Genomic DNA, 234,189 nt, shown 5'->3' with positions numbered 1-234,189 from the left:
TTATTAATAACACTACTAATGATGGCGATAATGTTAGTAATAGTGGTAATAATAATAGTTTATCATTATAGTAATAATGGCGACGATGATGATAATTGTAACAATAATTGTAGTAGTAGTAGTAACAACAATAATAATAACAACAGTGACTACAACAGCAATATTAATAAGAATGATAATATATAATAATAGTAATTATAGTAATATTAATAGTTTATTATGATAGTTGTAGACTTGTAGTGGTTATGATATCAATAATTGTAGTGATAATATTAATAGTAATGATAATTATGATAATATTATTAGTGACAATTAAAATAATTTAAGCAATGATATTAGTGGCAATAACAACAACAGCAATAACATTAATGTTATTAATAGTAATAGTAATATTATAGTAGTCGTAATAGTAGCAGTGGTAACAATAATAATAATAATGTTTGTGATAGTAATAGTGACATCAATAATAGTAATTATAATCATAACTGTAATAACAATAAAAATAGTTATAATAGTAATAATAATAATGACGAGAATAAGAATCATAACAATATTAATTGTGGTGGTAGTGATAATGATTGCAATAATAACATTTAATAATGATAACGATCACGATAACAATACTAACAATAATAATAATGATATTACTCATTGATAATAGTAGTGGCGGTAATAACTGCAATGACAATAATACAACGATAATGATGAAAATATTAATAGTTATAATAATAACAGTAATAATTCATTATTAACTTCCTAGGAACTGAGTTAGATCATTTTTTCATTTATGATATTCCGATCTAATATCTTGAATTACTAGTCTGAAAAGTTGAAGTGGGTTGATGTATTCTTTTATTTATTGTCTTGCTATTTTTTTTAATTTTATCATTTAATATTAGTTTTTAAAAATAAAAAATGATCATCTAGGTTTCTCTTATGTATTTATTTATAAACTTTTGCTAGATAAATATCTAATATAAAAAAATTAAAGATTTACTTTATTACCCGAATTTATAGCATTGCAAAATAATTCATGCACTCTTAATATTTTTTATGTTTTTTAAAACATGATTCAACCCGTTGCAGAACACGCGTAAATTAACTAGTATTACCTTAAACACGGCTTGAAACACGTAAAAACAAACAAGATGTGCATAATAAAATTCAATCGGTCCAAAACGTCTAAGTGCGTGTTGATCCCTCTTTGTCCAGCCGACATGCCTTCTGCTTCATAAGCGACATGTTATTTATGTCTAGTAGATGGCAATAGATACTCTAAAATTCGGATGATTGTAAAACTATGAATATATTTAAATAAAAACATTAAGTATTAATTAGCAAGGCCCGTTTAATAAAACCATAGTATATTGGTTGCTTTTTAAAGTATTTTTACTTTAAAATATATTGAAATAATATTTTTTATTTTTTTTATACTAACACATCAAAACGATCTAAAAACAAAAACAAAAATAAAAACAAAAACAAAACAAAGAAAAAAATATAAAAATATTTTTAAAAAAATACTCTTAAAACACAATAACAAACGGGTTCAAGTATTAAGTATTATTAAATATATCAAGCTAAAAGATGTGGGAAAAATATTGTTTCATCGCGCTCATTAGCACGGTAAATTACAATGGTAATCCACAATATTGTTTTTTTTTAATTATCTTGATCTTTTTTTCCTCTTGGTTATTGATTTTTTTTAATTTAGTCATTGTATGATGTGTTTATTGAGATTTAGAATTGATAATTTATTTTAATTTGTTTTTTATATGGCTGTCACATTATCAAAAAAATATCCCAACATCGGGTTGGTATTAGAAAAATATCTCAATATTGCAATATGGTCTATTTTCAAAAAACTTCAGTTAAAAATATATATATATTTTTAAATAGACTATTAAACTTTGTGGAGTCAATGACCTGGTTTATGAGTTTGACGGGGTAAACCTGGTTGCTTCGATTTGCGATATTAATTAGGTATATTTTTTCTTTCTTTTTTGTAATTGAACTTGATTATGTGCTCGTCTATTTTTATTTTTACAATGTAGATTCTAAAAAAATTGTTTTTTTTTTAAAAAACATGTTATTAAATTTTAGAAAGCCCATGGACATGTTGATAAGTTTTGCAAGTTTAAAATTTTTTTTTGTTATTTCATCATTTGATATTAAGCTGGTTGAGAATTGAGTTTTATAATTTATTTTATATTATTTTCTATGAGGTTATCATAGCCTTAAAAAAAATCTCAGTATTGGTTTGACAATTGATTTTGCAATTGTCTATTTCTGTTATCAAATAGTGGAATAAATAATATTTTTTAAAAAACAAGTTATTAATCCTAACAGAGGATGAGATCGTGATATGTTGATATTTTGGATCAACCCAGATCAACTCTTAACTTGAGTCATAAGATCGTGATAACCCTTTGTAACACAATTTTAAACAGATTAAGAAGCTGAGTTTGAATTAATCAAATACTGGAGGATAAAAATGAAAATAAAAATTCAATTTGAAAAAAGTAAGAAAAAAAAACAACTCGAGTAAATATAGAAAAATATCAAGTTTACGACTCGAGTAATGAAAATAAGACTCCTAGTAGAAAAAAAAAGTTAGTTAATAAAAAACTCATTGTCAAAGTACAAAATTGAAATTTTTTTTTTTAAAAAACAAAGAAAACAACTTGAGTAAATCAGGTTGAACCTGATAAATCCGCAATCAGAGTCATGAGATCAGAATAATTTCATAGAAAAACCATGTTTTTTTTATTTTAAAAAAGGTTAAGCAAAACAAATAGTCATCTCACTATGATCTAATTTTTTTTTATTGACGTGTGATTTTTTTTAAAATAATTTCTTTAGACTTTAATTTTGTTTAAATGAAGGTACAAAAATTTAAATGAAAACCTTTAAAAAGTAGCTCACGAGTCTTGGTTTAGAGCCCGTTTGGCTCTGCGACTGCGTTTTATTTAAAACGCAGTTTGCAGCTGTTTGGTTAAGGAAAAAATCGATATATTGTTCACTGGGCCCCACTTAATTTATGCGTTAGAAACGCAGCAAAAAAAAGCACCGATTTCTTGCTTTTTTTTCACTATTCATGTTAATTGCACTGTTCAATGAACAGTGCAAGGAATTGCACTGTTTACTTCAAAATAGTGAACAGTGCAATTCTCTTGCATTGTTCACTTGCCTGCGTGAACTTCTTTTTTTTTTTTTTAGTGTGTTAATTTTTTTAACATTTATTTTAAAAAAAAACTAGTTTAAAATGAATTTTATACCTGATAATATTTTATCTAATTTTATTACATGCTAAAAATATTATGAAAACTGTAGTTTTTTTCGGATGTATTTCGTACGTAATAAAATTATAAATGGTTTCATGGAATAATAAAAAATATTTTATATAAAGTATGATTTATTTCATGATATAATAGCAATAGTTAAATCCACAATATTTAAATTAAAAATCATCAATATTAATATATATTTTTAAAATTATTTTATAACCTCAATTTTAAAAGTATTATTAATCAAACACATTAAACTACTTTTTCTTCAACCTCAATTTTAACCACATATTTAACCAAACACCTATTTTTTCAAACCAACCTCAACTAAAAGTACTTTTTATAAAACAACTTTTTTTAAACCACAACCACAACAGCTACCGCAATACAAAACACATTCTTAGAGTGTGTTTGGTATTGAGGTTGCTATTGTGGTTGTGGTTTTAAAAAAGTTGTTTTATAAAAAGTATTTTTAATTGAGGTTGGTTTGGAAAAATATATGTTTGGTTAAAATTGAGTTTGGGTTTTCCAACTCCAAAAATTATTTTCATTAATTTTTATCCAAAACAAGATACCCATATAAACCCTTTAATGCATTAAAACAACAACAATAAAAAATTATTAAAAAAAAAAATAACCAAAAAGTCAAAGTTTTCTCCATGTTGATCTATTTTTCATGCCACCACATGACAAAATACCACGCAAGCTAAAATACTCTAATCAAGTAGAATATATGGATATCAAAATATCTTTTTCATGGTTAAAATTAATATTAATAATAACTCTTTTTATTAGAGATGATTATTTTTTGTTTGGTTTGGTTTTTATAAAAAAAATAACCAGACCAATTTTTTTTTAAAAAAACCTAAACCGAACCGAAACCGGTTCAAACCGACCGGGTTTAGTTCGGGTTCAGGTCGGTTTTTTAGGATAAAAGCCAATTCAAACCGGTTTGGCTCGGTTTTTTCCGGTTTGGCTTAGTTTTTTTGGTCTGGCTTGGTTTTTTTTCGATTTAGGTTCGGTTTGATTTTTTCAGTTTCAGACTTATAAAACCGAACCGAACCGGTCGGTTTTCAAAATTTTAATAAGTTTAATTGAGTTTTTTTTTCACGGTTCGGTTTTTTCGGTTTTTTTAATCACTCCTACTTTCTATCGTTAAAATTCAACAACCTTTATCTCTCATCTTTCTAACCATGGGATGACAAATAAGAAAAATAAAGTTTTGTATCATAATTAAATTTTATAAATCCATAGAGACTGAAGAGGTACCATTGAAAAAATAAATGGATGAAAATAAACTTTTTTGCACAAACTTTGAAATCACCATTTATTATTCTCGCTTAACAATTTAACTTAATTTGACCTTAGACCTGGCACTAGAAGAGCGAAATAAATAAAAAAAAATTGTAAATAATAAGATTACAATGTTTTATAAGTTTTATTAGGGGATTTACAATGAATTTTGAATGATGAATTCCCCCACTCCTTTTAAAATCTTGCTAATAAGATTCAAATCAAGAATCTTAATTTCACAAGCATTGAAATAGATATCATTCTTTTATAAATGCAGGAAGAGAAATACAATTTTAAGGGATATTCATTTTAAAAAAACGAACTATCAAAACTGGATCATGGAGCATTGGCAACCGTTACAGTTGAATGGAGGCGTGGAAAAAATAGGAAAACACACTAGTATAAATTTGTGAACATAAAGGAAAATACAACCACCCTGCTGTTTCTGAATGGGCCAGGTATTAGTCCAGTGTTCCCTTAGGCCCATTTAGAAATGATCTGCCATGGACAAGCTAGTCTATGATCCAGGCCGAAAAATGAAAGCCCTTTTTGATCTTTTGTTCCATTGTTCACAAATGTTCTCTGCTTACGGAAAAAATCCACGCCGAAGGAGAATTCCGTGAAGTAGGTCATGTCCGATCACCGTTATCAAATCCGGCCCTGTCCCGACAAATCGACATAGAAATCTGATAATTTGATAGATAATATATACTTTAAAATTACACTAAAACTTTTTTTTAAACAGTGAGGGCAAAATGCCCTATCTAGTAGAACCAAAAGCTATTTATTTAATCACTTGTGAATTTATTTTAATGCATGATCCTATAAGAAATCTGAAATTAAATAAGCTTGAGCTACTGTACACTCCGACCACGTGCAAGTGTGATCACTTGTGTACCTCGAGTTGTCAGACTTTTCTTTATGATTTATTTTTTGAAAGTAACTGCTCAACTGTGTGTGACTGTGTGGTGTTCATGACTGTGTCCATGAAATAAAAGAAAAAAGAAAAAAAAAGCTATTCATCTGAGTACCAAGGAGAAGAAGCAATTTGCAAATTATTTTGTAATTCATAACGCGTGCAAAGACTAGATGATATCTTGGAAATGTTCACACAGACAATATTCTGTTTTCTTTTCGGCAGGCTAAAAGATTCGGGGTTGAAAACTTGAAATATCGCAGCTAAAAAAACAGAAAAAAAAGGAAAACAGTAAGCTTTCTGACGTGACTTCTCTTTTATTCTCCTATTTTTGAAGTCCACAAGACAGCAAATAAGCGTAGAATGCCAGGAGATCTCAGATGATCTATTTTTCCACTCCAGGACAAGAAATATGTCTAACCAGTACTAAAATGGTGGCAGACAAGTATGGTTTTTTCTTAACCTTATCGTCACCGTTGTGACAACTGACGGTATTGTTCGAGCAGGGAAGGTTATCATGAGAAATTTCTGGTAGAACTTTTAATTGGTATAGCTTTTGCTGTGCTCTGAGGCACAAATGAGCAGTTCTCTGCTATTAAAAACCTAACAAAACGTCTCAAAACGCAAAGGATATCTCCCTGTAGCAAAGAAGGCACTTTATCGTTTAGAACTTGGATCTTGGATCATGGCATCGAGCTTAATATCCTTCCTCCACAACACAAACTTATTTAGCATTTCAGCTGGATACACTCTACCCAGAACGATTAATTTGGTGAAAAGCAACTTGAAAGCTAAGCCATCACCGTGCCTTAATTATAAAATGTTGCTGATATGAAAAAATAACCCCTTAAAAGAATTCCCAGAAATAATATGAAGCTAGAGAATATGGTAAGTCGGTTGTCACAGCTGGATGTCATCATGATAATTCAAGTCTTTAATTCTATCTTGTAGCCATCATCAAATCTGGAACAAAAACTAAAATGCAACAACTGGCAGGTCCTGGTTCGGTGCTCACTTAGGCCCATCGCAATGACCAGCCATGGCAAGCTAGGTCATACTTTAGGCCTTCCCTTCTCGATCTTTTGTTCTATTAGTTCGAAAGGTTTCCACTTCCTCTTGAGCAGATAGCCAAAATCTCGAGGGTGTAAAGGAATTCTATTGTCCTGTCGAATGAGTAAAGAGGGACCCCCTTATAATAATTTAATTTAATTTCGCCAAACAAAAAAATAATGATAATGATAATAACAATAATAATTTTATTTTATTTTATCTTATTTTATAATGCATCTGGGAAAAGACTAACACATTATTTTTATTATTTATACAACGAACGCCAGACTAGATGATTGCTCGGAAAAAGTCACAACAAAACTTTGCCAGGCTACGGATAGAATATTTATAATCACTTAGAACATTACACTTGATTGAAACATTGTAGCTCAAATAGAAAAAGAACGAAAAAATTGATTGAGGCGACTTCTAACAGACTATACAATACGCGTAGAATGTAAGGGGACCCGAATATCAATGATCTGTTTTTCCACTCCATGCTTTTGTTCTGGGACAGTGGTTTGAAGTATTTTTTAAAATATTTATTTTTGTTTATAATATATATATATATACACACAGTCACACGCACATATTAATATATCAAAAATTAATTAATCCCCCGCAACAAAATCTATTAATAATAATTACATTAATTAAGCTGCCTAAGTCGTAACATGTCAATTAGCACATTGTTCTAGGACCACGGCTGCATTGATGTTAATAGTAACAGGTATCTGTAAACCAATTGCTATGACTATGATATCTAGCTAGAACGTGCTTGCTTGTCTACTGCTGTCCTGTAGTGTATCCTTCAATTATGATATAGCTTTTTATCTAATTTTACCGATGGAACATTGGCAAGTTTATCTATCCAATTATCTACGTACGTTTGAAGTGATCGAGATAGAAGTTTTCCTTTGAAGATTATTATAGCCTTTGCCCGTAAAAATTATTGTTGCCAATCATCCACTGTTTTATGAATGCCACAAGTTGAGATTATGCATGACCAAATTTGTTTAGTAACAGGGCAAGCAAACAATTCACGATACATAGATTTTGCTCAGATATTTAAAAGTATAGTAATGATTATTTTTTAAAATATATTTTATTTGAAAATATATTAAAATAATATTTTTTTATTTTTTAAAAATTATTTTTAATATTAACACATTAAAAATATTAATTTTAAAATATTTTAATTATTTTTTAAAATATTTATCACGTGAAAAAACAAATAAGTACGAGATTCAATAAATTGCTGGCAGCGAAGACAAACGAATTGACAACATCGATCGACCTTCCACTTCTTTTCTGCCAATCCTTTGCAGATAACACGTCGAGGATTGCAAACCAACTGAAATGTTGCCAACAACGTAGCCATTGGCCAGCAAGGAGCTGCAAATTATAGCCTTCAAATCAAGAAGCTATCTAATCCTGATTAGACACCGATTTTGAAAGGGAAAGCAATTACAGCCTCATGTTTATGTTCACTTTGTTTAATTAATCTCATATTAAAAAATAATCCCATGAGGAATTTGTCAGTGTATGCTTTGGCTGCTATGAGGGGATCAAAATGTCCACGCGTTCAAAGAAACAGGTGATCAAGGGGGCCAAGCAGATTTGGGAGAGATATAATCCAATCAAGCTACGTGCAGCATTGAATTTGATTCACATGCTTACATGATAATTGAGAGAGATGTGAGAAGAACAATTAATGGCTTACTTGATAATTGAGGCTGTCGTGAAAAGAACAGCTAATGTATTTTAGTCAGATTAGAAATGAATAAGCTAGGAAGATGTTGGCATATAATGGGATTTTTTTATTATTATTAAAAAGAAATCCCTTCAAAGTAAAATGAAAAATAATATCCCTTTAACTATCATTTATCACAAGGTTAGCAAAATTATTGAGAACATAGTATTTACAAATAATATCTGGATTTTGATGAACCTCGAATTTAATTTTTTCTTTTATTATTTATCTATTTTTTTCTAAAAAAATTAGACTCGGGAAACAATTACTCATATTTATTAATTTCTCTAACATTATACAATTTCTTAATATAAAAAAAATAAATAAATGTGAAGAGAGTATAACGAACTCCTAAATCCAAATTATACATTTAGCCAAATTATATATTTAGGGGTGACTGGTTTTTCCCTGCGTCTTGTTAAATAATTATAAATTTTAGCTCCTTTTAAAAATCTTTTTCTAATTTCATCTTCAAACCTTATATCCTGGATCCGCACCTTCACATGTGTATATATATGCCACATTTTTTCTTAACCTTTTTTTTTTTATTATTATAAAAGTCAAACCGGTGTAAACTTATGAATTAGTGTGGAGATCCTGGAGCAGTAGTGTTAAAATTTGCAGTCCTTTTTGCTTTATTAATTCTGTCTGCAAATTGTTTCAGGAAAACAAGTTTGTCTGCAGCTGCAAGATGCATAAATCAGAAAGAACGAAGAGATACCTTAGTTAGCTAAAAGACCACCTCGTCAAGGATGGAGGAGCTCGTGTTCTTTACAGATTGTCATTACAGGCTAGCAATGCACCGAAAGAGATTCGACAAGCCTTTGATAAACACACTTGCATAAAGGGAAACTTTCCACCCAGATCATTCCTTCATTTCTTGGTCGACAAGTTTTGGTCTCCATTTACTTAGTCGAAGGACCAAAAGATTTTGTGAACCACTTCTATTTCGCAAGAATAGTACCGCATGTGGGATCGAATCTGACAAGCAAGCAAATTTATACTTGTCAACTTCAGTACGGGATTTAATCCGGAAACAATCCGAGTTAACGAGTAATCGAATCCACTCACAATCTTGATAAATAATTCTTTTTATCAAAATAAAATTATTTCTTTTTTAAAAAAAAAACCCTTAATATTGACAAAGGTTAACCGAGTTTGGTTTGATTAATATTTTTTTATATAAAATCTAATTTAATTTAAGTTTCGAGACATGCATTTCTGAAATAAATAAACTAGTGAAAATGGAATGAATTACATAAATATAAGCAAATCCTAATAATAATTCAGGAGTTAACAACCTAACCAAAACAACAACCAGACCCAAACAGGACTAAATTCATGAAGCAAAAAGATTATGGAAACTGTACAAGATATTTTTTGCTTAGTAAAGTTTCTTCTTTTTCAAACCTTATAAAACATACTAATTAAAACTGTTTCTCAAATTCTGGTCAAGACATTTAACAAATTGGCTCGTTTTTTTTTTCCCCTCACGGGTCATTATTTCAAGAATTACTCAAACAGAATCTTTTGTTTTCTATATTAAAAATTAAACACACATTTTGTCGAAGAAATAGCTGTAGGATGAAAAATAGAAAATAGGAATAAATATTGAAAAAAAATGATTAAAAATAAATGAGACATGTGATGTGACAAATTATTTAGGTAATGTTTGAGAATATGGTAGCGGTTGTTTTTTACAGTATTTTTTTCTCCAAAAATATATAAAAATAATATTGAGATTTTTTACATGAAAAAAAACATTGAGATTTTTTAACATCAAACAAAAATATGAAAGAACAAGCTAAGGTTGAAATTTAAGATATCTTTTAAACCTAAAATTTACCATCATTAATTATAAAAACTGATGACAATAATCAAACTTGAAACATTATAAATAAATAAATCCTTTTTTTTATCATCTAAATAAGCTAATGAGAGAAGATTACCAGCGAATATTACCAGAATCATCAAGCGTTGACTGATTTACCTTATCCTTTGTTTTCCTTTACCATCCCTTTTGTTTCCTTTACCTTCTAGAGGAAAAACAATTCGGACATGGAAAGCACCCCTGCTATTGTTCGATGTAATCAAGAACACGACTCTTTTCTTATTCTTCGGATCTTGATAAAAACAAATACGACTTTGAAATGGAAAGGCCAACAAATAATACGTACGGTTATGTATTGTACACGTATGAAAAGGGCCAGCCTTCGAGTTTTTTTCCCTAGAATGCCTTTGAGGTTGTTAAAATATTGTCTTAAATTATAATTTTGTTGGAAATTTTATATTAATTTAGATGTAAATCCTATAGAAATAGATGGATATTAAAAGGAGATGGAGAAAGAAGAGAGAGTTAAGAACTTTAAGGCAAATCTTAATAATTATTATCTAACTATATAGACCGTATCAATTTTATCATCAAATAATTTTTTATATCAGTTTTATTTCTATTTTTTAAAAAAAAATCAATTAAGGACTTTTATCCATTTTCAAGACTTTTCGTTCAAATTTTACTTTTTATAAGCAAAAAACAATGCTATTTTATGGGGAAAATAATATTTTGAGAATAAAATCATTATAAACAATAGTTTTGGTGTAAAATAAAGACTACGATAATAGTTTGAGGATATATATATATATATATATATATATATATATATATATATATATATATATATATATATATATATTTGAGGTTTGCTTAAAAATCTATTCAAGAGATCGACTAGATGTAAATATTCCATTATGATTTTCCTTAAAACCATAGATTAATAAATATTGGCAATTATCCTTTCATCAAACTAAAACTCCTATACCATTAATTTTAATTTTATCTCCAAATAACTTTTTGTATCAATTTTATCTCTAAACTTTTTTTAAAAATAATTAATTAAGGACTTTTTCCCATTTCTATCAAAATTAATTTTATTTTTTTAGCAAAAAACAATGTTCATTGAGTATTTATAATAGAAGTTCTTAATTATCGAGAAATAAAAACAGTTTAAAGCTAAAAATATTTTAAACAATAGTTTTGGTCTAATTAAAATCAAGACTAGGACAATATCCCGATGATATTTTGAGACTTGGTGTAAATATTCTATTATAGTTTTCCCTCATCTTCGTGCCGTATCGGTCTCTCACGTATGAAAATGAAACTCGTAACTATAGAATAAATATCGGCAATTATCAATCTGAAACTTGTATTATTCGCCATCAAGCCTTATTCTTTATGATGAAGGACAAGACTTTGAAATAAAATATTCAACAAGAAATGTTCGTATTTATTATTCAAATGAAAAGGGGCAAAAGAGAAGCCATCAGGCTGTTGGAAATTAGAATATTAAATACACAGTTTAGGAACATACGAAAAGAATATAATACTTCCATATCATCAAGGACGTCAAACAAAGAGTAAAGTAATATGATAGGTGGTGGTCCAGTGGTAAGAGTTTGCGACCAAGAGGTTTGCTTCCTTTGTGGTTTCAGGTTTAAGCCTCGTGGTTGCTCATATGATGGTCACTGGAGGCTTACATGGTCGTTAACTTCAGGGCCCGTGGGATTAGTCGAGGTGCACGCAAGCTGACCCGGACACCTACGTTAAGCTAAAAAAAAAAAATATGATAGTCACGGGAAGTTTGGGTTCAAGAGGTTTATTTTTCTTGTGATTTTAAGTTTGAATTCTGTAATTCTGTAGTTGTTAATATGATAATTACTGAAAATTTATATAGTTGTTAATTTCAGGATCCGTAAAATTAGCCGAGTTACGTATAATTTACCTAATAAACTTACATTAATAAAATAAAAAGAAAGTAATGTATGCACAGGCAATTCCACAGCTACAAACAAAAGAGACTGCCTCCTTAATCATTACACATTGATACCGTAGCAGCCTTCCCCTAGCCTGTTATCGAGATAAAATGAACACAAAGAAGAGGCACGTTCATGAAGCGAATTCTATACACTTGGAAAAAAGAATTTGCTGCGAAGAAACGATCGAGATTTGCTGGAAAAAAGAATGGTGAAAAGGCAAGAGAGATACCATTCGATAGTTGCTGTTTCTGCTCAAAGCACCTTTCCTGCACGAGCGTTACCAAAGCTTTAAAAAAACTTCTTGAGGCAGTCTTCGAGCGCGTGGACCCAGTTCGGATCACTTGAGAAAGATGGCTCGGAAGGATCATTTATTTATATGGGGGATTTCTACAACTCTTGTTTAAAGTTTATTTCGTCACAAATCACACTCGAATCTCAATCCAAACAACTAAGCAACTTTCAACATCTCATGACATCAATGCAATTTAGAAATTTTAAAAAGGCCAGTCAGATAGTTGTTATTGTTTTCCCACTGAAAACGAATTGAAGTTTATTAATGTTCAACTTTTAGGACGAGGATAGGCCATGATTGGAGTCGACAAAGGTTCACTACGAGCATATTGGTCCGACCCGGCTTGGGTCTAACTTGGAAAAATGCTTGTATTAATACATGTGAATTATTTTTATCATAACAATATAATGATATTTTTTAAAAAAAAATTAAATTAATTCATGTAGAGATTTTGATTGAATTTAGCAAGATCGACATGGTTGAACTGAATTTGATTGGGTTAACATCTTATGTAGTTCAAATTAAAATCTAATTCTAATCAAGTTCTAAATCGTAAGTTTTCTGGATTAAATTATCATTTCAATCAAGTTTAATAACTAATGGATCAATATACTATAAACTTTTTTTTATATATATAAAGTCCATACTAGAAGGGACCAAGAAAAAAGAGATCCATTATAGAAGCTCAGTAGAAACCAAAACTAATCCCCCTTCTATTTATACTCACAACATAAAGGTTTGACCAATCCCCCCCTTTTATTTATACTCACAGTTGAAAATAACATGTGCTAATGTCATTTTACATGATTGAAACCTTGTAAATTAAATTCAACTTACATGGTTAAATCAATTTTTATGTTTGAGATTTTTTGAAGGATATTGATTTGAATTTTTAATTGAATTCAAATTATAAAAGATATGCAAAAGTAAATACATCTCTATTAATTCCAAATGAAAACTAATATTTAAAAAATAATCCTCTTTTTTTCCTTACAAAAACCCTATTATTTTGAAAATTAAAAGAATAGCTCGTTGTCTAATAGGGTTATATGTTATGCTCCCTCTGTTTTTTCTTTATTAAAAAATAATTAAATAGTTAAAACATTAATTATTTTATTAAATTATAGCTAATTAAAAAGAACTAAAGCCTCTTGAAAAAGTATAGTAATTTCATACTCATTATCATTGTTCAATAGAATAGTGTAATGATGTTTGTCCCTCCACCTAAATACAAGGGCACTAAGGTCTTTTCGCATGTCTCATTTGTCATTACTAGATAAGGCGGGGAAAATAAATATTTTCTCAATTTAATTGCATGGTAAAATGATCAAAATGTCATTGGAAGCAAAAATATATAAATAAACTTAGTGTCAAAGAGGTATTTTTGTATTTTTATCATGGTTTTTTGACTATTATGATTAAAGCTAAATGACACTTTGGTATTTGCATAATTATAAAAAAATAATAAATAATTAAAATACACAGTGAAACTACAAAAAAATGCCCCTATAATAAAAAAAAAAAACTTTAATTCTGAGATTAAGGGGCATTTTGTTTTTTCACAATGAAAACTTTTTTTTGTAATTACAAAGTCAATTTAGAGGCAATTTCATATTTAGCTAAAAAAAACAAACAAATAGTGGTTGTGCATATACAACACCCAAGGGTGCATGGGAGGCGCCTGAGCCAATCGAGCGGTGTGTGTGGCGCCTACTAGCATTCAAAAATGCCCTTCAATTGTTTTGTTGGAAGCATTGTCGTATTCTTTTCATATTGGTGTGGCGCATATCTTCGTTAATGGTCCGTTTTGGCACCCATGAGCCCTTTTTTTTACTTTCTCCTCTCTCTTCTCCCTTAAAAATTACAATTTGGTCCTTTTGGTTGTTGAAATTTCAACTTTAATCATTGTTCTTTTGATTTTTGATTTTTGATCTTGGTCCTTTTGTAAAAGTTTTATTTATTTTCAATTTCACTATTCAATCTTAATTTGCCAAATATTATATTATCTGATGTGGTCCTTATTCTTTGGATTTCTAGTTTTTATCATTGATCTTTTTGCAAAAGTTTTAGTGGTTTTTAATTTCATCATTCAATTCAAATTGAAGAAATTGTGTTTTTTAATTCAATACTTCGTTGTTGTTTTTTCTTTACCTTTTGTAAAAACTATTATTCTTCTTAATTTCACCCTTTAATTACAACATTGCTTTTATTTTTATATCAGTTTTGATCATTATTCTTTTTAATTTTTTTTTATCCTTTTACCAAAAAAATTTTTTCCAATTTCACCTTTCAATTAAATATAAAATTTATTTTGTATTTTAATTTTGATCCTTGTTATTTTAATTGCTATTTTTTAAAATCCTTTTGTATAATTGAAATTCTTTTTTTAATTTAATTCTTTAATATTTGATTAATTAGGAATTGGATTTCAAGATTTTTTCAAATTGGGTGCTTCAAGTCTAATAACTCGGGTTATGGGTTTGATCAAAAGTTAACACGATTTTGTTTTAAATAACTTTATAATTATCTTTATTTTTTTATTAGGTTATTTCAATCACATTATCTGAGCTGCAAGTTTGATGGGATATTCAGGATTGACTCGGCTTTAATTAGCGTACTTAGAGGGTTTGTCATAATCTTTTTTTTATTTCTCTTTTCCACTTCTTTTCAGCAGTTAAACATTATTTAAAAAGAAAATTATATATATAGTTTGATCCCGTACGCTGAATCTAATTATGCTAATTGAAACTCATTTTGCGAGTGATAATGTATTTAAGAAGAGCACCCTACTATCTATTAGGGTTGTATGTTATACTCCCTACTTTTTCTATTTTTGTTTCTTAAAAAATTATTATATGATTAAAACATTAAAGTATTTTTCTAAATATTATCTATTAAAGTTCATTTTGAGAGGGATAATGTATTTAATAATAATAATAATAATAATAATAATATAACAAATCAATATTCAAAGACCTTCTTAATCTTTATGAAAACTAAAATATGACAATATCTCTATCCCAAGAAATTATTGACTTTTTATTTTTTTTCAAAAATTATCACATGGTCAAAACATTAAATATTTTACTGAAATACTACTGATTAAATTAGCTCATTAAAAATTATCATATGGTTAGAACATTAAGTATTTTCCTAAAATACTAATGATTAAACTTCATTATACGAGAGATAATATATTTTAGAGAAAATGAATAAAAAAAATGGTGACATGACATATCAGTTAATAACCTTCGTAAATTAAGAAAAATGACAATATCTCGTCTTAAGAGATTTGTAACTTTCTATTTTCGTGGATCTCAAATTTTATTTTTTCCTAAAATAGACCTGATTAAAGCCCATTCCACTACCACTAGAAAAAAAATAGAAACATATATACGAATAAAAATTATGATACCATATAGTAATTAATTAATTAATTACATTCTTATAATATATGTGTAAATTCATGACAATCTCTTATCTTTCACCGCTTGCTCTTCAATTCAGGTCCGAGCCCAAATACACCCTTCTGCTCATCTCCAACTCGATCGCAAGTTGGATATCTTGGCTTTCAAACAAACTCATCGTTTTCACTGAACAGATTACCACCAGAATCATATCCCACGCGATATCAAAGCGTGTGGTAAGTACTGGTAACCTCTCGGTTCAGTCCAAGTCCAGACAACCTTATTATTTATAAAAACACCCCACATCCGACCAAACCATCACAACTCATCACCACAGACAAAAAAACATGTCCCAGCCATCAATGCCTCGTTATACTTCGATAATTTTCTTCCTCTTCTTGCAACTATTCTTTGCTGCTCAACCATGCCACCGGACAGTGACCTACGCTGCTGGCGGCGGCCTGTGGCAACTCTTGCAAAATAGCATTGGCATAACAGCGATGCATATGCAACTACTCAGCAATGACCGTGTAGTAATCTATGATCGAACTGACTTTGGCAGGTCGAATCTTTCATTACCAGATGGAAAATGTCGGAATGATTCAAGTGAATTAGTTATCAAATATGACTGTACTGCTCATTCTGTTGAGTATGATGTTTTGGCTAATAGATTCAGGCCACTTATGGTCCAAAGTGATGTTTGGTGTTCTTCAGGGGCTGTGGTCCCTGATGGGAGGCTGATTCAAACCGGCGGTTTCAATGATGGTGAACGTAAGGTCAGGATTTTTTCTCCATGCAATGGGGCTGATTGTGATTGGGAAGAAGTTGGTGATGGTCTTAAGGCAAAAAGATGGTATGCCACCAGTCATATACTGCCAGATGGTAGGCAAATTATTATTGGTGGCAGAAGGCAGTTCAATTATGAATTTTATCCAAAAAGTTCTGCCCCGAATGTTTACAGTTTGCCATTTCTGATGGAAACTAATGATCGTGGCATAGAGAACAACTTATATCCATTTGTTTTTCTCAATGGTGATGGGAATTTATTCATTTTCGCCAATAACCGAGCTATACTGTTCGATCACAAGACTAATAAGGTGGTGAAGACTTACCCCGCAATACCTGGAGGCGATCCACGAAGCTATCCAAGCACAGGCTCGGCAGTGTTGCTTCCATTGAAGAATTTACAGGCTTCAACTATTGAAGCTGAGGTTTTGGTGTGTGGGGGTGCACCAAAAGGGTCTTTTGCTAAGGTGGAAAATGGTACTTTCGTGCAAGCTTTGGATACTTGTGCCCGGATCAAGATAAACGACCCTAATCCACGATGGGTAATGGAAACTATGCCTACAGCTAGAGTCATGGGCGATATGACATTGCTTCCAAACGGCAATGTCTTGATCATAAATGGAGCTGGCGCTGGTACTGCCGGGTGGGAAAAGGGGCGAGATCCGGTCTTGAACCCTGTCCTCTACCGGCCAGACGACGCGTCAGGGTCAAGGTTTGAGTTGCAAAACCCGAGTACAATACCAAGAATGTACCATTCCACAGCAATTTTGCTTCGTGATGGCAGGGTTCTTGTTGGTGGCAGCAATCCCCATATTGGATATGAATTCACCGGGGTATTATTTCCAACTGAATTGAGCTTAGAAGCATTTTCTCCATCATATTTGGATCCAAATTTTGATGATTTGAGACCAACAATTGTCTCATCATCTGCTTCCGAAGGTAAAAACATTGGCTACGGACAAAAATTGCTGGTAAGGTTCAAAGTCACGAGCAAAATAGTAACAGATATGGTCTCGGTGACAATGGTGGCACCAGCATTCAATACACATTCATTTTCTATGAATCATAGATTGCTGGTGCTAGGGAATGAGAAAGTGACCGTTGTCGGCACTTCAATTTATGACATTCAAGTTATGACACCGCCTTCCGGTGATCTTGCACCCTCAGGTCATTACATGTTATACGTGGTTCATCAAGAGATTCCAAGTGAAGGCCTATGGGTCAAAATTCTGTGAGTACTGTTCATTAAGAGTTATAGCTAGATTCATAAGCTGGTTTGGCATTTTTCTTTAATCTGTACACATTTTGAGATAAGATTGGATTAATTGAATCTCCACACATATAATTAATTTACAGCATTTTACTATTTTGGCCCCTCCCTTTCTTTATCTCATGATTAATTTTGTTTTAATCAATGGATTATACATCGAATAATCCTTTGTGGAAGATAGAAGCGTGAAAGAAAAATATATTCTTGTTAGTACTGAAATGGCAAGGTGGTAAGCAAAAAGCACTCCTCATAGCAGCAGTTACGTATAATATGAATTCCTGACGTGGGAAGGTATAAAGGCGCCTTCGATTCATGAGGAGGGTGAAGCAATGCATCAGCGTGCAAGGTATGTACAATATTGGTTCTGAGAATGTATGAATACGAATAACATGAGATACTTGTACAACCGTATCCATTGCTTCATACACGACATGAGATATATACTTGTACAACCGTATTCGTTCCTTCGAATTGCATGAGAAAAAAAGGCGGGGGGGGGGAGACAAGCACTGTTGAGCATAAGAGTATTGAATACAGGAGAGTTTCTTTTTTCTTTTTCCTTCACAAATTAAGGAGAAATTCAAATATGAGATGTTAAAGAGATTTATTGCTAAAAGATACAAGAGTCGTTCGGAGTCAGAACAAAACCATGTTTTGGGCTAATTTGAAAGTTCAATGGGTACAAGCTAGCTAAATGGCAAACCAAAGGCGATGTTATGACTAGGAATTCGTTTGACATTGTCATGTGATATGGTTTGAGATGTTTTATGCATGCTGCAACTTTAAAAATTGTTTGGTTTTCATTGTTTAAGCCAATTAGTCATCAACTTACTAAATTACTTCCTTTAATAGAATCTATGCATATCTTGTAGGGAAAGAGGTAATTAACTCATAACTGAGGAGTTCCTTTATACTAAACAAAACAATATTGCATTATTAGGACAGCATCAGTAGCATCCAGAACAATAATAACAATTAAAAAAAAGGGGGGGGGCTAATATGGTTGAGGGGGCAAGGGAGGGGCAAATTTCTGCGTGCGGTGTCCTTTCTCTCTTTTCTTTTCTCACTTGAAAATGTCCAATCCCTTCTTGTTTCTTATTGTATTTTCTAACCTCTCTCTCTCAGTCACATGCATGTTGTTTTGATCTGTTTTTATTATTTAAATCTTGACATTCTGATTCCAATGATATTAAGGCAGCTGAGTTGTCTTTATTACATTGATGTCTTCTCCAGTTGTAACTTTCATTTTGCTGGCGATACCTGCACCGATAGGACAAGATCACAGGCTTTGTTCATACAGGTCTTAGATTTGGTGTTAAGGAATCACGCGAAGGAAGGGACAATCAGCCATTATCTAATCAGCTAGCCTTACAAATCGTTTTATATGAGAACAAATGAAAAATGAAAATTGCTTAACACGGTGCGAGAAAATATGATGTTTTACCGATTCATATATGTTGGATTTTTCTATTAGTTTGGCTTTTCTTGGTTGAATTCAACTCATTTCTTCTCTTTCACGACGTATTGCAAATGAAAATTTTCTATAAAAGGAAATGCGTCAGAGTTATAATTCATTTGGTTATTTGGTACATACTATATGATGTTAAAATTTCATTGTGAAAGTTTGACTTGTCAACTAAAGAACAAGGTTCAAGTGCTCCGACTAGAAGTCTGTTCAAACTAAACTTCAAGCCCGCTTGCGATCTAATGTAAATGTGCAACTGCCCCCATAATGCCAAAGAGCAACCATCAAGAAGTTTTTGTCATAAGAACTTCTGGAATCGAGTGGTCCCGCTACAGAAGAGAACAGTTACCATCTTGCTGATTATAGTCCCGCCACCAGTGAGAAATTCAATGCGGCATGCACAACAGTACAAAAATGTGCAAAAGAATCAAATACGAAAGAACAGCGACAGTTGGTGGAATTAAAGTGAATCGTCGCACGAGCCATGCAATGCAAACTCATGCTGGGATAGGTTCTAGTGGATGGCTAAATATGCCATTCACGTGAATCAAAGGATTTTTGATATAAAGAAGACAAGCAATTGACAGGACGGGGTTATTATGCGTCCAAAAGAGAGTCCATAGCTGTTGAAGATAAGCATGCTGGAGAGTGGATGTTAGTGGAGTTAGTGTGTCACGGGATTTCAGGACCTGATTCCAAAAGTTCACGGGCAGGTCTGCCGATAAAAAGATTGCAGTCCATCTTCAATATTGTATTGCTGCTCGGCAAACGGAATGAGTTAGTGAAAAGTAAAAACAAACACCGCCCGCCTTCATCAACCAAATCATTCTCCGCTTGGCTACTGCGCAGATAGAAAGATAAAATCCAAACACCTAAATGAAAAAAAGCTGTGAGCTCATACTGGCCATGGGCCAACCTCATTGGAAGTCCATCTAAATTACATAGGCCTAACACCGAGCCTCCTTACAAAATGGACTCACCAGGCCTTTAGCTTTAATCGACCTGGTTCGCCAACGAATTCTAAATCGGTAACGTGATCAGAGAGGCGCGGCAATGGAGAATTGGTGACGCAGAAGTTGGGTATTGTAAAGGATGGAAGGCGAGACCACGAACTGTGTTCTCAGGCTCTCTAAAATCAAATGCTTCCATAAATTGTTGAAGACTTTCGAACATAAAATTTCTCTACAAGAAGTCCATCCACATCCCGTTTCGGTATAGGACTGGACCACCTTTCATCTACTGAAACCTTGGGGGTTTAATCCCGAGCCGTAATGGAGGCTTCTAATCATTATTTCAAGAAGGACGCCCTACTTGACTCTGGAAAATCAGTTCCTCTACAGGTTTAATATGACGGCGCAGTGCATTATGTCCTGACGGGCATAGCAAGGCCGAGGAAAACCCTTGCCAATTCCTGGCAGAGTACATTGCTAATAGAGCAGCACTAGTTGCCTATAATTTTACACTCTAAATCATCTGTGCGATCCAAATGTTGGGTTCAAGTATCTGCCCCGTCATATTTTATGCTGGCTATGTAGTGTAACAGATCCTCAGCTTAACACAAGCAAGTTCAACAAACAAACATTTAAGAAATGGCAAATACATTAGGAATTTAGAAGGATCAACCACTCCAGACAGCAGCATAACCAACTATCATGAACTATCATGAACAACACCCAACAATATAAAAGAAACCAAATTAAAGGTCGAATTCACATAAAAATTTGTCCGCTATACTTCAATTAACCTTTCCACAATAGTTTAATAGTATCAAAACCCTTCATTGAATTGAAGCTAAAGAACCTACACTAATTGTATCAAATCCAATGAACTAATGCATCCAATCAGGGAAAAACTTAGGCCCGTTCACCACGGATTCGCCTAGCGAGCTGGATATCCTTAGGCATGATGGTGACTCTCTTAGCATGAATAGCACACAAGTTGGTGTCCTCAAACAGACCTACAAGATAAGCCTCGGCAGCCTCCTGAAGTGCGAGCACAGCGTGGCTCTGGAACCTCAAATCAGTCTGCCAGAACAAACAAACACGTAAAAATCAATCACCAGGTACACAAATTACTTAGATAAAATCAATTAAACCACTTAAATCAGTAACAATACCTTGAAGTCTTGAGCGATTTCACGAACAAGGCGCTGGAATGGCAACTTGCGGATCAAAAGCTCAGTGCTCTTTTGGTACTTTCGGATTTCACTGTTAAGGAAAGAAAGTTGCAGTTAGGGTTTCACAGAGATGAGATATGAAACAATAAAAAAATTAGGGAAATCGTTACCGTAGAGCAACAGTTCCAGGGCGATAACGGTGAGGCTTCTTGACTCCACCGGTAGTAGGAGCAGATTTCCTTGCCGCCTGTATGACATCAATTAATTACCATTAATCGAGCAAATTAGGGACATGGCAATTAAAATTAAATCGTGAAACCCTAGGTTTGGAAAGAAGGATACTGCAGGGACTAATCAAGAGCATGATTTTAATGATAATTAAAAACCAAGGGAAACCCTAATGATACGGACCTTGGTGGCGAGCTGCTTCCTCGGAGCCTTGCCGCCGGTTGATTTGCGAGCAGTTTGCTTTGTACGAGCCATTTTCTTTCGAAATCGCGAGGGATGAAAAAATTTGCTGTTTGACTTGGTGACGAATGCACAGGATTGGATTTATATAGTGGCAAAATGGAGAATTAAAACTAGAAGAACGGCTGTGATTTGTTTATCTTATTAATCGACGAGGATCACCAAAAGCGAAATAGTTATTTTGATTGGCTGTGGTTTGCAAAAGACGATTGCCAGCGTGGACGAGTTGTGTTTCTTTTGTGAGATAAAACCCAATGATTCAGCTTAAACCATGTCGAAGAATTAGATTGTTCGCCAGTGCTAAGCCGCGATTTTCATCAAATTTTTTTGAATACATAAAAAAAATAAAATCAATTTTGCTAATATTTCTTTTAAAAAATATATATTATAAAAATTAAATTGAAATGACTAGTAAAAATATATTTATTTATAAAAAATTAAAATAATATTTTAAAAAAATAATATTAAAATGATAAAATATTGAATTAATACGCGTTAATCTGGGTTAACCTATTAAATCTGCTATTTGAATCATGAAATCATGATAATCTCATTTGAAGTAAATCAAAATAAATTATAAAACTTAATTATCAATGAACTTAATATTAAATAATACAATTAGAAAAAAAATTAGCATCAGTTAATTTATCAAGTATGTGACTCGAGTTATGAGATTAAAATAACATTATAGAAAATAAATATGTGACTCGAGTTATGAGATTAGAATAACATCATAGAAAGTAAATAAAAAAATAATTCGAGTTAATTTGTCAAACCCACGATCAAAATCAAAAGACTGTGATAACTTTATGAAAAGCAAATTAAGACAAATTATGAATATAATTTTCAATATATTGAAATTGAAAAACAAATCAATATAAAAACAAGACATGGTAAAATGATATTAATTTAAACGGGTTAACTCACAAAACACACGTCTCGAATTATAAGATTATGATAACCTCATAGAATATAAACTAAAATAAATCATGAAGTTTAATTCATAACGAATCCAATATTAGATGGTAAAATTGAAAAAAAAATAACTAGGAAAAGACAAAAAAAAAGTTCGAGTTAACCAGACCAGCCCGTTAAACCTGTGACTCAAGTCATGAAATTGAGATAACTTTATAAAAAATAAATAAAAAAAACATGAAACCTAATTATCAATCAAATTAATATTGAAAAATAAAAAAAACTTAAATTAACTGAGTTAGTTCATTAATCTCATCATACGAGTTATGAAACTAAATTATTTTATAGAAAATAAATCATAATAAATTTTAAAATTAATATTTAATAAATTAAATATTAAAATATAAAATTAGGAAGAGATATAGATTAAAAAAAAAAACTCGTCCTTAATAGTATTATGTGAAATGACGAATAATAAAATCAATACCTCCTTTACTTCATACTAAAATTTGAAACAACTAGTTGTATACGAGTTTTTAAAACGACATCACTGCTACGATACTATAACTGTAGTAATCCCAGGTTAATTTTAGTTTTTACTGTCCCCTGAATTATAATTTGCCCAGAACCCGACTCAGCTTATTTCCATCATACATGTGTTTCGTGTTATTACTCCTGTAAAAATATTTTTCAATTTAAAATATAATAAATTATTGTTTTATATGTATATATTTTTTATTTTTTAATATTATTATATAAAAATAATAAAAAAATATAAAAAATATTAACATAATACTTTTTAAATAAAAAAATTAAAATATATTAAAAAATAACAGTTGAACCACGTTACCAAGTAGAAGAGCAAATCCAATAATGAACTGATTAACCTTCAACTGGTAGAAGAATAAATTTTATAGTGTACTGATGATTTTATTTGTTTTTGTGTTTTAAAAATATTTTATTTTTATTTTATTTTTTTAATTTGTTTTGAATGTTTTTAGATAATTTTGATTTGTTAATATTAAAAATATTTAAAAAAAAACATTACTTTAATTTATTTAAAAATATATATATTTTAAAAAATAACTTCCAATGCATTACCGACATGAATAACAAATCCAGTAGCGAACTGCAGGGTTTTTATTTTTCCTCCTGATGTTTCCCTTCAACCTTTTTGTCACGTCAAGATGATCGCGGCTGTTTGGCTCTTTTGGCAATTTTTGGCTAAAATTTCCGCTCCCCATGATGGTCTTGGAGAACGAATTTGTTATTCTGTATGACAAATATCGGTGAGTTTGAAAAAAAAAAAATTGTGGTTTTTTTAAAATTCATTTTTTTATTAAGATGAAAAACAAATTTAAACAATAAAAACCAAATAAATTTTAAAGTCATGTTTGATCCGAAAACAAATCCAACCATATTACAAGAGTTGCGGTTACTTTTCAAAGTATTTTTTACTTGAAAATATATTAAAATAATATTTTTTATTTTTTTTAAAATTATTTTTGAAATTGCTGCAATAAAATAATTTAAAAATATCAAAAAATTATTAATTTAAAATTATTTTTTTTAATTTTTTAAAATTATTTTTAAAATACAAAAACAAAGAAATAAAAAATATCACGCAGCTGATTTCTCTTCATGGTAGCTGACTGCTGCTTTGTTGCCCCGCCTGTTTTCCCTTCTTTAGGCAGATGTTATGTAAGCTAAAAAATGAAATAAAATTTAATACAATTTTAAAAAATAATTACTCTAAAAAAATCAAAAATTACCAAAACCCACTGAGTCAGCTTAAACCACATCCTACATGGAAGAAATTAAAACGACTTGCTGTTTACCAGTTTTTTAAACGATATTTTTGCTTTAATATTATGACTGTATTAATACCTAATTAATTTTAGCTTTTATTGTCTTTTTAAATCATAATTAATTTATTTCCAATATATTTGTGTGTTTGATATTACAGTATAAGTATTTTTGTAAAAATACATAGTTTTCAATTAAAAATTTATTAAAATTATATTTTTTCATATATATTTTTTAATTTTTTATTTTAACACATCTAAACCATAAAAAATATATATATTTTAAACAGTTTAAAAAGCATTTTAAAAACTAGGTTGAACCGCGTTAAAACAAAGTGAATTTTCTTTTTTTTATATCTAACATGTCATCAAATATCATCTTGCTGTGTTATTTGACAAGATATTAATTATTGATTTTTTGATGATTAATTTTAAAATCATTGAACATCTTCTAAAAACATATTATTTTAATATTTTTTATATGATAAATATTTTCAATTATATTACCAAATCCATATCCTACTCATTAAGACAAGTAGCAATTGTTTAAGAAATTTGTATACAAACAACGTAAACATTCGTATAAAACGGAAAGCATTTTTTCACATTCTAATCATGAATGACGTCGGACATCGCAACTTGTAATTGATGAGCCTTCAACTGACACAGCTAACACATTGAAGACAGATGATTTAGGCTTGAGTTGTCCACGATTGTAAGCGCATGCAGTTTCTCTGATGTTTCCCTTCTATCTCTTCGTCATATCAAGATGATCGCGGCGACTGTTGATGAAACCTTGCACGCAGTGGTTAATTTGCAGGTGCCTTGCTCATTCTAATTTCTGGTTTGTAGATACCCAGCAAGTCAAGCGTAGAAAGCAAGGAAAGCATTGATCAGAAGCTTGATTGTGGGTTATGCATGTCTTGGCTCTTTCGACACTCTCTGGCTAAATTCTTCGTTCCACGTTTAGATAGAACGATTTTGTTTTCTTGCATGACAATTATCAGAGTAATCCCAGTGAATTTGAAGGACAATGCCACTCTCTGTTGTGTGTAAATCCAAATCTTGCCCATCAGATCACGTACTGCACAGGCTAACAAGATTCTATGGTAAAATATTCCCCCTTTAACTTATTAACATGTATTATAAATTTGGATTTGAAAGGTCAGGTTTGAGAAATGCAGTAAAATTATAGTTTTTTTTTTCAAATCCAATTTTTTATTAAAATGAAAAACGGGTTCGATCAATGAAAACTATATAAATTTTAAAGTTATGGCAAATCACTTTCTTCTCGGGGTAGCTGACTGCTGCGCCATTTATGTTTCCTGAGTTTATTGCTGGGATGAAGATGCTATTTGTTTTTGTATTTTAAAAAAAGTTATTATTTTTTTATTTTAAATTATTTATTTAATGTTTTAAAATAGTTTTGACATGTTGATTTTAAAAATATTTTTTTTTAAAGTAAAACAATATTATTTAAATATATTTTTAAATAAAAAATATTTTAAAAAATAATCATTAATATACACCCAAACACCGATAAAATAAATTCTCAAATCCCCGAATAACAGTAGTCGTAACTTGTCGCAGCAAAGGTGGAATAAGTTAGGGGCATTGATTTTATGTTTATCTGTTATAATTGAGAATACGAGAGCAAGAAACATCATTGTCGTGTGTAATAAAAAAATGTTCAACGCGGTTCTTATGATGATAATCCCATGTACCCTGTACAGACGCTAACGGGGTAACAAGTTCCGTGTTGTATTGCGGCCCAAATACTAAATGGACCAAAACGCAGTGCATTGGGCCTCATCAAACATGAACCGTTGGTAATCCCGCCTCAGTAACTAGTTGAATTTGTTTTGCCAGAAAATACCGTAGAATACAATGGAGACAATATAGGTAGAAAAAAAGAAACAGAAAAATAAAATAAAATCAAAATATCAAGACAAGACAGACAGGTAAAACTACCCACTCATTAAGCAACAAAGCAAGCAAAAATTTCCTTGCCTCTTCCTCTACTGTTCCTTCCGCAGATTTGGCATCCTCTTCACCACTTAGGGTTTTCAATCTCTCTTTCGGTCTTGCCTCTTAAAGTATGCTTGGATTCTCTCACATATTCAATTTCATCTCTCCACTGTTTACTTTCTTTACTATCTGATTAGTCTTTGTCTCTTTTTACGTACCTTTTTGTTATGGCATTTCCGGTTCCTGGTGCTTGAAGTGGATTCTTGGTGCATTTTGGCAGCTGTTGCAGCTTGTTTTTGTGTTCATTTTGTTTGATTTTGGGTTTTGATTGTGTTTAAGTGTGAAAATATGCGTGCTTCAAGGGACTTGGTGGGTTTTAATTTGTGGGGTTTTTTGTGTGGTCAGTGTAGAAGTGATGGTCAGTGGACAGGCGGATTTTGGAAGATTTTTTTTTCTAAGGATTAATTCAATGTTTTGACGTGTTAGGCTCATATTAACATTATATAATTAGAATTGGTGTTTGACCAGAGGCAAGATTGAATCTTTGTTTAATTTCTGGAGATAATCAGGATCCCACTTGCTAATCTGTGTTTCAAAACTCAGTCTCTAGTACAATTCTTGTGTTTTTTTCAATGAACTTTAGCTACCATGCTTGGCTATATAGATGATACAATGCTCACTGTTAGGAGGTGCTTGTGATGATTTAGAATCATTTGGTGGGTATTGGGCAATTCTTCTGAATGCTTGTCACTTGGTCTAGTCTGTTTACTAGAATAAAGATTTGTGGCTTGTGGAAAGCTAGTCCTCTAGATGATGCTTGAAGCAGTGAGGGCCAATGGTCATGGGAATAAGCGTGGGTGGAGTTCATGGTTTGAATTCAAGATAGCACCCCCTCCTTAGTCCTTGCAATGCAGAACTAGGAAGAAACAAATTTGCGCACTAAATATTGAACATGATGGCAATCAGTATTCCTTGAATGGTCTTTGACAATATACTCACTCCTTACTCTGCAAAAGGACTGGTTTGATATTTGCATATTTCTGTTTTAATGTTCAGTTTCGCTGTGAATATGTGCAATTCTGCTTTATTAGTGTGCTTAAGTTGTTCCTGAAAGTGCCCTTCCCTCTCTCTTTCCCTTACAATCTGACATCATTTGATCCAACAAGGTTGAATAAAAAACATCCATGTGTAAGGCTGTAACCGTGAGAGTGTGACGTTCCTATTCTGCAAGGTTAAATAACGTTAAAAATTATTTAACCTGATTTAAAAAGGTTAAATAATTTTTTCTGTTCTTGCATATTGTATCTTTGGGATGAAATTAAGATTGAAGAATGCTGTTCCTTGTACTGTAGTAAGAATTGTATCTTGTTGAAAGGTTTAGTTTATGGTTCTGTTGATCTGGATGTATAATACGTTTAACATGCAGGAAAGGTTTGCAAGGGAATGGGTTTTTACTTGCGATTCGAATTGCACATGGTAATTATGTCACTGCTCTCCTCGTTCTCACCTTTAGATCAGAATTCTCTTTCCCGGTTGTTTTTGCACAAGGTCTTCTACACAATATATATATATATATATATATATATATATATATATATATATATATATATATATGCATGCAATATGCCCTGGAAACAATCTCTGAATTATTTTTCCTGCTTTGAGATACAGGATTTGTAGCCTGGATAAGCGATTCAATGCTCAATTGACTGAGCATTGCATGTACACTTGGGGTTTTTAATTGTTATCTGCAATTACTGCCAACCGTGAAGCTGATATGGATGATGGGGGGCATCGTGAAAATGGCAGGCATAAAGCGGATCAATATAAAACAGCTCAGGGCCAGGTATCCGAAAGCAACTTTCCGCTGACCATATGATAACATGACTACAATTGTAGAGTATGTAGCATCTGATTTTTCTTACCATTTGCAGTTCTTATTATTCTTATTTTTTCCGTTGTCGTTGCAGTGGCTGATGCAACCACAGCCATCCATGAAACAGATCATGGCCATCATGGCTGAAAGAGATGCTGCCATTCATGAGAGAAATATGGCTCTTTCAGAAAAGAAGGCGGCTATTACTGAAAGAGACATGGCATTCCTGCAGCGAGATTCGGCAATCGCTGAACGAAATAATGCCTTGCTGGAGCGAGACAATGCTATCGCTACTCTGCAATACCGGGAGAACTCCTTGCCAAGTGGTAACATAACCACCTGTCCACCTGGATTCCATAACTCGCGTGGGGTGAAGCACATGCACCACCAACAGCAGCAGCATACACATCATCTGCCCCACATGAATGAAGGTCCATATGGTACTAGGGAAATGCAGACAAGTGATGCTTTGCCAGTATCACCAGTTGCATCTGAGGTTGCAAAGCCACAGCGGGGTAAACGACCAAAGGATGCTAAGGCAACACCATCTAATAAAAAGACTTCAAAATCTCCAAGGAAGGTTAAGAGGGAGAGTGACGACACGGACATGTTTGGGAAGTCACATGAGTGGAAAAATGGGCAGGATATGGACGGTGGAGGTGATGATCCAAACAAACAGCTGGCAGCATCTAAGTCTGACTGGAAGGGTCAAGACCTTGGGTTGAACCAGGTTGCATTCGATGAAACAACCATGCCAGCACCCGTGTGCTCATGCACTGGAGTCTTCAGGCAGTGCTACAAATGGGGAAATGGTGGATGGCAGTCTTCGTGCTGCACAACCACCTTGTCAATGTATCCTCTACCTGCCGTGCCCAACAAGCGCCATGCTCGTGTTGGTGGGCGGAAAATGAGTGGGAGCGCTTTTAGCAAACTGCTTAGCCGACTTGCAGCTGAAGGCCAAGATCTGTCAAATCCAGTTGATCTCAAGGACCATTGGGCCAAGCATGGAACTAATCGCTACATAACAATAAAATAGATGAAGCAATCTGCAAATCGATGGATAAAACATGGGAACGGCAAGTAGTCTTCAGTTAGCTGTATGTATCCGCAATTTTTCTTATCTGCTGTGGGAAAATAATGATTAGATAACAGCCATAATGCAGGCTATCGTGTAAGTGTCACCGATCACATTTCTTTCTCCTTCACATTGTCTTAATGTCATTGCTGACGTAAAGTGGGGGTGTATTTGTAGTAATTATCCTCTACCTCTAGTTAAATGTAAAGGGTCCTTCCTTTAAGCTGGTCCTTTAAGCTGGTGTTAAGCTCTTATGAATAGAAGTTCCATGTTATAACAGAATCGGTTATCTAGTTATTCGAAATCTTTTTATCTGGTATGGTTGATTGATCTTCTGAAATGTTAGAAGTTCGATAGACCAGAAGTTCTAGGAGAGAAGACATGGCATTCAATCTTTGCCAAGAACGTGAATAAATTGCCAGGAAAGTGAAAAAAATTGCAAGATAAATTATCTGCATGAGGCTGACCATCCTTCTTAGTTGCTGGAAGTTGTATGAATTTATATCAGTCTATAATATCCACAAATTATCCTACGCATCTTATAGCTGCGCAATGAGTTTCTTGCTTTACATGAATCCAATTGTCAAGATATACGCGGAGGGTTATCATGGAGAAGTTAGACCACAATCATCCACCAAAAAGGTCCAGACTTTGAACTCAAAATGCCTCGATCTCGGCAGACATTATTATTACAAGCTTTTCAAAGGGAATATTTTTTTTTATTTTGAAAGAGTGATGGTAATTTAAAGTATTTTTTACTTGAAAATACATTAAAATAATATTTTTTTATTTTTTAAAAATTATTTTTATATCAGCGCATCAAAATGATCTGAAAACACTAAAAAAATAGTGTGGTTGCAGTTGCTTTTTAAAATATTTTTTATTTGGAAATACATCAAAATGATTTGAAAATAATAAAAAAAACATTAATTTAAAATAAAAAAAAATAAAAAAATTTTAATTTTTTTAAAAACTTTTTAAAACGTAAAAATAAATAAACAGGAACTAGTGAAGACTGATGTTTTGTAGTCGGGCTTGGGCCTTCTTGGATTCGAACTGAATTCCTACATAGTTTCGAATTCATTATAACAAAAACTAAAATAGTTGTGTTTCAGTGTGCAAATTGTAGTAAAACTACCATGCTCTTGATTGGAAAAATGTTTTAGGGGCAAGGAATTTGCACACTGAAACTATGATTTTGTTTTTGATTGGAAAAATTAGTTAGCTTTGTTTTGGGGCCACCAGGTACTCATTAGTCATTAAAAAAAAACAGGGTTAAATTATTATTTTTTTGCATTTTTATTCCACGGTATATTGTTACCCTTGACAACAAAAACATTAACCTTTAGTCAATAGACTTTTTTGCATTTTTATTAGTCATTATTGCAATTTTTTTTCTTCACTCTCCATGAGAATTTGTATAGTTAGTTTTTCTAACTGAATTTTACTTTAAAATTAAATTAAATTAATTTCATCTCTCAATATTTAACTTTTTAGATGTTGAGTTTCTAGGTTGAATCCAAGTAGAATTTTACAAGTTACAAATTTAAAGATTTAACCCAGATTTATAAAGTTTATTCAGGTTTTTTTTTTATATAGGTTTTTTTATTTCATCATATAATATATTATTTTGTTTTTTTATAAAATTTATCCTTTTTTTGAAAATAATAAGGGCTGCTTAAAGTATTTCTTAGATATTTATTACATTTTAAGTATTTTAAAATGTATTTTGTTTTTAATTAAATATCTTGATTTGTTTTTAAAATAATATTTTTTAATTAAATTAATTACATAAAAGTACGCAGATAATCGATTCAGGGATATAATCAATACCAGTTACCAGATGCAGTCATTACAGAAATCTTAGATTTTAAAACGTTGAAATCACATAAATATTATTTTTTTACCGCAGCATAGAACACCATTTATATCTAGTTCTCGCTATTGTTGAATGTCTATGAAAAATATTTCAATTATACGCTATTAGCTTTCTTGGTATTCTCACATCTAGAATTCAGCGTCATCAAGGAGTACTTTCACTTGTCAAATTTCATATCTAATCCTTTGATCGCAGGGCCACGGTTAACTATAGTTGATTCGTTGAAATTTTCCAGGAATGCTTGTGGCAAGGCAAAAATCGAAACATTTCTGTTCAAAATGGCTTTAAAGAGTTACTGTAAATCTAAGTTCAGGATTACATGGGAATTTTTGCGAAAAAGAGAGGATGACAAAAACTAATCTGCTGGCTAACGTAAAAGAATCAAGCAAAGCACACACAAAATTACTTTTTTCCCCGGTTAATCAGACCACTGATGAGATTAAAACAATTTATAAGAAAAAGCTTGTAAAGAACTCTACAGTTTTAGTGTCAGATTCAACAATAATCAGCATGGATGAATCAGACAGGGATAACTGTTATTTTTTATGTTTCTCATCATGCACAAAACAGTAGAGTCCAGAGCCAGTTTTTAGTCTTCGAACAAGAAGATGGAAAACAAAATCTTGAAAACAAAATAAAAAACTAAAACTATTCAAGCCTCAGACCGTCCTAGTTCATGAATTTCAACAGTTAGGCAGATCCATAGGCCTGCTTTCAGTGAAAATCAGAATTGTCATCATTGGCTGACAGCACAGTAATTAAAAAAAACCCATGAAAGCTGAGACTTGAAGACATAAAAGCAGAAAGATAGAGAGCATCAGATCTTCCTATTCAAGAATCTAAATCATAAGAACCCAAATAAGTGTCTGAGCATTCAACAATTCAAAAGATTCGTCATTTGCCTCTCCAGATTGAAAAAAAATAAATTCAAGGAATTGTTTAAAGCAATGCAAAAATTAGAGGAGGGGAAGATAGAGGGGGTTTTTGGTGAGGGTGAACGGCGGTTTAGGGCTGGGTTTTTCAGAAAGCCATTAGTGTCCCTTTTATAGAGGTTCTTCACTAGGGTTTTTTCTCGACAGTGAAATAAATGGAGCCGTAAATATTATGTTATTGCTGTGTGATGGATCCAAGGTTTTGTCTGGTGACTGGAAGCCTGTGCGTTTAATTTCACGGGCTCATGGGCTCGTAAATCGGGTCCTGTATTTAGGCCCATCTGGTAAGCTTTATAAATGGAATGCAAAGGAAAAAGGAAAAATGGTACCTTGGCTTATTATAACCGTTTTTTTAAATGTTTTTTTTTTAAATATTAAACTAATATTTTTTAAAAAATATATATTATAATACTAAACACATATTTATATACAATTATATAGCCTTTGAATTATAAAAAATAGAATAAAAAAATATTTTTCAACTTCTATCTGATTCAAATGAATTTTTTTGTACTTTTTATTTTAATTTATTAATGTTAAAAATAAAATTTTAAAAAATAAAAAATATTTCATTAAATTATTTTTAAATAAAAAATATTTTAAAATATAACTTTTATACAACACGCCTAACACTTATTAGCATTAATAGATATAACTTTTGAATCAAAACACTTTCAGAAATAAGAGAAAAAAGTTTGATTATTAATTTTAGAACCTGTGGAATTAATCGAGATACATACAAGTTGATCCGAACATTCATATTAATTAAAAAAAAAAACTTTGGAAAAAACTTCATAGATTTAGTGCTAGATTTAACAACAATCAACACGGATTCAATTTTTTTATTTTATGCTTCTCGTCACACACCAGCACAACAGGGTCCAAAGCCCCATTGCACAATTATCTCTAATCTAGTCACGACAAGTTATCTTGATTGATAATTTTAACGATGTTTATGTTTTCATCCTGAAATTCTAAATTATCGAGGAAAAAGATGTGATTTTTTTAAAAAAAGAACATTATAAAAAATAAACAAGTAAAAAAATAAAAGAACAATACAAATATTATGTAGTTTTTTGAAGTAAATAAAACCATTAAATAATTTAATCAATATCCATATATGTCAAGGTATAATACATTTAGAATAAAATAACCAGGACTGATAAATTTAAAAAACATTCAAGATAACTATCTAGTATGTGGTAATAAGAGTCTTGAACCAAGATGTTTGCTTCTCCTGTAATCTTAGGTTCCAGCTTTGTGGTTGCTAACATGATGACCACTGGAAACTTATATAGTCGTTAATTTCAGGGCTCGTGTGATTAGTCAAGTTACACGCAAACTAACCCGAACACCCACGTTAATAATTAAAAAAAAACATTCGAGATTATTAACTATATAATTAAATATTAGTTTATTACTAGGTACTAAAGCTGGCTAGTTTTAAAATATTTAGATTTTTATTTTATTTTTTAAATAAAATAAACTGTACTTTATCTCAAAAACATTATTTTCAATACTTCTTGAAGTGAAGGCTAACATATATTCAAACTGTATTTACAAAAATCATCTTCCATTTTAAAAGTCAAGCGGATGGATTTTAAAATCACAACTAAATACTTTCTTCTGGCCAGGGGGCAAGCAAACTCTGAAATGGAAGACTGCTTATTCCTTTTAACTAAAAAATTCTTAAATATTTCAAAATTATCTAATTTCAATCATTTTATTTTATATATAATAATCAACTAATATTTAGCTACATAGTCAACAATATCAAATATTTTATATATACTAATCAGTTATTTTATTTAAAGTATATTAAACATCGACCTGTACGGATTTTAATAAAATCATTTAGTAACTTTATTTATTAAAAAACACAATGTCTTATTACTGTTTCGTTTTTACTTATTTCTTACCGTGTTTTTTTTTAAAGAATTTATGCATTTCCTTAAATAAAAAATATATATTTTAAATTATTTGATTTAAGTTATGTTCTTATTAGTAATTATAGTTCAAGTAATTTTACTAATAATATAATCTAACAATTCATTAATAAATAATTTGATGCCAACCCCAGAGAGACAGAACATAGCAGATAACCGATTCAACAGTCCTGTTCTCAACACGAAGAGAATATAAGTGTTTTTTAAGGTCGAGATAAAATAAAATTTTAAAATAGCGGGAATAGAAAAAAAAACTAAAGAAAAAGAAAAAGAAAGATAAAATCACTCATTAAAGATATATTTGAAATTACAGTACTAATTATTTTGCTTTTGAAAATATATTAATATATATATATATATATATATATATATATATATATTTAAAAAATTATTTTTAAGTATTAAAATAATTAAAAAATATTAATTTATAATATATTCTTTTTAATTTTTTTCACGAACACAATTGGACAACGCTCCCAATCACAACCTAAAACAACACTCCATCTCCACACTAACTAAACTTCTTATATTAATAAAAAGTAGCTCTTCTTGGGAGAACCAAATAATCCCCTTTTATCCCTTAAATCTTTCATCTCTCATGCGTCCATTTTGAAAATTAGGGTTCCCCTACTCTGCTTCTCTTTCACTCGCAAGCCTCTATACCCTAATCGCTCCGATCTCTCCAAGTAGCCGTTACCCCTCTTTCCCGCCAATTTCACATCCGTTCGCCATTCTCCATTTCAAATACTAACCGTTAGATCTGCTCCTTTTAGTACCAACTCCTTTTCAAGCTCACCGGAAATGTCGACTGTCGAAGCGGAGAAGAAGGCAGAAGAGGAGAAGAAGGCAGAGGAGAAAGGAGGGGAGCTATTGTTCTGTGGCGCCACGTGTTGGGATATTATTGGCCGCAAGAAAGGCGCACAGGAAGGCAACTTAGTCTCACCTACTCGGCTCCGTCCTCTTGTTGGTGTCAATATCCGCTTCGTTGCCTCCGGTTCCGGTGCATACCATTTCCCCAATTTTTTATTTAACACGCATAGCACATATAGATTAGCACCGTTTATTTGATTATATTACTGTGTTACTTTTTGGTGTAGCGTCGTGTCACTGTGTAGCATTGGATGTTGAAGGGCGTTGCTACACATGGGGACGCAATGAGGCACGAGCCTAACTCATTTCTGAAGCTGTTTAGTAAATTTAGCAAGTCTGTGTTAATGTCAACAAACTAATGAATCTTAGCCTGTGTTTACAGAGGGGGCAACTGGGTCATGGAGACACGATTCAGCGCGATAGGCCAACAGTCGTTTCTGAACTTTCCAAGTAAGTTACCGGAGTCAATGCTATTATATTTGATTGGTTTATTCTAATATACATGTAGAAAGGATAGTTGTTTTGTATCTTTCGGTGGACTTCTAACTGGCATGCTTTTCTGTGCATTGAATGTAAAGGTTGTGTAAATCTTTTAGGTCTCAGTGTATTAGGCGTTCAATTAGCATGAGTGGAAGTATATCGAGGAGTTTTAGGGTCTTTTGCTGAGTTACTAGGCATTATAGAAGCAGAGATCGGTTTTGTACGGAGCAACATTGGAAAGATTTCTGAGTTCTGATGAAGTTTAGCCAGAGTCCTCGTGTCTTTGGTGCTGGGCGTGATTGTGGAGTCCAAAAACATGACATCATCAAGCAACAAGTGCTTCTAGACCTTGTTCTGTATGAAATTGTTATGAGAGTATTGACTGGTCATGCTTGTTTGTCATTTCTTAAGAAATCTCTTAAGAAATTTTGTCGATGCAAAATAATTTTAGCCATGCTTATGTAAAACTCACAGTTTTGAAGAAAGGCTCGAAGATATGTGTGAACCTGTTAGTTATAGCATGAGGGAATGGTTAGTGCTATTTTGAAAGAGTTTTTTGAATCCATCGCAAGTTATCAAGACATTGACCAGGGGAAGAAGATGTTACCAGACAATTAGGTCTGATCCACTCATTTTCTAAATTTAAATTTGTGACTTCTGAATTAGGCTGAGTGATTTGGGAATAGGTGATTATTGTAAGAAGGTCTTGTTCTTTAAAGAAGCTTGTTGTTTACCTTGCACTAATTCAAAACTTGGCTGAATTTGTTACCCTGATCCAGTAACCTGGTTGGCAGTTTTGAGCCTTGTTGCTATTTTGAATTGAAGTGTTTATAGAATTTTAAGTCACCACTCGGTAAGTGATATTTGACCACCCTGTTTCTTTGAAAATTCACTTGGGCTCCTGGATTTCCATCTTTCTAATATTTCATTTTGTTCTTTGTATTTTGTCTTTTATAAAAATGGACCAGGTCTGATAATTTGGACTAAGTGATTATTGTGAGCTTTTATCCTGAGAGATTCGAAGAAATCACTGTTTTGCTCTTCAAAGAAATGTTGATAAATATTTCAACTAACCCTTGCTGGTTTTTCTCTGAAGGTATAAACTCATCAAGGCTGGAGCTGGTAGGAGCCATACAGTAGTGGTTACTGAAGATGGTTTATCGCTTGCATTTGGCTGGAATAAACATGGGCAGCTGGGCTCTGGCTCAGCAAGAAATGGTAAATCCATCCTCTTCTAGATCGTGTTGAATGAAATTTCATAGATTAGATACTTTGATGAGGAAGTTTGCATCAAATTCCATACACGTTCAAATCATTTTCGATATTCTCATTGAAAGGTGTGAAATATTTGTTTCTTTTCTTGACTAGCTTTGTATTTTTTTTTTTGAAGTGAGAGGAAAAAGGGAATTTTGTTAATATGAGTTGCTTATTTTATTTAAAATTGTTAATTGGATATAGAGTGTTTGCTGTGTGTCATCTAATATGTTCAATTTTAGATATCAACCTCCTAGATTACGCTTTTTCTCTACTTATTTGTAGAAATTGAGTCATCTCCTGTTCGCTGTCTCGTTTCTGATGTCAAAACTACTGCTTGTGGCGCTGACTTCACGGTGTGGTTATCCTCTGTTGAAGGAGCTTCTATATTGTATGGTTTGTGGATATGTTTGAGTTATGTTTTTCTTGGTTGTACTGCTGAACAACTTCATGGCTAATCGTTCTCATTTTACTCAGGTTAATTGCTGATTTGTGTAACTGTTCTTTTGGTTTCTAGATCTGCAGGCCTTCCACAGTATGGTCAACTTGGACATGGAACTGACAACGAGGTATGTTGGAAGCAGATCTTTCCTTGTATTTTCCGAGGATTTCATTAATGTTGAATAATCCTGGACAGTCACTACGTTCTGTGGTCTGTAACTGATCTCATTAGCCACAATAAGGTATATAACAGTTTTGTACGGCTCCTTTGTGTGTGTTAGTCGTATTGATTTCATGCTTGGGTACTTGAGGAAATAATAGAGGTGCATGGCACCATCTGATAGTGATTTTAGAGATCAAATCTTCAGACCTGTTTGCATTGCCATTGAATTTCTGCCATTGAATTGAATCTCCTAAACGTTTTCAAATTAGTATGTGTTTGCCTGTGTCCGGTTTGTCATATTCTGAGATGGCAGTTGTTTAGCAGAATTCCTGCTTCACAGCAGTCCATGAAATTTATTTAGTCCTTTTACATTAAGTGGCATGTCTGATTGATGTAGTTGGTTAGAGATGCGTTTAAATGTTTTGGGAGCTTACAAAATACATGGACTCTAGTTCATGTCTTTGTAAATCAACTAACTTGTACTTGTCAGGCAGATACACCTTGTCATATCATGACTTGCTTCTAGTCACAGATTTTAATGTGACTTTTTGCAGTACAACACAAAAGACAGCTCAGTCCGGCTAGCATATGAAGCCCAACCTCGCCCAAGAGCATTAACTGCTCTTGCGAGAGAAACCATTGTGAAAGTTGCATGCGGAACAAATCATACAGGTTATTATGCAATGCATTCTCCTCCTATTTCTCAATTTTTGTCATGCCGTCACTGACATACTTCCTGCCGTTGTTTGTTGCATTGACCAATTCATTATGGGTATCCAGTGGCTGTGGATTCAAATGGTTATGTTTACACGTAAGCATGTTCCTGCTTGATCCACTATATATACTTCATTTTGTTCCCATGTATCTGAAATTCACTTATACTTGCAAATTGTTTCTGTTGGTATGTTTAGGTGGGGCTTTGGCGGTTATGGAAGGTTTGTGCTGTCTTTGACATTGGTCTCTGTGAGTCGTGCTGCTGTGGACGACTGAAGCATTTTGGACATCGATGTTGAAGATTTTGAAATCTTATACACCACAGTATCTTCTTTGCTATTTCACATTTGTAATTCCATGATTTTGCTTTTTAGGCTTGGACATAGAGAGCAGAAGGATGAATGGGTCCCTCGGCGTGTGGATGTCTTCTCAAAGCACAATGTTCTGCCTCCTGATGCAGTTATTTCAGCTGGTTCTGTGAATTCTGCATGTACTGCAGGTATCATATGTTAGTGACTGGCATGTTTTACCGAATTCTTTTTCAAGGGACGCTACAAACCATAGACTGGACCAACTAAAGGACCCAATAAATTGTCAAAAAAGCCCCTAAATTTCTTCTTTTCTTGATTGCATCACTTACTGTTATGACTGTTATTAAGACTAAATGCCATCCCAAAAAATGGTGATCACGAAGTTGCTCGATGCATATTTAGAAGATGGATACATGATCTAGAAAATGGCAATCAGGATTATATCATTACTTTTGAATGGAGATGCTTTTATGATGTCTTAGTGCATTATTCAATGATTCATCAATTCGATGAAAGTTTTAGAATGGCTTGCAGGTAAATCTAGGTTTATATATTACCAGAGAACTCCACAGGACCATAAAATTTGATTTACTATATAAATTTACACCTTACTAAGCTTTTCAAACTATTCACAGCCTGCTTGTGTTTGTAAATTTTCATTCCAGATATTTGATTGTATTCCAATTTCCAGGAGGTGGACAGTTGTATATGTGGGGAAAAATAAAAAATACTGGCGATGACTGGATGTATCCTAAACCTCTCATGGATTTAAGGTTGTTCTCCATGTCATTGTTATATTACTGTTATTATTTTTAACTTTTGATTTATTATGATTTAATTCTTTTGTTTTGTCATTGAAACCCCACTTTCCTTTGCGAATCCTATTCTGTTGTTTCGTAAAGACATTGCCACGTGTTTGACATCGTTCTTTCTGGTTATCTGATTATAAAACAAATATTCTTCATGATTGCTGTTCTGTGTTCTTATCATATTTGATTTAGCAATGCCTGCACAATAATATACTTAAAAATACTAATGTTGGTTAACTTGTGAATCCCTTGTGTATTTGAATATTTGATATAATGGCTTATACAAAGTTTTGGATCTTTCATTTCTCCAATAAACTGGTTTTGATCGATAAATAACAAGTATACATCCAATTTTTATTGTCTTTTTGCATACAGTGGTTGGAATTTACGTTGCATGGATTCAGGAAACATGCATCATTTTGTTGGTGCTGATAACTCCTGCATTAGTTGGGGTCATGCTCAAAATGGAGAACTGGGATATGGCCCTAGTGGTCAAAAGTATGTATTTTTAAACACTCAACATTTCTTTGGTCCTTCATCTTATCATTACATTTCACTTTATATTTATTCCTGCATTTCAGGTCTTCGGCAGTGCCCAAGAAGGTGGATATTCTGGAGGGCATGCATGTTATTGGGTGAGCTAATTATTATTATTGTAATTATTATCATTATTATATATGTGCATAGATTAACGATATATGCTTCAATTGTTCCTCTGGACTTGACAATGAAATTTTTTGCCTTCTAGTGTTGCGTGTGGCATGGGCCATTCCATGGTCATAGTTGACAGAATGAATGTTGGTGATCAACTTGATCAGGTAATAAGTTTAGAATTATAGTCTGCCTGCGATTGCGAGCTGAGTGCTCTTTCTGTGCCATTAGGTTCAGTGATTCAGTCTCTGGTTTCAAATTTATGGTTTGATAATGTTGTTTGCTCATTCTCTTATGTCATCAATAAAATAAACCCATTGTATGGATGCAACAAAAATATAACTGTGTTTTCTAAAACAAAAACAAAAAAAAAAGTCTATTTGGTGGAAAGTGGAAACAAGATGCATGTTTGGAGTTACAAACTGCTCATGTTTTTAGGCAATTGTCTTAAAAAGATAAATTGGTTCCCGTGATTGTCACAATGTCACTGCAGGACTGTTTTTATGTCCAACATAGAGTATCTGTATTGGATATCTTAGTCATGAATCCCGGGCAGTGACAATTGGCTCCCTCTAAAGTTTCTGTGTTTTGTTGGATATTTTGTGGTTCTTTAGATATGTTATAGGAGTTGGTGTGCGGGTATATGTCTGTGCGGGTGAGAGGGTATAAGTGTGTGTCTGTGTGCTGTTTGATTTGTACAGGAATACTCATGTCTAACACCTGTGGTCTTAACAGCTTGATGTCTATGATGGCAAAGCTTCTGGTGAAGGTATGCTAAATGCTAAATGTACTTTTATTGATTCATTTTCTCATTGGTAAATCCTCTACCTCTTTCTCAAAAAAGAAAAATGAAAAAAAAGCCTCTGCATCTGTTAGGAGCAGATGTCAATAAGTAGTTTTGGAAACCAGAATTCTGCCCTGTATGGGCTTACTTATGAGCAGTTTATATAGCTCCTCAGTGATTGAAACATCTCTGGTCTCTTTTTTCTGATAAGCAAAAGGCTTTCCAAAAGACATCAATGAAGGTGTGACTCACCAGTGATGATGAGCTGTTGGAATTTGACCTGGTTATTTATTATTATTCTGCAGGCAGTGGGGAGCCTGAGCGTAAAAACCCTGTGAAGCAAAGTGCGAAAAAGGGTGCTGCCAAAGCTTCTGATAACTCCAGAAAGAGGAAGTCAAAAGATTCATCGGAATCAGAAGATGAAGAGAATGGTGATGACGAAAGTGATGCCAGTGAAGATCAAGTCAATGGCCAGACAGAAAAGAAGAGCAAACGGGGTGGAAAAGTTTCTGGCAGGGGTCAAAGTAAAGGTGGAAAAAAATCAACATCCGATGGAAAAAGTACAGGGCGTGGGCGGGGCCGCCCTCTATCAGGAAATAAAAGCACAGTTTCGTCTCAAGAAAAAGCTGGTAAGAGAGGAAGACCACGCAAGTCGTGACTCACAAATGTCCAGTTTCCAATAGGAAATTTTGGTCTCTCAATGTAGAGAACTGTACGATCTCATACATTAACTGCTGTAATCTGCCTTCTTTGTTTTTTTAATTGCTTTATATTTTCAGTCTTCAATTGCCTCCACGGCTTTTCTGTTTTCTTCACGAAAACAATTTTTCCGGGTTGGCACTTGATCAGGCTTGGAGGACTAGGAGAATTGTATGATTTGAGTGGCAGCTTGTACCAAAATCTTTATATAGAATGAAATTCCATCATCAAATCGTCGAGGTACCTTCAGCTAATTTGCTAGTCTATTTCTTCAATTGATCTATGTGCATTAGCTGGAAAGGCAGTACGATACAGCAACGAATATATGCCATCCAAGATATAGATCTTAATTAAATACAAGCCGTAATGCTTTTTAATGTATCATAAAAAACGATAGTGCACGATCAATACAAATATTGCCATACTTGATCTAATAATGGATCTTTCATTAATACATGTCTGTATTATGCTCCATTCTTTATTGTAGCTAATAATCATGAGCTGCGGTGCCTTTATGCCCTATTTCCCCATCACACACAAGCTTAGGCACAAGGCAGAGAGCATCCCTCATATGAGGAACAAGACCGGGTAGCACATCATCCATGTCTATATCTTCCACCCCAGATGGCATTTCCCAGTCAAATTTATGAAGAAGATTCGCAAGTGAAAGCTCCACAGTGGCGAGTGCAATAAATATCCCAGGACAAATTCTTCGACCAGCACCAAATGGTATAAGCTCAAAATCATTTCCTTTCAGATCAATGGAACTGCCCAAGAATCTATCAGGATTGAACTCATATGGGTTCTCCCAAGCTTCCGGGTCCCTTCCAACAGCCCAAGCACTCACGTAAACCAAGGTCTTGGCTGGTATTTCGTACCCACCTACGCAACACTCCTTGGTTGTTTCTCTTGGGATTAGTAGTGGTGCTGTTGGTTGCAATCTCATGGTCTCTTTAACCACAGCTTTCAGGTAAGGCAATTGTTGAACATCATCTTCATGCACAAAACCTTTATTTCCAAATAAATTTCTAACTTCTTCTTGAGCTTTTCGCATTGCTTTAGGATTCTTCATTAGAAAGGTCATGGCCCAATTCATAGTAACTGCACTTGTGTCTGTCCCCGCAAGAAATATGTCCTGCAAGGACGCAAAAGAAAGTTAAATTGAGAATAATACTACAAATATATATATTATTTCTTTCTGTATTATTTACTGAGAAACTAACTGTACACAAGATTATTAAAACTGCCTCGGTTTAATCAATTAAAATAATATTATTTTTAATTATTTGAAGTTTAATATACCTTAACAAGTTTGATCGAATTCTAATTTAAATTGCCAAATAATTTAATTTGACCAAGTCAACTATCACTCGATTTTTTTAAAATTCAACTTAACCAGATCTTAAATCAACTTAGTAGGCCTAACCAAGTTAGTACAAGCTCGAGTTTCTTTTTGGCGGTCTACTTGGTTTTTAGGGTACACATTAACGGATTATTATTTTTTTACCTCACAAAAATATTCTCTCCCTCATTTAAATTTAAATTGAATCTAAATCTAGGACTTAGAAATTCGAACATTGTACTGTATAACACTCATCACTTGGAATTGAGAATAAAAAAAAGTAATGAACATTGAATACAAGATGAAATTACTTGAGTTTAGAACTTATTAGATTACCATTAGAATTGCTTTGATGTGATCCAGGGTTAGCTGAACTTTAAATGAGCCATCCTTGTATATCTGAAGCAAAAAGTCAAGTATAGTATCCTCCCTCTCGGGCTTAGGCCTATTTGGATCAAGCTTATCATCAATGATTCCTTTGAAGAAAGCATCAAATTCTTTGAAACTCTTTTCCAGACGATAGGACAGTCCGGTTAGTTTATCGACGAGCCAGCCCAAGCAAGGAAAATAATCCGAAAGGAAAAAGCTTGAAACCATTGCCTGGATTTCGTGAAGCAACTCTAGGAACCTATTTTTATCGCTTCCTCCAATTTCATACCTTTTTCCAAAGGCAACTCTGCATATTGTTGTGCTTGTGAGAGACACCAATTCTTCAGTCAAGTTGAATGGTTTAGAAGCAAGAGCTGATTTGGATATGTTTTCAATCATACGAGAAACCTCATCTTCTCTAATGGGACGGAAACTTTGTGCTCGAATTGAGCTAAAGACACGAACGACACATATTTTTTTCACCTCCCTCCAATAAGCTCCATATGGTGCCAAAGCCAAGTCTAAGCCATTGTAGGAAAATTTTTTCATGACCGTCAAGGCAGGCCTGCTACAAAATTCGAGGTCATGAGTTTTCAATATCTCTCTAGCCATTTTGGCTGAAGAGACTATCAGGGCTGGCTTGAAACCTAGCCTCAAGTACACGAGGGGGCCATGTTTTTGAGAGAGTTTCCATAGATACTGATGAAGGTTGGAATTGCCAAGCTGGTGTAAGTTACCTATGAAGGGAAGACCATCAGGACCAGGAGGCAAACAGGCTTTTTTAGTGGTTTTGTTTCTCTTGATCAGAAGAAACAAGAGGAAAATGGGGACAGATAGAATTAGGAAGTCGAATAAAGCCATTGTGGATCTATGTTCTTTCAATCACCATAACAAAAGCTAAAAAACAACCTCACAGATTCATTATGCATATTCATATTTCACTGTGTATTTCGACATTTAAATTATTATTTTGTCTTTAGTTGGAAAAATCATTTAGCTTTGTTATTATTTTATTACTCTTGAAAGCAAAATCATTTAGCTTTGTTATTATTTTATTACTCTTGAAAGCAAAATCATTTAGCTTTGTTATGCACATTCATATTTTACTCTGTATTTCCACATTTAAATTATTATTTTATCTTTAGTTGGAAAAATCATTTAACTTTGTTATTATTTTATTACTCTTGAAAGCAAAAAGACATTAAATTTTAGTCAAGGAACTTTTTAGTCTTTGACATAGGGGTTCTTTAATCTTTTACATTTAGTTATTTAATAGTTATTTGGGTATCATTAATTAGGGGCAACAGGGTGAGCAAACTAAAAAAAAACTGGAATCACGTTAATAATATCTGCCAGGTTTAGATGACACGTGTGGTACTATCCGGTGGCCAAAACCTTACTTCTGGGGTAGTGGCCAGAGTGTCTCGGCATCCCCTCTACGTACAAGCGACTCAAAATAGTTATCGGTTTGATGTGTGTGGCCTTTTGTTTTTTTATTTTTTCCTCTTTCCTACTCGATTTTCATGCTAGCCTTCAAGAAATCAAATCAGCCCCTGAAGTTTGTTATCTTTAAAATTCTTTCCCTATTCTTTTTATTATAATTTTTTAATTTAAAATAATTTATAAAATTAAATATTGCACTGTTAATTACTATTTTTTACAAACAAAATCACTGACGGATTGAAAAGTCATCGGTGATATTTGAGGGGTTTTTGAAAATTTTTTATTAAATTAAAAATTTAAATTAAATATTACAAACAAAATCACCGACATATTGAAAAGTCATCGGTGATATTTGTGGGGTTTCTAAATTTTATTTATTAAATTGAAAATTTCAATTAAAAATTACAAACAGAATCACCAGCGAAATGATTAAAAATATTAATATTTAATTATCCGTCAGTAAACTTATCGGTGAAATGTCTCAATTAAAAAACTAGAATCCCTCATTTCACAACAATCACGTCTCTTCTTTTCTTTTTCTTCTTCTCTCTTCTCCTTATGTAAAAAACACCACCATCCCTTTCTTTCTTTCTCTTCTCTTCTCTTCTTAACTCCTTCTCTTCTCCTCCATGCATATGTAAGTCTTCTTATTTTTTCTTCTTAGTTTTTTTTTAATTAACATACTTTATGAATTTTTTTTCTTTTCAGCTTCACTCGCAACTACATTAAGGTAAGATTTTTCTTTCTTTTTCCTTTTCTTTCTTATGTTTTTTTGCATTATATTTGTTATTTTATTTTATTTTTAAAATTTTATGTTCTTAATAATTGTATGATTGTTGTTGTAGGATTTTTTTTCATATGATATCAATTTTGTTGGATTTTGTTTTTCAATTTTGTGGTTCAATTTCAATTAAATTATTTTATTTGTTGCTAGATTATAGGTTCTGAAATAGGTTTTCTTGGTTAGGTGAAAATTTTTTTTAGTTGATTTATTTATTTGTTGTTGTTGTTTTTTTTTTTTTGTGTTATTTATTTGTTGCAAATTTGTTTGAGTTGATTTTCTTTTTCTTTTTTCCAAGCAATTCAATTCCTAAGTATTATGGAGGGTTGGTTTATATTAATTTAATTATATATTTTCTAGTTTTATTAAATAATTTTTTGAAATATTTTTAAATAATCACCGACGGAATTGCCTGCGGTATTTATGTCGGTTATATGACAACCTTCTCGAGGGAAATACTAACAAAATATAGCAAATACAATTTTTTTTGAGTGCTTTTCCCGTTAGTAAATTCATCGGTAATAAATATTTTTTATTACAGACGGACTCAACGATAGATAAAAAATTACCAAAGAGATTTTTACAGACGAAACATTTCTGTCTATGATCCCGTCGGTAAATTCATTGCCGATAAAATGATAGTATAAATATGGACATAAAATTCTATCAGTAAATATAAAAATTTTGGTAATGTATCATCTTTGTACCTTCTATTTTAAAAATACATAATTTTATTAAAAACAATTATCATAGAGACCCATTTATTATTAAAATTGATAATAATTTAGAAGCTCTAATAGCTATTTCAATTAAGACACTGTATATTTTTATTTGATTTGATTTTGAGTTTTTAGACTGATTAAAATGTATTTTGCTATTAGAAATGGAGTTTTAGAGGTTCATGTGATTATTTTTTGATTTTTTAGGTGAAAAATGATTGAAATCTAGGCTTTTAAGTCTAAAAACTTTGATTCTAATTTTCTGGTTATAAACGAACTAAGAGTTGTTTATTCAGGTTGGCGACTCATCGCCCATTTTTTTTTTAAAAAAAAAAATAGATTACATGTCATTTTCCTTTATGGAAGAAAAAAAAAACTCTTAGTCTTTAAATTTCAAGCACACGTGCTTCTAACCTTTTAAGTTTTTTACTTGATTCTGTTTTTGTATTTTGTAATGAGATTGTTTTTTTAATAAATAAATTTATTAAAATGATGTTTATATAATTATCCAATTATGGTATTATTGTTAAATAATATTAGTGTCTTTTATGATAATATTAATAATTATTTTCGAAATAATTAAATATGAAACTTGAATACTTAAGGCAAATCAAATATTTATATAGTTTTTATTTTGTTATTGTAAGTTTTTCTATATTTCGTTTTCAAAATTAGTGTCAAAGAACCATCTCAACCCAAAAGCTTAAGCTATTAGATGAGGTCCCAGGATATGATTTATATTATTCTCTAACACACCCCTCAAGTGAAAGCCCTTTGAGCTTGAAACTTGCATATGTCTACTTTACCTTGTGCTTAATTTTTATCAAATAAATGGGGATGATGAGATTCGAACTCGTGACCGCTTGGTCATCAAGGCTCTGATACCATGTCAAAGAACCATCTCAACCCAAAAGCTTAAGCTATTAGATGAGGTCTCAGGATATGATTTATATTATTCTCTAACAATTAGTATTGTTATATTTTTAATACATTAGCGTCAAATTTAATTTATAGATTCATTATTTTTTGAGTTTTGTTATAGTAAAACTGCTTTTAGGATTATGATGTTTTTATTTAAAGAACAATGCTTTTGATAAAAAATAAATTTATCAAGAAGAAAAATGCATCAGGAAAGAGGTTTTGATTAAAGAGATACTCTTTTTTTTTTTTTTTAATTTCAAATCATTAATTTTTTAGATATTAATTTTAATTGCTTTTAGCTGTTATGCAATAAGCAACATGGCTAAAAAAAGGTGTAATGTAAATTTTTTTAAGTTTATTATTCTTATATGTTTTAATATATTCACGTCAAAACTATCAATTCATTATTTTTTTAATTTTTTATTAAGATAAGTTCTTGTATAAAAAAACAATATATATGAGAAAAAAATGAGAAAAAAAAATGCGTTAATAAGGTACAAAGTTTTTTTTTAAAGAAATGGTTACTTTTTTTTCCTTATTCTTAATATTTATTTTTTTGGATATTAATTTTAATTGATTTCAGTTTTTTATGCAATAAACAACATTGTCAAAAACAATATATTTTGTTTTTGAAAAATAATACATTCATAAGAAAATTTTTTTTTTTATAATATTTTAATTATTTTTTTTACAAAAATCCTTTTTTATTGCCATGTAATTAAATAAAAAAAATAAAATTCAAGAGCGCCCTGCGACATGAGATGAAGTTTCTTTATATGCATCTATTTTTCAGCTTCTTGAAATCAAGTTTCTTCATATGTATTTATTTTTCAGCTTTTCATTTTAGTATTTAGTTAATGTTGACAACTTTTTCTATAATTTATTGATTCATATTATTTTTTATTTATTCCATTAAATACATGTATCAACTTTCTATTTTTCAATTATTTTTTTTTTATAATATTACAATACTTGTATATTTTTTTTATATTAGAAATTAACTCTAAATTTTACCCGTATCAATTACTTAGCTACTTGACTGACAACTACAAGAAAAACACACTTTGAATTTGGACCAAGGTTGATGTCATAGTTATTAAATCCGATCATGGGGTTGACTCAGTCAAGGAGTCGGGTCGAAGGTTACACAGGTCAACCCGAAAAAATTAAAAAAAAATATTTGAAGTTTTAATATTTCAGATAAAAAAATTAAAAAACAATTCATGTGAATATATATAGGTTATATATGTTGTAAATAATAAAGTTTAAAAGAGTATTTCAAAAAGTTTTTTATTCCACATTGAAAAAACATAATTTTCTTCTTATAAACATATAATATATACACTAAAAGACTTCAAATTCCACATTGAAAAAATAACTTTTTTCTTGTGAACATATAGTATATATACTAAAAGGTTTCAAATCCTACATTGAAAAAATAAAACATTCTTCTAGTATTTATATAGTAAACTTTGAAAAGAGTTAATAACCAACTAAAAAAAATATAAAAAAAGGGGTCTAGGAGAAAAAAACACATTTGAAAAAAAAAGAGGTCTCGCTCGAGTTTGCCCGGGTCATGGGTCGATCGGGTTTGATCGGTCTTTTGCCTTACTCGGACTAGTCCAACCGCAGAGTCAACCGGATCCCGAGTCGACTTGCTAGACCTATCCGAGTTTAATAATCATGGTTGATGTTAAAAGATTGGCAACTATATGTCGGGTTTTGGATCTATGCTCTTGCTGAGTGGGGCATTTTTGTTGACTTTAAACATCGATGGTGGTGGTCTTTCTGTTCAAAATGTGACTTTAAAGAACAACGCGTGATGGATGTTGGTGGTTGAAAATGATGGTGATAAGTTTGAATACCAATAGTTAAATCATCAACCACATTATTATTTCCTTAAAAGCATTAATTTGAATCTTCTTTCTTCTTGACGAGCACATCATCAATGTCTATATATATCTTCCCTATTCACCACAGATGGCATTTCCCAGACAAATATATGAAGAAGATTGGCAATATCCCAGGACAAATTCTTCGACTAGCACCAAATGGTCTTAGCTCAAAATCATTTCCTTTCAGATCAATAGAACTGCCCAAGAATCTACCAACAGCCCAAGCACTCACGTAAACTAAGGTCTTGGTTGGTATTTCGTACCCACCTAAATAACACTCCTTGGTTGTTTCTCTGAGGACCCAAATGTTCAAGAAAACATGTTATTAATTTAGGATTTAGATAGTTGTTAATTAAAATATTCATGTAATTAGTTCTTTTCTTCTTAGTTCATGAAATACCAAATTAATAGGCTTTAGTACCTGCAAAAAGAGTCCCTATCAATAAATTTAAAGATCCTATGAATTTAATGAGAAATAAATTTTTTTATATATTATTAATAAGAGATAAATATTCCTTATATATAATTAATGAGATTGAAAATATGGTAGGTATTCGAGAAATTTTTTGAACCTGAGTAGGTCATGTTATTAATGTAGAATAGAGCTCCATAGTCCTAAATGTTTAAAACCAATTGAACCTGGCATTTAGCCAAACTCGGATGAAAAAGACATGGATGTTCATAAAAAATCATAACACCATGAGTTTAGTGGATGTCTGAACTTAAGTGTATTGGGTTCGGCAACTTGCCAGCCCTAAGTTATCTTGGGTTCAGCTGACAGTTGAACCAAAGTGTATTGAGTTTGACAACTTGTCAAACTCATGTTATTTAAGAGTATTGGGTTTGACAATTTACCTGTTTTATGTTATTTTGGGTTCAACTAATAACTGAATTAAAGTGAATTGGATCCTATATATTGACAAATCTATGTTAACTCGGGTCCAATTAACTATTGTATCGAAGTATATTGGCTGTGATAATTTGTCAGCCCCATTGTTTTGAGTTTTTTTAATGCAAAAACATTGAGTCAAAACAACTGACTCATCAGTTGCCCTCCAATTCTTTAAGCATATGATGCATAAAGATTTAAAATGTATCTTGGGAGACAACTGGTCAGGTGGCATCTTGTCTTCCATAGGAAAGAGGTGTCTGAACCTAGTGCTGCTTAGAAAAGGTGTCTTGAGGAAGGCGAAACAAATTCTTTGAAAAGACCACTCGACAATGTGTAATTAATGTAGTAGATGTTTAGCCTTCCTAGAGTTATTATGTGATGTCGCCTATTCTTCATTCATTGCCGGGAGTAGAAGGCGGTGGCTTGTATATAAACCCTTTTCTCTCCGGTTCTATTTTTTAACTTTTCCCAAAATTTTCGTCTGCCTTCCTTCGAAATTGACTGGAATGCGATGGAAACTATATTTTTAAAAAATTTAATTTTTTTATATTAAAATTTAATATGTTTTTGTATGTTTTGGATCGTTTAAATGTGCTGATGTTAAAAATAATTTTTTAAAAATAAAAAAACATCATTAACATACATTTCAACACGAAAAATTATTTTAAAAGCAACCATAACCACACTGCCAACCTCTAGAATTCTTAAGACGAAAGCATACGAGAACAAGTCTCTTCGCAAAAGAGTTTTTCCTTTAGGTAAACGTAATAATCTTCATTTGTTTTCCCTATTATTCAAAAACTTCTTAAACATTTTAAAAATGACTTCCAGAAAAGAAAAGAAAATCACGTCTCCTAAATAGAATTTCAATTTCAGATCTGAAACTGAAATCTCTAGTCGAGGATCTTCGGTCATAAGAATACACCTTCGATCCGAGAGAGGCGCTTCTCAACCTTCCTCCATTGGAAGGGGGAGAGATAGTAGTCCTCAAAAGGTTTCAAACCTCAGAGGACATGAAAGGTTACCAAGGATGCCTCCCGATGAGGCTGAAAGTACTGTTTCTTTTGACCAAATGTCCATGGCCACCTCTAGACAACCGGGGGATTTTTTTTGTTATTGTCTTGTGTATATCGTTGATGCTATGATGTTTGTGCTGGGATGAACTACTAGAGCTACATTGGAGATCTCTCATTTTGGATGCATGAAAATAAGCTATGAGAGCATTGAATTCAGTGTTGACGCTTTGGTAGTTGCAGAATATTGTTAGAAATATTTGAAGGAGATAAGTAAAAATGAAAACATGGGAAGCAAGATGAAAAACAAATCTCATTTATATTACATTACTCTTCTATAGACTTTGGGTTCCTTCATTTTTTCTGCTGTATCTGTTTTTCATGGTGACCCTTCGGGTTGCTTATTTTGCTATCTCTTGGCTTAATCTTGTTTGCTTATAAAAAAAAATAAAAAAGGCAGGACGACACAGCAATGCTACAACTGCTAACATCCTCGTTCACTTTGTTTCAGTATCTTGGTCGTCAGTTAAAATCTCACTTCGAACAGCTAGCTAGCTTTCGCGCATCTTTCGAGTGGGTCAACTGGTTCTTTTGATCTAGCAACAGGGAGTGTGTAGGGTTTGTCTGAACTAAGAAGTTCATGACTGTGATGGTATTCATAATAGAAGAAAGGAGAGAATAAGCAAGGGAAGAAATTTCCCTGAACTAGCTGTATTTTGTTTCAATAATCAATATATACAATTGTAATATTTATATAAAGATTGATCCAACTAGCCCTGACTCTTGATATATCAATTTTCAAGGGATTCTCAGGTTTTTATTTCCATTAATTAATAAGAAACTTGTATTCTTCTTTACCTTCTATGATTTATTTTACTGTTGTTACGCTGCAGAAGTTTAAGGTGCTTTGGGAACGTGCCCAAACCATGTTTCACAAACATACTTTGAAAAACAACTATCACATTCCAATCCCACTATGACAAATGCCTAGAAATTCAAAGAATAATTCACACACAGAGACAGATAAATTTATGTGGTTTGGCAAATCTCCTACTTCCACACGGCAGCGGAAAAACACTATTTTAAATATGGAGAATTACAAATGGTGTTTACACAACTCTCTTACACACAAATGCTCTACCTCACTTATTATGCAAATTTCTCTCCTCACAATTGGCTCTCTTGTGCTGCTTGTTTCTCTCACTCTTGGCGTACCTTTTGCTGCACAATTACAGCTCTATTTATAGTGCAAGATTGGGGGAAGGATGGCAGCTACCTCCTCTCTTTATCAACAATTTTGATCACCTGACTTGCTGCCATTTCTGACTTCAACATGCAGCTACCATCCCAGCACATTACAGCAACTTTTGGTGCAGAGTTCTTTGACACGGCATGCATGGCTGCATGATGGTTTCCACATGTTGCGCGCTTTCGACATTTTCTTTATTTTTGTGGCAGTTATTTTGTAATTATTGACAATAATGAATGTATCAAAAGTTTGGACCTTTTGCTGCGAGGTTGGCATGTGGCTAAAACTCGCCTTGTTTGCGCACAGAGGCGCCATGCATCACGAGGAGCAGAACTACATTAAGTTAAATAATTTAGTCCCCTAAGAACTTCATAAATATTCCCCCCCTACGATTTTAAATAAAGAAAAGGTGTGTGTCTCCTCTTTTTTTTCACAACACAACATTACATAATCAATTTGCTTAACATTTCATAATTATTTGTATAGGCAATTAGTGAATAAGAGGAATTTTTTTGTTTAACATAACTGGATATCAAATATAAATTTATGCTATGGGTGTCAAATAAATTCATAATGAATTCATTATGTCCAAGTTTGATACATATCTTTGTTGCACGTGTGCGTCATCACGACAATTATATTTCTGGATTGGAATAGTCGAGAATGATTTGGATGAAAATGATAAATTTTTGTTATTTATCAGTAAAAAAAAGAGAAGGAGAGTCGCCACTTAGTATTTTAGTCACTAAGAATCCTAACCGATCTCATAGTCTAGGAAAAGAGACTGATTGCGTAAAAGAAAAGTATTAGTATCCCTAATAAACCTTACTTGAGTTAAGCTGTATTATTTATTTGTCCGATATAAATTAAAAAAAAAGTCATCCATAGTAAGGAGGTCCTTATCTTATCAGATTAAAAATCTAACAGTTCTAATGCCAATAAAAAAAGCTGTCTTTTTATTAAATATAAAGAGTAAAAATAAAAAATTTTGGTATTTTTAAAATGTAGGCCAAAATCTTTTAGAAATTTACAAACTTGTTGTAAAATCCATGCAATATTGTTTAAAAAAACATGTCAAAGTATTTTAGATTTTTTTTTAAAAATACTTAAATAACTTTAGTATTTTTTTCCATATGCAAGAAAAAAAGAAAATGTATTTTTATTTTTTTTAGAAACTTTTTAGGCTTTGTTCGGCAAAAACTCATTTTTTCTCTGTAAAAAAACTACAAAAAATAGGCTTAAAGAGTGTTTACCAAACACACTCTTAAACCCAATAACCCTTTAACAAAAATTATGGCAAGCCAAACAGGGTATTAAACCCTTTGATCCATTTTTTTTACTTGACCTGACCTAGTCAACTCGAAAGTTTTGATTCAACCATAAACCGAACCAGAATTCTAGTTTGATCCGAAAAACAAAACTAAAGCAAAAAAAGAAGAAGATTAAACACAAAAAAAAACATAAATATTAAAAAATTCTTGAACAAAATGGATCAAACATAAAAAAATAAAGAACCTGAAAAACATCCAAAATGAACCCAGCAACGTGGGTTTCAAATCGGACTAGATTTGATCACAACGAAGGCATACACATGTTGGAAATCATACAAGGATCTATAATCTAGCATCCAATTACTACAATTATCACTAAAATATCATGATTTTGTCAAATAGATTTTGATTCTAAACCAAAACCCATTGAAATCATGTTGCATGTGGCATGGGCCATTCCATGGTCATAGTTGACAGAATGAATGTTGGTCATCGACTTGATCAGGTAATAAGATTAGAATTATAGTCTGCCTGGGATTCCAAGCTGAGTGCTCTTTCTGTGCCATTAGGTTCAGTGATTCAGTCTCTGTTTCAAATGTATGGTTTGATAGTGTTGTTTGCTCATTCTCTTATGTCATCAATAAAATAAAACCATCGTATGGTTGCAACAAAAATATAACTGTGTTTTCTAAAAAAAAAAAAAATGTCTATTTGGTGGAAAGTGGAAACAAGATGCATGTTTGGAGTTACAAACTGCTCATGTTTTTAGGCAATTGTCTTAAAAAGATAAATTGGTTCCCGTGATTGTCACAATGTCACTGCAGGACTGTTTTTATGTCCAAAACACAGAGTATCCGTATTGGATATCTTAGTCATGAATCCCGGGCAGTGACAATTGGCTCCCTCTGAAGTTTGTGTGTTTTTTTGGATATTTCGTGGTTCTTTAGATACGGCATTATAGGAGTTGGTGTGCGGGTATATGTCTGTGTGGGTGAGAGGGTATAATTGTGTGTCTGTGTGTTGTTTGATTTGTGCTGATTACAGGAATACTCATGTCTTACACCTGTGGTCTTAACAGCTTGATGTCTATGATGGCAAAGCTTCTGGTGAAGGCATGCTAAATGTTAAATGTACTTTTATTGATTCATTTTCTCATTGGTAAATCCTCTACCTCTTTCTCAAAAAAGAAAAATGAAAAAAAAAGGCCTCTGCATCTGTTAGGAGCAGATGTCAATGAGTAGTTTTGGAAACCAGAATTCTGCCCTGTATGGGCTTCAGTTTCTATAGCTCCTCAGTGATTGAAACATCTTTGGTCTCTTTTTTCTGATAAGCAAATGGCTTACCAAAAGACATCAATGAAGGTGTGACTCACCACCAGTGATGATAAGCTGTTGGAATTTGACCTGGTTATTTATTATTAATCTGCAGGCAGTGGGGAGCCTGAGCGTAAAAACCTTGTGAAGCAAAGTGCGAAAAAGGGTGCTGCCAAAGCTTCTGATAACTCCAGAAAGAGGAAGTCAAAAGATTCATCGGAATCAGAAGATGAAGAGAATGGTGATGACGAAAGTGATGCCTAGTGAAGATCAAGTCAATGGCCAGACAGAAAAGAAGAGCAAACGGGGTGGAAAAGTTTCTGGCAGGGGTCAAAGTAAAGGTGGAAAAAAATCAACATCCGATGGAAAAAGTACAGGGCGTGGGCGGGGCCGCCCTCTATCAGGAAATAAAAGCACAGTTTCGTCTCAAGAAAAAGCTGGTAAGAGAGGAAGACCACGCAAGTCGTGACTCACAAATGTCCAGTTTCCAATAGGAAATTTTGGTCTCTCAATGTAGAGAACTGTACGATCTCATACATTAACTGCAGTAATCTGCCTTCTTTGTTTTTTTAATTGCTTTATATTTTCAGTCTTCAATTGCCTCCACGGCTTTTCTGTTTTCTTCACGAAAACAATATTTCTGGGTTGGCACTTGATCAGGCTTGGAGGACTAGGAGTATTGTATGATTTAAGTGGCAGCTTGTACCAAAATCTTTATATAGAATGAAATTCCATCATCAAATCGTCATGGTACCTTCAGCTAATTTGTCAGTCTATTTCTTCAATTGATCTCATGTGCATTAGCTGGAAAGGCAGCACGATACAGCGACGAATATTATTATTATATCTACTCGATCTAGTGACGGAGCTTGCATTCAAATCATGCAAAATTGCCAATCACATACAAGGTAGAGAACACAACGAATATATTAATTTAATTTTAAATTAGAAGGAAAAGAGAGTTTTTAATATGAATTTATGCTCGGGATATCAAACAATAGAAAGCCGTAATGCTTTGTTTATTTATAAAATCTGGCCGATGCATAATGAATATATGCCGTCCAAGATATAGATCTTAATTAAATACAAGCCGTAATGCTTTTTATTGTATCAATACAAATATCAAGTGCCATACTTAATCTAATAATGGATCTTTCATTAATACGTGTCTGGATTATGCTCCATTCTTTATTGTAGCAAGCCCATATTGAACAAAGGGAAACAGCTAATAATCATGAGCTCCGGTGCCTTTATGCCCCATTTCCCCATCACACACAAGCTTAGGCACAAGGCAGAGAGCATCCCTCATATGAGGAACAATACCGGGTAGCACATCATCCATGTCTATATCTTCCACCCCAGATGGCATTTCCCAGTCAAATTTATGAAGAAGATTCGCAAGTGAAAGCTCCACAGTGGCGAGTGCAATAAATATCCCAGGACAAATTCTTCGACCAGCACCAAATGGTATAAGCTCAAAATCATTTCCTTTCAGATCAATGGAACTGCCCAAGAATCTATCAGGATTGAACTCATATGGGTTCTCCCAAGCTTCCGGGTCCCTTCCAACAGCCCAAGCACTCACGTAAACTAAGGTCTTGGCTGGTATTTCGTACCCACCTACGTAACACTGTTTGGTTGTTTCTCTAGGGAGTAGTAGTGGTGCTGGTGGTTGCAATCTCATGGTCTCTTTAACCACAGCTTTCAGGTAAGGCAATTGTTGAACATCATCTTCATGCACAAAACCTTTATTACCAAATAAATTTCTAACTTCTTCTTGAGCTTTTCGCATTGCTTTAGGATTCTTCATTAGAAAGGTCATGGCCCAAATCACAGTAACTGCACCTGTGTCAGTCCCCGCAAGAAATATGTCCTGCAAGGACGCAAAAGAAAATTAAACGGAGAATAATACTACAAAAGTATATGTTATTTCTTTCTGTATTATTTACTCAGAACAAGTTTTACACAAGATTATTAAACCTGGCGCACCCCATGGCATGATAAATTAAAATAATATAATTTTAAATTATTTTAAGTTTAATATATCCTTCATAAAGCTGATTGAATCATGAGTTGAATTATTCGGTAATCTAATTTGACCACGTCAACTATCACTTTGTATTTTCAAAATCCAACCTAACCAAATCTCAGATCAACCTAGCAGGCCCGACCAAGTTTATACAATCCCGATTTCTTTTTCAATCGGTGGTCTTCTTAGTTTTAGGTGCACATTAACGGATTAATTTTTTTTTTACCTCACAAAAATATTCTTTCCCTCGTTTGAATCTAAATGGAATCTAAATCGAGGACTTAGAAATTGGAACATTGTTCTGTATAACAGTCAAGAATAAAAAAAAGTAATGAACATTGAATACAAGATGAAATTACTTGAGTTTAGAACTTATTAGATTACCGTTAGAATTGCTTTGATGTGATCCAGAGTTAGCTGAACTTTAAATGAGCCCTCCTTGTGTATCTGAAGCAAAAAATCAAGTATAGTATCCTCCCTCTCGGGCTTAGGCCTATTTGGATCAATATTGTCATCAATGATTCCTTTGTAGAAAGCATCAAATTCTTTGAAACTCTTTTCCAGACGATAGGATAGTCCGGTTAGTTTATCGACGAGCCAGCCCAAGCAAGGAAAATAATCCGAAAGGAAAAAGCTTGAAGCCATAGCCTGGGATTCGTCAAGCAACTCTAGGAACCTATTTTTGTCGCTTCCTCCAATTTCATACCTTTTTCCAAAGGCAACTCTGCATATTGTTGTGCTTGTGAGAGACACCAATTCTTCAGTCAAGTTGAATGGTTTAGAAGCAAGAGCTGATTTGGATATGTTTTCAATCATACGAGAAACCTCATCTTCTCTAATGGGACGGAAACTTTGTGCTCGAATTGAGCTAAAGACACGAACGACACATATTTTTTTCACCTCCCTCCAATAAGCTCCATATGGTGCGAAAGCCAAGTCTAAGCCATTGTAGGTCATTTTTTTCGTGGCAGTCAAGGCAGGCCTGCTACAAAATTCGAGGTCATGAGTTTTCAATATCTCTCTAGCCATTTTGGCTGAAGAGACTATCAGGGCTGGCTTGAATCCTAGCCTCAAGTGCATGAGGGGGCCATGTTTTTGAGAGAGCTTCCATAGATACTGATGAAGGTTGGAATTGCCAAGCTGGTGTAAGTTACCTATGAAGGGAAGACCATCAGGACCAGGAGGCAAACAGGCTTTTTTAGTGGTTTTGTTTCTCTTGATCAGAAGAAACAAGAGGAAAATGGGGACAGATAGAATTAGGAAGTCGGATAAAGCCATTGTGATTGATCTATGTTCTTTCAATCTTTATAACGAAAGCTAAGATACCTCACAGATTCATTGTATACACTGAAAACAAATAGCTGACTTTCCTTTAAATAAAAGGAAAACTCTTCGTGGATTTCAATAGTAAAATTAATATTTTGTTTTTAGTTGACAAAATCATTAAATTTTGTTTTAAGCACATGGAAGTCTCATAGCATCTATTAATCATTACAAGAATGAATAAAATTAAATAAGTTTTTTTATATTTTTATTAAATATTGTAATTATTTTATTACTCTTGAAAGCAAAAGACATTGGTCAAGGGACATTTTAGTTTTTGATTTAATTTTCATTCAGTTAAGTTACTTCATTACCCTTAAAATTTAAAAAGCTTTGTCTTTGATTTAGGGGTTTTTTAGTCTTTTACATTTTGTTATTTAATAGTTGTCGTACCCGATATCGCGGCGGTCCTTAAAAATATTTCGATGAAAAGAACAGATTTCTAGCATCTTGTTCTTTAATGGGGAACGGTCTTATTTAAGGAGTCGCCACCTAGTATTATGGTCACTAGGAACCCTGACTAGTCAGTAGAGATTCTATCGTACGAGATTGGTTACGCAAATGGAAGATATTATCACGCTTTAAACATCCTGCCTGAGGCAGGCTGCATTATTGGTTTTGTCATAAATTGCTAACATTTTGTTGGTTTATGCTATGATAGTATGATGGTTTGCGTGTAATATTCCTGACTCTAGCGCCAGTGAATATTCAACTACGAATACTTTCAACTCTGGCGTTGGTAAATATTACGTAGCTATAAAAACAAAATAAATTTAAATCAGTATTTTTTTTTAATTCCTGACTCTGGGGTCAGTGAATAAACAAATAAAATAAATTTATTTTTACGCATACATAATTTTTATTTTTTTATTTGAGGCCAAGCCCAGCTCAGCCCATATGGTTTTTTGTAAACTATTTTCTAATTTTTTTTGTGTTTGTTAAACATTAAAAAAATTAGTCAACGAAAAATACTTTTCAGTCAAAGGAAAATTTAACCTGGTTTCCAGGAAAGTATTTTCCTTTTATTTTGGGTGGAAAACACTTTCCAGAAGTTGTGAAAAATTTAGAAATATCATATTATTTGCTGATTTTAACAAATTTGGTCATCAAACTTTTAATTGCTATATATTTTGTTTTGAATCTTTTTTTTCAATTTCACCCCTTAGAATTTGATTTTTATATTAACTTTGGTCCTCATTTTTATGATTGTTATTTGCTTTTCTCTTATTATTTTTTTAATTGAAATTTTTTTATCTATCAAATTTGGTCCTCATTCTTTTGATTGTTACTTATTTTATTTGAAATAATTTATGAAATTATAATTATTATTTTTTTAATTTCATAATCTGTTAGATTTGATCTCCATTATTTTGATTGTTATTTATTTTATTTGAGATAATTTATGAAAATAGATTATTTTTTTCAATTTTATTCTCATTCAACTTTTTAATTTGTAAGGTTTGTTCCTCATTATTTTACTAAACTTGAAAAAAAATGGTGATAAGTTATTTTCCAGCTTATTTTCCATGACATAACCAAACACTGGAAAGTGTTTTCCAACTTATTTTACATGATACTACCAAACATCGAAAAGTAATCCACTTTGTAAGGAAACCACTTTCCATAAAAAAAAAACTATTTTCCAGTAAACAAACGGAGAATAAGTAAAATATTTTAGTCCACCAAGTACTTCATTAATATTTTTCCGCCTACAATTTTAAATAAAGAAAAGGTGTGTGTCTCCTTTTTTTTTTTTTCTCACACCACTAAACATTATATAGTCAATTTACTTAACATTTCATAATTATTTGTATAGGCAATTAGTGAATAAGAGGAATTTTTTGTTTAAGAGAACTGGATATCAAATATAAATTTATGCTATGGGCGTCAAATAAATTCATAATGAATTTATACCGTCCAAGTTTGATAGAGATCTTTGTCATTGCGACAATCATCCATCCAGATCAGAATAATCAGAAATGATATGGGTGGAAAGGACAAAGAATTTTTGTGCTTTATCAATAAAAAAAAAGAATGAGAGTCGTCACCTAATATTTTGATCATTAGAAACCTTAATTGGTATCGTAGTTTAGGAAAGGGGATTGATTGTGTAAAGGGAATGTATGTACACCCCCCCTAATACGTTTTACTTGAGATAAACTGCATTGTTTATTTATCTGATATAAGTTAAGGAAAAGTCATCATCAGTAAGGAGATCCTTATCTTATCAGATTAAAAACCTAACCGTTCTAATGCTAACAAAAACAATTATCTTTTTATTTAATATTAGGAGTATTTCTTACGTATAAGTTTATAATCCCGCGTATTAAAAGAACAAAATAATTTATTTTTTGTATTTTTGAAATGTAGGCCAAAATCATTTGGAAATTTACAAACTTATTGTAAAATCCATGCAATATTTTTAAAAAAACATGTCAAAGTATTTTAGATTTTTTTAAAATGTTTAAATAACTTTAGTATTTTTAGCCATATGTAAGAAAAAAAAATTTCTTAGGTTTTGTTTGGCAAAAACTCATTTTTTATTTGTAATAAAACTACCAAAAATAAGTTGAAAGGGCGTTTGCCGAACACACCCTTAAACCCAAAAACCCTTTAACAAAAATTATGGCAAGCCAAACAAAGTATTAAGCCCTTTGACCCACTTTTTTTTTTACCCAGCCAGATCGACCTGAAAGTTTTGATTCGACCATAAACCAAACTAAAATTCTAGTTTGATCCCAAAAACAACCAAAAAAAAAAGAAAAATAACAATTTAAATATCCAAAAAACTCAAAAATTCTTGAACAAAACGGATCAAGCATAAAAAAAATTAAGTACACCCAAAATAAACCCAGCAACGTGGGTTCCAAATCAGACCAGATTTGGTCACAATGAAGGCATATACATGTTGAAAATCATGCAAAGATCAATAATCTAACATCCAATTACTTTGATTATCACTAAAATGTCACGATTGTATGAAAATGAGTTTCGATTCTAAATCAAAACCCTAGGATTAAAAGCCATTGAAATCATGTTATTTATGCAAATAAATATTAAATTACTGGTTAATCATGCATGAGGAAGGGTTCTTGGCAAATAAATGAAACAAAACAAGTCAAAATCATGTAGGTAAGACAATGTTCTTGAGAAGAACAAATGAATAACATTCAACGTGAACCCAACAACGTGGCTCTCAAACCAGACCAGATATGGGTAAACCAAATGCATATACATGTTGAAAATCATGCAAGGATCAATAATCTAACATCCATTCACTTCGATTAGAATGAATTATCATGATTAGAACAAAAGCAACACATTTTTCTTTCTTTCTAGAAGCAAAAACTACAATTTTATTATGTTACTTTATCATATCATTAACCGTTTAGCTTAAATTAATATTATTGTTGGCTACAAATGACAAATTTTCACATAATATAAATTGAAACATAATTTTAATTTAATTTAATTAATTGCGAGTGAAGCTGAGAAGAGAAAAGAAAAAATAAATTTATAAAGTATGTTAATTAAAAAAAAACTAAGAAGAGAAAAGAAGAAGAGAGGAGAAGACATATTTTCGCGTGAAAGAGAAGAGAAGAGAGGGAGTTAAGGAGAGAAGAGAAGGAAAGAAAGAGATGTGGTGTTTTTTACAGAAGGGAAAGAGAGGAGAAAAGAAGAAGAAAAAGAGGTGCCACCTGTTATGAAATGAGGGATTCAGGTCTTTTAATTGAGGCATTTTATTAACGGTTTTACTGACGGATAAATAAATATTAATATTTTAATCATTTCATCGGTGATTTCATTTGTAATATTTTATTTAAAATTTTAATTTAATCAAAAAATTTAGAAACCTTCCCAATATCACCGACGACTTTTCAGTCTGTTGGTGATTTTGTCTATAATATTTTATTTAAATTTTTAATTTAATCAAAAATTTTCAGAAACCCCCTAAATATCACCAACGACTTTTCAATATGTCAGGGATTCCATTTGTAATATTAATTTAATAAAAAAATTTCAGAAACCTCCCAAATATCTCTGACAACTTTTTAATTCATTGATAATTTCATCTGTAAAGAACAATAATTAACAGTGCAATTGAGGAGTGAACATTTCCAAAGCTCTCGGGGAAATATTGAGATATTAATTCCGCCAGTGATCCTGTATGTAATTGACAACATGAACAGTGAAATTGAGAAATGAACAATTCCAGAACTCTTTGGAATATACCGACGGAATTAATTCATCGGTGATACTTTCTATAATTAACATAATGAACAGTACAAGGAGAAGGGAATAGCTCTAATGCTCTCTGAAATATATCGACAAATTTATTTCTATCGGTGTAAAATAGTTTTTGTTGCTAAATTGTATTTGTATTTCTTATTTGTCCATCTTGCAAATTCTTAAGATCATAGAAGCACATACAACACAATAACATCAATTATGTGTATAATATTAAAATCACATAAAATAAATGTTTCCTTGTCATTTAATAATAAATTAATATCATTATCATCACATTAAAGTTAATTTTGACCAGAAATATTACATTATAATTTATAGCATTACACATTTGTGTTATGCAAATTAATCAGAATTGTCTTCTTCTTCATTATCGTCATCTCCATCTCAATATTCTACATTGATTTCGTCGCTATCATCATCTTCATTGATTTGTGTATGTCAGTTAGTTCTCAAAACATCATTTAATTCATCAATGTCAACAACAACAACAAAAATATCTACTAATATTTTTTGGATTAGATATTACGTAGTTAAGAAAACCCTGAACCTCATTACAATAATCCATCTTACACAGCTCTTCATGTAAATCTCGATACATCCATGAATGATCATCCATTACATATATCAAACCTATATAGAATATTGATGACAACATGTATTAATTAATTACATGAACTAAATAAATTCGCAAACATTGGCTTAATTCAAATTTATTCAATCTATTTTAATAGTATTCTTAATTTATTATCAATTATCTACATAAATTTATATTTCTATACATCTGTTGCACGTCTCCCGCGCGGCGATGTCTAGCGATTTTCGTTTAGTTTGCTTGATTTGAGGTTTTGGAAGTCGCCACCTAGTATTTCATTTAGGATTACTAGTAAACCCTGATTTACTGGTCATTGTCAGAGATTCGAAGACAAGGAACTGGTTGTGGCTAGAAAATATATTAGCACTCCTAACGCATCATACCTACCTGAGGTAAGCTGCTTTGCAATTTGATGTGAGTTAAAAATTTAAAATATTAATTAAATTTTAAAAAATCAGTTATTAAATCCTCGAATACGTGTAGAAACATGTTCTTACACTTTTATAGAAAATATAACATGATTTTATTTGTCTTGAGATATTTAACCATATTCAAATTAAACACTTAATTCTTTTTGTCATTTTGATTTTTTACAATTCAATAACATAAAAAAAAAAATACAAACACACACATCTCCTTTACTATTTTCTCACCCTTTACTATTTTCTCACCCGTACTTACATGTTTACAATGTGAACAGAAATCAAAATTAACCAAACAAAACCTTAACAATTCCAAAATTACAGAATACATTCCCCAAACATAACAGTAACTGCAGGGAAGCCGTCTGGAATTTGCGGGGACACTGGCGGCGCGTGGATCCACGTGCCGTCGCCGGCGAAGACCAGCAACTGGTGGATCGGGATCGTCTCCTTCTTCTCTTCCCGCTCGTACCGGCGGTGCATCTCCCAGTCACCTGCAAAGCAACCCAACAACACAAGCAGTAGATTCCACTTTCGTTTTCCTTTTTTCTTTTAGATCTGCCATCATCTCCCTCCGTTAATGCTTTCTTCTTCTGGGTTCAACGCCGCCATTGCTTGTTGCCGTCTAGATGGTTGCAGATCGGAGAAGAAGCTGTTGTGGCTGGTGGCGCGTCGGCACACGCGACGATGAGACTCGGGGGAGATCAACTCAAGGGACTGACCGCTGCTGCTGGCTGAGGGAGCGGTTCAGTGGTTCATCTGCAGGCCGTCCATGGTCACTGACGTGCGTGGGGGAGGAGCTGCTACGGGGCTGCCTTGGTTCTCTCTTCTGCTTTTCAAAGGCCAAAGGTGGGAAGGTGGCTGCGGCCGGGCTGGGACTTGAAGATGAGAGGAAATAGGGGGAGACTGCAATGGCAGAGAGCAGGTCTTCGTTCTCTCTGGTTTTTGACCAAAAGAGAGAGGGCGGAAACCGTCTCTGAGAGGGTGAGGTTTGGGAGAAGAAAAGGGAGAACACAGGGAGATGGTGTTCGGGTGGCGGCTCTGGTTTTTGGCTTCAAAGGGAGAGGGGCCGGCCGCTTGTGTCTAGGAAAATGGAGAGAAGATGGGGCTCTTCTTTTGCTTCAAGAGGGAGAACGACGGCTGGAAAAGCTGGGGGACCGAAATCCAAACTGGGAATGCGGCAACGGTTTCTGGCTCTCTGTTTTTGGCAAAGGGAGGGGCTATGTTCTGTAGGGAAGTGGGGGCGGCTTGTTGGCTGGGACTTGAGGAAATGGGGGGAACGGTGATGGCTCGTTTCTGGCCGAGGGAAGTGAACGGCCCTGTTTCTCTTTTTGTAAAGGTTAGGGTAGCGGCAGCCGTCCCTAGAGATAGCTGTAGCTTTTGTTTTTAGAGTTTCAGAATTTTTCTCCCCTCCCCCCAAAATTCTTCTCCTCCCCCCTCCTATTTCACTGTAGCATAGTATTTATAGAAACAATATTCCAAACTAGTCCCTCAACTTTTCCTTTCTTTTTCTTTTCTTTTTTTTTTTGTAAATTTTGATTTTTTATTTTATTTTTGAAAGCGAGCAATATCAACATCAACTTAACATTAAAAATAAGTGATTGTAAAATTTACGCGTTAAAAATTGAATGCGCTCAAAATACCTTTGAAAATTTAAATTCTTATGAGATGACGTTGAAAATGCTAAAAATGATGCAAATATATCAAAATGCATTTTTTGGGGTTTTCATTGTTTTTTTGCTATTTTTGGTTTTTTCTGGAGATTTATCAAAAACATGGGTCAAAAATTAGATAGCAACAACATCTATAAAAAATTTCAACTTAACAATAAAATTGACAAAATATAAAATGAACATGTTAAATAAGTCATTATTTATTTTATCACAAAACACTTAAGTCACAAATTCGAAATGAATTTCATCAATTTACAAACAAATATAATTTTATAAAATCTCAAACAAACCCTAACATGTACAAATCATACTTCCATACAACAAATTTCTATGGAAAAAAGCTATAAAACAAGTAAACACAATCTTAAGAGTTATAACTTAAATATTATCAATGATTTTACAGACGCATTTAACTGATTGATTAATACCGTTTGTCATAACCCAATTTTTGACCATTTTTATTTTAATTATTATTATTATTATTATTATTTTATTTACTGAAAAGGATAAAAAATGATGATAAAAAAAATAATAATGATGAAAAACAAGAAAAAATGAAATAAATGAAGAATGAATTAAAATTTGGGTTAAGGGCAACATGATTGGAAGTTATGGGTTTAATTAAACTTTGAAATTAATCTAATTAATCCAATTAAGGGTTTAATTGGAGAATTGATAAGTTTTGAGACTTAATTAAGCTTGAAATTAATTTAATTAATCCAATCAAGGTTTTAATTGGAGAATTGATAAGTTTTGAGACTTAATTGAGCTTGGAATTAATTTAATTAATCCAATCAAGGGTTTAATTGGAGAATTAATAAGATTTTAGATTTAATTGGCTTGTAATTAATTTAATCAGAGACTTAATCGAAGAAATATCAAAGTTTGAGGTTTAATTGGGGTTCAAATTGCAAAAATTAAAATCCAAGGATGAACTTGAAAATAGCGCAGAAATGTAAGGATTGCAAAATTAGAAGAATCACAAGGACCAAATTCGCAGCCAGCAAAACGGGGTCGTTTTGCAACGACTGTTCACCGTCTCTTTACTCTGCAACGGCTCTGCCATTAAAGGCAGAGACGTTTCGTCTGTTGGCAGCCATGGCGGACGTTTTCTTCATTCAATGCGTCGGTTACGGAGTATTTAGGGGGGGGGGGGGGGGCAGCAGTTACCACCACCGAGGCTGCCGCTGGCTCTATAAAGGCTGAGCAAAGGCGACCTCGCGAGAAAAGAGAAAAAGAAAAACTGGGGACCGAGAACAGGGGAAAAAGGCAAGCAAAACCCAGAGAAAAACAACAGAAAACAAAGAGGGACGAACAGGCCAAGAACCGGGGAGGAAAACAGGGGATTTTTGGACGAAAAAGAGACGAAAGACCCGAAGACAAACACAAATAAACCAGAGGGATTCCTAAGTTTTCTGGTTAAATCCCAGACCAGGAGTGAGCCTTTCCCTCACCAATACCGACCTAAAACAACAAAAAACGAAACTGACCGAGAGAGAGCATAGGTTCGTTTTGAAAACAGTGCAAAAGAAACGAAGGAAGAATAAACCGAAACAGAGACGCAGGAAAGGAATACAGCGTGAAAAGCAGAAGGAGTAAGAAGAAATTCGAAGGCAGAAGCGTCGTCCTCAGCAATCACGCGCAAATTCCCTGCAAACGAACCGGGTAAGTCTTCTGCTTTGTTTTCCCCGCTTTGCCTTATTTCATCTTTCCCGTCTGTGTTTAATTCCATAACAGGGCCATGCACGCGTGATTTAGATCACGCGTGCCTAGTGTGGCCCAGCCGGGTCACTGGTTTGGGCCAATGACTGGGCTGGGCCGGCTGGGCTTAGCCCAGCCCCAAAAATAATAAACAAATAGAAAAAATATAAAAAGTATAAAAAATAGAAGAAATAGAAAAATAGAAAAATATGTGTATGCATGAATAAAAATAATATAAATTTACTGGTTTATTCACCAACGCCAGAGTCGGGAATAAAATACTGGTTTAAGTTTATATTATTTTTATTCGTTATATTTTTTTATTTAGCAAAAAAATATATGTGCATGTATGAAAAATAAATTTATTTTTATTTATTTATTTACTGACGCCAGAGTCAGGAATAAAAATACTGATTTAATTATTCTCTTTGTTTTTTTATTTAACTACATAAAAAATAGAAAAAATATGTGAATGCGTAAATTTAGTTTATTTGTTTATTCACTAGCGTTAGAGTCAGGAATAAAAAAATATTAATCTAAATTTATTTTATAGCTACGCAATAGTTACCAACGCCAGAGTTGGAATTATCCGTAGTTGAATATTCACTGACGCCAGAGTCAGGAATATTGTGAATAAATCATCAGAATGTAAACCAATAAAGATTTAGCAATTTAAGACAAAAACAACAATGCAGTTTGCCTTAGGCAGAACGTTTAAGTGGTGATAATATCTTCCTTTTACGTAACCAGTCCCGAACCATAGAATCTATGTTGACCAGTTAGAGTTCCTAGTGACCATAATACTAGGTGGCGACTCCTAAAACAAGACATTTTCCCTTAAAAGAACCAGATGTTAGAAATCTGTTCTTTTTCCCTAATTCGAGAAAAAAAATTTAGGGCCGCCGCGATGTCGGGTGCGACACCGTTGGTAATACCATCTGTATAAATAACACGTCATCGTACCTTTTGGTTTGTTTTAACTAATTCTTTTTCCAATATAATTCCATCGGTGTATGCCGAGGAAATATTTATATCAGTGTTTATTGATGGATATAGTCTCTTGATGTTTCCGTTTGTATTTGTTAATTTTCTTGATGGTAATTATTGGCTACAAATAATAAATTTTCACATAATATAAATTGAAACATAATTTTTAAAATTTCAAAATTACTTCTAAAAGTATCAATTCATTTCATCAAATTAAATAAACTCATAAGCACTCAATTCCATCGACTCATCGAAGAGAGAAGAACCGTAAGTCCAAATTGAATACAATCCCAACATCCCATTTAAATAGAAATTCAACATGAAACTAATAGTATAAAGTCATAAATGTTCTTACAATTCTATTCTACCAAACTTGAAAATGAAACAAAAAAAAACGTCATAGAAAATTATTAAGCCTTGTTCACCAAATTTAGGCAAACCATTAAATATATTCATGCGATATTCCATTTCCAATTTGATTTGAACATTCATCCTCCTTTTCCTCCTTATCGATCATTTACATTTGTAGTATTGCATTCCTGTCTCTTCGTAACTATCTGTTGAAGTAAACAAATCACCCTTATAGTTTTATTATTATTATTATTATTATTATTTATCAAAGACACTTGTGATAAAGTGTTTGTGATTCAAATTATTTTTTTGTTTAAAAATATATTAAAATAATATATTTTTTATTTTTTTAATATTATTTTTTACACCAATACATTAAAATAATCTAAAAATATTAAAAAAATTAAATTTAAATAAAAAAATTGAAAATTTTAAAATACATGATTTCAATCACGTATTCAAATACCAAAGTCTTTTTTAGTGGAGGAGGCACGTGGGTGGGTTGGATTGTGCACCACGAATACACTCCTGGTGTGTGGAATGTCTGGCACATGTCCAGCGGCGGTGATCGGAGAGGGGACGCCCTCACAATCTTTGGATGGCAACGAGAAGAAGTAAAAAAGGCTTGTATGTAAGTGTCCATATAATCGTGTGCACGATAAGTCAGTTATAGGATTTCTCTTTTTAAAATTTCCTTTTTTTCAATTTTTTTTCTTTCTTTTTTTTTCTTTTTTTTTCTTCTAAAATATAAAGTGATATTATAACAAGGATTATTTTTAAAAATATTTTTTTGTTTTAAAAATATATTAAAATAATATTTTTTTATTTTTAAAAATTTATTTTTGACATCAACATATCAAAACAATTTAAAATTAAAAAAATATTAATTTAATAAAAATAAAAAAATAAAAAATTTTAAATTTTAAATTTTTAAAAAATATTTTTAAAACACAAAAATAAAAATAATAAAAATAATAAACAGGACAGCCGCCCAATCCTGTTTTTCTAGATTGGAACGCCGAGTGACTCGAGATTTGAGGATTGATGCTATAATTCAACATGGGACAAAATAACTTACACGAATACTGGACCTTGACAAGATTACATGATGATAATTTAACATTGACAAGATTATATAGAGATAATTTATACAGACATTAGACATTGACAAGTTCATATAAAAATAATTTATCATTAACATATCCAAAAAGACAAAAAGATCCATTATAATCCATAGTGTTTCATTAAAAAAAAAGCTATAGTATTCTCTCCAAAGTTTTAATTTTCTTTAATAATAATAATAATTAATAATTCATGCCGTCAGATCATAAATTACACGCACTAAAATGTATTGAATTATTATACACCATTTCTAGTTAAATGGCCCCATGAAAATTCCCACGCAAGTTTTTATTGAGGGAGAAAATTAATTCATTTTGTATGTCCTTGATTGGGATGAAAAGTCGCATCTGAACATGCATTATAACCGGCTATTTCAAACGAAACGGGCTGGAATTGAAAACCTTAGTATGTCGTAGTATCGTTCTCTTGGTATAATAAAAGGCAATAGGTTTGAATGCAAGATTTCTATATACGCAATAATCAAATCTAGACGGCAGACATTCATTATGAGTTTATTGAACAGCCCTAGAAAATGCTCATCAAATACGCAATAATCATGTGATATATGGATCAATTTCGAACACGGGCTATTGTTATTATAATTGCTGAGGAAAACATTCAAGTCAAAACATGAAGTAAATACTTTCAATTAAATTGGTGCATATACACAAATAAAATGCTCGAAATGAAAGTTAATATGATAGAAATCTATTTCCATAAATATTCTTTTTTGTCTATATTGCACTGTACGTGTAGGAGTGCAACTGGACTCTGTTTTTTTAAATTTATAAATTTTTTTGAAAAAATTTTAAATTAATTTTTTTTATATTTTTTAATCATTTTGACAGTAGCTATTAAAAATAAAAATAAAAATTATTTCAATATATTTTTAAATAAAAAATACACTCACCCGCAAACACTCTCTATATAATTGAAGCTTGTATCGCAGAATTCACAGCTCAAAAATACTCAGATCATAATGGCATTACTCATATTCGTAATTCTCTTCCTCTCCATCATTTTCTTGTTTCTTCTCAAGAAAAACAAAATCTCTAAAAGAGCTTGTTTCCCTCCTGGCCCCAACGGTCTTCCCTTGATAGGTAACTTGCACCAGCTTGATAGCTCAAACCTTCCAACGCAATTATGGAAACTATCTCAAAAATATGGCCCCCTCATGTCCTTAAAGCTAGGTTTCAAGCGAACCCTCGTAGTCTCTTCAGCCAAAATGGCTGAAGAGGTACTGAAAACCCATGATCTTGAATTTTGTAGCAGGCCTCTCTTGACTGGCCAGCAAAAATTTTCCTACAATGGTTTAGACGTGGCCTTTTCACCATATGGTGCTTATTGGAGGGAGATGAAAAAAATATGTGTCGTTCATCTCCTCAACTCGACACGAGTGCAAAGTTTTCGTACCAACAGAGAAGATGAGGTATCGCATATGATTGAAAAAATTTCCAAAGCAGCTCTTGCTTCTAAACCCTTCAACTTGACTGAAGGAATGCTGTCTCTTACAAGCACAGCCATATGCAGAACTGCCTTCGGAAAAAGGTACGAGGATGGAGGAATTGAAGGAAGTAGATTCCTTGCGTTGCTTAATGAAACCGAAGCCCTGTTTACGATGTTTTTTCTTTCTGATTATTTTCCATACATGGGATGGGTTGATAGACTCACGGGACGCGCCCATCGTCTTGAAAAAAATTTCAGAGAGTTTGATGTTTTCTACCAACAAATCATTGATGAACATCTTGATCCAGAGCGACCAAAGCCAGACCATGAGGACATACTTGACGTTTTGCTTCAAATATACAAGGATCGCACTTTTAAAGTTCAACTAACGCTTGATCACATCAAAGCAATTCTAATGGTAATCTAAGTTCGAATCAAATTCGGCCTTTTAATTTTCATTTCCCAAGCAAAATGATTTGGATTTGAATATTGTAAATGGTTTCAAATATCAATAACCTTACATTTTATTTTATTTTCCTGATCCTTGCAGAACATATTTGTTGGTGGGACTGATACAGCTGCTGCTACTGTGATCTGGGCCATGAGCCTTCTAATGAAAAAACCCTGAAGCAATGAGAAAAGCTCAAGAAGAAGTTCGAAAGGTGATAGGAGATAAAGGTTTTGTGTACGAAGATGATGTTCAACAATTGCCTTACCTTAAAGCTGTGGTTAAAGAGACCATGAGATTGCAACCAACAGCACCACTACTAGTCCCAAGAGAAACAACTACGGAGTGTAACATAGGTGGGTACGAAATACCAGCCAAGACCTTAGTTTACGTCAATGCGTGGGCTATTGGAAGGGACACAGAAGTTTGGGAGAACCCGTATGTGTTCATTCCTGATAGGTTCTTGGGCAGTTCTATTGATTTGAAAGGACAAGATTTTGAGCTGATACCATTTGGTGCGGGTCGAAGAATTTGTCCTGGTATATATATGGGAATTGCCACCGTGGAGCTTTCACTTTCTAATCTTCTCTACAAATTCGACTGGGAAATGCCTGGTGGGATGAAGAGGGAAGACATAGACGTTGATCATACGCAACCCGGTCTTGCTATGCATACGAGGGACGCTCTCTGCCTCGTGCCTAAGGCGTATGCTGTGATGGGCAATGATGCGTAAAGGAACTGTGGACATCATCATGAAATCGTGACTCTATGAATAAAACACGAATCAGCCCATGATCAGTAGTTTTTTTGTTTTTGAAGGTTTGCATGCTGTGTGTAATAATAAGAATAAACGACGGAGCTTAATATGAAGATTGACCTCGTAATAATTTTCACGCAAGCTCCGTTGAATTTTTAAGGTTCTTTGTACCCTTTTGTTTTTACATTAGAGTTCATTATGGCTTGAATTATTATTTTTTATGCAATTTGAAAAGTTGATGGTCTGAATTTTAAGACCTCTATCAAATTCTTTTCAATAGTACTGGCCCTAATATCTGAGCTTAGAAAGTCAATAAAAGGAGCAAGTCTCTTTATTCATGTGATATGCATGTCAATTTAAAATACTTTATAAGTTTTTAAATAGTGCATGATACATGAGTTAGATCAATGATCCTGCAGATAGGAGCTATCTAATTAAGAAATCTTGACACCAATATAAACAGGGTTCTAGGTATCAAAGACGTCCGTCTGAAAAAAAAATTTCATCTATTCAAACAACAGATCCAGATGATTTTTTATTTCACTTTGCCATGGGAGCAGTTGAAACTCCTACTAAAGCTCATGCAATTGCTTAATTTTCACTCTTTTGATGCATTGGAGTCAGAAGTTTTGGATGCCCTCTGCACTGTATTATCTAGGGTTTATTCCATTGGTCCCCTCCAGCTACTGGTGTGTCAATGTTGTGTTGCCCCTTCTTTGCTGATCAAGCAATGAACTGTAGATATGGTAGCAATGAATAAGGAGTTGCTATGGAAATTGATAATAACCTTAAAAGGGAAGAAGTGAGGATGCTTGTGAAAGAGCCCCTTATTCTTAATAGTTATTTTTATATATATATTGATTTTGATTGATTTTAGTTTTTTATGCAATAAACAAAATTGCCAAAAACAATATTTTTTTTTAAAGAAAATACATTAATAAGGAAAATAGAATTCATACTAACATATCACATTTTTTTATAATATTTAAATTATTATTTTTTTACAAAAATCCTTTTTTATTGCCACGTAATCAAATAAAAAATTCAAGAGCAAAGTTGAATTTGGATACTTGTCAATGTAGTCAATTCCTATATTGTCAATTAGCTTCTTGACAGCTACAAGAAAAACGTACTTTGAATTTGGACCAAAGTTGATGTTAAAAGACTGGCAACTAGATGTCGGGTTTTGGATCTATGCAGAATGCAGTTGCTGAGTGGGGCATTTTTGTTTTGGACAAGATGATTGGTGGTTTTTCATGGTGGATGATTGGTGGTTTTTCATGGTGGATGATGACTTTAAAGAACAACGCATGGTGGATGATTGGTGGTTTTGAAAATGATGATGAGAAGTTTGAACACCAAAAGTTAAACACATAATTTTCTTAAAAGCATTTAAATTTTCTTTTTTTCTTGACGAGCACATCATCAATGTCTATATCTTCCCTCTTCACCACAGATGGGATTTGATTTTTTTTTTTTTCCTTTCAGATCAATAGAACTGCCCAAGAATCTATCAGGATCGAACTCATATGGGTTCTCCAAAGCTTCTGGGTCCCTTCCAACAGCCCAAGCACTCACGTAAACTAGGGTCTTGGTTGGTATTTCGTACCCACCTATGTAACACTCCTTGGTTGTCTCTCTTGGAGTAGTAGTTGTGCTGTTGGTTGCAATCTCATGGTGATGATGTCCCAAAACTCTCAGTATGTTAAAAGAAAACATGTTATTTAATATTTAGATAGTTGTTAATTAAAATATTTATTTAATTAGTTCCTTTCTTCGTAGCTCATGAAATACTAAATTAATGGTAAAAGCTTTCGTATAAGCAAAAACAATTCTTATTAATGAATTTAAAGACCCTTCGAACTTAATAAAAGATAAAAAAATCCCTTACACATCATTAATAAGAGAGAAATATTCATTACATATAATTAATGAGATTGAAAATATGATAGATCTTCGAAAAACGTTTTGGACCTGAGTAGGACATGATATTATTCTATAATAGAGCTCCATATTCCTAAATTTCTAAGACCTATTGAACCTGCCAGTTAGCCAAACTCAGATGAAAAAGGCATAGGTGTTCATAAAAAATCATTACACCTTAGGTTTAGTGGATGTCCGAACTTAAGTGTGTTCAGTCTGATAGCTTGCGAGACTTATCTTAGCTTGGATTCAACTGACAGGCAAACCCAAATGTATTGGGTTCGACAACTTCCTGGATTCATGTTACATTAGATTCAGCTGATGGTAATACCCAAGTATATTAATTCTAACAACTTGACAGACTTATGTTACCTTAGTCCAACTAACTACTGGACCAAGTATATTAGCTTCGATAACTTATAAAGTCCACATTGTCTTGATTTTTTTTTTAATGTAAACACATTGAGTCAAAATAAATGATTCATCAGTTGCCCCAAGTCTTTAAGCATATAATGCATAAAGATTTATAAGGTATCTTGAGAGACAACATGTGAGGGGCCCACAAATAAATTAACGAAGATCCCCAAATATTTTTGAAATTTTCTGATATAAAAAAGGAACTCGTTTGATCAAATATCAAATTAGAATGGGCATAAAAATTATGGTTCAATGCATAACGATGTGCTTTGCCAAACACATCCTTAGTAAACACAATTTAGGCCAGCTGGGCCTAAGCCCAGACCCGGCCCACTCTCTTCTTTTTTCACTGGGCTGGGTATAGCCCAGCCATGCAGGCTGGGCTGGGCCCAGATGGCCCGGCCCGGTTACTGGTTCAAACCAGTAACCGGCCCAGGCAGCAGGCAGGCACGCATGAACTAAGTCACGCGTGCTCTGCACAGTGTGAAGGTAATTATAATTCCCTTTGCACTGTTTTGCCAACTTAGAAATGAATTAAACGGGGAGGAGGAAGATGTCTTACCTGGGCGTGCCGCTGGAGACGAAGACGCGAGGTGACGGTCCCTTGGCCGACTGGTGCTTCCTCCTCTCTGTTTCTACCTTCTGTTTTCTGCCTTCTGTTTTTTTTTTCCCTGTTTTCTGCTTCTTCTTTTTTTTTTTTTTTTTCTCTCGGGTTCCTCCTCTGTTTTTCTCCCCTCTGCGTTTTTTTGCTTTCTATTCGCTCTCCTCTGTTTTCTTATTCTGTCGTCTCTCTCCCTCCCGTTTCACTCTGCTTTTTTTCAATTGTTTTTCTTTTTTGCTCTCTCCCCCCCCTTTCTCCTCTGAATTCTTCCAGTTATAGGGGTGTTCCTTCTCTGCATAAGCCTACGTCTCTCTTCTGGATAAGCATGGCTTCGGGAGTTGGTTTCCTGCTAGAACTCGGACGCCAACAGTCCTGCCGCGGCCGGACTGTTGGTGGCAGACTTCGACTCGGACTCCAGCGGCGTGTCCGGAGGGGGAGCCTGATTGGATTGGGGACCTTAGCAGACCAAAATCAATCTGTCCTTGCTTGTGTTGAGCTGTCTACCTAGGCAGGATTTCTTTTTTTCTTTGCAGGGTGTCTCCTCTGTTTCCAGAGGAAGAAGAAGATGGCCAGAAATGAAAAACGGCGCCGTTTCTGGACTGGGCAGCTGGTTTTCAATCTGGTCCTCCAAGTTTAAAAAACGCTTAATCTGGACCCTGGGCAGAAATACCGTGCCTTTTACAAGATGGTCCCTGAACCTTAATCACTTGTAATGTCAACCTTAAATAGCTGAGAAGATTTAATATTTATTCAATTATTCTCTTAATTTCATTAATTAATAAAATCCTTAAACTTATCCATTCTTTAATTAAACTTTCAATATCATTAATTAAACTGAATTAAAGTTTAATTAAACTCATTCCTGTTAATTTTTTTAAAATTACTTTTAAAGTTATAAATACAACATGATTAACCCTTCAAAGCTTTTTATTTGTATTGTCTTGATATAAATTTTAATTATTTATTTATTTATTTTTCTTTTTTTTTTCAAATTTAATATTATAAAAACTATTTTTCATTCGGGAGTAGAAGGTAGTGAAAGCATACGAGAACAAGTCTCTTCGCAAAGGAGTTTTTCCTTTAGATAAACATAATAATCTTCATCTTTTTTCCTATTTTTCAAAAACTTCTTAAACATTTTTAAGAATGACTTCTAAAAAAGAAAAAAAAAATGCGTCTCCTAAATGAAATTCCACCTGAAACTGGAATCTCTAGTCGAGGATCTTCGACCATAAAAATAGACCCTAGATCCGAGAGAGACGCTTCTCAACCTTCCTCCACTAGAAGGGGGAGAGATAGTAGTTCTCAAGAGGTCTCTTACCTCAAAGGACAGGAAAGGTTACCAGGGATGCCTCCCGATGAGGCTGAAAGCACTGTTTCTTTTGACAAGTGTCCATGACCACCTCTAGACAACCAGGGGATTCTTCTTGTTATTGTCTTATGTATGTCGTTGATGCTATGATGTTTGTGCTGGGATGAACTCCTAGAGCTACATTGGAGATCTCTCATTTTGGATTCATGAAAATAAGCTATGGGAACTTTGAATTCAGTGTTGACGCTTTGGGAGTTGCAGAATATTGCTAGAAATATTTGAAGGAAAAGTAAAAATGAAAACATAGAAAGCATGGTGAAAAACCAATCTCATTTATATTACATTACTCTTTTAAAAAAGAAAGTCCCTATAAACTTGAATTTAAATTTACAATACTCTAAACATATATTTATATACTAATTTCGAATAATTCAAGAGACTTAAAAGATAATTTTTTTTTTAAATAATTACATGCATATACTTGGGAGAACTAGAAGAACTAAAAAAAAATTTGGATGAAAACTACAAAATTAATTCCAACAAATATTTCTTAAGATTCTGTCGAACTGATTAAACTTCTGGGAGCCATACAGAGCTAATCCTTAAGAAGCCGATTGCTATTGGTATTGTGGAGAAGGAAATGGCTGAGGCTGGAGATTCTATTGTTTCAAAATTATAGTCTAGTAATTTCCTGGGCTAGTTTGTTTGCTTGGGTTCCTTCATTTTTTTCTGCTGTATCTGTTTTTCATGGTGACCCTTTGGGTTGCTTATTTTGCCATCTCTTGGCTTAATCTTGTTTGCTTATAAAAACAATATAAAAAAAAAAGCAGTACGACACAGCAATGCTACAACTGTTAACATCCTGGTTCCCTTTGTTTCGGTATCTTGGTCGTCAGTTAAAATCTCACTTCAAATTAAGAGCTAGCTTTCGCACATCTTTCCAGTGGGTCAACTGGTTCTTTTGATCTAGCAATAGGGTGTGTAGAGTTTGTCTAAACTAAGAAGTTCATGACTGTGATGGTATTCATAATAGAAGAAAGGAGAGAATAAGCAAGGGAAGAAATTTCCCTGAACTAGCTGTATTTTGTTTCATTAATCAATATATCAATTGTATTATATATAAAAAGATTGATCCAACTAGCCCTAACTCTTGATATATCAATTTTCAAGGGATTCTCAGGGTTTTATTTCCATTAATTAATAAGAAACTTGTATTTTTCTTTACGTTCTATGATTTATTTTACTGTTATTACGCAGCAGAAGTTTAAGGTGCTGTTCGGAAACGTGGCTCAAATCTTTTTTTATAAAAATATTTTAAAAAATAATTGTTTTAACAATCCCAACCCAGGACAACAAATGCCTAGAAATTCAAAGAATAATTCACACACAGAGACAAAACAAATATCTCCTACGTGCACGGGTCGCGGAAAATTAAACACTATTTTAAATATGGAGAATTACAAATGGTGTTTACACAACTCTCTTACACACAAATGCAAATCTCCTGTCTCACTTATTATGCAAATTTCTCTCCTCACAATTGGCTCTCCTGTGCTGCTTGTTTCTCTCACTCTTGGCGTACCTTTTGCTGCACAATTACAGCTCTATTTATAGTGCAAGATTGGGGGAAGGATGGCAGCTACCTCCTCTCTTTATCAACAATTTTGATCACCTGACTTGCTGCTATTTCTGACTTCAACATGCAGCTACCATCCCAGCACATTACAGAAACTTTCGGTGCAGAGTTCTTTGACACGTCATGCATGGCTGCATGATGGTTTCCACATGTTGCGCGCTTTCGACATTTTCTTTATTTTTGTGGCAGTTATTTTGTAATTATTGACAATAATGAATGTAACAAAAGTTTGAAGCTTTTGCTGCGAGGTTGGCATGTGGCTAAAACTCGCCTTGTTTGCGCACAGAGGCGCCATCCATCACGAGGAGCATAACTATATTAAGTAAAATAATTTAGTCCCCTAAGAACTTCATAAATATTCCCCCCCTATGGTTTTAAATAAAGAAAAGGTGGGTGTCTACTTTTTTTTTTTTTTCACAACACAACATTATATAATCAATTAACTTAACATTTCATAATTATTTGTATAGGCAATTAGTGAATAAGAGGAATTTTTTTTTTAAGATAACTGGATATCAAATATAAATTTATGCTATGGGTGTCAAATAAATTCATAACGTTCAATTTTGATAAAGATCTTTGTTGCACGTGTGCGTCGTCGCCACAATTATCTTTCTAGACTGAGATAGTCAGGAATGATGTGGGTGAAAATAATAATTTTTTGTCATTTATCAGTAAAATAAAAAGAATGAGAGTCGCCACTTAGTATTTTGGTCACTAAGAATCCTAACTGATCTCATAGTCTAGGAAAGGATACTGATTGCGTAAAAGAAATGTATTAACACCCCTAATAAGTCTTACTTGAGATAAGCTGTATTGTTTATTTGCTTGATATAAACTAAGAAAAAAATCCTCCTCGGTAAGGAGATCCTTATCTTATCAGATTAAAAATCTAACCGTTCTAATACCAACAAAAATAATTATCTTTCTATTAAATATAAAGAGTAAAAATAAAAGTTTTTGGTATTTTTGAAATGTAGGCCAAAATCCTTTAGAAATTTACAAACTTGTTGTAAAATCCATGCAATATTTAAAAAAAAAACATGTCAAAGTTTTTGAGATTTTTTTTTAAAATTACTTAAATAACTTAAGTATTTTTAGTCATATGCAAGAAAAAAAGAAAACATATTTTTAATTTTTTTGGAAACTTTTTAGGCTTTGTTCGGCAAAAACTCATTTTTTCTTTGTAATAAAAGTACAAAAAATAAGCTTATAGAGTGTTTACCAAACACACTCTTAAACCCAATAACCCTTTAACAAAAATTATGGCAAGTCAAACATGGTATTAAACCCTTTGATTCATTTGTTTTACCTGACCTGACTGAGTTGACCTGAAAATTTGACTCGACCATAAACCGAACCAAAATTCTAGTTTGATTTGAAAAACAATCCAAAAACAAAACTAAAGCAAAAAAAAAAAAGAGATTAAACACAACAAAAAACATAAATATTCAAAAATTCTTCAACAAAACAGATTAAAAAAATAAAATTAAAGAACCCGAAGAACTCCCAAAATGAACTCAGCAACGTGGGTTCCAAATTGGACCAGATTTGATCACAACAAGGGCACAAACATGTTGGAAATCATGCAAGAATCTATAATCTAGAATCCAACTACTTCAATTATAATTAAAACATCATGATTTTGTCAAATAGGTTTCGGTTCTAAACCAAAACCCTATGATTAAAATCCATTGAAATCATGTTATTAATGCAAATAAACATTAGATTATTGGTTAATCATGCATAAGAAAGGGTTCTTGGTAAATAAATGAAACAAAACAAGTCAAAATCATGCAGTTAAGACAATGTTCTTGGGAATAACACAAATAACAAATGAACATTCAACGTGAACCTAATAGCGTGACTCTCAAGCTAGACTAGATATGGGCAAAACAAAGGCACATACATGTTGGAAATCAAGCAAGGATCAATAATCTAACATCCATTCGCTTTGATTGCAATGAATCATCATGATTTGACCAAAATAGATTTCAGTTTAAAACCAAAATCCTAGAATTAAAAACCATTTAAACATGTTATTGATACGAATAAATACTAGATTATTAGTTAACCATAAATAAGAAAGATGTATATGCAAAGAAATGGATCAAAATTGATCCAGATCTAAGGGCTAAGAAAATGTTATTTCCAATAACACAAAGAACATTGCCTAAACCCAGAAAGAAACCCAGCCATGCCCAGAAATGGCAGTCACTGCCAAGCCCAGAAATGAGTAATTTTGGCTTCTAAAACATGTATTTTTTATCCCAACAAGTCATAATATCATACACAAATATGTTTGAATAAAAAAACATAACAAAAAAACATCAAAACATATAAAAAAGGCAAGAAGTACTAATAAAAAAAAACATAAAATTAAAACAAACTATATGTTCACACAACATTGATTCAAAATTAATTTTTTGAACCCATTTTATGTGCATGAACATACCTAGCAAAACCAGGGTAAAACACCCTTACTTTAACATGTATAGTTTAAATTAAACAAAAACTAAAACAACATTATATATCAAAAACAAACTTAAACAACAACTTTAATGTATAAAAAGCATAAAACAAATTTCAAAATAAACATTGTTAAGTAAGAATCACAACAACAAAGAGAGATAAATGCAACATAATTTGTTAAACATTGCAAACCTCTTTTCTATGCTTGTAACTATAAATGCAAACCAAAACAAATAAAAAAACAACAAAATGAGTTTGCAATATATACCTAAAACAACTACTTTCTCTTGGCTTTTTTTTAAGAAAATTTTACCCCTCGTAAACTTACGAAACTTAAAAAAACTTTTGTTTTGACTTTTGAACTTCTTCCCTTATATTTTTTATTGATATTTCTCTCCTTTTCTTTATCTTTTTCTTTTTTCTTTCTCTCCTTTGTTTAGCCCTTTTTCTTGATCTTGAGGGGAGTAAATCATACGATGGCTTTTTCTTAAGAGAACCGGGATATGGCCCTGGTGGTCAAAAGTACGTATTTTTAAACACAGCATTTCTTCGGTCCTTTACCTTATCTTTACATTTCACTTTATATTTATTCCTGCATTTCAGGTCTTCGGCAGTGCCCAAGAAGGTGGATATACTGGAGGGCATGCATGTTATTGGGCGAGCTAATTATTATTATTGTAATTATTATCATTATTATATATGTGCATAGATAAACGATATATGCTTCAAATATTGTTCCTCTGGACTTGACAACGAAATTTTTTGCCTTCTAATGTTGCATGGGCATGGGCCATTCCATGATCATAGTTGACAGAATGAATGTTGGTAATCGACTTGATCAGGTAATAAGTTTAGAATTATAGTCTGCCTGGGATTCCAAGCTGAGTGCTCTTTCTGGGTTCAGTGATTCAGTCTCTGTTTCAAATTTATGGTTCGATAGTGTTGTTTGCTCATTATCTTATGTCATCAATAAAATAAAACCATCGTATGGTTGCAACAAAAATATAACTGTGTTTTCTAAAACAAAAACAAAAAAAAAAGTCTATTTGGTGGAAAGTGGAAACAAGATGCATGTTTGGAGTTAAAAACTGCTCATGTTTTTAGGCAATTGTCTTAAAAAGATAAATTGGTTCCCGTGATTGTCACATTGTCACTGGAGGACTGTTTTTATGTCCAAAACATAGAGTATCTGTATTGGATATCTCAGTCATGAATCCCGGGCAGTGACAATTGGCTCCCTCTGAAGTTTCTGTGTTTTGTTGAATATTTTGTGGTTCTTTAGATAGGGCATTATAGGAGTTGGTGTGCGGGTATATGTCTGTGTGGGTGAGAGGGTATAAGTGTGTGTCTGTGTGCTGTTTGATTTTTACAGGAATACTCATGTCTAACACCTGTGGTCTTAACAGCTTGATGTCTATGATGGCAAAGCTTCTGGTGAAGGTATGCTAAATGTTAAATGTACTTTTATTGATTCATTTTCTCATTGGTAAATCCTCTACCTCTTTCTCAAAAAAGAAAAATGAGAAAAAAAGCCTCTGCATCTGTTAGGAGCAGATGTCAATAAGTAGTTTTGGAAACCAGAATTCTGCCCTGTATGGGCTTACTTATGAGCAGTTTCTATAGCTCCTCACTTGTGTGACTCACCAGTGATGATGAACTGTTGGAATTTGACCTGGTGATTTATTATTATTCTGTAGGCAGTGGGGAGCCTGAGCGTAAAAACCTTGTGAAGCAAAGTGCGAAAAAGGGTGCTGCCAAAGCTTCTGATAACTCCAGAAAGAGGAAGTCAAAAGATTCATCGGAATCAGAAGATGAAGAGAATGGTGATGACGAAAGTGATGCTAGTGAAGATCAAGTCAATGGCCAGACAGAAAAGAAGAGCAAACGGGGTGGACAAGCTCCGATCAGATGGGTCCATTGAAAGGCACAAGGCACGGTTGGTCGCCAAGGGCTTCACCCAACTGGAAGGCATAGACTATCAGGACACATTTTCCCCCACTGCCAAGATAATTTCAGTGCGCTGCTTGCTTGCCTTAGCTGCAGCCCGTGGGTGGTCTTTGCATCAAATGGACGTGAATAACGCCTTTCTTGATGGCGATTTGGCAGAGGAGATTTACATGTCTCCACCACCTGGTCTACAGCGACAGGGGGAGAATAATCTGGTGTGCCGTCTGCATAAGTCGCTGTACGGGTTGAAACAGGCGTCTAGACAGTGGTTTGCAAAATTCTCAGAGGCTATTTGTTCTGCTGGCTTTGTTCAATCTCGAGCCGATTACTCCTTGTTCACCAAAACACGAGGCAAGCTCTTTACTGCACTTTTGATATATGTGGATGACATTTTAATTACTGGAAATGATCATGATAGCATTGTTGACACTAAGAAATTCCTGCATAGTCAATTTAATCTTAAAGACCTTGGTAATCTTAAGTACTTTCTTGGTATTGAGGTTTCTGCATCCAAGAAAGGTATTTTTATCTGTCAGCGTCAATATGCTCTGGAAATTATTGAGGATGTTGGTTTGTTAGGGGCTGCCCCAATTAACACTCCTATGGAAAGAGGTTTAAAGTTATCGAACCAGGGTGTTGTGTTGAAAGAACCGAGTAGGTATAGAAGATTGGTTGATAGATTGATTTATCTGACAGTTTCGAGGCCAGATATAACATATGCAGTGCATGTTTTGAGTAGATTTATGCATGAGCCCAGAAAGCCTCACATGGAAGCAGCACTTCGGGTTGTCCGATATTTGAAAGGTGCACCGGGTCAAGGTCTATTTTTCTCGTCAAATAATGACTTCAGGTTGAGGGCCTATTGTGACTCAGATTGGGCAGGTTGCCCACTTACTAGGAGATCCACCACAGGTTATTGTGTGTTTCTTGGACCGTCATTAATATCCTGGAGGTCAAAACGACAGAAAATAGTTTCTCTTTCTTCCGCCGAAGCTGAATATCGCGCAATGACAGGAGCCTGCTGTGAGTTGACATGGCTGCGTCAACTGTTGAGAGACTTGGGTCTAATACATCATGAAGCAGCTCTATTGTTTTGCGACAACAAGGCTGCCTTGCATATAGCAGCCAACCCAGTTTTCCATGAGCGGACTAGGCACATTGAGATGGATTGCCATTTCATTAGAGACAAGATTCAAGATGGTTCAGTGATCACGAGATATGTGAATTCCACACATCAGCTAGCAGATATCTTAACCAAGTCTTTGGGAAAGGAAAGCTTCGTCCCTATGATCCGCAAGTTGGGAGTCCAGGACATTCACTCTCCAACTTGAGGGGGAGTGTTAGCAAGATAAACGTGAACATTATCTTTATATAGAAATAGATAATTAGTACATATTATCTTTCTGTTATAGTCATACTATCTTTATGTTATGGTTCCTATATTGTAGCTAAATTTCCTGTAATGCAGTTTATAATTCCTAACTTATAGGAACCCCTTTACTGTACAAATACCAGACCTAAGGTCTGTGTTTCATTCATTCAATCAATATACAATATTCTTCCATCTTTTCAAGTGGTGATGACGAAAGTGATGCCAATGAAGATCCAGTCAATGGCCAGACAGAAAAGAATAGCAAACATGGTGGAAAAGTTTCTGGCAGGGGTCAAAGTAAAGGTGGAAAATAATCAACATCCGATGGAAAAAGTACACGGCGTGGGCGGGCCGGGACGCCCTCTATCAGGATATAGAAGCACAGTTTCGTCTCAAGAAAAAGCTGGTAAGAGAGGAAGACCACGCAAGTCGTGACTCACAAATGTCCAGTTTCCAAGAGGAAATTTTGGTCTCTCAATGTAGAGAACTTTACGATCTCATACATTGACTGCTGTAATCTGCCTTTTTTTTTAATTGCTTTATATTTTCAGTCTTCAATTGCCTCCATGGCTTTTCTGTTTTCTTCACGAAAACAATATTTCGGGGTTGGCACTTGATCAGGCTTGGAGGACTAGGAGAATTGTATGATTTGAGTTGCAGCTTGTACCAAAATCTTTATATAGAATGAAATTCCATCATCAAATCGTCGAGGTACCTTCAGCTAATTTGTCAGTCTATTTCTTCAATTGATCTATGCGCATTAGCTGGAAAGACAGTACGATACAGCAACGAATATTATTATATCTACTCAATCCAGTGACGTAGCTTGCATTCATATCGAACGAAGGAAAAGAGAGTTTTTAATATGAATTAATGCTCGGATATCAAACAATAGAAGGCGTAATCTTTTCATATTGCCATTATGCAGAATGAACATATGCCATCCAAGATATAGATCTTAATTAAATACAAGCCGTAATGCTTTTTAATGTATCATAAAAAACGATAGTGCACGATCAATACAAATATTGCCATACTTGATCTAATAATGGATCTTTCATTAATACATGTCTGTATTATGCTCCATTCTTTATTGTAGCAAGCCCATATCGAACAAAGGGAAATAGCTAATAATCATGAACTGCGGTGCCTTTATGCCCTGTTTCCCCATCACACACAAACTTAGGCACAAGGCAGAGAGCATCCCTCATATGAGGAACAAGACCGGGTAGCACATCATCCATGTCTATATCTTCCACCCCAGATGGCATTTCCCAGTCAAATTTATGAAGAAGATTCGCAAGTGAAAGCTCCACAGTGGCGAGTGCAATAAATATCCCAGGACAAATTCTTCGACCAGCACCAAATGGTATAAGCTCAAAATCATTTCCTTTCAGATCAATGGAACTGCCCAAGAATCTATCAGGATTGAACTCATATGGGTTCTCCCAAGCTTCCGGGTCCCTTCCAACAGCCCAAGCACTCACGTAAACCAAGGTCTTGGCTGGTATTTCGTACCCACCTACGCAACACTCCTTGGTTGTTTCTCTTGGGATTAGTAGTGGTGCTGTTGGTTGCAATCTCATGGTCTCTTTAACCACAGCTTTCAGGTAAGGCAATTGTTGAACATCATCTTCATGCACAAAACCTTTATTTCCAAATAAATTTCTAACTTCTTCTTGAGCTTTTCGCATTGCTTTAGGATTCTTCATTAGAAAGGTCATGGCCCAATTCATAGTAACTGCACTTGTGTCTGTCCCCGCAAGAAATATGTCCTGCAAGGACGCAAAAGAAAGTTAAATTGAGAATAATACTGCAAATATATATATTATTTCTTTCTGTATTATTTACTGAGAAACTAACTGTACACAAGATTATTAAACCTGCCTCGGCTTAATCAATTAAAATAATATTATTTTTAATTATTTTAAGTTTAATATACCTTAACAAGATTGATCGAATTCTAATTTGAATTGCCAAGTAATTTAATTTGATCAAGTCAATTATCACTCGATTTTTTCAAAATTCAACTTAATCAGATCTTAAATCAACCTAGTAGGCCTAACCAAGTTAGTACAAGCTCGAGTTTTTTTTTGGCGGTCTACTTGGTTTTTAAGGTACACATTAATGGATTATTTTTTTTTTACCTCACAAAAATATTCTCTCCCTCATTTAAATTTAAATTGAATCTAAATCTAGGACTTAGAAATTCGAACATTGTACTGTATAACACTCATCACTTGGAATTGAGAATAAAAAAAAGTAATGAACATTGAATACAAGATGAAATTACTTGAGTTTAGAACTTATTAGATTACCATTAGAATTGCTTTGATGTGATCCAGGGTTAGCTGAACTTTAAATGAGCCATCCTTGTATATCTGAAGCAAAAAATCAAGTATAGTATCCTCCCTCTCGGGCTTAGGCCTATTTGGATCAAGCTTATCATCAATTATTCCTTTGAAGAAAGCATCAAATTCTTTGAAACTCTTTTCCAGACGATAGGACAGTCCGGTTAGTTTATCGACGAGCCAGCCCAAGCAAGGAAAATAATCCGAAAGGAAAAAGCTTGAAACCATTGCCTGGATTTCGTGAAGCAACTCTAGGAACCTATTTTTATCGCTTCCTCCAATTTCATACCTTTTTCCAAAGGCAACTCTGCATATTGTTGTGCTTGTGAGAGACACCAATTCTTCAGTCAAGTTGAATGGTTTAGAAGCAAGAGCTGATTTGGATATGTTTTCAATCATACGAGAAACCTCATCTTCTCTAATGGGACGGAAACTTTGTGCTCGAATTGAGCTAAAGACACGAACGACACATATTTTTTTCACCTCCCTCCAATAAGCTCCATATGGTGCCAAAGCCAAGTCTAAGCCATTGTAGGAAAGTTTTTTCATGACCGTCAAGGCAGGCCTGCTACAAAATTCGAGGTCATGAGTTTTCAATATCTCTCTAGCCATTTTGGCTGAAGAGACTATCAGGGCTGGCTTGAAACCTAGCCTCAAGTACACGAGGGGGCCATGTTTTTGAGAGAGTTTCCATAGATACTGATGAAGGTTGGAATTGCCAAGCTGGTGTAAGTTACCTATGAAGGGAAGACCATCAGGACCAGGAGGCAAACAGGCTTTTTTAGTGGTTTTGTTTCTCTTGATCAGAAGAAACAAGAGGAAAATGGGGACTGATAGAATTAGGAAGTCAAGTAAAGCCATTGTGATTGATCTATGTTCTTTCAATCACCATAACAAAAGCTAAAAAAACCTCACAGATTCATTATGCATATTCATATTTCACTGTGTATTTCGACATTTAAATTATTATTTTGTCTTTAGTTGGAAGAATCATTTAGCTTTGTTATTATTTTATTACTCTTGAAAGCAAAATCATTTAGCTTTGTTATGCACATTCATATTTTACTCTGTATTTCCACATTTAAATTATTAGTTTGTCTTTAGTTGGAAAAATCATTTAACTTTGTTATTATTTTATTACTCTTGAAAGCAAAAAGACATTAAATTTTAGTCAAGGAACTTTTTAGTATTTGAGTTAGTTTTTAAACAGTTAATTCATTGCTCTTGGAGTTTAAAAAGCTTTGCATTTGACATAGGGGTTCTTTAATCTTTTACATTTAGTTATTTAATAGTTATTTGGGTATCATTAATTAGGGGCAACAGGGTGAGCAAATTAAAAAAAAAACTGGAATCGCGTGAATAATATCTGCCAGGTTTAGATGGCACGTGTGGTACTATCCGGTGGCCAAAACCTTACTTCTGGGGTAGTGGCCAGAGTGTCTCGGCATCCCCTCTACGTACAAGCGACTCAAAATTGTTATCGGTTTGACGTGTGGGGCCTTTTGTTTTTTTATTTTTTCCTCTCTCCTACTCGATTTTCATGCTAGCCTTCAAGAAAATCAAATCAGCCCCTGAAGTTTGTTATCTTTAAAATTCTTTCCCTATTCTTTTTATTACAATTTTTTAATTTAAAATAATTTATGAAATTAAATATTGCATTGTTAATTACTATTTTTTACAAACAAAATCATTGATGGATTGAAAAGTCATCGGTGATATTTGAGGGGTTTGTGAAATTTTTTTATTAAATTAAAAATTTAAATTAAATATTACAAACAAAATCACCGACATATTGAAAAGTCATCGGTGATATTTGTGGGGTTTCTAAATTTTATTTATTAAATTGAAAATTTCAATTAAAAATTACAAACAGAATCACTAGCGAAATGATTAAAAATATTAATATTTAATTATCCGTCAGTAAACTTGTCGGTAAAATGCCTCAATTAAAAAACTAGAATCCCTCATTTCACAACAATCACGTCTCTTCTTTTCTTCTTCTTCTTCTTCTCTCTTCTCCTTATGTAAAAAACACCACCATCCCTTTCTTTCTTTCTCTTCTCTTCTCTCCTTTACTCCTTCTCTTCTCCTCCATGCATATGTAAGTCTTCTCATTTTTTCTTCTTAGTTTTTTTTTAATTAACATACTTTATGAATTTTTTTTCTTTTCAGCTTCACTCGCAACTACATTAAGGTAAGATTTTTCTTTCCTTTTCTTTTTCTTTTTCTTTCTTATGTTTTTTTGCTTTATATTTGTTTTTTTATTTTATTTTTAAAATTTTCTGTTCTTAATAATTGTATGATTGTTGTTGTAGGATTTTTTTTCATATGATATCAATTTTGTTGGATTTTGTTTTTCAATTTTGTTGTTCAATTTCAATTAAATTATTTTATTTGTTGCTAGATTATAGGTTCTGAAATAGGTTTTCTTGGTTAGGTGAAAATTGTTTTTAGTTGATTTATTTATTTGTTGTTGTTGTTTTTTTTTGTGTTATTTATTTGTTGCAAATTTGTTTGAGTTGATTTTCTTTTTCTTTTTTCCAAGCAATTCAATTCCTAAGTATTATGGAGGGTTGGTTTATATTAATTTAATTATATATTTTCTAGTTCTATTAAATAATTTTTTGAAATATTTTTAAATAATCACCGACGGAATTGCCTGCGGTATTTATGTCGGTTATATGACAAGCTTCTTGAGGGAAATACTAACAAAATGTAGCAAATACAATTTTTTTTGAGTGCTTTTCCCGTTAGTAAATCCATCGGTAATAAATATTTTTTATTACCGACGGACTCAACGATAGATAAAAAATTACCAACGAGATTTTTACAGACGAAGCATTTCTGTCTATGATCCCGTCGGTAAATTCATTGCCGATAAAATGATAGTATAAATATGGACAGAAAATTCTATCAGTAAATATAAAAATTTTGGTAATGAATCATCTTTGTACCTTCTATTTTAGAAATACATAATTTTACTAAAAACAATTATCATAGAGACCCATTTATTATTAAAATTGATAATAATTTAGAAGCTCTAATAGCTATTTCAATTAAGACACCTGTATATTTTTATTTGATTTGATTTTGAGTTTTTAGACTGATTAAAATGTATTTTGCTATTAGAAATGGAGTTTTAGAGGTTCATGTGATTATTTTTTGATTTTTTAGGTGAAAAGTGATTGAAATCTAGGCTTTTAAGTCTAAAAACTTTAATCCTAATTTTCTGGTTATAAACGAACTAAGAGTTGTTTATTCAGGTTTGCGACTCATCGCCTATTTTTTTTTTAAATAGATTACATGTCATTTTCCTTTAAGGAAGAAAAAAAGAAACTCTTAGTCTTTAAATTTCAAGCACACGTGCTTCTAACCTTTTAAGTTTTTTACGTGATTATGTTGAGATTGTTTTTTTAATAAATAAATTTATTAAAATGATGTTTATATAATTATCCAATCATGGTATTATTGTTAAATAATATTAGTGTCTTTTATGATAATATTAATAATTATTTTCGAAATAATTAAATATGAAACTTGAATACTTAAGGCAAATCAAATATTTATATAGTTTTTATTTTGTTATTGTAAGTTTTTCTATATTTCGTTTTCAAAATTAGTATTGTTATATTTTTAATACATTAGCGTCAAATTTATAGATTCATTATTTTTTGAGTTTTGTTATAGTAAAACTGCTTTTAGGATTATGATGTTTTTATTTAAAGAACAATGCTTTTGATAAAAAATAAATTTATCAAGAAGAAAAATGCATCAGGAAAGAGGTTTTGATTAAAGAGATACTCTTTTTTTTTTAATTTCAAATCATTAATTTTTTAGATATTTATTTTAATTGCTTTTAGCTGTTATGCAATAAGCAACATGGCTAAAAAAAGGTGTAATGTAATTTTTTTTAAGTTTATTATTCTTACATGTTTTAATATATTCACGTCAAAACTATCAATTCATTATTTTTTTAATTTTTTATTAAGATAAGTTCTTGTATAAAAAAACAATATATATGAGAAAAAAATGAGAAAAAAAAAGAGTTAATAAGGTACAAAGTTTTTTTTTTAAGAAATGGTTACTTTTTTTTTCCTTATTCTTAATATTTATTTTTTTGGATATTAATTTTAATTGATTTCAGTTTTTTATGCAATAAACAACATTGTCAAAAACAATATATTTTGTTTTTGAAAAATAATACATTCATAAGAAAAAGATTTTTTTTTATAATATTTTAATTATTTTTTTTACAAAAATCCTTTTTTATTGCCATGTAATTAAATAAATAAAATAAAATTCAAGAGCGCCCTGCGACATGAGATGAAGTTTCTTTATATGCATCTATTTTTCAGCTTCTTGAAATCAAGTTTCTTCATATGTATTTATTTTTCAGCTTTTCATTTTAGTATTTAGTTAATGTTGACAACTTTTTTTATAATTTATTGATTCATATTATTTTTCATTTATTCCATTAAATACATGTATCAACTTTCTATTTTTCAATTGTTTTTTTATAATATTACAATACTTGTATATTTTTTTTATATTAGAAATTAACTCTAAATTTTACCCGTATCAATTACTTAGCTACTTGACTGACAACTACAAGAAAAACATACTTTGAATTTGGACCAAGGTTGATCTCATAGTTATTAAACCCGATCATGGGATTTACCCAGTCAAGGAGTCGGGTCGAGGGTTACACAGGTCAACCTGAAAAAATTTTAAAAAAAATATTTGAAGTTTTAATATTTCAGATGAAAAAATTAAAAAACAATTCATGTGAATATATATAGGTTATATATGTTGTAAATAATAAAGTTTAAAAGAGTATTTCAAAAAGTTTTTTATCCCACGTTAAAAAAACATAATTTTCTTCTTATAAACATATAATATATACACTAAAAGACTTCAAATCCCACATTGAAAAAATAACTTTTTTCTTGTGAACATATAGTATATATACTAAAAGATTTCAAATCCCACATTGAAAAAATAAAACATTCTTCTAGTATTTATATAGTAAACTTTGAAAAAAGTTAATAACCAACTAAAAAAAATATAAAAAAAAGGGTCTAGGAGAAAAAAACACATTTGAAAAAAAAAAGGTCTCGCTCGAGTTTGCCCGGGTCACGGGTCGATCGGGTTTGATTGGTCTTTTGCCTTACTCGGACTAGTCCAGCCGCCGGGTCAACCGGATCCCAAGTCGACTTGGTAGACCTATCCGAGTTTAATAATCATGGTTGATGTTAAAAGATTGGCAACTATATGTCGGGTTTTGGATCTATGCTCTTGCTGAGTGGGGCATTTTTGTTGACTTTAAACATCGATGGTGGTGGTCTTTCTGTTCAAAATGTGACTTTAAAGAACAACGCGTGATGGATGTTGGTGGTTGAAAATGATGGTGATAAGTTTGAAGACCAATAGTTAAATCATCAACCACATTATTTTCTTAAAAGCATTAATTTGAATCTTCTTTCTTCTTGACGAGCACATCATCAATATCTATTTCTTCCCTATTCACCACAGAAGCATTTCCCAGACAAATATATGAAGAAGATTGGCAATATCCCAGGACAAATTCTTCGACTAGCACCAAATGGTCTTAGCTCAAAATCATTTCCTTTCAGATCAATAGAACTGCCCAAGAATCTACCAACAGCCCAAGCACTCACGTAAACTAAGGTCTTGGTTGGTATTTCGTACCCACCTAAATAACACTCCTTGTTTCTCTGAGGACCCAAATGTTCAAGAAAACATGTTATTTAGCATTTAGATAGTTGTTAATTAAAATATTTATGTAATTAATTCTTTTCTTCTTAGTTCATGAAATACCAAATTAATGATAAAAGCTTTAGTACCTGCAAAAACAGTTCCTATCAATAAATTTAAAGATCTTATACATTATTAATGAGAGATAAATATTCCTTATATATAATTAATGAAATTGAAAATATGATAGGCCATTCGAGAAATTTTTTGAACCTGAGTAGGTCATGTTATTAACTATTAGCTGAACACAAAATAACAAAGAGCTAATAGTTAAACCAAAGTGTATTGAGTTTGATAATTTATCAAGCCCATGTTATTCAAGAGTATTGGATACTTGGTCCATGTTACATTGAATTTAACTTATAACTGAATTCAAGTGAATTGAATTTGACAGATTGAATTTGATAGATTGACAAACTTATATTAATTTGGGTTTAACTAACAACTGGATATAAGTATATTGGCCCTAATAATTTGTCAGTTGGTATTGTTTTGAGTTTTTTTAATGCAAAAACATTGAGTCAAAACAACTGACTCATCAGTTGCCTTCCAATTCTTTAAGCTATGATGCATAAAGATTTAAAATGTATCTTGGGAGACAACTGGTCAGGTGGCATCTTGTCTTCCATAGGAAAGAGGTGTCTGAACCTAGTGCTGATTAGAAAAGTTGTCTTGAGGAAGGCGAAACAAATTCTTTGAAAAGACCACCCGACAATGTGTAATTAATGTAGTAGATGTTTAGCCTTCCTAGAGTCACCTATTCTTCATTCATTGCCGGGAGAAGAAGGCGGTGGCTTGTATATAAACCCTCTTTCTCTCCAATTCTATTTTTTACTTTTGCCAAAATTTTCCTCTGCCTTCCTTGACTTAGGAGTCTTAAAACGAAAGCATACGAGAATAAGTCTCTTCGCAAAAGAGTTTTTCCTTTAGGTAAACATAATAATCTTCATTTTTTTTCCCTATTATTCAAAAACTTCTTAAACATTTTTAAAAATGACTTCCAGAAAAGAAAAGAAAATCACGTCTCCTAAATGGAATTTCAATTTCAGATCTGAAACTGAAATCTCTAGTCGAGGATCTTCGGCCATAAGAATACACCTTCGATCCGAGAGAGGCGCTTCTCAACCTTCCTCCATTGGAAGGGGGAGAGATAGTAATCCTCAAAAGGTTTCAAACCTCAGAGGATATGAAAGGTTACCAAGGATGCCTCCCGATGAGGCTGAAAGGACTGTTTCTTTTGACCAAATGTCCATGGCCACCTCTAGACAACCCGGGGATTCTTTTTGTTATTGTCTTGTGTATATCGTTGATGCTATGATGTTTGTGCTGGGATGAACTACTAGAGCTACATTGGAGATCTCTCATTTTGGATGCATGAAAATAAGCTACGAGAGCTTTGAATTCAGTGTTGACGCTTTGGGAGTTGCAGAATATTGTTAGAAATATTTGAAGGAGAAAAGTAAAAATGAAAACATGGGAAGCATGATGAAAAACAAATCTCATTAATATTACATTACTCTTCTATAGACTTTGGGTTCCTTCATTTTTTCTGCTGTATCTGTTTTTCATGGTGACCCTTCGGGTTGCTTATTTTGCCATCTCTTGGCTTAATCTTGTTTGCCTATAAAAAAAATAAAAAAGGCAGTACGACACAGCAGTGCTACAACTGCTAACATCCTGGTTCACTTTGTTTCAGTATCTTGGTCGTCAGTTAAAACCTCACGTCAAACAGCTAGCTAGCTTTCGCGCATCTTTCCAGTGGGTCAACTGGTTCTTTTGATCTAGCAACAGGGAGTGTGTAGGGTTTGTCTGAACTAATTAAGAAGTTCATGACTGTGATGGTATTCATAATAGAAGAAAGGAGAGAATAAGCAAGAGAAGAAATTTCCCTGAACTAGCTGTATTTTGTTTCAATAATCAATATATACAATTGTATTATATATATAAAGATTGATCCAACTAGCCCAAACTCTTGATATATCAATTTTCAAGGGATTCTCAGGTTTTTATTTCCATTAATTAATAAGAAACTTGTATTCTTTTTTACCTTCTATGATTTATTTCACTGTTGTTACGCCGCAGAAGTTTAAGGTGCTGTTTGGAAACATAATCCAAATCATGTATTATAAAAATATTTTTAAAAGTAATTTCTATCCCATTCCCAACTAGAATGATAAATGCCTAGAAATTCAAAGAATAATTCACACACAGAGACAAACAAATTTATGTGGTTTGACAAATCTCCTACGTCCATGGGCAGCGGAAAAACACTATTTTAAATATGGAGAATTACAAATGGTGTTTACACAACTCTCTTACACACAAATGCTCTACCTCACTTATTATGCAAATTTCTCTCCTCACAATTGGCTCTCTTGTGCTGCTTGTTTCTCTCACTCTTGGCGTACCTTTTGCTGCACAATTACAGCTCTATTTATAGTGCAAGATTGGGGGAAGGATGGCAGCTACCTCCTCTCTTTATCAACAATTTTGATCACCTGACTTGCTGCCATTTCTGACTTCAACATGCAGCTACTATCCCAGCACATTACGGCAACTTTCGGTGCAGAGTTCTTCGACACGGCATGCATGGCTGCATGATGGTTTCCACATGTTGCGCACTTTCGACATTTTCTTTATTTTTGTGGCAGTTATTTTGGAATTATTGACAATAATGAATGTATCAAAAGTTTGGACCTTTTGCTGCGAGGTTGGCATGTGGCTAAAACTCGCCTTGTTTGCGCACAGAGGCGCCATGCATCACGAGGAGCAGAACTACATTAAGTTAAATAATTTAGTCCCCTAAGAACTTCATAAATATTCCCCCCCTACGATTTTAAATAAAGAAAAGGTGTGTGTCTCCTCTTTTTTTTCACAACACAACATTATATAATCAATTTACTTAACATTTCATAATTATTTGTATAGGCAATTAGTGAATAAGAGGAATTTTTTTGTTTAACATAACTGGAAATCAAATATAAATTTATGCTATGGGTGTAAAATAAATTCATAATGAATTCATTACGTCCAAGTTTGATACAGATCTTTGTTGCACGTGTGCGTCGTCACAATTATTATCTTTCTAGATTGGGATAGTCGGGAATGATGCGGGTGGAAATGATAAATTTTTGTTATTTATCAGTAAAAAAAAAGGAATGAAAGTCGTCACTTATTATTTTAGTCACTAAGAATCCTAACCGATTTCATAGTCTAGGAAAAGAGATTGATTACGTAAAAGGAAGGTATTAGCCCCCCTAATAAGCCTTACTTGAGTTAAGCTGTATTGTTTATTTATCTGATATAAACTAAGAAAAAAGTCCTCCACGGTAAGGAGGTCCTTATCTTATCAGATTAAAAATCTAACAGTTCTAATGCCAACAAAAAAGCTGTCTTTTTAATAAATATAAAGAGTAAAAATAAAATTTTTTGGTATTTTTGAAATATAGGCCAAAATCCTTTAGAAATTTACAAACTTGTTGTAAAATCCATGCAATATTTTTTAAAAAAACATGTCAAAGTATTTTAGATTTTTTTTAAAAAAAAATACTTAAATAACTTTAGTATTTTTAGCCATATGCAAGAAAAAAAGAAAAAATATTTTTATTTTTTTTAGAAACTTTTTAGGCTTTGTTCGGCAAAAACTCATTTTTTCTCTGTAAAAAAACTACAAAAAATAGGCTTAAAGAGTGTTTACCAAACACACTCTTAAACCCAATAACCCTTTAACAAAAATTATGGCAAGCCAAACAGGGTATTAAACCCTTTGATCCATTTTTTTTACCTGACTTGACCGAGTCGACCCGAAAGTTTTGATTCAACCATAAACCGAACCAAAATTCTAGTTTGATCTGAAAAACAAAACTAAAGCAAAAAAAGAAGAAGATTAAACACAACAAAAAACATAAATATTCAAAAATTCTTGAACAAAACGGATCAAACACAAAAAGATAAAAAAACCTGAAGAACACCCAAAATGAACCCAGCAACGTGGGTTCCAAATCGGACAGATTTGATCACAACGAAGGCATACACATGTTGAAAATCATACAAGGATTTATAATCTAGTATCCAATTACTTCAATTATCACTAAAACATCATGATTTTGTCAAATAGGTTTCGGTTCTATACCAAAATCCTATGATTAAAATCCATTGAAATCTTGTTGCATGTGGCATGGGCCATTCCATGGTCATAGTTGACAGAATGAATGTTGGTCATCGACTTGATCAGGTAATAAGATTAGAATTATAGTCTGCCTGGGATTCCAAGCTGAGTGCTCTTTCTGTGCCATTAGGTTCAGTGATTCAGTCTCTGTTTCAAATGTATGGTTTGATAGTGTTGTTTGCTCATTCTCTTATGTCATCAATAAAATAAAACCATCGTATGGTTGCAACAAAAATATAACTGTGTTTTCTAAAAAAAAAAAAAAATGTCTATTTGGTGGAAAGTGGAAACAAGATGCATGTTTGGAGTTACAAACTGCTCATGTTTTTAGGCAATTGTCTTAAAAAGATAAATTGGTTCCCGTGATTGTCACAATGTCACTGCATGACTGTTTTTATGTCCAAAACAAAGAGTATCCGTATTGGATATCTTAGTCATGAATCCCGGGCAGTGACATTTGGCTCCCTCTGAAGTTTCTGTGTTTTTTTGGATATTTCGTGGTTCTTTAGATATGGCATTATAGGAGTTGGTGTGCGGGTATATGTCTGTGTGGGTGAGAGGGTATAAGTGTGTGTCTGTGTGCTGTTTGATTTGTACAGGAATACTCATGTCTAACACCTGTGGTCTTAACAGCTTGATGTCTATGATGGCAAAGCTTCTGGTGAAGGTATGCTAAATGTTAAATGTACTTTTATTGATTCATTTTCTCATTGGTAAATCCTCTACCTCTTTCTCAAAAAAGAAAATGAAAAAAAAAGGCCTCTGCATCTGTTAGGAGCAGATGTCAATAAGTAGTTTTGGAAACCAGAATTCTGCCCTGTATGGGCTTACTTATGAGCAGTTTACATAGCTCCTCAGTGATTGTAACATCTCTGGTCTCTTTTTTCTGATAAGCAAAAGGCTTTCCAAAAGACATCAATGAAGGTGTGACTCACCACCAGTGATGATGAGCGGTTGGAATTTGACCTGGTTATTTATTATTACTCTGCAGGCAGTGGGGAGCCTGAGCGTAAAAACCTTGTGAAGCAAAGTGCGAAAAAGGGTGCCGCCAGAGCTTCTGATAACTCCAGAAAGAGGAAGTCAAAAGATTCATCGAAATCTGAAGATGAAGAGAATGGTGATGACGAAAGTGATGCTAGTGAAGATCAAGTCAATGGCCAGACAGAAAAGAAGAGCAAACGGGGTGGAAAAGTTTCTGGCAGGGGTCAAAGTAAAGGTGGAAAAAAATCAACATCCGATGGAAAAAGTACAGGGCGTGGGCGGGGCCGCCCTCTATCAGGAAATAAAAGCACAGTTTCGTCTCAAGAAAAAGCTGGTAAGAGAGGAAGACCACGCAAGTCGTGACTCACAAATGTCCAGTTTCCAATAGGAAATTTTGGTCTCTCAATGTAGAGAACTGTACGATCTCATACATTAACTGCTGTAATCTGCCTTCTTTGTTTTTTTAATTGCTTTATATTTTCAGTCTTCAATTGCCTCCACGGCTTTTCTGTTTTCTTCACGAAAACAATTTTTCCGGGTTGGCACTTGATCAGGCTTGGAGGACTAGGAGAATTGTTTGATTTGAGTGGCAGCTTGTACCAAAATCTTTATATAGAATGAAATTCCATCATCAAACCGTCAAGGTGCCTTCAGCTAATTTGTCAGTCTATTTCTTCAATTGATCTATGTGCATTAGGTGGAAGGGCAGTACGATACAGCAACGAATATTATTATATCTACTCAATCCAGTGACGTAGCTTGCATTCATATCGAACAAAGGAAAAGAGAGTTTTTAATATGAATTAATGCCATCTTTTCATATTGCCATTATGCAGAATGAACATATGCCATCCAAGCCGTAATGCTTTTTATTGTATCATGAAAAACGATAGTGCACGATCAATACAAATATCCAGTGCCATACTTGATCTAATAATGGATCTTTCATTAAAACGATTATGCTCCATTCTTTATTGTAGCAAGCCCATATTGAACAAATTAATGGAAATAGCTAATAATCATGAGCTCCGGTGCCTTTATGCCCCATTTTCCCATCACACACAAGCTTAGGCACAAGGCAGAGAGCATCCCTCATATGAGGAATAAGACCGGGTAGCACATCATCCATGTCTATATCTTCCACCCCAGATGGCATTTCCCAGTCAAATTTATGAAGAAGATTCGCAAGTGAAAGTTCCACAGTGGCGAGTGCAATAAATATCCCAGGACAAATTCTTCGACCAGCACCAAATGGTATAAGCTCAAAATCATTTCCTTTCAGATCAATGGAACTGCCCAGGAATCTATCAGGATTGAACTCATATGGGTTCTCCCAAGCTTTCGGGTCCCTTCCAACAGCCCAAGCACTCACGTAAACTAAGGTCTTGGCTGGTATTTCGTACCCACCTAGGTAACACTCCTTGGTTGTTTCTCTTGGGAGTAGTAGTGGTGCTGTTGGTTGCAATCTCATGGTCTCTTTAACCACAGCTTTCAGGTAAGGCAATTGTTGAACATCATCGTCATCCACAAAACCTTTATTTCCAAATAAATTTCTAACTTCTTCTTGAGCTTTTCGCATTGCTTTAGGATTCTTCATTAGGAAGGTCATGGCCCAAATCACAGTAACTGCACCTGTGTCTGTCCCCGCAAGAAATATGTCCTGCAAGGACGCAAAAGAAAATTAAATGGAGAATAATACTACAAAAATATATATTATTTCTTTCTGTATTATTTACTCTGAATAAGTTTTACCCAAGATTATTAAACCTGGCGCACCCCTTGGCATGATAAATTAAAATAATATAATTTTAAATTATTTTAAGTTTAATATAACCTTATAAAACTGATTGAATCATGAGGTGAATTATTCGGTAATCTAATTTGACCAAGTCCACTATCACTTTGTTTTTTCAAAATTCAACCTAATCAAATCTCAGATCAACTTAGTAGGCCCGATCAAGTATAAACAAGCCCGAGTTTCTTTTTCAATCGGTGGTCTACTTAGTTTTAGGGTGCACATTAATGGATTAATTTTGTTTTACCTCACAAAAATATTCTTTCCCTCATTTGAATCTAAATGGAATCTAAATCGAGGACTTAGAAATTGGAACATTGTACTGTATATATAACAGTCATGACTTGGAATTGAGAAAAAAAAAAAGTAATGAACATTGAATACAAGATGAAATTACTTGAGTTTAGAACTTATTAGATTACCGTTAGAATTGCTTTGATGTGATCCAGGGTTAGCTGAACTTTAAATGAGCCCTCCTTGTGTATCTGAAGCAAAAAATCAAGTATAGTATCCTCCCTCTCGGGCTTAGGCCTATTTGGATCAATATTGTCATCAATGATTCCTTTGTAGAAAGCATCAAATTCTTTGAAACTCTTTTCGAGACGATACGACAGTCCGGTTAGTTTATCGACGAGCCAGCCCAAGCAAGGAAAATAATCCGAAAGGAAAAAGCTTGAAGCCATAGCCTGGGTTTCGTGAAGCAACTCTTGGAACCTATTTTTATCGCTTCCTCCAATTTCATACCTTTTTCCAAAGGCAACTCTGCATATTGTTGTGCTTGTGAGAGACACCAATTCTTCACTCAAGTTGAATGGTTTAGAAGCAAGAGCTGATTTGGATATGTTTTCAATCATACGAGAAACCTCATCTTCTCTAATGGGACGGAAACTTTGTGCTCGAATTGAGCTAAAGACACGAACGACACATATTTTTTTCACCTCCCTCCAATAAGCTCCATATGGTGCGAAAGCCAAGTCTAAGCCATTGTAGGTAAATTTTTTCGTGGCAGTCAAGGCAGGCCTGCTACAAAATTCGAGGTCATGAGTTTTCAATATCTCTCTAGCCATTTTGGCTGAAGAGACTATCAGGGCTGGCTTGAAACCTAGCCTCAAGTACATGAGGGGGCCATGTTTTTGAGAGAGTTTCCATAGATACTGATGAAGGTTGGAATTGCCAAGCTGGTGTAAGTTACCTATGAAGGGAAGACCATCAGGACCAGGAGGCAAACAGGCTTTTTTAGTGGTTTTGTTTCTCTTGATCAGAAGAAACAAGAGGAAAATGGGGACAGATAGAATTAGGAAGTCGGATAAAGCCATTGTGATTGATCTATGTTCTTTCAATCTTTATAACGAAAGCTAAGATACCTCACAGATTCATTGTATACACTGAAAAAAAAATAGCTGACTTTCCTTTAGATAAAAGGAAAACTCTTCGTGGATTTCTAGAGTGAAATTAATATTTTGTTTTTAGTTGACAAAATCATTTAATTTTGTTTTAAGTACATGGAAGTCTCATGGCATCTATTAATCATTACAAGAATGAATAAAGCATGAATAAAGCCATTGTGATTGATCTATGTTCTTTCAATCACCATAACAAAAGCTAAAAAAACCTCACAGATTCATATTTCACTGTGTATTTCCACATTTAAATTATTATTTTGTCTTTAGTTGGAAAAATCATTTAGCTTTGTTATTATTTTATTACTCTTGAAAGCAAAAAACATTAAATTTTAGTAGTGAGTTAATTTTCGAACATTTAAGTTACTTCATTGCTCTTGGAGTTTAAAAAGCTTTGCATTTAACTTAGGGGTTCTTTTTTGTTTTACATTTAGTTATTTAATAGTTATTGGTTGTCATTAATTAGGGGCAACAGGGTGAGCAAATTAAAAAAAAAACTGGAATCTCGTGAACAATATCTGCCAGGTTTAGATGGCACGTGCGGTGCTGTCCGGTGGCCAAAACCTTGCTTCTTGGGTAGTGGCCAGAGTGTCTTGGCATCCCTACTATGTACAAGCGACTCAAAATAGTTACCGGTTGACGTGTGTTGCCTTTTGTTTTTTTCTTTTTCTCCCTCTCCTGCTCGATTTTCATGCTAGCCTTCAAGAAAATCAAATCAGCCCCTGAAGTTTGTTATCCTTAAAATTCTTTCCCTATTCTTTTTAATATAATTTTTTATTTAAAATAATTTATTAAGTTAAATATTGCACTGTTAATTACTATTTTTTACAAACAAAATCACTGACGGATTGAAAAGTCATCGGTGGTATTTGAGGGGTTTTTGAAATTTTTTGATTAAATTGAAAATTTAAATTAAATAGAAAATTTTAATTAAATATTACAGACGAAATCACCGACATATTGAAAAGTCATTAGTGATATTTGGGGGGTTTCAATTTTTTTTATTAAATTGAAAATTTCAATTAAATATTACAAACGAAATCAACAGCGAAATGATTAAAAATATTAATATTTAATTATCCGTAAGTAAACTCGTCGGTAAAATACCTCAATAAAAAAACTAGAATCCCTCATTTCACAACAGACACGTCTCTTCTTCTTCTTCTTCTCTCTTCTCCTTATGTAAAAAACACCACCATCCCTTTCTTTCTCTTCTCTTCTCTCCTCCTTCTCTTCTCCTCCATGCTTATGTATGTCTTCTCATTTTTTCTTCTTAGTTTTTTTTTAATTAACATACTTTCTGAATTTTTTTTCTTCTCAGCTTCACTCGCAACTACATTAAGGTAAGATTTTTCTTTTTTTTTTTGTGTTTTTTTTGCATTATATTTGTTATTTTATTTTTAAAATTTTCTGTTATTAATAATTGTATGAATGTTGTTGTAGGATTTTTTTTCATATGATATCAATTTTGTTGGATTTTGTTTTTCAATTTTGTTGTTCAATTTCAATTAAATTATTTTATTTGTTGCTAGATTATATGTTCTGAAATAGGTTTTCTTAGTTAGGTGGAAATTGTTTTTAGTTGATTTATTTATTTGTTGTTGTTGTTTATTTTTTTGTGTTATTTATTTATTGCAAATTTGTTTGAGTTGATTTTCTTTTTCTTTTTTCCAAGCAACTCAATTCCTGAGTATTATGGAGTGTTGATTTATATTAATTTAATTATTTTCTAGTTCTATTAAATAATTTTTAAAATATTTTTAAATAATCACCGACGGAATTGCCTGCGGTATTTATGTCGGTTATATGACAAGCTTCCCGAGGGAAATACTGACATAATGAAGTGGGTAAATTTTTTTTGGGTACTTTTCCCGTTAGTAAACCCATCGGTAATAAATAGTTTTTATTACCGACGGACTCAGCGATAGATCAAAAAATACTGACGAGATTTTTACTGACCGAGCATTTCTGTCTGCGATCCTATTAGTACGTTCATTGCCGATAGAATGATAGTATAAATATGGACAAAAAAAATAGAATGATAGTATAAATATGGACAAAAAATTCCATTGGTAAATATAAGAATTTTGGTAATGTATCATCTTTGTACCTTTTTTTTTTCAGAAATACATAATTTTACTAAAAACATTATCATAGAGACCCATTTATTATTAAAATTGATAATAATTTAGAAGCTCTAATAGCTATTTCAGGGCTGGCTTGAATCCTAGCCTCAAGTACATGAGGGGGCCATGTTTTTGAGAGAGTTTCCATAGATACTGATGAAGGTTGGAATTGCCAAGCTGGTGTAAGTTACCTATGAAGGGAAGACCATCAGGACCAGGAGGCAAACAGGCTTTTTTAGTGGTTTTTGTTTCTCTTGATCAGAAGAAACAAGAGGAAAATGGGGACAGATAGAATTAGGAAGTCGGATAAAGCCATTGTGATTGATCTATGTTCTTTCAATCTTTATAACGAAAGCTAAGATACCTCACAGATTCATTGTATACACTGAAAAAAAATAGCTGGCTTTCCTTTAAATAAAAGGAAAACTCTTCGTGGATTTCAATAGTAAAATTAATATTTTGTTTTTAGTTGACAAAATCATTAAATTTTGTTTTAAGCACATGGAAGTCTCATAGCATCTATTAATCATTACAAGAATGAATAAAATTAAATAAGTTTTTTTATATTTTTATTAAATATTGTAATTATTTTATTACTCTTGAAAGCAAAAGACATTGGTCAAGGGACATTTTAGTTTTTGATTTAATTTTCATTCAGTTAAGTTACTTCATTACCCTTAAAATTTAAAAAGCTTTGTCTTTGATTTAGGGGTTTTTTAGTCTTTTACATTTTGTTATTTAATAGTTGTCGCACCCGATATCGCGGCGGCCTTAAAAATATTTCGATGAAAAGAACAGATTTCTAGCATCTTGTTCTTTAATGGGGAACGGTCTTGTTTAAGGAGTCGCCACCTAGTATTATGGTCACTAGAAACCCTGACTAGTCAGTAGAGATTCTATCGTACGTGATTGGTTACGCAAATGGAAGATATTATCAACTTTTAAACATTCTGCCTGAGGCAGGCTGCATTGTTGGTTTTGTCATAAATTGCTAACATTTTGTTGGTTTATGCTATGATAGTATGATGGTTTCCGTGTAATATTCCTGACTCTGGCGCCAGTGAATATTCAACTACGGATACTTTCAACTCTGGCGTTGGTAAATATTACGTAGCTATAAAAACAAAATAAATTTAAATCAATATTTTTTTTTAATTCCTGACTCTGGGGTCAGTGAATAAACAAATAAAATAAATTTATTTTTACGCATACATAATTTTTATTTTTTTATTTGAGGCCGGGCCCAGCTCAGCCCATATGGTTTTTTGTAAACTATTTTCTAATTTTTTTGTGTTTGTTAAACATTAAAAAAATTAGTCAACGAAAAATACTTTTCAGTCAAAGGAAAATTTAACCTGGTTTCCAGGAAAGTATTTTCCTTTTATTTTGGGCGGAAAACACTTTCCAGAAGTTGTGAAAAATTTAGAAATATCATATTATTTGCTGATTTTAACAAATTTGGTCATCAAACTTTTAATTGCTATATATTTTGTTTTGAATCTTTTTTTTCAATTTCACCCCTTAGAATTTGATTTAATTTGATTTTTATATTAACTTTGGTCCTCATTTTTATGATTGTTATTTGCTTTTCTCTTATTATTTTTTTAATTGAAATTTTTTTATCTATCAAATTTGGTCCTCATTTTTTTGAATGTTACTTATTTTATTTGAAATAATTTATGAAATTATAATTATTATTTTTTTAATTTCATAATCTGTTAGATTTGATCTCCATTATTTTGATTGTTATTTATTTTATTTGAGATAATTTATGAAAATAGATTATTTTTTTCAATTTTATTCTCATTCAACTTTTTAATTTGTAAGGTTTGTTCCTCATTATTTTAATAAACTTGAAAAAAAATGGTGATAAGTTATTTTCCAGCTTATTTTCCATGACATAACCAAACACTTGAAAGTGTTTTCCAACTTATTTTACATGATACTACCAAACATCGAAAAGTAATCCACTTTGTAAGGAAACCACTTTCCATAAAAAAAAAACTATTTTCCAGTAAACAAACGGAGAATAAGTAAAATATTTTAGTCCACCAAGTACTTCATTAATATTTTTCCGCCTACAATTTTAAATAAAGAAAAGGTGTGTCTCCTTTTTTTTTTTTTTTCTCACACCACTAAACATTATATAGTCAATTTACTTAACATTTCATAATTATTTGTATAGGCAATTAGTGAATAAGAGGAATTTTTTGTTTAAGAGAACTGGATATCAAATATAAATTTATGCTATGGGCGTCAAATAAATTCATAATGAATTTATACCGTCCAAGTTTGATAGAGATCTTTGTCATTGCGACAATCATCCATCCAGATCAGAATAATCAGAAATGATATGGGTGGAAAGGACAAAGAATTTTTGTCCTTTATCAATAATAAAAAAAAAGAATGAGAGTCGTCACCTAATATTTTGGTCATTAGAAACCTTAATTGGTATCGTAGTTTAGGAAAGGGGACTGATTGTGTAAAGGGAATGTATGTACACCCCCCCTAATACGCTTTACTTGAGATAAACTGCATTGTTTATTTATCTGATATAAGTTAAGGAAAAGTCATCCTCAGTAAGGAGATCCTTATCTTATCAGATTAAAAACCTAACCGTTCTAATGCTAACAAAAACAATTATCTTTTTATTTAATATTAGGAGTATTTCTTACGTATAAGTTTATAATCCCGCGTATTAAAAGAACAAAATAATTTATTTTTTGTATTTTTGAAATGTAGGCCAAAATCATTTGGAAATTTACAAACTTATTGTAAAATCCATGCAATATTTTTAAAAAAACATGTCAAAGTATTTTAGATTTTTTTAAAAATGTTTAAATAACTTTAGTATTTTTAGCCATATGTAAGAAAAAAAAATTTCTTAGGTTTTGTTTGGCAAAAACTCATTTTTTATTTGTAATAAAACTACCAAAAATAAGTTGAAAGGGCGTTTGCCGAACACACCCTTAAACCCGAAAACCCTTTAACAAAAATTATGGCAAGCCAAACAAAGTATTAAGCCCTTTGACCCACTTTTTTTTTACCCAACCAGATCGACCTGAAAGTTTTGATTCGACCATAAACCAAACTAAAATTCTAGTTTGATCCCAAAAACAACCAAAAAAAAAGAAAAACAACAATTTAAATATCCAAAAAACTCAAAAATTCTTGAACAAAACGGATCAAGCATAAAAAAAATTAAGTACACCCAAAATAAACCCAGCAACGTGGGTTTCAAATCAGACCAGATTTGGTCACAATGAAGGCATATACATGTTGAAAATCATGCAAAGATCAATAATCTAACATCCAATTACTTTGATTATCACTAAAATGTCACGATTGTATGAAAATGAGTTTCAGTTCTAAATCAAAACCCTAGGATTAAAAGCCATTGAAATCATGTTATTTATGCAAATAAATATTAAATTACTGGTTAATCATGCATGAGGAAGGGTTCTTGGCAAATAAATGAAACAAAACAAGTCAAAATCATGTAGGTAAGACAATGTTCTTGAGAAGAACAAATGAATAACATTCAACGTGAACCCAACAACGTGGCTCTCAAACCAGACCAGATATGGGTAAACCAAATGCATATACATGTTGAAAATCATGCAAGGATCAATAATCTAACATCCATTCACTTCGATTAGAATGAATTATCATGATTAGAACAAAAGCAACACATTTTTCTTTCTTTCTAGAAGCAAAAACTACAATTTTATTATGTTACTTTATCATATCATTAACCGTTTAGCTTAAATTAATATTATTGTTGGCTACAAATGACAAATTTTCACATAATATAAATTGAAACATAATTTTAATTTAATTTAATTAATTGCGAGTGAAGCTGAGAAGAGAAAAGAAAAAATAAATTTATAAAGTATGTTAATTAAAAAAAAAACTAAGAAGAGAAAAGAAGAAGAGAGGAGAAGACATATTTTCGCGTGAAAGAGAAGAGAAGAGAGGGAGTTAAGGAGAGAAGAGAAGGAAAGAAAGAGATGTTGGTGTTTTTTACAGAAGGGAAAGAGAGGAGAAAAGAAGAAGAAAAAGAGGTGCACCTGTTATGAAATGAGGGATTCAGGTCTTTTAATTGAGGCATTTTATTAACGGTTTTACTGACGGATAAATAAATATTAATATTTTAATCATTTCATCGGTGATTTCATTTGTAATATTTTATTTAAAATTTTAATTTAATCAAAAAATTTTAGAAACCTTCCAAATATCACCGACGACTTTTCAGTCTGTTGGTGATTTTGTCTATAATATTTTATTTAAATTTTTAATTTAATCAAAAATTTTCAGAAACCCCCTAAATATCACCAACGACTTTTCAATATGTCAGGGATTCCATTTGTAATATTAATTTAATAAAAAAATTTCAGAAACCTCCCAAATATCTCTGACAACTTTTTAATTCATTGATAATTTCATCTGTAAAGAACAATAATTAACAGTGCAATTGAGGAGTGAACATTTCCAAAGCTCTCGGGGAAATATTGAGATATTAATTCCGCTCAGTGATCCTGTATGTAATTGACAACATGAACAGTGAAATTGAGAAATGAACAATTCCAGAACTCTTTGGAATATACCGACGGAATTAATTCATCGGTGATACTTTCTATAATTAACATAATGAACAGTACAATGGAGAAGGGAATAGCTCTAATGCTCTCTGAAATATATCGACAAATTTATTTCTATCGGTGTAAAATAGTTTCTGTTGCTAAATTGTATTTGTATTTCTTATTTGTCCATCTTGCAAATTCTTAAGATCATAGAAGCACACACAACACAATAACATCAATTCTGTGTATAATATTAAAATCACATAAAATAAATGTTTCCTTGTCATTTAATAATAAATTAATATCATTATCATCACATTAAAGTTAATTTTGACCAGAAATATTACATTATAATTTATAGCATTACACATTTGTGTTATGCAAATTAATCAGAATTGTCTTCTTCTTCATTATCGTCATCTCCATCTCAATATTCTACATTGATTTCGTCGCTATCATCATCTTCGTTGATTTGTGTATGTCAGTTAGTTCTCAAAACATCATTTAATTCATCAATGTCAACAACAACAAAAATATCTACTAATATTTTTTGGATTAGATATTACGTAGTTAAGAAAACCCTGAACCTCATTACAATAATTCATCTTACACAGCTCTTCATGTAAATCTTGATACATCCATGAATGATCATCCATTACATATATCAAACCTATATAGAATATTGATGACAACATGTATTAATTAATTACATGAACTAAATAAATTCGCAAACATTGGCTTAATTCAAACTTATTCAATCTATTTTAATAGTATTCTTAATTTATTATCAATTATCTACATAAATTTATATTTCTATACATCTGTTGCACGTCTCCCGCGCGGCGATGTCTAGCGATTTTCGTTCAGTTTGCTTGATTTGGGGTTTTGGAAGTCGCCACCTAGTATTTCATTTAGGGTTACTAATAAACCCTGATTTACTGGTCATTGTCAGAGATTCGAAGACAAGGGACTGATTGTAGCTAGAAAATATATTAGCACTCCTAACACATCATACCTACCTGAGATAAGCTGCTTTGCAATTTGATGTGAGTTAAAAATTTAAAATATTAATTAAATTCTAAAATTTTAAAAAGTCAGTTATTAAATCCTCGAATACGTGTAGAAACATGTTCTTACACTTTTATAGAAAATATAACATAATTTTATTTGTCCTTGAGATATTTAACCATATTCAAATTAAACTTAATTCTTTTTGTCTTTTTGATTTTTTACAATTCAATAACATTAAAAAAAAATACAAACACACATCTCCTTTACTATTTTCTCACCCGTACTTACATGTTTACAATGTGAACAGAAATCAAAATTAACCAAACAAAACCTTAACAATTCCAAAATTACAGAATACATTCCCCAAACATAACAGTAACTGCAGGGAAGCCGTCTGGAATTTGCGGGGACACTGGCGGCGCGTGGATCCACGTGCCGTCGCCGGCGAAGACCAGCAACTGGTGGATCGGGATCGTCTCCTTCTTCTCTTCCCGCTCGTACCGGCGGTGCATCTCCCAGTCACCTGCAAAGCAACCCAACAACACAAGCAGTAGATTTCACTTTCGTTTTCCTTTTTTCTTTTAGATCTGCCATCATCTCCCTCCGTTAATGCTTTCTTCTTCTGGGTTCAACGCCGCCATTGCTTGTTGCCGTCTAGATGGTTGCAGATCGGAGAAGAAGCTGTCGTGGCTGGTGGCGCGTCGGCACACGCGACGATGAGACTCGGGGGAGATCAACTCAAGGGACTGACCGCTGCTGCTGGCTGAGGGAGCGGTTCAGTGGTTCATCTGCAGGCCGTCCATGGTCACTGCCGTGCGTGGGGGAGGAGCTGCTACGGGGCTGCCTTGGTTCTCTCTTCTGCTTTTCCAAGGCCAAAGGGGGGAAGGTGGCTGCGGCCCGGCTGGGACTTGAAGATGAGAGGAAATAGGGGGAGACTGCAATGGCAGAGAGCAGGTCTTCGTTCTCTCTGGTTTTTGACCAAAAGAGAGGGCGGAAACCGTCTCTGAGAGGGTGAGGTTTGGGAGAAGAAAAGGGAGAACACAGGGAGATGGTGTTCGGGTGGCGGCTCTGGTTTTTGGCTTCAAAGGGAGAGGGGCCGGCCGCTTGTGTCTAGGAAAATGGAGAGAAGATGGGGCTCTTCTTTTGCTTCAAGAGGGAGAACGACGGCGAAAAGCTGGGGGACCGAAATCCAAACTGGGAATGCGGCAACGGTTTCTGGCTCTCTGTTTTTGGCAAAGGGAGGGGCTATGTTCTGTAGGGAAGTGGGGGCGGCTTGTTGGCTGGGACTTGAGGAAATGGGGGGAACGGTGATGGCTCGTTTCTGGCCGAGGGAAGTGAGCGGCCCTGGTTCTCTTTTTGTAAAGGTTAGGGTAGCGGCAGCCGTCCCTAGAGATAGCTGTAGGTTTTGTTTTTAGAGTTTCAGAATTTTTCTCCCCTCCCCCCAAAATTCTTCTCCTCCCCTCTCCTATTTCACTGTAGCATAGTATTTATAGAAAAAATATTCCAAACTAGTCCCTCAACTTTTCCTTTTTTTTGCTTTTCTTTTTTTTTTTTTTGTAAATTTTGATTTTTTATTTTATTTTTGAAAGCGAGCAATATCAACGTCAACTTAACATTAAAAATCAGTGATTGTAAAATTTACGCGTTAAAAATTGAATGCGCTCAAAATACCTTTGAAAATTTAAATTCTTCTGAGATGACATTGAAAATGCTAAAAATGATGCAAATATATCAAAATGTATTTTTTGGGGTTTTCATTGTTTTTTTGCTATTTTTGGTTTTTTCTGTAAATTTATCAAAAACATGGGTAAAAAATTAGATAGCAACAACATCTATAAAAAATTTCAACTTAACAATAAAATTGACAAAATATAAAATGAACATGTTAAATAAGTCATTATTTATTTTATCACAAAACACTTAAGTCACAAATTCAAAATGAATTTTATCGATTTACAAACAAATATAATTTTATAAAATCTCAAACAAACCCTAACATGTACAAATCATACTTCCATACAACAAATTTCTATGGAAAAAAGCTATAAAACAAGTAAACACAATCTTAAGAGTTATAACTTAAATATTATCAATGATTTTACAGACGCATTTAACTGATTGATTAATACCGTTTGTCATAACCTAATTTTTGACTATTTTTATTTTAATTATTATTATTATTATTTTATTTACTGAAAAGGATAAAAAATGATGATAAAAAAAATAATAATGATGAAAAACAAGAAAAAATGAAATAAATGAAGAATGAATTAAAATTTTTGACTATTTTTATTTTAATTATTATTATTATTATTTTATTTACTGAAAAGGATAAAAAATGATGATAAAAAAAATAATAATGATGAAAAACAAGAAAAAATGAAATAAATGAAGAATGAATTAAAATTTGGGTTAAGGGCAACATGATTGGAAGTTTTGGGGTTTAATTAAACTTTGAAATTAATCTAATTAATCAAATTAAGGGTTTAATTGGAGAATTGATAAGTTTTGAGACTTAATTAAGCTTGGAATTAATTTAATTAATTCAATCAAGGGTTTAATTGGAGAATTAATAAGGTTTTGGACTTAATTGGCTTGTAATTAATTTAATTAATTTAATCAGGGACGTAATCGAAACAATATCAAAGTTTGGGGTTTAATTGGGGTCCAAATTGCAAAAATTAAAATCCAAGGACGAACTTGAAAATAGCGCAGAAATGTAAGGATCCAATTATATTTTAACTAGGGGTTTGATTGCAAAATTAGAAGAATCACAAGGACCAAATTCGCAGCCAGCAAAACGGGGTCGTTTTGCAACGACTGTTCACCGTCTCTTTACTCTGCAACGGCTCTGCCATTAAAGGCAGAGACGTTTCGTCTGTTGGCAGCCATGGCGGACGTTTTCTTCATTCAATGCGTCGGTTACGGAGTATTTAGGGGGGGGGGGGGCAGCAGTTACCACCACCGAGGCTGCCGCTGGCTCTATAAAGGCTGAGCAAAGGCGACCTCGCGAGAAAAGAGAAAAAGAAAAACTGGGGACCGAGAACAGGGGAAAAAGGCAAGCAAAACCCAGAGAAAAACAACAGAAAACAAAGAGGGACGAACAGGCCAAGAACCGGGGAAGAAAACAGGGGATTTTTGGACGAAAAAGAGACGAAAGACCCGAAGACAAACACAAATAAACCAGAGGGATTCCTAAGTTTTCTGGTTAAATCCCAGACCAGGAGTGAGCCTTTCCCTCACCAATACCGACCTAAAACAACAAAAAACGAAACTGACCGAGAGAGAGCATAGGTTCGTTTTGAAAACAGTGCAAAAGAAACGAAGGAAGAATAAACCGAAACAGAGACGCAGGAAAGGAATACAGCGTGAAAAGCAGAAGGAGTAAGAAGAAATTCGAAGGCAGAAGCGTCGTCCTCAGCAATCACGCGCAAATTCCCTGCAAACGAACCGGGTAAGTCTTCTGCTTTGTTTTCCCCGCTTTGCCTTATTTCATCTTTCCCGTCTGTGTTTAATTCCATAACAGGGCCATGCACGCGTGATTTAGATCACGCGTGCCTAGTGTGGCCCAGCCGGGTCACTGGTTTGGGCCAGTGACTGGGCCGGGCCGGCTGGGCTTAGCCCAGCCCCAAAAATAATAAAAAAATAGAAAAAATATAAAAAGTGTAAAAAATAGGAGAAATAGAAAAATAGAAAAATATGTGTATACATGAATAAAAATAATATAAATTTACTGGTTTATTCACCAACGTCAGAGTCGGGAATAAAATACTGGTTTAAGTTTATATTATTTTTATTCGTTATATTTTTTTATTTAGCAAAAAAATATATGTGCATGTATGAAAAATAAATTTATTTTTATTTATTTATTTACTGACGCCAGAGTCAGGAATAAAAATACTGATTTAATTATTCTCTTTGTTTTTTTTATTTAACTACATAAAAAATAGAAAAAAATATGTGAATGCGTAAATTTAGTTTATTTGTTTATTCACTAGCGTTAGAGTCAGGAATAAAAAAATATTAATCTAAATTTATTTTATAGCTACGCAATAGTTACCAACGCCAGAGTTGGAATTATCCGTAGTTGAATATTCACTGACGCCAGAGTCAGGAATATTGTGAATAAATCATCAGAATGTAAACCAATAAAGATTTAGCAATTTAAGACAAAAACAGCAATGCAGTTTGCCTTAGGCAGAACGTTTAAGGGGTGATAATATCTTCCTTTTTACGTAACCAGTCCCGAACCATAGAATCTATGTTGACCAGTTAGGGTTCCTAGTGACCATAATACTAGGTGGCGACTCCTAAAACAAGACATTTTCCCTTAAAAGAACCAGATGTTAGAAATCTGTTCTTTTTCCCTAATTCGAGAAAAAAAATTTAGGGCCGCCGCGATGTCGGGTGCGACACCGTTGGTAATACCATCTGTATAAATAACACGTCATCGTACCTTTTGGTTTGTTTTAACTAATTCTTTTTCCAATATAATTCCATCGGTGTATGCCGAGGAAATATTTATATCAGTGTTTATTGATGGATATAGTCTCTTGATGTTTCCGTTTGTATTTGTTAATTTTCTTGTGGTAATTATTGGCTACAAATGATAAATTTTCACATAATATAAATTTAAACATAATTTTTAAAATTTCAAAATTACTTCTAAAAGTATCAATTCATTTCATCAAATTAAATAAACTCATAAGCACTCAATTCCATCGACTCATCGAAGAGAGAAGAACCGTAAGTCCAAATTGAATACAATCCCAACATCCCATTTAAATAGAAATTCAACATGAAACTAATAGTATAAAGTCATAAATGTTCTTACAATTCTATTCTACCAAACTTGAAAATGAAAACAAAAAAAAACGTCATAGAAAATTATTAAGCCTTGTTCACCAAATTTAGGCAAACCATTAAATATATTCATGCGATATTCCATTTCCAATTTGATTTGAACATTCATCCTCCTTTTCCTCCTTATCGATCATTTACATTTGTAGTATTGCATTCCTGTCTCTTCGTAACTATCTGTTGAAGTAAACAAATCACCCTTATAGTTTTATTATTATTATTATTATTATTATTTATCAAAGACACTTGTGATAAAGTGTTTGTGATTCAAATTATTTTTTTGTTTAAAAATATATTAAAATAATATATTTTTTATTTTTTTAATATTATTTTTTACACCAATACATTAAAATAATCTAAAAATATTAAAAAATTAAATTTAAATAAAAAAATTAAAAATTTTAAAATACATGATTTCAATCACGTATTCAAATACCAAAGTCTTTTTAGTGTAGGAGGCACGTGGGTGGGTTGGATTGTGCACCACGAATACACTCCTGGTGTGTGGAATGCCTGGCACATGTCCAGCGGCGGTGATCGGAGAGGGGACGCCCTCACAATCTTTGGATGGCATCGAGAAGAAGGAAAAAAGGCTTGTATGTAAGTGTCCATATAATCGTGTGCACGATAAGGATTTCTCTTTTTAAAGTCAGTTATAGGATTTCTCTTTTTAAAATTTCCTTTTTTTCAATTTTTTTTCTTTCTTTTCTTTTCTTTTTTTTTCTTCTAAAATATAAAGTGATATTATAACAACGATTATTTTTAAAAATTGTTTTTTATTTTAAAAATATATTAAAATAATATTTTTTTTTATTTTTTAAAATTTATTTTTGACATCAACATATCAAAACAATTTAAAATTAAAAAAATATTAATTCAATAAAAATAAAAAAATAAAAATATTTTAAACTTTTAAAATATATTTTTAAAATACAAAAATAAAAATAATAAGCAGGGCAGCCGCCCAATCCTGTTTTTTTAGATTGGAACGCCGAGTGACTCGAGATTTGAGGATTGATGCTATAATTCAACATGGGACAAAATAACTTACACGAATACTGGACCTTGACAAGATTACATGATGATAATTTAACATTGACAAGATTATATAGAGATAATTTATACAGACATTAGACGTTGACAAGTTCATATAAAAATAATTTATCATTAACATATCCAAAAAGACAAAAAGATCCATTATAATCCATAGTGTTTCATTAAAAAAAAAGCTATAGTATTCTCTCCAAAGTTTTAATTTTCTTTAATAATAATAATAATTAATAATTCATGCCGTCAGATCATAAATTACACGCACTAAAATGTATTGAATTATTATACACCATTTCTAGTTAAATGGCCCCATGAAAATTCCCACGCAAGTTTTTATTGAGGGAGAAAATTAATTCATTTTGTATGTCCTTGATTGGGATGAAAAGTCGCATCTGAACATGCATTATAACCGGCTATTTCAAACGAAACGGGCTGGAATTGAAAACCTTAGTATGTCGTAGTATCGTTCTCTTGGTATAATAAAAGGCAATAGGTTTGAATGCAAGATTTCTATATACGCAATAATCAAATCTAGACGGCAGACATTCATTATGAGTTTATTGAACAGCCCTAGAAAATGCTCATCAAATACGCAATAATCATGTGATATATGGATCAATTTCGAACACGGGCTATTGTAATTATAATTGCTGAGGAAAAACTTCAAGTCAAAACATGAAGTAAATATTTTCAATTAAATTGGTGCATATACACAAATAAAATGCTCGAAATCAAAGTTAATATGATAGAAATCTATTTCCATAAATAGTCTTTTTTGTCTATATTGCACTGTACGTGTAGGAGTGCAACTGGACTCTGTTTTTTTAAATTTATAAATTTTTTTGAAAAAATTTTAAATTAATTTTTTTTATATTTTTTAATCATTTTGACGTAGTTATTAAAAATAAAAATAAAAATTATTTCAATATATTTTTAAATAAAAAATACACTCACCCGCAAACACTCTCTATATAATTGAAGCTTGTATCGCAGAATTCACAGCTCAAAAATACTCAGATCATAATGGCATTACTCATATTCGTAATTCTCTTCCTCTCCATCATTTTCTTGTTTCTTCTCAAGAAAAACAAAATCTCTAAAAGAGCTTGTTTCCCTCCTGGCCCCAACGGTCTTCCCTTGATAGGTAACTTGCACCAGCTTGATAGCTCAAACCTTCAAACGCAATTATGGAAACTATCTCAAAAATATGGCCCCCTCATGTCCTTAAAGCTAGGTTTCAAGCGAACCCTCGTAGTCTCTTCAGCCAAAATGGCTGAAGAGGTACTGAAAACCCATGATCTTGAATTTTGTAGCAGGCCTCTCTTGACTGGCCAGCAAAAATTTTCCTACAATGGTTTAGACGTGGCCTTTTCACCATATGGTGCTTATTGGAGGGAGATGAAAAAAATATGTGTCGTTCATCTCCTCAACTCGACACGAGTGCAAAGTTTTCGTACCAACAGAGAAGATGAGGTATCGCATATGATTGAAAAAATTTCCAAAGCAGCTCTTGCTTCTAAACCCTTCAACTTGACTGAAGGAATGCTGTCTCTTACAAGCACAGCCATATGCAGAACTGCCTTCGGAAAAAGGTACGAGGATGGAGGAATTGAAGGAAGTAGGTTCCTTGCGTTGCTTAATGAAACCGAAGCCCTGTTTACGATGTTTTTTCTTTCTGATTATTTTCCATACATGGGATGGGTTGATAGACTCACGGGACGCGCCCATCGTCTTGAAAAAAATTTCAGAGAGTTTGATGTTTTCTACCAACAAATTATTGATGAACATCTTGATCCAGAGCGACCAAAGCCAGACCATGAGGACATACTTGACGTTTTGCTTCAAATATACAAGGATCGCACTTTTAAAGTTCAACTAACGCTTGATCACATCAAAGCAATTCTAATGGTAATCTAAGTTCGAATCAAATTCGGCCTTTTAATTTTCATTTCCCAAGCAAAATGATTTGGATTTGAATATTGTAAATGGTTTCAAATATCAATAACCTTACATTTTATTTTATTTTCCTGATCCTTGCAGAACATATTTGTTGGTGGGACTGATACAGCTGCTGCTACTGTGATCTGGGCCATGAGCCTTCTAATGAAAAACCCCGAAGCAATGAGAAAAGCTCAAGAAGAAGTTCGAAAGGTGATAGGAGATAAAGGTTTTGTGTACGAAGATGATGTTCAACAATTGCCTTACCTTAAAGCTGTGGTTAAAGAGACCATGAGATTGCAACCAACAGCACCACTACTAGTCCCAAGAGAAACAACTACGGAGTGTAACATAGGTGGGTACGAAATACCAGCCAAGACCTTAGTTTACGTCAATGCGTGGGCTATTGGAAGGGACACAGAAGTTTGGGAGAACCCGTATGTGTTCATTCCTGATAGGTTCTTGGGCAGTTCTATTGATTTGAAAGGACAAGATTTTGAGCTGATACCATTTGGTGCGGGTCGAAGAATTTGTCCTGGTATATATATGGGAATTGCCACCGTGGAGCTTTCACTTTCTAATCTTCTCTACAAATTCGACTGGGAAATGCCTGGTGGGATGAAGAGGGAAGACATAGACGTTGATCATACGCAACCCGGTCTTGCTATGCATACGAGGGACGCTCTCTGCCTCGTGCCTAAGGCGTATGCTGTGATGGGCAATGATGCGTAAAGGAATTGTGGACATCATCATGAAATCGTGACTCTATGAATAAAACACGAATCAGCCCATGATCAGTAGTTTTTTTGTTTTTGAAGGTTTGCATGCTGTGTGTAATAATAAGAATAAACGACGGAGCTTAATATGAAGATTGACCTTGAATAATTTTCACGCAAGCTCCGTTGAATTTTTAAGGTTCTTTGTACCCTTTTGTTTTTACATTAGAGTTCATTATGGCTTGAATTATTATTTTTTATGCAATTTGAAAAGTTGATGGTCTGAATTTTAAGACCTCTATCAAATTCTTTTCAATAGTACTGGCCCTAATATCTGAGCTTAGAAAGTCAATAAAAGGAGCAAGTCTCTTTATTCATGTGATATGCATGTCAATTTAAAATACTTTATAAGTTTTTAAATAGTGCATGATACATGAGTTAGATCAATGATCCTGCAGATAGGAGCTATCTAATTAAGAAATCTTGACACCAATATAAACAGGGTTCTAGGTATCAAAGACGTCCGTCTGAAAAAAAATTTCATCTATTCAAACAACAGATCCAGATGATTTTTTATTTCACTTTGCCATGGGAGCAGTTGAAACTCCTACTAAAGCTCATGCAATTGCTTAATTTTCACTCTTTTGATGCATTGGAGTCAGAAGTTTTGGATGCCCTCTGCACTGTATTATCTAGGGTTTATTCCATTGGTCCCCTCCAGCTACTGGTGTGTCAATGTTGTGTTGCCCCTTCTTTGCTGATCAAGCAATGAACTGTAGATATGGTAGCAATGAATAAGGAGTTGCTATGGAAATTGATAATAACCTTAAAAGGGAAGAAGTGAGGATGCTTGTGAAAGAGCCCCTTATTCTTAATAGTTATTTTTATATATATATTGATTTTGATTGATTTTAGTTTTTTATGCAATAAACAAAATTGCCAAAAACAATATTTTTTTTTAAAAGAAAATACATTAATAAGGAAAATAGAATTCATACTAACATATCACATTTTTTTATAATATTTAAATTATTATTTTTTTACAAAAATCCTTTTTTATTGCCACGTAATCAAATAAAAAATTCAAGAGCAAAGTTGAATTTGGATACTTGTCAATGTAGTCAATTCCTATATTGTCAATTAGCTTCTTGACAGCTACAAGAAAAGCGTACTTTGAATTTGGACCAAAGTTGATGTTAAAAGACTGGCAACTAGATGTCGGGTTTTGGATCTATGCAGAATGCAGTTGCTGAGTGGGGCATTTTTGTTTTGGACAAGATGATTGGTGGTTTTTCATGGTGGGTGATTGGTGGTTTTTCATGGTGGATGATGACTTTAAAGAACAACGCATGGTGGATGATTGGTGGTTTTGAAAATGATGATGAGAAGTTTGAACACCAAAAGTTAAACACATAATTTTCTTAAAAGCATTTGAATTTTCTTTTTTTCTTGACGAGCACATCATCAATGTCTATATCTTCCCTATTCACCACAGATGGGATTTGATTTTTTTTTTTCCTTTCAGATCAATAGAACTGCCCAAGAATCTATCAGGATCGAACTCATATGGGTTCTCCAAAGCTTCGGGGTCCCTTCCAACAGCCCAAGCACTCACGTAAACTAGGGTCTTGGTTGGTATTTCGTACCCACCTATGTAACACTCCTTGGTTGTCTCTCTTGGGAGTAGTAGTTGTGCTGTTGGTTGCAATCTCATGGTGATGATGTCCCAAAACTCTCAGTATGTTAAAAGAAAACATGTTATTTAATATTTAGATAGTTGTTAATTAAAATATTTATTTAATTAGTTCCTTTCTTCGTAGCTCATGAAATACTAAATTAATGGTAAAAGCTTTAGTATAAGCAAAAAGAATTCTTATTAATGAATTTAAAGACCTTTCGAACTTAATGAAAGATAAAAAATCTCTTACACATTATTAATGAAGGAAAAATATTCATCACATATAATTAATGAGATTGAAAATATGATAGATCTTCGAAAAACTTTTTGGACCTGAGTAGGACATGTTATTATTCTATAATAAAGCTCCATAGTCCTAAATTTCTAAGACCAATTGAACCTGGCTGTTAGCCAAACTCAGATGAAAAAAGCATAGGTGTTTATAGAAAATCATTACACCTTAGGTTTAGTGGATGTCCGAACTTAAGTATGTTCAGTCTGATAGCTTGCCAGACTTATGTTACCTTGGATTCATCTGACAGGTAAACCCAAATGTATTGGGTTCGGCAACTTGTTAGATTCATGTTACATTAGATTCAGCTGATGGTTATATCTAAGTATATTAATTCTAACAACTTGACAGACTTATGTTACCTTAGTCCAACTAACTACTGGACCAAGTATATTAGCTTTGATAACCTTTTTTTTTAATGTAAAAACATTGAGTCAAAATATAATGCATAAAGAGACCGTTTATTTCCATGGTTGCTTCTGCGTTTGAAGCCAACCACGGGAAACAAATGTTTGGTAACGAATGAAAACACAATTCACTATGCATGGGCTCCATCAATTTCTACGTTGAAAGTGCAGGATCACTTAAAGCAACACAATGATGTTTTCAGTCGTGGAGAGTGACTCCACTGTTCACATGAACAGTGGAGCATGTCTCTACTGTTCCGGCAGAACTGGGTCCGATTCAGTAAAAAAAATATTTTTTTTATTTTTAATTGTGTTTTATTGATGACGTGACATTTGCAGAATTTGATCGCAATCCCAATTTTGTTTCTGATTATATTTTACCTGATGTTGTTGCGCACTTAAGAAACTAAGGAAACTGTAGTCCTTGTTGGATGTATTTCATACCTAATGGAATTGTAGATAGTTTAATTGAACAATAAAAAATATTTTATATAAAGTATTATTTATTTCATGATATAATAACAATAGTTAAATCTACAATATTTAAATTAAAAACCATCAATATTAATATATATTTTTTAAAATTATTTTATAACCTCAATTCAAAAGCATTCTTAACCAAATACATTAAACTACTTTTTGTTCATCTTCAATTTCAACTACAATTTTAACCAAATATATATAAATATCAAATCAACCTCAACCAAAATTACTTTTTATAAAATAATTTTTTTCAAACTATAATTATAAGAACTACTAAAATACCCAATATTAACTAATATACTAAACCGTGTGGGGGATTTACTGTTCCCTCACACACAAAATACTGTGAATTACAACAGTAATCCACAATGATTTTTCTCCTTCTTTTTTTTTTCCCTTCCCTTTTTTTTTTCGTTTTTTTTATTTATTACTTTTCCCTATCTTTTTTTTTTCGTTTTTTTTTTCAAATGTTTTTGTTCAACTTTCTTATTTTTTCTTATTTTTTCATTTATTTTTTTTTAAATTATTTTTGTTGATTTTACCTTTTAAATATTGACCTGGTTAAAATTTTTGCTTTGTAATTTTTTCTTTAAAATACTGTGGATTGCTGTGATGTTTTCCACTTAGTTTTTCTATTTTATTTCTTTATTTTTCAAAATTATATTTGTCTATTTTTTTTAATATTGAGCTGATTGAGAATTTGGTTTTGTAATTTTTTTTCTTTAAAACATTGTTGATTGCTACAGTGTTTCTCCACATTATTTTTTTTGTCTCCAAAATTATCTTTTTTATTTTATTTTTTAATATTGAGCTGGTTAAAAATTACAGTTACAATATGTGAGGAAAGCACTGTAACTTATTTTGAAAATTACTGTTCATTTGCTACAGTGTTTTTTCCCACATAGTTTTTTTTATAATTTTTTTTCAAATTATCCTTTTCAATTTATTTTTTTAATATTAAGTTGTTTGTGAATTACAATTACAAATCATTACAAATAAGGCTAAATCATGTGGAGAAGCACTGTAGCTTTCATCACAAAACACTGTGAATTGCTACAGTGTTTTCAACATGATTTTTTTTCCTTTTTTTGGTGTTTGTTTTGTTATTTTTTTTCTTAAATTCTCTCTGTCGATTTTTTTTTTAATATTGAGCTGATTAAAAATTTAGCTTTATATTTTTTTTCTTTAAAACACTGTGAATTGTTGCAGTGTTTTTCCATGTGATTTTTTATGATTTTTTTCAAAATTATCTTTGTCGATTTGTTTTTAATATTGAGTTGGTTAAGAATTATAATTACAATAAAACTAAATCATATGAGGAAAGAGTTGTAGTTTTTCTCACAAAACACTGTGGATTGCTATAATATTTCTCTAAATTGTTTTTTCTTTTATTTTATTGGGAAAAGCGTTATAGTTTTCCTCACAAAACATTGTCAATTGCTACAATGTTTTTTCTCATTGGTTTTTTCCTTCCAAAATTATCTTTGTTGGTTTTTTTTTAATATTAAGTTGGTAGAGAATTTAGCTTTGTAATTTTTTTTCTTTTTATTAACTGAAAAGTTAAATCATGTGGCGAAAACACTGTATCTTTCCTCACAAAACACTGTAAATTACTACAAATCATTTTGTTCGATCTCTAAGTTTTGGATCACCAACACAACTTTTTTTTTCGTCATGAAATATTTGCTCCATCATGCCTTTAATTTCTATTACTTATCTAGCGCTGGTTCACAATTATAACACTATTAAATACATTTGTTTTATAAGCCAGCGGCAGCGCGCGGGCATGTCATCTCGTACTTTCTTTAAAAGGTATCTTGAGAGACAACTGGCGAGGTGGTGTACTGTTTTTTTTTTTAGGGAAGAGTTTTCTGAACCTAGTGCTGATTAGAAAAGGTGTCTTGAGGAAGGCGAAACAAATTCTTTGAAAAGACTAGCTGACAACGTGTAATTAATGTAGTAGACATTTAACTTTTTTTTTTTTTTAGTTTAACGTGGGTGTCCGGGCCAGCTTGCGAGCACCTCGACTAATCCCACGGGCCCTGAAGTTAACGACCATGTAAGCCTCCAGTGGTCATCATATGAGCAACCACAGGGCCCGAACCTAAAACCATAGAGGGAGCAAACATCTTAATCTCAAACTCTTACCACTGGACCACCACCTAGATGGTTAACCTTTCTAAATTTATATGTGATGTCACCTGTTTTTCATTCATTGCCGGGAGTGTTAGTTAGTGGAGACAAACAATGTCCCACCATATGCAAGTGGGAATACCTAATCTCCCACTTGGCACATGGTGGAGGACACAAAGTGGAGGCAACGGTGGGCATCAATCATGCCCCTTCAATCATCAATTGTATATGTATAGCTGTGTGTGTATGAAGAACACAGAGAGAGCAGCGTGAGAAACACAGAGAGAAGAGAGAACATAGAAGAATAGAGAGAGCTTGAGAGAGTAGAGTTGAGTTGAGAGAGTTTTATCTCCTCCTCCTTTGTTTGTATTGTTTGTAAGCTTCATTAATACAAACCAGTAGCTCCGTGGAGTAGGCAAGTTGCCGAACCACGTAAATTGTGTGTGATTGAGTTCTGGAAATAGCCCAACAACTGGTATCAGAGCTTGTTCTTGACAAAGAGGGTGTTTGATCCAAACTCAAAAATCAAAGTTCTCCAAATGTGTTTTTGAACATACCATCGTGTAGAGGACAACCGGACGAATCCACTGTTGCAAACCCGGCGAAGAACCGACGTCCTGCATGCCCGCACGCGCCCACACGCGCCGACGCCCAGACTGCCCACGTGCACCAACGCGCCGTACGCGCGCCACGCTCCATCTTCGCCCGGCTTCTGCAAAACGGGTCGGGCTGACCCGCCACGTCAGCACAGCCGTACGGTCAACGTCCGCGTCACCTGCCACGTCATCGCTGAGTTTTGTTCCGATGTGTCGCAGAAGCTGATATTCTGACACGTGGCTACATCATAACCGTTGAGGGGTTTTGATCCAGTACGACGCAGGATCCAATCAGTTGACACGTGGTTAAATCAGGACCACTATTGAGTATTGATCCAGTGTGACTCAGGCCATCATCTTCTGACACGTGGCTTCATCATAACCGTTACTGAGTTTTGATACGGTGTGACGCAGGACCTAATCTGCTGACACGTGGCTTCATCAGAACCGCTACTTAGGTTTTGATCCGGTGCGACGCAGGCGGTACTCTGGTTGACACGCGGCTGCATCTGCACCGTCCGTTAATTCAAAACTTTGATTGCTAAAATCTGAGCCATCCGAAGTCCGATTGGGGTGATCTCATTGTCATTTCCAAGGTTTTCGGCTGTTCCGGACACATCGGTAAGGTCAGATTTGGGAAATTCGAATCGGAGAAGTAGTAAAAATGGCAGATGAAATAAAAGCAGCTGGAATTGAAAAAATTTGACGGGACAGATTTTGGATACTGGAAAATGCAAATTGAGGATTATCTATATGGGAAGAAACTTCATCTTCCCTTGTTGGGGAGTAAACCAGAAAATATGCAAGAAGAAGATTGGCTACTTCTTGATAGACAAGTTCTGGGCATTGTCCGGTTATCCTTATCAAGAAGAGTTGCTCACAATGTTACGAAAGAAAGATCCACTGCAAGATTGATGGAAGCCTTGTCTGGGATGTATGAGAAGCCATCAGCAAATAATAAAGTGCACCTGATGAAAAAGTTGTTCAACTTGAAGATGGTCGAAAACACTTCTGTGACACAACACCTCATAACTTTAAATACATCACAAATCAATTATCATCTGTTGAGATTGAGTTTGATGATGAGATTCGTGCACTCATCTTGCTAGCTTCACTTCCAAGCAGTTGGGAAGGCATGAGGACAGCCGTGAGCAATTCAGCTGGAAAATCCAAACTGAAGTATGATGACATTCGAGACTTGATTTTGGCTGAAGAAGTGCGAAGGAAAGACTCGGGTGAAAGTTCAAGCTCAGGATCAGCTCTCAACATCAACACTCGAGGGAGGAGACATGATAGAGGCTTATCCAGAGGCAGATCAAAATCAAGATATAGAAGTAAAAGCAAGTTTGGACCCAGAAAGCAGGTTGAATGTTGGAATTGTGGCAAACCTGGTCATTTCATGAGGAATTGCACAAAACCAAAAAAACCTGAAGCTGACTCTGCAAACGCTACCACAAATGAGGTGCAAGATGCTTTGATTCTTGCTGTGCATAGTCCTGTTGATGATTGGGTTCTTGATTCTGGTGCTTCATTTCACTGTACACCACACCATGAAATGATGCAAAACTATATTGCTGGAGATCACGGTGTAGTCTATCTGGCCGATGGACAACCATTGGATATTGTGGGTTTAGGAGATGTACAAATCAAGACAATGAATGGATCTATATGGACCTTGCAAAATGTAAGGCATGTTCCTGATCTAAAGAAGAAGCTGATCTCGGTCGGACAACTTGATGATAGTGGTCATTCAATCCTTTTTTCTGGAGGTATGTGGAAGGTATCAAAGGGAGCAATGGTTTTGGCTCGTGGAAAGAAAACCGGCACCCTGTATATGACCACAAGATTTGCAGACATTATTGCCTCTACTGAAGCAGAAAATCAAGCACATCTATGGCACTGTAGACTCGGCCATATGAGTCAAAAGGGGATGAAGATACTTCAGTCGAAGGGAAAGCTGGCAGAATTAAAAAATGTCGATCTAGACATTTGTGAAAGCTGTGTTCTTGGAAAACAGAAAAAGCTCAGTTTCTTGAAGGTTGGCAGGACCTTAAGACCAAGAAAGCTAGAGCTGGTACACACAGATTTATGGGGACCGTCTCCAGTAGCATCTCTTGGAGGTTCTCGGTATTACGTGACTTTCATTGATGATTTCAGCAGGAAGGTATGGGTTTACTTTCTGAAAAATAAATCTGATGTGTTTGAAACATTCAAGAAGTGGAAGGCTATGGTTGAGACTGAATCAGGTCTGAAGTTGAAATGCTTGAGATCCGATAACGGAGGAGAATACATTGATGGAGGTTTCAAAGAGTATTGTGCTGTTAATGGTATCAGAATGGAAAAGACCGTTCCAGGCACACCGCAACAGAATGGCGTTGCTGAACGGATGAACATGACCATCAATGAACGAGCTAGAAGCATGAGGTTGCATTCAGGGTTACCTCAAACATTCTGGGCCGACGCAGTTCATACCGCAGTTTACTTGATCAACCGTGGACCATCAGTTCCTTTGGAGTTCAGACTGCCCGAGGAAGTATGGAGAGGAAAAGAGGTACAACTCTCTCATTTAAAGGTCTTTGGGTGTGTTTCCTATGTTCATATAGATTCTGATGCTCGCAACAAGTTGGATGCCAAATCCAAGAAATGTTTCTTCATCGGCTATGGAGATGAAGAATTTGGATATCGGTTCTGGGATGATCAGAATAGAAAGATTATCAGAAGCAGGAACGTGATCTTCAATGAGAAAGTTCTGTACAAAGCCAGATCAAGTGCAGAAACAGATAAGGCTGATTCAGATACAAGGCCACAAGAATCTGAATTCATAAGATTAGAAGGCCTTCCCGATGTTACTGAGCAGAACAACAATCAAGAGTCTTTACAAGAAGACTCAAGCATATCTGTACCCGCTACTACACAAGAAGATGCGGAGCAAATTGAACCAGCTGTTCGCAGGTCTTCGAGGACGATAAAGCCCCCGCAACGGTTCACACTTTTACTGAATTACATTTTGTTGACAGATGGTGGTGAACCGCTAACTTATGAAGAATCCTTACAAGATGGAAACTCAAGCAAGTGGGAGTTAGCCATGAAGGATGAGATGAGTTCGTTGCTGAAGAACAAGACTTGGGAGCTAACCACACTGCCTGAAGGAAAGAAGGCTTTACAAAACAAGTGGGTTTACAGAGTGAAGACTGAGCATGACGGAAGTAAACGGTTCAAGGCAAGACTTGTTGTCAAAGGGTTTCAACAAAAGAAAGGCATTGACTACTCTGAGATATTTTCTCCAGTTGTGAAGCTCACAACAATCAGAGTTGTTCTGGGGATAGTAGCTGCAGAAAATTTACATCTTGAACAGTTAGATGTAAAAACAGCATTCCTTCATGGTGACTTGGAGGAAGATATTTACATGCAACAGCCAGAAGGGTTTGCAATGCAAGGAAAGGAGAATCAAGTCTGCAAGCTACAGAAAAGCCTATACGGTTTGAAGCAAGCTCCAAGACAGTGGTACAAGAAGTTTGACAACTTCATGTGCAGTTCCGGGTATACAAGATGCCAAGCTGATCATTGTTGCTATGTCAAACATTTTGACAACTCCTACATCATTCTACTATTATATGTAGATGATATGTTGATTGCAGGATCCAGCATTGAGGAGATTGATAAGCTGAAACAGCAGTTGTCAAAACAGTTTGAAATGAAGGATCTGGGAGCTGCTAAACAAATACTTGGCATGAGAATCTTCAGAGATAAAGACAAAGGCGTACTAAAGCTTTCACAAACAGAGTATGTCAAGAAGGTTCTCAGCAGGTTTAGTATGGATAATACTAAACCAGTAAGTACACCACTGGGGAATCATTTCAAGCTCAGCAAAGATCAGTCACCAAAAACTGAGCTAGAAAGTGGATACATGGATAAGATTCCATACGCCTCAGCTATCGGCTCTTTGATGTATGCTATGGTCTGTACCAGACCAGACATTGCCCATGCAGTGGGAGTTGTAAGCCGATATATGAGCAATCCTGGAAAGCAGCATTGGGAGGCTGTCAAATGGATCATGAGGTACTTAAAAGGTTCCTCGGAAACTTGTCTCAGTTTCACAGCTGGTGGTTTGAAACTTGAAGGTTTTGTAGATGTTGATCTAGCAGGAGATGTTGATAGCAGAAAGAGCACTACAGGATATGTTTATACTCTAGGAGGTACTGCTGTTTCCTGGAGTTCTACCTTGCAAAAGATCGTTGCTCTTTCAACAACAGAAGCTGAATATGTTGCAGTCTCAGAATCTGCAAAAGAGATAGTATGGTTGCAGAGTTTCCTGAAGGAATTGGGCAAGTTGAATGGAAAAGGTACTTTGTATAGCGACAGTCAGAGTGCAATCTTCCTTGCCAAGAATCCAGCATTTCACTCCAAGACGAAGCATATTCAGATCAAATATCACTTCATCCGACAACTGCTGGATGACGAGCAACTAATGCTAGAAAAGGTCTGTGGAAGCAAGAATCCAGCTGACATGTTAACCAAAGGAGTTACACTTGATAAACTGAAGTTGTGTAAAACTTCAGTTGGTCTTCAAGGATAAATGATGATTTCATTGTTTGTCTCCAAGTGGGAGATTGTTAGTTAGTGGAGACAAACAATGTCCCACCATATGCAAGTGGGAATACCTAATCTCCCACTTGGCACATGGTGGAGGACACAAAGTGGAGGCAACGGTGGGCATCAATCATGCCCCTTCAATCATCAATTGTATATGTATAGCTGTGTGTGTATGAAGAACACAGAGAGAGCAGCGTGAGAAACACAGAGAGAAGAGAGAACAGAGAAGAATAGAGAGAGCTTGAGAGAGTAGAGTTGAGTTGAGAGAGTTTTATCTCCTCCTCCTTTGTTTGTATTGTTTGTAAGCTTCATTAATACAAACCAGTAGCTCCGTGGAGTAGGCAAGTTGCCGAACCACGTAAATTGTGTGTGATTGAGTTCTGGAAATAGCCCAACAGGGAGTAGAAGGTAGTGGCTTGTATCGAAACCTTTTTTCTCTTCAATTCTACTTTTACCTTTGCCAAAATTTTCCTCTGCCTTCCTTGATTTAGAAGTCTTAAAATGAAAGCATACGAGAGCAAGTCTCTTCGCAAAGGAGTTTTCCTTTAGATAAACAAAATAATCTTCATCTTTTTTCCTATTTTTCAAAAACTTAAACATTTTTAAGAATGACTTCTAAAAAAGAAAAAAAATGCGTCTCATAAATGAAATTCCAGTTTCAGACCTGAAACTGGAATCTTTAGTCGAGGATCTTCGACCATAAAAATAGACCCTAGATTCGAGAGAGACGCTTCTCAACCTTCCTCCACTAGAAGGGGGAGAGATAGTAGTTCTCAAGAGGTCTCATACCTCAGAGGACAGGAAAGGTTACCAAAGATGCCTCCCGATGAGGCTGAAAGCACTGTTTCTTTTGACAAGTGTCCATGACCACCTCTAGACAACCGGGGGATTCTTCTTGTTATTGTCTTATGTATGTCGTTGATGCTATGATGTTTGTGCTGGGATGAACTACTAGAGCTACATTGGAGATCTCTCATTTAAGATCTCATTTTGGATTCATGGAAATAAGCTATGGGAACTTTGAATTCAGTGTTGACGCTTTGGGAGTTGCAGAATATTGCTAGAAATATTTGAAGCAGAAAAGTAAAAATGAAAACATAGAAAGCATGGTGAAAAACCAATCTCATTTATATTACATTACTCTTTTAAAAAAGAAAGTCCTTATAAACTTGGATTTAAATTTACAATACTCTAAACATATATTTATACTAATTTAAAATAATTCAAGAGACTTAAAAGATAAATATATTTTTAATAATTACATCCATATACTTAGGAGAACTAGAAGAACTAAAAACAATTTGGGTGAAAACTACAAAATTAATTCCAACAAATATTTCTTAAGATTCTGTCGAACTGATTAAACTTCTGGGAGCCATACAGAGCTAATCCTTAAGAAGCCGATTGCTATTGGTATTGTGGAGAAGGAAATGGCTGAGGCTGGAGATTCGATTGTTTCAAAATTATAGTCTAGTCATTTCCTGGGCTAGTTTGTTTGCTTGGGTTCCTTCATTTTTTTCTGCTGTATCTGTTTTTCATGGTGACCCTTTGGGTTGCTTATTTTGCCATCTCTTGGCTTAATCTTGTTTGCTTATAAAAACAATATAAAAAAAAAGCAGTACGACACAGCAATGCTACAACTGCTAACATCCTGGTTCCCTTTGTTTCGGTATCTTGGTCGTCAGTTAAAATCTCACTTCAAATTAAGAGCTAGCTTTCGCACATCTTTCCAGTGGGTCAACTGGTTCTTTTGATCTAGCAATAGGGTGTGTAGAGTTTGTCTAAACTAAGAAGTTCATGACTGTGATGGTATTCATAATAGAAGAAAGGAGAGAATAAGCAAGGGAAGAAATTTCTCTAATACACCCCCTCAAGTAAAAGCCCTTTGGGCTTGAACCTTACACAGGCTCACATTACCTTGTGCTTAATTTTTATTAAATAAATAGGGATGGTGAGATTTGAACTTGTGACCGTTTGGTCATCGAGGCTCTGATACCATGTCAAAGAACCATCTCAACCCAAAAGCTTAAGCTTGTAGGTGAGGTTCCAAAATATGATTTATATTATTCTCTAACATCCTGAACTAGCTGTATTTTGTCTCAATAATCAATATATCAATTGTATTATATATATAAAGATTGATCCAACTAGCCCTAATTAACTCTTGATATATCAATTTTCAAGGAATTCTCAGGTTTTATTTCCATTAATTAATAAGAAACTTGTATTTTTTTTTTTTTTTTTACCTTTTATGATTTATTTTACTGCTATTACACAGCAGAAGTTTAATGTGTTGTTCGTAAACATGGCTAAAACTTTATTTTATAAAAATATTTTAAAAAACAATAAGAATAATTCACACACAGAGACAAAACAAATTTATGTGGTTTGGCAAATCTCCCATGTACACGGGCAGCGGGAAAACACTATTTTAAATATGGAGAATTACAAATGGTGTTTACACAACTCTCTTACACACAAATGCAAATCTCCTGTCTCACTTATTATGCAAATTTCTCCCCTCACAATTGGCTCTCCTGTGCTGCTTGTTTCTCTCACTCTTGGCGTACCTTTTGCTGCACAATTACAGCTCTATTTATAGTGCAAGATTGGGGGAAGGATGGCAGCTACCTCCTCTCTTTATCAACAATTTTGATCACCTGACTTGCTGCCATTTCTGACTTCAACATGCAGCTACCATCCCAGCACATTACAGCGCGCAACTTTCGGTGCAGAGTTCTTTGACATGGCATGCATGATGGTTTCCACATGTTGCGGGCTTTCGACATTTTCTTTATTTTTGTGGCAGTTATTTTATAATTATTGACAATAATGAATGTATCAAAAGTTTGGACCTTTTGCTACGAGGTTGGCATGTGGCTAAAACTCGCCTTGTTTGCGCACGAGGAGCATAACTATATTAAGTAAAATAATTTAGTCCCCTAAGAACTTCATAAATATTCCCCCCCCCCCCCCCCACGATTTTAAATAAAAAAAAGGTGTGTGTTCCTTTTTTTTTTTTTCACAACACAACATTATATAATCAATTTACTTAACATTTCATAATTATTTGTATAGGCAATTAGTGAATAAGAGGAATTGTTTTTGTTTAGATAGCTGGATATCAAATATAAATTTATGCTATGGGTGTCAAATAAATTCATAATGAATTCATAACGTCCAAGTTTGATAGAGATCTTTGTTGCATGTGTGTGCGTTGTCACCATGATTATCTTTCTAGATTAAGATAGTCGGGAATCATGTAGGTGAAAATAATAATTTTTTGTTATTTATCAGTAAAAAAAAAAAGAATCATCACTTAGTATTTTGGTCACTAAAAATCTTAATTGATCTCATAGTTTAGGAAAGTAAACTGATTGCGTAAAAGAAAGGTATTAGCAACCCTAATAAGCCTTACTTAAGATAAGCTGTATTGTTTATTTGTCTGATATAAACTAAGAAAAAAATCCTCCTTAGTAAGGAGATCATTATCTTAACATATTAAAAATCTAGTCGTTCTAATGCCAACAAAAAAAATTGTCTTTCTATGAAATATAAAGAGTAAAAATAAATTTTTTTGATATTTTTGAAATGTAGGCCAAAATTCTTTAGAAATTTACAAACTTATTGTAAAATCCATGCAATATTTTTTAAAAAAAAAACTTGTCAAAGTTTTTGAGATTTTTTTAAAATTACTTAAATAACTTAAGTATTTTTAGCCATATGCAAGAAAAAAAAGAAAATATATTTTTAATTTTTTTAGAAACTTTTTAGGCTTTGTTCGGCAAAAACTCGTTTTTTCTTTGTAATAAAACCACAAAAAATAAGCTTAAAGAGTGTTTACCAAACATACTCTTAAACCCAATAACCCTTTAACAAAAATTATGGCAAGCCAAATAGGGTATTAAACCCTTTGATCCATTTTTTTACCTGACCTGATTGAGTCAACCCGAAAATTTAACTCGACCATAAAGCGAACCAAAATTCTAGTTTGATCCGAAAACAACCCAAAAACAAAATTAAAGCAAAAAAAAAAGAGATTAAACACAACAAAAAACATAAATATTCAAAAAAATTTAAACAAAACAGATCAAAAAAAAATAAAGAACCCAAAGAACACCCAAAATGAACCCAGCAACGTGGGTATATTTAAACTACCGTTGAAGTATCCTAAACAGAAATCCTAATTAATAAAATTTTTTTTTATTTTATTTTTTTATGAAAAAACATTAAAACTATCATTAAAGTATCCTAAATAATTTTTTATAACTATTTTCTATTTTTTATAAAAAAAAACATTTAAACTACTATTGAAGAATTCTAAATAGTTTTTTTATAATTTTTTTCTATTTAAAAAAACATTTAAACTACCTTAAAGTATTCTCAATAGAAAAACTAATTAATTTTTTTATATATAATTGTTTCTATTTTTTATAAAAACAATAGCATTTAAACTACCTTTAAAATATTCTAAACAAAAATCCTAATTAATTTGTTAAAATAAATTTATTATTTTTTATAAAAAAATATTTAATTTACCCTTGAAGTATCCTAAATAATGCTTTTTATAAAGTTTTTCTATTTTTTATAAGAAAAAATATTTAAACTACCCTTTAAGTAGCCTAATCAGAAATGTTAATTAATTTTTTTTTATTTATTTTTAGAAAAAAACCATTTAAACTACCCTTAAAATATCCTAAATAGAAATCCTAATTAATATTTTTATAATTGTTTTTAGAAAAAAAATATTTAAAGTATCCTAAACAAAAATACTAATTAATTTTTTTATAATGCTTTTTATTTGTTATAAAAAAACTATTTAAACTAACCTTGAAGTATCCTAAATTGAAATGCTAATTAATGTTTTATATAATTAATTTTTATTTTTATAAAAAAATTTAAACTACTCTTGAACTATCATAAATAGAAATACTAATTAATTTATTTAATAATTGTTTTTAATTTTTCTATAAAAAAAATTAAAACTATCCTTGAAGTATCCTAAATAATTTATTTTATAAATAATTTCTATTTTTTACGAAGAAAACATTTAAACTGCATTTTAAGTATCCTAAATAGAAATGCTAATTAATATTTTTTATAATTTCTTTTCTATTTTTTATAAAAAATACAATTAAACTACCCTTGGAGTAACCTAAACAGAAATGTTAATTAATTTTTTTAAAAACATTTTAACTACCTTTGAAGTATCCTAAATAATGTTTTTTATAAATTATTTCTATTTCTTATAATAACAAATATTTAAACTACCCTTGAAATATCCTAAACAGAAATGCTAATTAATTTGTTTTATAATTTCTTTATTTTTTATTAAAAAAAACATTTAAACTACCCTTGAAATGTCTTAAATGTCTTAAAAAAAATTAAACTACTCTTGAAATATTCTAAACAGAAATCCTAATTTTTTTTATAATTTGTTTTTTTTAATGGGTATGACGACCATGCAGGCCTAATAGCCCTGGGTCTGGCAGCCATATCTTGACCTAACACATGCCAGCAACTTTTGAAATAAAAAAAATAGAAAAGACAATGTCCTCATGGTCCTCTGAACATCTACAATGTGGTCCACAGTACAAACACTCTATATATACAGTGTAGTTCACAATGCAAATACTCTATATAGACAGTAGTAGCACAATGATTTTTCCTCACGTTTTAAAATATAGTATAATAAAAAGTTATAAATAGACCTGTGAGTTGTTCTACCTCAAACCACCACATCAACTAATCTGTAACAAGAGAAAAACATGTGAGGAAATGGTGAGGTCATTATCCCTCTAGAGGGTATTTAAGAGTGTGGTAGCAGTTGCTTTTTAAAGTGTTTTTTGCTTAGAAATACATCAAAATAAAGTTTTTTTTATTTTTTAAAATCATTTTTCTTTGAAGCAAAGAAAAAAATAAAAAAAAATTTGAAACGTAAAAACAAATAGGGCCAAGTACAAGAGTCCATATCAGACTGCTTTTTGTGTCTTAATATACTAACGAGATGACATGCCCGCGCGCTACCGCGGGCTTATAAAACAAATGCATTTGATAGTGTTATAATTGTAAACCAGCGCTAGATCAGTAATATAAATTAAAGGTATGATGGAGCAAATATTTCATGACGAAAAAAAAAGTTGTGTTGGTGATCCAAAACTTAGAGACTGAACAAAATGATTTGTGGTAATTTACAGTGTTTTGTGAGGAAAGATACAGTGCTTTCGCCACATGATTTAGCTTTTCAGTTAATAAAAAGAAAAAAAAATTACAAAGCTAAATTCTCAACCAACTTAATATTAAAAAAAAACCCAAGATAATTTTGGAAGGAAAAAAACCCATGAGAAAAAACGTTGTGGCAATTGACAATGTTTTGTGAGGAAAACTATAACGCTTTTCCCAATAAAATAAAATAAAAAACCATTTAGAGAAATATTGTAGCAATCCACAGTGTTTTGTGAGAAAAAATACAACGCTTTCCTCATAGGATTTAGTTTTATTGTAATTATAATTCTTAACCAACTCAATATTTTAAAAAAATCGACAAAGATAATTTTGAAAAAAATCATAAAAAAATCACATGGAAAAACACTGCAACAATTCACAGTGTTTTAAAGAAAAAAATTATAAAGCTAAATTCTTAATCAGCTCAATATTAAAAACAAAATTGACAGAGACAATTTTAGAAAAAAAATAACAAAACAAACACCAAAAAAAGGAAAAAAAAAATCATGTTGGAAATACTGTAGCAATTCACAGTGTTTTGTGATGAAAGCTACAGTGCTTCCCCACATGATTTAGCCTTATTTGTAATGATTTGTAATTGTAACTCACAAACAACTTAATATTAAAAAAATAAAATTGAAAGGGATAATTTGAAAAAAATTATACAAAAAACCATGTGTTTTCCTTACATATTGTAACTGTAATTTTTAACCAGCTCAATATTAAAAAATAAAATAAAAAAAAAAGATAATTTTGGAGAGAAAAAAATCATGCGGAGAAACACTGTAGCAATCAACAATGTTTTAAAGAAAAAAAATTACATAACCAAATTCTCAATCAGCTCAATATTATAAAAAAATCGAAAAATATAATTTTGAAAAATAAAGAAATAAAATAGAAAAACTAAGTGGAAAAACATCACAGCAATCCACAGTATTTTAAAGAAAAAAATTATAAAGCAAAAATTTTAACCAGGTTAATATTTAAAAGGTAAAATCAACAAAAAAATTTTTGGAAAAAAAATAAATGAAAAAAAAAAAGAAAGCTTAAAAAAAATTTTGAAAAAAAAACAAAAAAAAAGGGAAAAGCTTTTTAAAAAAAAAAATAACAAACAGGGAGAAGAATCACGGTGGATTACTGTTGTAATCCACAGTGTTTTGTGTGTGGGGGAACAGTAAATCCCCCACACGGTTTAGTATATTAGTTAATAATTTTGAAAAATAAAGAAATAAAATAGAAAAACTAAGTGGAAAAACATCACAGCAATCCACAGTATTTTAAAGAAAAAAATTATAAAGCAAAAATTTTAACCAGGTTAATATTTAAAAGGTAAAATCAACAAAAATAATTTTGAAAAAAAAATAAATGAAAAAAAAAATAAGAAAGCTGAAAAAAAAATTTGAAAAAAAAACAAAAAAAAAAGGGAAAAGCTAAAAAGCTAAAAATCTAAAATAAAAAAAATAAAAAAAAAACAAACAGGGAGAAGAATCACTGTGGATTACTGTTGTAATCCACAGTGTTTTGTGTGTGGGGGAACAGTAAATCCCCCACACGGTTTAGTATATTAGTTAATATTATCCCGCGCTCTATCACGGGTTGGATCGATTTTTTTTAAAATAAAAAAAAAATATTAAGACCATGGATAATTTTTTAATAGTATTATTAAACTTGATCAAATGGGTAATTTTAAAACCTCCCGACTCAACTCTTTGTCTAACTCAAGTTTTTAATTAAACCGTATGAAAGCTAGCTCGTCTTAAATCAATCGATTTCATAGGTCTAAATGCAATCTTGATGATCGATAAAAACATGACTTAGCTTTTAAAAAAACTTCAGGATGATAATTTTTTTTAAAATATTGAGATAATGATCAATCTCGACCCTCCGCAACCCAGGTCATGTACTTTATTGGGTTTAATAACTTTTTTTCATAATTGTTTCTATTTAATTGTATGATAAAAACAAATGCTCATAAAATTGAGCACTAACCTAAAAAAGAAACTTATTTGAGACAATCATCCCTTGAAAGCAAACAAAAATTAATAATGTAGTATATTTTTAACCAATCAAATGTTAAATGATGAAATAAATAAATAAAAGAATATCCCATCGGTGGGTAATCTCGTCAAACCTGTGAATTGGGTAAGCCGAGCTAGTACGCTAAACCTGTGAACTGAGTTATAGACTCCACTTAAATAATAATTTGTTTTTTTCAATCTATTTTTTATTTAACTATATGATAACAAAAGTAAATGATTGTAAAATCAAACACCAACTTAATACCGAGATTGTTTTTAGATCACTATAACCCCATAAAAGGCAAACAAAACTAATTCTGAAACTGAATTTCCAATTAACCCAATAGCATGGTTTGCAACTTTTTTTGAAACTATTTATTTTAACTATATGAGAAAAAAATAGGCGATTAAAAAGTCAAGTTTAGTTAAAAAAACACTCCACCATACTCGTAAATCAGGGCAACCCGAGTTACGCTGGTAAACTTGCAAACCATGCTAACTTTATAGAAAGGTAAAATAAAAGGAAATAAATTTTAAAGTTAAATTCTCAATCATCTCAATATTAAAAGATGAAATCGACAAAACAAATTTGAAAAAAAATCATAACAAAAAGAAAAAAGAAAGAAAGTAAAACATTGTGGATTACCATTGTCATTCACAGTGCAATATATATGGGTCAACAATGGTTTCCTCACACCTTTTAATTTTTTTTACTTTATAAATTTAATAACATGACTTTTCTCTAAAATTATTTTTTAACTATATGAGAAAAAATAGACTATAAAAAAAATCAAGTTCAATTAAAAAAACAACCCACCAAACTCGTAGGACGGGGCAACTTGGGTTACCTTGGCAAACATGTAAACCATGTTAACCTCATATAATGTCAAAAAAAAAAAAACAAATTACAAAGTTAAATTCTCATCAATCTCAATTTAAAAAAATGAAATCGACAAAAATACATTTGAAAACAAATCATAACAAAAAAATCAAAAGAAAAAAAGAGAAAGAAAATGAAAGCAAAACACTATGGATTACTATTATAATCCACAGTGCAATGAGTTTTAATTTTTTTTATTTCATAAAGTTTAATAACATGTTTTTTCTTTAAAACTACTTTTTTAATAATATGAGAAAAAAATAGATTATAAAAAAGGTCAAGTTCAATTAAAAAAAAAATACCACATCCATAAACTGAGGCAACCTGAGTTACCTCGACAAACCCGCAAACTACGCTAACATCATAGAAAGACAAAATAAAAAGAAAAAAATTACAAATCTAAAATTTCAACCATCTTAATATTAAAAAAAAAACAAAATCGACAAAAGTAATTTTGAAAAAAATCATAACAAAAAAAAACATAAAAAACCGTGTAAAAAATAATAATATAGGGAAACACTGTAGCAATCCACAATGTTTTGTGAGGAAAGCTACAGTGCTTTCCCCACATCATAAAAAAAAAATACACACCACATCCATAAACTGGAGCAATCTGGATTACCTTGACTACAAATCCGCAAACCACACTAATCTCGCTAACCACATAGATAGATAAAATAAAAGGAAAAAATACAAAATTAAATTCTCAACCATTTCAGTATTAAAAAATGAAATCGACAAAAATAATTTTGAAAAAAATCATAAAAAAACATGTGTAAAAAAAACAATGTGGGGAAACATTATAGCAATCAATAATGTTTTGTGAGGAAAGTCATAGTGTTTTTCCCACATAATTTAGCTTTTTTTATAATATGAACATCTTAATATTTATTTTGTTGTCTACATAAGGCTTGAACTGATATGAGTTTTTTAAAAAATAGGATGGATTGACCTAGTTTGAACCGATCAAAAACCCTAGTCAACCCGCAATCTACTTTGCTTAAAAAAGATTAGGGTCAACCTTTTTACCTGTGACCCAATTGAGTTTTAAAACTATGATAATAACCATTTTTATTCCTTCAAAGCTTAGTTGAATGATTTTGCAATTATGATTTTTTTACAAGAATATTTTAGGAATAAAAATAAAAAAATATATTTTTAGAGACATGTCCTCTTTGTACTTTCTAATTTAGAAATACATAATTTACTTTCTATTTTATGGATAAATATTATTTTTTGATATATTTTAGGAATTATGAGTTTTTAGACCAATTAAAATATATCTTGTTATTAGAAATGGAGTTTTAGAGGTTCATGTGATTATATTTTGATGAAAAATGATTGAAATCTAGATTTTTTGGTCTAAAGACTTTGACCCTAATTTTCTAGTTATAAATGGACGACGCGTTGTTTACTCATATTGGCGACTCATTGCCCATTTATTTATTTAAAAAAAATAGTACATTCCATTTTTATTTCTTTAAAAAAAAAACCTAGACTTTAAATGTTGTTAGGCATGTGGGCCCAAATTTTAAGCACCTATGCTCATGTCTCTTTAAGTTTTTTACTTGATTTTTTTTTCATTTAATAAATAAATTTATTAAAATAATATTTACATAATTATTCAATTATGCTATTATTTTTAAAATAATATTAATATCTTTTACAATAATATTAACAATTATTTTCGAAATAATTATAAATGAACCTTGAATAATTAATGTGAATCAAATATTTATATTTTTTTATTTTGTTATTGTAAGTTTTTATATATTTCTTTTTCAAAATTAGTATTATTATATTTTCAATACATTAGTGTCAAATTTATCAATTCATTATTTTTTCTAGTTTTGTTTTAATAAAACTTGCTTTTAGGATTATGATGTTTTTATTTAAAGAACAATGCTTTTGATAAAAAAAAAAATTTATCAAAAGAAGAAGAATGCTTTAGGAAAAGGGTTTTGATTAAAGAGAAACTTTTTTTATTTTATTTCAAATCTTAATTTTTTTTAGATATTTATTTTTAATTGCTTTTAGTTTTAATGCAATAAGCTACATGGCTAAAAAAAGGTATATTGTAATTTTTTTTCAAGTTTATTATTCTTATATGTTTTTAATATATCCACATTAAAACTATTAATTCATTATTTTTTTAATTTCTTATTACGATAAGGTCTTGTTTAAAAACAATACATATGATTAAAAAAAAATGAGAACGAAAGGAAAGAAATGCGTTAATAAGGTACAAGGTTTTTTAAGAAATGGTTACCTTTTTTTCCTTATTCTTAATAGTTATTTTTTTTATATTGATTTTTATTGATTTTAGTTTTTTATGCAATAAACAAAATTGCCAAAAACAATTTATTTTTTTTTGAAAAGAAAATGCATTAATAAGGAAAAGAGAATTCATACTGACATATCACATTTTTTTATAATATTTAAATTATTATTTTTTTACAAAAATCCTTTTTTATTGCCACGTAATCAAATAAAAAATTCAAGAGCAAAGTTGAATTTGGATATATACTTGACAGCTACAAGAAAAACGTACTTTGAATTTGGACCAAAGTTGATGTTAAAAGACTGGCGACTAGATGTCAGGTTTTGGATCTATGCAGAATACAAGAGTGCCCTGCGACTCGAGGATCAAACTTGTTCATATCCATTTATCTTTCAGCTTCTCGAGATCAAGATGTCAGGTTTTGGATCTATGCTCTTGCTGAGCGGGGCATTTTTGTTTTGGACAAGATGATTGGTGGTTTTTCTGTTCAAAATGTTGACTTTAAAGAACAACGCATGGTGGATGATTGGTGGTTTAGTGTGGTTGAAAATGATGGTGAGAAGTTTGAACACCAAAAGTTAAATCATCAACCACATAATTTTCTTAAAAGAATTTGAATTTTCTTTTTTTCTTGACGAGCACATCATCAATGTCTATATCTTCCCTATTCACCACAGATGGCATTTGAATTTTTTTTTTTTTTTTTTCCTTTCAGATCAATAGAACTGCCCAAGAATCTATCAGGATTGAACTCATATGGGTTCTCCCAGCCTTCCGGGTCCCTTCCAACAGCCCAAGCATTCACGTAAACTTATTAATGGTAATAAGACAGATGCAGATGGAGCAGATCAAATTAAACCAGCAACATGGAAACAAATCACTCCCATGATAACAAAATAAAAATAGGAAGAGACGTTAAGTCATTGATTGATTATAGAAACAAATCAACTGCAGCAACAAGGAAGATTAGATTGGAGGACAAGACAAAAACAGAAAGAGAAGTTGGCTGATTATGGAAACAAATCAGCTGAGAATTAGGCTATTTAATGTATCCAAATTAAGCAACCTGCATTGCTATATAATAACTAGCCGCCTTTGCAGAAAGTATTGCTGTATATTCACGTTGTTTTCCTAAGAAACAGAGAAACCTTTTCTAACATATATTCATATTAGTTCAGGATAATTTAATAGATTTTAAAAATAAATATATCTTTATTGAACAGCCCTAGAAAATGCTCAAGGCTCATCAAATACGCAATAATCATGTTATTTATGGATCAATTTCGAACACGGGCTATTGTTATATTATAATTGCTGAGGAAAAATTTCAAGTCAAAACATGAAGTAAATATTTTCAATTAAATTGGTACATATACACAAATAAAATGCTCGAAATGAAAGTTAATATGATAGAAATCTATTTCCATAAATATTCTTTTTTGTCTATATTGCACTGTACGTGTAGGAGTGCAACTGGACTCTGTTGTTTTAAATTTATAAATTTTTTTGAAAACATTTTAAATTAATTTTTTATATATTGTAGTTATTAAAAATACAAATAAAAATTATTTTAATATATTTTTAAATAAAAAATACACTCAACCGCAAACACTCTCTATATAATTGAAGCTTGTATCGCAGAATTCACAGCTCAAAAATACTCAGATCATAATGGCATTACTCATATTCGTAATTCTCTTCCTCTCCATCATTTTCTTGTTTCTTCTCAAGAAAAACAAAATCTCTAAAAGAGCTTGTTTCCCTCCTGGCCCCAACGGTCTTCCCTTGATAGGTAACTTGCACCAGCTTGATACCTCAAACCTCCCAACGCAATTATGGAAACTATCTCAAAAATATGGCCCCCTCATGTCCTTAAAGCTAGGTTTCAAGCGAACCCTCGTAGTCTCTTCAGCCAAAATGGCTGAAGAGGTACTGAAAACCCATGATCTTGAATTTTGTAGCAGGCCTCTCTTGACTGGCCAGCAAAAATTTTCCTACAATGGTTTAGACTTGGCCTTTTCACCATATGGTGCTTATTGGAGGGAGATGAAAAAAATATGTGTCGTTCATCTCCTCAACTCGACACGAGTGCAAAGTTTTCGTACCAACAGAGAAGATGAGGTATCGCATATGATTGGAAAAATTTCCAAAGCAGCTCTTGCTTCTAAACCCTTCAACTTGACTGAAGGAATGCTGTCTCTTACAAGCACAGCCATATGCAGAACTGCCTTCGGAAAAAGGTACGAGGATGGAGGAATTGAAGGAAGTAGGTTCCTTGCGTTGCTTAATGAAACCGAAGCCCTGTTTACGATGTTTTTTCTTTCTGATTATTTTCCATACATGGGATGGGTTGATAGACTCACGGGACTCGCCCATCGTCTTGAAAAAAATTTCAGAGAGTTTGATGTTTTCTACCAACAAATTATTGATGAACATCTTGATCCAGAGCGACCAAAGCCAGACCATGAGGACATACTTGACGTTTTGCTTCAAATATACAAGGATCGCACTTTTAAAGTTCAACTAACGCTTGATCACATCAAAGCAATTCTAATGGTAATCTAAGTTCAAATCAAATTCGGCCTTTTAATTTTCATTTCCCAAGCAAAATGATTTGGATTTGAATATTGTAAATGGTTTCAAATATCAATAACCTTACATTTTATTTTATTTTCCTGATCCTTGCAGAACATATTTGTTGGTGGGACTGATACAGCTGCTGCTACTGTGATCTGGGCCATGAGCCTTCTAATGAAAAACCCTGAAGCAATGAGAAAAGCTCAAGAAGAAGTTCGAAAGGTAATAGCGGATAAAGGTTTTGTGTACGAAGATGATGTTCAACAATTGCCTTACCTTAAAGCTGTGGTTAAAGAGACCATGAGATTGCAACCAACAGCACCACTACTAGTCCCAAGAGAAACAACTACGGAGTGTAACATAGGTGGGTACGAAATACCAGCCAAGACCTTAGTTTACGTCAATGCGTGGGCTATTGGAAGGGACACAGAAGTTTGGGAGAACCCGTATGTGTTCATTCCTGATAGGTTCTTGGGCAGTTCTATTGATTTGAAAGGACAAGATTTTGAGCTGATACCATTTGGTGCGGGTCGAAGAATTTGTCCTGGTATATATATGGGAATTGCCACCGTGGAGCTTTCACTTTCTAATCTTCTCTACAAATTCGACTGGGAAATGCCTGGTGGGATGAAGAGGGAAGACATAGACGTCGTTCATACGCAACCCGGTCTTGCTATGCATACGAGGGACGCTCTCTGCCTGGTGCCTAAGGCCTATGCTGTGATGGGCAATGCTGCGCGCGTAAAGGAATTGTGGACACCATCGTGAAATCGTTACTCTATGAATAAAACACGAATCAGCCCATGATCAGTAGTTTTTTGTTTTTCAAGGTTTGCATGCTGTGTGTAATAATAAGAATAAACGACGGAGCTTAATATGAAGATTGACCTCGAATAATTTTCACGCAAGCTCCGTTGAATTTTTAAGGTTCTTTGTACCCTTTTGTTTTTACATTAGAGTTCATTATGGCTTGAATTATTATTTTTTATGCAATTTGAAAAGTTGATGGTCTGAATTTTAAGACCTCTATCAAATTCTTTTCAATAGTACTGACCCTAATATCTGAGCTTGGAAAGTCAATAAAAAGAGCAAGTCTCTTTATTCATGTGATATGCATATCAATTTAAAATACTTCATAAGTTATTAAATGGTGCATGATACATGAGTTATATCAATGATCCTGCACAATACATGAGTTAGATCAATGATCCTATTTCGACTATTAACCAAAAAAAAAAGATCAATGATCCTGCAGATACTAGCTATCTAAGAAATCTTGACACTAATATAGACAGGATTCCAAATATAAAAGACGTCCGTCTGAAAAAATTTCCCATCTATTCAAACAACAAATCCAGATGATTTTGTATTTCACTTTGCCATGGGAGCTGTTGAAACTCCTACTAAAGCTCATGCAATTGCTTATTTAAAATTGATAATAATTTAGAAGCTCTAATAGCTATTTCAATCAAGACACTTAAATATATTTGATTTGATTTTGAGTTTTTAAACTAATTAAAATATATTTTGTTATTAGAAATGGAGTTTTAAAGGTTCATGTGATTATTTTTTTGATTTTTTATGAAAAATGATTGAAATATAGATTTTTTGGTCTAAAATTTTGACCCTGATTTTCTAGTTATAAATGGACGATGCCTTGTTTACTCAGATTGGCAACAAATCACCCATTTATTTATTTGTTTTAAAAAAATACTACATGTTATTTCTCTGTTTATTTAAAAAAAAATCCTAGATATACAAGTCTAGGCTTTAAATGTTGTGCATGTGGGCCCAAATTTTAAGCACGTGTGCTCCTATCCCTTTAAGTTTTTTACTTAATTATTTTTTATTTTTTTTTGCATTTTGCAATTAGATTGTTTTTTTAATAAATAAATTTATTAAAATAATGTTTACATAATTATCCAATTTTGCTATTATTTTTAAATAATATTAATATCTTTTATGATAATATTAACAATTATTTTCGAAATAACTATATATGAACCTTGAATAATTAATGTGAATCAAATATTTATATTTTTTATTTTTTTATTGTAAGTTTTTATATATTTCTTTTTCAAAATTAGTATTATTATATTTTTAATACATTAGTGTCAAATTTATCGATTCACTATTTTTTCTAGTTTTGTTTTAGTAAAACTACTTATGATGTTTTATTTAAAGAACAATGCTTTTGATAAAAAATAAATTTATCAAAAGAAGAAGAATGCATTAGGAAAATGGTTTTGATTAAAGAGATACATTTTTTTTTAATTTCAAATCATTAATTTTTTTTAGATATTTATTTTAATTGATTTTAGTTTTAATGCAACAAGCAACGTGGCTAAAATAAAGGTATATTGTAATTTTTTTCAAGTTTATTATTGTTATATTTGTTTTTAATATATTCACATCAAAACTATCAAATTCATTATTATTTTTTTAATTTCTTATTAAGATAAGTTCTTGTTTAAAAACAATACATATGATAAAAAAAATGTGGAAAAAAAAAAAGAAATGCGTTTATAAGGTACAAGGTTTTTTAAGAAATGGTTACCTTTTTTTTCCTTATTCTTAATAGTTATTATTTTTTGGATATTGATTTTGATTGATTTTAGTTTTTTATGCAATAAACAACATTGCTAAAAATAATATTTGTTTTTTGAAAAAAATACATGAATAAGGAAAAGAGAATTCATACTAACATATCACATTTTTTTTATAATATTTAAATTATTACTTTTTACAAAAATCCTTTTTTATTGCCATGTAATCAAATAAAAAAAATTCTCAAGAGTGCCTTGCGACTCAAGATCAAACTTATTCATATGCATCTATCTTTCAGCTTCTCGATATCAAGTGTTTTTTTATGTATTTATTTTTTAACTTCTCATTTTAATATTTAGTTAATGTTGACAATTTTTTCTACAATTTATTGGCTTATATTATTTTTTATTTATTTTATTAAACACATGCATTGATTTTTTATTTTTTAATTAATTTTTTATAATATTACAATGTTTATATATATATATATATATATATATATATATATATATTTATATTAAAAATTAACTTGAAATTTTACTGTATTAATTAATTACGTGAACTAAATAAATTCGCAAACATTGGCTTAATTCAAACTTATTCAATCTATTTTAATGGTATTCTTAATTTATTATCAATTATCTACATAAATTTATATTTCTATACATCTATCAAAAATTTCAACTTAACAATAAAATAGACAAAATATAAAATGGACATGTTAAATATGTTATTATTTATTTTATCACAAAACACTTAAGTCGCAAATTCAAAATGAATTTCATCAATTTACAAACAAATATAATTTTATAAAATCCCAAACAAACCCTAACATGTACAAATCATACATCCATACAACAAATTTCTATGGAAAAAGGCTGTAAAACAAGTAAACACAATCTTAAGAGTTATAACTTAAATATTATCGATGAGTTTACAGACAAATTTTACTTATTGATTAATACCATTGATAATATTGTCTGTATAAATGACACGTCATCGCACCTTTTGGATTTTTTTAATTCATTCTTTTCTCAATATAATTCCCTCGGCATATACTGAGAGAATATTTATATCAATGTTTATTGATGGATATAGTCTCTTGATGTTTCCGTTTGTATTTGTTAATTTTCTGATGGTGATTATTGGCTACAAATGATAAATTTTCACATAATATAAATCGAAAAATAATTTTTAAAAATTCAAAATTACTTTTAAAAGTATCAATTCATTTCATCAAATTAAATAAACTCATAAGCACTCAATTCCATCGACTCATCGAAGAGAGAAGAACCGTAAGTCCAAATTGAATACAATCCCAACATCCCATTTAAATAGAAATTCAACATGAAACTAATAGTATAAAGTCATAAATGTTCTTACAATTCTATTCTACCAAACTTGAAAATGAAAACAAAAAAAAAACATCATAGAAAATTATTAAGCCTTGTTCACCAAATTTAGGGCAAATCCATTAAATATATTCATGCGATATTCCATTTCCAATTTGATTTGGACATTCATCCTCCTTTTCCTCCTCATCGATCATTTACATTGATAGTAATGCATTCCTGTCTCTTCGTAACTCAATCTGTTGAAGTAAACAAATCACCCTTATAGTTTTATTATTATTATTATTATTATTATTATTATTTGAACATCATGACCCTAAGGTAGGAAACTTGTCCAGTACGACCAGAAAGTTTTCATTTCCTTGTCAAAGACACTGTAGACCATGTTAAAGTATATGTTTGAAAATTTTATAACAGTTATAAAGTATTTTTTTTGTTTAAAAATATATTAAAATAATATTTTTTTATTTTTTTAATATTATTTTTACACTAATATATTAAAACAATTTAAAAAAATTAAATTTAAATAAAAAAAATCAAAATTTTAAAAAACATCATTTCAATCACGTATTCAAATATTAGTCTTTTTAAGTGTAGGAGGCACGTGGGTGGGTTGGATTGTGCACCACGAATACACTCCTGGTGTGTGGACTGTCTGGCACATGTCTAGCGGCGGTGATTGGAGAGGGGTCGCCCTCACAATCTTTGGATGCCATTGAGAAGAAGGAAAAAAGGCTTGATATAACTATCTATCTAGGTGTTAGTTGAATGATAAAAATTTAGGTGTTTTCTTTGTAGTTTCAGGTTCGAGCTCTGTAATTACATATATAATGGTCACTGGAGGCTTACATGGTCGTTAACTTCAGGGCCCGTGGGATTAGTCGAGGTGCACGCAAGCTAGTCTAGACAGCCACGTTAAACAAAAAAAAATAAAAAAAGGCTTGATATGTTAGCTCTGGTATATAAGTGTTCATATAATTGTGTGCACTGTAAAGCTTCATATTTTAGTGATTATTTTTTAAAATATTTTTTATTTTAAAAATATATTAAAATAATATTTTTTAAATTTTATTTTTGATAATAGTACATCAAAACGATTTAAAATTATTAAAAAAAAATATTAATTTAATACAAATAAAAAAATAAAAATATTTTTAAAACATAGAAATACGAACACAAATACACAGCCTAGCACGCCCAATCCTGTTTTTCTAGATTGGAACGCCGAGAGTGACTCGAGATTTGAGGATTGATGCTATAATTCAACATGCACGAATACTGGACCTTGACAAGATTACATGATGATAATTTAACATTGACAATATTATATAGAGAAAATTTATACAGACATTAGACACTGACAAGTTCATATAAAAATAATTTATCATTAACATATCCAAAAAGACAAAAAGATCCATTACAATCCATAGTGTTTCATTAAAAAAAAAAAACTATAGTATTCTCTCCCATGTTTTAATTTTCTTTAATAATAATAATTAATAATTCATGCCGTCATATCATAAATTACACGCAATAAAATGTATTGAATTATTATACACCATTTCTAGTTTGATGGCCCCATGAAGATTCCCACGCAAGTTTTTATTGAGGGAGAAAATTCACTTCGTTGGTCCCATTTATCTATTTATATATGTCCTTGATTGGGATGAAAAGTCGCATCTGAACATGCATTATTATATTTTTTTTAAAAAAAAAAAAAAACCAGGTAGCAGGTAACGGGAGCCTGGCCTTAATGTTAATGAATGGATTGATTATGCATAGACTTTGTGAATTTCGTTTCGTTGGCATTTTGTCTTTTCAATTGGTTATCCATGCAGGTTATTAATTTTATTTTGGTTGGCATTTGATTTTTTTAATTGAAACAATATGTTTTAATTTTGAAGTGTTTATGTTTTGGTTGTACTTTATTTATTTATATATATTCAACACATATAATTGCAATTCAATTCCAAATATAATAAAAATTTAAATTATACAATTCAAATTTCAAACACAAATAAAAAAATAAAAATTGAACCGATATGATCCAATTGATTTAATAAGTTCAAAGATAACTTGGATGACTGATAAAAATATTGTTTAATTAAAAAAAATTAAAATGACATTTTAAAAAATAAATATTGAGATAAGAACATTTTATATCTACTCGGGTCAATTTGGGTTAACCTTTCAAATTTATGACCTAGATCATGAGACCATAATAACCCAAAATAAAGCAAATTTAAACAAAATATGAAGCTCAATTCTCAATAAACTTATTGTTGAACGATGAAATTAAAAAAAAAATCAAATCTAAAAAAAACAAAACACAAAAATAACCTTTCGAAACAAATTAAATTACAAATTTAAATAAAATTATGAAAACACCATCGGCAATCTTACAAGGCCTTTCTAATTTTTTTATTATCCTAATATTTTAACCTGAGATATAAAAATATATCAGTAGTTCCTTGTAAAATTTTAATCTAATTCAACAATTGGATTGATAGATAAGATTGGAAAAAAAAAAAAAAACACACATTATTTGGCTAGAATGATTGGTCGAGGCAGAAATAACCGGAATTTGGACAGAATTTATGGAATAAGCCAAGATTTTAAACAAGATAAAATTTATTCTAATTTATTTTGTTTTTTAAACTAGAACATGATATACCAGCTATTTCAAACGAAACGGGTTGGAATTGAAAACCTTAGTATGTAGTAGTATCGTTCTCTTGGTATAATAAAAGGCAATAGGTTTGAATGCAAGATTTCTTTACGGTATCAAATCTAGACGGCAGACATTCATTATGACTTTACTGAACAGCCCTCCAAAATGCACCGGCTATTGTTATATTATAATTGCTGAGGAAAAATTTCAAGTCAAAACATGAAGTAAATATTTTCAATTAAATTGGTAAATATACACAAATAAAATGCTCGAAATGAAAGTTAATATGATAGAAATCTATTTCCATAAATATTCTTTTTTGTCTATATTGCACTGTACGTGTAGGAGTGCAACTGGACTCTGTTTTTTTAAATTTATAAATTTTTTTGAAAAAATTTTAAATTAATTTTTTTATATTTTTAATCATTTTAATGTAGTTATTAAAAATAAAAATAAAAATTATTTTAATATATTTTTAAATAAAAAATACACTCACCCTCAAACACTCTCTATATAATTGAAGCTTGTATCGCAGAATTCACAGCTCAAAAATACTCAGATCATAATGGCATTACTCATATTCGTAATTCTCTTCCTCTCCATCATTTTCTTGTTTCTTCTCAAGAAAAACAAAATCTCTAAGAGAGCTCGTTTCCCTCCTGGCCCCAACGGTCTTCCCTTGATAGGTAACTTGCACCAGCTTGATAGCTCAAACCTTCAAACGCATTTATGGAAACTATCTCAAAAATATGGCCCCCTCATGTCCTTAAAGCTAGGTTTCAAGCGAACCCTCGTAGTCTCTTCAGCCAAAATGGCTGAAGAGGTACTGAAAACCCATGATCTTGAATTTTGTAGCAGGCCTCTCTTGACTGGCCAGCAAAAATTTTCCTACAATGGTTTAGACTTGGCCTTTTCACCATATGGTGCTTATTGGAGGGAGATGAAAAAAATATGTGTCGTTCATCTCCTCAACTCGACACGAGTGCAAAGTTTTCGTACCAACAGAGAAGATGAGGTATCGCATATGATTGAAAAAATTTCCAAAGCAGCTCTTGCTTCTAAACCCTTCAACTTGACTGAAGCAATGCTGTCTCTTACAAGCACAGCCATATGCAGAACTGCCTTTGGAAAAAGGTACGAGGATGGAGGAATTAAAGGAAGTAGGTTCCATGCGTTGCTTAATGAAACTCAAGCCCTGTTTACGATGTTTTTTCTTTCTGATTATTTTCCATACATGGGATGGGTTGATAGACTCACGGGACTCGCCCATCGTCTTGAAAAAAATTTCAGAGAGTTAGATGTTTTCTACCAAGAAATCATTGATGAACATCTTGATCCAGAGCGACCAAAGCCAGACCATGAGGACATACTTGACGTTTTGCTTCAAATATACAAGGATCCCACTTTTAAAGTTCAACTAACGCTTGATCACATCAAAGCAATTCTAATGGTAATCTAAGTTCGACTCAAATTCGGCCTTCTAATTTTCATTTCCCAAGCAAAATGATTTGGATTTGAATATTGTAAATGGTTTCAAATATCATCCTTACATTTTATTTATTTTATTTTCCTGATCCTTGCAGAACATATTTGTTGGTGGGACTGATACAGCTGCTGCTACTGTGATCTGGGCCATGAGCCTTCTAATGAAAAACCCTGAAGCAATGAGAAAAGCTCAAGAAGAAGTTCGAAAGGTGATAGGAGATAAAGGTTTTGTGTACGAAGATGATGTTCAACAATTGCCTTACCTTAAAGCTGTGGTTAAAGAGACCATGAGATTGCAACCAACAGCACCACTACTAATCCCAAGAGAAACAACTACGGAGTGTAACATAGGTGGGTACGAAATACCAGCCAAGACCTTAGTTTACGTCAATGCGTGGGCCATTGGAAGGGACACAGAAGTTTGGGAGAACCCGTATGTGTTCATTCCTGATAGGTTCTTGGGCAGTTCTATTGATTTGAAAGGACAAGATTTTGAGCTGATACCATTTGGTGCGGGTCGAAGAATTTGTCCTGGTATATATATGGGAATTGCCACCGTGGAGCTTTCACTTTCTAATCTTCTCTACAAATTCGACTGGGAAATGCCTGGTGGGATGAAGAGGGAAGACATAGACGTCGTTCATACGCAACCCGGTCTTGCTATGCGTACGAGGGACGCTCTCTGCCTGGTGCCTAAGGCCTATGCTGTGATGGGCAATGATGCGTAAAGGAATTGTGGACATCATCGTGAAATCGTTACTCTATGAATAAAACACGAATCAGCCCATGATCAGTAGTTTTTTTGTTTTTGAAGGTTTGCATGCTGTGTGTAATAATAAGAATAAACGACGGAGCTTAATATGAAGATTGACCTCGAATAATTTTCACGCAAGCTCCGTTCAATTTTTAAGGTTCTTTGTACCCTTTTGTTTTTACATTAGAGTTCATTATGGCTTGAATTATTATTTTTTATGCAATTTTCACGCAAGCTTAATATATGAGTTAGATCAATGATCCTGCAGATAGGAGCTATCTAAGAAATCTTGACGCTAATATAGACAGGGTTCCAGCTGGTATATAACTTTGTAATCAATGTTATTAAACCTAACTTTACTTGACGAATGAATCAAGTACTTATATTTATTCTTAGAATGATGTATATTTATATTAATTGGTGTTATTATACCCTCATCACAAGAGCGCAATGTCATGACGATTCTTTCCGGACGGGTCCTGGAGATCTTTTGATTGGTTGGGAATTGTCACCTGTATTACAGTTGTTAAGAATCCTAACTGGTTTTTATATCTAATTTTACTATCCTAACAAGATGAGTTTGCTACGATGATCAAACTCTAGTTTTCTAGGTCAAGAACTCAGTCTGAAAAAGTGAAATATTCTTAATTATCGTTGAGGCTTCTTTCGAAGTGAAATTGAAATTTTTGTTACCACGTCATTCCAAATAATATTTCAGATAAATTCCTTGTGGATTTTATCCTTATATCAGAAGTGAATGAACTGTATTATTCACCGTAATATTTTAGATATTAACCTCATACAGGTTTTTTTATCCTTATATTAAAATGAGTAATAAAATTATTATCCATAATAATATTTTGAATATTAAACCCTTTTAGATTTTTTATCCATATATTAAAAGTGAATAATATTTTAAGCCAAAAATAATTTTTAAATATTTTTTAAACATATACCAAAATCTTTTGGAATTTTACAAACTTGTTGTAAAATTCATATAATATTTTTCTTAAAACATGCCAAAGTATTTTAAATTTTTCTTTAAAAAGATGCTCAAATAATTTTAAGATTTTTGTCCATATACAAGAAAAAGAAATATTTTTTATTATTTTTGTAGGCTTTGTTTGGCAAAAACTCATTATTTCTTGAAATAAAAATATCCAAAATAGGCCTAAGGGGTGTTTTTCAAGCACACTCTTAAACCAAAAAAAGCCTTTAACAAAAACATAAAAAATCAAACAGGGTCTTATACCTTTGACCCGATAGGGTCGACCTGACTGAGTTGACCTGAAATTATTTGTTCGACCATAAACCGAATAAAAAATCTTGGTTTAACTTGAAAACAGCCAAAAAAACAAAACCAATGCCAACAAAATATATTAAACACCTAAAAACACAAAAAGTTAAATTCTTGAATAAAATGGATCAAATACACAAAAAAGATGAAGAACACCAAGAACATGAAGAACACTTAAACCCAACCCAGCAACATGGGTTCCAAAAAAGACCAGACCTGATATATATATATCATGCAAGGATCAACAATCTAGCATCATTTTACTTCGATTATCACTAAAATATCATGACTTTATCAAAATAGGTTTCGGTTCAAAACCAAAACTCTATGATTAAAACATATCAAAAACATGTTATTGATGCAAATAAATCCTAAATTATCTACTAATCATACATAACAAAGGGTTATGTTCAAAGAAATTGACTAAAAATAGTTCAAAACATGGGGCTAAGGCAATGTTCTTCTCAATAACACGAAGAACATGCCCAAAAACCCAACTATAAACCCAGCACTGCCCAGCCACTGTCAAGCCCAGAAAATGGCATTTTTGGCTTATAAAATATGTTTTCTTTATTCTAACCAGTCACACTACCATACACAAACATGTTTGAATCTAAAAAACTAACAAATAACATCAAAATCAAGCATAAGGTACCAAATCCAAAAACTATCAACTTAAAACAGTTTACATGTTCATACAATATAGATTAAAAATTGGTTTTCTAAACCCATTTTATGCATGAACAAACCTAGTAAACCTAGGATAAACATCCTTACTTCAACATGCATTGCTTAAGTTAAACAAAAACTAAAACAACACTATATATATAAAAGGCAACTTAAACAATTTTATATATCAAAAACATCAAAAAACTTCAAAAAAAATACAATAAATAAAGATCACATCAACAAAAAAGTGAACGCAACTTCATTTATTAAGCATTCAAACCTTTATTCTATGTTTGTAAACATAAACATAAAACAAAAACAAATAAAAAAAAAAGCACTTCAAGCAAGCCACAAAGGTATCTAGAATAGCTACTCTCTCTCTTTGCTTTTCTTTGGAAAGTTTTTGCCTTTCACAACTTACCCCTCTTTCAAAGCTTAGGAAATTTTTATGTTAGGTTCTTGGACCTTTACACTTAGGTTACAGGTTAATATTTTCCTATATTTATCCCTTTTTTTTCCTTCCCCTCCCCCTCAGCTTTGATCGTAAAAGGGTATTTATAGTTTTGCTAGGGTTTTGAAAGATTTTGAATCCGTTTCTGACCTCTTGATCTTGAGGGAAGAGTTGTAAACCCTTGATAAGAGCTCACTAAGAAGCCTTTGAGTGTGAGCACTCAAAAAGAAAATTGGTTTTTGCATAGTGATTTCACTGTCATGGATGATCGAGTTGCCTATTTTTTAGACTTTATTGGAGCAATTATGACGTCATCATCACTTAAGACCATCAAAAGTTGGTAGAGGGACTGCACACCTTTTATTTGAATCCAACCTTACTTAATTTGGAGGTTTGTAGCTCCATATTCATTCGTTTAAAATTGCTAACTCGATCAGTCAAAACTGTTGAAATAGAGATGTCCGGTTGACGAACGATGTATCATTCATCTTCTCTTCATTAAATCTGAAGGGCGTGTTGTTCAGGGGTTTTCACTTGGGATTTGGGAAATTTTAATTGAGTCCTTGTTATTCAGATTGCTTTCAATTACACCCATAGTTACCTTCAAACTTTTAATTTTATGCAATTTCACACCTTTCAAACTCATTTGTCAGCCCCTAAGGTGACTGCCCTTTTTTTTTTTAGCTTTGGTTCTGAATTAGTGTATTTTGGCCTTTAATTGATCAATAAACTTTTAATTTTTTCAATTTAACCCCTGATTTGGTCAATTCCAGCCTCTACATTCACACGTCTTTTCCAGTTTAGTCTTTGATTTTGGATTTCTTCAATCAAGTCTCTAATTGCATATCAAACTTCAATATTTATGCAATTAAGCCCCTGATTTAACCAAATTAACTATTAAAAATTACAATTTAACCCCCAGACTTTAATTTCTTCCAATTGAAGCCTAAATTGACTTCAAAAATCATTTTTTCTTGCAATTAAGCCCTTCATAAATCCAATTAAACCTTGAAAAATTTAAATTGAGTCCTTAAACATCCAATTTGAATTTCCCTCCTCAAATTAAATTTTCTTTGCCAATAAGGCCTTCATCAATCAAAAATACATTGTCAAGTTTTTCAATCTTGTATATTTTGATCTTCCTCAACCAGTCTTCAACAACTCCCTGGGCGTTGTGGTATATTCTTCTCACTTATATACTTTTCTATTTTCTTTCAAAAAAAATTCAATTTTTTTTTTGTATTTTCTCTTTTCTTTCTGGTTTTTTTTTGTTTATGTAGGGCCCTAAAATAGGTAACAACAAGTGTTTTGTCAATGTTATTGTCATATTTAGAAATATTTTTGAGAATTTTCTCAACATAATGAGATTGGGGCAATACTAATCCATTAGATGTATTAGAAATTTTTATTCCTGGTATGATATCTGTAACATCTAAGTTTTTCATGTCAAACTTGTTAGTTAATATTTTCTTAGTAGACTTGATCATGTGAACATTACTATCTAAAATTAGCATATCGTCTATATAGATACATATAATGACATAACCTTTATTTGTGTTTTTCATATAAACAGATTATCAACTTCGTTGATTTTGATCTCATTTGACAACATAACATTGTCAAACTTTCATATTATTGTTCAAGTATTTGTTTCAAACTATAAAATAATTTGACAAGTTTACAAACTTTTTTTTTAATAAACCCCTCATGTTGTTCCATGTAAACCTCATCTTCAAGATCACCATTTAAAAAAGTTGTTTTTACATACATTTGACATATTTCAAGCTTATTAATAGTTACAATGGCTATTAATTTTCGTATGAAAGTTATTCTTAACATAGGTGGATATGTGTCAAAATAGTCAACACCATTTTATTATCTAAATCCTTTAACAAAAGTTTAGCTTTATATTTATTAATAGTGTCATTAGCTTTCATCTTTCTTTTAAAGATCCACTTATGACCTATTGGTTTACTTCATAATGGATTCAATAGGGTTCTGCATTCATCAATAAAATTTGACTATTATAAAAAGAAATTATAATAATGATAGTGATGGTGATGACATCAAAAATAATAATGGAGGTAACGGTAATGACATAACAATGATATTGGTTATAATGAGTAAAATAATGATGGAAATAGAAATGGTGATGATGATAAATTATTTTTTAAAATTAAACATTTTATTAAAAAGGGAAAAACTAAGTAAAAATTGTATAAAATATCTTACTAAAAGCAAGCCCTCAAACGAAGATTTAAATCAGATAAAAATGCCATTCACAAGTTAAGTTGGTACATCAATGAGATACGGTATTATAAACAAGAAAAGATGTGGAAGACAGCAGCATTTATGCATTAATTAAAGCACCAATAATTACTGAACTTTTTCTCTTAATTCAATACTGATAGATATGGCTATGGTATTATAATGTCTTTTCGCTTTCTGTCTTAATCATCCTGACTTATCGTGGAAAAGTTAGCTTGCATATTCAATGATATGAGCGACCACAGTCCTCGTTTGTTGATTTATTTATTTATTTATATATTTTAAGAGAATCTAATGCAATCTTTATTTAATTTAAATAAAGGTATAGTGTTATTTTTCATGGTTGTTGGATACTTAGATTCGTCTTTTAGAGTCTAGAATCTGATCCGGTTTATAGGTAAGGTCATTAGATTGTTAAAATAGTGTTGGGTAGTGTGATTAGAAAATCATTATTTGTTTAAAATTATTTTTTTATTATTTTTAAAGTGTTTTGATATATTAATGTTAAGAATAAATTTTAAAAAATAAAAATATATATTATTTTAATATATTTCTAATCAAAAAACATTTTGAAACGTAGTCTCTGCTACATTTCCAAACACGCCTCAAGTTAATTTATAGGTCATCAAAGCTCCTGGATAAATCCCAAAACATTATTTTGAACAAAAAAAATTAAATAATATTGTTTTGAAAAAAAATCTTAAAATTGATTTGCCATGTCTCATTTTACTCATGTTAATTAAATCACAAATCAATCTATTAAATAATCTAGATTTGATTGGGTTGGTATTCAAAATAATTTAAAATTAAAAAAAAAAAAACTTAGCTTGTGCAAATCCGACTAGGCTTAATAATTATAAAATTGATAACAAAAACTCTAGTATAATTGAATTTGCGTCATGGTTAACATAAGTCCAAATTCCATTATCTTTCCGGATTAAAATAATTAATTAATTATCAAAATTAATTAATGCACGTATAGCACATGGGTGCTTTTATCGATGCTTACTGTTGTCACCGTGATATGCCGTGGGAGAATTCTAAGTTTATTTATTAAGATTTATTTTTAATATTAAATCAATTTAAAATCATAAAAAAATATTAATTTTAAAAAAATAAAAAAATATCAGAAGTCTAGTTGGGCCTGGACAGCTAGAGCATCGCATTTGTTTGAGTTTTTCTTTCTATGACAGCAAAATTCTAGCCTGATTCGTGACGGGTGGGCCTGGGTGTCTTTTCGGTGTTTTGCACATTGCTAAAACACTTTGATTATGAATTTGGGTCCTACTTCCATTCGGCTGCCCACTAGGATAAATTAAAGCTGGTTTTTCAAGTTGAAACAAATAGAATTGGTGGGAGAAAACATGGGAATAGTGTTCCTTCAACCAAACTCTAGATTGAAAGCAAAATATGGGGGGGAAAGAGCTTGCATGCCAGTGAAAAAATGATAACGTTTTCAGCAAATTTTTGTTTTCCAATCGTTCGATTTTCTGCACTATAATAAGCCCGTTGGTGTGTGGGCATATTATCAAGAACGGTCATGGGTCTATTCTGTCAGGGGAAAAAAAAAAGATCTAGAGTTTGAATGGGTCTCCCCACATTTCAAGCGTAGCAACACAGCAAGTATTACATGAATTTTTTTTTAATTTTTAGACCGTTGGGTTTGGTTGGTAGTGTTGTGAGGCATCTCCATGGAAAATGATGCGAGAGGGGGGAGGGCATGCTCACTCATTTTTGCTTGTAAAGTCGAGCATGTGGAAAGCTGCGAGGAAGCATCAGTTGCTCTCGACACCAGTGACCTCACCCCCGAAACATGCTTGTTGCTGCAATGGATTAAAAGCTTGATGACCCCATGCAATGCAACCAGATTGGACCCATTAATCGCATATAATTACAGCAAACTTATGTCCAAATCAGATACAGACATGTTATGGGACTTTGAAGAGGGGTCATGGAAATCATCAAATTGTTGCAATTCAGGCCCAGCCCAGATAAGCATGTGGGTCTAAAATGATTAAATCTTCATGTTTAATGTAGTTTTGATTATTAAATATCAATCAAACTAAGAGCTGTTTGGCTACGCGTTAGAGGTTATGTTTTTTCAAAAACGCAGGAAGCAAATGTTTGGTTAACAGAAAAAGCTGCTTACTGTGCATGGTCCCACAGCCAAATCGCGTGCGAAACGCTGGAAGATGAAAAGCAGAAAAATGTTGCTTTCGGGAAATTCAACCATGATACATTGTTCAATGAACAGTGTATCATGCCTCCACTGTTCACTAAACAGTGGAGCATGTGAACAGTGCAAGAAATGCACTGTTCACGTGAAATTCTTTTTTTTTTTCAGTGTGTTAATTTTTTTAACATTTTTAAAAAAAAACACTAGTATAAAGTGAATTAAATTCACTCGTACTATAATATCAATTTTATACCTGATAATATTTTATCTACGCTCAAAAAATTATGAAAACTGTAGTTCTTATCGGATGAATTTTGTATGTAATGAAATTATAAATAGTTTAATGGAATAATAAAAAGTATTTTTTATAAAGTATTTTTTATTTCATGATATAATAGGAGTAATTAATTCTACAATATTTAAATTTAAAACCATTAATATTAATATATATTTTTAAATTATTTTTTAACCTCAATTTCAAAAGCATTCTTAACCAAACACATTAAACTATTTTTTCTTCGACCACAATTTCAAACATAGTTTTAACCAAACACTTATTTTTTCAAACCAACCTCAACTAAAAGTACTTTTTATAAAACAACTTTTTTCAAACCACAACCACAACAGCTACCGCAATACTAAATACACTCTAAGGTCATAAAGCCCTGCTAATTAAATAATTAACATTGTACTAGGGCGGTTTTCACCGTAGAAATTTTTATTGTGCTCCGTCTCACAAATAACGGTAAACTAGAATAGTCAACATTTAAAAAAATATTTTGATTCTCATTTTTTTTTTTGCATAATTAAACTTTTTTAAGCTAAAATTTGCCCCTAATTGCATATTTTTTTTAGAGGAAATGTTGGATTAAAAGTCATAGGACCAAAGTGAAAATAGTAAGGTAAAACAGGAAGTGGATTCGAATTTCATACAAAAACAATTTATTTTATTCCTCATTCTTTTTTGATTTATAGGTGATTGGTCTTTTTAGTTTTCAGAAATTTCATATTGATACTAAAGCTCAATTTTCTTATTTTTCAGTCATTTTCTATGAGAGGAGAGAGATAAGTTCACCGGATTTCAGCTTAGAAAGAGAAAATCATTGTTTATACATATTCTAATCACTAAAATGATTGAGATTGGTGTCAATGAGTTACACTCGGTGAGGGGAGTCTTATGACGGTTGTTTGGAGTCTCAATATTGTCTAAAAAACATATTTGAGTCGAGGATGAGAAAACTTATTCAGTTTGATTTTGTGATTTGAGTTGTTTTTTTCTTGTTTATTGTGTTACTAAATTGGTTTCTACATGTTCTAAGAATGATTTTGGGTGTCTTTGGCATTAGATGGATTGAAAAAATGGTTTGTTTAAAAACTCATAATCTTGATTTTTCAGCCTCCACAATGATAGGTGAAATCTGGGTTAGAAGACGATGCATCAATCTGTCTTAGCGAGTGACGTGTAGTTTTCGTATTTCAAGAGAGAAAAATAAACTCGACGTCTGCCCTTTAAATAAAAGAAAAAAAACAAGCCCGGGCACGTGGTTTTGGGCTTAAAAGCCCACACACCTGGGTTGTTCCTTCTAGAGGCCCAGTGCAATGGGCCATAAACCAGTCTTGCCGAGCTTTTTTTTCAAATAATTCTTCTTCAAAAGTAAATATTCGACGAGATAACTCTATAGGATCCTTATCAATCTCTATTCAAAGTATTTTTGGTGCACTACTTTCACAAGGCATCAAAATGCACTAAATAATTGATTCATGGGTCTAAAAAATCGCATGCCATCGATGGTCTGCAATTTGATAGGAAAATGATGGAATCATTTCATTGTACACTACAACAAGCGAATGCTAATTGATCAAACTGGTGAAAGAAACATTTTATCTCATCATCATCATCATCATCGCCAGCAGGGTCTTACCATGTGAGGGGGCTCCACAAGACACTCCTCCAAAGAAAGAAAGAAAGTCCGAATGGTGGGCGGTCATGTGCTGTTGTACCTAAATTGCCAGTTTGATTTCTGAAATAACTTTCATTTAGGTGCGTGAAGGAATGCCTTTGCTTTAGATGGGATTCAAATCTCACCAGGAAGCTTGGATTCTGGGTGAAAATGGTGTTTTGCCATTAAAACTTTAAAATATGTGTATTAACGTAGTAGGTGTGATTGATTTCTTCATTGAAGGAGACCCATGGCATGAAGGGAGACCACACAGCTACAAAACAGCGTCCATGTACAATGTTGTGAGAAACCTTAACGCCCAAAAATTGGAGTTTGGTGGATTGGTAGGTTCGACTACCTCATTTACATCAAATGTTTTATTAACCATAAAAAACTCAATACGATTACGTTCTGCCTCAAAATAACAAGTCTTGATTACTTTGTGGCTTAAAATAACAACGGTTGTGTATATATATATAGTTTCTGCCCGTTTAAAGCAAGTTTCTATTTTTGATTCAGTGCGGTGCGATTTGTGTTTTACTTTTAATTATAGATTCAAAAGAATTTGATTAATGAATGCATACTGCAATTTTATATGAACAACTAAAAACTCTTTCTTGAAATTTCAGTTTAAAAAAATTATAATTTATAGTTTTTTTTTATTTATTTTTAAATTAATAAGTCATTCATTAACCATGTCGCTCTCGAGACTGCTACAAGGAAAATGGATAAGATTAGGCTAGACATTTCTTGATTAGTTAGTTTTAAGATGAAAAGACCTTGTCATCATTGTGCAATTAATTCTTGAATTGACTGTGTGCTAACTATTTGATTGAGGCTTAAGAAATTAATGATTGTTGATTAATCCCTGAAGAAGCCCGATCCACAGCATCGTATTTTGTAAGGTCCCGACATCGATCATTTGTTCTATGGAATCCCACTTGCAGCTGCAAGACATCGCATGGGTTCTTTGTCGTTACACGTGCCATCCAGCTATTCTTCCACGTGGAGAGTGAAGACAAAATTAGCTTGGTTGCCCTGTTGTGACTTTAGATAGCATCGTGGCTCTAAATTATTTGTTCGATGGATATACTTTTTAAATTGTTTGTTGGATATGGAAGGCATTACAAGGCAAATATTTGGGCTAGTAAAAAAAAACCTTGTTTGTGTATGGTACCACGCAAATCGCACTAAGAAAATATCCCACCATCGTATTTTTTTTAAAATTCAACTCCCACTGTAATTCTACGAAAATCAAACTCGATTATCGTTTCATTGTATATATCATCAAAGAAACTAAAACATTTGAGGTGAAACAGTGAATCATCTTGACTATTTTTTAATTTAAATTGATTTTTTTATTAGTTCTTTTTAATTGGATCATTTTGCTTCTTGTTTTACAAACCTTTACTTTTTTTTTCATCCAAGTCTCTTTTTCAATGTATCCTTATGTTTTTCATTTAATAACTATATCACAATTTTGCAAAACTGATATTTAGTAAGTCATGAAACAATGTTTAGAATCATGAACGAGCGAGACAATACAAAATAAAAAAAAATATAATAAGAAAAACCCCTATGAAAATGCAATACAAAAAAAAAATATAATCTATTATAGATTGCAATAATCATCAAAGATAGTAAGTCTTGATATTGAGTTGATTCTCAACTTGATATGATAAAATTTAATTTTAATGATTCAAATCAATTAAAAATTTTAGAATTTAGTTTCAAACTCAGGCAGATATTCAGTTTTTTTTAATATAAAAAATAATATATTTATACTAGCTTTCTGACTCGATATTTGGTTATAATCAATAAATTTACTATCATTTATTGTTACATATAATTTATAATTTATTCTACTGAACACACCCTTTTCAACATGTAGATAATAACAATAAAAATTACAAAGAATTTCTTTTTATCCAACTATCTCTATTTAAAATAACAATAATAATAATAACTAAAAGTTACCCTGAGAGCAAAACTAACCATGGATCTTGAATCGTTGAAACTTTAAATAAAACATGGCTAAATATAAAATTTAATTTAATTTCCTATCATGAAGAATATCTCTATAGTTTAATGATTAAATTATTAATTATATTTTACTCAGTATTTGACTTTCACCTTCCACCTTTTAAAAATTTAAAATCATGGGGTGGTATATGATGTTTATAAAAAAAAAATAACTGAAAATAAAATAAAATTATATATATATAATTTATTTTAACTCTTTTCAAATAAAAAACATTTATCATGATAAAAAAAAAAAAACAAATACTCATTCAGACAAGTGTCAACTTCTCAGCAACGTTATTCGTCTCATGCGTCGCGATAACTTACATTATTGGCTGGGTAGTGGGTGGCACTACACTTTTCGTACACACTCTTCTGTCACTGTAAATGCATCATCCATGTTTGTTGTGCAATTGAGTATCGATCCACAAAAGGATAATTTTTGCTCTTGCCAATAAACTCTTGGCAAGTGCCCAAACTCCTAGTGTCCGGAAGTTTGTGCAATAGCATCTGGGGGTGGAAAGAGGCATTTGATTGTGTTCATGACGTGATGTATTTGGAGGTTATATTTGCAATAGATTTCACATTAATTTTTTTTGTTATCTAGAGAGCAAAATTTTGACTTCTCCTTTCTTCCCACGATTTTTTTAATTTTTTCTACATTTTAAGCATGTACTAGACATGGCAAAAAAATAAATAAAAAAAAAGAGCATTTATCATGTCAAATCTGATAATTTAGCCATGTAACATAATTGTAAAACTTGTACTGTGGAGTTCAAATTTGTAAAATTTATACTATTGAATTCGAGTTATTTGTTAAGATTTCCATAATTTTTTAATAGTTATTTAAATACACGAGCGGTTAGAGAATAATATAAATCATATCTTAGGGTCTCACCTAAAAAGTTTAAGCTATTGGGTTGAGATAGTTTTTTGACGTGATATCAGAGTCTTGATGACCAAGCGATCACGAGTTCGAATCTCATCATCATCATTTATTTTGATAAAAATTAAGCACAAGGTAATATGGGTCCATGCAAGTTTCAAGTTAAAGGGCTTTCATTTGAGGAGGTGTGTTAGAGAATAATATAAATCATATTTTAAGATCTCACCTAAAAAACTTAAGCAATTGGGTTGAAAATGTTCTTTGACGAGCAACCTAGTTTCAATAAAAGATTTGAAAAGTAATTTAATTTTAAAATTTAAATTTTAAAAAATACGATATACCACGAATATAAAAGAATTTTAAGTTATGAAAATTGTATATTTATTTAAACAATACCTATTAAATTTTATCCATGTTATAAAATCTAATTGATTGATTAAACTAGTAAGTGTGTATTTGATATTGTAGTACAAGATGCTTTTTAAAAATACTTTTTATTTAAAAATATATCAAAATAATTTTTTTTAGATTTTTTTTTATTTTTAATATCAACACATCAAAATTATAAAAAAAACTAAAATAAAATGAATATAATTTTAAAAAATACAAAAATAAAATAAAAGTTATCATACTTTTAAATGATATCTACAATCTTTCATGTCAAAAAGCTAGAGAGTTTTGATTTCTTACTGGCTCCATTGCTACAAATTTGGAAGCAATTAATGTGAAGGTCATCTACAAAAGACAAAAGTCAAAGACACTAATACAGTTCACGAATATACACACACCTTTCGCATACCGGACCAATCACGCGTGCCATTACACACCAAATACGACAAACAACATGCTAATGGAGTAAATAAAACGGCAACTTTCAAATTAATCACGATCCAATTAACAAGAAAATCCCCTCGTAAATAACTTCTCGCGAGTCTCGTGATCAAACGGCTACATGAGCTGAATAATATAAAAAAATATTAAAAAAAGAAGAGAAAAGGAAAGCGTAGAGGATCTGACAGCCTTTTCAAGCTTCTCTCTTTATCTCAAACGGACAGGGCACAAGGAGAGAGAGAGAGGGGGGGGGGGGGGGGGGGGGGGGGGGGGGGGGGGGGGGGGGGGGGGGGGGGGGGGGGGGGGGGGGGGGGGGGGGGGGGGGGGGGGGGGGGGGGGGGAGAGAGAGAGGACCAACGGAGTTGTCGATAAATGACGGATTCCAAAACATGAGTGAGCTCGATTTAAGGAACATGTTGAGGTCCGTGTATCTCTTAGCTACAATTTCCAACAAGCCACATCGAATATAGGTTGGTTAAGAAAGAAACAGAGTGAGCGAGTGACGAGGGAGGACTGAGCGAGTGAGGTTTTTTTAGAGAGAGAAAAAAACAAGAAAAACATACAAATGGGAAGATCCACTTCCTGTTTGAAAATAATCACCTGCGGTAGCGATTCTGCTGACAGAGATGATCTTCAACTCCCTGAGGTACCTGATTGGTCAACGATAATCACTTCCTTAGTTTTTTTACTGCTTACTTTCTATTTTCGGTCACTTCTTCTTCTTTTTTTCCTGGAACTTGTTGATTTTTTAGTTTGAGTGGTGATTTATTAGTTAAATAACTAATGTGTTTGGTTCCGAAGAATTGTTGGAAATGGTAAACGAACAATGTGCGGATGTGTGGAACATCCGAGAAACTTTGAATTTTCGTTCAGTGAAGTTTTGTAATTAATGGTGTAAAATCTGATTTACTATATTGATTGAAGCTGGATAGAAGAAGAAGGTCGGACGTTGCAGGAACTTATTTAGCCATTTTTTGTTCCTTAGTCAAAGTTATTAAGTCTACGCGAGGATTAGAAACTTTCGTCTTTGATTTAGTCAAGGTTTATTAACGCCAATCTAATTTGAAAGTTGAAACTAGTAAATGTAGTATGCTTTAATGGATTATCAAACATTATAGGCAGGATTGGCGTTTCGTTTTTGACTGATCAAGTTTGAAGTATGATGGATACATGTAAGATCTATAGATATGGATGACAGAATTCATGGATGGTTTAAGGAAATTATGTGGATCATGGTTGCAATTTGCAATTGGTAGTGTCGATCAGGCATCGCATGTGTATGTGTGAATGTATGTATGTATGTATATTTCTTGCTTGAAATGTCCATTTCATCGAATCGTATTGCTTGTATGTCTATAAGGTTTCGGTAAGCCATTCACCATCAAGAGTTACAGTCGAAAGTTGGAAAAAAAAGGAAGTCTGTTTTAATGTAGCATCAGTTAGATGATGTTATGTAAATTTCATTTCAGAGCAATGGTTCAAGTGACAAGCGCGGATGGAGTTTCCGGAAGAAATCTGCCCGTCATCGAGTTCTCAGCAACACTATCATTTCAGAAACCACCCCTTCTTCTGTGAACAAGGAGAGTCCAGAACCCGCAAATCTAAACTTCCAGCCACCAGACATCCCTACTGCTCCAGAAAAAAATGCTGTGATACAATGCACTGATGAGAAACCACAGTTGTCTGAGAAACCACAGCTGCCAGACAAGCTGCAGCTGTCGGAGAAACCACTGTCTGCTTCAACAGACCAGGAAGTAGCTGAGGCCATTGTTTTCACCAAGGATGAGAATGAAGTTGATGATCGTGTGGAAGAGTCTGTTGTTATTGTCATACAGGCTGCTGTCAGGGGGGTTTTGGTAATTTTATTTTTGCTTTAAGGAAATGTTTAACTATGGAGCTTGCTTGTTGGTAATCATTCTAATCCATTCTTTCTTCGAACTGTCCTCCAGGCTCAAAAAGAACTCCTCAAGCTTAAGAATGTTGTTAAGTTGCAAGCTGCTGTACGTGGCTACCTTGTCCGGCAGCATGCCATTGGAACCCTACGTTGTGTTCAGGCCATTGTTAAAATGCAAGCTCTTGTTCGTGCTCGCCGTGCTCGTTTGTCACCCAAGAGCTCATATGTAGAAAACGAGGTTGGTGGGAAGCATGGCAAACCTATATCCAAGACCTCGGTAATGCTACTCAACTTAAATAAGAATGTTTTAACCAAAGGGCACTGCCTTTACAAGGGTTTCTGCTTGAGAGTTCAAATTGACAAATGGTTTGGTTATGTGGATGATGCTGGTCTGGCACAACCCACTGTCCAAATGAAATAGCTAGTACTTCAAAACTTTTGTCTGATGTCCCAAATTCTTCATGTCAGTTCACTGTTCTCACTCGTTTACTGTTGCTTTGATTTGAAAGACATTTTCAGAATGTAATAGAAAATCGTGAATTCTTGGAAGGCAAGTATGAAATGATATCTTAAACCAGTGTTTCAAAAGTTGGAGATTAATGAACTAACTTGCGATGTTTCGGAACTTTTCCTTTTCATTTTAGTTAATTGCATTATGCTCGCTATAAGTAACAGCTATCATAAAAGCTACATGTAGGATAATTTTCTGCTCTCCTCTTGTTAAAGAAAACTGGCATCTTCTCATGCTTTTGACAAAAAAAACTCTGTTTATATACTTCATGGACAGCAATTCTCTTCCCAAATCACCAGACAGTCTCATACAAGCTTTCTTTTCGTTTGGCTTTCAGGAGAAGGAAAGCTCAGTAATCAAACCAAATGCTACATGCACTTCCATTGAGAAACTGGTCGGCAATAGCTTCGCTCGTCAGGTACGGAAACATGGGGACTTTTCTGTGTATTTTGCAACTGTGTTTGTGCTATACATGTCACTTATCAAACATGCTGACCTTTTGCTTTGAATTAAAGCTAATGGAATCGACACCAAAGACCAAGCCTATCCACATCAAGTGTGATTCGTCTAAACGTAATTCTGCATGGAACTGGTTGGAGAGGTGGATGTCTGTTTCATCAGTGGAACCAACACCCAAACCAGAGTTTATAACTGAACAACTAGAAATAGAGAAGAAGGAGAATTTTACCTCTTCTGTGCAAACTAGAGTCCCACCTGAAGAATTCTGTGAGTCGGAAGATTCAAAGTCCAATATCAAGGAAATTGCTCTGCCATCTGAAAGTGAAGAGAGTCTGATAAAATCCGATGCGTTTGACTTCAAGTTTCAGGTGTGCCATCCAAACTCTCCTTTACCAGGAGATATTTTGGAGCAGCCTCAACCTGAGACGAGTAATAAATCGGATGCAGAAGAAACCTCAATAACTATAAATTCTCTTCCAAATCAAACTATAGAATCTGAAGTAAATTCTAAAAGGGTGACCGATTCTCTTCCTCATAAGCTAGAATTAGATGGTGAACAACCTGATCAACCCAAACGTTCTATGAAAAGGGGAGCCTCTGAACAATTGGAGACTGAAGGAAAGAAATTCGTATATGGATCAAGGAAGGCAAGCAATCCTGCATTCATTGCTGCCCAGACAAAATTCGAGGGGCTGAGTTCAACAGCCAGTTTGAGTAGATCATTCAGTTCTTCGCATCAAGATAGTGGAGTTGAATCAAACACGGAAATATCTGGGATAGATACAGAATCAAGGACCAAGGAGCTTGACATGGCAGAAAACTCAGCCCCCCATAATTCAAGGGTTCAATACGTTGGCTCTGAATGTGGCACTGAACTTTCTGTTACCTCCACACTTGATTCACCTGATGTATTTGAAGTTGGAGCTGCAGAACTTGAGCATGAAGCCAAGGTTTCAGGGGAAGAAACTCGTAATCCTAACAGAACAAAAGACTTAGATGTAGAAGATAAAGATTCATCCAAGGATCCAGTTTCAACTTTGTCTCGCTTGGATCAGCCTGAGAAACTTGAGGACGCCATAGGTGAATCAGCGAATACAATTGTTGTTGCAGATTCCGCACAGGAGGAGATGAATCCAGAGAAAAGTGTATCTGATGTCAAGAGAGAGCTGAACTCGGAGACTGGTGGTCTAGCATATAGATCATCCCCAGAAGCTTCTCCCAGAAGCCATGCAACTGTTCCAGAGTCCCAAGGAACACCTTCAAGTCAGTTATCTGTGAAAGCTAAAAAGAGCAGGGCTGACAAAAGCAGTTCAAGCCAAAAACGTAAGTCTTTATCAGCAAGTAAGAGATCTCCATCGAACCCAAATCATGATTCTGGTGCAGGAACTAGTGTGGAACAATTGTCCAAAGATCAAAAGAATGGGAAGAGGCGGAATTCATTTGGTTCCACAAAACCTGACAGCACTGATCAAGAGCCAAGAGACAGCAGCAGCAGCAGTTCTCTCCCTCATTTCATGCAAGCCACGGAATCAGCAAGAGCCAAACTCAACGCAAATAACTCACCAAGATCCAGCCCAGATGTGCAGGACAGAGATTTCATCAAGAAGAGGCAGTCCTTACCTGGTGCAAATGGAAGGCAGGGTTCTCCACGCATCCAGCGGTCAATGTCTCAGGCACAGCAGGGTGCAAAGGGAAATGATATTGTTCATGGTATTCTCTGAACTTCCTTGTACTCATTTATATTCTGTCTTGCATTGTGGTTGAAAAGGTTTTCATTGTCATTTAACAAATTTACTCTTATTGGGGATGTTATTTAGTTCCCAACTGCAAATTTTTAAAGATTTGATAGGATATTGTTCAATACTACTATGATTATTATAGCATCTTTGCTGTTATTAGCATAAATTGCTTAGAATCCATTTAATATAGGTAATGGCTGGTGACCATCATGCATCATGAAACATAACAGTTTATTGTAGGATGGTTCATTTTGGTTTGAAATTCTTTCACCCAAAGACAGGCTGAATAGATTCTTGCCAATGATGTTGTAATCCACTATTTATTTACTCGCCTCCTGAGTTAACCTTCACAGCATTTGCTGATGCGATGCTGTTTTGGTGGGGAGTTTGGTAATCTGAGCATGCATTGCTCCTTACCTTGGGACAATTGTCTCGAAACTGATTGCTCCTGTTCTTAACTGCTCAATTTCTGTTTGTTACAGAGAAAAAGTGGCAGAGGTGAACAAAATGAAAGTGTTAATGTGCACAGCACAGTGTTTTACCTGCCATGGGAAACCTAGAGTTGATTGTTGATCCACAAGACGGCTTGTTATCATGTTTTATACAATTTTTCTGCAACTGGATGGCGCTTTAGTTATATGCACACTGGGAGTTTGGTAGGAGGAGATATATATAGAGCCGAGTAAGGACTTCTTGTATATTACTGGAACCCAAAAAAAATTATATTATTTTCTCAAACTCTCCACTGTGGAGGTATGGTCTATGTGTCTGTTCAACGTTATTTTGTGTGATACTGTTGAGGCTTGTTAAACATGTCGTGGGATGTGTATCTGGAGTTTGAGACATTAACAATGGCGTGGGAGCTTTCCAAAGGCCACCACTGGTTTTTTCAATAAAGATTTTATTTCTTCAGCAGAGACACAGGTTAAAATCTCGTTTAGTTCTCTCCACCATTACAAAAGGAGTCCTCCAGGTTTGCAGGCTCCCTCTACGGAAAGGATGCAGAGTCCTGACGGAGAGGCATGGATTCGCTTCTCATCAAGTGCTTCTGTCATCTTAAGTAAGCAATGTTTCTAAAACAGGAGAGAAAATCTTAAGGCAGTAATGTTTCTTGTGAACAAATAGTGCATCAGTGGGGATCTATAGCCTGGCCCGGCAACGTGACTACCTGCCTGGTTTAACAACTCAACTTGGTGAACCGTTCCTGCAAGCCCAGCTGGGCTAGGTTCCTTCCTGAACCATATTTCTGTGTCAACTTGGTAAAATTTAAGTAACTTGATTGACCAGAAAAACTTAGAATAAACTTAATAAGGTCAATTTAATTTTTTTTCTAAATCTATTTAAAATGATATATTGGATATAGTTGGGTTGATCTATTAATTTACAGGTTAATTTAACAAATTTGCAACTCGAAACTTGAGTCGGGTCATTTCTCAAGTTAGGTATAATGATTACAGCAGGCCTCAGTGAATTTACCTTTATTGTAACATAAGTTTTTGACTTCCAACCTTTCCTTTTGGTCTGGTAATAAAAGTTCAAGTTGAAATCCTCGAAAGCTCAGAGTGACATGAAAGATGAGGCGACCCAAAACATTCAAAGTCTGTCCAACACGGTCAATTCCACTGACCAATTAACTATGTATACATTGCTTGAAAAAATTCTAGGATAACTTCCCGTGAGCAAAGTAAAATGACAGTAGCAAGCATTTTTCATTTTTCAAAGCTTATTTCATTAAAAAAAAACCCACATCCTGCCTCCCAATAATCACTCGAGGAGTTCTAAGGGAATCTAGCATTGTCACAAAAGAGAGAAGAATAATGATAGTTTTTCCAGGTGTGTTTCACCTGTCTGAGGGCTCAATCTGGGGCGATCTATTTTCCTACTGAATCTAGAGAAGTTCTTGAAGGCATATGAGGCTCTGCAGGAGCAGCAGGGCCTGGTCCTTCATGAAGCTATAACCCAGCCCATGGAGAATGCCAAAAAAACAACAAAACCATACGTGGCAAAGTAGCTGGCAGGCTATCAACCATGCGTGTACCGACCAGACCAACAGCTTAACCTTTCGTCAGCCAACTGTCCTTTCATCGTCCGATTCAAAAAGAAGAAGATAGAAAATAAAAATTAAAAATTAAAAATAGAAACTGTGGTCAGAAAATCTTTAACGCTTTCCAAAACAGGTCATATCAAACTTCAATCGCGTTTCAGTAACGTGTTACTCACCCCACTACCCAGGTTTGTATCAGTAAATTTTTTCTTCGGCGAAACCACACTTTGATCCAGTGTTATTCCAGCCCGGGCCGGCACGACAACACGGTAACTTGTGGATTCAAAATTTTGTTCTGATTTATTTTTATATCAAACTTAATTGGAAGTGATAAAAAATAATCGAATTAATAAATTAAATTATAATTTGATGGTAAAAATTATAATAAAATCTAATTTAATTCTTTTAAAAATATCATTTTCAAAACATCATCTCATATCTTTTTTTAAAAGTAATTTTTAAAACCACATCGTTTTAATTTAACCAAATTTAAGTTGATTTGTCCATCATATATTTAAACCTTGAACTAAATTAAGTTTTATAACTTTTATTTTATATTTATAAAAGCATCTCGTAATAAGATTTAATTTAATTTAAAAAACAGTGATAAATAAATTTTTAAACAATTAAATTGTTGGTTAAAATTATTTTTTATTTCCTCTTTTTTAAAATGTAATATTTCTATTACAATGAAAGTAAGTCTTTAAGAATTACTCATGTTTTATTAACATATTCAAACTTTATTTTTCTTTTTTTCGTCTACCCTTCCCTTATTTTCTCTACTTGTTAAAAAAATTAAAATAAATAAAATAAAATCATCAAAAACACTAAATTATCAATGAATTTAGGAACATAAATATTTAAAAATAAAGTTTGAAGCCACGAGAATCAATCAATTAATTTTATTAAATTCTAATGATGATTAAGTTATAATTAACTCGAGCAGAAATGAAGTTTACGTACCCATTTCTTATATAATAAAAAAAAAGAGGAAAAGAAAAATCTCAACTCACGCGCTGAAACCAGAACGTACGTACATACTATAGATATAACAGAAGAGTGAAAAAAAAATAGAAAACGATATAGAAACGGCAACTCAAAAGAAAGAAAAAATCCAGAGGATCTAGGGTTCCCTTGGATCCTTCTGTGCTCTCTTCTTCGATCGCTTAAAATCGTGGAATGGGTAGGTAACTGATAAGGAGAGATATCGATGCAGTTGTAAATCTAGTTTTTTTAGGGTTTCGAACTCGGGAGTGGAGTTTTACACTCTAATCGAAAATTAATTTTATGGTGAGGGAAATTGGAAATTGAAAGAATCGAAGAATTTTTGTTGATTTGTAAATATGCGAGGATTGAAGAAATCAAAACGAGTTTGTTGGGCATCAGATGTTAATCTTTGTCAGGTAAAAATTGCAAATTTTTCAAAGAAATTTATCAATTTTAACAAGAAGAAGATGTACTTTGTCGAATTCATTGACTTAGCATGGAAGTTAGAATCTTGATGAATTCCAATGTCATGCAGTTGAAGAAGAATCTATCCTTGCTATTTTACTGGGAGGAAATGTGTTTGTGATTGCTCACTTGCTTTGCTTCTCTGTTGTTTGTGCTTGTATCACTTACTTTGATAGTGCGTGTGTAATCGGATTCTGTAATGGAACTTTTGATTGTTGCATGGCATTTCTGTGCTTCAGGAGGCCAATACTTCAGCATGGTTTCCATTACATTTAATTTGAAACGAAGCTTGTTGTGTTAGGAAAAGCAGCAGTGATAGAGTAGTTTTTTTTAATGTGATTTTTTTTTCATCTTGTTATTTACTTTTGAGCTGAAATTAGTAATCTATGTGTTTTTTAAGTGCTTGTGGTTAAAAATGGTATCTTTCTTTTGAGGGGTATTGCTAGCTTTAGAAGAATGCAGTACTGAAGGTGATTTTCTTTGAAGTATCTTTTGTTTGTGTGATAGATATGAGGTATGATTGATTCAAGTACAAACTGCAGCTATCCTGGCTAAAAATGTTGTTTTTTTTCTTCTCCAATTTGGATTGTCAATCTAATTACAGTGGAGTAAGCACATTCATGAACTGCAACTCTTTGTGCAAGCTGCTCAAGTACGAGATTGAGATTTATGAAATTTAAGCCTTGAGGCATTTTTGAAGACTGGTCTTTCCTTTATTGCATGTTCACATCAAAAGAATTCTGATTGCTGATAACAATAATCTATGAAAAAAAAAAAAGGCTGTAGTAAATTAGAATTACATGTGTTTGCGGAGGTTGGGCAGCACCAGCTGAGAATGGTTGAGAAGGGAGAATGTATAAGAGGGGCATATGATGTGGAAGCATACACAGTCTTAAATATGCTTTTCTTGGGAGATCAAACTGTCAAAGTTGTAACAAAATCCACAAAGTGCATGCTAACCATGGTATGGTGGAAAATGTTTTATGTTTCGATTTAAGAATTATTGTTCACAAGAGTTTTTTTCTTTTTAGTTATAAAATGTTTTATCTCCAGCTTTGTTTCTTTTTTAGTTCCTTATGCTTTGAATTTGGCTATATAGTTGCCTGCAAACTCTTTGCTTTATATGTGAATGTATGAATTTTTTACCTAGTTGCTTTTTTGGCAAAATCTACTTATGCATAAAGTGCTCCTGGCTGCATCATTTAAAAGTGATTATAATTGATATTGTTATTATGCATTGGTGGTAACATATTTTGTGATGAGATTACTGATAAAAGAGATTCCATCTCGAGGCAAAACATACGTGCATGCATTTGTTCCTATGCATGTGGGATGATGGGGATAGAGGGTTTTGCATTTCTCTGGAACTTATGCTAAAAGTGTACTCATGTCTATGCTATAGTAGTATAGCGAGGTGCAACTTAGCAGTTTTTTCTTAATTGGTTTCCTTCTAAATTTGTTTTCATTTTTCTCTCATCTGGAAAGGGGGACTAACTCCAAGATTAGAGCTTCCTTTAAGGGAGGCGACTATGGTATATTGACTCATAAGTTCCACAGAACCACTGGTGAGACATTCAAGAGAATCAGACTGCATCAGGGAATTGTGTCCTTGGCTGACAGCCAATAACCATGAACACTTCATTCCCAGAGATTGTGGCACATTATGCACCTCCAATCTCTGACTTGATTTAAGTTGTCAACGGACTTTAGTACGCAGCATCCATAGATATTAGATCTATTTACATAATTTGAGTGATCCCTGATTGCTGATCCAGGAAGTTGTCTTTTTCTATCTTCGCAGAGACAAAAGTTCAAACACAAATGTTCTACTTGGTGTTTCAATGTCGCTCCTTGGGGCCCCTCTTTTACTTCTCTTCTTTGATGCTGCCTCGTGCACCTATTTCTTTTTTCAAATCATTTACTTCATAAAAGAATCAATCTTCTGAGCATTGTATCTTATGGCTGGACACAAAAAATAAAGACTGATGGCAGAACATTGATTCAGGAGCATTTGGATCCTCTGTGTACCATGTTCTGAAGGAATCAAAATGGGTTCAGGAGCATTGATTGTTCTCCAAAACTGCCAGGGGATTTAGCCAATGTTTAAACAATATTTTTTTGAGTGTTTAAATTTGAATTTATTATTCGAAGCTCTACCTGACAAAGGTAGAGACTCAAGCTGATTTCATAAACCTTCACTTACAGAGCAAGTTTGAAGTATATGTAACCTCTTAAACATAGCCACTGTGGTTTCAGCTCTCATTCAAATCCAACTATCTAATTGTTGTGGTGTCTATCATTCTTGTCTCTTGCTTCTGAGTCATTGGCTGCATATATGATTCACCCATGTTTTATAGTCTCCATACAAACTGACCATTTGTTGCTTGTTGACTGTGGTCTAGCATCATGCATTCATCTTTAATGATGGTTTGAAATATCCATCTCATTATCAGTTCACCATTTATTGGATGGCCAGTTCAGGATGTGCATAAAGGAATTGCATGAATGCATGTTGTTCAAGGCAGTAAATGTTTTTCACCTGAGAAGATCTGAATTTTCTGTATAAACTAACACTTGCATTGTTATTGCTGTGTACGAGTTTCCTTTGTTTCGATTGCTCCTTGGAGTTTCAGAAGTAAACAAGGTTTTAGAAATTCTTTTCACTTAAGAAGATACGAGTTCTGTTACAATAAAACTTCCATTGTGATTTTTGTGTTTTAGTTCCCTTTTTATTCAATTGCTCCATGGAGTTTCTGATGTTTAATAAAGGATTTAAACAGTACTGTAAGGGCCCAGAAATTGAACTCCTGCTTCTCCCCTTACCAGGTAAGGCTGTTCCTGTCAGAGGAATCTCCTTCACAAATCGGGTCAGGTGCTCAAGATCACCTCCAAGCGAAGTCATCATGGCCAACTCATTCAGCTGGAACTGATGACTTTCTGCCACCTGGCTTTGAAGGAAGCCATCCTTCAAGCCAGTTGCAGATCAAGTTGTCAGAAGTCCCTGTGATAAAATGGAGATGTCCGCCCAGGGTAAGTCAAAGTTTTATAGTTTTTTAATTGCCCATCCCTTTGGTTTTTAATATCAATCATTGCACTTGGACTATCGCAGCTTGTCTTGAACTTGACTTGGCAATTGGTTGCTGGGGAAGAAAGCGAAGAGATGGAGGTTCAAAATCAGAGGGAGATGAGAGTGCTTGAAGCTGTTTATCCCCGACCATCTGCCATTCCTCCAAAGTTTGCTACTTCTCTATTTGCCTCTCTCTCTCTCTCTCTTTTTCAAATCTACCTCTTGAACTGAAAAGTTGTCTGTATGCAGCTCCACATTTTCTGTGGACCTGGAAAGCTCTCAGCATGGTGATCATCAAATTCCCCTGATTCCTATTACCCCCATTGAAGATGAAGATGCAACAGAGGCACCATCTGATGTGATGGGACCATCAATGGTTCCAATGAATTCACAAGCCCAACTATTAGCTTCTGGATTTCCATCCTTTCAAAATGGCATTCCTAGCTTTCCAAATGGGAAACCAACTGCAGGAGTTCTCCCTGGTGTCGAACCCGATGCAATGGCTGCTGTCAATAAAAGCAGTGAGCAGGGAAGTTTGATAGACCCTGACCTGCTCCTCAAAATTCTCAGCAACCCAAAATTGATTGAGAAGTTGGTTACTGATCATGGAGCTGTAGCCAATGCACAGAATATTCCCAATACCCCTTTGTCAGATCCTCTAACTTCTCATGTAACTTTGCCCAATCCAGCACATATTCAAATGAATAGAACAGAATCCAGTGCCCAAGCATCTTTAACTGCGACTTCAAGTGGATCATTCTACACGCAGCCAAACGGGGTGCCAATGGGGGTTCCTTCTAGTGCACGGATTCCTCCACCAGGAGTTCCATCCACACCTACCGGAGCGACACAAGCAAAGGACATTAATTATTATAAGAACTTGATTCAGCAGCATGGAGGCGATAAACAAGAAACACCTCAGCAGTTTGGTAGCCGTTACAATCACCAAGTAGGAACAAGCCAAGATTTAGTTAATTCCAAGTCAAGGGAATCGAAACACAAGATTATGAAGCCTTGTATTTACTTTAATAGTTCAAGAGGATGCCGGAATGGAGTCAATTGTGCATACCAACATGATTCATCATCCCAGCAAAAGGGCAGTGGCATAACGGAGGTGCAAAGCTCAAAGAGAATGAAAATGGATCGGGAGATCAGTAGCTAGTGTAGTATTTCAAGTAGCTTTCATCTGACAAAAAAGGCTTATAGCTGCTCAACTTTTTATACTTTCTATTTCATTTTTGGTTTGATCGTTCAGCAAAAAGTTCCTCTCTATCGTGGAACGTTAAAGATTAAATTATGGGCAGAAACCATCATACTTGGAGGTTGATGCGACGTCTCTTCTATCTATCTTGAGCTTACATTGAAGTTGGTATGGAGTTGATATTTTTGAGCAATTTGTGTACGAGCCTTTTGAATGGCGCATCTCAATGTTTGTTTGGAATCTTGCAGCTAGCACTAAGGCTGAGCATTTCTGGTTCGGTCCGGTTTTGAACCAAAATAAACAAACAAATCGATTTATTTTTTTTTAATTTTTTGAACCGAACCGAACTGAAAACCGGTTCAAACCGATTAATTTCGGTTCGGTTCGGTTTTTTTCCCTTCCAAACCGGTTCAAACCGAAATTATTCCAACTTGTTCACAGTCCAAAAAAAATCTCTAATCCCTATGTCGAAGAAGGCAACTAAAAATCTTCCTTGTTTGGGCATTTTGATGCTCTGTGCTCCGACCGCCTACAATTAAAACAAGAGCCTCCAAATCCAAAGCTTCCGCTACGCATAATAAAAAAAAGATGTCATATTTGTTTGCTGAAACTTGTATGAACAAATTGTCCAAACCAGCAGTCACACAAGCCAACAAAAGATAACAGGGAAAAAAAAGGGGGGAATGAAAGGAAAAAAATCCACAACTTGGCACTTACCCACATCATGCATGCACCCCATAAAGCCTGTAATTTTAGGTTTACAGAGAGTAAAGGGAGGGGAGAAAAATCAAAGCAAAGAAGAGTAAAGGGAAGAGAGAGGGATATGCAGAGAAGGGGGAGAGATATGCAGAGAAGGGGCCAGGAGGGGCTAAAAGGGATATGCAGAGAAGGGGAAGGGGGGGCTAAAGGGAGGGAGGGATATGCAGAGAAGGGGAAGGGGGGGAAGGGGCGGCTGATGCTAAAAGTGATTTTAAGGTTAGAAAGTGTTGTATTTATACTCACTTTTTTTTTAAGTGTTGGCTGGTTGAACCGGTTCGGTTCGGTTCGATTCGGTTCAATCGGTTTCTGACTTTAGAAACCGAAACCGAACCGAACCAGAATTTTTTTGTGTTTTTTTAATCGGTTAATTCGGTTTTTTTTTTCGGTTCGGTTTTTTCGGTTTTTTTTTTCCGGTTTTCTCTGTTTAATCTGTTTATCGGTTTTTTTGCTCACCCCTAGCTAGCACCTCATGTCAACGTAACCACAAGAGGTTGCTTAGTGGTAAAACACAAACCATCTCATATTCAATTCCAGATTTTACAGCCAGCATTTCCTATCGTCTTCTTATGACCACTAAAACATAGTTATTAAACCCAGTCTGAAGATTAATTTTGTCACGGGAGTTTATCCAGTCAAGAGACCGGGTCCTGGATTTTATGGATCAATCTAAAAAAATAAAAATAAAAATGTGGATAGTTATGTCTATTAAATGTGATAGAGATCCGAATCAATTCCATGTCTATATGTATCACTTGTAATAATCTTCCTTTATATATTTTCCAAGCATGGATCACCTATAAAAATGAAAAACATATCTAAATTAAAGGAAAATATCTTAGGATTATCAAGGAATGAAATTATTTTACAAGGATACCTTTGTCATCAAAGTCTGGCTCTCTTTCATCAAACTCACGTCGCATTGTAGACTTGTACTGCTATATCATTATTTTAAGTGTTCATCAACCTGATTTTTTTCCTACAGTAGTCGACAATAAGGGTATTCTAATTACTTTGACATCAATAAAAATGATAATGATCGTGTTTTAAAGGTTTAATACTCGTCTGATAATATCCTAAAATCCAAATGATGTGAATAAAAAATTATTTAATATTTATAATAGTGATTAATCAATATGTTTAAGTGCTTAGATTTTTTTTTTATCTAAAAAACTCTAGATTTATGATAGAAATTTAAATACCTGCAAAAACAATCTTAGTTAGAGGATATAAAAACTCTCCGATAATAAAGTCAATATATTTACGAGAAATGTATTAAAAAAATTAAGGCAATAAATGATTTAAAAGAGTTTTAAATTCAAGGAACAAAAATATTTGTTCTTAAGTTTTAAATTAGTTAATGCTCTGGAATTTATATATCTTTATTTTAAGAGATGAAAAGTTCTGACATTTTACCTGGATAGTTCAAGAAGTTTTTGTACCCTTGAACCTTGTCATTTTCAAAAAAAAAAAAGACTGAAAAGTCCTTTGTTTTCGATGATATTAATGAGAGACAAATATCTCTTACATATTATTAATGAGATAGTAAGTATGGTAGGTCTCTTAAAAGATTTTGTATACATCCATGAGTATAGACATGGTTATTTATCATGTCTTTAATACTTTTATTGTAAAGGATTGTCCATGATTATGCATATAGCCTTAGAATTTGGTAATGTCTAAGTTCTTTGGGTTCGGCATATTAATCAAACCTATATTACCTTGAACTTAATTAACTGTTAAGTCTAAGTTGTTTGAGTTTGATATATTCGTTAGACCTATTTTATTCAAAATGATTTTTATTTATAAAAATCTTAACCAAAAAATTAACTCGTTAATTATCATCACTAACATGTTATATTAATGACCAAAAACATGTTTATAACTTTGCTTCTTATACAGAATTGTGTTGCTAGATAATAATAAATAATTATAAAATGTTGGAGGAAACTAATGGTATAATATAAAACCATTAGTTTACATGTTGTTAGAAGTTGCTCCACTTATCCATCTTTCAAAAGTAGATACAAATGATCATTCTAACATAAATTGGAGAACTAATCTTTAAATATTCAAATTGTTACAAAGATGAAAAAAGATTAAGTTCTGAAATCAAAATTAAGAAATAAAAACGAGAAACCAATGAATCTATAAAATTATAAATCAACAAAAAATATAAGTATAAAAGCAATGGGTATTTGGGGAGATATGTGTAGTTATTGCTTTAGCATATCGTTGTTAACTGATTTGATAGTAATAGCTAGGTGTGCTTTTAAGTATTTTGCACCCTTTTTTTATTTTGTTGCCAACCCAAAGCATAATTTAATTTCCCCAGATGTAATTAATAAATAATGAAATAAAATTATAAAAATAGTTTTTCTATTAGAGGAATAATTAAATAAACATAAAAAAACTAGTTTTCTAAAACTAGTTTCTCTAATAATAAACGAATTAATTGAAAAATTGTTGAAAAGTGATAGAATGAAACCAAACTTCTAAAATAACATTAATAATACATCTAAATCTAATTTTCAGAGAGTTCTCTAAATCATGGTGAGTTTTTCAAATTTTTGTTTGTAATGCTTGAGCTATAATTTGAAAATGGAATTTGAACTCAAAGTTTTTTTTTTTTTTTTAATTGAGGGAGATGCCGTGTAAACAAATTATAGCAATGTCACCCTCTTAAATGTTCTCATGGCAAATAACTTTTTTTAATTTGTTACTAAATGAAGCTTTGAAGCCCAGCCAAAGATGGCAGGAACGTGACCCGTACTCGAACATTAATTCATCGTCAACGATGTGTACAACCACTCTATCACGACATCTATACAAATTAGAACAAGAAATGTGAAGAGTATCAGTACCGAATTTAAAAAAGATTAAGTTCTGAAATCTAAATTAAGAAACAAAAACAAGAAACCCCGAAATCTATAAATCAACCAAAAATGCAAGCATAAATGGTGCAAAATGTTCTTATAACTCAAACCCCTTTAAAGTGTTTGCGAGTTTTTCAAGTTTTTGTTAGTAATGCTCAAGTTATAATTTGAAAATGGAATTTGAACTGTAAGTTTTTTTTAGTCCAGAGATATCCCATGTAAAAAGACATTATAGCAATGTCACTCTGCCTTAAATATTCTCATGGCAAATAACTTTTTAATGGGTTACTAAATGATGCTTTGAAGCAAAGATGGCAGGAACACAACCCGCACTCATGCATTACGTCATTATTAACCATTTGTACAACCAACATTTATACAACAAGAAATGTGAAGAGTATAGGTACCAGATCTAACTTCTACATGATTGTAACAACCTCGCCACCATCAAAACTTCCTGTCCAATTTATTCAGCGGTCTTCCCTTTGAACTCTGTTAGGGTCAGCAATAATATCCATCATCATCTTCTCAGGTGAGTCCTCCCAACTTGCAAAAGTTTTCAAGTCAACCTGCCGAAAATTCAAGTTATATGGTTTTTTCATATATCAGATTCAACTCTTGAATTTGAATATCAACATAGGCCTTCTATGTATGGCAGGTTAATTACCTTGCGTCTTTGTTCAGTGAAAAGGTCCTCTCTCTTCTTATATGAAAGTTGAATCTCCCTTGCTTTCCTCCCACCTAAACCCCAAACTTCAACCTCTAAAATCAAAGCTTCAACCGGGAGAAACCCCTACGGTACAGATTTATAATTTGGAAACAAAGTTGTTAGCCTTTAAACGTGTTCATAGACTATTAATATGGATTTTCCAGTGTTCATACGCATGTTATTGTCATTGCTATTCAATCCATTTATTGTCTAACAGGCAATCTTATATGATCAAAATCATCTCCACGAAGATGACAAACAATTAGATTAGAGATTGCCTTCCGTGAGAAAAAAATTTCAGAAATTCCACAGTGAAAAACACAAATCAATCAAAGAAACAAAATGGTTAACAAAATTATTGATAAATAATACTTACTGATGCATGCATGCATGCACTCAGAGACCAAGACAAGTTAATTTAAAACAGAAAATCAAAAAGGAACAAATTACTCGAAACCACAAACTGCGCACAAACTAAGGTCATGGCAAAAAGCAAGGTAGATTTCCACTATTAGAATAGCTAATGCTGTCTTCCTCTGCCAGATCACATTCTTCAAATACTAAGATTTGGGAGCCAAAAGCTCACCAATAGTGGTAATGTGGTTAGCCAAACACACTAGTACCTGATTTGGGAAAAGGGGCCCGTGATGGTATGTTTTGTCAATAGCGTGATGACGCACGGTAGCTTTGGCAAAGTCTTCATCCATATAAACTCTCTCATTCCCATTGGTTCCCCCAAATACAATGCCCACGGGCTTTGGATGTGGCTCATAAACTCTACCAGTAGGATGCAAGTGGCTGTAAACAAAGTTTCTCTCCTTCCCTGCCAATGGTTTTACAATTGGCCACTAAGGTCTCAAAATGGAAGCATTTTTCATGGATTCCAATTGGGCCTATCAACTTTCACAAAAGAAATAAGTGAAGAGAATTTGTGACTCTCTCTCCCCTCAATCATTTAAATCACATACCAGAAGGTGAGAACGCATGAAAGACTGGACATATAGCATATAGGGTTCCAGAATTTCCATAGAACATATCCCTGTTTTCAAAACCCTGGTGCGTGAGTGCACATATGATCCATTTCCTAATATTGGTGCTATCTTCTTGTGCATCTCCAGTAGCAGAAATTAGAAGGAGCAACGGACCAAGATAACCTTCGATGTTAGACCAAAATCTGTTCAAGCCCTTCCCATGGAGAGATGACCTAAAAGTCGTTGGAAAACAAATGCTGAGTGAAATTTGATACAGTAGCAAGCAAATTAATAACTAAAACTGACACATGATACCCTGAAAGAAAGTGGGGAGGGGAGAGAATGGGTTGGTGGTACAAACTGAAGCATTACAAGCAATTTTACGGGTCATTAAATTTATTTAGGGCATCAGCAGGATAAGCAGCATAAAATACAGGCAATTAGGTCTAAAAAAGATCAGAAGGGAAGATGACAAACCGATAAAGAAGATTTTCATCTTTAGTATCACTGTCACTAGGAAAGTACGGTTTCAAAATTTCTTCACTTATTGTACCCCTGATAGTAAGGGAAATTCCCCACGCTCTTCCACAGGTTAGAAGGTAGGAGCTGCACGCCTTTTCTGGAGAGATTTCTCTTGATGATGAGTTTGAAGATTCCAGCACATCTTGCTGTTGATTGAGAAGGAAAATCATATCACATATGACATATGAACTCTCATAACCAGTCATAAACTTTAAAGTCAAATAGGATAGAGCTAGTAAAATGTCATATGAGCAGAAAGCAAGATCAAGTTGCTTGTTTATAATCTAAACAGGAAAAAAATCAGAAGTGGCTGGCTAACCCCTTAATCTTTAAATGACATCAAAGCAAAAAAATTTGTGATTCGGTTAATATTACATACCTCTGAACTAGCGAAGTTTTGCAGTCTTGCATTGACAAATTGTGTAAAACACTCCGTGAGGTTAGGCACTGTTGTCAACATCCATGTAAGAAACTTTCCTGCAGGAAGTTGTACATCTAAACTTGAAATATCACAATCCCACAATTCCAATCCACTGCCACCCTCAGCACAAGAAACAACTGCTGATAACACCAAAGGACTAATATCCGGAAGATATAGATTCTCTCTTTCAAAACTCTCCAAGTTCTTGAATTCCACAGCATAGTCCAACACATCCAAAGAAACATAAGCACATCAATAGGTAACAGCGACCCACTTACCTTATAATCACCATCATCAATAGCTTCAAACTCCAGTTTCAAAGGAATTCCTGCTTTCACTCCCGTTGCAGCAAACAGTCTCAACAATGTCTTAAGTAATGCTGAGACAGGCATCCTCCCACAGCATTTCAAATAACCTCTTACAAACTCAACCCAATTGACCCCTCCTTTATCAGTAACAAAAAACAGATCTACCATTGATGGACCCAAATGATCCAATAATCCCAAAAGGCAATCAGGAATTTTAAGTGCTTCACATTCTGTGTTTTTATAATTCAAAGAGAAGCATTTCTGCAACAAATTAAAATTACATGACTATCCAAAAATTATTGGGCAAAACAGTGGGGGGAAAATACAGCTTTTAAAGAGAAAAGCTGGGTTCTTTATCAAGATAATTTAGAACCCATAATTTATTCTTGGTGGTTTTGTAAGTACCTGTAGAGATTGAAGAGGGATTGCATTTGTTTGTGGATCGGCAAGCTTAGAGAAAGCATTTTGAAGCAGGGAGATTGATCCGGTGGAAGCTGCTAGACTTTCCACTTCCCTTTGTTCACGTGATACGTTCTGCTCCGTAGAAGACGATGCTCCCATTCTGGCAGCAAGCAAGCAAACAACAACTGAGATTTTGTTTCTCTGGAGTGAAAATACGAGTGGATTTTCTTCTCTTTCCGTTTGGTTGTCTAGAAAAACTGAGTGATAGTCTTTCTCGATTTCTGATTTTTAAGCGGCAAGCAAAAGCATCCATATCATCTGTTTGCTGCTTGCCACGTCGCGTGTGAATCACCCTGCTAGTGCTCATGTTGTTGAATAATATTATTTAAGGCACGTTTGTTTTAAAAAAAAAAAAATAGTTATTTTTTGGAAAGTAAATTTAAAAAAAAATAAATTCTGAAAAAATATTTTTTGATATTTAGTAGTATTTATTTTTCATCATAAAATATTATATATATAAATTAGGTTTTTTTTAATATAATTAAAAATAAATATAAAAGCTATTTGTTTCTAGGTTGGCTAGATATTTTTAAAAATTTTAAATTTTTTTATAAATTTTTAATGTTTTTGAATTGTTTTGATATACTAAAAAAATAAATTTTTAAAAATAAAATATTTTAATATATTTTTAAATAAAAAATATTTTAAAAAATATCTATTAACACAATATTTAATACCTTCTAAAAAAATCAACTAAGAAAATAAACTTTTTATTTTGAGGTCCATCTTATAACTATTTGTGAGGATAATTGCATTATTAATATATTATTTTTATATAATTTCTGAATTTTATTTATTTAAATTCTGAAAAAATGAATTCTGAAAAAGTATTTTTTGATATTTGGTAGTATAATGAAAAATAAACTGGAAAACACTTTCCAGTGTTTGGTTATGTTATGGAAAATGAACTGGAAAATAATTTATTAATGAATTAATTTTTTTTTCAAATTTATCTAATATATGAAAAATATTAAATATAAATATTTAATCACTTACAATAAAAGAATAAAATCTAAAAAGTATAATGATGAAATTTTTTATTATATCTTATATTCATATATAGCTTATTTTATAAAATATAACTATATATGTCATATAATATTATAGAGATATAACCTTGTGAAATTTTTCATAAATAAAACCTATTAAGTTTTTATTTCAATTTTAAAAGTTTAAAATATGTTTTTTTTCATATTAAAAAAGCTAAATTAGTTTATGGTTTTAAGATTTTTTTTAACCAAGTAAGAGTTAGATATTTGAGTTTTTTGGTATGAAGATTTTTTAAAAAGATAAATAAATACAAAAATATTTTGATAGATTTTTTTGGATAAAGATTGCTTTTTTTTTACGGGTATAGGCAATTAATTATAAATTATAAATTATAATTTTTTTAAATAAAATATTTTTATTTAATATCATAAGTTTAAAAAATTAACTCGACGCCGGATAGTATATTACTACTACTCTTTCTTAATTACAGCAACAAAATTAAGAACTTCTTCTGTAATTTCATTACATTCCAAAAATCAAGATTTCAGCCAAGACCCACCATTACAAGCTACTTCTTCTTCAAGCCTGGAACTCAAGAAAGAAAAGCAAGGAACAATCAGAGAATCCAAGAGGAGAAAAGGTTGCCCTACAGCACTCGACAGGATTGAAGAATTCACTCCACCGAACTTTTCCTTCACTTTTGACACCCAATTCAGCACCTATTCTCAAGAATTCACACCCAAATTCGGATCTTTCAACTTGGTGCCATCAACCAAAGAAAGATTGGATGATATTGTTCTCTGTTTTCATCAGAGCTCAGAAAACAAAGAGGGCCATCAAGAAGATAAGCAGCAGGCAGGGGTTAGTGAAGAAAAAGTCGTCGGTGTTAGCACATTGAGGAGGTCCATTGATGGGATTAGAGAGAAGAAGTGAGAGAGTAGAGAATAATTTGGGATTTATATTTTAGAAGAGTGCACGTTTTGTTAATAAAGAGAAAGGAACTTACAGTCTTTTGTTTTCCTTTGAGTAGAATTAAGTTTTTTTTGACTAATTTTCTTTACGTTCATCAAACATGAGAAATGAGAAAGTAGGGGAAATAATTTTCAGGAATTCATTTTCCTGTAAACAAACAAGGCATAAATCAACCGCGCTACCCTTATTTTTATCTTTTATATATATATATATATATATATATATATATATAAAGGTTATATATATAGTTATTTTTCAATATATTTCTTTAGTTAAAAAAAATTAAATACAAATCAAAAAAATTATGTATACATATAATAAAATAAATTGAAAATTATGTTTGTTAATAAATTAAAAAAATAACAATAACTAAAAATAAAATTGAAAAAATCAAGAAGCAGGTGTAGATCAAGATATTTAATCTCGCAAAACAGAATATTTACTCAATTGTGTTGTGTTAGCTAAATTTTGTTAATTAAAATAATTTTTTTATTCAGTAAAATAATAATATAAATAGACACACACATTAAATTGTTTGAATTAAATAAAAACATAAAAAATATATTATGCAAAACTACACATATTATAAATATTATCTAGAAATAAATATTTTTTTATTTTCAAAAATAAAATTCATCTATATAAAAGATAAAAAATATATATAGATAAATCATAAAAATCACTTCAAAAATTAAACACACATGAAATAATCTTATAAAAATCTCTATAAAAAATAATTAAATAAAAAAATAAAAACATCACAGATTTGTGATATTAATTGAAGCATAAATTTAAAAATTATTAAAAAAAATTACATATTAAAAAAAGTATCAATAAAAATTAAAAAAAAAAACAATAATAGCCCAGGTATTGTAGACCCAAACGAGTTAAATAACCTTTTATCATAAATTTATATTTATATTAAAAAAAAAGGAAAAATAAAACTTAAGTGCAGAAACTCGTTGGGTTTGGTTCCTTTTTTTATTCATTTTTAAATGGATAGATGATTTATCATTCATCTTTACTTTTAATAAAAAATACATGGGTGACACATTGCCTGCAAGTCTAGTTTTTTGCCACCATAATCGTGGCCAGAAAGTCAGGGCAACGATTCTCTTAGTAAAAAAAATCATTTTAAAGTTATTTAAACACAAAAACACCTCGTTAACACCCTTAAAACACCCACATGCCAATGCATCAACTCAAAATACCAAAAAAATGGTCCAAAAATCCAAGATCAAACCGGTTTAGATTTATCTTTTTCGATCTATAACTATTTTTTCAATAAGTATTGAGGTATTAAACAACCACCATCAAACCCTTTTCGTCTGATGAAACTCGTGGAAACAAAAAAAATTATTTTTGTGGTCGAAAATGGCTTGAATTGTGATTTTCTCTCTCGTTATTGGAATTCAACAACCCTTCTCTCTCTCATCTCTCTAATTAAGGACTAAAAATAATACAAATGAATTTTTATACCAAAAATAAATTTAAAAAATTTAAAGTGATCTAAATTGTACAATTTGTGTTATCTTGAAAGTTTGAGGACATAAGTGTATTTTTTCTAAAATCTATGACACATCATCCATATTTCGCGTCTTTTTCATTACGATCCCTATTGTTCCAATTTCACAATTGGCTAAGAAATCCAAAGCAATTGGCTTCCAATTAAGATTAAATCACTTAAAATTAAACTTAGAGAACCAAAATGAATAACTAAAAAAAACACAGGAGGTTTACAGTATCTTGTGAGTGTGTGGACAATTCTAGTTATTGGAAAACCCTTGAGTTTTAGTTTTATACTTAGTTGTTGGGTTTTGGTTCACGAGTATATTCAATTTAATTTTTTATATTTTATAAATTATGAACTTTACTATTTATTTTTGTTTTAAACCCAAGTAAGTTTGATATATTGGAGTAGACTAATTTTTTTTATTGATATTATAAATATTTACGTGTTGAATTTATATTACTAATTTTAATGGATTCGCATTTAGAGACAGACCTCTAATGTTATGTCTAACTTTCATACATTGCACCACCATTAAATTATAATTGCCTCTTATCTCCTTTTTAATAAAAAGACAATCCCTTTTTTTATATGTTAAAAAAATCTAATATGAAACTATGAAAACTTCATTTTCTTTATTTTTTCAGTTCCTAATTCGAAAGAGAATATAAAAAGTTGTCGGATTCTAACTGTAGAGAGAGAAAATCTTCATTGACATAGATCTCAACCACCAAAACAATCGATCATAGTATCAACGAGTTTCATTTGTAGGAATAGTTTCACTTAAGTGTTTTTTCACCTTCAAAATAGTTTAAAAAAGATATGGACTTGAAAATATTTTTTTTTTATTTCACGTTGCTTTCGAGTTTTTTGACAATTTTTTAGGTCATGAATGAATTTATCGATATGTCAAGGGTGTCTTCTATATATTTTTGGATAAGACATTGGTTGAAAAGTAGGTTTTTAAGGGAGAAAAAACTCCCCTAGCTTTCCAATAACCATGATGGCCAGAATCTAGGGAGAAACAAGCAATGTGTTATCAGTCAAAGCAAATGACGAGTTGTCTAAAAATAAAGGGATTGTTCGCCCCTTGAAAAAAAAGTTAGCCTAGGCATGCGGGCCATCCAAGGCAGGCACACGAGCCTGAACTTTTTTTTTTTTGTCCTTTAACCTTTTTGTTTCCAATTTCAGCATTCAAATTTTGGTTTTTCATTGATTTTTTTGTTTTTTTTTAAATAACATTTTGAACAATCTTTTATGATATTTTATAGAATATTATTTAATTAAGTGCATGGCTCTTTTTTTTTAATTCTTAATTTGATGTATTCCCCCTTAATATTTCTTTCAAAATAAATCATTTCATTGTTTGTTTTTTGAAGGTATTTTTTTTATTTGACTTTAAAAAAACCCTCCTTTTGTTGTTATTTTTTGAAAAAAAAATATAGCTATTTTTTATTTAAATCCCACGCATCACCCTTATTTTTCTAAGAAAAAAATTGATGTTTGATATAAAGAAAGTCCCATGCATCTAGTTGGTGTATAATTAAATAAAAAATAATTATAAAAATAAAAAATTATTACATCCAATAATGTCCATGACATAGTTTGCACGTTTATCAAGTTAACTATAATTATCTTGGGTCTTATTTTCTTATCATTTTTTAAATTGAATATTTTTATTTTTAATTATGCCTTTTACATTTTATTTTTTACACTTGTTATAAGAAATGTGTAGAATAATCTTTTTTTATAAAAAATATTTCATCCATCATTAAAATATTATATATATTTTTATTTTTTATATTAGCATATCTAAAAATATAAAAAAATAATTTAAATCTTAAAAAAATGTAAAATTTAAAAATACCGCAAAAACAAAGATAACTTAATTGATAGATAAAGTAGTAAAAATAAAAAAATCGGAACGCTGCGTTTGATGTTTGCGGGGGTGACTTGACATTGAGGTTGGCAACCCGACCCGTGAAAAAGCGATTCGAGAGGAAGATTTGGATATTGGGATCGCGCAGAAGAAAAAATCAGAAGCGACAAGCCCACCTTCTACTTAGCTTCACCGGAGTTCTGATCTAGGGTTTTCTCGAAAGGCTTTCTTGATCATATCTCCAACTAATCAAATGACTCCACCTCCAGGTCCTTACTCCGGCGCCAGCACTCTCGCTCTGGTGAGCAACTCTCTCTCCACTCTCTTCCTTCTGATCGATTCCTGACCTTTAAAAAGTTGATTTATGTGTAGGTGGCGCGTGCATCGGCATTCAGTTTTGGCTTGGTTTATGGAAGTGTGAAGCTCAAGATTCTCAAGGTACTTAACTTGTTCAAGCCTTCTTAATTTTATTGATCATTTGCTAGGCAGATCTATTTCTGTTATCAGTTTTATTTTATACTTATCAATTTGATTAAGTTGTTTTCATGGAATAATAAATGAATAGATTTTAGTCACTAACAAATCAATAAGCTAATTATGCGAAAATTTTGATTAAATTGGCCTTGATCTGGCAAATTTTGTTGTATGTAAGTTATTAACGTTTCGATTCAAATTTGATTCGTGATGACACTTGGATGCAGCCGTTTGTTGTTACATTCTGTCGATTTCGTTAAGAGAATTCATCGTTTGAGGATTTGTTGGGAATGATTGTTAATTTCTGAGAGAAAAAAATTGATTTCTTTGACTATCAGATGAAAGTGAATTCGCGTAACAAGGCGGAAGCTAAGGCACATCACTGAGGAGATAGTGTTGAATGATGAAATAAATGACCATGGATCTTTCAAATGGTTGCCATTGGATAGGATTACTCGTATGCAAAAGATGACTCTTGATTTAGAGAATCTGGAGTTTTTTCAATTAATTTTTTTATGAATCACGAGAATGGCTGCTGTTAATTTTCATTTCTGAGGAAGTGAGACATAGTTTTCTATGAATTGAACATGTAGAAGAACAATTGTTTTGCAGATTACTGGATTCATATACCATATCTCGAGGCTTTTACAATCTTCTTTTTTAATACAGAACAGTTGTGCTTGGTGATTCCTACCTAGATAATTATTGTTCATTACCACGTCTTTAAGCTCTATAGTTATGCTGTCTTACTGAAGCAAGTATTTCAAAGAACTTGGCCTTTTCTGTTTCAAGGTTTTGTTCTACCAGTTGACGCACAAGTAAATGGCAGAAACAAGTTTTTTCGATAGGTTTTCCCCTTTTTTTTTTTTAATGGTTTTTGGAAGGGCATGTATCAAGATTCAAGATTTTGGATACTCTGCTCTTCCCTGTATGTTTACAGTTGATCTATTTTGATCGCCTTTTTGTTCATAACCTATTCATTGCTAGATCAAGTGAGCTTTCATATTCATGAATCAGCATTCTCACCTGAATCATCCCAGTCGTCGAAGAAACAATTAGCTTGAGGTCTCTTAGAAATGTAAGTGTTGTTTATTCACTATGGTTGTGATGCTCAGTGGTGCTGATCATTTATTTGTTTTCTTGTTTATCGGTAATCTTAACATATTTTGTGATTATTTCCTAACCACATTATTCCATTCATGGTAAACATTTTTGCAAGCCTTGCATTGAGCAAAGTAGTTCCTTGACCTCTTCTTTTGTTCTTACTCGTTTTCTTCATGTATGTGGTAGGCACTGTCGAGCCTTTGTTTGTCTTCCCATGCATCTCAAAGACTCGAACACTGTCTCAATGTCACGTTTCTTTTGTACATGACGTTCTTTTCTTACGTCCTCTTCTCCTGGAGACAGATTTGCAGCTTGGTTCTCTCTCTCGTCCATTTTTTTTCCCTTAAAATTCCTTGGGGTTTTCTGATTAATTTGTCACGTGCAACATCAATCACTATCCATGTTCGTGATGAGGAATTTATTATGTCAACTTGTTCACTTTATTCATCCTTCACCTAAAATTAGGGTTTCAAGCTTGACTCGACCTCCCTTTCTCGAGCAGTTTTGGAAATCCCAATGTTGATTGCACTTTTTTTCTCCTTGATTTTGGGTTTGGCCCTTCAAGTTATAATTAGGCTGTGATTGTTTTATGGAAAGTGGTTTTCGAGAAATTATTTTTCAAACTTTCTTATGTTTGTTTGCTATTAGAAAAGTTGGTCAACGAAAAATATTTTCCGATCAACGGAAAACACTTTCCAGTCAAGGAAAATTTAGCTTGGTTTTCAAGAAAGTGTTTTCCTTTTATTTTGGGCGGAAAACACTTTTCGGAAGTTGTGAAAAATTTAGAAATGTCATATTATTTATTGATTATATTAAATTTGGTTCTCAAACTATTTGTTTTTCAATTTCATCCCTTATAATTTAATTTTCATATTAATTTTGGTCCTTATTTTTATAATTGTTATTTGCTTTTTTTTTTATCATTTTTTAATTGAAATTTTTTATCTAAATTTGATCCTTATTTTTTTTATTGTTACTTATTTTATTTGAAATAATTTATGAAATATTAATTATTATTATTTTAATTTCTTTATCTTTCAATTTTTTTATTTTTTAGATTTGATATCTATTATTTTGATTATTATTTATTTTATTTGAAATAATTTATGAAATTATATTTTTTTTAATTTTATTTTCATTCAACTTTTTAATTTGTAAGATTTGTTCCTTATTATTTTAATAAACTTGAAAAAAATAAAACATTAATAAGTTATTTTCCAGCTTATTTTTCATGACATAATCAAATACTGGAAAGTGTTTTCCAATTTATTTTTCATTATACTACTAAATATCAAAAAATAATTTATTTTTTTAGAATTTACTTTTCTAGAATTCACTTTAAAAAAAAACTACTTTCCAGCACGGTAAGATGAATTTAGATGGGCAGTTTCTACCGTTTTAACTGCAGCGAGGTCGTTTACAAATGAAATTAGCTGGGGGTGACATGTCGTTCCAAGATGCACTATGCTAAAACCTCGGCCCAATTGTTCGTCTATGGGAACGTGACTAGTCGTGTTCCTAAATTTTTGAATTTTTTTATTTAAAATTATTTTTTAATATTTTTATATGTTAAAAATATATTTTATAAAATAAAAAATATTACTTAAATATATTTTTAAATAAAAAATACTTTAAAAAATAATTATTACTGTAACAACAAACACGGTTTGTATTTGACAATTAAAGAGATAGAGTGAGATCGATGACCTTGACCATGATATCATAACGTTCCTTTACCGAGGCTGTTCTACGGACTGTGATAAGCTCCTGAGTGAGAGCATTCCATCCCTTGTGTGAACACGTGGAGGGCCCAGATTGCCCAATGAAAAAGGAATCTCTTTACAGATCCCGACCAGTACTACTCCTTACCTTAATGCTCAGATCTAAATCATCTTTTGTCCCACTTAACTCTTATTTTAGACCACTCCCACACCTTTCCCCTCTTTTAACAATGCCATCTTTTAACATTTACCAAAGTAGAAAAAAATCAGCCAATGATATACAAGATGATTGCTTTTGTTTAAAAAAATTACTGGATTCATTCAAATCAGATTAAGATTAATCTTCATTTGCCCTCATTAATTAAAGTCACCATCTGCAAATAGAGAACTAATTAAACACTTTTTTTAAGCAATAAAGATAGATCTGTTTTTCACATCATTACCCTGTTCAAATTTAGAAAGAAAGTGTTAAAAAGAATTCATGAATTCAAATGTCCTAAAATCTAAAATAAATATAAAAAAATCAATTAATTTTGGCTTAGGGAAACTAGTCCAAAAATATTAAAAATATTGAGATCATTGATAAAAATCGTATTAGTGACAGTTTTGAGTCATATGGTTTCTGTTTTTAAATGGTTTATAATATTATTTTAATATATTTTTAATAAAAAACATATTTTAAAAAAACATATTCACAGTTAACAAACACATAAAAGATTAACTGCAACCAACAACCTGCTCTCCAAAGCTGCTTTGTCCTAACTAATCAAGCACTAAAAAATCTCACAACTTGCTTCACTTCACAAACATCATTCTCCGAATACTTACACAGACACTCTCTCCCTCCCTCCCTCTCTTTCTGTGAAGAAGAGGCTAATATGGGATCAGTGTCGCTGAAAATAGGAGATGGAACAGCCAGATTCAAGAGAGCAAGTTTCTGTTCATCAGCAGTGAACATTCTTATGCTCTTCTCTGTACTAACCACTAATCTTTTTGCATTATATGCCTTCACATCTTCTCCAAAAGACCATCAAACTCACCTCTTTCACAATCCCCATAAAAATATATCTTTGATCTCTGAGCATGTCTCTTTAATACTAAGAGAGATCGCTGCTTCTCAAAAAAAGCTTGCCGGGATGGAGAAAGAGCTTTTGGGCTATGAAACTATGGATATTTCAAGGCCCAATATTGCAAGTGAGCTCAAATTGTTTTTGCAACACCATCAGCTCCCTCTTGGCAAAGATTCAAGAACTGGGATCACTGAAATGGTGGCTTCTGTGGGTCATTCTTGTGAGAAATCTGCAGACTTGTTGTCTCAGTATATGGCTTACAAGGTTTCTGGGCCCTGTCCTGGTGATTGGAGCCTTGGCCAGAAGTTGATTTTGCGTGGATGCGAGCCTTTGCCCAGAAGGAGATGCTTTGCAAAGTCTGTTCAAAAGGTGGGTCTTTATCGTTTTCCTGTTTCTCTTTGGAAACCTGTTAGTGAAAAGATTTTAACTTGGAGTGGTCTTGGTTGCAAGAATCTTGAGTGCTTGAATAGAAAGAAGTTGAGCAGGGATTGTGTTGGTTGCTTTAATATTACTAGTGATTATGAGACTCAAAGGTTTGTTAAAGCTCGAGGCAAGAATGATTTTATCATTGATGATGTGTTAGCTTTAGCAAGTGGGGGAATTAGAATTGGATTTGATATTGGTGGTGGGTCTGGGACTTTTGCTGCTAGGATGGCAGAGAGAAATGTGACTGTGATTACTAATACTTTGAATGTGGATGCTCCATTTAGTGAATTTATTGCAGCAAGAGGGCTTTTCCCTTTGTATTTGAGTTTAGATCACAGGTTCCCTTTCTATGACAATGTTTTCGATTTAATTCATGCTTCTAGTGGATTGGATGGAGGGGACAAACCTGAAAAACTGGAGTTCCTAATGTTTGACATCGATCGAATTCTGAGGGCTGGTGGATTGTTTTGGTTGGATAACTTTTACTGTGCAGATGATGAGAAGAAGACAGCTTTGACTCGACTGATTGAGCGGTTTCAGTATAAGAAGCTGAAATGGGTTGTGGGAGAGAAGATAGACACAGCTGGGTCAGGGAAATCAGAAGTTTATTTGTCTGCCGTACTACAAAAGCCAGCAAGAGTGTGATGATTACTGGAGTTCTTACAGGAAATTGAAAGAGGTGAGAGTTTTGCTTCCATTTCTAGCTTTGTTCACACAGCATTTTGTGTGAGTTCATCGACTCAAACATTTTCTTAAATTCGTTTCAACATGCAATAAGTGCATCAATTATTACTTCTCTCAACTGTAAACCAGCATTAGGAGATGATGTTTGTGCTTTGTAATCTAGTAACTGGTTTATCTTTTACTGTATTTTAGGGGAGTTAACTATCCAAGCTAAAAGAAATGTTAGGAAATGGAAAATTCATAGTGTATAATAACTATCCATCTTTAAAGTGCAAGTTCGTGATGTTTCTTTTCATTCACATTGCAGTTCCAAGTTTGAATTTGATAACTATCCATCTTCATGGGTTCTAATTGGGAAACTGTCTTAGGTAATGATAAGGGAGTGGCTTAACCGGTGGTTACAAGTCTTGACTTGCGTTCACCTAGTTTCTGGCTTGTTCTCTAACTTGTACTTTTCTCTTTAGCACACCGACTACTTGATATGTGAGTACCAGAGTTCATTTGGGAAGTCAAGAGCATATGAATGTAATAATGCTTGGAACTAGGAAGTACTAGCTCTAGATTTTAGTTATAGGGAAACATGATAATCACTTTTAAGATGTTGATTCGTAGGGAAGATTTTGGTATCCTTTCGCAAACGGATATTGACAATATTCCAATTCATCTTTGTGGTAGTGGCATTGCATTCTTGTATGTGCACAAGCTGTTCCCTTCATTTCTGAGTTGTGTTTGGCTTTAGAATTAAAGCGAGCTAAATGGTAAATTCTTTAACAATGAACCTCCCTTAGCCTCGTTTGATAATTTTGCAAGGAAAGAGGAGGTAAAAGTTACGGGGCTTAACTTGAACTTGACCTCTTATTCTCATGTGTTTCCAAATGAAAAACATAATTCATTTAGGAACGACTGGTTGCTGCAACCTCGTTTCTAAACAGGCCTTTATCCCGATCCAAATATTAGTGTTTCCCTCTTCTGGATTGGGTACGATGGTCCGGCGCTTTTGGGCAATCCCTTGGATAAGTGCATTTTGCAGTTGAATATATAGCAATGGAATACATGAACAGAATAAAAAACATGGCCCTGCAAGCTAACTATTCTAGGAAGACCATTAATTCTCAGGTGTCCTGTAATGAATGAAATTTACTAAATCATCTGTGAACCCTCCGAGTCTGGTATCCCTTGGTAGGTTAAGAAGATGCTGTGGGCAGATGGCAGCTGGAGCTGGCTTTTTGGATATAATTTGCTGGCTTTTCCATAAGGGGAGGGACGTAGGAGTTTTACTATATTTACTCCTTTTCACCGTCCATCACAAGTGGTTTCAAACGTTGAGGTGATGTATAATCAATGCTGTATGGTTCTTTTCCTTGCTTTGCTTTAATTTTCTTCTGCCAATGTATGAATCGACGGTGGGACTTTTTAGAAATTTTGAAGCTCCTCCAACTTGATAATTTAATGCCTTATCTGCAAGATATTAACTGCTACTGTCCTGTCAGGGGAAATACTTCGATTTCCAACTGGTTCGGCAGTCCTAGGCCCACCTAATAGCCTATTGTTAGGCTCTAAACCTAACCTAATTCAATACTCCAGTCATAATTAACTCAGGTTAATTTTGATTAATTAAAACAATATAGTTTTAAAATTCTTCTTAAAATTAAACAAAACCTTAACTAAATCGACCGTGCCATACCGTGTCAAGAGTTTGCGATGGCCTATAAGCATCCTATTTTTCACACCAAAAAAGAGTTATTTTTTGGAAACTTCCAAGACCTAGCCCGAGTTACTATAACTCAAGTGATGTATTAAGCAAAGCAACACAGACATATCTCTTAATTACCATGTTAATATATTATAAGCTAGTAGTAATGTCTTAGGCTTCTGTAGAAGAATGTATAATCCATCATCCCATTAATTATAATAAGTTCAACTAACATACATATCTAATCATATATCAGGATAGACCTTGACAAAGCGGAGGCTGAATTGGAAGTGCCCACATGACTCACCCTCACCACTAGGGTGAGATATGAAATAAGTTCGCCGGGAAAGCTTGCTTTAGGTTTGAACAGGGGAGGAACCATTACGATAACGTTCTTCTCCACCAGGTGGGAAAACGTCCATTTAGTTGCGTGGGGGCATGACTTAGCTGAAGAAGTTTTATCAAGCATGGATACCCTCTGTGATGGGGGTATTGATGCCTTGGATGTTGGCGCTGTTGAGAAGCTTCATTCCCTCCTCACTCATCTGCTGAACTTCTGAAGGTGACAGAATCCTAATGCAGCGAACACAGCCAACGAATTCCCTGCACAAGCACATCAAACTTAGGCCTTGAAATAGAAAGGACTTCTTTGCTATCTACACACAAAGAATATATATATAACCACAAGCAAACCAGCAAGAAATTGGAAAGGGCAAAATGACACTTACTCCCAAGGATCATCACCTATGAGTAGAACATCATTCTCGTAGTCCACATATACTAATTTCCACCCAGAACCTTTAGGGTTATTTAGCAGCCCATCAAGTCCAAACATGCATTCAATAGCGGAGCATAGTTCTTCATAATTTTTGAAACTTGAGACATCAATTGACCTCCCAACAGACCCTGTCTTCTGAACCTGTAAACCATAAACAATGTTAGCACCCAACATTCGAGTTAATGAAATGTAATAAAATCATGGGAAAAAAACATCCAAATGCCCTCAATCTCACTCACAAACATGCAGAGAGACTAAAACCCTGAACAAAGGTAACGTTTAAGTATGATTTTACTAGATAAAGTCTTCCATTTTGGAATAATCATGCTAATAATCTGATGTATATGACCCAAGCTGATTGTTACCAAAGATCTTTTATTTACAACACAATCATGCATACCTTGGTATATGTGCGCACACGTGGGGCTACTTGCTGCCATGAGTTATTCTGGAGCAGATTGCTATTATCAAATTCAATGTTGCTTGAAGATGTGCCACCTGAGTTGTCAGGAAAGTCTTGCCGTGAGAAAGCTTGGGAATCTGCTAGGCTTGCTGAGGTAATCTGAGACTGAACATCCTGGCTTGAGCTGAGGTTGCCAACTAGACAATCTGAAGCATTCTGCAAATCAGCATCCTTTAATGTGCAGAACTCATCTAGAATAGCACTTGAGACAGACCGATCATACACAGAACCACCACCATTGCTAGCATCAATGTTAAGAGAACCATAAATTCCACTTTGATCATTGCTCTCGTCAGATGAATCCTTCACTGCACCTGAGTTGAAGCTACATGGCTCTTGCTGAGCCAAAGGAATCAATTGGTTCGCTTCAGATAAAATTCTCAAATTGCTCATCTGATGATCCCACGCATCTTGATGCATAAAAGGTAAAGAGGGATCTTGTAATCCAAACATAGACAACGGTCCTGATCTACACATACTGTCAATAGACATTGGATGTGATATCCATTCGCCTGCGTCTAGAAATGGAAGAGAGCAGTTTGGTGTAGTGGCATCAGCTAGAGATGCACGGATCTGTTGGGAATTAAGTAGCGATGACTCTGCAAGTGCCTGCATAGGCCAGAGGCTGGCTTGTAATTGTGACTGGCCCTGATTCTGATTTTGGAACACCAGATGATTTGTGGCATTCTGCTGAGTCATAGGACACGAGATTGGTTTTTGCACAATGCACTCTCCTGTTGAGGTTGGCTGGCTTAACTGATCTGGCAAATGCTCAGGTTTTGCTTTGAATTTCCCATCAACTCCTCCAACTGACGCTTGATTTTCAACTTTGCTCAAAGAAAGTGACTTCCCAGCTACATTTGCTTTTGATGAATATGAGTTCATGGCATTGGATTGGTCTAGACAGATCTGGGAATAGTTTTGGTTTTCTATGGGCGTAATTCCTGACTGGTTTAGCTGAGGCGTCTGATTAATTGCTGCCTGCATGTTCTTAACATCTAATGAACCCACCTTCACAGCAGATACTTCTGGTAGTGCAGTTCCACAGATTCCAGGATAGTTAACAGCTTGAGGTTTCATTAGCATGTTAATCAGTTGTTCAGAATACATGTTTGACATTGAAGCATATGGAAGACTTGCATTTCCACTCCCTGGAAGCAATGCAAGAGGCTTTTTAACCAAACCCCCCCATTCAGTATCTCCTGGAAGGACAAACAGCATAAAATGAATTTTCAACAAATTTTCCTAACCGAAAAAAAAAACTAGCAAAATGCTCACCTAAAAATCCAGACTGCAAGGGTCGTTTGAGACCAGAAGTCAGAGAGGGAAAAATAAAGAGACTTTCAGGAGTCTCAATTTCCCATGAACTAACCCTGTTCTGCTTATCAGAACACCCAGGCTCATCCCACTCTACCTGTTTGTAAGACAGATATGAAAATCAATTGCAAATTGGCAAAGCAGAGAAACAATAACATAATACTAACATCACTGCAAAAGAAAATGATTTGGTCAGATCAACAAGTAGCCTAATCTACCTGAAGATTCCGCCACTTGGAACCAGGCCACCTCAATGGATCTAAGTCACTAATACCAACTATTGTGCCCATATATCTGTGGAATAGATTACAGACAGTTAATAATATACATTACGACAGATGAATGTTCAGAGCCCTAAGCATGGAATTAAAACATAGATGACTTTGAACTTCGCAGAAAAAATAGAATGTGCTTCTGTCCTTGTCACGATGCAGAAAACTAAATGGGGTTACTTAATGAATTAAGCAGTTGATTGAAATTCATGATTGTTATTCGTGCAGATGCGTTACCTATACCCGCATAATTAAAGATGTAAGAGGACTCAGAACTCAGAATATGACCTGCGTTTTCCAGACTCTTCTGTCTCAAACATCATTCCAAATCTCATACCAACTGAGACTTGAGTCCCAAATACAGTTTTCCGGAATTTAATCAATGGAATGACAAAGTCTGAAGGGCATGCCCTGTGAATTGTAGAAAGCAGTAACCACTAATTAGAGTCAGAAACCAAAATAAAAAGGGCAAAGGGCAAAGACAAGTAGGATATGATTGTAAATTTAACAAACCTTGGATTGTAAAAAATGGTGAATGGGCTTCGATTGCCAGCAGCATGAGCTGCAGCAGCAAGGACACCAATGTGCATGCTATCAGCAGATAGAACTGATGATGGTAATGTTGTTTGTTGACGGTTTGCATGCCTCACACCCACCATCAAGTGGGACTTTTCATTCCTGAAATTACAGAGGATGAGTTGCTTTAAGATCATTATGGTGAGTTGTCAAAATCCATGAAGATTACCTATTACCTATTGTTTAACACAATTTTCTTAACAATTAAATGCGGTCAAATAGCATAGCAGAGCTTCTCAACACTTGGAATAAAAACCTAAGCTTCTTTTCTATTGAGAATTCATTCAAAAATAAAAATAATGAACTTACCTGATAAATTATTGGTTATTTTTGTAAAGCTAATTTAAGAAGACAAGTTTCTGCAGCATCCAAGGAAAATCTGAATTCGAATGGTATAACTTACCTGATAAACAGAACAGAATCACCTGCTTTAAGCCTTTTTGAACCAACAAATAAGCTCCACCCAGTTGTAAGAAGGTGTCGCTTTGGCTGCCCTGCATAAAAGGAAGGGAAAGGAGGATGAAGCATAGCCAGAACAAGTTCAATGCTGAGGTAAAACAAAAAAAAAAAATGCCATCATTTTTATGGGCTAATTTACTAGATTTTAGGGGTGAAGAACATCTTCTAGGCCAAAGTTTCCACTGAACAAAGATATTCATACTTCTGGTTCTCTAAATATAAGGTCTTCGTCAAATAAATTACAACTACAACGCAGATGGCTCCTCACCGCGGTATATATGGCGAAATGTCCAGGTATTATCATGCAAGTCCCTGACAACAAGCTCCTGAGATGGTGGTTGCATTGAGTAATCCTGAGACAAGCAAAATTTAATATAACAGCTCCCTATTTCATCGGGGCTTGCAAGTATTTTCAAATTAGCAAGATTAGCTTACCAATGGAGGGAAGAGCTTTTCTGCTGCCCTGCGTGGCACTGAGAACCCACCATGTGTACTTGTATCACTAGCGGTCAAAGCTTTGCAGAAAAATTCACTCGGATGCTTGCTGGGCTTTAGCCCAAAATCTGGTACAGGGAAGACGTCTTTTTCCTACATGAAGGTCAGATTCATTTAGTTTGAGGCTGGATGAAGGGATAAGCAAATTGGAAGAAGTTCGATGAATTGACAGTGTTTAAGCTTTACAGAGTTCACTGGTTGAAGACTCATTTGAGCATGGATTTCATCTGTATCTTTGTCTGCCTATCAGGAAAAGGTAAATCACAGGTAAAAAACTGATCTTCTAACAGGCAGAGTGTACACTGGTACATCTATATCAAAAGAAAAGCAAAGAAGAATCAGAAGAAAAAATGGCATACATGAAGGGTAACATTGTGAACTTGGCACAGTAACTGAGAAGGGAGATTTGGGTAGTTGGGAATCTGTGAAGTAGCTGATCTCTTAGTGGAAACGGCCACCTATACATGGAAATAAAATGCCCATCAGTTCAGCAAATCAAAGATTGAATAATCAGCAGCATAACAAGGCTTCCATAACCTTGGAATCATGGTTTAACTTCAATTTCTTTTAAAACCACCATGGTCCCACTCTTCCCAGAATAAAGTCCTAATTTACTATCAGTTGGTGTTTTGGAATTGTATGGTTGATACACTGCAAATGAAAAGTCACCCCGTTCGTCAAAAAAGAAAAATCATCACACTTAACAAGAGATCAACCTCCATAACGCAATTTAGTACAGTAGAAACCTCTTATGAACGTGCTTCGTATCGATAAATAATCATAAGGGGAGAAAGGGTCAAGATTGAAAGAGATAAATTCAAACCTGCTCACTGTGTCCTTGAGGGAAATAATACACCAGACTTCCAACCTGGGGCAAGGAAACTAGCGGACCTGCACAAGCGTACCACAGCTCCGAGTTTATTGCCTTCCGTGTCCCTGAAATCATGCACAACAAAATCAAAAACATAAGACACACACTTGGACAAAAGAGCACTGTTTTTGGACATGTACTTATGCAGAAAGTTAAGCCTTCATGTTAAAGACTCATCCTTTACCGGATCATTTCAGCCCGTAAGCGATAACAATTATAGAAAGTCAAAACTCTTATGAGAAACAAGGATTTCAATGACATGAAACAAACCAGACTGGTCTTGAAATTCTTTCAACAGCTTCATTTCCTCGAGCAGATTTGTTTGAGCTCCATTAATAATCCCTCCTGTTTTGATTTTCTCTTCAGCAGAACCCATCTTCTGCTTCTCTTTGTGTTGGTAAGTACTGTCTACCACACAGCCAGAGCACCTCAATAGAAAAATTCCGTCTTTACCTCAACAACTCAAACCCCTTGCTTACAGGAACCCCCATCAAACAACATAAAAGTACAGCATTAAAATCACAAGCCTGTGTTCCTCCAAAAGAAGCTAAACTTTTAAGACCAGCCCATGTCAAGGAATCTTAAATTCACTAAAAGGACCAATCCAATTGGGCAAAAGATAGAAACAAACACCCTCTTGTGGGGAGTCCTTGATAATCCAAAATCAAGGAAGACAGCCAGCAAAAAGGTATTCACTAGACTAGATAGAGTTTTTTTAAGTTGTGGGGGCAGAAAAGGAGAGCTTTTTATTGACACGGCAAAAACCGAAAGCTTTTATGCATCAAAGCACGCGAAGAAAAGCATGAGTGTGGTGGTGGTCTTGTAGCTATTATTCATTCGACTTTTCATTGAAACCACTGATCTCCATCTATCATCATCAAGAAATTCAAAAAACAAAAAGAAAATTTATATCTCTGTAAATGTGAAGCAGTGGCAGCCGTATTTGCTTGAAAGTAGAAAGAGGGTGCATGCTATTAACCTGCACTCCAACTTTCCGGAAATGGCTCTCTCTTTGCAGCTTTAAACTGTTTTAAGGAAGACCAAGTTAAAACAAAAGTAAAAGATGCAATAAATAAAATAAAAATAAATCACAGTAAGAGGAGAACACGAAATCAAGTACAGCAGAGAGTGATAGCGACAAGAAACAATGGTTTTTTTAAAGAGGAGGGAGAGAAGAATGTGAAGGTGGCGCATTTTAGCACGTGAATACGAGGATTTACGAGGGGTATGATAGAATCACAACTTCAACATGTTAAATGATCTAAATACATTAATTATATAAAAAATATAACAAGTAATATAAGGGCGTGTTTGTTTGTTTACGCGACAAACCACGCAATAAATGAATTTTCCTACAATGAAATCCTGAGCGAAAAGACAGAAGTGAACATTTGACTGCATAGCAATTGGAATTACAAGGTATTTCTGGCCTCGAGGAGTGAGATTGGTTGGCTGAGAATTGAAAGCACCAAAGTGAATCCAAGAAGGAAAAAAGAGAGGGCCATGCCATGTTCATGAATTGCTATCACTAGGAAACATCCAAAAACAATATTTTTAAGGGAGGAGTAGTGGTTGTTTTTTTAAAGTGATTTTTATTTTAAAATAATATATTTTTATTTTTAAAAAATTATTTTTGATATTATTATATTAAAATAATCTAAAATATATATATAAAAAATTATTTTTTTTAAAATCACGTACAAAATATAATGCCAAACTCACCGAAGTATGTCATTGCTACTGTTGCATGGCTGAAGACGCGTGGGCAAAAGCGTCACGCAAGGTTCTCAATTTATTATGATTTCTTCTCTATCAATAAAATAGGAAGTCCAGCCTGCCACCATCAGTGGGCCTATCCCAAGAGAATAAAGAGCTCATCATCCTTTCCAGTGAAAAGATAAAAAACTCGAGGACGACTTTCCTGAACTTTGTCTTCTAGTCAAGCACCATGCCAAGAGTATCTTGCAGGCTTCGATTCAGGCCTGGCTGTGTTTTTTAATATTATGATAGTTTTCTAGTTATAATTTAAAAAATATATTAAAAAATATATATTTTTAAAAATATATTTCTGGTTAAAATTATTATGATATAAATTTTTGTATTTGTATGTAAAATAAATAATTATTTAAGTTTTTTTATAAAATAAAGATTTTAAACGTGAGATTTAGAGTAGATGCATGAGTTGTTTGACTAATCAGGCAATTTTTTTTTATTTGAATGGTTAAAATTACTAAAATACCGAAAGGTATCCAAGCCCTGAAATAAAAAACAGATCCATGCTTCAATGCTTCAAGGTCACATCCAGGCAAAGACAAGGTTATATCCTTAAAATAACCTCATCACATCTTCCTTAATCTCAATAAATGTAACTTTTAGGGGCTGGTATGACATTTAATAAATTATATTTAATCTTTAAAAATTTCAAGTTCAGAGTTTTTTAAAACTGATAAAAACATAAATCAGCCTATAAAAAAAATGTAATATAAAAATATAATTTAATAATATTTAATGCTCAAACTGATAAAAAAATACTCATTAATGCTAAAAAAAACAAATAATGACTATTTGCTCAGTTAGTATTGTAATAGAGATTGTTTTTAAAATATTTTTTATTTGATGTACACAATTTTTTTTATTTTTATTTCACCAGTCACTACTAATAATTTAATTATTTTTCTTACTAATATCTAACTTTTCAATCTATTACAATATCATATCCTTGCAAACCAACCTCTACATCTTTAAAAATTAAGATTATAATAATTATTCTTTTTTATTTTCTTAATATCCTCCCCAACATAGCCTTAGATTTTAGAAGAGGCAGACACAATGCAGTGGTAGTTTTGTAATAAAGTTAACATACGAGGACACTTCAACTACCTCTCCCCGCCCAAGAAAAAACAAAATCAAAAAAATCAAATCAACCCTGTCTTCTCTCTTCTCTCTACCTGTCCTCTCCCTGGAAAACATGAGCCCCGATGATGTTCGGCAAGGCCGTCCCAGAGACCCATCCCTGGGGCAGTGATTTTTTTCACTCTGGTCGGAAATTCCACGGAATGCATATCATGTATTGTCTGATTTATTAGAACAATCCACTTTTCATTCTTTGATGTTCTTGAATTTCCACGTAACTAAAACCCAACCCTCTTGCTGGTAAGATGAATGGATGGATGGCAGGGAAAGGAAAGTCGTGATGAAGGGATCAAACAATAGTTATCACACTGGCCCGTGGATTGACGGGGTTGTTGAAATTTAACAAAATACCCTTTCAAAATAGTCAGCATCGAAAATGATTTGTGAAATGAATTTAGTAAATAGTTACAGTTTCAAAAAAAAAAACTCAATAAAAATTATAAATTTTAATAAAATATATGCGAAATTATAAAATATTAATTAATTAAACATTTTCAAAGCTATAATTAAAACGAATCGCAATTTTAACCACGTCTTGCATACTGCTCTGAACGGCTGCCCCTCCAGATCTGGCAGTCCAAGGATCGCCACTTGATGCGCACACAAATTTATACGGAGGTGGAGTATGATCGGACGGCCGAGACGTGACGCTAAAATCGAGTGGCACGCGGAGTAGAAAACATTTGGACTCTCTCCTCTCTCTGGACAGAATCTAGCTTCGACGGCTTCGACACTTAACTCGCCGTACCAAGCACTTGATTTCACATGGCTAATTCATATGTCCAGACACACCATTGATATTTTTCCACGTGTAAATCACGGAAATGATCTCGTCTGATTTTACGAATGTGGGACCACCAAGCTGATCTTGTTATTTTACGTGTTAATCCTATTTTATTGATATTTGACTCCATACGTAGATTAATTAAGCCATTAACATCAACTTAATCAAATCTCCTAGGTCGTATGATGGTGGGTCCTACCCTGGTGACATCACCTACAAGGTAGCCTTCTCATTGTCAAGGGTGGGGATCGGAAAGTGTTCACCTAATTGTTATCAAATCCAGCCGGCGGGTTAATCCGGTGATCAAGACCTGACCCAAGTCATCACGTGATGTAATCAAAAGTCAGTTATGATATTTTTTTTATATAAAAAAACAATATATTTTAATTTTTATAAAAAATATTAAAATAAAATCATTTCAAATTATTTATATTAATCTATTTGACCGGCTACTTTAAATCACATAAAAATTTAATAATGTTGATTCAATAAAAATAAGCTAGTTCCACAATTCATTTCGTGGCCCCCATAAAATAGATTTCAAATCTTAAAGAAATTTGAGCGAACTTGACGTCTATTAAGTAATATACTACAACTCGAAATTCACTGTAGTTAAAGTTTTTTTTTTTTTTTTTAGGAATAGTTTTTTTCGTTTTTTTTTCAGTTTTTTTTTTTCGTTTTTTTTTTCAGTTTTTTTTCGTTTTTTTTCTTGCTTTTTTTTCTTGTTTTTGGTTTTATTTTTTTATAGCAGTTTTTTTCTTTTTGTTTTTTTTTTACATTTTTTTTTAACGCATAGGTTTTTCACTGTAGCAGTTTTGTTTTTTTTCCTCGCTTTTGTTTTTTTTGTTTTTTTACATATAATGTATCGCTGTGCGCACAGTGAAACACTTGATTTTTTTGTTGTTTTTTTTTTCTTTTTTTTTCGTTTTCCCTATGAGTTTTTTTTTTTTTTGCCTTTTTCTTTGTGTTTTTTTTTTAATGAATTTTTTTTTGTTTAATTTAGTTTGTTAATGTAAAAAAAAAATTTAATTTAGTTATCATATTTTCATTACACGAATCTCAGTTTTTTTTCTATATTAAGCTGGTTGAAAACTTAACTTTGTAGCTTTTTTCAAAAAAAAAAAATATTATGGATTACTACAATTTTTCCCTTGCATGATTTTTGTTTGGTTGCAATGTTTCCCCTACATGTTTATTTTTTTTTTTTTTCATTTTTTTTTGCAATTTTTTTTTCGTTTTTTTTTTCTATTGCATTTTTTTTCGTTTTTGGTTTTGTTTTTCTGTAGCAGTTTTTCCTTTTTTTTGTTTTTTTGTTTTTACATGTTTTTTTTAACGCGTGGGTTTTTCACTATAGCAGTTTTATTTATTTTTCCTCGCTTTTGTTTCTTCTATTTTTTACATATAATGTGTCGCTGTGCACACAGTGAAACACTTGATTTATTTTTTTCATTTTGCCTATGGGGTTTTGTTTTTTTGCTTTTTTCTTTGTGTTTTTTTTTCTTTTAATGAATTTTTTTTGTTTAATTTAGTTTGTTAATGTGAAATTTTTTTTTTAATTTAGTTATCATACTTTTATTACACAGATCTCGGTTTTTTTTCTATATTAAGTTGGTTGAGAACTTAACTTTGTAGCTTTTTTCAAAAAGAAAAAAAAAATACTATGGATTACTACAGTGTTTCCCTTGCATAATTTTTGTTTGACTGCAATGTTTCCCCCAAATGTTTATTTTTTAAATTATCTTTGTTAAATTTATTTTTTTTAATATTGAGTTGGTTGAAAATTTAGCTTAGCTTTAGCTTTCCCCACGTTTTTTCATTATAATTATTATTATATTGTATTATATTATATGACTGTTTTTTTCTTTTGTTTTTTCTTTTTAATTTTTTTTAATGAATTTTTTTTGTTTGATTTATTTTGTTAATGTTAAATTTTTTTTTATTTAATTATCATATTTTCATGATACGAATCTCGGATTTTATAGGTTAACCTGATTTAACGAGTTATTTTTTTTCATTTAGTTTAGTTTGTTAAAGTTAATTTTCTTTCTATTTAATTACCAGATTTTCATGACATGTATCCTGGGCTTGACGGGTTAACTTGGTTTGATGGGTTAACCCGGTTAATTCTGGGTAAACCCGTCATTTTTTTTTTCTATTTAGCTATCAAACTTTCATGACGCAAATCTCAGGTTTTACGGGGTAACCTGGTTTAAAGGGTTAACCCAATTAATTCAATTTTTTTTCTTTTTCTTCATTAGTTTTTTTCTTTCTGTTGATTTTTTTAATTACTCTATTTAATTATCACACTTTTATTACACGACCTTATAGCCAGACCCATATCCAATATTCTTGGGTCTGGTGTTACTGGGTCATGTAAGTTTAATTTTATTATTAATATTATAAATATTACTCTTAGGTCAGACGTTGCAGCCACCCAAGATTCTTGGGTATAACTTTGCAGAAAAATCTAAGATTTTTCAATTTTTATTTTTTAAAATATTTTTTATAAAAAAAAATAACCCGCGGCATCGCGCGGGTATCAAAGCTAGTCATTACTGGTGGTGTGTATAGATACATGGTCTTATTGTTTATGTTTAGAATTGTAGTAAGATTATATTTTAAATTATTATTTTTGTTTGAAAATGTATTTAAATGATATATTTTTTAATTTTAATTTTAATATTAATATATTAAAACAGAAAAAAAATAATTTTTTCAAAAACATGATTTAATCACTCAAATGTAGCTGGAATAGCTGATGAGGTGTCACAAATCACTCAAACGTAGCTGGAATAGCTGATGAGGTGTCACAAAGCTACCGAGGGCTGTGATCCTATTACATTATGCCCCGAGGCACTAATGAGGTTTACTCATTTCCCATCCCTAATTATAGTAGGGTCAATGCCTAATGATGCGATCTTTCTAGAATAAAGAGACATGGAAGGCATGGCATGCGACAATCATCCTATAAAATTCCTTAATTATGTTTATGTTTGGTTTATTATTTTGTCTTTTGGCAAAGTAATTTATATATTTTTTTTTAGAAAAAAAGATTTTTAAGTCAATTTATAAGACAATCAAAACTAAACAAACATTTATACGAGCTTAGAATATACGTCGTATATCAGTTTAATATTTTAAACCAGATAAATTTATTAAAATGCTGGTCATAATATTTCATTTTTTTTAGAAAAAGGAATAACTTTTTAGACCGCCTCGCCAGCGACCGTCATTGTATGACTAGTCGCCCCTCTAGGGTTTAAGAGATATATGGGGCTAATCCATCAAGTTGAGATGGGTTAGATAGATGATCACTGCCTGGGCTTTACAGAACAAGCAAATGATTGGGAAGATTTTTAGCTTTTCATTAACGTAAAAACAAAAGCATTAAACGGGGATTAAAGAACAGAATCATCACATAGAAATTCTCCATAGATTTTTTATGCGATTCATGCAAAAAAAGAAGAGGAGGAGGAGGAGGAGGAGGAGGAGGAGGAGGAGGAAGGAAGGGGTCCACCAGTGATAATTGACGATGAAAGAAAGCTACAAAGTGAGCGTGGCACAAGGGGACATGGAAGCAGTGTATCGTGTAGGGATGTGAGGGGACATTGGCTTCTGAATCTTCTGATGGGAAGGGGACTCCGTTTTGTCTCTTTAGTATTCCACCATCGCTTTATCATTCATCGAGCCATATTCTCGTCGGCCATTCATCATTCAAGGTTGCTTTATGGCCTTTTTCATTAGAGGAGGAGGACAGAAAAGGGCCTTCTCTTTCCCATGTTTCCTCCCTCTAGTGATTGATCACTCACCTTTTCTTTTCTCTTTTTAAATTTCGATGGACTTCTTGCATGGGTATGGTCTGGTCTTCTGCTAAAAAATCAAACCCCCCTTGTCCTCGTGGAAATCTCTTCGAGTCTGCAAGGCGTTGCTCCGGTTGGATGAGACTTTGAGATTAGAGTGCCTAGATTGAACCGCTAATTAATAATTGAATAAAACCACTGGCTTCTTGTTAATAAAATTTTGTTTTTATGTTTTAAAAATAATTTAAAATATATATATTTATTTTAATTTAGATTAGTTTGATATATTGATAAAATATAATTTTTTAAAAATAAAAAAAATATTATTTTAATACAATTTTAAACGAAAAATACTTTAAAAAAAATCACTACAACACTTTCATATACTTTTTAAGTTGTGTTTTGTAGCATAGCTCAACCTTTTTTTTTACATTAAGAAAAATATCTTTTAAGTATTTTTTATGATTTTAATGTACTAGAGTAAAGAAAAGTTATTTAAATATATTTTCAATTAAAAAAAATATACATTGTATTATCAAATATATAAAGGTATTGCTTAACATTGCAGTGATAATTGTTTTTCAAAATATTTTTTATTTGAAAATACATTAATATAATATTTTTTTATTTTTTAAAATTTATTTTTGACATCAACTTATTAAAATAATCAAAAAATTATTTGTAAAATATTAATTTAAAATACAAAAAATAATTTTTAAAAAACAAAGCCTTGGCTTAAACAATCACACTCCAAGTTATTAATCCAATGAGCTACTACTTTCTTTCCGCATGAAAAAGAAAGGTTTATCTCAACTTCAAGCATTTTTTAAATTTATTTTTAATACTATCATCTCAAAATGATTTAAAAATATAAAAATATAAAAATTAAAAAATATTCAATGTCTTATACAAAAAACGCTTTCAAACAAGAAAAACAAACACACCTTATCCCGTGAGTTTTAACCTTGATTTGCATCCAATCAAAATCGTGTTTGGCTACCCAGCTGGGCCACGTTTTTGCGAAGGTAACTACACATGTACACGCTTGCAAAGTATGTTTATGTTTCTTAGTGGACATTTATGGTTTCCATTTCGCATAAAAAGAGCTGATTTTATGCACTTATGTTTTGCATACTTCTACACCACGGCAAGTCTCTTTCTGTAGACTCTCATCGACAGCCTTTGCACTTTCTAATTCCTGCATAAAATGTCAACATTTGCGGCCATTGGAGTACCTGCTCACCAAGAGGCATGCCTTCATGGTTATCATCAAGAATATATAGTCTATCAAGGGCCGTCCTTATCATTATCGTTTTGATGCGTGGATTTTAATAATATATCCAAAAAAACAAAAAAAATATTATATTAATATATTTTCAAACAACAAATAATATAAAAAATAATCATTATAACAATACTAAACCATGTTTAGCCAACTACCTATGCAGAGTAACCAAAGCTAACTCTAAGCTTATTACAAGCAGTGATGCCTCGATGGATCTTCCCTACAAGCTTATTGTAAAGATATTTTAATTTATAATGATATAAAAATAGGAGGAATAAAAAACTTCAAAAAAAATATTCTCACAAGGAAAATGGAAAACAGAAAAGAGAACGTCGGACCTTTTGTGGAAGAAAAGGAAACGAGCCTATTGCTCTACCCGGCCTGAAACCTAGCCCATCAAATTCTAAAGACAACTCATTTAACCTTTACCTATTCTTAACAGATCCAAACCCGTAGGCCCAATATACTCAGGCCCAATATCTCTCATCACCGTCGTGAAACCTTGACCCAACAATCCGTGCTTAGCTTTCTCTGGGTTTTTTCCAGGCTTTTGCAGCTTCCAATGAAAGCCCTAGTCCCCAAAATCCTTAAAATCCAAATCCAAATCCAAAAATTCAGCTCTCAACAATGGAGGGATTGAGCAAATCGGTAGCCGATTTGATAGTTTACGAGCATCCATCGCAGAGCAAGGATGTCGACAAAGCAATCCTCCGTGAACTCAGCTCTCTCCTCTTCAAGTCTGTTTCTTTACCCTTTCACTTTATATTGAACTGTAGATTTTTGGTGTTTTTTCTCAAGGGTTTTTTTTTGCAGATATTCTCAGGCTTTCGATGGAGTTGTACTGGCTTACAGTGTTGAGCCTCAAGATAAATGTGCGAGAATTCTCTCTGGGGTTCACCCTTATCTTGGTGTCAGACTACAAGCAAACATGTTAATCTTCTCGCCGAAGCCGAACATGCTTTTAGGTTTTTTTCTTGCCTCTTCATGTGAATTTTCTGTCTGTTAATGTTATAGTGCATGTATGTGTCGTGTTCTGGATAGTAGAGTGGAGTTCATTTAGAATTGATGCTGAAGTGTGGGGTTTTTGTCGATTCACTTAATGCTTGTTTACTGATCTTATAGAGGGGAAGGTGGTGAAGCTTACGCGGGAATCTATTCATTGCATTGTTCTTGGTTTCTCATCTGCAATTGTAACAGATGAAAATATCCGCAACGAGTTAAAGTATAAATCTGTATGTATATCTATACACTTGTACTTTGAAGTTCTTACCTTTTCGTTTCTGCAACTAGAGAGTTGATGTCTCGCTGGCTTTGTGCTTACTTTGTGTGTATTATTTGTTTTAGAAACATGGCGAGGGGGTATATGTGAGCAGATATCACAAGCGACATGTGATAAAGGTTGGAGCTGTGCTACGTTTTGTTGTCAAGAGGTGATGGATTATGTTCTTTATTGTTATATTTTAAAATGGCCTGATTTCTGTGAACAGACGGTCCTTTTCCTTCCTGGTCTATTTATTCTGTTTTCTCAACCCACTCACTGTCTTGATGGAAAGGTACACCACATGGAAACACACACTTTCAGTCGGTCTCATTAAGGTTTCTAAAACTGAATTTGGATGTTCTTGCTCCTTGAAAGATGCAAGAGTATTCATTTACGGTTCATTTTAGCATCAGTACCATAAAAAAAGATATCTTTATGGAACAAAATATCAGCCAGTTAATTTTTAGTAACATAATTGTTGATGGGCATGCGGAGTGCACCTAAATCATTGGAGGTGTATTGTGGGGAGTTTGACATCCACTTTCTTAGATTTTATTTATCTGGAAGATTGTGCTTGGAGAGAGGTCGGCAGATAGGACTACTGGTTGCTTTCAAGACCCTGGTTTTACGGTGGCCCAAAAAGAAAAATGTGCAAACATTATTTATCAACACTTCTGTTTTAGGCACTAACATATCACATATGTGATTTTTGCTATATCTAGTTACTTTCTCCTCTCTTTTTTTCTGCAAGGATTGCAAGAAGCTCACAAACGACTACATTACCTAATTATCAGAATGTGAATGATGAAACAGCCTCACAGTGTGCCTTCTCTTTTTGGTTAGAATTTTAAGAGGATCACGACAAGACATGCCTAGTTTACTCATTGCCCTTAGTCTAATTGACTGACTGCTTAGTTTACTCGTGCCCTCGGTCTACTAGATAGAATGAAAATTGTGGATTTAACTGTAACATTTGACACTTTGCTGTTGCTTAAATTTTAAATCCTGTCAAGCTTGTTGTTTTTTCCTGCAAATTGTGGTGTTGCTTTCCGTGCATCCAGCTACTCTGGTTGTGTAATACAAATAACTGTGATAAACTGTTTGGGGTGTCAAATGTCAAGTCCCAACATATCAAACTGAACCAAGTCTCTCGAGTCTCAACATATTAACTGTGATAAACTCCCTGCTGCATGTTCCCCTGTTATGAAATCGGGTTGATTCAGTAATTTTATTGAGACCTATACATCATAAAATAGATTTTATTTCGCTGACTTCTCTTTATAAATGTTTGAATTTTGTTGATTTTTGCAGCTTGGATGAGGAAATACTACACATTTCAGGATCCTTGATTCCAGCCAATACTGGAAGTGTTCATTGGTTGGATAAATATTATGTGGATGCTGGAACTGACAGGTTTTCAACTGAACTCGCAGCTCCAAACTTTGGACGAATTTGTTTCCAAGTTTTTGGATTTTAACTTTTAGTTGACTTTCTATCAGTAACAAGAAGGCAAGGAGACAGATTGAGGAAGAAGTTGAAATGCAAGAGCAGGTCATTGTAGGCGGAGAGACATTGCCTTTGGTTAATGACCACGAAGTCAAGAGGTCAAAGAAACGTAGAAGAGCAGAAGATCAATGAAGGCTGTTGTTGCTTCCTGGTTGTTTACCATTCTCGTTGTATCTTTTTGATCCCAGTCTGTTGTATAATCAGTCAAACAGTTTTAATTCCTATACAAAATCTTTTTTTTCATCCATTTGTATTCGGGGTTGAATTGTTATTCCTACCTATTTATTCTTAACCCCAACATTGATTAACATTGACCTCTCACCAAGTACATCTCTCGGGATACAATTTGTTGTAAATACAAATATTTTACTTAAAGTAATTTGAATTTCTGTAGAGGTGGCACGAAGCCTTGTAGAAGTGGAATTCTAGATACCAAGACTTCTATCGTGTTACATTGTTTGCTAAGATTATTATGCTGTAGGCAAATGAAAGGGATGGATGTGCCATGCGTGAAAGATATTGTCTAGGCTCATTGAGTCGAGTGATCACGCAATGTCCAAAAAAAGGAACTAGTGGAGGTTTGGTTTGCGGTGGCCGACCTACACTTGTCGCCAGATGGTCTTCATCAACCAATCTGGACGATGCTCAGAGGTTGAACCTTTGGTGATTCTCCATCATGTTGGATAACAACACTCTGTAAACTACATCTATATGGCCAGGTGTCAAAAACATAGGCCTCTGGAGATTTCGTCAATCTAATTTCTTGATCAATCACATAAAAGTTGGAGGACATCTAGTGTTGGTTTGTCAATCATTTTTTGCGAGGATTTGGGTGTGCAAAAGTACATTCCATTGGCACCATGTACTTATGATTGGCATGGCAGCTGCATATCCATTTTGCCTCCCATAAAACCACTACAGATTAAAAACAAATCGGTATTGGTGGAAGCAAGATCAATTTTAGCATCATCACGAGGTATGGGGTTTCTTTCATTCAACACCCCATATTCGATCATGGGCCCATGTAATATTTCAGCATATAGTAGATGTGAACATTGATATATAAATTGGGGATGAGGTGAGAAAGCTGGGTGAGAGAAGGCTGGTTTTTTCTGGTTGGTGATCAATGATTCTCACTTCCTTCCAACTCCCATGTGAGAGTTTGCTTATTAAAATCAGAAGAATACAGAGAAGATCATGACAAACTTTCCCCTCATAATCCGGTCTTGTAACATGCTATCTTAGCTTACCAAAAGCATGAAGTCTAAATCTTAATTTCTTCTCGATGAGAATTTTAACCTCTCTTCTTATGAGACATTTAGCAGCCTGGTGGCATGTGTATGAGAGAAGGGTGTAGTAGTTAACATCGCATCTTTGTTTGGTTCACGTCGCCTTATTTCACCCACTTCTGACAAGCATTTTCTTACTTTGAAACTTTGTGATTAGTTTGGTTTTCGAAAATCTTTTATAGATACGAAGATGATATTGCCCCTTCGTTATAATGGAATTTCTGGTTTCGAGATAATTTTAAAACCCTCCTCCCTTCTCATGCATGCTGAGGTGAATTGCATTTCGCCTAGTACAAGAAGCTTCTTAAACGAAGAAGAGGGGTTATTTGGAGTAAATTAAGCTCATGTCGAGTTTTGGTTACTGTTTCGATACAGAAATCAAGAAAAAACATGTTTCAATATATTATTTATTTTAAAAATATATAAATTCACTCTAAAAACACATATTTATTTAGTATTTTTATTTCTTTAACCAAATATATATTTCTTTATTTTTTTATACCAAAACAATAATCAAATACCATTGTATGTAATGATTGTCTTTATTAAAATATAAGGTTGTAGGTTTAAAAAATACAAATAAATATATATGTTGATGATTTCAACTGTCTTACTTCTACAAAAAAAAAAAAAAAAGAATTTTAAAACAGAAAATTAACTAAACCTTAGAAAGTATATCAAGCTTTGGAACCGATGGTTGTACGTTAATCCCTAATAATAATAATCAAACATTCTTCAACAACAAAGAAGTTTCGACTTTATATTATATGGTTGTCCTTGTTATAATATAAGGTCGTAGTTTTATTTATATACATGAGGCATGCTAGAGTCTTGTAGGTCAATTTGATTAATACGCTTTACTATAAAAAAATATACCGGGTAGGCCAATAACCATCAACGTCCTCTTGCGACCTTAATTCTTCGTAATATCAAGAAAGAACATCAATCATTTTCAATCATTTGAAATAAATAAAAATTAAAATTGTAAAGGAATGATTGGCACTTGAGAGCACTTTGACTTCAACTTCCTACCCACCTAGGCTTGCCTCTTGCACCATACACTCCACCCTCCACCCTCCACCCTCCACCCTCCACCCATAGCCCATTGAAAAAGAGGTCTCGCACGTTCATCATTGTGTTCCCTAATCAAGTCAAATATTTAGATCGATGACTAAATCTGTTATTAAGAGTAGTTGGGTCTTAAATTCACTCTAATCATCATCACTGTGAAAATTATGTTTAGGGGAGTGTGAGTTAGCATAATGTGAAATATATGAATGGAAATTCACATAAAAAACAATATTTTGATGTTTTTTCAAATAAAAAATTAATTAAAAAACAGATTTTTATGAAAAAACAAGTTTTTTTAATTAAAAAAAGACACTCATAAATAAGTCCACCATTGAATTAAATTAGGGAGGCAGTTGATAGAAGTTCTAAAACAGCCAACTATACATATATACATATGTGTGTGAGTTTAATAATGTAGCAGCCTCGTCTTCTATATTTTTTTTTTCTTAATTCAAACTTTTGCCCATGTCATGTTCAAGAAAGTTTGGTTTCATTCAATTAAAACTTCATGAATTTCTCCTCTTCACGACTGCAATATTTTTTCAAGCATGAGAGAGAAGGCAATGGTACGGCAGTTTGTGGAATTTTGAAGGCATGGGTGTTCTGGGCTCTCGGTATCTGTACGGATCTCTTGGGAATTAGCGATCAAAAAATAGTAGTTAACTCCTTACATGCCTCGCGCAATGCCGCGGGTCAATTATTTTTTACATTTTATAAAAAGTTAAGATCTAAAAGTATTAGATTTTTTTGCAAAATTATACCCAAGAATCTTAGGTTTAGTTGCAACGCCTAATCCAAGAGTAATATTTATAATATTAATAATAACATTAAACTTGCATGGCCTAAATTTAAGTGGGTTTGACTGCAATACAAACCCAATAGCATTGGATGTGGGTCTAGCTGCAAGGTCGTGTCATAAATGTGTGATAATTAAATAGATTAGTTAAAAAGAAAAAAATAAAGAAAAAAAACCAACAGGAAAATAAAAACTAATGAAGAAAAAGAAAAAAAATATGAATTAACTAGGTTAACCCTTCAAACCAGGTTAACCCTTCATACCTTGAATTCGCATCGTGAAAGTTTGATAATTAAAAAGGAAAAAAAACAAACTAATGGGTTAACCCAGAATTAACTGGGCTAACTCGTCAAATCAGGTTAACCTGTCAAACCCGGAATCCTTGTCATGAAAGTTTGATAACTAAATAGAAAAAAAATTAACATTAACAATTTAAATTAAACAAAAAAAATTAATTAAAAAGAAAAAAACAAAAGGATGAACCTTTTCACTGTAGACTGCACTGTGCAGTCCATAGTCAAATGTATAAAAACAAAAAAAAAAAAAAAAAAAAAACTAAAGGCATCAGCGGAGAACTACTTAGAAAAAAATTTAATATCAATAAACTAAATTAATTAAAAATAAAAAATAAAAGAAAAAAAACCTCTAAGAAGAAAAAAAACTAAATAGAAAGAAATTTAACGTTAACAAACTAAACTAAATGAAAAAAAATAATTAAAAAGAAAAAAAAAATTTCAGGTTAACTCGTCAAACCAGGTTAACCCGTTAAACCCGGGATCCGTGTCATGAATGTCTGGTAACTAAATAAAAAAAGTGAACATTAACAAACTAAACTAAACGAAAAAAATTAAAAAAAATCCGGGTTAACTCGTCAAACCATATTAACCCGTTAAACCTAGGATCTGTGTCATGAAAATCTGATAACTAAATAAAAAAATTTTAACATTAACAAACTAAATTAATTAAAAAAAAATTCTGAAAATAAAAAACAAAAAAAAATTGACGAGTCAACCCAGAATTAACTGGGTTCACCCGTGAAACCAGGTTAACCCGTGAAAACTCGAGATATGTGTCATGAAAGTCTGATAACTAAATAGAAAGAAATTTAACATTAACAAACTAAACTAAATGAAAAAAATTAATGAAAAAGAAAAAAAGCAAAAAAAATATATTTCTGGGTTAACTTGTCAAATCAGGTTAACCCGTTAAATCCGGAAAACGTGTCATGAAAATCTAATAACTAAATAAAAAAAAATTTAACATTAATAAACCAAATTAAACAAAAAAATTTTGTTAGAAGAAAAAAAATAAAGAAAGAAGCCAAAAAAAATCCCGAAAGGCATAAAAAACAGCTAAAAAAATAAGACAACTTAAAAAAAAAAAAAAAACGGATCAGTGTTTTACTGTGGACTGCTCTGTGCAGTTCACAGTAAAACACTGATCCGTTTTTGTATATGTTACAATTAATTAAAAAGAAAAGAAAAAAAATTTAGGTTAACTCGTCAAATTAGGTTAACCCGTCAAACCCGGGATCCGTGTTATGAAAATTTGATAACTAAAATTGACGGGTCAACCCAGAATTAACTGGGTTCACCCGTGAAACCTGGTTAACCCGTGAAACTCGAGATATGTGTCATGAAAGTCTAATAACTAAATAGAAAGAAATTTCACATTAACAAACTAAACTAAATGAAAAAAATGAATGAAAAAGAAAAAAAGCAAAAAAAATATATTTCTGGGTTAACTTGTCAAATCAGGTTAACCCGTTAAATCCGAAAAACGTGTCATGAAAGTCTGATAACTAAATAAAAAAATTTAACATTAATAAACCAAATTAAACAAAAAACTTTTGTTAGAAGAAAAAAAATAAAGAAAGAAGCCAAAAAAAATCCCGAAAGGCATAAAAAACAGCTAAAAAAATAAGACAACTTAAAAAAAAAAAAAAACGGATCAGTGTTTTACTGTGGACTGCACTGTGCAGTCCACAGTAAAACTCTGATCTGTTTTCGTATATGTTACAATTAATTAAAAAGAAAAAAAAAATTTGGGTTAACTCGTCAAATCAGGTTAACTCGTCAAACCCGGGATCCGTGTTATGAAAATTTGATAACTAAATAATAAAATTAACATTAACAAACTAAATTAAACAAAAAAAATTCATTAAAAGAAAAATACACAAAGAAAAAAGCAAAAAAAAAATCATAAAGGCAATAGAAAACAAAAAAAAAAACAGAAAAAATGAGAAAAAAAAAAAGAAAGAAGAAGAAGACAAAAAAAAATGAGAAAAAAAAAAAAAAAAACAGCTCATCTTTTACTGTGGACTGCACTGTGCAATCCACAGTAAAATAATGAGCCATTTTAGTTTTTTCTTAATGGTTTTAAAAGTAATTTTTATTTAAAAATATATTAAAATAATTTTCCCATATAAACATTCAAAAGTGAGTTCCCTATAAGCCATAGCCCATAACACCGCCTATATCTGTTGCGTGTAACTCCATAGTTATTAAAACTGATTCGAAAGTAGAACAGTGTTAAGGTTTGGATTCCAGAAGGAGTGATTTGTACAGATCCAATGTTCTTTAAATAAAAAAATTAAAATAATATTTTTTAATAAAAAATAACCGGGCTAACCAAATTAATTATCAATTTAAGTTTCTGATTAGGTTAAACCTGATTAATTTCTTCTCTTATTTTTTTCTCAATACAAACCTGTTTGCACTCCGGGTCGACTCGCTGTGCAGATCAGCTGGTTTTATAAATATTCAAAAGTGAACCTCCGTCCATAACATTGTGTGTCCTTGTCTCTTATGTACACCCAGGAATCAGTAGGCTTTGTATCAACCTTTAGAGGATTAAGATTCTGTATTCACCGTCCAATTTATGGTACGAAAAGGCTGGAACAAGAAGACTTTTTTGCTTTTATCGTGTGAGTGGACATAATGTTAATTAGGGCTAAAATCCAAGGAAGGAATATTAATTTAAACCCATGTAAGTGTTGAGTTCTCTTACGTAAGATAAAGGTTTGTTTTATTGAAATTCTGTGAGGTATGGTAGCTTGGTTCTGCAATAATATCAAGTGTACGTGCGAGTGCACTTCTATCTGTACTGTCTTCCCCTCCCCTCTGCTTGCAGAGGAGTGACATGATCGCATTAATCTGGCACGTTACAAGTTGTGCATATGATGTTGCTTAGCAGCGGTGGTGCAGGAGAAGTCATCGAGAGTCGAGACTACTGACAGCCATTGATGCTTGCTGCTACGAGTCCTCTGCTACTAGCTAAGCAAGGCGGTGTTCGACACAATTTTCGTATAGATGTGTTGAATTTTAAAATAAAAAATTATTTTAATATATTTTTAATTAAAAATATATTTTAAAAAACACCCGCCACTCTAAACAAACCAACTTACAAATTGCATGGATAGAAACCAAGGATCTTGCACACAACACGACCGGACTCCAATATTTACCAAAAAATATATTGATAATTTTGCTATACAACTAGAGTGAGTGTAGTGTCCAAAAATATATTGTAATAATAAATTGATAAATTTATTTTTTATAAAATTATTCAAAAATACTAAATTAAATGGTAAAATGATTTTTTCCATGTAATCTATTTATCATTTTTATTTTGATCGGGGTACAAAGATTTCTTTTATTTTTTAAACAATAAAATAGGTAAAAAATCAGATACTTTGTTTCCAGGTACTTTTCGGAGGCTTCAATCTTTTTTCACAATAAATTTACTAAATCACCCTCGGTATTAAAATTAATTTAGGTTTGTTGTGAGGGAATTTTCATATTGTTATCTGGTTTCTTGTTAAGATCGGATGAGTAGAGAGGCGGTCTTCAAAGTAATTAAAAAAAAATATTAAAAATTCAAACCTATCAGGCACCCTTTTCGAATGTGCATGCAGAGTTGTTCGGTATCAAGAATTTTCTTCCGCAGTGTCAATTGATGGCTCGCAGCGTCCTTTTCCTCTACAGAAGGCACGTGTTGGGTCGAGCTGGACAGATTGTCGCCAGAGCCGTTTCCTCCACATGATCGCTGGTGTGGGGTTGTAGCAGGAGGAAGATTTTGACATTGGATATTGTTTTAGAAAGAAGTTGAACTCGAGCCTTTTTTTTCTCCATTACTGTAAACATTTCCTTCTTCTTGAAAGGGAAAGTAGCGTAAAACTAACACTAAGTAAATCTTGTCTTGAATTGATGGCTCACCTCACCTGGAATTCATGGCTTTATATGTAGTCCCAGAAGATACACTAAGAGCGTGTTTGGCAGTGTGGTTGCGAGTGCTTTTCAAATAGCTTTTCGTGCCGAAATGCATGCCAATAATGTTTTTTTATTTTTTAAAAATCATTTTTAACATCAGCACATCAAAACGATCCAAAAAGTACAACCGCACTCAATTCCAGGTGAGCTCGATCGCTCATCAAAGTTCAAACAAAAGATTTCCTTCTTCTTGAAAGGGAAAGTAGCGTAAAACTAACACTAAGTAAATCTTGTCTTGAATTGATGGCTCACCTCACCTGGAATTCATGGCTTTATATGTAGTCCCAGAAGATACACTAAGAGCGTGTTTGACAGTGTGGTTGCGGGTGCTTTTCAAATAGCTTTTCGTGCCGAAATGCATGCCAATAATGTTTTTTTATTTTTTAAAAATCATTTTTAACATCAGCACATCAAAACGATCCAAAAAGTACAAACCGCACTCAATTTTAGCAAAAAAAAAAAAATTCAAATTTGGACGAAACGCAGGTACAAACGCAATACCAAACGTTCTCACAATGAGCCAAATTTATATTAAAGAATAATATTATACTTTTAAAATTTATAGATTAAGTTTTTGGACTAAATTAATTTATTAACATTGTATTAGAGTCTTGATAATAAAACAATCACAAGTTTAAATTTTCTATAATCTCTATTTATTTAATAAAAAATAAATATAACTTAATTAGTGTCATGAAAAATTTCTAGGAGGTTTTAAAGATTAGGAATTTTTTTATCTGAAAAAGCTGAAGTTTAAATTTCACTAGTTTTTATCTTAAAATTATTTTTTTTCATGAAGGGCATAATATTAATGTTTTTTTTAGGGGTCCAAGCCCCTGTTGTAAACTTTTTGAGTTTTTGTTATATACTATTTACATGAGCACAAAACAAGCTGTTGGCTTATATAAGCTTTACAAAGAGATAAAATCGAAACAAACAACCCCAAAAGCCCCTGCCAGTCACCCCGTGCCTCAGCTTAATGAGGTAAAACCGGATGGCATGAAGCGTAGAAGCTGATATTATGCAACTATATAGTGTTAATTAATTTTAACCAATTCTGAATTCTGATGCTCTTACTTTTGATTGGAAATTCGATGCCATCAGTATTTTATTTTGGTTCACAATACATGGCTGCCATCTTTTAAATATTGTTGACTTATTCCTCTTGCAGCATATGCATTATATATCAATAGCGTCAATGGCCAACCCGATGAGCTGGTCGATTCTCAGGCTCGAGTCTTTATAAAACCTGGAAGGATAGTGCTTTTGGCTCACAAATTTCTTAAAACATGCATGCTTAACATACATACATCTTACTGGTATAATGAAAACTACACGTACTGGATTTAGTTATATAGCAGGAGTGTTCTATAACAAATGGAAAAGAAAAGAGAAGGATCAAATGATCAACCGATCGGTTGAAATGTGAGGCTTCTTGGAGGACTGTAATTTGCCATCTATGAAGAATTAACATCTGTCATCATTTGTCTTCTTTTCATTTTCATTCGAAAAAAACGACTGTTAAAACAGTCCTGGACTCAGATTAGACAGTGCAGGGCCATTTTCATTCGTAATGTGATTGATTGCCAATGCATTTCATGCTTGGTCGATGATATCTATCATCTCGCCCCTCTGAAAACGAAGCTTGTTTTGAGGGTCAACTGCATGCCTGTGTTGGCTTTTTATGCCGACAATATACAGCGCTATCTGGCTGTAAGCAGCTGCTCAGGAGGGATGCACTTACCATTTTTTTGGGAATTAATATATATTTATAGATGATTAGATGGGTGTTAAACAGTTTGTCTCGTAACTGTCAAACTTAATTAAGGGTTTTGGTCACAGGGTTATATATTGGAACTCAAAATGATATCGGACAATTATTTTTTTTTTAAAAAAAAGCTTTTTCAAAGTTAATTATACTTGATTGACAAACACCATGTAAATTCATCCAGACAGATTTAATAACTACGATTTGTCTTCTAACGTACATGGAAATTGGAATTTATCGTTAATCTAGAAAAACAACAACATGTTGTTTCGTATATCACAGCAACCAAGCAGCTAGACAGGCAGGATATATAAACCTGGCAATTAATTGAATCAAGGTCGGGTGATTTTGAGACCAAGGCAGACTTATAATCAATTCCCCTAGTAAATTACCTACAAGAAGAACACGAGGTCGGATAAATTCAAAACCAGATCATCGACTACTTTTGAACTATAGTCTTAATCATAGACTGGCAATAGAATTCATGTGCATGCGTAGACATAATCTTCTCTCTGACATGATGATCGATTGTGAAGATAAATATGCTTTGGACCTTATATTTGAACTCTCAGTTTCTCTTGGAGCATCAAACGATATCTATGGTCGGTCATGTCTACAGTTAGTTTGTCACATTATTCTGTGATTTGTCTGGAGTCTGAACTGGAAGACAACCTCACGTTTGCATTATCTCAATGGTCTGTACTTGACCATAACATGGATGAACAGAAACAAATTAACCTTAGAAACCCACCCGGTACGTGTCACCCATCCATGAGCATTTTGTATAAGCCAAAAGTTGTTGATTTGTATATAAAATCCAAAGCATAACCTATGATAAAGTAGCTACTCGTGTTTTAATATAAAATTATTTTTAAAATCTTATTTAAAAATTTAAATTTTTATATTAATTTATAAAGTATCTATTCATGTTTTAACATGATATTAAAGCTATAATCTTGTAATTTTTAAATTTAAAAAATTTCTAGAAAATATATTAGAGAATAATATAAAATAATTTTAAAAATACTAACTAACTGTTCAATTTTTTTAATTGATATAATTATTTGATAATACTAACAAAGAGCCTCTAAACTGGCTTAGCATGTGCCAGCTACATAAACGGCAAGAAACTATCAACCTGCAAGCAAAATGGTCAGCCTAAACAAAACTTATTACAAGGATTTTAAAATTAATTAGGTTAGGGGATAAAAAGGTTGATTAAAAGTAGAGTTAGATTCCCAAAACAAACAACAAACAAAGATACATCTGTACAAACTAATAGCTAGTAATAATGACAACAGGTTTCTGTTGTAACTTAAACAATGGCAAACACACGTCCTCTTTCCACCTTCTAAAAGCAATCAACAGCCTATCATTCTTGTCCTTGTGATCCTTTTTCTTCGTCTGTCTCTCCCTTGTTCTTCTTTTTTTATTTTTATTTTGGTTAAAAAATAATTTATTTTTCATCGAGATAGCCATCGGACCCCAATATTATCACAGGAAAAACCAAGCCGTGATTTGAGTTAATTTGACTCTACATGTTCATGCATCCAGTTAATTGTCCATGACAACTGTTTGGCATATTTATGAGGAGATATTTTTTTAAATTACCCACATTCATGTTAGGAATATTTTAATACCTCTATCTAGTTGCTTAGAATAACATAAATTTCATGCATCATGAAAAACAAAAGTTCCCATATATGTCATAATATGAATGTTTGAGACTTGTTTTGAGTACAATACACTGAGAAATATAAAACAGTTTTCGATAATTGATGTTTAAACTACAAGTATAAGATTCGATTCGATGATTGATTTAAGTCGGCTCAATAAATTTAGGTTAACCTATGCTTTAAAAAAATATAAATTAATATTACCTTTTTTAAAAAATCAATATTTTAATTGATTCAATATAAATCAGATCATGATTCAATAAATTATCATATTGATTCACAAGTTATACCAAGTTTTATAATTATAGTATGCTAGAGAATAATATAAATTATATACTGGGATCTTGTCTAACACCTTAAATTTTTAGGTTGAATTGGTTTTTTAACATGATATCATAACTTTATTAATCAAACTGTTATGAGTTCAAATCTCATCATTTTTATTTTATTTGATAAAATTAAGTACAATATAGTGTAGATTTGTGTGTTTTGTAACGTAATTTTTATGTTTTTAAAAGATATTTTTTAATTAAAAATATATTAAAAAAAAATTTAAAAATTTATTTCTAATATAATTTCTTAAAAAATATATCCGGTCACGTAAACAAATATTCTGGAATCAAAGGAAGGAAAAGCCGAAGTTGATGCGATAGTATAGAAGAAAAAAGAAAAAAAAGTCCACTATTTACTTTCGAATTTTCAAGTAAAAAGACAGCCGTACAAGAAGGAAACGACTGGTGTTGGGTCCGTGAGACCCGTGACACAGTCCAGTACAACTAAGCGGCTACGAACCTAGACGCCCTTCCTAAAAAGCAGTGTCTACGCTCCACCATTATCGCCCTCGCTTTCAATTTCTTCACTCCTTTTTCAATCCTGTGGAACATAAAATATGGTCCTATTGGCCCACTGGATTATCTAGTGGGTCCTGTAAGTAACCCCTCTCCCATTGGTCGCTTCCAAGGCGGACGGTGCCATGTCAGCCCCTGACGATGACGTGGGATAACGGCTTCCGTTCAATACAATGCATAAATGAAGGTCCGTGGAGGGTTTTGCCATGTCATCCCCTTCAATGGGACCCACGACCCTCCTCCTACAGTTTTACGTGGTTACCAGGTTTCACGACAGATTATAAGAGGGTACCCCTAGCAGGGATGATAATTTATTCGTTATCTGCCTGAAAATGGGACCTTTTTTGTTATTATAAAATATTTTTTTATATTCATTGGTAAAATGGTACCCACGTTATTCTTATTATAAAATAATTTTTTATATATTCATTGATATATAAAAAAAAAAACCTTTTTTTTAATTTTTTCCATCAATACGTTTCAAAAAAAAAAAAATCGTTCTAGAGTTTTAATTAATTACAAGATAGCATAAAAACCCTTTTAAACCGAACAGTGCTTGCCCTACCTGGAGCTAGTTGCATGGTGTCTAGAATACCCTTTTCGATCCCTAAATCTTGCATATATTCCTCAGATCCTCTCGCATTTGTGTAGGCAGTAAGAAACAAATGGGAAGATTTTAAATGGAGAAGAAAACAAGGAAAGAAAAATACTGGTGCCATGCATAATCTTCTTGTGTTGGGAAATCAGAGTGGTTTTTATTTTATTTTTCCCTTCTGGTTATCAATGATGGTTTTGTTAGGAAATATAGTAATTGTGTCAAGACATTGAAAATGGAATTATAAACAGTATGATCCTTAAATCCTAACAAGTGGGGTATTTAGGCTGCTAACGTGACATATGGGGGGATGCATGAAGCCTCGAATAACATGGACGTGGACCCATGAATCCTAAGTGGCCCGTCTTGACCATTCAAAGAATTGCTTTCACAATAGTGAAAATGATTGATCTTGGTGCGGTCGCATAAAAGTGCCATATGCAGGTTATGATCTTGGGATTAAAAAAGAAGTGAGTTTAATTTATTATAATGGAAAGGGTAGGATGCTCAAATATGGGCACTGTGGTGATTAGGAAGAGGCATTTTGGCATTTTGTCTTGGGATTATAAAGAAAGGGGAAAATGGGGCATCCTTGCACATGGAGCAAGGTCAGATGTGAAGAATACAAAATAACTTTAAGGAGGGCTACGTCTTATTTTAAAGAAATTTTTTTAGGAGGCAAGAGCATCTTCAATGGCCAAGAGCTCAACCACCAGCTATAGAAAGAGAGAACCTTTTTGTCCAACTTTGCATGTGGTGGGTTTCTGGTTCTGTATTTCTACTTCGTGCGCTAAAAGCATCCCGCATGGACAAACCATTAATTCCCTTCCCTGTTCCTTTTTCCAGCCTCTTATTGCCGTACGGTTCTGATGGGTTGAATTTTACAACAGCATGGAATTTGGCTGCTTCTGCACCCAGCTGCAACTGTTTTTATGGATTCAAGCTGCTCCCACAGTTTAAAATGGCTACCAGGACCAGTAAAAAAAAACCTTGTGCTACCAGCTTTACCTTCCTCGTTCTGTGTTTATGCATTTATTGCTGTGGACTGGTCAGCTATTTGCTTAAATACACCATTTCAGAGCCCGATGTTCTGCCCTCTAGCAGCAGCTTGGACTTTGCAGTTAACCGAATTTCCCCCCGAGCTAGCACTGATTCGGGTTCTGATCGATAACTAGATTAGACAAAGCTCTTATTCCGAGTTGTCAGTTTTCTAGTCTGCGTTTTGGTGTGTGACTGGTGTCTAATAAAAGTCTCCACCGAATTAAGCTTAGCTTGACTCTTGGCACCAACGGCACTGAACGCATTTACTATGGCTGGTGCCTGATATGCATGTGAACTTACTCAAATTCAGTAGATTCTTTTAACTTTCCCCAATTCTCCTAGTGACATTGATGATAACATTTAAGGGAAGTCAATTAAGCCCGAGCTTGACCGATCAATGATCCTTACTCAATTTATGTTTAAATTTTCCAACATGTTATTTTTTTTACTATGAGAGATTCAAATTCGATATCTTTTCAAAAAATAAAAACATTAATATTAATTCAATTACATTTCGTTTATGTAATATCTTTTTAATAAACCATGTCGTATAACAACAAGAGTTTTTTTTAAAATAAAATATAGTACACATTTCATATTCCGGAATTCATCATTCTTTAAATGCGTTTAACGTCCTAAAAAGAAAAAAAATAACTTAGCACCGTTCTACTTTTAAAAAAGATAAAAATATATAAAAATAACAAGGATATATCTATGTATACTTTGTTGAAAGTATAGAAAATAATTTCAAAAGTATTGTAGAAACAATTTTTCTTTTTTGTCTCATATGTCTTTTTTCATGTGTCACAATACACTAACCAAACTAGATGACATGAACGATAACAATTTTATTAAGACAATGCATGCATAGAGATCAAGCACCATACATAATATATGTTTGGAGTTCATAAGTGATCACACATGACCAAGATGTCCAAACCACAATGCAGAATGCAATGTATCATAAGCAAAATCTTTCAGAAAATCTAGCCCTTGCAATAAATGTTGTCCTTTGTTGTTAGTTTTATCTAAATACTAGCACGTATATTTTTATGTTATTTCACTATCATATGATCATGATACATTGTTATCTCCTTGCAAATCTGCCGAAAAAGCAAGGCATATAAAATATTGCGACAGCAGCAGACACAACCTTGTAATTATCTCGAAACCAAAGGGCATCTTCAAACTCCACTCCCTATAAAAACCTTCTTCCTCCCACTGCCCAAAACCCCTCCAATCTCTCTCTTACTGTCTATAATTGAAGCCACAGAAACAGCTCAAAGCGCACGCCAAACCCAGCTCTGTTTTCTCTTGCTTTCCATTAAAATTAGAATTTTCCAGGAAAATGTCAGCTGGGCTAGCAAAATGCGCCAAAATCCGCCACATAGTGAGGCTTCGTCAAATGCTAAGGCGTTGGCGCAACAAGGCACGAATGTCAGCCAATCGCATACCATCGGATGTTCCAGCAGGACACGTAGCGGTCTGTGTAGGGACTGGTTGCAGGAGATTTGTGGTTCGCGCGACGTACCTGAACCACCCCATCTTTAAAAAGCTCCTAGTGCAAGCCGAAGAAGAGTTTGGGTTCTCTAACCAAGGCCCATTAACGATCCCATGCGATGAGACCCTTTTTGAGGAAATGATTCGGTGCATTTCACGGTCGGAGAATGGAAAATCAGACCTGTTTGTGAATCTTGAGGATTTGCAGAGATACTGCCACGTTGGTGTTAAAAATGCTAAGCTTGATTTTTGGACCGATTCAAGACCCCTGCTTCATTCTGATAACTCATTCTGGTGAGGTGAAAAGAAGGACAAGCTAAGAAAAAATAAAGAGAGAAAAGAACCTCTGATCCTGACCCGGTGTTGACTCATTCCGAGTTAGGGAAGCTCTCCGCTGAAGATTTGAAAATACGATGTAGCAGACGAGTTAAAAATTCAACTTGACTCGTTAAATGTTAATGATTACTGGGTTTGCTTACCTATGTACAAAGAGGTAAACTTGGTGGGTTTTTTTTTTTATCCTTTTTTGAGAAAGAACTGGATTGGGAGGGGGGTTACTGAGTCACACTCCGGAGAATGCAAGGAGACGGCAAGATGGGGTGGGTGAGTTAACTACCGAGTCGTCCCGGGTTCGAATTGGAGTGGAAGAAAAGTATCGGAGACTTGAAAAATTGGACGGAGAAACCAAACAAGGGAGAGAAGTGATTATTTGCAAATCCCGTTATTTATTAATTGATTAATGAAAAAAATTGTAGAGATTCCAGCATGCTTTAATTATTATCCATTTATCTCCTCAATAATTCCCTTTATAGCATTATTAATTGAGTTCTTCCTTTCTTTGATCATTGTTATGAAGCTCGGATGGGTTTGTCGTTTTAGAAGGGAGTTAAATCAGTGCGACTATTGTTAAAATTTCGGGTCGATTCATGACGTATGATTTTTTTAAAAAAAAAGATTAATCTACCCGAACTCACAAACCTTACACCGTTTCATCTAATAATTGATAGAATGTTTGTATAAAAGTATTTTTTTATATTTAAAATTAATATTTTTGTTTTGTTTTTTAATTTTTTATTATTTTAATATATTTATATCAAAAATAATTTTTTAAAAATAAAAAAAATATTATTTTAATACATTTTTAAATAAAAAATATTTTAAAAAATAATCACATAAACACTTTTAAATATTATTAATATTAAATAATTATTTTGGTAATTGCTATGATTAATTAATTGATTAAAAGGGTAAAATATTTGGATATTTAATTTTTTCTGTACAGGGTTTTGCAATCATGGAATGGTAGCCTTTGCTGTGGGCTTGCGGGGAGGCTAATGGCATCAAGCCACGTGAAAGGAAATGCTCCATCTGCTCTGTTTCACCTGATCCAACTTCGTCTTCTTACCCTTCAAATTATTGAGCTTGACTTCTTTGCGAGGAGATATTGGCTGGAACCATATACAGTAGAATGTGATGCTTGAAGCCTTGAACACACCTCTGTTTAATGCAAAAATTTATCTGTACAAAATTACATTAGGTTTAGTTTGACAATCAAGGCAGATGCAAAATCATTGTACTGTCGGACAATAATAAATGTCTGTTGTTAGTTGATCTTTGACCTTGTGCTTCCTTTCAAAGGGCCAAAGCACATAACCAAGAGGCTTCGGCTCCTCTTTCAACAAAACCCATATGGGCGAGGTTAAATAATTAGAGGCATGTCAGTTTTCAATCAATTGGCCAGAAATATGGTCAAAGGCGCTTGCTTACACTACCGGCTAGTGTTGTTTTGCCGGTTACAAGCTGCATTTGCATGTGAATGAGTGAGTGAGCATCGTTATCTATTCGAGTCATCTACACGAGACCGGTCCACCGCATACAAAGGGCGAGCAAGCTTTGTTGAAAATGGCGAGGTCATGGAGAAGTGAAGTTTTCTACTTGTAGTCTCCGGTTCCTACAAAGTAGTGCATTTCTTAGTCGACGATTCTTTACCTTAATAAGCTCATTTCGATCTAACCATCGAAGATTTGTATCTTGGTATAGAAAAAAATGAAGAGAGCCCAGATAAAGAGAGGCATGATAGAGGAGATATGTCCTCTTATCTTCTTTTTTTTTTTTCTATTTTAAAATGATAGAATTGTTTTAGAGACAAATTTATTTATGCATTTGTTTTTCAAACCAAGCATATTTCTATTTATTTTGTATATATTATTTGTATCCTGTTATACTAATAAAATGCAATCTAAGTGGTAAAGAGATGCTTGATAAATTTAAACTTGAAGAACATGTAGTGGGGAGCCATCACTTTATTGGAATATTTCCAAGAGAGAAAATGGAAGAAAAGGGGCTTGATTCTTATTGTTTATAGTGGACAAAATGGAGTCAAGTTTCCAACTCTAGTGTCCAAAATGAAGAGAGCCCAGACACTAATAACAGGCTTGATACGGGCTTAGTCACCATAGTCAATCAGACGTAAGACCCACTTAACATATTGAAATATCAGGTAGGTTAAGTTTAGCACATCACCCTTAGGCCCTAGCCCTAGTTACTGGACTGCCTAGATTTCCTGTAATCCTGGGCCTTGGTCCGCTTTGTATGGTATAGCCTTGCATCTTGCCTAAAATTAATGGATTATATGTTTTGGTACTATTCGCTATTATATCCCATTTATTTCACTTCATCAAATTGAGGTCTGTCCTTCTATCTCACTTGCTAGCCCAGCCAGCAACAGCTTGCCAAAACTGAGCTCAGAAACACAAGGACTCATAGCCCACTGGACCTGACTAGTTGAGTTTTGCAGTGCCTTCTTTGCTTTTCGCAGTGGTCTTTCCAACTTTGTTCAGTTGGGCAAGTCCATGCTCAAAACATGGGTCTTGTTCCGTGTGATTGAGGAAATGGGGCTGTCGGCATTAGTATTGAGCATGATCACCACATTCTTGAATTGTTTGGTTTTTTACGATGGATGGAATTGTTTTTTCCTATATTAGCAGCAAGACTAGACATACGGGAAGAAGGTATTAATAACATTGCCGGTTGTTGGAGATCTAAGGTCCCCAGACACTCAACAAATCCTCCTTACAGATTCTAACACAGCTTCAACTAAACAGTCCCTCAGCTGGGCCAGTGGGGACTTGAGATTCTTGACACCAAGATTCTAGATGTAAAAATGGGCTAGATCCAGATCTTGATGGTCATTGGGAAGCTCTGTTAAGCACGTCCATGCCTGCTGAGATCTTGCAACCTGGACTGTTGTTTGTCTGACGCGCAGGTCCCAGATTGCATTATTGCGATGAACGCGGTTGAATCTTGTGCTCCGTGTCTAATTCTGTGACTAAAAGTAGCATTGCGTTCCTACAAGTACGTTGTAAGCTTTTCGCCGGTGGATGTCATGTGAACCACGTACTGCATATGCAGTGTCCAAGATTGCTGGCCAGACCAGGCCATGACAGACGCACTAAAAACTACTGTAACATCCATATACAAAACAACAAACGAGAAGGTTATGAGCATGAGGCATGCCTGTTTAGGTCACTGTGAACAGGACGAGCTTGGCTTCTGCGTGTACAATTACAAACTGATAAAAATAAATACAAGGGACCGGTGGACCACTGTACGTGTGGTGGACCACTATATGTGTGACGTCTAGCAATGGATAGCTGGTTTGTCACCATTCCCTTTTGGAATTCTGTTTTTTCACCCTCCCCAATCACACTGCAACAAGAATCAGAGTAGGTGGATGAATGAAATTGTTCATTCTATATATATATATATATATATATATATTTCTTTTTATTTGATATTAATTAGTATGTGCTATTTAGAAACGTAAGTGGAACAAATATGTGATTGGAATGAGGTTGAAATGATATTTTTTAAAAATTAATTTTTTTTATTTAAATATTTGTATTATTTTAATGTGCTGATATCAATAATAATTTTTTAAAAATAAAAATAAAAATATTATTTCAATTCTAAATAAAAAATATTCTTAAAAACAACCATCATCTAGTCCCAAACACTCTCTCCCTTTAAAAATTATATATTTTCTACATATAAATAATAATTAAAAAGAAAAAAAGAAAAGAATGATGCACTTTATTTACCCTACAAGGCTAAGGCTAGCTGTGAGAAGTGACACAGTTTAAAGTTCTTGGTTCGAGTTTGTCATGGCTGACATGATGAATGCCCGTACATGTTTCGAAGGAGAGTTTCTCACATTATTTTTCAGCCCATCAACTACCAAATCTCTAATTAAGATATATATAAGGACAAAAAAAATGGTTAGGATATTATTAATAACAAAAACAAATGTTGTTTTTGACATCATCATGAATTTATGATCATGTCGCTTTAATTATTGGTTTCCTTTTGTTGTTGTTCTAGCTTGTAAATTGGTCAGGAAAACTAGGATTGGTTTTCATTTAATCACCCTCGAAAGAGGATCAAGATTCAATTATATATCATTAGTCATGATCATAAAGATGAATGACAACTTCAAATCTTTACTTTTACCACTTTATCTGCACCCGGTGAATCTTCTTTTACCTGTGGTTGAAATTGCATTTGAGTATGTTTAGCTCAATAAAATATTAAATTTGTGTTATTTTTAGTATTTTTTTTTATATAGTCTTAACATGATGATGTTAAACAAAAATTTAAAAATAAAAAATATTTACATTATATTATTAAATACATACTTTAATCACGATATCAATATAATATGCTACAGGATTAAAATTTTCTGTAATGAAATCTTTTAAAATCGTAGTAAATAACAATACGGTGAACGTCACTTGTTTCGTTAATATTTTTTATCCAAACAAGACTTACCGGAATATTAAAAAGAAAAAGGCAACAAAACGAGAAATGAAGTGATGGCAATGAAAGAAGGCTGTGTTTGGTGCTAAAAGGGAATGACTTCCTCGTTGAAGATATGGTCCGCAAGGAAGAAGAGCGTGATGGCTACGAGCCATTTAAAATCCTTCATGTCACAGCGGGCCCCCGTTGAAACACAGTTAGTAATAGTATCTGTGCCCCTAATGAGGAGCTGGGCCATAGCTAACTTGCATCGTATTCGGTTCCTCATTTACCTTTTCATGCTAAAATAACCGGTCTGATCTGAATTGTGTGAACACTTAGCTTTTCTTTTTCTTTTTTTCTTCTCAATTCAGCCTTTTTATTTTCATTTTTTTAAAATTTCTTTTTTTTTTTAAGTTTCATCCTTAATTTATTTTATTAATAATTCAATTTATCTTTAAACTAATAAAATCAACTTTATCATTTCAGAATAGCTTTCATACGATTTAATTTTAAATTTATACTAGGCAAAAAATCAAGTCAAAATATTTTTTTCCTTTTAATTTTATCTTTATTGTTTTTTTTTCAATTCAGCTTGTTTTTTTTTTTATTTTATATTTTTTCTCAGTTTCATTCTTAATTTTTTTTTTTGATAATCCAAATTATTTTTAAATCGATCAAATCAATTATATTATATCAGAATAATTTTTATATAATTTTAAATTAATCCGTGAATGGATTTAATAATGATACCAAGTAAATTCCCTGCAACTTTTTGCAGTGCTGGCTTGTAAACTAGTTAATATCAAATCACAGGCCCCTTAGACACCAAAGAAAATTATCAAGCCCTTCGAGATTTTGTTTGTTTCATGGTCATGGTTACTGTCGCTATAGCTTTCGCTGCCCAAGACTGTCCTCTCTAGTCAAAAATTTAAAACTGTATCCGTATCTTGATACCATAGTTGATAGATTTGGTTCAGTATATGATTTTAAAAAAGCTTTAATAAGTTGTTGTGCCAATTCATGGCTCATTAAATTAATTTAGATTAATATTTTTTATTAGAAAGATATCATTTTATTTTTCTAAATAAAAATCATTGATAATAACTTCTTCAGATTTGTTCAAAATTATTCTAATTAGGAAGCAACTCGGCAGGTTAATCAAGTTTAGCACGATCCATGCTTTTTCAATCAAACAAGTAAAGTCAGGTTTAATAACTATACATAAGATAGGATTAGATGGTTGTGATTTTTGAATGAATTTAAATTAGTCTTAAATTTTAACTTAAATAAAATATATAAATTTACTTGTTTATAGATAAGTGTACGTTAACTCAAATCAAAAGATTATTATAAAATCGAAACCAACTTTTATTTTAATAAAAAATGAAGACTCTTGGTCCTTGCTTATCAATTCCAAATTATATTAATCTCATTTTAAGTCTTTTACACACACACACACTACTCATGCAACAAAAAGTCAATCGAACTCGGCATCCCACTGACCGATCGATACCGCAGTAGCTGGAAGAAAATGCAAACAAAATTAGATGCCAACTTGAAAGAGTAATCTTGATAGGAAAGTAAAGTTCTCTTCTTCTTCTTCTTCTTTTTTCATTTTCCTGGTAAATATTTTGGCATCCCTGGCCTTTGTCAGTGAAAAGGCATTTACATTGCTTCTCCTGTTAGTGGGATCGACAGCTACACGAGCCACTTTACAATGTCAACATGTAACATAAGACAACAAGAAGCTAATATGACCATCATGATGAGCAGCATATGGCCCAAAATGGGAAAAGGGAAAGAAAAATCATGATCGCCATAGAGAGAAGCGAAGGAAAAGCGGAGGGGTGGGTTGGCTCGGAGAAGTACCGATGGCAGATCAGAATCCAAAGAAAAAAACGTCTGCTTTGTGCTTTTAAAGGTTATAAAGACATACAGGAGATGCCCTAAAGCTGTGTGCTGTGCAAATGTGGGTCCCTAAATGGTATAATTTGGTTCCATTTCACCCTATAAAATTCTTTCGTGCCTAGAAAGCAAATGTTGAAAATTCCCACGAAGATAGAATATGGAATGTTAGAAAATATGAGGAGGCTCCATGCTACTCATCATTCTCATCCACTACTGAATGCCCTTTCGGATACAGTGGAAGTTTGCATCATTAACCATCGATCTGATCCACTCTCCATTTCAATGGCAGGGAGTATCCATGTGAGGCACAGCTCCATAGCAGCTAGCTAGCAGTGGCTTTTCTCATTTTGATGGTGGATTGTGTCGTCCCCACCCCCATCAAATTTATTATCCATTGTGAAAGACTTCTAGGCCTAATCATACCAGGCCGATGGCCATTAATTCTAAGTCGTGGGTGTGTGTGTGTGTATTCAGACAATAATATCATTTGTTTCGAGCGAATGAGCTTTCTTAAAACAACACTCAACCACTTGATACGATTATTCATTGTTAATAGGATGACCATTCAATTTTTTTATAAAAATATAGCATCACTCATTTTTTAAACTAAAAGTTTGATTCCAGGTATAAAATTACATGCATGAATCGATACGATGAAATTTCTGATAAATAGCAGCTAAAAATTACATTCGCTGGCGCAACAGATATGGGCAAATCGATGTAGTTTTCCCTTAAGTTCAGAATATTCTTTGCTTTTCTCTTCGATCGAAATTGCAAAAGGGGAAAATTGCTAATAAATTAATAACCATTTTTCTTGCAATATCAAGACCTCTTCTTTAAAAAAACGAAGAAAAAAACAATATATGGAGATCGAATCAAATCATTTTGAAAATTGTTTCGCTTTTGATTTGTAAATATTCATGTGCATGCTACTTCCAACATAAAAAAATCAAGATCTTTGTATCCTTCGATAAGTAAAATTCTCACACGACTTTTCACGTGCATGGATGTTTAAAACCAGAAAAAATATACACTTAATCTCTGCTTCTAGCGGTGAGTTAGCAAATTAATCCCTAGTTATTAGCATGATTGCATAATTAAGACAAAATTTAGCCCAATTTTTTTAAAGGGAACTCAATCACTCTCCAATTTACTTGCACGATAATGTTTAAAATATCAAAAACAGATAGACAACCTATCCACTTGTTAACCATTATATACCCAGTCCAAAGGTCACTGTGAGGAGAGATGCTATCATCCTAGCTGGCAACGTGGAATTTTCCTTCAATTTATGAGGAATCGTTTGATTTCTTTCCTTTATCCCTTTCTCTCTCGCAATTCGAATATTTTGAATAAACAACAAAAACTTGATTGACAGCTATAGCTATCGAGGGTATGGATTGTTAAACTAGAAAGAGGCTCGAGGATACTAAAAAGAGGCAGTCGTCGGTTGCGTGTAGAGCAGGATCTTTGTTGTTTATTGACATTCATATGATTATTCGAAGATTCTACGTATACTAACCATTAATGAGTATAATTAATTAATTAATGAGTTCAATTTACTTGTTTGAAACTGTCGCAATCTACTTAATTACTAAACTCGGAAGTCGTAAGTATTTACATTGCTTTTCAATTAGGTTCCTTAATAGACATTTCATTCAATTAGATACACAATGAATCAAAAATTCACAATTGGGCCCGCCAACCACATGTTGTTTTCTTATAAGATTTTAAAATCGAATGTTTGTGGATAGAAAATTAAGACCATCTTAAAGAGAACTTGACGTTTGTTGCTAAGATTTACAATGATTTTGGATGGATAGGCTCAAACCATGAATTATGATAAATTGGGAGTCGGTGAGAGATCGAAAAAGAATATTAATTTGGGACCTGATTGAGAGTGATTGTATAATTGAGGATCAATGTGAGGTTATGCCTTTATCCTGTTTTTGTTACTCTATCCCTTTTTTTAATTGATATTAATGTGGTCTAAAAATGTTTTTTTTATATATATTAAAATAATTTTTTAGTTTTTTTTTTACATTAAAACTATCAATAAAAATTATAAAAAAGTATTAGTTTGATGTTTTCTAAAGTAAAATATACTTTAAAAAGATATCTAGAAACAAAAACTACTACTAGACTCCTAATCATTCACAATTCGATAATGATGATGAATTGAATTGTCAC

General features: G+C 32.9%; 14 protein-coding genes, 3 non-coding genes and 1 pseudogene across 43 annotated transcripts; 10 read left to right on the top strand and 8 right to left on the bottom strand.

Annotated features, from left to right (window-relative positions):
* The first annotated feature begins 15,924 nt into the window (after window positions 1–15,924).
* On the top strand, window positions 15,925–17,971 carry LOC7490670 (aldehyde oxidase GLOX). The gene has a single exon (XM_002301961.4). The coding sequence runs from the start codon at window positions 16,159–16,161 to the stop codon at window positions 17,830–17,832; it is 1,674 nt and encodes a 557-aa protein (XP_002301997.4). The 5' UTR covers window positions 15,925–16,158; the 3' UTR covers window positions 17,833–17,971.
* Window positions 17,972–21,014: 3,043 nt separating this feature from the next.
* Window positions 21,015–22,027, bottom strand: LOC7490669 (histone H3.3). Its single transcript, XM_002300690.3, has 4 exons — window positions 21,860–22,027; window positions 21,619–21,695; window positions 21,449–21,539; window positions 21,015–21,356 (listed from the first exon to the last, which is right to left on the bottom strand). Exons 1-4 carry the CDS (start codon window positions 21,929–21,931, stop codon window positions 21,186–21,188), a joined length of 411 nt encoding a protein of 136 aa, XP_002300726.1. The 5' UTR covers window positions 21,932–22,027; the 3' UTR covers window positions 21,015–21,185.
* A 4,534-nt stretch (window positions 22,028–26,561) lies between these two features.
* LOC7479698 (protein BASIC PENTACYSTEINE6) lies at window positions 26,562–29,837 on the top strand. Of its 2 annotated transcripts, none has more exons than XM_002301960.4 (4): window positions 26,562–26,732; window positions 28,036–28,080; window positions 28,276–28,450; window positions 28,575–29,837. In XM_002301960.4, exons 3-4 carry the CDS (start codon window positions 28,382–28,384, stop codon window positions 29,514–29,516), a joined length of 1,011 nt encoding a protein of 336 aa, XP_002301996.3. In that variant the 5' UTR covers window positions 26,562–26,732; window positions 28,036–28,080; window positions 28,276–28,381; the 3' UTR covers window positions 29,517–29,837. The 2 variants fall into 2 exon arrangements, with proteins under 2 accessions (XP_002301996.3, XP_024451553.2); XM_024595785.2 differs by having other exon boundaries at window positions 26,564–26,732; window positions 28,031–28,080.
* A 2,079-nt stretch (window positions 29,838–31,916) lies between these two features.
* LOC112326704 (small nucleolar RNA R38) lies at window positions 31,917–32,001 on the bottom strand. The gene has a single exon (XR_002980634.2). It is a non-coding gene; the product is annotated as a small nucleolar RNA R38 (small nucleolar RNA).
* An 89-nt stretch (window positions 32,002–32,090) lies between these two features.
* On the bottom strand, window positions 32,091–32,178 carry LOC112326714 (small nucleolar RNA snoR20a). The gene has a single exon (XR_002980644.1). It is a non-coding gene; the product is annotated as a small nucleolar RNA snoR20a (small nucleolar RNA).
* Window positions 32,179–32,248: 70 nt separating this feature from the next.
* Window positions 32,249–32,325, bottom strand: LOC112326712 (small nucleolar RNA snoR64a). Its single transcript, XR_002980642.1, has one exon. It is a non-coding gene; the product is annotated as a small nucleolar RNA snoR64a (small nucleolar RNA).
* Window positions 32,326–34,837: 2,512 nt separating this feature from the next.
* Window positions 34,838–55,036, top strand: LOC7490668 (uncharacterized). 3 transcript variants are annotated; one of them, XM_052450593.1, is made up of 16 exons: window positions 34,838–35,312; window positions 35,410–35,471; window positions 35,565–35,632; window positions 36,759–36,880; window positions 37,202–37,307; window positions 37,434–37,485; window positions 38,075–38,192; window positions 38,301–38,331; window positions 38,432–38,455; window positions 38,609–38,733; window positions 39,237–39,318; window positions 39,730–39,852; window positions 39,936–39,989; window positions 40,103–40,172; window positions 40,741–40,774; window positions 54,812–55,036. In XM_052450593.1, exons 1-16 carry the CDS (start codon window positions 35,114–35,116, stop codon window positions 54,958–54,960), a joined length of 1,419 nt encoding a protein of 472 aa, XP_052306553.1. In that variant the 5' UTR covers window positions 34,838–35,113; the 3' UTR covers window positions 54,961–55,036. The 3 variants fall into 3 exon arrangements, with proteins under 3 accessions (XP_052306553.1, XP_052306554.1, XP_024450915.1); XM_024595147.2 differs by lacking the exon at window positions 54,812–55,036 and adding an exon at window positions 41,095–41,720 and having other exon boundaries at window positions 34,842–35,312; XM_052450594.1 differs by lacking the exons at window positions 40,741–40,774; window positions 54,812–55,036 and adding an exon at window positions 54,462–54,560.
* On the bottom strand, window positions 41,813–99,984 carry LOC7490667 (cytochrome P450 83B1). Of its 8 annotated transcripts, none has more exons than XM_052450599.1 (3): window positions 98,971–99,984; window positions 98,287–98,413; window positions 41,813–42,496 (listed from the first exon to the last, which is right to left on the bottom strand). In XM_052450599.1, the coding sequence occupies exons 1-3, from the start codon at window positions 99,862–99,864 to the stop codon at window positions 41,976–41,978; spliced, it is 1,542 nt and encodes a 513-aa protein (XP_052306559.1). In that variant the 5' UTR covers window positions 99,865–99,984; the 3' UTR covers window positions 41,813–41,975. The 8 variants fall into 8 exon arrangements, with proteins under 8 accessions (XP_052306559.1, XP_052306558.1, XP_024451927.2 ...); XM_052450595.1 differs by lacking the exons at window positions 41,813–42,496; window positions 98,287–98,413; window positions 98,971–99,984 and adding exons at window positions 55,685–56,316; window positions 85,001–85,253; window positions 85,797–86,715; XM_052450597.1 differs by lacking the exon at window positions 41,813–42,496 and adding an exon at window positions 84,437–85,126.
* Window positions 70,108–149,422, top strand: LOC18096094 (cytochrome P450 83B1). Of its 13 annotated transcripts, none has more exons than XM_052450603.1 (3): window positions 70,108–70,276; window positions 147,681–148,415; window positions 148,549–149,422. In XM_052450603.1, exons 1-3 carry the CDS (start codon window positions 70,127–70,129, stop codon window positions 149,176–149,178), a joined length of 1,515 nt encoding a protein of 504 aa, XP_052306563.1. In that variant the 5' UTR covers window positions 70,108–70,126; the 3' UTR covers window positions 149,179–149,422. The 13 variants fall into 13 exon arrangements, with proteins under 13 accessions (XP_052306563.1, XP_052306566.1, XP_052306569.1 ...); XM_052450606.1 differs by lacking the exon at window positions 70,108–70,276 and adding an exon at window positions 70,289–70,576 and having other exon boundaries at window positions 147,981–148,415; XM_052450602.1 differs by lacking the exon at window positions 70,108–70,276 and adding an exon at window positions 114,583–114,751.
* Window positions 97,601–98,280, bottom strand: LOC127905001 (cytochrome P450 71A1-like). Its single transcript, XM_052450611.1, has one exon. It carries the CDS (start codon window positions 98,222–98,224, stop codon window positions 97,766–97,768), a length of 459 nt encoding a protein of 152 aa, XP_052306571.1. The 5' UTR covers window positions 98,225–98,280; the 3' UTR covers window positions 97,601–97,765.
* Window positions 149,423–161,966: 12,544 nt separating the features above from the next.
* Window positions 161,967–167,262, top strand: LOC7479694 (protein IQ-DOMAIN 32). Its single transcript, XM_002301956.4, has 6 exons — window positions 161,967–162,390; window positions 163,214–163,600; window positions 163,694–163,915; window positions 164,487–164,567; window positions 164,665–166,318; window positions 166,830–167,262. The coding sequence occupies exons 1-6, from the start codon at window positions 162,310–162,312 to the stop codon at window positions 166,847–166,849; spliced, it is 2,445 nt and encodes an 814-aa protein (XP_002301992.1). The 5' UTR covers window positions 161,967–162,309; the 3' UTR covers window positions 166,850–167,262.
* A 2,187-nt stretch (window positions 167,263–169,449) lies between these two features.
* Window positions 169,450–174,304, top strand: LOC7490664 (zinc finger CCCH domain-containing protein 6). Of its 2 annotated transcripts, XM_024595939.2 has the most exons (5): window positions 169,450–169,794; window positions 170,448–170,807; window positions 172,670–172,873; window positions 172,953–173,077; window positions 173,160–174,304. In XM_024595939.2, exons 2-5 carry the CDS (start codon window positions 170,607–170,609, stop codon window positions 174,070–174,072), a joined length of 1,443 nt encoding a protein of 480 aa, XP_024451707.2. In that variant the 5' UTR covers window positions 169,450–169,794; window positions 170,448–170,606; the 3' UTR covers window positions 174,073–174,304. The 2 variants fall into 2 exon arrangements, with proteins under 2 accessions (XP_024451707.2, XP_024451709.2); XM_024595941.2 differs by lacking the exon at window positions 170,448–170,807.
* Window positions 174,305–178,042: 3,738 nt separating this feature from the next.
* On the bottom strand, window positions 178,043–181,437 carry LOC18108949 (uncharacterized; annotated as a pseudogene).
* A 5,122-nt stretch (window positions 181,438–186,559) lies between these two features.
* On the top strand, window positions 186,560–187,612 carry LOC7479693 (uncharacterized). Of its 2 annotated transcripts, none has more exons than XM_002301954.4 (3): window positions 186,560–186,788; window positions 186,860–186,925; window positions 187,300–187,612. In XM_002301954.4, exons 1-3 carry the CDS (start codon window positions 186,741–186,743, stop codon window positions 187,345–187,347), a joined length of 162 nt encoding a protein of 53 aa, XP_002301990.1. In that variant the 5' UTR covers window positions 186,560–186,740; the 3' UTR covers window positions 187,348–187,612. The 2 variants fall into 2 exon arrangements, with proteins under 2 accessions (XP_002301990.1, XP_024450655.1); XM_024594887.2 differs by having other exon boundaries at window positions 186,565–186,788; window positions 187,189–187,612.
* A 2,893-nt stretch (window positions 187,613–190,505) lies between these two features.
* Window positions 190,506–196,104, top strand: LOC7479692 (probable methyltransferase At1g29790). 2 transcript variants are annotated; one of them, XR_008058489.1, is made up of 3 exons: window positions 190,506–191,961; window positions 192,642–192,724; window positions 193,150–196,104. XR_008058489.1 is itself a non-coding variant. In XM_024594490.2 (2 exons), exon 1 carries the CDS (start codon window positions 190,665–190,667, stop codon window positions 191,925–191,927), a length of 1,263 nt encoding a protein of 420 aa, XP_024450258.1. In that variant the 5' UTR covers window positions 190,506–190,664; the 3' UTR covers window positions 191,928–191,961; window positions 193,150–196,104. The 2 variants fall into 2 exon arrangements, 1 of the variants encoding a protein (XP_024450258.1); XM_024594490.2 differs by lacking the exon at window positions 192,642–192,724.
* LOC7490662 (auxin response factor 5) lies at window positions 193,786–199,912 on the bottom strand. Of its 2 annotated transcripts, XM_002300683.4 has the most exons (14): window positions 199,161–199,912; window positions 198,843–198,955; window positions 198,379–198,477; window positions 198,206–198,262; window positions 197,960–198,112; window positions 197,793–197,877; window positions 197,469–197,559; window positions 197,003–197,167; window positions 196,778–196,900; window positions 196,436–196,511; window positions 196,179–196,314; window positions 194,838–196,102; window positions 194,388–194,578; window positions 193,786–194,262 (listed from the first exon to the last, which is right to left on the bottom strand). In XM_002300683.4, exons 1-14 carry the CDS (start codon window positions 199,264–199,266, stop codon window positions 194,121–194,123), a joined length of 2,802 nt encoding a protein of 933 aa, XP_002300719.4. In that variant the 5' UTR covers window positions 199,267–199,912; the 3' UTR covers window positions 193,786–194,120. The 2 variants fall into 2 exon arrangements, with proteins under 2 accessions (XP_002300719.4, XP_024450257.2); XM_024594489.2 differs by lacking the exons at window positions 198,843–198,955; window positions 199,161–199,912 and having other exon boundaries at window positions 198,206–198,258.
* An 8,301-nt stretch (window positions 199,913–208,213) lies between these two features.
* Window positions 208,214–210,832, top strand: LOC7490660 (DNA-directed RNA polymerase I subunit rpa43). The gene is made up of 6 exons (XM_002301952.4): window positions 208,214–208,409; window positions 208,486–208,637; window positions 208,795–208,904; window positions 209,017–209,102; window positions 210,245–210,346; window positions 210,433–210,832. Exons 1-6 carry the CDS (start codon window positions 208,300–208,302, stop codon window positions 210,569–210,571), a joined length of 699 nt encoding a protein of 232 aa, XP_002301988.3. The 5' UTR covers window positions 208,214–208,299; the 3' UTR covers window positions 210,572–210,832.
* Window positions 210,833–225,016: 14,184 nt separating this feature from the next.
* On the top strand, window positions 225,017–226,094 carry LOC7479690 (indole-3-acetic acid-induced protein ARG7). Its single transcript, XM_002301951.4, has one exon. It carries the CDS (start codon window positions 225,143–225,145, stop codon window positions 225,590–225,592), a length of 450 nt encoding a protein of 149 aa, XP_002301987.1. The 5' UTR covers window positions 225,017–225,142; the 3' UTR covers window positions 225,593–226,094.
* Window positions 226,095–234,189: the final 8,095 nt, after the last annotated feature.

The sequence above is a fragment of the Populus trichocarpa genome, chromosome 2 (genome assembly GCF_000002775.5).
Source record: "Populus trichocarpa isolate Nisqually-1 chromosome 2, P.trichocarpa_v4.1, whole genome shotgun sequence".
In the NCBI taxonomy this organism is placed as follows: domain Eukaryota; kingdom Viridiplantae; phylum Streptophyta; class Magnoliopsida; order Malpighiales; family Salicaceae; genus Populus; species Populus trichocarpa.
This window is presented reverse-complemented; position numbering and strand designations above follow the sequence as displayed.

What these genes read in the sequence shown, in the direction of transcription:
- LOC7490670 (XM_002301961.4), top strand. Translation starts at nt 16,159, where the DNA reads ATGTCCCAGCCATCAATGCCTCGTTATACTTCGATAATTTTCTTCCTC.
- LOC7490669 (XM_002300690.3), bottom strand. Translation starts at nt 21,931, where the DNA reads ATGGCTCGTACAAAGCAAACTGCTCGCAAATCAACCGGCGGCAAGGCT. An exon ending in CCTGGAACTGTTGCTCTACG is followed by an intron (nt 21,540 to 21,618) that starts GTAACGATTTCC and finishes TTTCCTTAACAG; the next exon opens with TGAAATCCGAAAGTACCAAA. An exon ending in AAATCGCTCAAGACTTCAAG is followed by an intron (nt 21,357 to 21,448) that starts GTATTGTTACTG and finishes TTGTTCTGGCAG; the next exon opens with ACTGATTTGAGGTTCCAGAG.
- LOC7479698 (XM_002301960.4), top strand. Translation starts at nt 28,382, where the DNA reads ATGGATGATGGGGGGCATCGTGAAAATGGCAGGCATAAAGCGGATCAA. An exon ending in ATAAAACAGCTCAGGGCCAG is followed by an intron (nt 28,451 to 28,574) that starts GTATCCGAAAGC and finishes TTGTCGTTGCAG; the next exon opens with TGGCTGATGCAACCACAGCC.
- LOC7490668 (XM_024595147.2), top strand. Translation starts at nt 35,114, where the DNA reads ATGTCGACTGTCGAAGCGGAGAAGAAGGCAGAAGAGGAGAAGAAGGCA. An exon ending in GTTGAAGGAGCTTCTATATT is followed by an intron (nt 37,308 to 37,433) that starts GTATGGTTTGTG and finishes TTTGGTTTCTAG; the next exon opens with ATCTGCAGGCCTTCCACAGT. An exon ending in GAATTCTGCATGTACTGCAG is followed by an intron (nt 38,734 to 39,236) that starts GTATCATATGTT and finishes TCCAATTTCCAG; the next exon opens with GAGGTGGACAGTTGTATATG.
- LOC127905001 (XM_052450611.1), bottom strand. Translation starts at nt 98,224, where the DNA reads ATGAGATTGCAACCAACAGCACCACTACTACTCCCAAGAGAAACAACC.
- LOC7490667 (XM_052450599.1), bottom strand. Translation starts at nt 99,864, where the DNA reads ATGGCTTTATCCGACTTCCTAATTCTATCTGTCCCCATTTTCCTCTTG. An exon ending in ACATCAAAGCAATTCTAACG is followed by an intron (nt 98,414 to 98,970) that starts GTAATCTAATAA and finishes GCGTCCTTGCAG; the next exon opens with GACATATTTCTTGCGGGGAC. An exon ending in AAATTTATTTGGAAATAAAG is followed by an intron (nt 42,497 to 98,286) that starts GTTTTGTGGATG and finishes TTGGAAATAAAG; the next exon opens with GTTTTGTGCATGAAGATGAT.
- LOC18096094 (XM_052450600.1), top strand. Translation starts at nt 139,490, where the DNA reads ATGGCATTACTCATATTCGTAATTCTCTTCCTCTCCATCATTTTCTTG. An exon ending in ACATCAAAGCAATTCTAATG is followed by an intron (nt 140,375 to 140,506) that starts GTAATCTAAGTT and finishes TGATCCTTGCAG; the next exon opens with AACATATTTGTTGGTGGGAC.
- LOC7479694 (XM_002301956.4), top strand. Translation starts at nt 162,310, where the DNA reads ATGGGAAGATCCACTTCCTGTTTGAAAATAATCACCTGCGGTAGCGAT. An exon ending in ATGATCTTCAACTCCCTGAG is followed by an intron (nt 162,391 to 163,213) that starts GTACCTGATTGG and finishes ATTTCATTTCAG; the next exon opens with AGCAATGGTTCAAGTGACAA. An exon ending in AACCTATATCCAAGACCTCG is followed by an intron (nt 163,916 to 164,486) that starts GTAATGCTACTC and finishes TTTGGCTTTCAG; the next exon opens with GAGAAGGAAAGCTCAGTAAT.
- LOC7490664 (XM_024595939.2), top strand. Translation starts at nt 170,607, where the DNA reads ATGAAAAAAAAAAAAGGCTGTAGTAAATTAGAATTACATGTGTTTGCG. An exon ending in CAAAGTGCATGCTAACCATG is followed by an intron (nt 170,808 to 172,669) that starts GTATGGTGGAAA and finishes TCCCCTTACCAG; the next exon opens with GTAAGGCTGTTCCTGTCAGA. An exon ending in AATGGAGATGTCCGCCCAGG is followed by an intron (nt 172,874 to 172,952) that starts GTAAGTCAAAGT and finishes GGACTATCGCAG; the next exon opens with CTTGTCTTGAACTTGACTTG.
- LOC7479693 (XM_002301954.4), top strand. Translation starts at nt 186,741, where the DNA reads ATGACTCCACCTCCAGGTCCTTACTCCGGCGCCAGCACTCTCGCTCTG. An exon ending in GCGCCAGCACTCTCGCTCTG is followed by an intron (nt 186,789 to 186,859) that starts GTGAGCAACTCT and finishes ATTTATGTGTAG; the next exon opens with GTGGCGCGTGCATCGGCATT. An exon ending in TGAAGCTCAAGATTCTCAAG is followed by an intron (nt 186,926 to 187,299) that starts GTACTTAACTTG and finishes TTTGACTATCAG; the next exon opens with ATGAAAGTGAATTCGCGTAA.
- LOC7479692 (XM_024594490.2), top strand. Translation starts at nt 190,665, where the DNA reads ATGGGATCAGTGTCGCTGAAAATAGGAGATGGAACAGCCAGATTCAAG.
- LOC7490662 (XM_002300683.4), bottom strand. Translation starts at nt 199,266, where the DNA reads ATGGGTTCTGCTGAAGAGAAAATCAAAACAGGAGGGATTATTAATGGA. An exon ending in CTCAAGGACACAGTGAGCAG is followed by an intron (nt 198,478 to 198,842) that starts GTTTGAATTTAT and finishes TTCCATGTATAG; the next exon opens with GTGGCCGTTTCCACTAAGAG. An exon ending in TTCACAATGTTACCCTTCAT is followed by an intron (nt 198,263 to 198,378) that starts GTATGCCATTTT and finishes TTTTCCTGATAG; the next exon opens with GCAGACAAAGATACAGATGA.
- LOC7490660 (XM_002301952.4), top strand. Translation starts at nt 208,300, where the DNA reads ATGGAGGGATTGAGCAAATCGGTAGCCGATTTGATAGTTTACGAGCAT. An exon ending in ACGAGTTAAAGTATAAATCT is followed by an intron (nt 208,905 to 209,016) that starts GTATGTATATCT and finishes TATTTGTTTTAG; the next exon opens with AAACATGGCGAGGGGGTATA. An exon ending in GTGGATGCTGGAACTGACAG is followed by an intron (nt 210,347 to 210,432) that starts GTTTTCAACTGA and finishes ACTTTCTATCAG; the next exon opens with TAACAAGAAGGCAAGGAGAC.
- LOC7479690 (XM_002301951.4), top strand. Translation starts at nt 225,143, where the DNA reads ATGTCAGCTGGGCTAGCAAAATGCGCCAAAATCCGCCACATAGTGAGG.